General features: G+C 50.1%; 1 protein-coding gene across 1 annotated transcript; it reads left to right on the forward strand.

Moving 5' to 3' along the window:
- Positions 1-83,893: 83,893 nt before the first annotated feature.
- Positions 83,894-234,386, forward strand: SF3A3 (splicing factor 3a subunit 3). Its single transcript, XM_075334102.1, has 17 exons — positions 83,894-84,047; positions 93,432-93,479; positions 93,572-93,624; positions 93,978-94,083; positions 95,146-95,218; positions 101,000-101,091; positions 104,487-104,569; positions 104,710-104,848; positions 129,201-129,269; positions 150,279-150,346; positions 158,614-158,721; positions 170,747-170,816; positions 192,108-192,272; positions 196,938-197,048; positions 197,429-197,519; positions 211,621-211,676; positions 234,149-234,386. The coding sequence occupies exons 1-17, from the start codon at positions 83,952-83,954 to the stop codon at positions 234,224-234,226; spliced, it is 1,506 nt and encodes a 501-aa protein (XP_075190217.1). The 5' UTR covers positions 83,894-83,951; the 3' UTR covers positions 234,227-234,386.
- The last annotated feature ends 9,407 nt before the right edge of the window (positions 234,387-243,793 follow it).

The following is a 243,793-nucleotide window of genomic DNA, read 5'->3' on the forward strand; positions in this document are numbered from 1 at the left end:
TATCTCTCTGTCCAGTCCTCACTTGCATTACACTGATCACCACAAGGGGGAGCTGTTATCTCTCTGTCCAGTCGTCACTTGCATTACACTGAGCACCACAAGGGGGAGCTGTCATCTCACTGTCCAGTCCTCACTTGCATTACACTGAGCACCACAAGGGGGAGCTGTTATCTCTCTGTCCAGTCCTCACTTGCATTACACTGAACACCACAAGGGGGAGCTGTTATCTCACTGTCCAGTCCTCACTTGCATTACACTGAGCAACACAAGGGGGAGCTGTTATCTCACTGTCCATTTCTCACTTGCATTACACTGAACACCACAAGGGGGAGCTGTTATCTCTCTGTCCAGTCATCACTTGCATTACACTGAACACCACAAGGGGGAGCTGTTATCTCACTGTCCAGTCCTCACTTGCATTACACTGAGTACCACAAGGGGGAGCTGTTATCTCACTGTCCAGTCCTCACTTGCATTACACTGAGCACCACAAGGGGGAGCTGTTATCTCTCTGTCCAGTCCTCACTTGCATTACACTGATCACCACAAGGGGGAGCTGTTATCTCACTGTCCAGGCCTCACTTGCATTACACTGAGTACCACAAGGGGGAGCTGTTATCTCACTGTCCATTTCTCACTTGCATTACACTGATCACCACAAGGGGGAGCTGTTATCTCTCTGTCCAGTCCTCACTTGCATTACACTGAGTACCACAAGGGGGAGCTGTTATCTCTCTGTCCAGTCCTCACTTGCATTACACTGAGTACCACAAGGGGGAGCTGTTATCTCTCTGTCCAGTCCTCACTTGCATTACACTGAGTACCACAAGGGGGAGCTGTTATCTCTCTGTCCAGTCCTCACTTGCATTACACTGATCACCACAAGGGGGAGCTGTTATCTCTCTGTCCATTTCTCACTTGCATTACACTGAACACCACAAGGGGGAGCTGTTATCTCACTTTCCATTTCTCACTTGCTTTACACTGAACACCACAAGGGGGAGCTGTTATCTCTCTGTCCAGTCCTCACTTGCATTACACTGATCACCACAAGGGGGAGCTGTTATCTCTCTGTCCAGTCCTCACTTGCATTACACTGATCACCACAAGGAGGAGCTGTTATCTCTCTGTCCAGTCCTCACTTGCATTACACTGAGTACCACAAGGGGGAGCTGTTATCTCTCTGTCCAGTCCTCACTTGCATTACACTGATCACCACAAGGGGGAGCTGTTATCTCTCTGTCCATTTCTCACTTGCATTACACTGAACACCACAAGGGGGAGCTGTTATCTCACTTTCCATTTCTCACTTGCTTTACACTGAACACCACAAGGGGGAGCTGTTATCTCTCTGTCCAGTCCTCACTTGCATTACACTGATCACCACAAGGGGGAGCTGTTATCTCTCTGTCCAGTCCTCACTTGCATTACACTGATCACCACAAGGGGGAGCTGTTATCTCTCTGTCCAGTCCTCACTTGCATTACACTGATCACCACAAGGGGGAGCTGTTATCTCTCTGTCCATTCCTCACTTGCATTACACTGATCACCACAAGGGGGAGCTGTTATCTCTCTGTCCATTTCTCACTTGCATTACACTGAACACCACAAGGAGGAGCTGTTATCTCACTGTCAGTCCTCACTTGCATTACACTGAGCACCACAAGGGGGAGCTGTTATCTCACTGTCCAGTCGTCACTTGCATTACACTGAGCACCACAAGGGGGAGCTGTTATCTCACTGTCCAGGTCTCACTTGCATTACACTGATCACCACAAGGGGGAGCTGTTATCTCTCTGTCCAGTCGTCACTTGCATTACACTGAGTACCACAAGGGGGAGCTGTTATCTCACTGTCCAGTCCTCACTTGCATTACACTGAACACCACAAGGGGGAGCTGTTATCTCACTGTCCAGGCCTCACTTGCATTACACTGATCACCACAAGTGGGAGCTGTTATCTCACTGTCCATTCCTCACTTGCATTACACTGATCACCACAAGGGGGAGCTGTTATCTCACTGTCCAGTTCTCACTTGCATTACACTGAACACCACAAGGGGGAGCTGTTATCTCACTGTCCAGTCCTCACTTGCATTACACTGAACACCACAAGGGGGAGCTGTTATCTCTCTGTCCAGTCCTCACTTGCATTACACTGATCACCACAAGGGGGAGCTGTTATCTCACTGTCAGTCCTCACTTGCATTACACTGATCACCACAAGGGGGAGCTGTTATCTCACTGTCCAGTCCTCACTTGCATTACACTGAACACCACAAGGGGAGCTGTTATCTCACTGTCCAGTCCTCACTTGCATTACACTGAACACCACAAGGGGGAGCTGTTATCTCACTGTCCAGGCCTCACTTGCATTACACTGATCACCACAAGGGGGAGCTGTTATCTCACTGTCCATTCCTCACTTGCATTACACTGAACACCACAAGGGGGAGCTGTTATCTCACTGTCCAGTCCTCAGTTGCATTACACTGAACACCACAAGGGGGAGCTGTTATCTCTCTGTCCAGTCCTCACTTGCATTACACTGATCACCACAAGGGGGAGCTGTTATCTCTCTATCCAGTCCTCACTTGCATTACACTGAACACCACAAGGGGGAGCTGTTATCTCACTGTCCAGTCCTCACTTGCATTACACTGAGTACCACAAGGGGGAGCTGTTATCTCACTGTCCAGTCCTCACTTGCATTACTCTGAACACCACAAGGGGGAGCTGTTATCTCTCTGTTTAGTCCTCACTTGCATTACACTGAGCACCACAAGGGGGAGCTGTTATCTCACTGTCCAGTCCTCACTTGCATTACACTGAGTACCACAAGGGGGAGCTGTTATCTCACTGTCCAGTCCTCACTTGCATTACTCTGAACACCACAAGGGGGAGCTGTTATCTCTCTGTCCAGTCCTCACTTGCATTACACTGAGCACCACAAGGGGGAGCTGTTATCTCACTGTCCAGGCCTCACTTGCATTACACTGAGCACCACAAGGGGGAGCTGTTATCTCACTGTCCAGTCCTCACTTGCATTACACTGAGCACCACAAGGGGGAGCTGTTATCTCACTGTCCAGGCCTCACTTGCATTACACTGAGCACCACAAGGGGGAGCTGTTATCTCTCTGTCCAGTCCTCACTTGCATTACACTGATCACCACAAGGGGGAGCTGTTATCTCTCTGTCCAGTCGTCACTTGCATTACACTGAGCACCACAAGGGGGAGCTGTTATCTCTCTGTCCAGTCCTCACTTGCATTACACTGAACACCACAAGGGGGAGCTGTTATCTCACTGTCCAGTCCTCACTTGCATTACACTGAGCAACACAAGGGGGAGCTGTTATCTCACTGTCCATTTCTCACTTGCATTACACTGAGCACCACAAGGGGGAGCTGTTATCTCTCTGTCCAGTCCTCACTTGCATTACACTGAACACCACAAGGAGGAGCTGTTATCTCTCTGTCCAGTCCTCACTTGCATTACACTGAGTACCACAAGGGGGAGCTGTTATCTCACTGTCCATTTCTCACTTGCATTACACTGAACACCACAAGGGGGAGCTGTTATCTCTCTGTCCAGTCATCACTTGCATTACACTGAACACCACAAGGGGGAGCTGTTATCTCACTGTCCAGTCCTCACTTGCATTACACTGAGTACCACAAGGGGGAGCTGTTATCTCACTGTCCAGTCCTCACTTGCATTACACTGAACACCACAAGGGGGAGCTGTTATCTCACTGTCCAGTCCTCACTTGCATTACACTGAACACCACAAGGGGGAGCTGTTATCTCACTTTCCATTTCTCACTTGCTTTACACTGAACACCACAAGGGGGAGCTGTTATCTCTCTGTCCAGTCCTCACTTGCATTACACTGAGCACCACAAGGGGGAGCTGTTATCTCTCTGTCCAGTCCTCACTTGCATTACACTGATCACCACAAGGGGGAGCTGTTATCTCTCTGTCCAGTCCTCACTTGCATTACACTGAGCACCACAAGGGGGAGCTGTTATCTCTCTGTCCAGTCCTCACTTGCATTACACTGAGTACCACAAGGGGGAGCTGTTATCTCACTGTCCAGGCCTCACTTGCATTACACTGAGTACCACAAGAGGGAGCTGTTATCTCACTGTCCAGGCCTCACTTGCATTACACTGATCACCACAAGGGGGAGCTGTTATCTCTCTGTCCAGTCCTCACTTGCATTACACTGAGTACCACAAGGGGGAGCTGTTATCTCTCTGTCCAGTCCTCACTTGCATTACACTGATCACCACAAGGGGGAGCTGTTATCTCACTGTCCATTTCTCACTTGCATTACACTGATCACCACAAGGGGGAGCTGTTATCTCTCTGTCCATTTCTCACTTGCATTACACTGAACACCACAAGGGGGAGCTGTTATCTCACTTTCCATTTCTCACTTGCTTTACACTGAACACCACAAGGGGGAGCTGTTATCTCTCTGTCCAGTCCTCACTTGCATTACACTGATCACCACAAGGGGGAGCTGTTATCTCTCTGTCCAGTCCTCACTTGCATTACACTGAGTACCACAAGGGGGAGCTGTTATCTCTCTGTCCAGTCCTCACTTGCATTACACTGATCACCACAAGGGGGAGCTGTTATCTCTCTGTCCATTCCTCACTTGCATTACACTGATCACCACAAGGGGGAGCTGTTATCTCTCTGTCCATTTCTCACTTGCATTACACTGAACACCACAAGGGGGAGCTGTTATCTCACTGTCAGTCCTCACTTGCATTACACTGAGCACCACAAGGGGGAGCTGTTATCTCACTGTCCAGTCGTCACTTGCATTACACTGAGCACCACAAGGGGGAGCTGTTATCTCACTGTCCAGTCCTCACTTGCATTACACTGATCACCACAAGGGGGAGCTGTTATCTCTCTGTCCAGTCGTCACTTGCATTACACTGAGTACCACAAGGGGGAGCTGTTATCTCACTGTCCAGTCCTCACTTGCATTACACTGAACACCACAAGGGGGAGCTGTTATCTCACTGTCCAGGCCTCACTTGCATTACACTGATCACCACAAGGGGGAGCTGTTATCTCACTGTCCATTCCTCACTTGCATTACATTGATCACCACAAGGGGGAGCTGTTATCTCACTGTCCAGTTCTCACTTGCATTACACTGATCACCACAAGGGGGAGCTGTTATCTCTCTGTCCAGTCCTCACTTGCATTACACTGATCACCACAAGGGGGAGCTGTTATCTCACTGTCCATTTCTCACTTGCATTACACTGATCACCACAAGGGGGAGCTGTTATCTCTCTGTCCATTTCTCACTTGCATTACACTGATCACCACAAGGGGGAGCTGTTATCTCACTGTCCATTTCTCACTTGCATTACACTGATCACCACAAGGGGGAGCTGTTATCTCACTGTCCATTCCTCACTTGCATTACACTGATCACCACAAGGGGGAGCTGTTATCTCACTGTCCAGTCCTCACTTGCATTACACTGAACACCACAAGGGGGAGCTGTTATCTCACTGTCCAGTTCTCACTTGCATTACACTGAGTACCACAAGGGGGAGCTGTTATCTCTCTGTCCAGTCCTCACTTGCATTACACTGATCACCACAAGGGGGAGCTGTTATCTCACTGTCCATTTCTCACTTGCATTACACTGATCACCACAAGGGGGAGCTGTTATCTCTCTGTCCATTTCTCACTTGCATTACACTGAACACCACAAGGGGGAGCTGTTATCTCACTTTCCATTTCTTACTTGCTTTACACTGAACACCACAAGGGGGAGCTGTTATCTCTCTGTCCAGTCCTCACTTGCATTACACTGATCACCACAAGGGGGAGCTGTTATCTCTCTGTCCATTCCTCACTTGCATTACACTGATCACCACAAGGGGGAGCTGTTATCTCTCTGTCCATTTCTCACTTGCATTACACTGAACACCACAAGGGGGAGCTGTTATCTCTCTGTCCATTTCTCACTTGCATTACACTGAACACCACAAGGGGGAGCTGTTATCTCTCTGTCCAGTCCTCACTTGCATTACACTGAGTACCACAAGGGGGAGCTGTTATCTCTCTGTCCAGTCCTCACTTGCATTACACTGATCACCACAAGGGGGAGCTGTTATCTCTCTGTCCATTCCTCACTTGCATTACACTGATCACCACAAGGGGGAGCTGTTATCTCTCTGTCCATTTCTCACTTGCATTACACTGAACACCACAAGGGGGAGCTGTTATCTCTCTGTCCATTTCTCACTTGCATTACACTGAACACCACAAGGGGGAGCTGTTATCTCACTGTCAGTCCTCACTTGCATTACACTGAGCACCACAAGGGGGAGCTGTTATCTCACTGTCCAGTCCTCACTTGCATTACACTGAGCACCACAAGGGGGAGCTGTTATCTCACTGTCAGTCCTCACTTGCATTACACTGATCACCACAAGGGGGAGCTGTTATCTCTCTGTCCAGTCGTCACTTGCATTACACTGAGTACCACAAGGGGGAGCTGTTATCTCACTGTCCAGTCCTCACTTGCATTACACTGAACACCACAAGGGGGAGCTGTTATCTCACTGTCCAGTCCTCACTTGCATTACACTGAGCACCACAAGGGGGAGCTGTTATCTCACTGTCCAGTCCTCACTTGCATTACACTGAACACCACAAGGGGGAGCTGTTATCTCTCTGTCCAGTCCTCACTTGCATTACACTGAGTACCACAAGGGGGAGCTGTTATCTCACTGTCCAGTCCTCACTTGCATTACACTGAACACCACAAGGGGGAGCTGTTATCTCACTGTCCATTCCTCACTTGCATTACACTGATCACCACAAGGGGGAGCTGTTATCTCTCTGTCCAGTCCTCACTTGCATTACACTGATCACCACAAGGGGGAGCTGTTATCTCTCTGTCCATTCCTCACTTGCATTACACTGATCACCACAAGGGGGAGCTGTTATCTCACTGTCCATTTCTCACTTTCATTACACTGATCACCACAAGGGGGAGCTGTTATCTCTCTGTCCATTTCTCACTTGCATTACACTGAACACCACAAGGGGGAGCTGTTATCTCACTGTCAGTCCTCACTTGCATTACACTGAGCACCACAAGGGGGAGCTGTTATCTCACTGTCCAGTCCTCACTTGCATTACACTGAGCACCACAAGGGGGAGCTGTTATCTCACTGTCAGTCCTCACTTGCATTACACTGATCACCACAAGGGGGAGCTGTTATCTCTCTGTCCAGTCGTCACTTGCATTACACTGAGTACCACAAGGGGGAGCTGTTATCTCACTGTCCAGTCCTCACTTGCATTACACTGAGCACCACAAGGGGGAGCTGTTATCTCACTGTCCAGTCCTCACTTGCATTACACTGAGCACCACAAGGGGGAGCTGTTATCTCACTGTCCAGTCCTCACTTGCATTACACTGAACACCACAAGGGGGAGCTGTTATCTCTCTGTCCAGTCCTCACTTGCATTACACTGATCACCACAAGGGGGAAGCTGTTATCTCTCTGTCCAGTCCTCACTTGCATTACACTGATCACCACAAGGGGGAGCTGTTATCTCTCTGTCCATTCCTCACTTGCATTACACTGATGACCACAAGGGGGAGCTGTTATCTCACTGTCCATTTCTCACTTTCATTACACTGATCACCACAAGGGGGAGCTGTTATCTCTCTGTCCATTTCTCACTTGCATTACACTGAACACCACAAGGGGGAGCTGTTATCTAACTGTCAGTCCTCACTTGCATTACACTGAGCACCACAAGGGGGAGCTGTTATCTCTCTGTCCAGTCGTCACTTGCATTACACTGAGCACCACAAGGGGGAGCTGTTATCTCACTGTCAGTCCTCACTTGCATTACACTGATCACCACAAGGGGGAGCTGTTATCTCTCTGTCCAGTCGTCACTTGCATTACACTGAGTACCACAAGGGGGAGCTGTTATCTCACTGTCCAGTCCTCACTTGCATTACACTGAACACCACAAGGGGGAGCTGTTATCTCTCTGTCCAGTCCTCACTTGCATTACACTGAACACCACAAGGGGGAGCTGTTATCTCACTGTCCAGTCCTCACTTGCATTACACTGAGTACCACAAGAGGGAGCTGTTATCTCTCTGTCCAGTCCTCACTTGAATTACACTGAACACCACAAGGGGGAGCTGTTATCTCTCTGTCCAGGCCTCACTTGCATTACACTGAGTACCACAAGAGGGAGCTGTTATCTCACTGTCCAGGCCTCACTTGCATTACACTGATCACCACAAGGGGGAGTTGTTATCTCACTGTCCATTCCTCACTTGCATTACACTGAACACCACAAGGGGGAGCTGTTATCTCACTGTCCAGTCCTCACTTGCATTACACTGAACACCACAAGGGGGAGCTGTTATCTCTCTGTCCAGTCCTCACTTGCATTACACTGATCACCACAAGGGGGAGCTGTTATCTCTCTGTCCAGGCCTCACTTGCATTACACTGAGTACCACAAGAGGGAGCTGTTATCTCACTGTCCAGGCCTCACTTGCATTACACTGATCACCACAAGGGGGAGTTGTTATCTCACTGTCCATTCCTCACTTGCATTACACTGAACACCACAAGGGGGAGCTGTTATCTCACTGTCCAGGCCTCACTTGCTTTACACTGAGCACCACAAGGGGGAGCTGTTATCTCACTGTCCATTCCTCACTTGCATTACACTGAACACCACAAGGGGGAGCTGTTATCTCACTGTCCAGTCCTCACTTGCATTACACTGAGTACCACAAGGGGGAGCTGTTATCTCACTGTCCAGTCCTCACTTGCATTACACTGAACACCACAAGGGGGAGCTGTTATCTCACTGTCCAGTCCTCACTTGCATTACACTGATCACCACAAGGGGGAGCTGTTATCTCACTGTCCAGTTCTCACTTGCATTACACTGATCACCACAAGGGGGAGCTGTTATCTCACTGTCCAGTCCTCACTTGCATTACACTGAACACCACAAGGGGGAGCTGTTATCTCACTGTCCAGGTCTCACTTGCATTACACTGATCACCACAAGGGGGAGCTGTTATCTCTCTGTCCAGTCCTCACTTGCATTACACTGATCACCACAAGGGGGAGCTGTTATCTCTCTGTCCAGTCCTCACTTGCATTACACTGATCACCACAAGGGGGAGCTGTTATCTCTCTATCCAGTCCTCACTTGCATTACACTGAACACCACAAGGGGGAGCTGTTATCTCACTGTCCAGTCCTCACTTGCATTACACTGAGTACCACAAGGGGGAGCTGTTATCTCACTGTCCAGTCCTCACTTGCATTACTCTGAACACCACAAGGGGGAGCTGTTATCTCTCTGTTTAGTCCTCACTTGCATTACACTGAGCACCACAAGGGGGAGCTGTTATCTCACTGTCCAGTCCTCACTTGCATTACACTGAGTACCACAAGGGGGAGCTGTTATCTCACTGTCCAGTCCTCACTTGCATTACTCTGAACACCACAAGGGGGAGCTGTTATCTCTCTGTCCAGTCCTCACTTGCATTACACTGATGACCACAAGGGGGAGCTGTTATCTCACTGTCCAGTCGTCACTTGCATTACACTGAGTACCACAAGGGGGAGCTGTTATCTCACTGTCCAGTCCTCACTTGCATTACACTGAACACCACAAGGGGGAGCTGTTATCTCACTTTCCATTTCTCACTTGCTTTACACTGAACACCACAAGGGGGAGCTGTTATCTCTCTGTCCAGTCCTCACTTGCATTACACTGAGCACCACAAGGGGGAGCTGTTATCTCTCTGTCCAGTCCTCACTTGCATTACACTGATCACCACAAGGGGGAGCTGTTATCTCACTGTCCATTTCTCACTTGCATTACACTGAACACCACAAGGGGGAGCTGTTATCTCACTGTCAGTCCTCACTTGCATTACACTGAGCACCACAAGGGGGAGCTGTTATCTCACTGTCCAGTCCTCACTTGCATTACACTGAGCACCACAAGGGGGAGCTGTTATCTCACTGTCAGTCCTCACTTGCATTACACTGATCACCACAAGGGGGAGCTGTTATCTCTCTGGCCAGTCGTCACTTGCATTACACTGAGTACCACAAGGGGGAGCTGTTATCTCACTGTCCAGTCCTCACTTGCATTACACTGAACACCACAAGGGGGAGCTGTTATCTCACTGTCCAGTCCTCACTTGCATTACACTGAGCACCACAAGGGGGAGCTGTTATCTCACTGTCCATTCCTCACTTGCATTACACTGATCACCACAAGGGGGAGCTGTTATCTCTCTGTCCAGTCCTCACTTGCATTACACTGATCACCACAAGGGGGAGCTGTTATCTCACTGTCCAGGTCTCACTTGCATTACACTGATCACCACAAGGGGGAGCTGTTATCTCTCTGTCCAGTCCTCACTTGCATTACACTGATCACCACAAGGGGGAGCTGTTATCTCTCTGTCCAGTCCTCACTTGCATTACACTGATCACCACAAGGGGGAGCTGTTATCTCTCTATCCAGTCCTCACTTGCATTACACTGAACACCACAAGGGGGAGCTGTTATCTCACTGTCCAGTCCTCACTTGCATTACACTGAGTACCACAAGGGGGAGCTGTTATCTCACTGTCCAGTCCTCACTTGCATTACTCTGAACACCACAAGGGGGAGCTGTTATCTCTCTGTTTAGTCCTCACTTGCATTACACTGAGCACCACAAGGGGGAGCTGTTATCTCACTGTCCAGTCCTCACTTGCATTACACTGAGTACCACAAGGGGGAGCTGTTATCTCACTGTCCAGTCCTCACTTGCATTACTCTGAACACCACAAGGGGGAGCTGTTATCTCTCTGTCCAGTCCTCACTTGCATTACACTGATCACCACAAGGGGGAGCTGTTATCTCTCTGTCCAGGCCTCACTTGCATTACACTGAGTACCACAAGAGGGAGCTGTTATCTCACTGTCCAGGCCTCACTTGCATTACACTGATCACCACAAGGGGGAGTTGTTATCTCACTGTCCATTCCTCACTTGCATTACACTGAACACCACAAGGGGGAGCTGTTATCTCACTGTCCAGTCCTCACTTGCATTACACTGAACACCACAAGGGGGAGCTGTTATCTCACTGTCCAGGCCTCACTTGCATTACACTGATCACCACAAGGGGGAGCTGTTATCTCACTGTCCATTCCTCACTTGCATTACACTGAACACCACAAGGGGGAGCTGTTATCTCACTGTCCAGTCCTCACTTGCATTACACTGAGTACCACAAGGGGGAGCTGTTATCTCACTGTCCAGTCCTCACTTGCATTACACTGAACACCACAAGGGGGAGCTGTTATCTCACTGTCCAGTCCTCACTTGCATTACACTGATCACCACAAGGGGGAGCTGTTATCTCACTGTCCAGTTCTCACTTGCATTACACTGATCACCACAAGGGGGAGCTGTTATCTCACTGTCCAGTCCTCACTTGCATTACACTGAACACCACAAGGGGGAGCTGTTATCTCACTGTCCAGGTCTCACTTGCATTACACTGATCACCACAAGGGGGAGCTGTTATCTCTCTGTCCAGTCCTCACTTGCATTACACTGATCACCACAAGGGGGAGCTGTTATCTCTCTGTCCAGTCCTCACTTGCATTACTCTGAACACCACAAGGGGGAGCTGTTATCTCTCTGTTTAGTCCTCACTTGCATTACACTGAGCACCACAAGGGGGAGCTGTTATCTCACTGTCCAGTCCTCACTTGCATTACACTGAGTACCACAAGGGGGAGCTGTTATCTCACTGTCCAGTCCTCACTTGCATTACTCTGAACACCACAAGGGGGAGCTGTTATCTCTCTGTCCAGTCCTCACTTGCATTACACTGAGCACCACAAGGGGGAGCTGTTATCTCACTTTCCATTTCTCACTTGCTTTACACTGAACACCACAAGGGGGAGCTGTTATCTCTCTGTCCAGTCCTCACTTGCATTACACTGAGCACCACAAGGGGGAGCTGTTATCTCTCTGTCCAGTCCTCACTTGCATTACACTGATCACCACAAGGGGGAGCTGTTATCTCACTGTCCATTTCTCACTTGCATTACACTGAACACCACAAGGGGGAGCTGTTATCTCACTGTCAGTCCTCACTTGCATTACACTGAGCACCACAAGGGGGAGCTGTTATCTCACTGTCCAGTCCTCACTTGCATTACACTGAGCACCACAAGGGGGAGCTGTTATCTCACTGTCAGTCCTCACTTGCATTACACTGATCACCACAAGGGGGAGCTGTTATCTCTCTGGCCAGTCGTCACTTGCATTACACTGAGTACCACAAGGGGGAGCTGTTATCTCACTGTCCAGTCCTCACTTGCATTACACTGAACACAACAAGGGGGAGCTGTTATCTCACTGTCCAGTCCTCACTTGCATTACACTGAGCACCACAAGGGGGAGCTGTTATCTCACTGTCCATTCCTCACTTGCATTACACTGATCACCACAAGGGGGAGCTGTTATCTCTCTGTCCAGTCCTCACTTGCATTACACTGATCACCACAAGGGGGAGCTGTTATCTCACTGTCCAGGTCTCACTTGCATTACACTGATCACCACAAGGGGGAGCTGTTATCTCTCTGTCCAGTCCTCACTTGCATTACACTGATCACCACAAGGGGGAGCTGTTATCTCTCTGTCCAGTCCTCACTTGCATTACACTGATCACCACAAGGGGGAGCTGTTATCTCTCTATCCAGTCCTCACTTGCATTACACTGAACACCACAAGGGGGAGCTGTTATCTCACTGTCCAGTCCTCACTTGCATTACACTGAGTACCACAAGGGGGAGCTGTTATCTCACTGTCCAGTCCTCACTTGCATTACTCTGAACACCACAAGGGGGAGCTGTTATCTCTCTGTTTAGTCCTCACTTGCATTACACTGAGCACCACAAGGGGGAGCTGTTATCTCACTGTCCAGTCCTCACTTGCATTACACTGAGTACCACAAGGGGGAGCTGTTATCTCACTGTCCAGTCCTCACTTGCATTACTCTGAACACCACAAGGGGGAGCTGTTATCTCTCTGTCCAGTCCTCACTTGCATTACACTGATGACCACAAGGGGGAGCTGTTATCTCACTGTCCAGTCGTCACTTGCATTACACTGAGCAACACAAGGGGGAGCTGTTATCTCTCTGTCCAGTCCTCACTTGCATTACACTGAGCACCACAAGGGGGAGCTGTTATCTCACTGTCCAGGCCTCACTTGCATTACACTGAGCACCACAAGGGGGAGCTGTTATCTCACTGTCCAGGCCTCACTTGCATTACACTGAGCACCACAAGGGGGAGCTGTTATCTCTCTGTCCAGTCCTCACTTGCATTACACTGATCACCACAAGGGGGAGCTGTTATCTCTCTGTCCAGTCCTCACTTGCATTACACTGAGCACCACAAGGGGGAGCTGTTATCTCACTGTCCAGGCCTCACTTGCATTACACTGAGCACCACAAGGGGGAGCTGTTATCTCTCTGTCCAGTCCTCACTTGCATTACACTGATCACCACAAGGGGGAGCTGTTATCTCTCTGTCCAGTCCTCACTTGCATTACACTGAGCAACACAAGGGGGAGCTGTTATCTCACTGTCCATTTCTCACTTGCATTACACTGAACACCACAAGGGGGAGCTGTTATCTCTCTGTCCAGTCATCACTTGCATTACACTGAACACCACAAGGGGGAGCTGTTATCTCACTGTCCAGTCCTCACTTGCATTACACTGAGTACCACAAGGGGGAGCTGTTATCTCACTGTCCAGTCCTCACTTGCATTACACTGAACACCACAAGGGGGAGCTGTTATCTCACTTTCCATTTCTCACTTGCTTTACACTGAACACCACAAGGGGGAGCTGTTATCTCTCTGTCCAGTCCTCACTTGCATTACACTGAGCACCACAAGGGGGACCTGTTATCTCTCTGTCCAGTCCTCACTTGCATTACACTGATCACCACAAGGGGGAGCTGTTATCTCACTGTCCAGGCTTCACTTGCATTACACTGAGTACCACAAGAGGGAGCTGTTATCTCACTGTCCAGGCCTCACTTGCATTACACTGAGCACCACAAGGGGGAGCTGTTATCTCTCTGTCCAGTCCTCACTTGCATTACACTGAGTACCACAAGGGGGAGCTGTTATCTCTCTGTCCAGTCCTCACTTGCATTACACTGATCACCACAAGGGGGAGCTGTTATCTCACTGTCCATTTCTCACTTGCATTACACTGATCACCACAAGGGGGAGCTGTTATCTCTCTGTCCATTTCTCACTTGCATTACACTGAACACCACAAGGGGGAGCTGTTATCTCACTTTCCATTTCTCACTTGCTTTACACTGAACACCACAAGGGGGAGCTGTTATCTCTCTGTCCAGTCCTCACTTGCATTACACTGATCACCACAAGGGGGAGCTGTTATCTCTCTGTCCAGTCCTCACTTGCATTACACTGAGTACCACAAGGGGGAGCTGTTATCTCTCTGTCCAGTCCTCACTTGCATTACACTGATCACCACAAGGGGGAGCTGTTATCTCTCTGTCCATTCCTCACTTGCATTACACTGATCACCACAAGGGGGAGCTGTTATCTCTCTGTCCATTTCTCACTTGCATTACACTGAACACCACAAGGGGGAGCTGTTATCTCTCTGTCCATTTCTCACTTGCATTACACTGAACACCACAAGGGGGAGCTGTTATCTCACTGTCAGTCCTCACTTGCATTACACTGAGCACCACAAGGGGGAGCTGTTATCTCACTGTCCAGTCGTCACTTGCATTACACTGAGCACCACAAGGGGGAGCTGTTATCTCACTGTCCAGTCCTCACTTGCATTACACTGAGCACCACAAGGGGGAGCTGTTATCTCACTGTCCAGTCCTCACTTGCATTACACTGAGCACCACAAGGGGGAGCTGTTATCTCACTGTCCAGTCCTCACTTGCATTACACTGAACACCACAAGGGGGAGCTGTTATCTCTCTGTCCAGTCCTCACTTGCATTACACTGATCACCACAAGGGGGAAGCTGTTATCTCTCTGTCCAGTCCTCACTTGCATTACACTGATCACCACAAGGGGGAGCTGTTATCTCTCTGTCCATTCCTCACTTGCATTACACTGATGACCACAAGGGGGAGCTGTTATCTCACTGTCCATTTCTCACTTTCATTACACTGATCACCACAAGGGGGAGCTGTTATCTCTCTGTCCATTTCTCACTTGCATTACACTGAACACCACAAGGGGGAGCTGTTATCTAACTGTCAGTCCTCACTTGCATTACACTGAGCACCACAAGGGGGAGCTGTTATCTCTCTGTCCAGTCGTCACTTGCATTACACTGAGCACCACAAGGGGGAGCTGTTATCTCACTGTCAGTCCTCACTTGCATTACACTGATCACCACAAGGGGGAGCTGTTATCTCTCTGTCCAGTCGTCACTTGCATTACACTGAGCACCACAAGGGGGAGCTGTTATCTCACTGTCAGTCCTCACTTGCATTACACTGATCACCACAAGGGGGAGCTTTTATCTCTCTGTCCAGTCGTCACTTGCATTACACTGAGTACCACAAGGGGGAGCTGTTATCTCACTGTCCAGTCCTCACTTGCATTACACTGAACACCACAAGGGGGAGCTGTTATCTCTCTGTCCAGTCCTCACTTGCATTACACTGAACACCACAAGGGGGAGCTGTTATCTCACTGTCCAGTCCTCACTTGCATTACACTGAGTACCACAAGAGGGAGCTGTTATCTCTCTGTCCAGTCCTCACTTGCATTACACTGAACACCACAAGGGGGAGCTGTTATCTCTCTGTCCAGGCCTCACTTGCATTACACTGAGTACCACAAGAGGGAGCTGTTATCTCACTGTCCAGGCCTCACTTGCATTACACTGATCACCACAAGGGGGAGTTGTTATCTCACTGTCCATTCCTCACTTGCATTACACTGAACACCACAAGGGGGAGCTGTTATCTCACTGTCCAGTCCTCACTTGCATTACACTGAACACCACAAGGGGGAGCTGTTATCTCTCTGTCCAGTCCTCACTTGCATTACACTGATCACCACAAGGGGGAGCTGTTATCTCTCTGTCCAGTCCTCACTTGCATTACACTGATCACCACAAGAGGGAGCTGTTATCTCACTGTCCAGGCCTCACTTGCATTACACTGATCACCACAAGGGGGAGTTGTTATCTCACTGTCCATTCCTCACTTGCATTACACTGAACACCACAAGGGGGAGCTGTTATCTCACTGTCCAGGCCTCACTTGCATTACACTGATCACCACAAGGGGGAGCTGTTATCTCACTGTCCATTCCTCACTTGCATTACACTGAACACCACAAGGGGGAGCTGTTATCTCACTGTCCAGTCCTCACTTGCATTACACTGAGTACCACAAGGGGGAGCTGTTATCTCACTGTCCAGTCCTCACTTGCATTACACTGAACACCACAAGGGGGAGCTGTTATCTCACTGTCCAGTCCTCACTTGCATTACACTGATCACCACAAGGGGGAGCTGTTATCTCACTGTCCAGTTCTCACTTGCATTACACTGATCACCACAAGGGGGAGCTGTTATCTCACTGTCCAGTCCTCACTTGCATTACACTGAACACCACAAGGGGGAGCTGTTATCTCACTGTCCATGTCTCACTTGCATTACACTGATCACCACAAGGGGGAGCTGTTATCTCTCTGTCCAGTCCTCACTTGCATTACACTGATCACCACAAGGGGGAGCTGTTATCTCTCTGTCCAGTCCTCACTTGCATTACACTGATCACCACAAGGGGGAGCTGTTATCTCTCTATCCAGTCCTCACTTGCATTACACTGAACACCACAAGGGGGAGCTGTTATCTCACTGTCCAGTCCTCACTTGCATTACACTGAGTACCACAAGGGGGAGCTGTTATCTCACTGTCCAGTCCTCACTTGCATTACTCTGAACACCACAAGGGGGAGCTGTTATCTCTCTGTTTAGTCCTCACTTGCATTACACTGAGCACCACAAGGGGGAGCTGTTATCTCACTGTCCAGTCCTCACTTGCATTACACTGAGTACCACAAGGGGGAGCTGTTATCTCACTGTCCAGTCCTCACTTGCATTACTCTGAACACCACAAGGGGGAGCTGTTATCTCTCTGTCCAGTCCTCACTTGCATTACACTGATGACCACAAGGGGGAGCTGTTATCTCACTGTCCAGTCGTCACTTGCATTACACTGAGTACCACAAGGGGGAGCTGTTATCTCACTGTCCAGTCCTCACTTGCATTACACTGAACACCACAAGGGGGAGCTGTTATCTCACTTTCCATTTCTCACTTGCTTTACACTGAACACCACAAGGGGGAGCTGTTATCTCTCTGTCCAGTCCTCACTTGCATTACACTGAGCACCACAAGGGGGAGCTGTTATCTCTCTGTCCAGTCCTCACTTGCATTACACTGATCACCACAAGGGGGAGCTGTTATCTCACTGTCCATTTCTCACTTGCATTACACTGAACACCACAAGGGGGAGCTGTTATCTCACTGTCAGTCCTCACTTGCATTACACTGAGCACCACAAGGGGGAGCTGTTATCTCACTGTCCAGTCCTCACTTGCATTACACTGAGCACCACAAGGGGGAGCTGTTATCTCACTGTCAGTCCTCACTTGCATTACACTGATCACCACAAGGGGGAGCTGTTATCTCTCTGGCCAGTCGTCACTTGCATTACACTGAGTACCACAAGGGGGAGCTGTTATCTCACTGTCCAGTCCTCACTTGCATTACACTGAACACCACAAGGGGGAGCTGTTATCTCACTGTCCAGTCCTCACTTGCATTACACTGAGCACCACAAGGGGGAGCTGTTATCTCACTGTCCATTCCTCACTTGCATTACACTGATCACCACAAGGGGGAGCTGTTATCTCTCTGTCCAGTCCTCACTTGCATTACACTGATCACCACAAGGGGGAGCTGTTATCTCTCTATCCAGTCCTCACTTGCATTACACTGAACACCACAAGGGGGAGCTGTTATCTCACTGTCCAGTCCTCACTTGCATTACACTGAGTACCACAAGGGGGAGCTGTTATCTCACTGTCCAGTCCTCACTTGCATTACTCTGAACACCACAAGGGGGAGCTGTTATCTCTCTGTTTAGTCCTCACTTGCATTACACTGAGCACCACAAGGGGGAGCTGTTATCTCACTGTCCAGTCCTCACTTGCATTACACTGAGTACCACAAGGGGGAGCTGTTATCTCACTGTCCAGTCCTCACTTGCATTACTCTGAACACCACAAGGGGGAGCTGTTATCTCTCTGTCCAGTCCTCACTTGCATTACACTGATGACCACAAGGGGGAGCTGTTATCTCACTGTCCAGTCGTCACTTGCATTACACTGAGCAACACAAGGGGGAGCTGTTATCTCTCTGTCCAGTCCTCACTTGCATTACACTGAGCACCACAAGGGGGAGCTGTTATCTCACTGTCCAGGCCTCACTTGCATTACACTGAGCACCACAAGGGGGAGCTGTTATCTCACTGTCCAGGCCTCACTTGCATTACACTGAGCACCACAAGGGGGAGCTGTTATCTCTCTGTCCAGTCCTCACTTGCATTACACTGATCACCACAAGGGGGAGCTGTTATCTCTCTGTCCAGTCCTCACTTGCATTACACTGAGCACCACAAGGGGGAGCTGTTATCTCACTGTCCAGGCCTCACTTGCATTACACTGAGCACCACAAGGGGGAGCTGTTATCTCTCTGTCCAGTCCTCACTTGCATTACACTGATCACCACAAGGGGGAGCTGTTATCTCTCTGTCCAGTCCTCACTTGCATTACACTGAGCAACACAAGGGGGAGCTGTTATCTCACTGTCCATTTCTCACTTGCATTACACTGAACACCACAAGGGGGAGCTGTTATCTCTCTGTCCAGTCATCACTTGCATTACACTGAACACCACAAGGGGGAGCTGTTATCTCACTGTCCAGTCCTCACTTGCATTACACTGAGTACCACAAGGGGGAGCTGTTATCTCACTGTCCAGTCCTCACTTGCATTACACTGAACACCACAAGGGGGAGCTGTTATCTCACTTTCCATTTCTCACTTGCTTTACACTGAACACCACAAGGGGGAGCTGTTATCTCTCTGTCCAGTCCTCACTTGCATTACACTGATCACCACAAGGGGGAGCTGTTATCTCTCTGTCCAGTCCTCACTTGCATTACACTGAGTACCACAAGGGGGAGCTGTTATCTCTCTGTCCAGTCCTCACTTGCATTACACTGATCACCACAAGGGGGAGCTGTTATCTCTCTGTCCATTCCTCACTTGCATTACACTGATCACCACAAGGGGGAGCTGTTATCTCTCTGTCCATTTCTCACTTGCATTACACTGAACACCACAAGGGGGAGCTGTTATCTCTCTGTCCATTTCTCACTTGCATTACACTGAACACCACAAGGGGGAGCTGTTATCTCACTGTCAGTCCTCACTTGCATTACACTGAGCACCACAAGGGGGAGCTGTTATCTCACTGTCCAGTCGTCACTTGCATTACACTGAGCACCACAAGGGGGAGCTGTTATCTCACTGTCAGTCCTCACTTGCATTACACTGATCACCACAAGAGGGAGCTGTTATCTCTCTGTCCAGTCGTCACTTGCATTACACTGAGTACCACAAGGGGGAGCTGTTATCTCACTGTCCAGTCCTCACTTGCATTACACTGAGCACCACAAGGGGGAGCTGTTATCTCACTGTCAGTCCTCACTTGCATTACACTGATCACCACAAGAGGGAGCTGTTATCTCTCTGTCCAGTCGTCACTTGCATTACACTGAGTACCACAAGGGGGAGCTGTTATCTCACTGTCCAGTCCTCACTTGCATTACACTGATCACCACAAGGGGGAGCTGTTATCTCACTGTCCATTCCTCACTTGCATTACACTGATCACCACAAGGGGGAGCTGTTATCTCACTGTCCAGTTCTCACTTGCATTACACTGAACACCACAAGGGGGAGCTGTTATCTCTCTGTCCAGTCCTCACTTGCATTACACTGAACACCACAAGGGGGAGCTGTTATCTCTCTGTCCAGTCCTCACTTGCATTACACTGATCACCACAAGGGGGAGCTGTTATCTAACTGTCAGTCCTCACTTGCATTACACTGATCACCACAAGGGGGAGCTGTTATCTCACTGTCCAGTCCTCACTTGCATTACACTGAACACCACAAGGGGAGCTGTTATCTCACTGTCCAGTCCTCACTTGCATTACACTGAACACCACAAGGGGGAGCTGTTATCTCTCTGTCCAGTCCTCACTTGCATTACACTGATCACCACAAGGGGGAGCTGTTATCTCTCTATCCAGTCCTCACTTGCATTACACTGAACACCACAAGGGGGAGCTGTTATCTCACTGTCCAGTCCTCACTTGCATTACACTGAGTACCACAAGGGGGAGCTGTTATCTCACTGTCCAGTCCTCACTTGCATTACTCTGAACACCACAAGGGGGAGCTGTTATCTCTCTGTCCAGTCCTCACTTGCATTACACTGAGCACCACAAGGGGGAGCTGTTATCTCACTGTCCAGTCCTCACTTGCATTACACTGAGCACCACAAGGGGGAGCTGTTATCTCACTGTCCAGGCCTCACTTGCATTACACTGAGCACCACAAGGGGGAGCTGTTATCTCTCTGTCCAGTCCTCACTTGCATTACACTGATCACCACAAGGGGGAGCTGTTATCTCTCTGTCCAGTCGTCACTTGCATTACACTGATCACCACAAGGGGGAGCTGTTATCTCTCTGTCCAGTCCTCACTTGCATTACACTGAGTACCACAAGGGGGAGCTGTTATCTCACTGTCCATTTCTCACTTGCATTACACTGAACACCACAAGGGGGAGCTGTTATCTCTCTGTCCAGTCATCACTTGCATTACACTGAACACCACAAGGGGGAGCTGTTATCTCACTGTCCAGTCCTCACTTGCATTACACTGAGTACCACAAGGGGGAGCTGTTATCTCACTGTCCAGTCCTCACTTGCATTACACTGAACACCACAAGGGGGAGCTGTTATCTCACGTTCCATTTCTCACTTGCTTTACACTGAACACCACAAGGGAGAGCTGTTATCTCTCTGTCCAGTCCTCACTTGCATTACACTGATCACCACAAGGGGGAGCTGTTATCTCACTGTCCAGGCCTCACTTGCATTACACTGAGTACCACAAGAGGGAGCTGTTATCTCACTGTCCAGGCCTCACTTGCATTACACTGATCACCACAAGGGGGAGCTGTTATCTCTCTGTCCAGTCCTCACTTGCATTACACTGAGTACCACAAGGGGGAGCTGTTATCTCTCTGTCCAGTCCTCACTTGCATTACACTGATCACCACAAGGGGGAGCTGTTATCTCACTGTCCATTTCTCACTTGCATTACACTGATCACCACAAGGGGGAGCTGTTATCTCTCTGTCCATTTCTCACTTGCATTACACTGAACATTACAAGGGGGAGCTGTTATCTCACTTTCCATTTCTCACTTGCTTTACACTGAACACCACAAGGGGGAGCTGTTATCTCTCTGTCCAGTCCTCACTTGCATTACACTGATCACCACAAGGGGGAGCTGTTATCTCTCTGTCCAGTCCTCACTTGCATTACACTGAGTACCACAAGGGGGAGCTGTTATCTCTCTGTCCAGTCCTCACTTGCATTACACTGATCACCACAAGGGGGAGCTGTTATCTCTCTGTCCATTCCTCACTTGCATTACACTGATCACCACAAGGGGGAGCTGTTATCTCTCTGTCCATTTCTCACTTGCATTACACTGAACACCACAAGGGGGAGCTGTTATCTCACTGTCAGTCCTCACTTGCATTACACTGAGCACCACAAGGGGGAGCTGTTATCTCACTGTCCAGTCGTCACTTGCATTACACTGAGCACCACAAGGGGGAGCTGTTATCTCACTGTCAGTCCTCACTTGCATTACACTGATCACCACAAGGGGGAGCTGTTATCTCTCTGTCCAGTCGTCACTTGCATTACACTGAGTACCACAAGGGGGAGCTGTTATCTCACTGTCCAGTCCTCACTTGCATTACACTGAACACCACAAGGGGGAGCTGTTATCTCACTGTCCAGGCCTCACTTGCATTACACTGATCACCACAAGGGGGAGCTGTTATCTCACTGTCCATTCCTCACTTGCATTACACTGATCACCACAAGGGGGAGCTGTTATCTCACTGTCCAGTCCTCACTTGCATTACACTGAATACCACAAGGGGGAGCTGTTATCTCACTGTCCAGTTCTCACTTGCATTACACTGATCACCACAAGGGGGAGCTGTTATCTCTCTGTCCAGTCCTCACTTGCATTACACTGATCACCACAAGGGGGAGCTGTTATCTCACTGTCCATTTCTCACTTGCATTACACTGATCACCACAAGGGGGAGCTGTTATCTCTCTGTCCATTTCTTACTTGCATTACACTGATCACCACAAGGGGGAGCTGTTATCTCACTGTCCATTCCTCACTTGCATTACACTGATCACCACAAGGGGGAGCTGTTATCTCACTGTCCAGTCCTCACTTGCATTACACTGAACACCACAAGGGGGAGCTGTTATCTCACTGTCCAGTTCTCACTTGCATTACACTGAGTACCACAAGGGGGAGCTGTTATCTCTCTGTCCAGTCCTCACTTGCATTACACTGATCACCACAAGGGGGAGCTGTTATCTCACTGTCCATTCCTCACTTGCATTACACTGATCACCACAAGGGGGAGCTGTTATCTCACTGTCCATTTCTCACTTGCATTACACTGATCACCACAAGGGGGAGCTGTTATCTCACTGTCCATTCCTCACTTGCATTACACTGATCACCACAAGGGGGAGCTGTTATCTCACTGTCCAGTCCTCACTTGCATTACACTGAACACCACAAGGGGGAGCTGTTATCTCACTGTCCAGTTCTCACTTGCATTACACTGAGTACCACAAGGGGGAGCTGTTATCTCTCTGTCCAGTCCTCACTTGCATTACACTGATCACCACAAGGGGGAGCTGTTATCTCACTGTCCATTTCTCACTTGCATTACACTAATCACCACAAGGGGGAGCTGTTATCTCTCTGTCCATTTCTCACTTGCATTACACTGAACACCACAAGGGGGAGCTGTTATCTCACTTTCCATTTCTCACTTGCTTTACACTGAACACCACAAGGGGGAGCTGTTATCTCTCTGTCCAGTCCTCACTTGCATTACACTGATCACCACAAGGGGGAGCTGTTATCTCTCTGTCCAGTCCTCACTTGCATTACACTGAGTACCACAAGGGGGAGCTGTTATCTCTCTGTCCAGTCCTCACTTGCATTACACTGATCACCACAAGGGGGAGCTGTTATCTCTCTGTCCATTCCTCACTTGCATTACACTGATCACCACAAGGGGGAGCTGTTATCTCTCTGTCCATTTCTCACTTGCATTACACTGAACACCACAAGGGGGAGCTGTTATCTCTCTGTCCATTTCTCACTTGCATTACACTGAACACCACAAGGGGGAGCTGTTATCTCACTGTCAGTCCTCACTTGCATTACACTGATCACCACAAGGGGGAGCTGTTATCTCTCTGTCCAGTCGTCACTTGCATTACACTGAGCACCACAAGGGGGAGCTGTTATCTCACTGTCAGTCCTCACTTGCATTACACTGATCACCACAAGGGGGAGCTGTTATCTCTCTGTCCAGTTGTCACTTGCATTACACTGAGTACCACAAGGGGGAGCTGTTATCTCTCTGTCCAGTCCTCACTTGCATTACACTGAGTACCACAAGGGGGAGCTGTTATCTCACTGTCCAGTCCTCACTTGCATTACACTGAACACCACAAGGGGGAGCTGTTATCTCACTTTCCATTTCTCACTTGCTTTACACTGAACACCACAAGGGGGAGCTGTTATCTCTCTGTCCAGTCCTCACTTGCATTACACTGATCACCACAAGGGGGAGCTGTTATCTCTCTGTCCATTCCTCACTTGCATTACACTGATCACCACAAGGGGGAGCTGTTATCTCTCTGTCCAGTCCTCACTTGCATTACACTGAGTACCACAAGGGGGAGCTGTTATCTCTCTGTCCAGTCCTCACTTGCATTACACTGATCACCACAAGGGGGAGCTGTTATCTCTCTGTCCATTCCTCACTTGCATTACACTGATCACCACAAGGGGGAGCTGTTATCTCACTGTCCAGTCCTCACTTGCATTACACTGAACACCACAAGGGGGAGCTGTTATCTCTCTGTCCATTTCTCACTTGCATTACACTGAACACCACAAGGGGGAGCTGTTATCTCACTGTCAGTCCTCACTTGCATTACACTGATCACCACAAGGGGGAGCTGTTATCTCTCTGTCCAGTCGTCACTTGCATTACACTGAGTACCACAAGGGGGAGCTGTTATCTCACTGTCCAGTCCTCACTTGCATTACACTGAACACCACAAGGGGGAGCTGTTATCTCTCTGTCCAGTCCTCACTTGCATTACACTGAACACCACAAGGGGGAGCTGTTATCTCACTGTCCAGTCCTCACTTGCATTACACTGAGTACCACAAGAGGGAGCTGTTATCTCTCTGTCCAGTCGTCACTTGCATTACACTGAGTACCACAAGGGGGAGCTGTTATCTCACTGTCGAGTCCTCACTTGCATTACACTGAACACCACAAGGGGGAGCTGTTATCTCTCTGTCCAGTCCTCACTTGCATTACACTGAACACCACAAGGGGGAGCTGTTATCTCACTGTCCAGTCCTCACTTGCATTACACTGATCACCACAAGGGGGAGCTGTTATCTCTCTGTCCAGGCCTCACTTGCATTACACTGATCACCACAAGGGGGAGTTGTTATCTCACTGTCCATTCCTCACTTGCATTACACTGAACACCACAAGGGGGAGCTGTTATCTCACTGTCCAGTCCTCACTTGCATTACACTGATCACCACAAGGGGGAGCTGTTATCTCTCTGTCCAGTCCTCACTTGCATTACACTGAACACCACAAGGGGGAGCTGTTATCTCACTGTCCAGTCCTCACTTGCATTACACTGAGTACCACAAGAGGGAGCTGTTATCTCTCTGTCCAGTCGTCACTTGCATTACACTGAGTACCACAAGGGGGAGCTGTTATCTCACTGTCCAGTCCTCACTTGCATTACACTGAACACCACAAGGGGGAGCTGTTATCTCTCTGTCCAGTCCTCACTTGCATTACACTGAACACCACAAGGGGGAGCTGTTATCTCACTGTCCAGTCCTCACTTGCATTACACTGAGTACCACAAGGGGGAGCTGTTATCTCACTGTCCAGTCCTCACTTGCATTACACTGATCACCACAAGGGGGAGCTGTTATCTCTCTGTCCAGGCCTCACTTGCATTACACTGAGTACCACAAGAGGGAGCTGTTATCTCACTGTCCAGGCCTCACTTGCATTACACTGATCACCACAAGGGGGAGTTGTTATCTCACTGTCCATTCCTCACTTGCATTACACTGAACACCACAAGGGGGAGCTGTTATCTCACTGTCCAGTCCTCACTTGCATTACACTGAACACCACAAGGGGGAGCTGTTATCTCACTGTCCATTCCTCACTTGCATTACACTGAACACCACAAGGGGGAGCTGTTATCTCACTGTCCAGTCCTCACTTGCATTACACTGAACACCACAAGGGGGAGCTGTTATCTCACTGTCCAGGCCTCACTTGCATTACACTGAACACCACAAGGGGGAGCTGTTATCTCACTGTCCAGTCCTCACTTGCATTACACTGAACACCACAAGGGGGAGCTGTTATCTCACTGTCCAGTCCTCACTTGCATTACACTGATCACCACAAGGGGGAGCTGTTATCTCACTGTCCAGTCCTCACTTGCATTACACTGAACACCACAAGGGGGAGCTGTTATCTCACTGTCCAGGTCTCACTTGCATTACACTGATCACCACAAGGGGGAGCTGTTATCTCTCTGTCCAGTCCTCACTTCCATTACACTGATCACCACAAGGGGGAGCTGTTATCTCTCTGTCCAGTCCTCACTTGCATTACACTGATCACCACAAGGGGGAGCTGTTATCTCTCTATCCAGTCCTCACTTGCATTACACTGAACACCACAAGGGGGAGCTGTTATCTCACTGTCCAGTCCTCACTTGCATTACACTGAGTACCACAAGGGGGAGCTGTTATCTCACTGTCCAGTCCTCACTTGCATTACTCTGAACACCACAAGGGGGAGCTGTTATCTCTCTGTTTAGTCCTCACTTGCATTACACTGAGCACCACAAGGGGGAGCTGTTATCTCACTGTCCAGTCCTCACTTGCATTACACTGAGTACCACAAGGGGGAGCTGTTATCTCACTGTCCAGTCCTCACTTGCATTACTCTGAACACCACAAGGGGGAGCTGTTATCTCTCTGTCCAGTCCTCACTTGCATTACACTGATGACCACAAGGGGGAGCTGTTATCTCACTGTCCAGTCGTCACTTGCATTACACTGAGCAACACAAGGGGGAGCTGTTATCTCTCTGTCCAGTCCTCACTTGCATTACACTGAGCACCACAAGGGGGAGCTGTTATCTCACTGTCCAGGCCTCACTTGCATTACACTGAGCACCACAAGGGGGAGCTGTTATCTCTCTGTCCAGTCCTCACTTGCATTACACTGATCACCACAAGGGGGAGCTGTTATCTCTCTGTCCAGTCCTCACTTGCATTACACTGAGCACCACAAGGGGGAGCTGTTATCTCACTGTCCAGGCCTCACTTGCATTACACTGAGCACCACAAGGGGGAGCTGTTATCTCTCTGTCCAGTCCTCACTTGCATTACACTGATCACCACAAGGGGGAGCTGTTATCTCTCTGTCCAGTCCTCACTTGCATTACACTGAACACCACAAGGGGGAGCTGTTATCTCACTGTCCAGTCCTCACTTGCATTACACTGAGCACCACAAGGGGGAGCTGTTATCTCACTGTCCATTTCTCACTTGCATTACACTGAACACCACAAGGGGGAGCTGTTATCTCACTGTCCAGTCCTCACATGCATTACACTGAGTACCACAAGGGGGAGCTGTTATCTCACTGTCCAGTCCTCACTTGCATTACACTGAACACCACAAGGGGGAGCTGTTATCTCACTTTCCATTTCTCACTTGCTTTACACTGAACACCACAAGGGGGAGCTGTTATCTCTCTGTCCAGTCCTCACTTGCATTACACTGAGCACCACAAGGGGGAGCTGTTATCTCTCTGTCCAGTCCTCACTTGCATTACACTGATCACCACAAGGGGGAGCTGTTATCTCACTGTCCAGGCTTCACTTGCATTACACTGAGTACCACAAGAGGGAGCTGTTATCTCACTGTCCAGGCCTCACTTGCATTACACTGATCACCACAAGGGGGAGCTGTTATCTCTCTGTCCAGGCCTCACTTGCATTACACTGATCACCACAAGGGGGAGCTGTTATCTCTCTGTCCAGTCCTCACTTGCATTACACTGAGTACCACAAGGGGGAGCTGTTATCTCTCTGTCCAGTCCTCACTTGCATTACACTGATCACCACAAGGGGGAGCTGTTATCTCACTGTCCATTTCTCACTTGCATTACACTGATCACCACAAGGGGGAGCTGTTATCTCTCTGTCCATTTCTCACTTGCATTACACTGAACACCACAAGGGGGAGCTGTTATCTCACTTTCCATTTCTCACTTGCTTTACACTGAACACCACAAGGGGGAGCTGTTATCTCTCTGTCCAGTCCTCACTTGCATTACACTGATCACCACAAGGGGGAGCTGTTATCTCTCTGTCCAGTCCTCACTTGCATTACACTGAGTACCACAAGGGGGAGCTGTTATCTCTCTGTCCAGTCCTCACTTGCATTACACTGATCACCACAAGGGGGAGCTGTTATCTCTCTGTCCAGTCCTCACTTGCATTACACTGATCACCACAAGGGGGAGCTGTTATCTCTCTGTCCATTTCTCACTTGCATTACACTGAACACCACAAGGGGGAGCTGTTATCTCACTGTCAGTCCTCACTTGCATTACACTGAGCACCACAAGGGGGAGCTGTTATCTCACTGTCCAGTCGTCACTTGCATTACACTGAGCACCACAAGGGGGAGCTGTTATCTCACTGTCAGTCCTCACTTGCATTACACTGATCACCACAAGGGGGAGCTGTTATCTCTCTGTCCAGTCGTCACTTGCATTACACTGAGTACCACAAGGGGGAGCTGTTATCTCACTGTCCAGTCCTCACTTGCATTACACTGAACACCACAAGGGGGAGCTGTTATCTCACTGTCCAGGCCTCACTTGCATTACACTGATCACCACAAGGGGGAGCTGTTATCTCACTGTCCATTCCTCACTTGCATTACACTGAGCACCACAAGGGGGAGCTGTTATCTCACTGTCAGTCCTCACTTGCATTACACTGATCACCACAAGGGGGAGCTGTTATCTCTCTGTCCATTTCTCACTTGCATTACACTGAACACCACAAGGGGGAGCTGTTATCTCACTGTCAGTCCTCACTTGCATTACACTGAGCACCACAAGGGGGAGCTGTTATCTCACTGTCCAGTCGTCACTTGCATTACACTGAGCACCACAAGGGGGAGCTGTTATCTCACTGTCAGTCCTCACTTGCATTACACTGATCACCACAAGGGGGAGCTGTTATCTCTCTGTCCAGTCGTCACTTGCATTACACTGAGTACCACAAGGGGGAGCTGTTATCTCACTGTCCAGTCCTCACTTGCATTACACTGAACACCACAAGGGGGAGCTGTTATCTCACTGTCCAGGCCTCACTTGCATTACACTGATCACCACAAGGGGGAGCTGTTATCTCACTGTCCATTCCTCACTTGCATTACACTGAGCACCACAAGGGGGAGCTGTTATCTCACTGTCAGTCCTCACTTGCATTACACTGATCACCACAAGGGGGAGCTGTTATCTCACTGTCCAGTCCTCACTTGCATTACACTGAACACCACAAGGGGAGCTGTTATCTCACTGTCCAGTCCTCACTTGCATTACACTGAACACCACAAGGGGGAGCTGTTATCTCACTGTCCAGGCCTCACTTGCATTACACTGATCACCACAAGGGGGAGCTGTTATCTCACTGTCCATTCCTCACTTGCATTACACTGAACACCACAAGGGGGAGCTGTTATCTCTCTGTTTAGTCCTCACTTGCATTACACTGAGCACCACAAGGGGGAGCTGTTATCTCTCTGTCCAGTCCTCACTTGCATTACTCTGAACACCACAAGGGGGAGCTGTTATCTCACTGTCCAGTCCTCACTTGCATTACACTGAGCACCACAAGGGGGAGCTGTTATCTCACTGTCCAGGCCTCACTTGCATTACACTGAGTACCACAAGGGGGAGCTGTTATCTCACTGTCCAGTCCTCACTTGCATTACTCTGAACACCACAAGGGGGAGCTGTTATCTCACTGTCCAGTCCTCACTTGCATTACACTGAGCACCACAAGGGGGAGCTGTTATCTCACTGTCCAGGCCTCACTTGCATTACACTGAGCACCACAAGGGGGAGCTGTTATCTCTCTGTCCAGTCCTCACTTGCATTACACTGAGCACCACAAGGGGGAGCTGTTATCTCACTGTCCAGTCCTCACTTGCATTACACTGAGCACCACAAGGGGGAGCTGTTATCTCACTGTCCAGGCCTCACTTGCATTACACTGAGCACCACAAGGGGGAGCTGTTATCTCTCTGTCCAGTCCTCACTTGCATTACACTGATCACCACAAGGGGGAGCTGTTATCTCTCTGTCCAGTCGTCACTTGCATTACACTGAGCACCACAAGGGGGAGCTGTTATCTCTCTGTCCAGTCCTCACTTGCATTACACTGAACACCACAAGGGGGAGCTGTTATCTCACTGTCCAGTCCTCACTTGCATTACACTGAGCAACACAAGGGGGAGCTGTTATCTCACTGTCCAGTCCTCACTTGCATTACACTGAACACCACAAGGGGGAGCTGTTATCTCACTTTCCATTTCTCACTTGCTTTACACTGAACACCACAAGGGGGAGCTGTTATCTCTCTGTCCAGTCCTCACTTGCATTACACTGAGCACCACAAGGGGGAGCTGTTATCTCTCTATCCAGTCCTCACTTGCATTACACTGATCACCACAAGGGGGAGCTGTTATCTCACTGTCCAGGCCTCACTTGCATTACACTGAGTACCACAAGAGGGAGCTGTTATCTCACTGTCAAGGCCTCACTTGCATTACACTGATCACCACAAGGGGGAGCTGTTATCTCTCTGTCCAGTCCTCACTTGCATTACACTGAGCACCACAAGGGGGAGCTGTTATCTCACTGTCCAGTCCTCACTTGCATTACACTGAGTACCACAAGGGGGAGCTGTTATCTCACTGTCCAGTCCTCACTTGCATTACACTGATCACCACAAGGGGGAGCTGTTATCTCACTGTCCATTTCTCACTTGCATTACACTGATCACCACAAGGGGGAGCTGTTATCTCTCTGTCCAATTCTCACTTGCATTACACTGAACACCACAAGGGGGAGCTGTTATCTCACTTTCCATTTCTCACTTGCTTTACACTGAACACCACAAGGGGGAGCTGTTATCTCTCTGTCCAGTCCTCACTTGCATTACACTGAGTACCACAAGGGGGAGCTGTTATCTCTCTGTCCAGTCCTCACTTGCATTACACTGATCACCACAAGGGGGAGCTGTTATCTCTCTGTCCATTCCTCACTTGCATTACACTGATCACCACAAGGGGGAGCTGTTATCTCTCTGTCCATTTCTCACTTGCATTACACTGAACACCACAAGGGGGAGCTGTTATCTCACTGTCCAGTCCTCACTTGCATTACACTGAACACCACAAGGGGGAGCTGTTATCTCACTGTCAGTCCTCACTTGCATTACACTGATCACCACAAGGGGGAGCTGTTATCTCTCTGTCCAGTCGTCACTTGCATTACACTGAGTACCACAAGGGGGAGCTGTTATCTCACTGTCCAGTCCTCACTTGCATTACACTGAACACCACAAGGGGGAGCTGTTATCTCACTGTCCAGTTCTCACTTGCATTACACTGATCACCACAAGGGGGAGCTGTTATCTCTCTGTCCAGTCCTCACTTGCATTACACTGATCACCACAAGGGGGAGCTGTTATCTCACTGTCCATTTCTCACTTGCATTACACTGATCACCACAAGGGGGAGCTGTTATCTCTCTGTCCATTTCTCACTTGCATTACACTGATCACCACAAGGGGGAGCTGTTATCTCACTGTCCATTTCTCACTTGCATTACACTGATCACCACAAGGGGGAGCTGTTATCTCACTGTCCATTCCTCACTTGTATTACACTGATCACCACAAGGGGGAGCTGTTATCTCACTGTCCAGTCCTCACTTGCATTACACTGAGCACCACAAGGGGGAGCTGTTATCTCACTGTCCAGTTCTCACTTGCATTACACTGAGTACCACAAGGGGGAGCTGTTATCTCTCTGTCCAGTCCTCACTTGCATTACACTGATCACCACAAGGGGGAGCTGTTATCTCACTGTCCATTTCTCACTTGCATTACACTGATCACCACAAGGGGGAGCTGTTATCTCTCTGTCCATTTCTCACTTGCATTACACTGAACACCACAAGGGGGAGCTGTTATCTCACTTTCCATTTCTCACTTGCTTTACACTGAACATCACAAGGGGGAGCTGTTATCTCTCTGTCCAGTCCTCACTTGCATTACACTGAGTACCACAAGGGGGAGCTGTTATCTCTCTGTCCAGTCCTCACTTGCATTACACTGATCACCACAAGGGGGAGCTGTTATCTCTCTGTCCATTCCTCACTTGCATTACACTGATCACCACAAGGGGGAGCTGTTATCTCTCTGTCCATTTCTCACTTGCATTACACTGAACACCACAAGGGGGAGCTGTTATCTCTCTGTCCATTTCTCACTTGCATTACACTGAACACCACAAGGGGGAGCTGTTATCTCACTGTCAGTCCTCACTTGCATTACACTGAGCACCACAAGGGGGAGCTGTTATCTCACTGTCCAATCGTCACTTGCATTACACTGAGCACCACAAGGGGGAGCTGTTATCTCACTGTCAGTCCTCACTTGCATTACACTGATCACCACAAGGGGGAGCTGTTATCTCTCTGTCCAGTCCTCACTTGCATTACACTGAACACCACAAGGGGGAGCTGTTATCTCACTGTCCAGTCCTCACTTGCATTACACTGAGCACCACAAGGGGGAGCTGTTATCTCACTGTCCAGTCCTCACTTGCATTACACTGAGCACCACAAGGGGGAGCTGTTATCTCACTGTCCAGGCCTCACTTGCATTACACTGATCACCACAAGGGGGAGCTGTTATCTCACTGTCCATTCCTCACTTGCATTACACTGATCACCACAAGGGGGAGCTGTTATCTCACTGTCCAGTCCTCACTTGCATTACACTGAACACCACAAGGGGGAGCTGTTATCTCACTGTCCAGTTCTCACTTGCATTACACTGATCACCACAAGGGGGAGCTGTTATCTCACTGTCCAGGCCTCACTTGCATTACACTGAGCACCACAAGGGGGAGCTGTTATCTCTCTGTCCAGTCCTCACTTGCATTATACTGAGTACCACAAGGGGGAGCTGTTATCTCTCTGTCCAGTCGTCACTTGCATTACACTGAGCACCACAAGGGGGAGCTGTTATCTCACTGTCAGTCCTCACTTGCATTACACTGATCACCACAAGGGGGAGCTGTTATCTCTCTGTCCAGTCGTCACTTGCATTACACTGAGTACCACAAGGGGGAGCTGTTATCTCACTGTCCAGTCCTCACTTGCATTACACTGAACACCACAAGGGGGAGCTGTTATCTCACTGTCCAGTTCTCACTTGCATTACACTGATCACCACAAGGGGGAGCTGTTATCTCACTGTCCATTTCTCACTTGCATTACACTGATCACCACAAGGGGGAGCTGTTATCTCTCTGTCCATTTCTCACTTGCATTACACTGATCACCACAAGGGGGAGCTGTTATCTCACTGTCCATTTCTCACTTGCATTACACTGATCACCACAAGGGGGAGCTGTTATCTCACTGTCCATTCCTCACTTGCATTACACTGATCACCACAAGGGGGAGCTGTTATCTCACTGTCCAGTCCTCACTTGCATTACACTGAGCACCACAAGGGGGAGCTGTTATCTCACTGTCCAGTTCTCACTTGCATTACACTGAGTACCACAAGGGGGAGCTGTTATCTCTCTGTCCAGTCCTCACTTGCATTACACTGATCACCACAAGGGGGAGCTGTTATCTCACTGTCCATTTCTCACTTGCATTACACTGATCACCACAAGGGGGAGCTGTTATCTCTCTGTCCATTTCTCACTTGCATTACACTGATCACCACAAGGGGGAGCTGTTATCTCACTGTCCATTTCTCACTTGCATTACACTGATCACCACAAGGGGGAGCTGTTATCTCACTGTCCATTCCTCACTTGCATTACACTGATCACCACAAGGGGGAGCTGTTATCTCACTGTCCAGTCCTCACTTGCATTACACTGAGCACCACAAGGGGGAGCTGTTATCTCACTGTCCAGTTCTCACTTGCATTACACTGAGTACCACAAGGGGGAGCTGTTATCTCTCTGTCCAGTCCTCACTTGCATTACACTGATCACCACAAGGGGGAGCTGTTATCTCACTGTCCATTTCTCACTTGCATTACACTGATCACCACAAGGGGGAGCTGTTATCTCTCTGTCCATTTCTCATTTGCATTACACTGAACACCACAAGGGGGAGCTGTTATCTCACTTTCCATTTCTCACTTGCTTTACACTGAACATCACAAGGGGGAGCTGTTATCTCTCTGTCCAATCCTCACTTGCATTACACTGATCACCACAAGGGGGAGCTGTTATCTCACTGTCCAGGCCTCACTTGCATTACACTGAGCACCACAAGGGGGAGCTGTTATCTCTCTGTCCAGTCCTCACTTGCATTATACTGAGTACCACAAGGGGGAGCTGTTATCTCTCTGTCCAGTCCTCACTTGCATTACACTGAGTACCACAAGGGGGAGCTGTTATCTCTCTGTCCAGTCCTCACTTGCATTACACTGATCACCACAAGGGGGAGCTGTTATCTCACTGTCCAGTTCTCACTTGCATTACACTGATCACCACAAGGGGGAGCTGTTATCTCTGTCCATTTCTCACTTGCATTACACTGATCACCACAAGGGGAAGCTGTTATCTCTCTGTCCAGGCCTCACTTGCATTACACTGATCACCACAAGGGGGAGCTGTTATCTCTCTGTCCAGGCCTCACTTGCATTACACTGATCACCACAAGGGGGAGCTGTTATCTCTCTGTCCAGTCCTCACTTGCATTACACTGAGTACCACAAGGGGGAGCTGTTATCTCTCTGTCCAGTCCTCACTTGCATTACACTGATCACCACAAGGGGGAGCTGTTATCTCACTGTCCATTTCTCACTTGCATTACACTGATCACCACAAGGGGGAGCTGTTATCTCTCTGTCCATTTCTCACTTGCATTACACTGAACACCACAAGGGGGAGCTGTTATCTCACTTTCCATTTCTCACTTGCTTTACACTGAACACCACAAGGGGGAGCTGTTATCTCTCTGTCCAGTCCTCACTTGCATTACACTGATCACCACAAGGGGGAGCTGTTATCTCTCTGTCCAGTCCTCACTTGCATTACACTGAGTACCACAAGGGGGAGCTGTTATCTCTCTGTCCAGTCCTCACTTGCATTACACTGATCACCACAAGGGGGAGCTGTTATCTCTCTGTCCATTTCTCACTTGCATTACACTGAACACCACAAGGGGGAGCTGTTATCTCACTGTCAGTCCTCACTTGCATTACACTGAGCACCACAAGGGGGAGCTGTAATCTCACTGTCCAGTCGTCACTTGCATTACACTGAGCACCACAAGGGGGAGCTGTTATCTCACTGTCAGTCCTCACTTGCATTACACTGATCACCACAAGGGGGAGCTGTTATCTCTCTGTCCAGTCGTCACTTGCATTACACTGAGTACCACAAGGGGGAGCTGTTATCTCACTGTCCAGGCCTCACTTGCATTACACTGATCACCACAAGGGGGAGCTGTTATCTCACTGTCCATTCCTCACTTGCATTACACTGAGCACCACAAGGGGGAGCTGTTATCTCACTGTCAGTCCTCACTTGCATTACACTGATCACCACAAGGGGGAGCTGTTATCTCTCTGTCCATTTCTCACTTGCATTACACTGAACACCACAAGGGGGAGCTGTTATCTCACTGTCAGTCGTCACTTGCATTACACTGAGCACCACAAGGGGGAGCTGTTATCTCACTGTCAGTCCTCACTTGCATTACACTGATCACCACAAGGGGGAGCTGTTATCTCTCTGTCCAGTCGTCACTTGCATTACACTGAGTACCACAAGGGGGAGCTGTTATCTCACTGTCCAGTCCTCACTTGCATTACACTGAACACCACAAGGGGGAGCTGTTATCTCACTGTCCAGGCCTCACTTGCATTACACTGATCACCACAAGGGGGAGCTGTTATCTCACTGTCCAGGCCTCACTTGCATTACACTGATCACCACAAGGGGGAGCTGTTATCTCACTGTCCATTCCTCACTTGCATTACACTGAGCACCACAAGGGGGAGCTGTTATCTCACTGTCAGTCCTCACTTGCATTACACTGAACACCACAAGGGGGAGCTGTTATCTCACTGTCCAGTCCTCACTTGCATTACACTGAACACCACAAGGGGGAGCTGTTATCTCACTGTCCAGGCCTCACTTGCATTACACTGATCACCACAAGGGGGAGCTGTTATCTCACTGTCCATTCCTCACTTGCATTACACTGAACACCACAAGGGGGAGCTGTTATCTCTCTGTTTAGTCCTCACTTGCATTACACTGAGCACCACAAGGGGGAGCTGTTATCTCACTGTCCAGTCCTCACTTGCATTACACTGAGTACCACAAGGGGGAGCTGTTATCTCACTGTCCAGTCCTCACTTGCATTACTCTGAACACCACAAGGGGGAGCTGTTATCTCACTGTCCAGTCCTCACTTGCATTACACTGAGCACCACAAGGGGGAGCTGTTATCTCACTGTCCAGGCCTCACTTGCATTACACTGAGCACCACAAGGGGGAGCTGTTATCTCTCTGTCCAGTCCTCACTTGCATTACACTGAGCACCACAAGGGGGAGCTGTTATCTCACTGTCCAGTCCTCACTTGCAATACACTGAGCACCACAAGGGGGAGCTGTTATCTCACTGTCCAGGCCTCACTTGCATTACACTGAGCACCACAAGGGGGAGCTGTTATCTCTCTGTCCAGTCCTCACTTGCATTACACTGATCACCACAAGGGGGAGCTGTTATCTCTCTGTCCAGTCGTCACTTGCATTACACTGAGCACCACAAGGGGGAGCTGTTATCTCTCTGTCCAGTCCTCACTTGCATTACACTGAACACCACAAGGGGGAGCTGTTATCTCACTGTCCAGTCCTCACTTGCATTACACTGAGCAACACAAGGGGGAGCTGTTATCTCACTGTCCAGTCCTCACTTGCATTACACTGAACACCACAAGGGGGAGCTGTTATCTCTCTGTCCAGTCCTCACTTGCATTACACTGAGCACCACAAGGGGGAGCTGTTATCTCTCTATCCAGTCCTCACTTGCATTACACTGATCACCACAAGGGGGAGCTGTTATCTCACTGTCCAGGCCTCACTTGCATTACACTGAGTACCACAAGAGGGAGCTGTTATCTCACTGTCAAGGCCTCACTTGCATTACACTGATCACCACAAGGGGGAGCTGTTATCTCTCTGTCCAGTCCTCACTTGCATTACACTGAGCACCACAAGGGGGAGCTGTTATCTCACTGTCCAGTCCTCACTTGCATTACACTGAGTACCACAAGGGGGAGCTGTTATCTCACTGTCCAGTCCTCACTTGCATTACACTGATCACCACAAGGGGGAGCTGTTATCTCACTGTCCATTTCTCACTTGCATTACACTGATCACCACAAGGGGGAGCTGTTATCTCTCTGTCCAATTCTCACTTGCATTACACTGAACACCACAAGGGGGAGCTGTTATCTCACTTTCCATTTCTCACTTGCTTTACACTGAACACCACAAGGGGGAGCTGTTATCTCTCTGTCCAGTCCTCACTTGCATTACACTGAGTACCACAAGGGGGAGCTGTTATCTCTCTGTCCAGTCCTCACTTGCATTACACTGATCACCACAAGGGGGAGCTGTTATCTCTCTGTCCATTCCTCACTTGCATTACACTGATCACCACAAGGGGGAGCTGTTATCTCTCTGTCCATTTCTCACTTGCATTACACTGAACACCACAAGGGGGAGCTGTTATCTCACTGTCCAGTCCTCACTTGCATTACACTGAACACCACAAGGGGGAGCTGTTATCTCACTGTCAGTCCTCACTTGCATTACACTGATCACCACAAGGGGGAGCTGTTATCTCTCTGTCCAGTCGTCACTTGCATTACACTGAGTACCACAAGGGGGAGCTGTTATCTCACTGTCCAGTCCTCACTTGCATTACACTGAACACCACAAGGGGGAGCTGTTATCTCACTGTCCAGTTCTCACTTGCATTACACTGATCACCACAAGGGGGAGCTGTTATCTCTCTGTCCAGTCCTCACTTGCATTACACTGATCACCACAAGGGGGAGCTGTTATCTCACTGTCCATTTCTCACTTGCATTACACTGATCACCACAAGGGGGAGCTGTTATCTCTCTGTCCATTTCTCACTTGCATTACACTGATCACCACAAGGGGGAGCTGTTATCTCACTGTCCATTTCTCACTTGCATTACACTGATCACCACAAGGGGGAGCTGTTATCTCACTGTCCATTCCTCACTTGTATTACACTGATCACCACAAGGGGGAGCTGTTATCTCACTGTCCAGTCCTCACTTGCATTACACTGAGCACCCCAAGGGGGAGCTGTTATCTCACTGTCCAGTTCTCACTTGCATTACACTGAGTACCACAAGGGGGAGCTGTTATCTCTCTGTCCAGTCCTCACTTGCATTACACTGATCACCACAAGGGGGAGCTGTTATCTCACTGTCCATTTCTCACTTGCATTACACTGATCACCACAAGGGGGAGCTGTTATCTCTCTGTCCATTTCTCACTTGCATTACACTGAACACCACAAGGGGGAGCTGTTATCTCACTTTCCATTTCTCACTTGCTTTACACTGAACATCACAAGGGGGAGCTGTTATCTCTCTGTCCAGTCCTCACTTGCATTACACTGATCACCACAAGGGGGAGCTGTTATCTCTCTGTCCAGTCCTCACTTGCATTACACTGAGTACCACAAGGGGGAGCTGTTATCTCTCTGTCCAGTCCTCACTTGCATTACACTGATCACCACAAGGGGGAGCTGTTATCTCTCTGTCCATTCCTCACTTGCATTACACTGATCACCACAAGGGGGAGCTGTTATCTCTCTGTCCATTTCTCACTTGCATTACACTGAACACCACAAGGGGGAGCTGTTATCTCTCTGTCCATTTCTCACTTGCATTACACTGAACACCACAAGGGGGAGCTGTTATCTCACTGTCAGTCCTCACTTGCATTACACTGAGCACCACAAGGGGGAGCTGTTATCTCACTGTCCAATCGTCACTTGCATTACACTGAGCACCACAAGGGGGAGCTGTTATCTCACTGTCAGTCCTCACTTGCATTACACTGATCACCAAAAGGGGGAGCTGTTATCTCTCTGTCCAGTCCTCACTTGCATTACTCTGAACACCACAAGGGGGAGCTGTTATCTCACTGTCCAGTCCTCACTTGCATTACACTGAGCACCACAAGGGGGAGCTGTTATCTCACTGTCCAGTCCTCACTTGCATTACACTGAGCACCACAAGGGGGAGCTGTTATCTCACTGTCCAGGCCTCACTTGCATTACACTGATCACCACAAGGGGGAGCTGTTATCTCACTGTCCATTCCTCACTTGCATTACACTGATCACCACAAGGGGGAGCTGTTATCTCACTGTCCAGTCCTCACTTGCATTACACTGAACACCACAAGGGGGAGCTGTTATCTCACTGTCCAGTTCTCACTTGCATTACTCTGATCACCACAAGGGGGAGCTGTTATCTCACTGTCCAGGCCTCACTTGCATTACACTGAGCACCACAAGGGGGAGCTGTTATCTCTCTGTCCAGTCCTCACTTGCATTATACTGAGTACCACAAGGGGGAGCTGTTATCTCTCTGTCCAGTCGTCACTTGCATTACACTGAGCACCACAAGGGGGAGCTGTTATCTCACTGTCAGTCCTCACTTGCATTACACTGATCACCACAAGGGGGAGCTGTTATCTCTCTGTCCAGTCGTCACTTGCATTACACTGAGTACCACAAGGGGGAGCTGTTATCTCACTGTCCAGTCCTCACTTGCATTACACTGAACACCACAAGGGGGAGCTGTTATCTCACTGTCCAGTTCTCACTTGCATTACACTGATCACCACAAGGGGGAGCTGTTATCTCTCTGTCCATTTCTCACTTGCATTACACTGATCACCACAAGGGGGAGCTGTTATCTCACTGTCCATTTCTCACTTGCATTACACTGATCACCACAAGGGGGAGCTGTTATCTCACTGTCCATTCCTCACTTGCATTACACTGATCACCACAAGGGGGAGCTGTTATCTCACTGTCCAGTCCTCACTTGCATTACACTGAGCACCACAAGGGGGAGCTGTTATCTCACTGTCCAGTTCTCACTTGCATTACACTGAGTACCACAAGGGGGAGCTGTTATCTCTCTGTCCAGTCCTCACTTGCATTACACTGATCACCACAAGGGGGAGCTGTTATCTCACTGTCCATTTCTCACTTGCATTACACTGATCACCACAAGGGGGAGCTGTTATGTCTCTGTCCATTTCTCACTTGCATTACACTGATCACCACAAGGGGGAGCTGTTATCTCACTGTCCATTTCTCACTTGCATTACACTGATCACCACAAGGGGGAGCTGTTATCTCACTGTCCATTCCTCACTTGCATTACACTGATCACCACAAGGGGGAGCTGTTATCTCACTGTCCAGTCCTCACTTGCATTACACTGAGCACCACAAGGGGGAGCTGTTATCTCACTGTCCAGTTCTCACTTGCATTACACTGAGTACCACAAGGGGGAGCTGTTATCTCTCTGTCCAGTCCTCACTTGCATTACACTGATCACCACAAGGGGGAGCTGTTATCTCACTGTCCATTTCTCACTTGCATTACACTGATCACCACAAGGGGGAGCTGTTATCTCTCTGTCCATTTCTCATTTGCATTACACTGAACACCACAAGGGGGAGCTGTTATCTCACTTTCCATTTCTCACTTGCTTTACACTGAACATCACAAGGGGGAGCTGTTATCTCTCTGTCCAGTCCTCACTTGCATTACACTGAGTACCACAAGGGGGAGCTGTTATCTCTCTGTCCAGTCCTCACTTGCATTACACTGATCACCACAAGGGGGAGCTGTTATCTCTCTGTCCATTCCTCACTTGCATTACACTGATCACCACAAGGGGGAGCTGTTATCTCTCTGTCCATTTCTCACTTGCATTACACTGAACACCACAAGGGGGAGCTGTTATCTCTCTGTCCATTTCTCACTTGCATTACACTGAACACCACAAGGGGGAGCTGTTATCTCACTGTCAGTCCTCACTTGCATTACACTGAGCACCACAAGGGGGAGCTGTTATCTCACTGTCCAGTCGTCACTTGCATAACACTGAGCACCACAAGGGGGAGCTGTTATCTCACTGTCAGTCCTCACTTGCATTACACTGATCACCACAAGGGGGAGCTGTTATCTCTCTGTCCAGTCCTCACTTGCATTACACTGAACACCACAAGGGGGAGCTGTTATCTCTCTGTCCAGTCCTCACTTGCATTACACTGAGCACCACAAGGGGGAGCTGTTATCTCTCTGTCCAGTCCTCACTTGCATTACACTGAACACCACAAGGGGGAGCTGTTATCTCACTGTCCAGTCCTCACTTGCATTACACTGAGCACCACAAGGGGGAGCTGTTATCTCACTGTCCAGTCCTCACTTGCATTACACTGAGCACCACAAGGGGGAGCTGTTATCTCACTGTCCAGGCCTCACTTGCATTACACTGATCACCACAAGGGGGAGCTGTTATCTCACTGTCCATTCCTCACTTGCATTACACTGATCACCACAAGGGGGAGCTGTTATCTCACTGTCCAGTCCTCACTTGCATTACACTGAACACCACAAGGGGGAGCTGTTATCTCACTGTCCAGTTCTCACTTGCATTACACTGATCACCACAAGGGGGAGCTGTTATCTCACTGTCCAGGCCTCACTTGCATTACACTGAGCACTACAAGGGGGAGCTGTTATCTCTCTGTCCAGTCCTCACTTGCATTATACTGAGTACCACAAGGGGGAGCTGTTATCTCTCTGTCCAGTCCTCACTTGCATTACACTGAGTACCACAAGGGGGAGCTGTTATCTCTCTGTCCAGTCCTCACTTGCATTACACTGATCACCACAAGGGGGAGCTGTTATCTCACTGTCCAGTTCTCACTTGCATTACACTGATCACCACAAGGGGGAGCTGTTATCTCTCTGTCCATTTCTCACTTGCATTACACTGATCACCACAAGGGGAAGCTGTTATCTCTCTGTCCAGTCCTCACTTGCATTACACTGATCACCACAAGGGGGAGCTGTTATCTCTCTGTCCAGTCCTCACTTGCATTACACTGATCACCACAAGGGGGAGCTGTTATCTCTCTGTCCATTCCTCACTTGCATTACACTGATCACCACAAGGGGGAGCTGTTATCTCTCTGTCCATTTCTCACTTGCATTACACTGATCACCACAAGGGGGAGCTGTTATCTCTCTGTCCATTTCTCACTTGCATTACACTGATCACCACAAGGGGAAGCTGTTATCTCTCTGTCCAGTCCTCACTTGCATTACACTGATCACCACAAGGGGGAGCTGTTATCTCTCTGTCCATTTCTCACTTGCATTACACTGAACACCACAAGGGGGAGCTGTTATCTCACTGTCAGTCCTCACTTGCATTACACTGAGTACCACAAGGGGGAGCTGTTATCTCTCTGTCCAGTCCTCACTTGCATTACACTGATCACCACAAGGGGGAGCTGTTATCTCTCTGTCCATTCCTCACTTGCATTACACTGATCACCACAAGGGGGAGCTGTTATCTCTCTGTCCATTTCTCACTTGCATTACACTGAACACCACAAGGGGGAGCTGTTATCTCACTGTCAGTCCTCACTTGCATTACACTGATCACCACAAGGGGGAGCTGTTATCTCTCTGTCCAGTCGTCACTTGCATTACACTGAGCACCACAAGGGGGAGCTGTCATCTCACTGTCCAGTCCTCACTTGCATTACACTGAACACCACAAGGGGGAGCTGTTATCTCACTGTCCATTCCTCACTTGCATTACACTGATCACCACAAGGGGGAGCTGTTATCTCACTGTCCAGTTCTCACTTGCATTACACTGAGCACCACAAGGGGGAGCTGTTATCTCACTGTCCAGGCCTCACTTGCATTACACTGATCACCACAAGGGGGAGCTGTTATCTCACTGTCCAGGCCTCACTTGCATTACACTGATCACCACAAGGAGGAGCTGTTATCTCTCTGTCCAGTGCTCACTTGCATTACACTGAGTACCACAAGAGGGAGCTGTTATCTCACTGTCCAGGCCTCACTTGCATTACACTGATCACCACAAGGGGGAGCTGTTATCTCTCTGTCCAGTCCTCACTTGCATTACACTGAGTACCACAAGGGGGAGCTGTTATCTCACTGTCCAGTCCTCACTTGCATTACACTGATCACCACAAGGGGGAGCTGTTATCTCACTGTCCATTTCTCACTTGCATTACACTGATCACCACAAGGGGGAGCTGTTATCTCACTGTCCAGTCCTCACTTGCATTACACTGAGCACCACAAGGGGGAGCTGTTATCTCACTGTCCATTTCTCACTTGCATTACACTGAACACCACAAGGGGGAGCTGTTATCTCACTTTCCATTTCTCACTTGCTTTACACTGAACACCACAAGGGGGAGCTGTTATCTCTCTGTCCAGTCCTCACTTGCATTACACTGAGTACCACAAGGGGGAGCTGTTATCTCTCTGTCCAGTCCTCACTTGCATTACACTGATCACCACAAGGGGGAGCTGTTATCTCTCTGTCCAGTCGTCACTTGCATTACACTGATCACCACAAGGGGGAGCTGTTATCTCTCTGTCCAGTCCTCACTTGCATTACACTGATCACCACAAGGGGGAGCTGTTATCTCACTGTCCATTTCTCACTTGCATTACACTGATCACCACAAGGGGGAGCTGTTATCTCTCTGTCCATTTCTCACTTGCATTACACTGATCACCACAAGGGGGAGCTGTTATCTCACTGTCCATTTCTCACTTGCATTACACTGATCACCACAAGGGGGAGCTGTTATCTCACTGTCCATTCCTCACTTGCATTACACTGATCACCACAAGGGGGAGCTGTTATCTCACTGTCCAGTCCTCACTTGCATTACACTGAGCACCACAAGGGGGAGCTGTTATCTCACTGTCCAGTTCTCACTTGCATTACACTGAGCACCACAAGGGGGAGCTGTTATCTTTCTGTCCAGTCCTCACTTGCATTACACTGATCACCACAAGGGGGAGCTGTTATCTCTCTGTCCATTTCTCACTTGCATTACACTGAACACCACAAGTGGGAGCTGTTATCTCACTTTCCATTTCTCACTTGCTTTACACTGAACATCACAAGGGGGAGCTGTTATCTCTCTGTCCAGTCCTCACTTGCATTACACTGATCACCACAAGGGGGAGCTGTTATCTCTCTGTCCAGTCCTCACTTGCATTACACTGAGTACCACAAGGGGGAGCTGTTATCTCTCTGTCCAGTCCTCACTTGCATTACACTGATCACCACAACGGGGAGCTGTTATCTCACTGTCCAGGCCTCACTTGCATTACACTGAACACCACAAGGGGGAGCTGTTATCTCACTGTCCAGTCCTCACTTGCATTACACTGAGTACCACAAGGGGGAGCTGTTATCTCTCTGTCCAGTCCTCACTTGCATTACACTGATCACCACAAGGGGGAGCTGTTATCTCTCTGTCCATTCCTCACTTGCATTACACTGATCACCACAAGGGGGAGCTGTTATCTCTCTGTCCATTTCTCACTTGCATTACACTGAACACCACAAGGGGGAGCTGTTATCTCACTGTCAGTCCTCACTTGCATTACACTGAGCACCACAAGGGGGAGCTGTTATCTCACTGTCAGTCCTCACTTGCATTACACTGATCACCACAAGGGGGAGCTGTTATCTCTCTGTCCAGTCGTCACTTGCATTACACTGAGCACCACAAGGGGGAGCTGTCATCTCACTGTCCAGTCCTCACTTGCATTACACTGAACACCACAAGGGGGAGCTGTTATCTCACTGTCCATTCCTCACTTGCATTACACTGATCACCACAAGGGGGAGCTGTTATCTCACTGTCCAGTTCTCACTTGCATTACACTGATCACCACAAGGGGGAGCTGTTATCTCACTGTCCATTCCTCACTTACATTACACTGATCACCACAAGGGGGAGCTGTTATCTCTCTGTCCAGTCCTCACTTGCATTACACTGATCACCACAAGGGGGAGCTGTTATCTCACTGTCCAGTCCTCACTTGCATTACACTGAACACCACAAGGGGGAGCTGTTATCTCACTGTCCAGGCCTCACTTGCATTACACTGAACACCACAAGGGGGAGCTGTTATCTCACTGTCAGTCCTCACTTGCATTACACTGATCACCACAAGGGGGAGCTGTTATCTCACTGTCCAGTCCTCACTTGCATTACACTGAACACCACAAGGGGGAGCTGTTATCTCACTGTCCAGTTCTCACTTGCATTACACTGATCACCACAAGGGGGAGCTGTTATCTCACTGTCCAGGCCTCACTTGCATTACACTGAGCACCACAAGGGGGAGCTGTTATCTCTCTGTCCAGTCCTCACTTGCACTATACTGAGTACCACAAGGGGGAGCTGTTATCTCTCTGTCCAGTCCTCACTTGCATTACACTGAGTACCACAAGGGGGAGCTGTTATCTCTCTGTCCAGTCCTCACTTGCATTACACTGATCACCACAAGGGGGAGCTGTTATCTCACTGTCCAGTTCTCACTTGCATTACACTGATCACCACAAGGGGGAGCTGTTATCTCTCTGTCCAGTCCTCACTTGCATTACACTGATCACCACAAGGGGAAGCTGTTATCTCTCTGTCCAGTCCTCACTTGCATTACACTGATCACCACAAGGGGGAGCTGTTATCTCTCTGTCCAGTCCTCACTTGCATTACACTGATCACCACAAGGGGGAGCTGTTATCTCTCTGTCCATTCCTCACTTGCATTACACTGATCACCACAAGGGGGAGCTGTTATCTCTCTGTCCATTTCTCACTTGCATTACACTGATCACCACAAGGGGGAGCTGTTATCTCTCTGTCCATTTCTCACTTGCATTACACTGATCACCACAAGGGGAAGCTGTTATCTCTCTGTCCAGTCCTCACTTGCATTACACTGATCACCACAAGGGGGAGCTGTTATCTCTCTGTCCATTTCTCACTTGCATTACACTGAACACCACAAGGGGGAGCTGTTATCTCACTGTCAGTCCTCACTTGCATTACACTGAGTACCACAAGGGGGAGCTGTTATCTCTCTGTCCAGTCCTCACTTGCATTACACTGATCACCACAAGGGGGAGCTGTTATCTCTCTGTCCATTCCTCACTTGCATTACACTGATCACCACAAGGGGGAGCTGTTATCTCTCTGTCCATTTCTCACTTGCATTACACTGAACACCACAAGGGGGAGCTGTTATCTCACTGTCAGTCCTCACTTGCATTACACTGATCACCACAAGGGGGAGCTGTTATCTCTCTGTCCAGTCGTCACTTGCATTACACTGAGCACCACAAGGGGGAGCTGTCATCTCACTGTCCAGTCCTCACTTGCATTACACTGAACACCACAAGGGGGAGCTGTTATCTCACTGTCCATTCCTCACTTGCATTACACTGATCACCACAAGGGGGAGCTGTTATCTCACTGTCCAGTTCTCACTTGCATTACACTGAGCACCACAAGGGGGAGCTGTTATCTCACTGTCCAGGCCTCACTTGCATTACACTGATCACCACAAGGGGGAGCTGTTATCTCACTGTCCAGGCCTCACTTGCATTACACTGATCACCACAAGGAGGAGCTGTTATCTCTCTGTCCAGTGCTCACTTGCATTACACTGAGTACCACAAGAGGGAGCTGTTATCTCACTGTCCAGGCCTCACTTGCATTACACTGATCACCACAAGGGGGAGCTGTTATCTCTCTGTCCAGTCCTCACTTGCATTACACTGAGTACCACAAGGGGGAGCTGTTATCTCACTGTCCAGTCCTCACTTGCATTACACTGATCACCACAAGGGGGAGCTGTTATCTCACTGTCCATTTCTCACTTGCATTACACTGATCACCACAAGGGGGAGCTGTTATCTCACTGTCCATTTCTCACTTGCATTACACTGAACACCACAAGGGGGAGCTGTTATCTCACTTTCCATTTCTCACTTGCTTTACACTGAACACCACAAGGGGGAGCTGTTATCTCTCTGTCCAGTCCTCACTTGCATTACACTGAGTACCACAAGGGGGAGCTGTTATCTCTCTGTCCAGTCCTCACTTGCATTACACTGATCACCACAAGGGGGAGCTGTTATCTCTCTGTCCAGTCGTCACTTGCATTACACTGAGTACCACAAGGGGGAGCTGTTATCTCACTGTCCAGTCCTCACTTGCATTACACTGAACACCACAAGGGGGAGCTGTTATCTCACTGTCCAGTTCTCACTTGCATTACACTGATCACCACAAGGGGGAGCTGTTATCTCTCTGTCCAGTCCTCACTTGCATTACACTGATCACCACAAGGGGGAGCTGTTATCTCACTGTCCATTTCTCACTTGCATTACACTGATCACCACAAGGGGGAGCTGTTATCTCTCTGTCCATTTCTCACTTGCATTACACTGATCACCACAAGGGGGAGCTGTTATCTCACTGTCCATTTCTCACTTGCATTACACTGATCACCACAAGGGGGAGCTGTTATCTCACTGTCCATTCCTCACTTGCATTACACTGATCACCACAAGGGGGAGCTGTTATCTCACTGTCCAGTCCTCACTTGCATTACACTGAGCACCACAAGGGGGAGCTGTTATCTCTCTGTCCAGTCCTCACTTGCATTACACTGAGTACCACAAGGGGGAGCTGTTATCTCTCTGTCCAGTCCTCACTTGCATTACACTGATCACCACAAGGGGGAGCTGTTATCTCTCTGTCCATTCCTCACTTGCATTACACTGATCACCACAAGGGGGAGCTGTTATCTCTCTGTCCATTTCTCACTTGCATTACACTGAACACCACAAGGGGGAGCTGTTATCTCTCTGTCCATTTCTCACTTGCATTACACTGAACACCACAAGGGGGAGCTGTTATCTCACTGTCAGTCCTCACTTGCATTACACTGAGCACCACAAGGGGGAGCTGTTATCTCACTGTCCAGTCGTCACTTGCATTACACTGAGCACCACAAGGGGGAGCTGTTATCTCACTGTCAGTCCTCACTTGCATTACACTGATCACCACAAGGGGGAGCTGTTATCTCACTGTCCATTTCTCACTTGCATTACACTGAACACCACAAGGGGGAGCTGTTATCTCACTGTCAGTCCTCACTTGCATTACACTGAGCACCACAAGGGGGAGCTGTTATCTCACTGTCCAGTCGTCACTTGCATTACACTGATCACCACAAGGGGGAGCTGTTATCTCTCTGTCCAGTCCTCACTTGCATTACACTGAGTACCACAAGGGGGAGCTGTTATCTCTCTGTCCAGTCCTCACTTGCATTACACTGATCACCACAAGGGGGAGCTGTTATCTCTCTGTCCATTCCTCACTTGCATTACACTGATCACCACAAGGGGGAGCTGTTATCTCTCTGTCCATTTCTCACTTGCATTACACTGAACACCACAAGGGGGAGCTGTTATCTCTCTGTCCATTTCTCACTTGCATTACACTGAACACCACAAGGGGGAGCTGTTATCTCACTGTCAGTCCTCTTTTGCATTACACTGAGCACCACAAGGGGGAGCTGTTATCTCACTGTCCAGTCGTCACTTGCATTACACTGAGCACCACAAGGGGGAGCTGTTATCTCACTGTCAGTCCTCACTTGCATTACACTGATCACCACAAGGGGGAGCTGTTATCTCTCTGTCCAGTCCTCACTTGCATTACACTGATCACCACAAGGGGGAGCTGTTATCTCACTGTCCATTTCTCACTTGCATTACACTGATCACCACAAGGGGGAGCTGTTATCTCACTGTCCATTTCTCACTTGCATTACACTGAACACCACAAGGGGGAGCTGTTATCTCACTTTCCATTTCTCACTTGCTTTACACTGAACACCACAAGGGGGAGCTGTTATCTCTCTGTCCAGTCCTCACTTGCATTACACTGAGTACCACAAGGGGGAGCTGTTATCTCTCTGTCCAGTCCTCACTTGCATTACACTGATCACCACAAGGGGGAGCTGTTATCTCTCTGTCCAGTCGTCACTTGCATTACACTGAGTACCACAAGGGGGAGCTGTTATCTCACTGTCCAGTCCTCACTTGCATTACACTGAACACCACAAGGGGGAGCTGTTATCTCACTGTCCAGTTCTCACTTGCATTACACTGATCACCACAAGGGGGAGCTGTTATCTCTCTGTCCAGTCCTCACTTGCATTACACTGATCACCACAAGGGGGAGCTGTTATCTCACTGTCCATTTCTCACTTGCATTACACTGATCACCACAAGGGGGAGCTGTTATCTCTCTGTCCATTTCTCACTTGCATTACACTGATCACCACAAGGGGGAGCTGTTATCTCACTGTCCATTTCTCACTTGCATTACACTGATCACCACAAGGGGGAGCTGTTATCTCACTGTCCATTCCTCACTTGCATTACACTGATCACCACAAGGGGGAGCTGTTATCTCACTGTCCAGTCCTCACTTGCATTACACTGAGCACCACAAGGGGGAGCTGTTATCTCACTGTCCAGTTCTCACTTGCATTACACTGAGCACCACAAGGGGGAGCTGTTATCTTTCTGTCCAGTCCTCACTTGCATTACACTGATCACCACAAGGGGGAGCTGTTATCTCTCTGTCCATTTCTCACTTGCATTACACTGAACACCACAAGGGGGAGCTGTTATCTCACTTTCCATTTCTCACTTGCTTTACACTGAACATCACAAGGGGGAGCTGTTATCTCTCTGTCCAGTCCTCACTTGCATTACACTGATCACCACAAGGGGGAGCTGTTATCTCTCTGTCCAGTCCTCACTTGCATTACACTGAGTACCACAAGGGGGAGCTGTTATCTCTCTGTCCAGTCCTCACTTGCATTACACTGATCACCACAAGGGGGAGCTGTTATCTCTCTGTCCATTCCTCACTTGCATTACACTGATCACCACAAGGGGGAGCTGTTATCTCTCTGTCCATTTCTCACTTGCATTACACTGAACACCACAAGGGGGAGCTGTTATCTCTCTGTCCATTTCTCACTTGCATTACACTGAACACCACAAGGGGGAGCTGTTATCTCACTGTCAGTCCTCACTTGCATTACACTGAGCACCACAAGGGGGAGCTGTTATCTCACTGTCCAGTCGTCACTTGCATTACACTGAGCACCACAAGGGGGAGCTGTTATCTCACTGTCAGTCCTCACTTGCATTACACTGATCACCACAAGGGGGAGCTGTTATCTCACTGTCCATTTCTCACTTGCATTACACTGAACACCACAAGGGGGAGCTGTTATCTCACTGTCAGTCCTCACTTGCATTACACTGAGCACCACAAGGGGGAGCTGTTATCTCACTGTCCAGTCGTCACTTGCATTACACTGATCACCACAAGGGGGAGCTGTTATCTCTCTGTCCAGTCCTCACTTGCATTACACTGAGTACCACAAGGGGGAGCTGTTATCTCTCTGTCCAGTCCTCACTTGCATTACACTGATCACCACAAGGGGGAGCTGTTATCTCTCTGTCCATTCCTCACTTGCATTACACTGATCACCACAAGGGGGAGCTGTTATCTCTCTGTCCATTTCTCACTTGCATTACACTGAACACCACAAGGGGGAGCTGTTATCTCTCTGTCCATTTCTCACTTGCATTACACTGAACACCACAAGGGGGAGCTGTTATCTCACTGTCAGTCCTCTTTTGCATTACACTGAGCACCACAAGGGGGAGCTGTTATCTCACTGTCCAGTCGTCACTTGCATTACACTGAGCACCACAAGGGGGAGCTGTTATCTCACTGTCAGTCCTCACTTGCATTACACTGATCACCACAAGGGGGAGCTGTTATCTCTCTGTCCAGTCCTCACTTGCATTACACTGAACACCACAAGGGGGAGCTGTTATCTCTCTGTCCAGTCCTCACTTGCATTACACTGAGCACCACAAGGGGGAGCTGTTATCTCTCTGTCCAGTCCTCACTTGCATTACACTGAACACCACAAGGGGGAGCTGTTATCTCACTGTCCAGTCCTCACTTGCATTACACTGAGCACCACAAGGGGGAGCTGTTATCTAACTGTCCAGTCCTCACTTGCATTACACTGAGCACCACAAGGGGGAGCTGTTATATCACTGTCCAGGCCTCACTTGCATTACACTGATCACCACAAGGGGGAGCTGTTATCTCACTGTCCATTCCTCACTTGCATTACACTGATCACCACAAGGGGGAGCTGTTATCTCACTGTCCAGTCCTCACTTGCATTACACTGAACACCACAAGGGGGAGCTGTTATCTCACTGTCCAGTTCTCACTTGCATTACACTGATCACCACAAGGGGGAGCTGTTATCTCACTGTCCAGGCCTCACTTGCATTACACTGAGCACCACAAGGGGGAGCTGTTATCTCTCTGTCCAGTCCTCACTTGCATTATACTGAGTACCACAAGGGGGAGCTGTTATCTCTCTGTTCAGTCCTCACTTGCATTACACTGAGTACCACAAGGGGGAGCTGTTATCTCTCTGTCCAGTCCTCACTTGCATTACACTGATCACCACAAGGGGGAGCTGTTATATCACTGTCCATTTCTCACTTGCATTACACTGATCACCACAAGGGGGAGCTGTTATCTCTCTGTCCATTTCTCACTTGCATTACACTGATCACCACAAGGGGAAGCTGTTATCTCTCTGTCCAGTCCTCACTTGCATTACACTGATCACCACAAGGGGGAGCTGTTATCTCTCTGTCCATTTCTCACTTGCATTACACTGAACACCACAAGGGGGAGCTGTTATCTCACTGTCAGTCCTCACTTGCATTACACTGAGTACCACAAGGGGGAGCTGTTATCTCTCTGTCCAGTCCTCACTTGCATTACACTGATCACCACAAGGGGGAGCTGTTATCTCTCTGTCCATTCCTCACTTGCATTACACTGATCACCACAAGGGGGAGCTGTTATCTCTCTGTCCATTTCTCACTTGCATTACACTGAACACCACAAGGGGGAGCTGTTATCTCACTGTCAGTCCTCACTTGCATTACACTGAGCACCACAAGGGGGAGCTGTTATCTCACTGTCAGTCCTCACTTGCATTACACTGATCACCACAAGGGGGAGCTGTTATCTCTCTGTCCAGTCGTCACTTGCATTACACTGAGCACCACAAGGGGGAGCTGTCATCTCACTGTCCAGTCCTCACTTGCATTACACTGAACACCACAAGGGGGAGCTGTTATCTCACTGTCAGTCCTCACTTGCATTACACTGATCACCACAAGGGGGAGCTGTTATCTCACTGTCCATTTCTCACTTGCATTACACTGATCACCACAAGGGGGAGCTGTTATCTCTCTGTCCATTTCTCACTTGCATTACACTGATCACCACAAGGGGGAGCTGTTATCTCTCTGTCCAGTCCTCACTTGCATTACACTGATCACCACAAGGGGGAGCTGTTATCTCACTGTCCATTTCTCACTTGCATTACACTGATCACCACAAGGGGGAGCTGTTATCTCTCTGTCCATTTCTCACTTGCATTACACTGATCACCACAAGGGGGAGCTGTTATCTCACTGTCCATTTCTCACTTGCATTACACTGATCACCACAAGGGGGAGCTGTTATCTCACTGTCCATTCCTCACTTGCATTACACTGATCACCACAAGGGGGAGCTGTTATCTCACTGTCCAGTCCTCACTTGCATTACACTGAGCACCACAAGGGGGAGCTGTTATCTCACTGTCCAGTTCTCACTTGCATTACACTGAGCACCACAAGGGGGAGCTGTTATCTTTCTGTCCAGTCCTCACTTGCATTACACTGATCACCACAAGGGGGAGCTGTTATCTCTCTGTCCATTTCTCACTTGCATTACACTGAACACCACAAGGGGGAGCTGTTATCTCACTTTCCATTTCTCACTTGCTTTACACTGAACATCACAAGGGGGAGCTGTTATCTCTCTGTCCAGTCCTCACTTGCATTACACTGATCACCACAAGGGGGAGCTGTTATCTCTCTGTCCAGTCCTCACTTGCATTACACTGAGTACCACAAGGGGGAGCTGTTATCTCTCTGTCCAGTCCTCACTTGCATTACACTGATCACCACAAGGGGGAGCTGTTATCTCTCTGTCCATTCCTCACTTGCATTACACTGATCACCACAAGGGGGAGCTGTTATCTCTCTGTCCATTTCTCACTTGCATTACACTGAACACCACAAGGGGGAGCTGTTATCTCTCTGTCCATTTCTCACTTGCATTACACTGAACACCACAAGGGGGAGCTGTTATCTCACTGTCAGTCCTCACTTGCATTACACTGAGCACCACAAGGGGGAGCTGTTATCTCACTGTCCAGTCGTCACTTGCATTACACTGAGCACCACAAGGGGGAGCTGTTATCTCACTGTCAGTCCTCACTTGCATTACACTGATCACCACAAGGGGGAGCTGTTATCTCTCTGTCCAGTCCTCACTTGCATTACACTGAACACCACAAGGGGGAGCTGTTATCTCTCTGTCCAGTCCTCACTTGCATTACACTGAGCACCACAAGGGGGAGCTGTTATCTCTCTGTCCAGTCCTCACTTGCATTACACTGAACACCACAAGGGGGAGCTGTTATCTCACTGTCCAGTCCTCACTTGCATTACACTGAGCACCACAAGGGGGAGCTGTTATCTCACTGTCCAGTCCTCACTTGCATTACACTGAGCACCACAAGGGGGAGCTGTTATCTCACTGTCCAGGCCTCACTTGCATTACACTGATCACCACAAGGGGGAGCTGTTATCTCACTGTCCATTCCTCACTTGCATTACACTGATCACCACAAGGGGGAGCTGTTATCTCTTTGTCCAGTCCTCACTTGCATTACACTGAACACCACAAGGGGGAGCTGTTATCTCACTGTCCAGTTCTCACTTGCATTACACTGATCACCACAAGGGGGAGCTGTTATCTCACTGTCCAGGCCTCACTTGCATTACACTGAGCACCACAAGGGGGAGCTGTTATCTCTCTGTCCAGTCCTCACTTGCATTATACTGAGTACCACAAGGGGGAGCTGTTATCTCTCTGTTCAGTCCTCACTTGCATTACACTGAGTACCACAAGGGGGAGCTGTTATCTCTCTGTCCAGTCCTCACTTGCATTACACTGATCACCACAAGGGGGAGCTGTTATCTCACTGTCCATTTCTCACTTGCATTACACTGATCACCACAAGGGGGAGCTGTTATCTCTCTGTCCATTTCTCACTTGCATTACACTGATCACCACAAGGGGAAGCTGTTATCTCTCTGTCCAGTCCTCACTTGCATTACACTGATCACCACAAGGGGGAGCTGTTATCTCTCTGTCCATTTCTCACTTGCATTACACTGAACACCACAAGGGGGAGCTGTTATCTCACTGTCAGTCCTCACTTGCATTACACTGAGTACCACAAGGGGGAGCTGTTATCTCTCTGTCCAGTCCTCACTTGCATTACACTGATCACCACAAGGGGGAGCTGTTATCTCTCTGTCCATTCCTCACTTGCATTACACTGATCACCACAAGGGGGAGCTGTTATCTCTCTGTCCATTTCTCACTTGCATTACACTGAACACCACAAGGGGGAGCTGTTATCTCACTGTCAGTCCTCACTTGCATTACACTGAGCACCACAAGGGGGAGCTGTTATCTCACTGTCAGTCCTCACTTGCATTACACTGATCACCACAAGGGGGAGCTGTTATCTCTCTGTCCAGTCGTCACTTGCATTACACTGAGCACCACAAGGGGGAGCTGTCATCTCACTGTCCAGTCCTCACTTGCATTACACTGAACACCACAAGGGGGAGCTGTTATCTCACTGTCCATTCCTCACTTGCATTACACTGATCACCACAAGGGGGAGCTGTTATCTCACTGTCCAGTTCTCACTTGCATTACACTGATCACCACAAGGGGGAGCTGTTATCTCACTGTCCATTCCTCACTTACATTACACTGATCACCACAAGGGGGAGCTGTTATCTCTCTGTCCAGTCCTCACTTGCATTACACTGATCACCACAAGGGGGAGCTGTTATCTCACTGTCCAGTCCTCACTTGCATTACACTGAGTACCACAAGGGGGAGCTGTTATCTCACTGTCCAGTCCTCACTTGCATTACACTGAACACCACAAGGGGGAGCTGTTATCTCACTGTCCAGGCCTCACTTGCATTACACTGAACACCACAAGGGGGAGCTGTTATCTCACTGTCAGTCCTCACTTGCATTACACTGAGCACCACAAGGGGGAGCTGTTATCTCACTGTCCAGTCGTCACTTGCATTACACTGAGCACCACAAGGGGGAGCTGTTATCTCTCTGTCCAGTCGTCACTTGCATTACACTGATCACCACAAGGGGGAGCTGTTATCTCTCTGTCCAGTCGTCACTTGCATTACACTGAGCACCACAAGGGGGAGCTGTCATCTCACTGTCCAGTCCTCACTTGCATTACACTGAACACCACAAGGGGGAGCTGTTATCTCACTGTCCATTCCTCACTTGCATTACACTGATCACCACAAGGGGGAGCTGTTATCTCACTGTCCAGTTCTCACTTGCATTACACTGAGCACCACAAGGGGGAGCTGTTATCTCACTGTCCAGGCCTCACTTGCATTACACTGATCACCACAAGGGGGAGCTGTTATCTCACTGTCCAGTCCTCACTTGCATTACACTGAACACCACAAGGGGGAGCTGTTATCTCTCTGTCCAGTGCTCACTTGCATTACACTGAACACCACAAGGGGGAGCTGTTATCTCAATGTCAGTCCTCACTTGCATTACACTGAGCACCACAAGGGGGAGCTGTTATCTCACTGTCCAGTCGTCACTTGCATTACACTGAGCACCACAAGGGGGAGCTGTTATCTCTCTGTCCAGTCGTCACTTGCATTACACTGATCACCACAAGGGGGAGCTGTTATCTCTCTGTCCAGTCGTCACTTGCATTACACTGAGCACCACAAGGGGGAGCTGTCATCTCACTGTCCAGTCCTCACTTGCATTACACTGAACACCACAAGGGGGAGCTGTTATCTCACTGTCCATTCCTCACTTGCATTACACTGATCACCACAAGGGGGAGCTGTTATCTCACTGTCCAGGCCTCACTTGCATTACACTGATCACCACAAGGGGGAGCTGTTATCTCACTGTCCATTCCTCACTTGCATTACACTGATCACCACAAGGGGGAGCTGTTATCTCACTGTCCAGTCCTCACTTGCATTACACTGAACACCACAAGGGGGAGCTGTTATCTCACTGTCCAGTTCTCACTTGCATTACACTGATCACCACAAGGGGGAGCTGTTATCTCACTGTCCAGGCCTCACTTGCATTACACTGAGCACCACAAGGGGGAGCTGTTATCTCTCTGTCCAGTCCTCACTTGCATTATACTGAGTACCACAAGGGGGAGCTGTTATCTCTCTGTCCAGTCCTCACTTGCATTACACTGAGTACCACAAGGGGGAGCTGTTATCTCTCTGTCCAGTCCTCACTTGCATTACACTGATCACCACAAGGGGGAGCTGTTATCTCACTGTCCAGTTCTCACTTGCATTACACTGATCACCACAAGGGGGAGCTGTTATCTCTCTGTCCATTTCTCACTTGCATTACACTGATCACCACAAGGGGAAGCTGTTATCTCTCTGTCCAGTCCTCACTTGCATTACACTGATCACCACAAGGGGGAGCTGTTATCTCTCTGTCCATTTCTCACTTGCATTACACTGAACACCACAAGGGGGAGCTGTTATCTCACTGTCAGTCCTCACTTGCATTACACTGAGTACCACAAGGGGGAGCTGTTATCTCTCTGTCCAGTCCTCACTTGCATTACACTGATCACCACAAGGGGGAGCTGTTATCTCTCTGTCCATTCCTCACTTGCATTACACTGATCACCACAAGGGGGAGCTGTTATCTCTCTGTCCATTTCTCACTTGCATTACACTGAACACCACAAGGGGGAGCTGTTATCTCACTGTCAGTCCTCACTTGCATTACACTGATCACCACAAGGGGGAGCTGTTATCTCTCTGTCCAGTCGTCACTTGCATTACACTGAGCACCACAAGGGGGAGCTGTCATCTCACTGTCCAGTCCTCACTTGCATTACACTGAACACCACAAGGGGGAGCTGTTATCTCACTGTCCATTCCTCACTTGCATTACACTGATCACCACAAGGGGGAGCTGTTATCTCACTGTCCAGTTCTCACTTGCATTACACTGAGCACCACAAGGGGGAGCTGTTATCTCACTGTCCAGGCCTCACTTGCATTACACTGATCACCACAAGGGGGAGCTGTTATCTCACTGTCCAGGCCTCACTTGCATTACACTGATCACCACAAGGAGGAGCTGTTATCTCTCTGTCCAGTGCTCACTTGCATTACACTGAGTACCACAAGAGGGAGCTGTTATCTCACTGTCCAGGCCTCACTTGCATTACACTGATCACCACAAGGGGGAGCTGTTATCTCTCTGTCCAGTCCTCACTTGCATTACACTGAGTACCACAAGGGGGAGCTGTTATCTCACTGTACAGTCCTCACTTGCATTACACTGATCACCACAAGGGGGAGCTGTTATCTCACTGTCCATTTCTCACTTGCATTACACTGATCACCACAAGGGGGAGCTGTTATCTCACTGTCCATTTCTCACTTGCATTACACTGAACACCACAAGGGGGAGCTGTTATCTCACTTTCCATTTCTCACTTGCTTTACACTGAACACCACAAGGGGGAGCTGTTATCTCTCTGTCCAGTCCTCACTTGCATTACACTGAGTACCACAAGGGGGAGCTGTTATCTCTCTGTCCAGTCCTCACTTGCATTACACTGATCACCACAAGGGGGAGCTGTTATCTCTCTGTCCAGTCGTCACTTGCATTACACTGAGTACCACAAGGGGGAGCTGTTATCTCACTGTCCAGTCCTCACTTGCATTACACTGAACACCACAAGGGGGAGCTGTTATCTCACTGTCCAGTTCTCACTTGCATTACACTGATCACCACAAGGGGGAGCTGTTATCTCTCTGTCCAGTCCTCACTTGCATTACACTGATCACCACAAGGGGGAGCTGTTATCTCACTGTCCATTTCTCACTTGCATTACACTGATCACCACAAGGGGGAGCTGTTATCTCTCTGTCCATTTCTCACTTGCATTACACTGATCACCACAAGGGGGAGCTGTTATCTCACTGTCCATTTCTCACTTGCATTACACTGATCACCACAAGGGGGAGCTGTTATCTCACTGTCCATTCCTCACTTGCATTACACTGATCACCACAAGGGGGAGCTGTTATCTCACTGTCCAGTCCTCACTTGCATTACACTGATCACCACAAGGGGGAGCTGTTATCTCACTGTCCATTTCTCACTTGCATTACACTGATCACCACAAGGGGGAGCTGTTATCTCACTGTCCATTCCTCACTTGCATTACACTGATCACCACAAGGGAGAGCTGTTATCTCACAGTCCAGTCCTCACTTGCATTACACTGATCACCACAAGGGGGAGCTGTTATCTCACTGTCCAGTCCTCACTTGCATTACACTGAGCACCACAAGGGGGAGCTGTTATCTCACTGTCCAGTTCTCACTTGCATTACACTGAGCACCACAAGGGGGAGCTGTTATCTTTCTGTCCAGTCCTCACTTGCATTACACTGATCACCACAAGGGGGAGCTGTTATCTCTCTGTCCATTTCTCACTTGCATTACACTGAACACCACAAGGGGGAGCTGTTATCTCACTTTCCATTTCTCACTTGCTTTACACTGAACATCACAAGGGGGAGCTGTTATCTCTCTGTCCAGTCCTCACTTGCATTACACTGATCACCACAAGGGGGAGCTGTTATCTCTCTGTCCAGTCCTCACTTGCATTACACTGAGTACCACAAGGGGGAGCTGTTATCTCTCTGTCCAGTCCTCACTTGCATTACACTGATCACCACAAGGGGGAGCTGTTATCTCTCTGTCCATTCCTCACTTGCATTACACTGATCACCACAAGGGGGAGCTGTTATCTCTCTGTCCATTTCTCACTTGCATTACACTGAACACCACAAGGGGGAGCTGTTATCTCACTGTCAGTCCTCACTTGCATTACACTGAGCACCACAAGGGGGAGCTGTTATCTCACTGTCCAGTCGTCACTTGCATTACACTGAGCACCACAAGGGGGAGCTGTTATCTCACTGTCAGTCCTCACTTGCATTACACTGATCACCACAAGGGGGAGCTGTTATCTCTCTGTCCAGTCCTCACTTGCATTACACTGAACACCACAAGGGGGAGCTGTTATCTCTCTGTCCAGTCCTCACTTGCATTACACTGAGCACCACAAGGGGGAGCTGTTATCTCTCTGTCCAGTCCTCACTTGCATTACACTGAACACCACAAGGGGGAGCTGTTATCTCACTGTCCAGTCCTCACTTGCATTACACTGAGCACCACAAGGGGGAGCTGTTATCTCACTGTCCAGTCCTCACTTGCATTACACTGAGCACCACAAGGGGGAGCTGTTATCTCACTGTCCAGGCCTCACTTGCATTACACTGATCACCACAAGGGGGAGCTGTTATCTCACTGTCCATTCCTCACTTGCATTACACTGATCACCACAAGGGGGAGCTGTTATCTCACTGTCCAGTCCTCACTTGCATTACACTGAACACCACAAGGGGGAGCTGTTATCTCACTGTCCAGTTCTCACTTGCATTACACTGATCACCACAAGGGGGAGCTGTTATCTCACTGTCCAGGCCTCACTTGCATTACACTGAGCACCACAAGGGGGAGCTGTTATCTCTCTGTCCAGTCCTCACTTGCATTATACTGAGTACCACAAGGGGGAGCTGTTATCTCTCTGTTCAGTCCTCACTTGCATTACACTGAGTACCACAAGGGGGAGCTGTTATCTCTCTGTCCAGTCCTCACTTGCATTACACTGATCACCACAAGGGGGAGCTGTTATCTCACTGTCCATTTCTCACTTGCATTACACTGATCACCACAAGGGGGAGCTGTTATCTCTCTGTCCATTTCTCACTTGCATTACACTGATCACCACAAGGGGAAGCTGTTATCTCTCTGTCCAGTCCTCACTTGCATTACACTGATCACCACAAGGGGGAGCTGTTATCTCTCTGTCCATTTCTCACTTGCATTACACTGAACACCACAAGGGGGAGCTGTTATCTCACTGTCAGTCCTCACTTGCATTACACTGAGTACCACAAGGGGGAGCTGTTATCTCTCTGTCCAGTCCTCACTTGCATTACACTGATCACCACAAGGGGGAGCTGTTATCTCTCTGTCCATTCCTCACTTGCATTACACTGATCACCACAAGGGGGAGCTGTTATCTCTCTGTCCATTTCTCACTTGCATTACACTGAACACCACAAGGGGGAGCTGTTATCTCACTGTCAGTCCTCACTTGCATTACACTGAGCACCACAAGGGGGAGCTGTTATCTCACTGTCAGTCCTCACTTGCATTACACTGATCACCACAAGGGGGAGCTGTTAGCTCTCTGTCCAGTCGTCACTTGCATTACACTGAGCACCACAAGGGGGAGCTGTCATCTCACTGTCAGTCCTCACTTGCATTACACTGATCACCACAAGGGGGAGCTGTTATCTCACTGTCAGTCCTCACTTGCATTACACTGATCACCACAAGGGGGAGCTGTTATCTCACTGTCCATTTCTCACTTGCATTACACTGATCACCACAAGGGGGAGCTGTTATCTCTCTGTCCATTTCTCACTTGCATTACACTGATCACCACAAGGGGGAGCTGTTATCTCTCTGTCCAGTCCTCACTTGCATTACACTGATCACCACAAGGGGGAGCTGTTATCTCACTGTCCATTTCTCACTTGCATTACACTGATCACCACAAGGGGGAGCTGTTATCTCTCTGTCCATTTCTCACTTGCATTACACTGATCACCACAAGGGGGAGCTGTTATCTCACTGTCCATTTCTCACTTGCATTACACTGATCACCACAAGGGGGAGCTGTTATCTCACTGTCCATTCCTCACTTGCATTACACTGATCACCACAAGGGGGAGCTGTTATCTCACTGTCCAGTCCTCACTTGCATTACACTGAGCACCACAAGGGGGAGCTGTTATCTCACTGTCCAGTTCTCACTTGCATTACACTGAGCACCACAAGGGGGAGCTGTTATCTTTCTGTCCAGTCCTCACTTGCATTACACTGATCACCACAAGGGGGAGCTGTTATCTCTCTGTCCATTTCTCACTTGCATTACACTGAACACCACAAGGGGGAGCTGTTATCTCACTTTCCATTTCTCACTTGCTTTACACTGAACATCACAAGGGGGAGCTGTTATCTCTCTGTCCAGTCCTCACTTGCATTACACTGATCACCACAAGGGGGAGCTGTTATCTCTCTGTCCAGTCCTCACTTGCATTACACTGAGTACCACAAGGGGGAGCTGTTATCTCTCTGTCCAGTCCTCACTTGCATTACACTGATCACCACAAGGGGGAGCTGTTATCTCTCTGTCCATTCCTCACTTGCATTACACTGATCACCACAAGGGGGAGCTGTTATCTCTCTGTCCATTTCTCACTTGCATTACACTGAACACCACAAGGGGGAGCTGTTATCTCTCTGTCCATTTCTCACTTGCATTACACTGAACACCACAAGGGGGAGCTGTTATCTCACTGTCAGTCCTCACTTGCATTACACTGAGCACCACAAGGGGGAGCTGTTATCTCACTGTCCAGTCGTCTCTTGCATTACACTGATCACCACAAGGGGGAGCTGTTATCTCTCTGTCCAGTCCTCACTTGCATTACACTGAGTACCACAAGGGGGAGCTGTTATCTCTCTGTCCAGTCCTCACTTGCATTACACTGATCACCACAAGGGGGAGCTGTTATCTCTCTGTCCATTCCTCACTTGCATTACACTGATCACCACAAGGGGGAGCTGTTATCTCTCTGTCCATTTCTCACTTGCATTACACTGAACACCACAAGGGGGAGCTGTTATCTCTCTGTCCATTTCTCACTTGCATTACACTGAACACCACAAGGGGGAGCTGTTATCTCACTGTCAGTCCTCACTTGCATTACACTGAGCACCACAAGGGGGAGCTGTTATCTCACTGTCCAGTCGTCACTTGCATTACACTGAGCACCACAAGGGGGAGCTGTTATCTCACTGTCAGTCCTCACTTGCATTACACTGATCACCACAAGGGGGAGCTGTTATCTCTCTGTCCAGTCCTCACTTGCATTACACTGAACACCACAAGGGGGAGCTGTTATCTCTCTGTCCAGTCCTCACTTGCATTACACTGAGCACCACAAGGGGGAGCTGTTATCTCTCTGTCCAGTCCTCACTTGCATTACACTGAACACCACAAGGGGGAGCTGTTATCTCTCTGTCCAGTCCTCACTTGCATTACTCTGAACACCACAAGGGGGAGCTGTTATCTCACTGTCCAGTCCTCACTTGCATTACACTGAACACCACAAGGGGGAGCTGTTATCTCACTGTCAGTCCTCACTTGCATTACACTGAGCACCACAAGGGGGAGCTGTTATCTCACTGTCCAGTCCTCACTTGCATTACACTGAACACCACAAGGGGGAGCTGTTATCTCACTGTCCAGTCCTCACTTGCATTACACTGAGCACCACAAGGGGGAGCTGTTATCTCACTGTCCAGTCCTCACTTGCATTACACTGAACACCACAAGGGGGAGCTGTTATCTCACTGTCAGTCCTCACTTGCATTACACTGAGCACCACAAGGGGGAGCTGTTATCTCACTGTCCAGTCCTCACTTGCATTACACTGAGCACCACAAGGGGGAGCTGTTATCTCACTGTCCAGGCCTCACTTGCATTACACTGATCACCACAAGGGGGAGCTGTTATCTCACTGTCCATTCCTCACTTGCATTACACTGATCACCACAAGGGGGAGCTGTTATCTCACTGTCCAGTTCTCACTTGCATTACACTGAGCACCACAAGGGGGAGCTGTTATCTTTCTGTCCAGTCCTCACTTGCATTACACTGATCACCACAAGGGGGAGCTGTTATCTCTCTGTCCATTTCTCACTTGCATTACACTGAACACCACAAGGGGGAGCTGTTATCTCACTTTCCATTTCTCACTTGCTTTACACTGAACATCACAAGGGGGAGCTGTTATCTCTCTGTCCAGTCCTCACTTGCATTACACTGATCACCACAAGGGGGAGCTGTTATCTCTCTGTCCAGTCCTCACTTGCATTACACTGAGTACCACAAGGGGGAGCTGTTATCTCTCTGTCCAGTCCTCACTTGCATTACACTGATCACCACAAGGGGGAGCTGTTATCTCTCTGTCCATTCCTCACTTGCATTACACTGATCACCACAAGGGGGAGCTGTTATCTCTCTGTCCATTTCTCACTTGCATTACACTGAACACCACAAGGGGGAGCTGTTATCGCTCTGTCCATTTCTCACTTGCATTACACTGAACACCACAAGGGGGAGCTGTTATCTCACTGTCAGTCCTCACTTGCATTACACTGAGCACCACAAGGGGGAGCTGTTATCTCACTGTCCAGTCGTCTCTTGCATTACACTGATCACCACAAGGGGGAGCTGTTATCTCTCTGTCCAGTCCTCACTTGCATTACACTGAGTACCACAAGGGGGAGCTGTTATCTCTCTGTCCAGTCCTCACTTGCATTACACTGATCACCACAAGGGGGAGCTGTTATCTCTCTGTCCATTCCTCACTTGCATTACACTGATCACCACAAGGGGGAGCTGTTATCTCTCTGTCCATTTCTCACTTGCATTACACTGAACACCACAAGGGGGAGCTGTTATCTCTCTGTCCATTTCTCACTTGCATTACACTGAACACCACAAGGGGGAGCTGTTATCTCACTGTCAGTCCTCACTTGCATTACACTGAGCACCACAAGGGGGAGCTGTTATCTCACTGTCCAGTCGTCACTTGCATTACACTGAGCACCACAAGGGGGAGCTGTTATCTCACTGTCAGTCCTCACTTGCATTACACTGATCACCACAAGGGGGAGCTGTTATCTCTGTCCAGTCCTCACTTGCATTACACTGAACACCACAAGGGGGAGCTGTTATCTCTCTGTCCAGTCCTCACTTGCATTACACTGAGCACCACAAGGGGGAGCTGTTATCTCTCTGTCCAGTCCTCACTTGCATTACACTGAACACCACAAGGGGGAGCTGTTATCTCTCTGTCCAGTCCTCACTTGCATTACTCTGAACACCACAAGGGGGAGCTGTTATCTCACTGTCCAGTCCTCACTTGCATTACACTGAACACCACAAGGGGGAGCTGTTATCTCACTGTCAGTCCTCACTTGCATTACACTGAGCACCACAAGGGGGAGCTGTTATCTCACTGTCCAGTCCTCACTTGCATTACACTGAACACCACAAGGGGGAGCTGTTATCTCACTGTCCAGTCCTCACTTGCATTACACTGAGCACCACAAGGGGGAGCTGTTATCTCACTGTCCAGTCCTCACTTGCATTACACTGAACACCACAAGGGGGAGCTGTTATCTCACTGTCAGTCCTCACTTGCATTACACTGAGCACCACAAGGGGGAGCTGTTATCTCACTGTCCAGGCCTCACTTGCATTACACTGATCACCACAAGGGGGAGCTGTTATCTCACTGTCCATTCCTCACTTGCATTACACTGATCACCACAAGGGGGAGCTGTTATCTCACTGTCCAGTCCTCACTTGCATTACACTGAACACCACAAGGGGGAGCTGTTATCTCTCTGTCCATTCCTCACTTGCATTACACTGATCACCACAAGGGGGAGCTGTTATCTCTCTGTCCATTTCTCACTTGCATTACACTGAACACCACAAGGGGGAGCTGTTATCTCTCTGTCCATTTCTCACTTGCATTACACTGAACACCACAAGGGGGAGCTGTTATCTCACTGTCAGTCCTCACTTGCATTACACTGAGCACCACAAGGGGGAGCTGATATCTCACTGTCCAGTCGTCACTTGCATTACACTGAGCACCACAAGGGGGAGCTGTTATCTCACTGTCAGTCCTCACTTGCATTACACTGATCACCACAAGGGGGAGCTGTTATCTCTCTGTCCAGTCCTCACTTGCATTACACTGAACACCACAAGGGGGAGCTGTTATCTCTCTGTCCAGTCCTCACTTGCATTACACTGAGCACCACAAGGGGGAGCTGTTATCTCTCTGTCCAGTCCTCACTTGCATTACACTGAACACCACAAGGGGGAGCTGTTATCTCACTGTCCAGTCCTCACTTGCATTACACTGAACACCACAAGGGGGAGCTGTTATCTCACTGTCAGTCCTCACTTGCATTACACTGAGCACCACAAGGGGGAGCTGTTATCTCACTGTCCAGTCCTCACTTGCATTACACTGAGCACCACAAGGGGGAGCTGTTATCTCACTGTCCAGGCCTCACTTGCATTACACTGATCACCACAAGGGGGAGCTGTTATCTCACTGTCCAGGCCTCACTTGCATTACACTGATCACCACAAGGGGGAGCTGTTATCTCACTGTCCAGGCCTCACTTGCATTACACTGATCACCACAAGGGGGAGCTGTTATCTCACTGTCCAGGCCTCACTTGCATTACACTGATCACCACAAGGGGGAGCTGTTATCTCACTGTCCATTCCTCACTTGCATTACACTGATCACCACAAGGGGGAGCTGTTATCTCACTGTCCAGTCCTCACTTGCATTACACTGAACACCACAAGGGGGAGCTGTTATCTCACTGTCCAGTTCTCACTTGCATTACACTGATCACCACAAGGGGGAGCTGTTATCTCACTGTCCAGGCCTCACTTGCATTACACTGAGCACCACAAGGGGGAGCTGTTATCTCTCTGTCCAGTCCTCACTTGCATTATACTGAGTACCACAAGGGGGAGCTGTTATCTCTCTGTTCAGTCCTCACTTGCATTACACTGAGTACCACAAGGGGGAGCTGTTATCTCTCTGTCCAGTCCTCACTTGCATTACACTGATCACCACAAGGGGGAGCTGTTATCTCACTGTCCATTTCTCACTTGCATTACACTGATCACCACAAGGGGGAGCTGTTATCTCTCTGTCCATTTCTCACTTGCATTACACTGATCACTACAAGGGGAAGCTGTTACCTCTCTGTCCAGTCCTCACTTGCATTACACTGATCACCACAAGGGGGAGCTGTTATCTCTCTGTCCATTTCTCACTTGCATTACACTGAACACCACAAGGGGGAGCTGTTATCTCACTGTCAGTCCTCACTTGCATTACACTGAGTACCACAAGGGGGAGCTGTTATCTCTCTGTCCAGTCCTCACTTGCATTACACTGATCACCACAAGGGGGAGCTGTTATCTCTCTGTCCATTCCTCACTTGCATTACACTGATCACCACAAGGGGGAGCTGTTATCTCTCTGTCCATTTCTCACTTGCATTACACTGAACACCACAAGGGGGAGCTGTTATCTCACTGTCAGTCCTCACTTGCATTACACTGAGCACCACAAGGGGGAGCTGTTATCTCACTGTCAGTCCTCACTTGCATTACACTGATCACCACAAGGGGGAGCTGTTATCTCTCTGTCCAGTCCTCACTTGCATTACACTGAACACCACAAGGGGGAGCTGTTATCTCACTGTCCATTCCTCACTTGCATTACACTGATCACCACAAGGGGGAGCTGTTATCTCACTGTCCAGTTCTCACTTGCATTACACTGATCACCACAAGGGGGAGCTGTTATCTCACTGTCCATTCCTCACTTACATTACACTGATCACCACAAGGGGGAGCTGTTATCTCTCTGTCCAGTCCTCACTTGCATTACACTGATCACCACAAGGGGGAGCTGTTATCTCACTGTCCAGTCCTCACTTGCATTACACTGAGTACCACAAGGGGGAGCTGTTATCTCACTGTCCAGTCCTCACTTGCATTACACTGAACACCACAAGGGGGAGCTGTTATCTCACTGTCCAGGCCTCACTTGCATTACACTGAACACCACAAGGGGGAGCTGTTATCTCACTGTCAGTCCTCACTTGCATTACACTGAGCACCACAAGGGGGAGCTGTTATCTCTCTGTCCAGTCGTCACTTGCATTACACTGAGCACCACAAGGGGGAGCTGTTATCTCTCTGTCCAGTCGTCACTTGCATTACACTGATCACCACAAGGGGGAGCTGTTATCTCTCTGTCCAGTCGTCACTTGCATTACACTGAGCACCACAAGGGGGAGCTGTCATCTCACTGTCCAGTCCTCACTTGCATTACACTGAACACCACAAGGGGGAGCTGTTATCTCACTGTCCATTCCTCACTTGCATTACACTGATCACCACAAGGGGGAGCTGTTATCTCACTGTCCAGTTCTCACTTGCATTACACTGAGCACCACAAGGGGGAGCTGTTATCTCACTGTCCAGGCCTCACTTGCATTACACTGAGCACCACAAGGGGGAGCTGTTATCTCTCTGTCCAGTCCTCACTTGCATTATACTGAGTACCACAAGGGGGAGCTGTTATCTCTCTGTTCAGTCCTCACTTGCATTACACTGAGTACCACAAGGGGGAGCTGTTATCTCTCTGTCCAGTCCTCACTTGCATTACACTGAGTACCACAAGGGGGAGCTGTTATCTCTCTGTCCAGTCCTCACTTGCATTACACTGATCACCACAAGGGGGAGCTGTTATCTCACTGTCCATTTCTCACTTGCATTACACTGATCACCACAAGGGGGAGCTGTTATCTCTCTGTCCATTTCTCACTTGCATTACACTGATCACCACAAGGGGAAGCTGTTATCTCTCTGTCCAGTCCTCACTTGCATTACACTAATCACCACAAGGGGGAGCTGTTATCTCTCTGTCCATTTCTCACTTGCATTACACTGAACACCACAAGGGGGAGCTGTTATCTCACTGTCAGTCCTCACTTGCATTACACTGAGTACCACAAGGGGGAGCTGTTATCTCTCTGTCCAGTCCTCACTTGCATTACACTGATCACCACAAGGGGGAGCTGTTATCTCTCTGTCCATTCCTCACTTGCATTACACTGATCACCACAAGGGGGAGCTGTTATCTCTCTGTCCATTTCTCACTTGCATTACACTGAACACCACAAGGGGGAGCTGTTATCTCACTGTCAGTCCTCACTTGCATTACACTGATCACCACAAGGGGGAGCTGTTATCTCTCTGTCCAGTCCTCACTTGCATTACACTGAACACCACAAGGGGGAGCTGTTATCTCACTGTCCATTCCTCACTTGCATTACACTGATCACCACAAGGGGGAGCTGTTATCTCACTGTCCAGTTCTCACTTGCATTACACTGATCACCACAAGGGGGAGCTGTTATCTCACTGTCCATTCCTCACTTACATTACACTGATCACCACAAGGGGGAGCTGTTATCTCTCTGTCCAGTCCTCACTTGCATTACACTGATCACCACAAGGGGGAGCTGTTATCTCACTGTCCAGGCCTCACTTGCATTACACTGATCACCACAAGGGGGAGCTGTTATCTCACTGTCCAGTCCTCACTTGCATTACACTGAACACCACAAGGGGGAGCTGTTATCTCACTGTCCAGGCCTCACTTGCATTACACTGAACACCACAAGGGGGAGCTGTTATCTCACTGTCAGTCCTCACTTGCATTACACTGAGCACCACAAGGGGGAGCTGTTATCTCTCTGTCCAGTCGTCACTTGCATTACACTGAGCACCACAAGGGGGAGCTGTTATCTCTCTGTCCAGTCGTCACTTGCATTACACTGATCACCACAAGGGGGAGCTGTTATCTCTCTGTCCAGTCGTCACTTGCATTACACTGAGCACCACAAGGGGGAGCTGTCATCTCACTGTCCAGTCCTCACTTGCATTACACTGAACACCACAAGGGGGAGCTGTTATCTCACTGTCCATTCCTCACTTGCATTACACTGATCACCACAAGGGGGAGCTGTTATCTCACTGTCCAGTCCTCACTTGCATTACACTGAACACCACAAGGGGGAGCTGTTATCTCACTGTCCATTCCTCACTTGCATTACACTGATCACCACAAGGGGGAGCTGTTATCTCACTGTCCAGTCCTCACTTGCATTACACTGAACACCACAAGGCGGAGCTGTTATCTCTCTGTCCAGTGCTCACTTGCATTACACTGATCACCACAAGGGGGAGCTGTTATCTCACTGTCCAGTCCTCACTTGCATTACACTGATCACCACAAGGGGGAGCTGTTATCTCACTGTCCAGTTCTCACTTGCATTACACTGAGCACCACAAGGGGGAGCTGTTATCTCACTGTCCAGGCCTCACTTGCATTACACTGATCACCACAAGGGGGAGCTGTTATCTCACTGTCCAGTCCTCACTTGCATTACACTGAACACCACAAGGGGGAGCTGTTATCTCTCTGTCCAGTGCTCACTTGCATTACACTGAGCACCACAAGGGGGAGCTGTTATCTCACTGTCCAGGCCTCACTTGCATTACACTGATCACCACAAGGGGGAGCTGTTATCTCACTGTCCAGTCCTCACTTGCATTACACTGAACACCACAAGGGGGAGCTGTTATCTCTCTGTCCAGTGCTCACTTGCATTACACTGAGCACCACAAGGGGGAGCTGTTATCTCACTGTCCAGGCCTCACTTGCATTACACTGATCACCACAAGGGGGAGCTGTCATCTCACTGTCCAGTCCTCACTTGCATTACACTGATCACCACAAGGGGGAGCTGTTATCTCACTGTCCAGTTCTCACTTGCATTACACTGAGCACCACAAGGGGGAGCTGTTATCTCACTGTCCAGGCCTCACTTGCATTACACTGATCACCACAAGGGGGAGCTGTTATCTCACTGTCCAGTCCTCACTTGCATTACACTGAACACCACAAGGGGGAGCTGTTATCTCTCTGTCCAGTGCTCACTTGCATTACACTGAGCACCACAAGGGGGAGCTGTTATCTCACTGTCCAGGCCTCACTTGCATTACACTGATCACCACAAGGGGGAGCTGTTATCTCACTGTCCAGTCCTCACTTGCATTACACTGAACACCACAAGGGGGAGCTGTTATCTCTCTGTCCAGTGCTCACTTGCATTACACTGAACACCACAAGGGGGAGCTGTTATCTCACTGTCAGTCCTCACTTGCATTACACTGAGCACCACAAGGTGGAGCTGTTATCTCACTGTCCAGTCGTCACTTGCATTACACTGATCACCACAAGGGGGAGCTGTTATCTCTCTGTCCAGTCGTCACTTGCATTACACTGAGCACCACAAGGGGGAGCTGTTATCTCTCTGTCCAGTCGTCACTTGCATTACACTGATCACCACAAGGGGGAGCTGTTATCTCACTGTCCAGTCCTCACTTGCATTACACTGAACACCACAAGGGGGAGCTGTTATCTCACTGTCCATTCCTCACTTGCATTACACTGATCACCACAAGGGGGAGCTGTTATCTCACTGTCCAGTTCTCACTTGCATTACACTGAGCACCACAAGGGGGAGCTGTTATCTCACTGTCCAGGCCTCACTTGCATTACCCTGATCACCACAAGGGGGAGCTGTTATCTCTCTGTCCAGTGCTCACTTGCATTACACTGATCACCACAAGGCGGAGCTGTTATCTCCCTGTCCAGGCCTCACTTGCATTACACTGATCACCACAAGGGGGAGCTGTTATCTCTCTGTCCAGGTCTCACTTGCATTACACTGATCACCACAAGGGGGAGCTGTTATCTCACTGTCCAGGCCTCACTTGCATTACACTGAACACCACAAGGGGGAGCTGTTATCTCTCTGTCCAGGCCTCACTTGCATTACACTGAACACCACAAGGGGGAGCTGTTATCTCACTGTCAGTCCTCACTTGCATTACACTGATCACCACAAGGGGGAGCTGTTATCTCTCTGTCCAGTCGTCACTTGCATTACACTGAGCACCACAAGGGGGAGCTGTTATCTCTCTGTCCAGTCGTCACTTGCATTACACTGATCACCACAAGGGGGAGCTGTTATCTCTCTGTCCAGTCCTCACTTGCATTACACTGAACACCACAAGGGGGAGCTGTTATCTCACTGTCCATTCCTCACTTGCATTACACTGATCACCACAAGGGGGAGCTGTTATCTCACTGTCCAGTTCTCACTTGCATTACACTGAGCACCACAAGGGGGAGCTGTTATCTCACTGTCCAGGCCTCACTTGCATTACACTGATCACCACAAGGGGGAGCTGTTATCTCACTGTCCAGTCCTCACTTGCATTACACTGAACACCACAAGGGGGAGCTGTTATCTCTCTGTCCAGTGCTCACTTGCATTACACTGAACACCACAAGGGGGAGCTGTTATCTCACTGTCCAGTCGTCACTTGCATTACACTGATCACCACAAGGGGGAGCTGTTATCTCACTGTCCAGTCGTCACTTGCATTACACTGAGCACCACAAGGGGGAGCTGTTATCTCTCTGTCCAGTCGTCACTTGCATTACACTGAGCACCACAAGGGGGAGCTGTTATCTCTCTGTCAGTCCTCACTTGCATTACACTGAGCACCACAAGGGGGAGCTGTCATCTCACTGTCCAGTCCTCACTTGCATTACACTGAACACCACAAGGGGGAGCTGTTATCTCACTGTCCATTCCTCACTTGCATTACACTGATCACCACAAGGGGGAGCTGTTATCTCACTGTCCAGTTCTCACTTGCATTACACTGAGCACCACAAGGGGGAGCTGTTATCTCACTGTCCAGGCCTCACTTGCATTACACTGATCACCACAAGGGGGAGCTGTTATCTCACTGTCAGTCCTCACTTGCATTACACTGAGCACCACAAGGGGGAGCTGTTATCTCTCTGTCCAGTCGTCACTTGCATTACACTGATCACCACAAGGGGGAGCTGTTATCTCACTGTCCAGTCGTCACTTGCATTACACTGAGCACCACAAGGGGGAGCTGTTATCTCTCTGTCCAGTCGTCACTTGCATTACACTGAGCACCACAAGGGGGAGCTGTTATCTCTCTGTCAGTCCTCACTTGCATTACACTGAGCACCACAAGGGGGAGCTGTCATCTCACTGTCCAGTCCTCACTTGCATTACACTGAACACCACAAGGGGGAGCTGTTATCTCACTGTCCATTCCTCACTTGCATTACACTGATCACCACAAGGGGGAGCTGTTATCTCACTGTCCAGTTCTCACTTGCATTACACTGAGCACCACAAGGGGGAGCTGTTATCTCACTGTCCAGGCCTCACTTGCATTACACTGATCACCACAAGGGCGAGCTGTTATCTCACTGTCCAGTTCTCACTTGCATTACACTGATCACCACAAGGGGGAGCTGTCATCTCACTGTCCAGTCCTCACTTGCATTACACTGAACACCACAAGGGGGAGCTGTTATCTCACTGTCCATTCCTCACTTGCATTACACTGATCACCACAAGGGGGAGCTGTTATCTCACTGTCCAGTCCTCACTTGCATTACACTGATCACCACAAGGGGGAGCTGTTATCTCACTGTCCAGTTCTCACTTGCATTACACTGAGCACCACAAGGGGGAGCTGTTATCTCACTGTCCAGGCCTCACTTGCATTACACTGATCACCACAAGGGGGAGCTGTTATCTCACTGTCCAGGCCTCACTTGCATTACCCTGATCACCACAAGGAGGAGCTGTTATCTCTCTGTCCAGTGCTCACTTGCATTACACTGATCACCACAAGGCGGAGCTGTTATCTCACTGTCCAGGCCTCACTTGCATTACACTGAGCACCACAAGGGGGAGCTGTTATCTCACTGTCCAGGCCTCACTTGCATTACACTGAGCACCACAAGGGGGAGCTGTTATCTCTCTGTCCAGGCCTCACTTGCATTACACTGAGCACCACAAGGGGGAGCTGTTATCTCACTGTCCAGTGCTCACTTGCATTACACTGATCACCACAAGGGGGAGCTGTTATCTCTCTGTCCAGGTCTCACTTGCATTACACTGAGCACCACAAGGGGGAGCTGTTATCTCACTGTCCAGGCCTCACTTGCATTACACTGATCACCACAAGGGGGAGCTGTTATCTCACTGTCCAGTCCTCACTTGCATTACACTGAACACCACAAGGGGGAGCTGTTATCTCACTGTCAGTCCTCACTTGCATTACACTGAGCACCACAAGGGGGAGCTGTTATCTCACTGTCCAGTCGTCACTTGCATTACACTGATCACCACAAGGGGGAGCTGTTATCTCTCTGTCCAGTCGTCACTTGCATTACACTGAGCACCACAAGGGGGAGCTGTTATCTCTCTGTCCAGTCGTCACTTGCATTACACTGATCACCACAAGGGGGAGCTGTTATCTCACTGTCCAGTCCTCACTTGCATTACACTGAACACCACAAGGGGGAGCTGTTATCTCACTGTCCATTCCTCACTTGCATTACACTGATCACCACAAGGGGGAGCTGTTATCTCACTGTCCAGTTCTCACTTGCATTACACTGAGCACCACAAGGGGGAGCTGTTATCTCACTGTCCAGGCCTCACTTGCATTACCCTGATCACCACAAGGGGGAGCTGTTATCTCTCTGTCCAGTGCTCACTTGCATTACACTGATCACCACAAGGCGGAGCTGTTATCTCCCTGTCCAGGCCTCACTTGCATTACACTGATCACCACAAGGGGGAGCTGTTATCTCTCTGTCCAGGTCTCACTTGCATTACACTGATCACCACAAGGGGGAGCTGTTATCTCACTGTCCAGGCCTCACTTGCATTACACTGAACACCACAAGGGGGAGCTGTTATCTCTCTGTCCAGGCCTCACTTGCATTACACTGAACACCACAAGGGGGAGCTGTTATCTCACTGTCAGTCCTCACTTGCATTACACTGATCACCACAAGGGGGAGCTGTTATCTCTCTGTCCAGTCGTCACTTGCATTACACTGAGCACCACAAGGGGGAGCTGTTATCTCTCTGTCCAGTCGTCACTTGCATTACACTGATCACCACAAGGGGGAGCTGTTATCTCTCTGTCCAGTCGTCACTTGCATTACACTGAGCACCACAAGGGGGAGCTGTCATCTCACTGTCCAGTCCTCACTTGCATTACACTGAACACCACAAGGGGGAGCTGTTATCTCACTGTCCATTCCTCACTTGCATTACACTGATCACCACAAGGGGGAGCTGTTATCTCTCTGTCCAGTCCTCACTTGCATTACACTGAACACCACAAGGGGGAGCTGTTATCTCTCTGTCCAGTCCTCACTTGCATTACACTGAGCACCACAAGGGGGAGCTGTTATCTCCCTGTCCAGGCCTCACTTGCATTACACTGATCACCACAAGGGGGAGCTGTTATCTCTCTGTCCAGGTCTCACTTGCATTACACTGATCACCACAAGGGGGAGCTGTTATCTCACTGTCCAGGCCTCACTTGCATTACACTGAACACCACAAGGGGGAGCTGTTATCTCTCTGTCCAGGCCTCACTTGCATTACACTGAACACCACAAGGGGGAGCTGTTATCTCACTGTCAGTCCTCACTTGCATTACACTGATCACCACAAGGGGGAGCTGTTATCTCTCTGTCCAGTCGTCACTTGCATTACACTGAGCACCACAAGGGGGAGCTGTTATCTCTCTGTCCAGTCGTCACTTGCATTACACTGATCACCACAAGGGGGAGCTGTTATCTCTCTGTCCAGTCGTCACTTGCATTACACTGAGCACCACAAGGGGGAGCTGTCATCTCACTGTCCAGTCCTCACTTGCATTACACTGAACACCACAAGGGGGAGCTGTTATCTCACTGTCCATTCCTCACTTGCATTACACTGATCACCACAAGGGGGAGCTGTTATCTCACTGTCCAGTTCTCACTTGCATTACACTGAGCACCACAAGGGGGAGCTGTTATCTCACTGTCCAGGCCTCACTTGCATTACACTGATCACCACAAGGGGGAGCTGTTATCTCACTGTCCAGTCCTCACTTGCATTACACTGAACACCACAAGGGGGAGCTGTTATCTCTCTGTCCAGTGCTCACTTGCATTACACTGAACACCACAAGGGGGAGCTGTTATCTCACTGTCAGTCCTCACTTGCATTACACTGAGCACCACAAGGGGGAGCTGTTATCTCTCTGTCCAGTCGTCACTTGCATTACACTGATCACCACAAGGGGGAGCTGTTATCTCACTGTCCAGTCGTCACTTGCATTACACTGAGCACCACAAGGGGGAGCTGTTATCTCTCTGTCCAGTCGTCACTTGCATTACACTGAGCACCACAAGGGGGAGCTGTTATCTCTCTGTCAGTCCTCACTTGCATTACACTGAGCACCACAAGGGGGAGCTGTCATCTCACTGTCCAGTCCTCACTTGCATTACACTGAACACCACAAGGGGGAGCTGTTATCTCACTGTCCATTCCTCACTTGCATTACACTGATCACCACAAGGGGGAGCTGTTATCTCACTGTCCAGTTCTCACTTGCATTACACTGAGCACCACAAGGGGGAGCTGTTATCTCACTGTCCAGGCCTCACTTGCATTACACTGATCACCACAAGGGCGAGCTGTTATCTCACTGTCCAGTTCTCACTTGCATTACACTGATCACCACAAGGGGGAGCTGTCATCTCACTGTCCAGTCCTCACTTGCATTACACTGAACACCACAAGGGGGAGCTGTTATCTCACTGTCCATTCCTCACTTGCATTACACTGATCACCACAAGGGGGAGCTGTTATCTCACTGTCCAGTTCTCACTTGCATTACACTGAGCACCACAAGGGGGAGCTGTTATCTCTCTGTCCAGTCCTCACTTGCATTACACTGATCACCACAAGGGGGAGCTGTTATCTCACTGTCCAGGCCTCACTTGCATTACACTGAACACCACAAGGGGGAGCTGTTATCTCTCTGTCCAGGCCTCACTTGCATTACCCTGATCACCACAAGGAGGAGCTGTTATCTCTCTGTCCAGTGCTCACTTGCATTACACTGATCACCACAAGGCGGAGCTGTTATCTCTCTGTCCAGGCCTCACTTGCATTACACTGAGCACCACAAGGGGGAGCTGTTATCTCACTGTCCAGTGCTCACTTGCATTACACTGATCACCACAAGGGGGAGCTGTTATCTCTCTGTCCAGGTCTCACTTGCATTACACTGAGCACCACAAGGGGGAGCTGTTATCTCACTGTCCAGGCCTCACTTGCATTACACTGATCACCACAAGGGGGAGCTGTTATCTCACTGTCCAGTCCTCACTTGCATTACACTGAACACCACAAGGGGGAGCTGTTATCTCTCTGTCCAGTGCTCACTTGCATTACACTGAACACCACAAGGGGGAGCTGTTATCTCACTGTCAGTCCTCACTTGCATTACACTGAGCACCACAAGGGGGAGCTGTTATCTCACTGTCCAGTCGTCACTTGCATTACACTGATCACCACAAGGGGGAGCTGTTATCTCTCTGTCCAGTCGTCACTTGCATTACACTGAGCACCACAAGGGGGAGCTGTTATCTCTCTGTCCAGTCGTCACTTGCATTACACTGATCACCACAAGGGGGAGCTGTTATCTCACTGTCCAGTCCTCACTTGCATTACACTGAACACCACAAGGGGGAGCTGTTATCTCACTGTCCATTCCTCACTTGCATTACACTGATCACCACAAGGGGGAGCTGTTATCTCACTGTCCAGTTCTCACTTGCATTACACTGAGCACCACAAGGGGGAGCTGTTATCTCACTGTCCAGGCCTCACTTGCATTACCCTGATCACCACAAGGGGGAGCTGTTATCTCTCTGTCCAGTGCTCACTTGCATTACACTGATCACCACAAGGCGGAGCTGTTATCTCCCTGTCCAGGCCTCACTTGCATTACACTGATCACCACAAGGGGGAGCTGTTATCTCTCTGTCCAGGTCTCACTTGCATTACACTGATCACCACAAGGGGGAGCTGTTATCTCTCTGTCCAGGCCTCACTTGCATTACACTGAACACCACAAGGGGGAGCTGTTATCTCTCTGTCCAGGCCTCACTTGCATTACACTGAACACCACAAGGGGGAGCTGTTATCTCACTGTCAGTCCTCACTTGCATTACACTGATCACCACAAGGGGGAGCTGTTATCTCTCTGTCCAGTCGTCACTTGCATTACACTGAGCACCACAAGGGGGAGCTGTTATCTCTCTGTCCAGTCGTCACTTGCATTACACTGATCACCACAAGGGGGAGCTGTTATCTCTCTGTCCAGTCGTCACTTGCATTACACTGAGCACCACAAGGGGGAGCTGTCATCTCACTGTCCAGTCCTCACTTGCATTACACTGAACACCACAAGGGGGAGCTGTTATCTCACTGTCCATTCCTCACTTGCATTACACTGATCACCACAAGGGGGAGCTGTTATCTCACTGTCCAGTTCTCACTTGCATTACACTGAGCACCACAAGGGGGAGCTGTTATCTCACTGTCCAGGCCTCACTTGCATTACACTGATCACCACAAGGGGGAGCTGTTATCTCACTGTCCAGTCCTCACTTGCATTACACTGAACACCACAAGGGGGAGCTGTTATCTCTCTGTCCAGTGCTCACTTGCATTACACTGAACACCACAAGGGGGAGCTGTTATCTCACTGTCAGTCCTCACTTGCATTACACTGAGCACCACAAGGGGGAGCTGTTATCTCACTGTCCAGTCGTCACTTGCATTACACTGAGCACCACAAGGGGGAGCTGTTATCTCTCTGTCCAGTCGTCACTTGCATTACACTGATCACCACAAGGGGGAGCTGTTATCTCACTGTCCAGTCGTCACTTGCATTACACTGAGCACCACAAGGGGGAGCTGTTATCTCTCTGTCCAGTCGTCACTTGCATTACACTGAGCACCACAAGGGGGAGCTGTTATCTCTCTGTCAGTCCTCACTTGCATTACACTGAGCACCACAAGGGGGAGCTGTCATCTCACTGTCCAGTCCTCACTTGCATTACACTGAACACCACAAGGGGGAGCTGTTATCTCACTGTCCATTCCTCATTTGCATTACACTGATCACCACAAGGGGGAGCTGTTATCTCACTGTCCAGTTCTCACTTGCATTACACTGAGCACCACAAGGGGGAGCTGTTATCTCACTGTCCAGGCCTCACTTGCATTACACTGATCACCACAAGGGGGAGCTGTTATCTCACTGTCCAGGCCTCACTTGCATTACACTGAGCACCACAAGGGGGAGCTGTTATCTCACTGTCCAGTTCTCACTTGCATTACACTGATCACCACAAGGGGGAGCTGTCATCTCACTGTCCAGTCCTCACTTGCATTACACTGAACACCACAAGGGGGAGCTGTTATCTCACTGTCCATTCCTCACTTGCATTACACTGATCACCACAAGGGGGAGCTGTTATCTCACTGTCCAGTTCTCACTTGCATTACACTGAGCACCACAAGGGGGAGCTGTTATCTCACTGTCCAGGCCTCACTTGCATTACACTGATCACCACAAGGGGGAGCTGTTATCTCTCTGTCCAGTCCTCACTTGCATTACACTGATCACCACAAGGGGGAGCTGTTATCTCACTGTCCAGTTCTCACTTGCATTACACTGAGCACCACAAGGGGGAGCTGTTATCTCACTGTCCAGGCCTCACTTGCATTACCCTGATCGCCACAAGGAGGAGCTGTTATCTCACTGTCCAGTCCTCACTTGCATTACACTGAGCACCACAAGGGGGAGCTGTTATCTCACTGTCCAGGCCTCACTTGCATTACACTGATCACCACAAGGGGGAGCTGTTATCTCACTGTCCAGTTCTCACTTGCATTACACTGAGCACCACAAGGGGGAGCTGTTATCTCACTGTCCAGGCCTCACTTGCATTACACTGATCACCACAAGGGGGAGCTGTTATCTCACTGTCCAGGCCTCACTTGCATTACACTGATCACCACAAGGGGGAGCTGTTATCTCACTGTCCAGGCCTCACTTGCATTACACTGAGCACCACAAGGGGGAGCTGTTATCTCACTGTCCAGTTCTCACTTGCATTACACTGATCACCACAAGGGGGAGCTGTCATCTCACTGTCCAGTCCTCACTTGCATTACACTGAACACCACAAGGGGGAGCTGTTATCTCACTGTCCATTCCTCACTTGCATTACACTGATCACCACAAGGGGGAGCTGTTATCTCACTGTCCAGTTCTCACTTGCATTACACTGAGCACCACAAGGGGGAGCTGTTATCTCACTGTCCAGGCCTCACTTGCATTACACTGATCACCACAAGGGGGAGCTGTTATCTCTCTGTCCAGTCCTCACTTGCATTACACTGATCACCACAAGGGGGAGCTGTTATCTCACTGTCCAGTTCTCACTTGCATTACACTGAGCACCACAAGGGGGAGCTGTTATCTCACTGTCCAGGCCTCACTTGCATTACCCTGATCACCACAAGGAGGAGCTGTTATCTCTCTGTCCAGTGCTCACTTGCATTACACTGATCACCACAAGGCGGAGCTGTTATCTCTCTGTCCAGGCCTCACTTGCATTACACTGAGCACCACAAGGGGGAGCTGTTATCTCACTGTCCAGTGCTCACTTGCATTACACTGAACACCACAAGGGGGAGCTGTTATCTCACTGTCCAGTCGTCACTTGCATTACACTGAGCACCACAAGGGGGAGCTGTTATCTCACTGTCCAGTGCTCACTTGCATTACACTGATCACCACAAGGGGGAGCTGTCATCTCACTGTCCAGTCCTCACTTGCATTACACTGAACACCACAAGGGGGAGCTGTTATCTCACTGTCCATTCCTCACTTGCATTACACTGATCACCACAAGGGGGAGCTGTTATCTCACTGTCCAGTTCTCACTTGCATTACACTGAGCACCACAAGGGGGAGCTGTTATCTCTCTGTCCAGGTCTCACTTGCATTACACTGAGCACCACAAGGGGGAGCTGTTATCTCACTGTCCAGGCCTCACTTGCATTACACTGATCACCACAAGGGGGAGCTGTTATCTCACTGTCCAGTCCTCACTTGCATTACACTGAACACCACAAGGGGGAGCTGTTATCTCTCTGTCCAGTGCTCACTTGCATTACACTGAACACCACAAGGGGGAGCTGTTATCTCACTGTCAGTCCTCACTTGCATTACACTGAGCACCACAAGGGGGAGCTGTTATCTCACTGTCCAGTCGTCACTTGCATTACACTGATCACCACAAGGGGGAGCTGTTATCTCTCTGTCCAGTCGTCACTTGCATTACACTGAGCACCACAAGGGGGAGCTGTTATCTCACTGTCCAGTCCTCACTTGCATTACACTGAACACCACAAGGGGGAGCTGTTATCTCACTGTCCATTCCTCACTTGCATTACACTGAGCACCACAAGGGGGAGCTGTTATCTCACTGTCCAGGCCTCACTTGCATTACCCTGATCACCACAAGGGGGAGCTGTTATCTCTCTGTCCAGTGCTCACTTGCATTACACTGATCACCACAAGGCGGAGCTGTTATCTCCCTGTCCAGGCCTCACTTGCATTACACTGATCACCACAAGGGGGAGCTGTTATCTCTCTGTCCAGGTCTCACTTGCATTACACTGATCACCACAAGGGGGAGCTGTTATCTCTCTGTCCAGGCCTCACTTGCATTACACTGAACACCACAAGGGGGAGCTGTTATCTCTCTGTCCAGGCCTCACTTGCATTACACTGAACACCACAAGGGGGAGCTGTTATCTCTCTGTCCAGTCGTCACTTGCATTACACTGAGCACCACAAGGGGGAGCTGTTATCTCTCTGTCCAGTCGTCACTTGCATTACACTGAGCACCACAAGGGGGAGCTGTCATCTCACTGTCCAGTCCTCACTTGCATTACACTGAACACCACAAGGGGGAGCTGTTATCTCACTGTCCATTCCTCACTTGCATTACACTGATCACCACAAGGGGGAGCTGTTATCTCACTGTCCAGTTCTCACTTGCATTACACTGAGCACCACAAGGGGGAGCTGTTATCTCACTGTCCAGGCCTCACTTGCATTACACTGATCACCACAAGGGGGAGCTGTTATCTCACTGTCCAGTCCTCACTTGCATTACACTGAACACCACAAGGGGGAGCTGTTATCTCTCTGTCCAGTGCTCACTTGCATTACACTGAACACCACAAGGGGGAGCTGTTATCTCACTGTCCAGTCGTCACTTGCATTACACTGATCACCACAAGGGGGAGCTGTTATCTCACTGTCCAGTCGTCACTTGCATTACACTGAGCACCACAAGGGGGAGCTGTTATCTCTCTGTCCAGTCGTCACTTGCATTACACTGAGCACCACAAGGGGGAGCTGTTATCTCTCTGTCAGTCCTCACTTGCATTACACTGAGCACCACAAGGGGGAGCTGTCATCTCACTGTCCAGTCCTCACTTGCATTACACTGAACACCACAAGGGGGAGCTGTTATCTCACTGTCCATTCCTCATTTGCATTACACTGATCACCACAAGGGGGAGCTGTTATCTCACTGTCCAGTTCTCACTTGCATTACACTGAGCACCACAAGGGGGAGCTGTTATCTCACTGTCCAGGCCTCACTTGCATTACACTGATCACCACAAGGGGGAGCTGTTATCTCACTGTCCAGGCCTCACTTGCATTACACTGATCACCACAAGGGGGAGCTGTTATCTCACTGTCCAGTTCTCACTTGCATTACACTGATCACCACAAGGGGAAGCTGTCATCTCACTGTCCAGTCCTCACTTGCATTACACTGAACACCACAAGGGGGAGCTGTTATCTCACTGTCCATTCCTCACTTGCATTACACTGATCACCACAAGGGGGAGCTGTTATCTCACTGTCCAGTTCTCACTTGCATTACACTGAGCACCACAAGGGGGAGCTGTTATCTCACTGTCCAGGCCTCACTTGCATTACACTGATCACCACAAGGGGGAGCTGTTATCTCTCTGTCCAGTCCTCACTTGCATTACACTGATCACCACAAGGGGGAGCTGTTATCTCACTGTCCAGTTCTCACTTGCATTACACTGAGCACCACAAGGGGGAGCTGTTATCTCACTGTCCAGGCCTCACTTGCATTACCCTGATCACCACAAGGAGGAGCTGTTATCTCACTGTCCAGTCCTCACTTGCATTACACTGAGCACCACAAGGGGGAGCTGTTATCTCACTGTCCAGGCCTCACTTGCATTACACTGATCACCACAAGGGGGAGCTGTTATCTCACTGTCCAGTTCTCACTTGCATTACACTGAGCACCACAAGGGGGAGCTGTTATCTCACTGTCCAGGCCTCACTTGCATTACACTGATCACCACAAGGGGGAGCTGTTATCTCACTGTCCAGGCCTCACTTGCATTACACTGATCACCACAAGGGGGAGCTGTTATCTCACTGTCCAGGCCTCACTTGCATTACACTGAGCACCACAAGGGGGAGCTGTTATCTCACTGTCCAGTTCTCACTTGCATTACACTGATCACCACAAGGGGGAGCTGTCATCTCACTGTCCAGTCCTCACTTGCATTACACTGAACACCACAAGGGGGAGCTGTTATCTCACTGTCCATTCCTCACTTGCATTACACTGATCACCACAAGGGGGAGCTGTTATCTCTCTGTCCAGTTCTCACTTGCATTACACTGAGCACCACAAGGGGGAGCTGTTATCTCACTGTCCAGGCCTCACTTGCATTACACTGATCACCACAAGGGGGAGCTGTTATCTCTCTGTCCAGTCCTCACTTGCATTACACTGATCACCACAAGGGGGAGCTGTTATCTCACTGTCCAGTTCTCACTTGCATTACACTGAGCACCACAAGGGGGAGCTGTTATCTCACTGTCCAGGCCTCACTTGCATTACCCTGATCACCACAAGGAGGAGCTGTTATCTCTCTGTCCAGTGCTCACTTGCATTACACTGATCACCACAAGGCGGAGCTGTTATCTCTCTGTCCAGGCCTCACTTGCATTACACTGAGCACCACAAGGGGGAGCTGTTATCTCACTGTCCAGTGCTCACTTGCATTACACTGATCACCACAAGGGGGAGCTGTTATCTCTCTGTCCAGGTCTCACTTGCATTACACTGAGCACCACAAGGGGGAGCTGTTATCTCACTGTCCAGGCCTCACTTGCATTACACTGAACACCACAAGGGGGAGCTGTTATCTCACTGTCCAGTCCTTACTTGCATTACACTGATCACCACAAGGGGGAGCTGTGTCCTCTCTGTCCATTCCTCACTCGCGTAACACTACTGAACATCCTGAACATCACGGAACTTTGACTCTAACCCACTGAGACAGGGGACACTGTATTGCAGTGCACTTGGCACTTCCGGTTCGGGCCTTCCAAAGATGGAGACTATACTGGAGCAACAGCGGCGCTACCATGAGGAAAAAGAGCGACTAATGGATGTAATGACTAAGGAGATGATGGCGAAGAAAGCTACGGTGAGAAAGCACGTGACTGGTTGAACAGCGCGACTTTTCTGTGTGTCGCTCATTGTGCGGCTATTGCTGTTGTTGCTGCCGGTTATATTACAAATGCCCTGCATCACACGCACATGCTCTAGAATGCGTAGTCTGCATCGCACGCACGAGCCCTGCATCACACACTTTGCATTAAACGTAGACGCTCTGCTCCGCACGCACTCCGCACTCTCTGCTCCGCACTCTCTGCTCCGCACACTCTGCTCCGCACACTCTGCTCCGCACACTCTCTGCTCTGCACCGCGCACGCTCTGTACCGCACGCGCTCTGCTCCGCACACTCTGCTCCGCACACTCTGCTCCGCACACTCTGCGCTCTGCACCGCACGCTCTGCACCGCACGCTCTGCTCTGCACCGCACGCTCTCTGCTCTGCACCGCACGCTCTCTGCACCGCACGCTCTCTGCTCCGCACGCTCTCTGCTCCGCACGCGCTCTGCTCCGCACGCGCTCTGCTCCGCACGCGCTCTGCTCCGCACGCGCTCTGCACCGCACGCGCTCTCTGCACCGCACGCGCTCTCTGCACCGCACGCGCTCTCTGCACCGCACGCGCTCTCTGCACCGCACGCTCTCTCTGCACCGCACGCGCTCTCTACACCGCTCTCTCTCTACACCGCTCTCTCTGCACCGCGCGCGCTCTGCACTCTCTGCACCGCGCTCTCTGCACCGCGCGCGCTCTGCACTCTCTGCACCGCGCTCTCTCTGCACCGCGCTCTCTCTGCACCGCGCTCTCTCTGCACCGCGCTCTCTCTGCACACTCTCTGCACCGCAGTCTCTCTGCACCACACGCGCTCTGCACCGCATGCACTCTGCACACTCTCTGCACCGCACGCTCTCTGCACCGCACGCGCGTTTGACTCTTAAACACTGCTGTAAAACATTTGCTTGTCACATCCTTCACCCTCTTCCTTATCCCCATATGGCATAAAAACCCAAATTGTTACAATTTGAATTTAGTTATTCATTTATATAGCACTATCATATTCCCCAGCACTTTACAGACATCATCATCACTGTCCCCATTGGGGCTCACCACCTAAATTCCCTGTGTATGGATTGTGGGAGGAAACATGAGAACCCGGAGGAAACCCACACACAACGTGGGGAGAACATACAAACTCCTTACAGATGTGTCCTTGGTGGGAATTGAACCCAGCACTGTAAAGCAACAGCTAATCATTGAGTGTTGCCTACTGTCCATCATCGGGTGCCAGCCTACCTCCGGTCTGATATTTGTGACCTGTCCTAACTATACATCATCCATATTGTGTGTTTGGATGACCCTCTAAAGCTGGGGTTAAATGTTATATTTCTTTTCTTCAGGGGATCTTTTTTTTTTTTATTGATTTCTATGTATGATCTGAGGAACACAAATGAAGTGGCTCCACATCCCTCAGTAATTCCAGAAGTTTCTGTAGGGGAAAATAAACTGAAAGATCCATTAACTTCATTTACAGATCCAAAACGTAACTGCTTCTGTTCTGTGGCAATGATGAGATGAGATTCGGGGTGACACTTTATTGGATTTTACAACCTACAGTATACAGTGTGTCCACCCGTATCCTGTAAACTGCCATTTACTTGAGAACGGCGGCAGCTATGGGCATACAAATAGTGTCTAGGTATAGTAAAGTAGCCATGCGCTACGCAATGAAACCACCTATAGCGCCACCTGGTGGAAAACAACGGAGTTAGCGTTTTTATCTTGAAAACAGAACGAGATAGTGAAAAAAAGTGAATTACAAAGTTGTAGGGCATCATCAATTCAATACGAATCGACACCTTACATACAGAAATGCTATGATATGAAACCCATGACTCCCCAAAACATTGAATGCTGGTCACGCATATGGCGCTCATTTAACTTTGATGCTCAAAGTGGCCCCCGTCAGCTGCAATGCACATCTGGACTCTGGACAGTATACTGTATCTTGCTGCACGTTGTGCAATATGGTAGGTGACACGTTTGCACAAGCATCTGTGATACGTCGTCGTAGGTCCTGCAATGTTGGTGGAGGGGTCGCATACACCCGCTGTTTGATGTGACCTCACAGAAAGAAGTCCAATGGGGTCAGGTCAGGTGAGCGTGGAGGCCACTCCATGCAGCCACCATACCCAATGGCTTGTAGGAAGGTCTCCATGAGGTATCGCTTCACGTCCGCAGCCTTGAGAGTTTTACACGTTCTAATCATAGCATTTCTGTATGCAAGGTGTCGATTCGTATTGAATTGATGATGACCTACAACTTTGTAATCCACTTTTTTTCTCTATCTCGTTCGGTTTTCGAGATAAAAATGCTAACTCTGTTGTTTTCCACCAGGTGGCGCTATAGGTTTCATTGCGTAACGCATGGCTACTTTTCTATACCTAGACACCACTTCTATGCATATAGCTGCTGCCGTTCTCAAGTTAATGGCGGTGGACACATTGTATAGTCACACTATCTAGGACTTTAACCCCTTAACAACCTATGATGTACATTTTCACCATAGGTCGATAAGGAATGTATGAAGCAAGCACAGGATGTAAGCTGAATTCATACCATGGACATACAGATTGTATTACATAGGAGGTATCTACCACTAACTGCTGAGGTCGGAGCTAACTCCAATCGCTGTAGTTTAACCACTTAAATGCCCTCAGTGCCCGTGACTTTTCTGTCACCAGCTTCCATCAACTTGATAGTGGGGAACCAATGGGTTACTATAGCATTCAAGGGCTGCTGAGGGCCCAAGTAACTGCCATATTGGTCCTCTAAGGAAGCCCATCCACAGGCTGAGATCCATAGGAGACTTGCACTGACGTGGTATTGAAATATATAGTATGTGATCGAACATTGCAGATTCTAGTTCTCTGAGTAGTGATGGGTGGACCCAGACTGTAAAAGTCCGGATCCGTGCGGTTTCAAACGTACCCGAGTGCCAGGCAAATAATTCTCAGAGAATTCCGGCTAATGATCTAGATCCGGCACTCAGGAAATAAAGGAAAAATAAAGAAACTAAGAATGAAGCAAGCACATGATACTTACCGAGGCTCCGGCGCGGCTGTAACTGCTCCCGCTGCCTCTCCACTTCCTGGGCTGCTCATTACCTTCATGCATATGCATTGCTTTTCAGTGTCTGTGATTAGTTGCAGTCAGACGGGCACCCACCCTGAGTGACAGCGTGTCTGACGTTTCCAACCATAGGCACTATGTGCGTCTATTGTGGAGTAAAAAATAAAGAAATTGACGTAGGGTTCCACAATATTATGATACCCAGACCAGCATATGTCTAGAGGCTGCAGCCCTCAGCCGTGCACTTACCTTGGCTGTATAACAAAATAAGAGGCACCATATGCGGCTTTTGTTTTTTGTTTTTTTAATTATTTAACCCTTTTACCCCCGGGCAATTTTTTCGTGTTTGGTTTTTGTTTCCCTTCTTTCGAGAGCTGTAACGTTTTTATTTTTCTGTCAATCTTGCCATATGAGGCCTTTTTTTTTTTTTGTGGGACGAGTTGTACTTTTGAACGATGCCATTAGTTTTACCATATAGTGTGCTGGAAAAGTGGAAAACATTCCAAGTGCGGTGAAATTGCAAAAAAAAAAAAAAAAAGATGGGTTTTGGGATATTATATTTACTGTGTTCACTATATGGTAAAACTGATGTGTCAGTGTGATGCCTCAGGTCAATACAAGTTCGTAGATACTAAATATGTGTACTTTTATCTAAGGGGTTAAAAAATTCCAAAGTTTGTCCAGAAATAGAATTGTGCTTTTTTCACCATTTTCCAAGACCTGTAGCGTTCTCATTTTTGGTATATGGTGCTCAGTGATGGCTTATTTTTTGTGTCTTGAGCTGACGTTGTTTAAAGGGGTGGTTCACTACTCTGCAATAGTGGTCACATCCCTTTAAAACTGATAGGGAAGGCTTTTGTCCAACACTTTGTTCAGCAAATTCTGCTTGTGAGCGGCGCTATTGTGGTCCGCTCATCCCCATGAAGTGACCCCCTGGGCTCCGTGACCTCTGAGATCCGGTGATGTCACGTCAACTACCAGTTAACTCGACCACACCGAGCCCAGCCCCAGTCTTCCTGAGTGACTGGACTGTGGGTGTAGTTTCACCGCTCATCACAGCCCAGCATGTCGCGCACTCTGCTTCGCTGCAGAACGCCGCAAGCAGGAGAGATGCTGGGCTGTGATGAGCGGTTCAATTGGCTGAACAAGGTATTTAGAAAAAGCCTTCCCTATCAGTTTCACAGAGATGTGGCCACTATTGCATGGAGTGAACCACCTCTTTAATTATACCATTTTTGTGTAGATATTACGTTTTGATCGCCTGTTATTGCATTTTTTAACATTTTTGTGGCGACCAAAAGACATAATTTTTTGCGTTTGGAATATTTTTCTTACCACGCCGTGTATCGATCAGATTAATTGCTTTATTTTTTGATCGGGCATTTCTGAACGCAGCGATACCAAATATGTCTGTTATATATTTTTTTTTTCAATTCGGCAAAAGGGGGGTGATTTGAGCGTTTAGATTTTTTTTTTTTTTAGACTTTCATATTTTTGAAAAACTTTTTTTATTTATTTATTTTGCTAGTCCCCCTAGAGGGCTTTATGGATCATCACTTGTGCATTTCTGTTGATCAGAGTTACACAGCTCTGATCAGCAAAAAATGCACTGTTCCTTTAAGAGCTGCCGCTCCGTCGGCTCTTACAGGAGATATGTCATGATAGACACGAGTCATCACATGACCTGTCGCTACCATGGCAACCATCGTCTCCCCGTGATCGCGTCACAGGGTCTCTGATGGTGGCGGGGAATGCTGCGATCCCCACCGCGGCCAATTTAAATCGCTCTGTCACATTTTGACAATTTAAGTGGCAAGCAGGCGCAGGTGGATCGTGGATCCACCCGTGCCTGTTAGCGCCACATGTCTGCTGTTCAAATCAACTGACGTGTAGGGATCACTGCAGCAGCCGGCAGTACCGCGATACGACTAAAGATGTACAGTTATGTCCTTGGTCGTAAAGGGGTTAAATACATTTTTAAAAACAGCATGCGATCCGCCCCCCATTTTGCCCCCCCTTTGCTAAAATAGCAGCCTGCAGTAAATCCAGGATTGCCACATCCATTAGATGCGACAGTCCCAGTATTTTACCCTGCTCATCCCAATTGCCCTGGTGCGGTGGCAATTGGTTTAATATTCGCAGCTCACAGCTGTCACTAAGCCCTAGATTAGTGATGGGGAGGGTCTATGAGACACCGCCCCAATTACTAATCTGTAAATGAAATTAAATAACCACAAACACGAAAAAAATCCTTTATTTGAAATAAAATACAAAAAAACCCCTTTTTCACCAGTTTAACCCTCAAAACACCCCTGCGGGTCCAGTGAAGTAATTTAAAAAAAGCCCCATATGGTTTTTCTTATTTTGATATGCAGCCAAGACAGCTGGGGGCTGCAGCATGTAGTGATATGCTTTATCTGTGCTGCGTACCATTATATGGAGGACCCTTCTCCAATTTTTTTTTATTTTTATACCTTGATAGACACACACATCTGTGATTGGAAGTGCCAGGCACATTTTTACTCAGATTGGGGGCGCGTCTGACTGCAAGCAATCACAGACACTGTTGGGCGCAGAAGCAGTACATATGCATGAAAGTAAATGAGCGGCCCAGGAAGCAGTTACAGCCGCGCCAGAGCCTCGTTAAGTACAGCCCGCTTGCTCCTATCCTCTATGCCTTCTACCACCATTTTTAATCACCGGATTCTGGTCTCCATAGACTTATATAAGGACCGGCATCCGTTCACATAACCAAGATAAATTCCGGGCTGGAAGCGGATTTTTTTTTTTTTCCGCTTGTCCGGTTAATCTGCAAGTTTGCCCATCACTACTAAGGGGGCCAAAAAAGAAAACAAAAAAAAGTTGTAAAAGTGAAAAATATAAAAATTTAAATCTCCCCTCTGTTCACTCATTAAAAATTAACAAATGTAAAAAAATGTATAAAGATTTGTTATGTACCAAAAAGTCCATAATAGGTTAAATGAAAAAGCTAAATTGTGGTTTTTCAGTCACCGCACTTCTCCTAATGCTTCATAGTAAAAAATTTACAGGTCTCAGAAAATGGCAGCAGAAATTTATACCGTATTTTTCGGACTATAAGACGCACCCTGGTTTTAGAGAAGGAAAATAATATTTTAAGCAAAAAATGTGGTCATGACACACTGTTATGGGACGAGGAGCTGCTGCTGACACTGTTATGGGAGTAATGTCCCCAAATTCTCTACCAAGGTACCCCATCCTGGTAATGATGCTCCTGCCTTGTATATAATCCCCATCCTTGTATATATGACCCCCATCCTGCTATATACCCCCATCCTGCTATATACCCCCATCCTGCTATATACCCCCATCCTGCTATATACCCCCATCCTGCTATATACCCCCATCCTGCTATATGGCCTGCATCCTGTGGAACACAAAAAAATAAACGTTTATACTCACTTTTCCTCACTGCAGCAGCATCGCTCGTCTTCCTGTCTGTGCTGGCAGCAGCGCTGCTGACCTGTGTGTAGCCGGTCTACGTTCCCCTGCAGCATCGCAATGTCTTCCTGTCTGCCGGCCTGCTGATGTGTGTGGAGCCATGCGCACAAGGATGACTTCATCCCTGTGCTCACCGCTCTCCACACACATCAGTGGGCTGGCAGACAGGAGGACATCGCGATGCTACAGGGATCGGTGGCCGGTGAGTATACCGCACTTATTCACTGCCCCCCGCGCTGATGATGATCGCGAGGGGGGCAGTGAATACAGCCGCACATGATCAATCCAGGCTGTAGTTGCCAGGGGTGATCATGCGGGCCGGCTCTTTACTATGTGTGCACCCCCCGCCCCTCATCCTGCACACCTGTCAGCGCCGGCTTCAGGGCTGAGAGATGATGGGCGGGAGGATGCATGCATATGAAATGAGCGGGTCCACGTGGCCACGGTAGGTGCTGCTACAGCCTGCTCGTGCCGCCGATTAACCGCTCCACCACAGCACCCTCATTCCCCGCAGCCCCTACAGTCAGACTATATGATGCACCCCCCACTTTCCCTCAACATTTGGAGGAAAAAAAGTGCGTCTTATAGTCCGAAAAATACGGTATATAAAGTATAAGTATAGTAGTATGAAGTATATGAAATATTTCTCCCAGAAAATTATTGCAATTACACGTTTTGTCATGCATGTTTACTTCCTTTGTGTGTATTGGAGCAACACAAAAAAAGTGAGTGGGAAAAAAGGTAAATTGGACAGAATTTCACTCAACTCCAAAAATAGGCCTGACAAAATTTTCACCCTCAACTTAATATTTGGTTGCACACCCTTGGAATAAATAACTGCAATCAATCCCTTCCTATAATCAACAAGCTTCTTGCACCTCTTAACTGGAGTTTGGATCATTCGTCATTTGGCATACTGCTCCAGGTCTCTCATATATGAAGGCGCCTTCTCCCAACAGCAATTTTACAGTCTCTCCACACGTGTTCAATAGGATTTAGATCCGGACTCATTGCTGCCACTTCAGAATTCTCCAGCACTTTGTTTCCATCCATTTCTGGGGGCTTCTTGAAGTATGTTTGGGGTCATTGTCCTGCATTAGCCCCCTGATGAAGCCAGATATGGTGAAACATGTTGGGGAGGCTATTAGTTAGCTTTTATTAGGCAGGGTAGGGCAATATCACTCTGACAATTATTGTAGGACAGCTGTTCACTTACTCAGTGTTTGGTCCGCGGCCGGATACGTGATTTAGTATATGTTTGATTGCTCTACCATTTCAGATTGATCTGTGTTAATTTGTTAGGATTAAAAGTTGTTTTATTAATCTTTAGTTTAGGGTACCTCTAGTTGCCCTTTAGGCAAATTATGTTTGCATTTATGTTATGACCCTACGCTGATTATGGGTATGGATTGAGGTTTAGTTATTGTCCTGCTGGAAGGCCCATGATCTAGAACACAAACACAGCTTTTTGACACTGGGCATTACATTGCGACCTAAACACCCAGTGCCAAAGGCAGCAAAACAACCCCAAAACATCTTTGAGCCGCCACCATATTTAACTGTAGGTACTGTAATTTTTTTTTGTGTAGGCCTCATTCAGTTTTCGGTAAACTGTAGAATGATGTGCTTTATCAAAAAGCTCTATCTTGGTCTCATCTGTTCACAAGATGTTTTCCCAGAAGGATTTTGGCTTACGTACATTTTGGCAAATTGCAGTCTCGCTTTTTTATGTCTCTGTGTCAGCATTGGGCTCCTCCTTGGTCTCCTGCCATAGCATTTCATTCAAATATCAGTGGATATTTTGCACTGACACTGATGCATCCTGAACCTGCAGAATTTCTTTGAAACTCGATTGGGACTGCTTCTCCACCATCCACACTATCCTGCATTGTAACCTTCCATCAATTTTTCTTTACCATCCAGGTCCAGAGAGATTAGCTACAGTACAATGGGTTGTAAACTTCTTGATTATGTTGCACTTGATGGACAAAGGAACATCAAGATCTCTGCAGATGGACTTGTAACATTGAGATTGTTGGTATTTTTCACCAATTTTGTTTCCCGTCCATAGACAGTTTTCTTCTTCTCCTTTCCGTTTTTTTTTTTGTGGTCTAATCTATAAAAAGGAAATAAACGTGTAAGACAAAACATGTAATTGCAATGCTTTTCTGTGAGAAATACCTCATTTTCTGCACAAAAAACTGTCCAGGTTTAGTTTCACTGTAATGGTACTGTCTTGTAAAATTATGCTGCTAGGTAATTTTTACCTCCTCATTAGGGATGATTGAATACTTCGATTATTCGGGTTCGCGAATATTTTCCGAATACCTCGCCGCTATTTGGCTATTCGATGCGCAATGAAAGTCTATGGGAAGACCGAATAGTACCAAATAAAAGTTATTCGGGTTTCCCATAGACTTACATTGCGCATCGAATAGTCGAATAGCGGCGAGGTATTCGGAAAATATTCGCGAAGCCCAATAATCGAAGTATTCAATCATCCCTGCTCATAATGAACACTGTAAAACCAGAATATAAAAATGGGCAGATTACAGTTTTTTTCACAATTGTTCCACACTTGGAATTTTTTTCCTGCTTTTCAGTAAATTGTATGGTAAAGCTAAGGGCGTCATTCAAAACTACAACTTGTCCTGCAAAAAGCCATCTGTCATTCGGCTATATCATGGAAAACAATGTTATAGTGGAGGAGAAAACTAAAGCACATGAAGAAAGCATTTTTTGGTCGTTAAAGGGGTTAAATTGGCTTATTCTTTTTGTATCTCTGTGTAATATAGCGTTTGTATCTCTACAGTTACGAGAACAGATAAATTCAGATCACAGAGCCAGAGCAGTGCTCGATGTAAGTATTGGTCATTAACGGTGGAAGGAAGATGAAATGGACCAAATCAGGGTAAAATCTGTCGCTTACACCCCTCTATTTGTCTCTTGTAGAGATACATGGACGTAAGCTCCAATGCAAGAGACTTGTACGAAGATAAAGATGGGTAAGGCTTGTATATTTTAATGGACTTTTATTAACGTGTAGTTCAGCTTACTAATATCATTTGGATTTAATGCCAAGAATTGTATGTACATCTGCAGGCTGGTAGGACGCCTTCAGTCAGTCATATATGTGGATGGCAATATGAAGACCTCAGTCACGTGTTTGTAGCATTTTCGGTACATTTCTTGCAGCATTACAGATATGTTATGGATTTTGCAAAAGGATAAAACTGGTGCAAGTCCACAGCAAAATCAACTTGAGACCTACAGACTGTATCGTGTATATGAATGCAATGTACTTAGAAAATTACTTAACGTTTTGGTTTCAAATAACATGGTTGTGTGTTTATTTCAGGTTAAGAAAAGAAGAGCTGAATGCAATTTCTGGGCCCAACGAGTTTGGTGAATTTTATAACAGACTCAAATTAATAAAAGAATTTCATCGAAAGCATCCAAATGAGGTGAGTTTCACATGGAGTAGCATAAGCTTAATCAGAAAAGAGTAATTCTGTTGACATTTGGGATGTATTTCTAGGCAGGTGATATACCTATGGGTCTCTCTAGGTCTAGTGGATGCCTAAAGAGTGCATTTAGCATTCATATGCAACTGTAGTTTATTTCTGTGTAGAATGATGTAGATTAGGGTGTCACACTAGGTACGGGGGAGTACCAAGCGAACAGGAGAAGGGAAGGAAAACCCTGCATTAGGGGAGGGGGAGATGGTGATCCTGACCAAACCTATCGCTGGCCTCTGCGGTCCCTCACCACCCTAGATAGGTTCCGTACCTATGTGCAGAGCCGGGTACCTGACTCTAGGATGACCCTAGAGCTGGGCCCTAGATAGGGAACGGGTGGGATTCGCTCTTCGACAACCCCACTAAACACTAAAAAAAAGATACAGGGAGCACACACATGGGGAAAAAGCATGAACAACTTATCTCCAGATGGCCCAAGGAGACATTCAGCAGAGAGAAGCAAGGATCCTACAGATGAGTGCAAGCCACCTGCTTGCATCCAGAGCTTGTGAATAAACTAAATATCACCAGCACAAGTCCAGGGAAAATAAGAGTATTTAAACTATCGTTAATACAGATAAGCAGCTGAAGGGAAGAGGAGCTTCCCAGGGTCTTAATGGGAAAAGGAGGTGACCTTCTATTGTCAGACACCACAGGACTGTCTGTCACCCTTGATACAGGGATCCCCACTGCTTGCATGTGCATGATGTGTGGTTCACGTCTATCTGCCAGCTTAGTGCATTAGCACCTGGTCTAACAAATCCTGAAAGAAGAGCAGGTCTTTGATGCCCATATAATGGCCTTGGGGTTGGAGAGAAAAATTAAGTGTTAAGTTGGACATACGGTAGGATGACACTGCCAGAGTGATGCTTACATCTTGATGTGGGAGTGTTTGATGCAAGGATACCCATGGGGGGAAGGTGGGAACCCCTGGATGCAAGTATATTTCATCTGTGTTAATTATATTTTACAATTGTAGTAACTTTATGTTATTTTTTATTCTGAAAGATCTGTGTTCCCATGTCAATTGAGTTTGATGAGCTGCTGAAATCCAGGGAAAACCCGAGTGAAGAAGCTCAGAGTAAGTATTTGCCCATTTCTCTACACTTCCCACGCTTGCCAGGCTTTTCATGTGTGGATACAAGTTGCCTTTTTGTTTAAAGAAATCTCTTGAGGCCGGAATGCTGTCTTTATTTTTGAGAAGTGGCTATTTAATTTCATTATATATTGCACCTAGGAAACATTTCACTAGCCACATAGATGCACTTTTAGCTTTGTCACCCATGCTAGCAGTATATGATTTTTCTTTGTCGCTCCATTGGGAGACCCAGACAATTGGGTGTATAGCTTCTGCCTCCGGAGGCCACACAAAGTATCACACTTAAAAAAGTGTAACCCCCTCCCCTCTGCCTATACACCCTCCCGTGGATCACGGGCTCCTCAGTTTTATGCTTTGTGTGGAAGGAGGCACACATCCACTCATGCATTCTCATATTAGTTGTCAGTTGGAAGAAAAGAGGGCCCCCACGGGGCCCCCGGCATGTTCCCTTCTCACCCCACTACGTCGGCGGTGTTGTTAAGGTTGAGGTACCCATTGTGGGTACAAAGGCCGGAGCCTCATGCCGTCTCCTTCACCATCCCTTAGCGGCTCTGGGAGAAGTGGGATCCTGAGCGGTCATCCATTTACTGGGACCGTGCTCCCTCCGCAGCCCCTGTGGGAATCTGCCGGATCGGAGTCTATTCAACCTCAGGGACCGGGCCCTGCAACTCTAAGGTACTCTGTGTCCCCATAGGGGACTGTGCAGGGAGCGCACCTTCTTCCCGGACGCTGCGGCAGCTGCTGAATTGAGAAGGCCGGCGGACTTCCGCGCCCACCGTGCCTGCTTGTCGGATGCGGTCTCAAATTTAGTCCCCGGCTTCATCGCGGCCTAGTCGCAAAAATCCCGCCCCCGGGCCTCCCTGTCAGGGGTAAGGGCGGGACTGCTGACCTGACGTCGGAGGTGAGGGCCGGACCATCCTGCATGTTTCCTCCCCCCTCACTGATCACTGTGGGGACCCCAGATTCCCGCACTTTCCTGGCGCCACCCACGGCTCCACTCCTCCCCTGAGAGCTCCGGCAGCCATTTTTTGGCATTCTGCCGGTGGAGGATTCTCAGTGAAGACCTCTGCAGCTCCGGGGGACCTAAGGCAGGGAATCTGGAGGACACACACTCCGCTTTTTAGCGGTCGGTAAGCCACACCGGTCACCCGGTGCTGGTCCCCCTAGGGTGCCGGAATAGATACGTATTTATATATATATATATATTTCTGTTCGGTCGGGCTGTATACCCTTTTTTTGCCCATATACCCTCAGTGATCATTCTCCTAGGAGACAACAGCATGTCGTCCACAAGGAGCAAAGCTGTTAAGGCACAGGTTTTTTTTGCGGCCTGTACCTCTTGTGGGGCTATGTTACCTGCGGGTTCCACCTACCCTCACTGTGAGCAATGCTCGACCCCTGCTTCGCTTGCTCAGCCGGAGCCTCGGTCACTAGTGGGCCCCTCGGCTCATGTAGACCCCCCTGCTCCCCCTGTCCAGGCGGCAGGGACAGAGTTCGCCTCTTTTGCTGAGAAACTCTCTGAGTCACTTTCACAATCCATGGCTCAGTCTATGGACAAATGGTCTGCCAAGCTGCTAGAAGCTTTGCAGTCCAGACCGGTTCTTACACAGGCCCCGGCCCCTGTTGGATCGTCGCCTCCAGGCCCCTCTCGGTCCGCGCCGCAGCGCGCTCCCAGGTTGGGCCCTAGGTCTCACGTGGAGGACTCCTGGCCCGGACCACAGTCCTAGACAGGCTAAGCGGGCTCGCTGGGAATCTTCCCCGACTTCTTCACGCTGCTCGGGTTCCCAGCTTGAGGACTCTCTGGAGGACGAGGCGGACGTCGCAGCTCAGGGCTCGGACCCTGACGTCGCCCTTAACCTTGATACACCTGAAGGGGACGCCTTAGTGAATGATCTTATCTCGTCCATCAACCAGGTGTTAGATCTCTCTCCCCCCGCCTCCTACTGTAGAGGACTCGGCGTCTCAGCAGGAGAAACACCAGTTTAGGTTCCCCAAACGTACATGTAGTGCGTTTTTCGATCACTCTAACTTCAGAGATGCTGTCCAGAAGCCCAGAGCGGTTCCGGACAAGCGCTTTACTAAGCGCCTCACTGACACGCGTTACCCCTTCCCCTCCGAGGTCGTTAAGGGTTGGGCTCAGTGTCCCAAGGTGGATCCTCCAGTCTCTAGATTGGCGGCTAGATCTGTGGTATCGGTTGCAGATGGCTCATCGCTAAAGGATGCCACTGACAGGCAGATAGAGCTTCTGGTGAAGTCCATCTATGAGGCCACGGGCGCGTCTTTTGCCCCGGCTTTTGCAGCCGTGTGGGTACTCCAAGCTATCTCGGCTTGTCTGGCTGAGATTAATGCTGTCACACGTAATTCTGCTCCGCAAGTTGCGTCTTTGACTTCTCAAGCGTCAGCTTTTTCTTCCTACGCCATGAACGCAGTCCTCGACTCTGCTAGCCGTACAGCGGTGGCATCCGCTAACTCTGTGGCAGTCCGCAGGGCCATGTGGCTGCGCGAATGGAAGGCAGACTCTGCCTCCAAGAGGTTCTTAACCGGTTTGCCGTTTTCTGGCGACCGCTTGTTTGGCGAACGATTGGATGAGATTATTAAGGAATCCAAGGGAAAGGACTCCTCCTTACCCCAATCCAAACCTAAGAGACCTCAGCAACGAAAAATACAATCGAGGTTTCGGTCCTTTCGTCCCTCCGCCAAGCCCCAATCCTCTTCGTCCAGTAGGCCGGAGAAAGGCCAGAGGAACTCCTATGTGTGGCGGTCCAAGTCACGCCCCCAAAAGGCCGCAGGAGGCACTGCCTCCAAGGCGGCCTCCTCATGACTCTCGGCATCCCCTAGCCGCATCCTCGGTCGGTGGCAGGCTCTCCCGCTTTGGTGACGCCTGGTGGCCACATGTTCAAGACCGATGGGTGAGAGACATTCTGGCTCACGGTTACAGGATAGATTTCAGCTCTCGTCCTGCAGCTCGCTTCTTCAGAACCTCTCCGCCCCCCGCTCAGGCCGACGCACTTTTTCAGGCAGTGGACGCTCTGAAGACAGAGGGAGTTGTGATCCCCGTTCCCCTTCAGGAACGTGGTCGCGGCTTTTACTCCAACTTGTTCGTGGTGCCAAAAAAGGACGGATCATTCCGTCCCGTTCTGGACCTCAAACTACTCAACAGACATGTGAGAACCAGACGGTTTCGGATGGAATCTCTCCGCTCGGTCATCGCCTCGATGTCACAAGGAGACTTCCTAGCATCGATCGACATCAAGGATGCTTATCTCCACGTGCCGATCGCACCCGAGCATCAACGCTTCTTGCGTTTCGCCATCGGGGACGAACACCTTCAGTTCGTGGCATTGCCTTTCGGCCTGGCGACAGCCCCACGGGTTTTCACCAAAGTCATGGCATCCGTTGTGGCGGTCCTACACTCTCAGGGCCACTCGGTGATTCCCTACTTAGACGATCTCCTAGTCAGGGCCCCTTCTCGGGTGGAGTGTCAACACAGCCTTACCGTCGCTCTGGCGACTCTCCAGCAGTTCGGGTGGATCATCAACTTCCCGAAATCCAAGTTGACACCGACCCAATCACTGACTTACCTCAGGATGGAGTTTCATACACTGTCAGCGGTAGTCAAGCTACCGCGGGACAAACAGCTTTCTCTGCAGGCAGGGGTGCAATCTCTTCTTCGAGGTCAGTCTCACCCCTTAAGGCGCCTCATGCACTTCCTTGGGAAGATGGTGGCAGCGATGGAGGCAGTGCCGTTCGCGCAATTCCATCTGCGGCCACTCCAATGGGACATTCTCCGCAAATGGGACAGGAGGTCGGCTTCCCTCGACAGGAAAGTCTCTCTTTCCCTTGCAACCAAGACGTCTCTTCAGTGGTGGCTCCTTTCCAATTCTCTATCGCAGGGAAAATCCTTCCTACCCCCAACCTGGGCTGTGGTCACCACGAACGCGAGCCTGTCAGGGTGGGAAGCGGTTTTTCTCCACCACAGGGCTCAGGGAACCTGGACTCCGATAGTCTTCCCTTCAGATCAATGTTCTGGAGATAAGGGCAGTGTATCTAGCCCTATTGGCTTTCCATCGGTTGCTGGAGGGCAGGCAGATCCGTATCCAGTCGGACAACGCCACTGCCGTCGCATACATCAACCACCAAGGCGGCACTCGCAGTCGTCAAGCCTTCCAGGAAGTCCGGCAGATTCTGCAGTGGGTGGAAGCCACAGCCTCCACCATCTCCGCAGTTCACATCCCGGGCGTAGAAAACTGGGAAGCAGATTTTCTCAGTCGTCAGGGCATGGATGCGGGGGAATGGTCTCTACACCCGAAGTGTTTCGAGAGATCTGTCGCCGCTGGGGAACGCCGGACGTCGATCTCATGGTGTCACGGCACAACAACAAAGTCCCGGCATTCATGGCTCGGTCTCTGGATCACAGAGCTCTGGCGGCGGATGCGTTAGTTCAGGATTGGTCGCAGTTTCGACTGCCTTACGTGTTTCCTCCTCTGGCGATGCTGCCCAGAGTGTTACGCAAGATCAGATCCGACTGCCGTCGCGCCATTCTCGTCGCTCCAGATTGGCCGAGGCGGTCGTGGTACCCGGATCTGTGGCATCTCACGATGGGACAACCGTGGGCGCTTCCAGACCGCCCAGACTTGCTGTCACAAGGCCCGTTTTTCCATCTGAGCTTGCAGCGCTGTCATGCAAAGCCCCCTTCCTGGTGTTTCACCAGGATAAGGTGGTTCTGCGTCCGGTCCAGGATTTTCTCCCTAAGGTGGTATCTCCTTTTCATCTCAATCAAGATATCTCCTTGCCTTCATTTTGCCCTAATCCAATTCACCAATGTGAAAAGGATTTGCACTCTTTGGATCTAGTGAGAGCACTCCGGTTCTACGTGTCTCGCACGGCGCCCCTGCGTCGTTCAGATGCGCTCTTTGTCCTTGTCGCTGGCCAGCGTAAGGGTTCGCAGGCTTCCAAGTCAACCTTGGCTCGGTGGATCAAGGAACCGATTCTCGAAGCCTACCGTTCTTTTGGGCTTCCGCTTCCTTCAGGGCTGAAAGCCCATTCTACCAGAGCCGTGGGTGCGTCCTGGGCATTGCGGCACCGGGCTACGGCTCAGCAGGTGTGTCAGGCAGCTACGTGGTCTAGTCTGTACACTTTCACGAAACACTATCAAGTGCATACCTATGCTTCGGCAGACGCCAGTTTAGGTAGGCGAGTCCTTCAGGCGGCGGTTGCCCACCTGTAAGAGGGGGCCGTTGCGGCTTTTTTATTGAGGTATTCTTTTACCCACCCAGGGACTGCTTTTGGACGTCCCAATTGTCTGGGTCTCCCAATGGAGCGACAAAGAAGAAGGGAATTTTGTTTACTTACCGTAAATTCCTTTTCTTCTAGCTCCTATTGGGAGACCCAGCACCCGCCCCTGTTCCCTTCGGGCTGGTTGTTCTTTTGTGTACACATGTTGTTCATGTTGAATTGTTCTTTGGTTCATGGTTTTCAGTTCTCCAAACATCCTTCGGATTGAATTTACCCTAGACCAATTTATATGTTTTCTCCTTCCTGCTTTTGCACCAAAACTGAGGAGCCCTTGATCCACGGGAGGGTGTATAGGCAGAGGGGAGGGGTTACACTTTTTTAAGTGTAATACTTTGTGTGGCCTCCGGAGGCAGAAGCTATACACCCAATTGTCTGGGTCTCCCAATAGGAGCTAGAAGAAAAGGAATTTACGGTAAGTAAACAAAATTCCCTTCTTTTCTCTGTTTGACCATGCAATGCTTTCCACAGATCTGGTGGAGTTTACAGATGAGGAAGGTTATGGTCGATACCTGGATCTCCATGACTGTTACCTAAAATACATCAATCTCAAATCATCAGAGGTAAGATAACGTGCAAGTTGTTTTTATAGAGGACCTGTCACTAGATCAAAAGCAGCCAGTTTGTGCTCTATTTTATTCCTGATATTCCCCTGAGTATTGTTTTTTGGTTTTTTTTTTTTATAAAGTTTGGGGGATTTTATAATATTCCAAAGAGATGAATCTTTTTATTCAGTACTAGTTTTTACGGTCTATCAATCCTGTGAGCTACTCCTACTTGTAATGACTATAAAACAGGGGTGGGGAACCTTTTTACTGCCGGGGGCCATCTGGAAATTTCTACGAACCATCGGGGGCCGCACAAAATTATCAATGTGAAAATTACCCCGCTACATTTGGTCAAGCAATTAATTAACTCACCCCTATTGTGGTGGCCAGAGATGCTTCTGTTTGGCGCAGCGGTTAATTTTAGGTGATATTGATCATGTTGCTTCTCACAGCTGCTTTTCCAGGATTGTCTCTGTCTGGAGCAGTCAACTCTTTGTGATTAATAAGATTGGTAAATCATATACATCACAACTGACACTGGGACTGCTGTATATATATATATACATCACAGGATGGGCTGGGGGCATATACATCACATAGGAGACGCTGGAACTACTGTATATACATCACATAGGAGACGTTGAGACAGCTGTATATATATTAAAGGAGATGCCCCAGGCCCTCCTGTGATGTATATGCCACCAGCCCCTCCTGTGATGTATATGCCCCCAGTGTCTCCTGTGATGTGTATGCTCCAGCCCCACCTGTAATATATACATTACAGAAGACAATGGGGCATATACATCACAGGAGGGGCTGGGGGCATATACATCACAGGATATATGCCCCCAGCCCCTCCTGTGATGTATATTTCCCCAGTGTCTCCTGTGATGTGTATGCTCCAGCCCCACCTGTAATATATACATTACAGGAGACAATGGGGTATATACATCACAGGAGGGGCTGGGAGCATATACATCACAGGTGGGGCTTGGAGCATATACATCACAGGTGGGGCTGGGAGAATATATACGTCACAAAAAAGGCTGAGGACATATACATCACTGGGAGGCATAGATATGGCTTTGGAGCGCAGACAGCACGGGGGGGGGGCACGGACAGCACTAAGGGGGGCACGGACAGCACTGGGGGGGCACGGACAGCAATAGGGGGGCACGGACAGCAATAGGGGGGCACGGACAGCAATAGGGGGGCACGGACAGCAATAGGGGGGCACGGGGGAAACTGACAACACATGCAGAGCCCAGACATTGCAACGGGGGCGAAGACAGCATGGGGGAGCATGGACATCACTGGGGGCACAGCACTGGGGGGTGGGGGGGGGGGGAAGTCACACAGCTCTGGGGGAGTGGGGGCCACACAGCTCTGGGGGAGTGGGGGCCACACAGCTCTGGGGGAGTGGGGGGCACAGACCTAGTGGAGGGGGGGCACACAGACCTAGTGGAGGGGGGCACACAGACCTAGTGGAGGGGGGCACACAGACCTAGTGGAGGGGGGCACACAGACCTTGTGGAGGGGGGGCACACAGACCTAGTGGAGGGGGGGGGCACACAGACCTAGTGGAGGGGGGGGGCACACAGACCTAGTGGAGAGGGGGGACACACAGACCTAGGGGAGGGGGGGCACACAGCCCTGGGGGCCACACAAACCTGGCAGACACACAACCCTGGGGAAGAAGCACACAACCCTGGGGAAGAAGCACACAACCCTGGGGAAGAAGCACACAACCCTGGGGAAGAAGCACACAAACCTGGGGAAGAAGCACACAACCCTGGTGGAGCGGACACAGAGGGAGCAGGCACACGGCAGCTGGGAAATGAGCACATAGCAGCACAGTGGGAACAAGCACACAGCACAGTGGGAGCGCACACGGGGGAGCGGGTGCGGAGGAGCTGGCACAAAGGAGCGTGCACGGGGGAACTGTAACGGAGAAGCGGGCAAGGGTGAGCGCGCACGGAGAAGCGGGCACGGGGGAGCGAGCACGTGTTAGCTGGCACACAGCACGGGGGAGCGCGCACAGAAGAGCTGGCACGCAGCAGGGGGGGGAGCGCGCACTTACTAGTTGAAGCCGTCAAACTGCTGCTGGGCTTCTGTGGGACGGGATGAAAGTGTTAACCCCGCCCACAAAATAAGTCCTCCTGATTACACACGCGCACTGACCAGCGTTCAGTAGTGAACGCTGAATGCGCGTCCTCGTAGCGCGCATGGGGATTTAAAGGGCCGGTAACCGGCAAGACGCGGCTGCTGGCAGAGTCCCGGGGGCCGTACAAAAGGTCTTTGCGGGCCGCATACGGCCCGCGGGCCGGAGGTTCCCCACCCCTGCTATAAAAGCTAGCACTCAATAAAAAGACCAATGTCCCTGTAGCTAAATAATATTACAAAAACAAACTCTGTGGAAGGGGCTGCAAGAATAAAATAAGAGCAAAAACTGGCCACTTTTGACTTGGTAACAGATCCTCTTTAATCCAAAATCCGTTAACACATACATGAACGTAAGTTTCTTCCTTAGGGTCAGCACACACAGCGAATAATACGGAGCAAGTGGAATGTAATAAAAAAAATTGCATTCGACTCGGACCAATATTAGCCTGTGTGTCAGCACCCATGAGCGATTGTTTTCTCAGCCCTAATCAGATCGAGAAAACAATCGCAGCATGCTTCAGGTGGTATGTGATCCTGTGTCACTCGCACCCATTCAAGTCTACGGGGGCGAGAGATATATCGCATTGCACTCTACGGGGGTGAGAGAAATATCGCATTGCACTCGCAGTACAGCGAAGTGCAATGCAATTCATGCATCAGCCGACAACGGAAGAGATGGGGAGATAAACCCTCCCTCTCCTCCGCAGCGCCAGCCCTCCCCTCCGTAGTTGTGTTCTGAGCCGAGCCCACACAACTCTGTACTAGAGAATTACGGCCCGTTTGTTCATGCTGGTCTTGATGAAGGGGCATCCTGGAGTCCCAAACTCATGAAGAGTTGCTCCTTGCGCTATGCCACAAATCTCACTCCATTCAGATACTGGTAGGGAACACCACAGCTTATCATGAATTAGACTATCTGTGTCATCTCATACCTGTTGCACCCTGTCCTGCCCCAACTCTGCCCATTTTGTTGAAACTGGGTGAAACTGGCGTGACGGGGTCAGTCACAAAAATATAGGCAAACTTTCAACTTGCGCCTAAATTTTGCAACTTTTCAAAGCTTTTATGTCAGAATTCTGGTATGAAATCTTTGATGAATCGGGGCCTTATTCTTTTGTGAAGAAATACTAAAATGTTGCAGAGATTAATACTCTGATGGTACAAGAGCTTTATGACTTTGTGAGAGTATATTGTAAAGTTAATGCAATCTGTAAAACAGACCTCTAAAATATTTTTTTTTCTTTCAGAAACTGGACTACATTACTTATTTATCAACCTTTGACCAACTCTTTGACATTCCAAAAGAGCGTAAAAATGCAGAATACAAAAGGTAAAGTATCATTCATTTAGGGGAACTTGCTTAAAATTGTTATTCCTTCTTTAGTGTTGTTTTGTTTGTTTGTGGTATACATTCATAGATGTTATGTTTATTTTAAATTTTGTGTGTTTTTTATGACCATATTTTCACAGGTACCTGGAAGTGCTTTTAGAATACCTCCAAGACTACGCAGACAGAGTAAAGCCTTTGTTAGATCAAAATGAACTATTTGGAAAGATACAGATTGAGTTTGAAAAGAAATGGGAGTCTGGGAGTTTTCCAGGATGGCCGGTAAGTAATGAACAGCACGGGCACTGCACAAATTTCTTCAAGTTCTTGTATGTGTCAATTCAACAGTTTCCTTTAAAGGTATTGTAACAAGTATTTAAAGGGACCCTGTCAGCAGAAATTTTGCCGTAAACCTAAAAGTTTCCCCTTCTGCAGCTCCTGGGCTGCATTCTAGCAAGGTTCCTATAGTTATTCTGCCCCCTTTTAGATCAAAATAAATAGTTTATAAAGTGGTACCTTTCAGTTTGAGAATCTTGTTAATGGTACACGGGGGCGGGCTGTCTGTTGTCCGTTACTGTCCCTGCTGCCGCTTTAGGCTGTCCCCCAACGCTCATTTACATACCTCAGGACACTGCCCAGTGCGTCCTAGGTCTCGCGCATGTGCTGTGCCACTGTAGCGGGACTGTGCACAGTGGGACCGCTGGTGACGTTGCGCAGGCACGAGATTATGGGCGGCGCTGTGATTTTCATCAGCAAGCTCCCGCCCATAATCTCGTGCCCGCGCTTTCCCCTCTGCCTCCACCGTTCTGCGCATGCCCTGACCAGATGATCGGTGGTGTCCTGCTTCGCTCCTCCTATCTATTTCCTGCTCCAGGGCTAGATGGGAAAGAGGTGACGTTGGGTCATCTGGCCAGGGCATGCGCAGAACAGTGGAGGAAAAGGGGAAAGCGCGGGACGAGATTATGGGCGGGAGCTTGCTGATGAAAATCACAGCGCCGCCCATAATCTCGTGCCTGCGAAACGTCACCAGCGGTCCCACTGTGCACAGTCCCGCTACAGTGGCACGGCGCATGCGCGAGACCTCGGACGCACTGGACGGCGTCCTGAGGTATGTAAATGAGCATTGGGGGACGGCCTAAAGCAGCAGGAGGGACATTAACAGACAACAGACAGCCCGCCCCCGTGTACTATTAACAAGATTTTCAAACTGAAAGGTACCAATTTATAAACTATTTATTTTGATCTAAAAGGGGGCAGAATAACTATAGGAACTTTGCTAGAATGCAGCCCAGGAGCTGCAGAAGGGGAAACCTTTAGGTTTAGGGCAAAATTTCTGCTGACAGCTTCCCTTTAAAAGGAATCTGTCAGCAGGTTTTCGTACCTCATCCAGGAGCAGCATAATGTAGACAAGGAGATTCTGAATCCAATGATGTATCACTTAGATCACTGGGTGCAGCAGTGAGGACTCAATGTGAATTTTTAGATTTAGCATGTAGCAGAGCTGAGAGAGCAGTCCCTTCCACACCAGGCTCTCTATAGAGATTATACATACATAAACATAGCAAATGATCAAACATATCGGACCCTGACAAGTCAGGCATCCCTGAATTCTCTGTTAACCCTTGCAGCATGCAGTCTTCAGCTTGCATAGCAAAAACCTGCTGACATTCACTTTTAAGTTTATCCATATGGGTATGATTTCCTTATTAATTGCTGGGGGGGTCTGATCATTGGGACTCCCATTAATTCTGAGAACCGAGCACTGCAGAGCCTTTTCTGACTAAAGCAGAGGTCAAGCTTGCCCACCCCTGCCCTATGCATTGTCTAAGGAACTGTCAGAGATAGCCGAATACTACGCTCAGCAATTTCTGACCGTCCCATAGAGGTGACTGGCTGTCCCATGGAAGCTTCCAGATTTATTTTTTTTCCTCCTTCTTACCTGCAGTGTGGCAAAGAGACTCATTCCATAAACAGTGTGGATGTTTTGTTCAGCAGCCCACCTATGAATATTAGATGAAGGCTCAATAAAGGCACCAGAAAGCTTCAATGGGTCGGTCCGTCACTTGATATGAATCCCATAGATTAGATCATGTCTGGGCTATGTTTCACTATGCAGTGAGACGACGTTCACAAAAACCTGCTTCTTTGGAGAGATTTCGGAACGTTTCACGCAATGTCGGCCAGCATTCAGCAGGTCAAGATTCCAGAATGTAACAATGTCATGCCTCATTGTGTTAAGGCTTTGATGAAACAAGCAATAGGAAAAATACATGGTAATGTGCATATGTCATTTGATCAAGTGGATACTGTGAAATAAAAGACGTTGTTCTAAAATCAGGAAATCTATTTACTTACAGGTCGTCTCTGGGCACTACAATGCGCACAATTATACTTTTAGAGTAGAGCGGCTTTTCAGTATAGGTGCCAAGGAGATGGACAGATGAATCAGAATATTTAGAAAATATTGCATTTGTGCTAAAAATAAAATACCATATGTTTCGTTTTTTTAAGACGCACCCCAAATTTAGAGGAAAAATATATGGGGTCCATCTTATAATCCAGTGGTGTTTTATCAGAGGGGGGACGGCAGCGATGGTGGAGCGGGGTCACAGGAGGCAGGGGAGATGGAGGAGTAGGGCGATGGTGCAGCGGGTGTCCCAGATGCTCGCTGAGGCAGGAGTTACATACAGTAACTGTCGGCGGTGCAGGCTTCAGCTGTCAGCTCAATGACAAGCCAAAATCTCATCTGTGCAAGCGCCACCTCCAGGCACCGTTTTCCTTAAGTATGCTGCAGGGAGATCAAGGGGCAGGAGGCAGCGCTTGCGCAGATGAGGTCTTGAGCTGAGAGCTCCATCTGCGCATGCGCCAACGGGCGTCATGATTTGAAGCCTGCACTACCGACCTTTTTCAGAATGGCTGCCCCTGCCTCACTATCCACAGCGAGCACAGGCCGCAGCACACCACCCACAGTAAGCCCTCAGCGCACCGCCCGCAGCACAGCGCACCATCTTCCCACCCTCCTGTGATCCCACTCCACCACCCCCCTGTAAACTACATTCAGATTCTAAGAAGCACCCCTTACTTTCCTCCCAAATGTTTTGGAGGACAAGTTTGTCTTATAATCCCAAAAATTACGGTACTTATGATGCTCTAGTAGCATTTTTTTCCAGCTCCTCTAAAACATCATTTCTTTGTCGCTCCATTGGGAGACCCAGACAATTGGGTGTATAGCTTCTGCCTCTGGAGGCCACACAAAGTATTACACTTTTAAAAAAGTGTAACCCCTCCCCTCTGCCTATACACCCTCCCGTGGACCACGGGCTCCTCAGTTTTATGCTTTGTGTGGAAGGAGGCACACATCCACTCATGCATTCTCATACATAGTTATGTCGGATGGAAGAAAAGAGGACCCCGATGGGGCCCCCGGCATGTTCCCTTCTCACCCCACTATGTCGGCGGTGCTGTTAAGGTTGAGGTACCTATTGCGGGTACGGAGGCTGGAGCCACATGCCGTCTCCTTCATCATCCCTTATGCGGCTCTGGGAGAAGTGGGATCCTGAGCGGTCATCCATATGCTGGGACCGTGCTCCATCTGCAGCCCCTTGTGGAACCTGCCGGACCGGAGCTTCTTCATCCCCAGGGACCGGGCCCTGCAACTTGAAGGTACTCTGTGTCCCCATGTGGGGACTGTACAGGGAGGGTCGCACCTTCTCCCCGGAAGCCGCGGTAGTTCAGTCCGTTGTCTTTTCGGCGGACTTCCGCGCCGACCGTGCCTGCTTGTCGGGCGCGGCCTTAAATTTAGTCCCCGGCTTCGCCGCGGCCTAGTCTCGAAAAATGCCGCCCCTGAGCCTGCCTGTCAGGGGTAAGGGCGGGATTACCGGCATGACGTCGGCTTTGAGGGCCGGAGCATCTGGCATGTCTCACTCCCCCCTCATTGACTACTGTGGGGACTCCAGATTCCCGCTCTTTGTTAGTGCCGCCCTCGGCTCCACTCCCCCCCTGAGAGATCCGGCGGCCATATTTGCCATTCTGCCGGTGGATGCTACTCAGCAGCAAAGCTCTGCAGCTCCGGGGGATCCACGACAGGGAATCTGGAGGACACACTCCGCTCGTTAGCGGTTGGTAAGCCACACCGGTCACCCGGTGCTGGTCCCCCTAGGGTGCCGGGATATATATATATAATAGATATATATATCTGTCCGGAAAGGCTTTATACCCTTTTCCCATATACCCTCAGTGGTCACTCGCCTGAGAGACAACAGCATGTCGTCCACAAGGAGCAAAGCTACTAAGGCACAGATTTTTTTCGCGGCCTGTACCTCTTGTGGGGCTATGTTGCCTGCGGGATCCACCTACCCTCACTGTGATCAATGCTCGACTCCTGCCACGCTTGCTCAGCCGGAGCCTAGGGCACTTGTGGGCCCCTCGGCTTATGTAGATCCCCCTGCTCCCCCTGAGCAGGCTGCAGGGACAGAGTCACCGTCGTTGGCTTCTTTCGCTGACAAACTCTCTGTCACTTTCTCAATCCATTGCACAGTCTATGGACAAATGGTCATCTAAGCTCCTTGAGGCATTGCAGTCCAGACCGGGCCCTTCACAGGCCCCGGCCCCTGTTAGTTTGTCTCCTCCAGGCCCTTCTCGGTCCGCGCCGCAGCGCGCTCCCATGATAGCCCCTAGGTTCCAGGCGGAGGACTCCTGCCCGGATCGCAGTCCCAGACCGGCTAAGCGGCCTCGCTGGGACTCTTCCCCGGCCTCCTCACGCTGCTCTGGATCCCAGCTTGAGGACTCTCAGGAAGACGAGGCAGACGTGGGAGCTCAGGGCTCTGACCCTGACTTCGCCCTTAACCTTGATACCCCTGAGGGGGACGCCTTAGTAAATGGTCTTATCTTGTCCATCAACCAGGTGTTGGATCTCTCACCCCCGCCTCCTCCTGTAGAGGAGTCTTATCAGCAGGAGAAACACCAATTCCGTTTCCCCAAACGTACGCGCAATACGTTTTTTGATCACTCTAACTTCAGAGTCCAGAAGCCCAGAGCGGTCCCGGACAAGCGCTTTGCTAAACGGCACACTGACACTCGTTATCCCTTTCCTCCTGAAGTCGTTAAGGGCTGGGCACACTCTCCCAAGGTGGATCCTCCAGTCTCTAGATTGGCTGCTAGGTCCATTGTGTCTGTTGCCGATGGCTCATCCCTGAAGGATGCAACTGACAGACAGACAGAGCTCTTGGTGAAGTCTATTTATGAGGCCACGGGCGCGTCTTTCGCCCCGGCCTTTGCGGCCGTGTGGGCTCTCCAAGCAATCTCGGCATGTCTGACTGAGATTAATGCTGTCACGCGGTATTCTGCTCCGCATGTTTCTTCCTTGACCTCTCAGGCATCAGCATTTTCATCCTACGCCATGAACGCCGTGCTGGACTCCGCTAGCCGTACGGCTGTAGCATCCGCTAACTCCGTGGCAGTCCGCAGGGCCATGTGGCTGCGCGAATGGAAAGCAGACTCTGCTTCCAAAAGGTTCTTAACTGGTTTGCCTTTTTCTGGCGACCGTTTATTTGGCGAACGGTTGGATGAGATTATTAAGGAATCCTCGGGAAAGGACTCCTCCTTACCCCAGTCCAAACCTAAGAGACCTCAGCAGAGAAAAATCCAATCGAGGTTTCGGTCCTTTCGTCCCTCCGCCAAGCCCCAATCCTCTTCGTCCAACCGGCCGGAGAAAGGCCAGAGGAACTCCTATGCGTGGCGGTCCAAGTCACGCCCCCAAAAGGCCGCAGGAGGCACTGCCTCCAAGACGGCCTCTTCTTGACTCTCGGACTCACCTAGCCACATCCTCGGTTGGTCAAAATATACACGAGGGAAGTGCCGTTTTCTTCTTCATATCTCATACATCCTCGGTCGGTGGCAGGCTCTCCCGCTTTGGCGACGCCTGGTGGCCACACGTTCAAGACCGATGGGTGAGAGACATTCTGTCTCATGGTTACAGGATAGAGTTCAGCTCTCGACCTACGGCTCGTTTCTTCAGAACCTCCCCACCCCCCGCACAGGCCGACGCACTTTTTCAGGCGGTGGACGCTCTAAAGATCGAAGGAGTTGTGATTCCCGTTCCCCTTCAGGAACGTGGTCGCGGATTTTACTCCAACTTGTTCGTGGTGCCAAAAAAGGACGGGTCACTCCGTCCCGTTCTGGACCTCAAGCTGCTCAACAGACATGTGAGAACGAGACGGTTTCGGATGGAATCTCTCCGCTCGGTCATCGCCTCGATGTCACAAGGAGACTTCCTAGGATCGATCGACATCAAGGATGCTTATCTCCATGTGCCGATCGCACCCGAACATCAACGTTTCCTGCGTTTCGCCATCGGGGACGAACACCTCCAATTCGTCGCATTGCCCTTCGGCCTGGCGACAGCCCCACGGGTTTTCACCAAGGTCATGGCATCCATCGTGGCGGTCCTGCACTCTCAGGGCCACTCGGTGATCCCCTACTTGGACGATCTCCTAGTCAGGGCCCCTTCTCGGGTGGCGTTTCAACAAAGTCTTACTGTCACTCTGGCGACTCTCCAGCAGTTCGGGTGGATCATCAATTTCCCGAAATCCAAGTTGACACCGACCCAATCACTGACTTACCTCGGGATGGAGTTTCATACCCAGCCAGCGTTAGTCTAGCTACCGCGGGACAAACAGCTTTCTCTGCAGACGGGGGTGCAATCACTTCTTCGGAGTCAGTCACACCCCTTAAGGCGCCTCATGCACTTCCTGGGGAAGATGGTTGCAGCTATGGAGGCAGTGCCGTTCGCGCAATTCCATCTACGGCCACTCCAATGGGACATTCTTCGCAAATGGGACAAGAGTTCGGCTTCCCTCGACAAGAACATCTCTCTTTCCCTTGCAACCAAAACATCACTTCAGTGGTGGCTCCTACCCACATCTCTGTCTCGGGGAAAATCCTTCCTACCCCTAACCTGGGCCGTGGTCACCACGGACGCGAGCCTGTCAGGTTGGGGAGCGGTTTTTCTCCACCACAGGGCTCAAGGAACCTGGACTCCGATAGAATCGTCCCTTCAGATCAATATCCTGGAGATAAGGGCAGTATATCTAGCCCTATTGGCTTTCCATCGGTGGCTGGAGGGCAGGCAGATCCGAATCCAGTCGGACAACGCCACTGCCGTTGCCTACATCAACCACTAAGGCGGCACTCGCAGTCGTCAAGCCTTCCAGGAAGTCCGGCGGATTCTGCAGTGGGTGGAAGTCACAGGCTCCACTATCTCCGCAGTTCACATCCCGGGCGTAGAAAACTGGGAAGCAGATTTTCTCAGTCGTCAGGGCATGGACGCGGGGGAATGGTCTCTTCACCCAGACGTGTTTCGAGAGATCTGTCGCCGCTGGGGAACGCCGGACGTCGATCTCATGGCGTCACAGCACAACAACAAGGTTCCGGCCTTCATGGCACGGTCTCAGGATCACAGAGCTCTGGCAGCGGACGCTTTGGTCCAGGATTGGTCGCAGTTTCGACTGCCTTATGTGTTTCCCCCTCTGGCAATGCTGCCCAGGGTACTACGCAAGATCCGGTCCGACTGCCGTCGCGCCATTCTCGTCGCTCCAGACTGGCCGAGGCGGTCGTGGTATCCGGATCTGTGGCATCTCACGGTGGGTCAACCGTGGGCACTTCCAGACCGCCCAGACTTGCTGTCACAAGGCCCGTTTTTCCATCTGAATTCTGTGGCCCTCAACCTGACTGTGTGGCCATTGAGTCCTGGCTCCTAGCGTCTTCAGGGTTATCTTAGGATGTCATTGCCACCATGAGACAAGCCAGGAAGCCAACGTCCGCCAAGATCTATTACAGGTCTTGGCAAATCTTCTTATCCTGGTACTCTGATAACGGTTTTCCTCCATGGCCGTTTGCCTTACCCACATTCCTTTCATTCCTACAATCTGGAATGGACAAGGGTTTGTCCCTCGGCTCTCTCAAGGGCCAAGTATCGGCGCTCTCCGTGTTTTCTTCATCGTTCCTTATGGGAGACCCAAACCATGGGTGTATAGCTTCTGCCTCCGGAGGACACACAAAGTACTACACTAAAAGTGTAGCTCCTCCCTCCGAGCATATACACTCCCCGGATGACAAATCCAACCAGTTCAATGCTTTGTGTTCAGGAGGTCACACACACACATGCATCCTCTGATTTTTGATTTTTGATTTCAAAGATTTGGAAGAAAAGCGGCTCCCATCTGGACTCCCGGCATGTCCCTTCTCACCCAACTGTGTCGGCGGTGCTGTTAAGGTTGATATTACAAGGCTGGAGCCTTCACATGCCGCGCTCCTTCACCATCCCTCGGGCTCTGGCTTGAAGTGGGAGCCATCACGGTTCTCTCTGCTTTGCAGGAGACCGGTCTCCATCCGCAGCCCTTTTCAGGACCTTGACGGACGGAGCGATCATCCCCCAGGGACCTGGCACCTGCGTCTCACAAGCTAAGTACTGAGACGTTATTACCACAGACGGTGGTCTTTCCAGGGGTCCCTTGTACTTTAATATTGGGGGAGAGTGTGTTTTATAACTATGTTAACATTTCCGGCCGGTTCTCCAGTTTTCACTGGAGATCCGCGCCGATGGTGCCTGCACGCTGGCCGCATGTTTAAATCTAGGCCCCGGCTTCGCCTGAGGCCTAGTTTCGATTCTCTACCCCTGCATGTCAGTCAGTGCAGGGGACAGTGTGGCTCCGCCCAGCGGCTATTCAGCACAGGGAAAGGACACTCCTCACTGAGGAAAGATTCCCTCCCCTGTATGCCTCATTTGCCCTCCGTCCTGCTCTCAGAGTAGGCCCCGCCCCCTCTCCTCGCTGCGGACGCCATTTTCTCAGCATTCTCAATGTCTGCATAACACATTGTGGCAAATGGGGGCCTGGGACAGAGCCCCCACGTCTGGGGGATCTGGAGGGCACAGAGATTGTTAAACTGTCTGGCAGCCACAACCTCCGGTTGTGCAGCTGCTTATACACTCTGTTTATATTCTCTGCTGGGGGTCATTCTGGACAGTGCCCCCACTTCTGGGGGATCTGGAGGGCACAGAGATGTTCCTATGTTAAACGGTCTGGCAAGCCACAACCTCCGGTTGTGCAGCTGCTTATATACCCTGTTTATATACTCTGCTGGGGGTCTTTCTGGACAGAGCCCCCACTTCTGCAGCATGTCTTTTATCAGAGCAGGGCTGCAAGGCTGTTTTTATTATGCACCGCATGTAGACTCGTACTGTCTGTACCATGCACATAACCACATTGTGATGCCTGTTCTAACATAGTGGTGCCGCAGCCTGGAAGGGTCCCTCCGGCTGCTCCGGCTCCGGTTGCTGAACCCCCCGGCTTGAGTAGAATCCCTCTCTCCAGGGGACAGCTGTCCCGGACACTGCTGAGCATGCATCAGCCCCCTTCTCAGGGCGCTTCTGCTGCTACAGCTCGCTCAGCAAAGCTCACAGAGGATTCTTCATCTGGCTCAGACCCCGTCCTCCTAAAATGGAGACGCGGGGTCCCCTTTCCTTCCTCGTCCCGCGGCTCTGATTCACGAGCTGACTCGCAGGACGGGGAGGATGCCTTTACTAGGGGCTCGGACGCTACTCCATGTACCATATTGTCCGAAGGTGACGCAGATGCTAATCATTTGATTGCGTCCATTATATTTGTACTGGACCTCAATCTGCCTGTATCAGGGGAGCAACCCCCTCTAGCAGGAAAGCATCAGTATACATTGCCTAGGAGAACGGGGAGTGTGTTCTTTAGCCACTCCAGTTTTTTCAGACCACTGTGACCAAACCCAGAGCCTGTCCTGACAGACGCTTCCCAAAGCGTAGTTCTGATGACTGTTTCCCCCTTCCACCAGTGGTGGTCAAGGAGTGGGCTCATTCACCAAGGGTGGACCCTACGGTGTCTAGTCTCTCAGCCCGGACAGTTGTGTCAGTGGCTGACGGCACCTCTCTAAAGATCCCACTGTCCGCCAAGTTGTCCTTCTGGCCAAATCTATATACGGCGGCAGGGGCCTCGTTCTCCCCATCTTTTGCAGCAGTGCGGGCTCTCAAAGCCATCTCTGCTTCTCGGGAGAAGAAGCGTTCCCTCACCAGGGTCTTTATGCCCGACATGGTTGTCTTAACTTCCAGGCTTCAGTCTTTTCATCCTATAGCTGGAGACTGTCACCGCACTGCGGTGGCCTCGGCTACTTCCCTCGCTATCCGCAGGTTCCTGTGGCTTCGAGAGTGGAAGGCAGATGCTTCTTAAGAAGTTCCTTGCTGGATTCCCTTTTGCTGGGACCAGTCTATTCGGTGAACAATTGGATGAAATTATTAAGGAAGTTTTTGGCAGGAAGAGTACTTCCATGCCACAACCCAGAAAACCTTTCCAGGGCAGGAACCAGTCGAGGTTTCATTCCTTTCGTTTCCTCTAACTGGTCGTCCTCTAAGCCCTCGGCCTCGTCCACTAACTCAGCCAAGGTCCGTAAACCAACTGGCGCATGAAGCCGCGTCCTAAGTCGGCAGGAGCTGCTGCCACCAAGGCAGCCTCCCCTTGATTATCTGGCCGCGCCAGTAACGTCCTTGGTCGGTGGCAGGCTCTCTCCCTCTTGGGCGACGTGTGCTTTCAACACGTCTTCGTTCAGTGGGTGTGGGTTCCCATCTCCCACGGCTACAGAATAGAATTCTATCCAGCCGCCAAACAGATTTTTTCTGTCAACTCCCCCCTGCTCCAAGGCCGCCGCCTTCTCACAGGCCGTGGCACTCTTGCAGGCCAATGGAATAATTGTACCAGTTCCCGACTGGGAACGGTTCTGAGATTTCTACTCAAATCTCTTCCTAGTCCCCGAGAAGGACGGTGCTTTCCGACCTGGATCTCAAGCTTCTCAACAAGCATGTTCAGGTGCGGCAATTTTGCATGGAATCTCTGCGATCAGTCAATGACCCAAGGAAATTTCTTGGCATCCATCGACATCAGAGATGTCTATCTGCATGTGCCATTCGCAGTTTCTCACCAGCGTTGGCTACGTTTTGTATTTGGAGAGGAACATTTCCAATTCGTGGCTCTCCCCTTTGGGTTAGCCACGGCCCCTCGTGTATTCACCAGTTGCGGTTCAGCTCCTCCAGGGGTTGGTAGTGATTCCTTACCTGGACGACCTTCTAGTCAGGGTTTCATCCAGTGCAGACTGTCAGCGGAGTGTCTCGCTCACTCTCAGCGGAGTGTCTCGCTCACTCTCAGCGGAGTGTCTCGCTCACTCTCAGCGGAGTGTCTCGCTCACTCTCAGCGGAGTGTCTCGCTCACTCTCAGCGGCGTGTCTCGCTCACTCTCAGCGGCGTGTCTCGCTCACTCTCAGCGGCGTGTCTCGCTCACTCTCAGCGGCGTGTCTCGCTCACTCTCAGCGGCGTGTCTCGCTCACTCTCAGCGGAGTGTCTCGCTCACTCTCAGCGGAGTGTCTCGCTCACTCTCAGCGGAGTGTCTCGCTCACTCTCAGCGGAGTGTCTCGCTCACTCTCAGCGGAGTGTCTCGCTCACTCTCAGCGGAGTGTCTCGCTCACTCTCAGCGGAGTGTCTCGCTCACTCTCAGCGGAGTGTCTCGCTCACTCTCAGCGGAGTGTCTCGCTCACTCTCAGCGGAGTGTCTCGCTCACTCTCAGCGGAGTGTCTCGCTCACTCTCAGCGGAGTGTCTCGCTCACTCTCAGCGGAGTGTCTCGCTCACTCTCAGCGGAGTGTCTCGCTCACTCTCAGCGGAGTGTCTCGCTCACTCTCAGCGGAGTGTCTCGCTCACTCTCAGCGGAGTGTCTCGCTCACTCTCAGCGGAGTGTCTCGCTCACTCTCAGCGGAGTGTCTCGCTCACTCTCAGCGGAGTGTCTCGCTCACTCTCAGCGGAGTGTCTCGCTCACTCTCAGCGGAGTGTCTCGCTCACTCTCAGCGGAGTGTCTCGCTCACTCTCAGCGGAGTGTCTCGCTCACTCTCAGCGGAGTGTCTCGCTCACTCTCAGCGGAGTGTCTCGCTCACTCTCAGCGGAGTGTCTCGCTCACTCTCAGCGGAGTGTCTCGCTCACTCTCAGCGGAGTGTCTCGCTCACTCTGAGCGGAGTGTCTCGCTCACTCTGAGCGGAGTGTCTCGCTCACTCTGAGCGGAGTGTCTCGCTCACTCTGAGCGGAGTGTCTCGCTCACTCTGAGCGGAGTGTCTCGCTCACTCTGAGCGGAGTGTCTCGCTCACTCTGAGCGGAGTGTCTCGCTCACTCTGAGCGGAGTGTCTCGCTCACTCTGAGCGGAGTGTCTCGCTCACTCTGAGCGGAGTGTCTCGCTCACTCTGAGCGGAGTGTCTCGCTCACTCTGAGCGGAGTGTCTCGCTCACTCTGAGCGGAGTGTCTCGCTCACTCTGAGCGGAGTGTCTCGCTCACTCTGAGCGGAGTGTCTCGCTCACTCTGAGCGGAGTGTCTCGCTCACTCTGAGCGGAGTGTCTCGCTCACTCTGAGCGGAGTGTCTCGCTCACTCTGAGCGGAGTGTCTCGCTCACTCTGAGCGGAGTGTCTCGCTCACTCTGAGCGGAGTGTCTCGCTCACTCTGAGCGGAGTGTCTCGCTCACTCTGAGCGGAGTGTCTCGCTCACTCTGAGCGGAGTGTCTCGCTCACTCTGAGCGGAGTGTCTCGCTCACTCTGAGCGGAGTGTCTCGCTCACTCTGAGCGGAGTGTCTCGCTCACTCTGAGCGGAGTGTCTCGCTCACTCTGAGCGGAGTGTCTCGCTCACTCTGAGCGGAGTGTCTCGCTCACTCTGAGCGGAGTGTCTCGCTCACTCTGAGCGGAGTGTCTCGCTCACTCTGAGCGGAGTGTCTCGCTCACTCTGAGCGGAGTGTCTCGCTCACTCTGAGCGGAGTGTCTCGCTCACTCTGAGCGGAGTGTCTCGCTCACTCTGAGCGGAGTGTCTCGCTCACTCTGAGCGGAGTGTCTCGCTCACTCTGAGCGGAGTGTCTCGCTCACTCTGAGCGGAGTGTCTCGCTCACTCTGAGCGGAGTGTCTCGCTCACTCTGAGCGGAGTGTCTCGCTCACTCTGAGCGGAGTGTCTCGCTCACTCTGAGCGGAGTGTCTCGCTCACTCTGAGCGGAGTGTCTCGCTCACTCTGAGCGGAGTGTCTCGCTCACTCTGAGCGGAGTGTCTCGCTCACTCTGAGCGGAGTGTCTCGCTCACTCTGAGCGGAGTGTCTCGCTCACTCTGAGCGGAGTGTCTCGCTCACTCTGAGCGGAGTGTCTCGCTCACTCTGAGCGGAGTGTCTCGCTCACTCTGAGCGGAGTGTCTCGCTCACTCTGAGCGGAGTGTCTCGCTCACTCTGAGCGGAGTGTCTCGCTCACTCTGAGCGGAGTGTCTCGCTCACTCTGAGCGGAGTGTCTCGCTCACTCTGAGCGGAGTGTCTCGCTCACTCTGAGCGGAGTGTCTCGCTCACTCTGAGCGGAGTGTCTCGCTCACTCTGAGCGGAGTGTCTCGCTCACTCTGAGCGGAGTGTCTCGCTCACTCTGAGCGGAGTGTCTCGCTCACTCTGAGCGGAGTGTCTCGCTCACTCTGAGCGGAGTGTCTCGCTCACTCTGAGCGGAGTGTCTCGCTCACTCTGAGCGGAGTGTCTCGCTCACTCTGAGCGGAGTGTCTCGCTCACTCTGAGCGGAGTGTCTCGCTCACTCTGAGCGGAGTGTCTCGCTCACTCTGAGCGGAGTGTCTCGCTCACTCTGAGCGGAGTGTCTCGCTCACTCTGAGCGGAGTGTCTCGCTCACTCTGAGCGGAGTGTCTCGCTCACTCTGAGCGGAGTGTCTCGCTCACTCTGAGCGGAGTGTCTCGCTCACTCTGAGCGGAGTGTCTCGCTCACTCTGAGCGGAGTGTCTCGCTCACTCTGAGCGGAGTGTCTCGCTCACTCTGAGCGGAGTGTCTCGCTCACTCTGAGCGGAGTGTCTCGCTCACTCTGAGCGGAGTGTCTCGCTCACTCTGAGCGGAGTGTCTCGCTCACTCTGAGCGGAGTGTCTCGCTCACTCTGAGCGGAGTGTCTCGCTCACTCTGAGCGGAGTGTCTCGCTCACTCTGAGCGGAGTGTCTCGCTCACTCTGAGCGGAGTGTCTCGCTCACTCTGAGCGGAGTGTCTCGCTCACTCTGAGCGGAGTGTCTCGCTCACTCTGAGCGGAGTGTCTCGCTCACTCTGAGCGGAGTGTCTCGCTCACTCTGAGCGGAGTGTCTCGCTCACTCTGAGCGGAGTGTCTCGCTCACTCTGAGCGGAGTGTCTCGCTCACTCTGAGCGGAGTGTCTCGCTCACTCTGAGCGGAGTGTCTCGCTCACTCTGAGCGGAGTGTCTCGCTCACTCTGAGCGGAGTGTCTCGCTCACTCTGAGCGGAGTGTCTCGCTCACTCTGAGCGGAGTGTCTCGCTCACTCTGAGCGGAGTGTCTCGCTCACTCTGAGCGGAGTGTCTCGCTCACTCTGAGCGGAGTGTCTCGCTCACTCTGAGCGGAGTGTCTCGCTCACTCTGAGCGGAGTGTCTCGCTCACTCTGAGCGGAGTGTCTCGCTCACTCTGAGCGGAGTGTCTCGCTCACTCTGAGCGGAGTGTCTCGCTCACTCTGAGCGGAGTGTCTCGCTCACTCTGAGCGGAGTGTCTCGCTCACTCTGAGCGGAGTGTCTCGCTCACTCTGAGCGGAGTGTCTCGCTCACTCTGAGCGGAGTGTCTCGCTCACTCTGAGCGGAGTGTCTCGCTCACTCTGAGCGGAGTGTCTCGCTCACTCTGAGCGGAGTGTCTCGCTCACTCTGAGCGGAGTGTCTCGCTCACTCTGAGCGGAGTGTCTCGCTCACTCTGAGCGGAGTGTCTCGCTCACTCTGAGCGGAGTGTCTCGCTCACTCTGAGCGGAGTGTCTCGCTCACTCTGAGCGGAGTGTCTCGCTCACTCTGAGCGGAGTGTCTCGCTCACTCTGAGCGGAGTGTCTCGCTCACTCTGAGCGGAGTGTCTCGCTCACTCTGAGCGGAGTGTCTCGCTCACTCTGAGCGGAGTGTCTCGCTCACTCTGAGCGGAGTGTCTCGCTCACTCTGAGCGGAGTGTCTCGCTCACTCTGAGCGGAGTGTCTCGCTCACTCTGAGCGGAGTGTCTCGCTCACTCTGAGCGGAGTGTCTCGCTCACTCTGAGCGGAGTGTCTCGCTCACTCTGAGCGGAGTGTCTCGCTCACTCTGAGCGGAGTGTCTCGCTCACTCTGAGCGGAGTGTCTCGCTCACTCTGAGCGGAGTGTCTCGCTCACTCTGAGCGGAGTGTCTCGCTCACTCTGAGCGGAGTGTCTCGCTCACTCTGAGCGGAGTGTCTCGCTCACTCTGAGCGGAGTGTCTCGCTCACTCTGAGCGGAGTGTCTCGCTCACTCTGAGCGGAGTGTCTCGCTCACTCTGAGCGGAGTGTCTCGCTCACTCTGAGCGGAGTGTCTCGCTCACTCTGAGCGGAGTGTCTCGCTCACTCTGAGCGGAGTGTCTCGCTCACTCTGAGCGGAGTGTCTCGCTCACTCTGAGCGGAGTGTCTCGCTCACTCTGAGCGGAGTGTCTCGCTCACTCTGAGCGGAGTGTCTCGCTCACTCTGAGCGGAGTGTCTCGCTCACTCTGAGCGGAGTGTCTCGCTCACTCTGAGCGAGTGTCTCGCTCACTCTGAGCGGAGTGTCTCGCTCACTCTGAGCGGAGTGTCTCGCTCACTCTGAGCGGAGTGTCTCGCTCACTCTGAGCGGAGTGTCTCGCTCACTCTGAGCGGAGTGTCCTCGCTCACTCTGAGCGGAGTGTCTCGCTCACTCTGAGCGGAGTGTCTCGCTCACATCTGAGCGGAGTGTCTCGCTCACTCTGAGCGGAGTGTCTCGCTCACTCTGAGCGGAGTGTCTCGCTCACTCTGAGCGGAGTGTCTCGCTCACTCTGAGCGGAGTGTCTCGCTCACTCTGAGCGGAGTGTCTCGCTCACTCTGAGCGGGAGTGTCTCGCTCACTCTGAGCGGAGTGTCTCGCTCACTCTGAGCGGAGTGTCTCGCTCACTCTGAGCGGAGTGTCTCGCTCACTCTGAGCGGAGTGTCTCGCTCACTCTGAGCGGAGTGTCTCCGCTCACTCTGAGCGGAGTGTCTCGCTCACTCTGAGCGGAGTGTCCCTCGCTCACTCTGAGCGGAGTGTCTCGCTCACTCTGAGCGGAGTGTCTCGCTCACTCTGAGCGGAGTGTCTCGCTCACTCTGAGCGGAGTGTCTCGCTCACTCTGAGCGGAGTGTCTCGCTCACTCTGAGCGGAGTGTCTCGCTCACTCTGAGCGGAGTGTCTCGCTCACTCTGAGCGGAGTGTCTCGCTCACTCTGAGCGGAGTGTCTCGCTCACTCTGAGCGGAGTGTCTCGCTCACTCTGAGCGGAGTGTCTCGCTCACTCTGAGCGGAGTGTCTCGCTCACTCTGAGCGGAGTGTCTCGCTCACTCTGAGCGGAGTGTCTCGCTCACTCTGAGCGGAGTGTCTCGCTCACTCTGAGCGGAGTGTCTCGCTCACTCTGAGCGGAGTGTCTCGCTCACTCTGAGCGGAGTGTCTCGCTCACTCTGAGCGGAGTGTCTCGCTCACTCTGAGCGGAGGTCGTGTCTCGCTCACTCTGAGCGGAGTGTCTCGCTCACTCTGAGCGGAGTGTCTCGCTCACTCTGAGCGGAGTGTCTCGCTCACTCGTGAGCGGAGTGTCTCGCTCACTCTGAGCGGAGTGTCTCGCTCACTCTGAGCGGAGTGTCCTCGCTCACTCTGAGCGGAGGTGTCTCGCTCACTCTGAGCGGAGTGTCTCGCTCACTCTGAGCGGAGTGTCTCGCTCACTCTGAGCGGAGGTGTCTCGCTCACTCTGAGCGGAGTGTCTCGCTCACTCTGAGCGGAGTGTCTCGCTCACTCTGAGCGGAGTGTCTCGCTCACTCTGAGCGGAGTGTCTCGCTCACTCTGAGCGGAGTGTCTCGCTCACTCTGAGCGGGAGTGTCTCGCTCACTCTGAGCGGAGTGTCTCGCTCACTCTGAGCGGAGTGTCTCGCTCTCTCTGAGCGGAGTGTCTCGCTCCTCTGAGCGGAGTGTCTCGCTCACTCTGAGCGGAGTGTGTCTCGCTCACTCTGAGCGGAGTGTCTCGCTCACTCTGAGCGGAGTGTCTCGCTCACTCTGAGCGGAGTGTCTCGCTCACTCTGAGCGGAGTGTCTCGCTCACTCTGAGCGGAGTGTCTCGCTCACTCTGAGCGGAGTGTCTCGCTCACTCTGAGCGGAGTGTCTCGCTCACTCTGAGCGGAGTGTCTCGCTCACTCTGAGCGGAGTGTCTCGCTCACTCTGAGCGGAGTGTCTCGCTCACTCTGAGCGGAGTGTCTCGCTCACTCTGAGCGGAGTGTCTCGCTCACTCTGAGCGGAGTGTCTCGCTCACTCTGAGCGGAGTGTCTCGCTCACTCTGAGCGGAGTGTCTCGCTCACTCTGAGCGGAGTGTCTCGCTCACTCTGAGCGGAGTGTCTCGCTCACTCTGAGCGGAGTGTCTCGCTCACTCTGAGCGGAGTGTCTCGCTCACTCTGAGCGGGAGTGTCTCGCTCACTCTGAGCGGAGTGTCTCGCTCACTCTGAGCGGAGTGTCTCGCTTCACTCTGAGCGGAGTGTCTCGCTCACTCTGAGCGGAGTGTCTCGCTCACTCTGAGCGGAGTGTCTCGCTCACTCTGAGCGGAGTGTCTCGCTCACTCTGAGCGGAGTGTCTCGCTCACTCTGAGCGGAGTGTCTCGCTCACTCTGAGCGGTAGTGTCTCGCTCACTCTGAGCGGAGTGTCTCGCTCACTCTGAGCGGAGTGTCTCGCTCACTCTGAGCGGAGTGTCTCGCTCACTCTGAGCGGAGTGTCTCGCTCACTCTGAGCGGAGTGTCTCGCTCACTCTGAGCGGGAGTGTCTCGCTCACTCTGAGCGGAGTGTCTCGCTCACTCTGAGCGGAGTGTCTCGCTCACTCTGAGCGGAGTGTCTCGCTCACTCTGAGCGGAGTGTCTCGCTCACTCTGAGCGGAGTGTCTCGCTCACTCTGAGCGGAGTGTCTCGCTCACTCTGAGCGGAGTGTCTCGCTCACTCTGAGCGGAGTGTCTCGCTCACTCTGAGCGGAGTGTCTCGCTCACTCTGAGCGGAGGTGTCTCGCTCACTCTGAGCGGAGTGTCTCGCTCACTCTGAGCGGAGTGTCTCGCTCACTCTGAGCGGAGTGTCTCGCTCACTCTGAGCGGAGTGTCTCGCTCACTCTGAGCGGAGTGTCTCGCTCACTCTGAGCGGAGTGTCTCGCTCACTCTGAGCGGAGTGTCTCGCTCACTCTGAGCGGAGTGTCTCGCTCACTCTGAGCGGAGTGTCTCGCTCACTCTGAGCGGAGTGTCTCGCTCACCTCTGAGCGGAGTGTCTCGCTCACTCTGAGCGGAGTGTCTCGCTCACTCTGAGCGGAGTGTCTCGCTCACTCTGAGCGGAGTGTCTCGCTCACTCTGAGCGGAGTGTCTCGCTCACTCTGAGCGGAGTGTCTCGCTCACTCTGAGCGGAGTGTCTCGCTCACTCTGAGCGGAGTGTCTCGCTCACTCTGAGCGGAGTGTCTCGCTCACTCTGAGCGGAGTGTCTCGCTCACTCTGAGCGGAGTGTCTCGCTCACTCTGAGCGGAGTGTCTCGCTCACTCTGAGCGGAGTGTCTCGCTCACTCTGAGCGGAGTGTCTCGCTCACTCTGAGCGGAGTGTCTCGCTCACTCTGAGCGGAGTGTCTCGCTCACTCTGAGCGGAGTGTCTCGCTCACTCTGAGCGGAGTGTCTCGCTCACTCTGAGCGGAGTGTCTCGCACTCTGAGCGGAGTGTCTCGCTCACTCTGAGCGGAGTGTCTCGCTCACTCTGAGCGGAGTGTCTCGCTCACTCTGAGCGGAGTGTCTCGCTCACTCTGAGCGGAGTGTCTCGCTCACTCTGAGCGGAGTGTCTCGCTCACTCTGAGCGGAGTGTCTCGCTCACTCTGAGCGGAGTGTCTCGCTCACTCTGAGCGGAGTGTCTCGCTCACTCTGAGCGGAGTGTCTCGCTCACTCTGAGCGGAGTGTCTCGCTCACTCTGAGCGGAGTGTCTCGCTCACTCTGAGCGGAGTGTCTCGCTCACTCTGAGCGGGAGTGTCTCGCTCACTCTGAGCGGAGTGTCTCGCTCACTCTGAGCGGAGTGTCTCGCTCACTCTGAGCGGAGTGTCTCGCTCACTCTGAGCGGAGTGTCTCGCTCACTCTGAGCGGAGTGTCTCGCTCACTCTGAGCGGAGTGTCTCGCTCACTCTGAGCGGAGTGTCTCGCTCACTCTGAGCGGAGTGTCTCGCTCACCTCTGAGCGGAGTGTCTCGCTCACTCTGAGCGGAGTGTCTCGCTCACTCTGAGCGGAGTGTCTCGCTCACTCTGAGCGGAGTGTCTCGCTCACTCTGAGCGGAGTGTCTCGCTCACTCTGAGCGGAGGTGTCTCGCTCACTCTGAGCGGAGTGTCTCGCTCACTCTGAGCGGAGTGTCTCGCTCACTCTGAGCGGAGTGTCTCGCTCACTCTGAGCGGAGTGTCCTCGCTCACTCTGAGCGGGAGTGTCTCGCTCACTCTGAGCGGAGTGTCTCGCTCACTTCTGAGCGGAGTGTCTCGCTCACTCTGAGCGGAGTGTCTCGCTCACTCTGAGCGGAGTGTCTCGCTCACTCTGAGCGGGAGTGTCTCGCTCACTCTGAGCGGAGTGTCTCGCTCACTCTGAGCGGAGTGTCTCGCTCACTCTGAGCGGAGTGTCTCGCTCACTCTGAGCGGAGTGTCTCGCTCACTCTGAGCGGAGTGTCTCGCTCACTCTGAGCGGAGTGTCTCGCTCACTCTGAGCGGAGTGTCTCGCTCACCTCTGAGCGGAGTGTCTCGCTCACTCTGAGCGGAGTGTCTCGCTCACTCTGAGCGGAGTGTCTCGCTCACTCTGAGCGGAGTGTCTCGCTCACTCTGAGCGGAGTGTCTCGCTCACTCTGAGCGGAGTGTCCTCGCTCACTCTGAGCGGAGTGTCTCGCTCAACTCTGAGCGGAGTGTCTCGCTCACTCTGAGCGGAGTGTCTCGCTCACTCTGAGCGGAGTGTCTCGCTCACTCTGAGCGGAGTGTCTCGCTCACTCTGAGCGGAGTGTCTCGCTCACTCTGAGCGGAGTGTCTCGCTCACTCTGAGCGGAGTGTCTCGCTCACTCTGAGCGGAGTGTCTCGCTCACTCTGAGCGGAGTGTCTCGCTCACTCTGAGCGGAGTGTCTCGCTCACTCTGAGCGGAGTGTCTCGCTCACTCTGAGCGGAGTGTCTCGCTCACTCTGAGCGGAGTGTCTCGCTCACTCTGAGCGGAGTGTCTCGCTCACTCTGAGCGGAGTGTCTCGCTCACTCTGAGCGGAGTGTCTCGCTCACTCTGAGCGGAGTGTCTCGCTCACTCTGAGCGGAGTGTCTCGCTCACTCTGAGCGGAGTGTCTCGCTCACTCTGAGCGGAGTGTCTCGCTCACTCTGAGCGGAGTGTCTCGCTCACTCTGAGCGGAGTGTCTCGCTCACTCTGAGCGGAGTGTCTCGCTCACTCTGAGCGGAGTGTCTCGCTCACTCTGAGCGGAGTGTCTCGCTCACTCTCGCCACGCTTGCAAGTCCACTCTGACCCCGACCCAGGAACTTATGTACCTAGGGATGCAATTCGAGACTCTGCTGGCACTTGTGAAGCTGCCCTTAGTCAAACAGCAGTCCCTTCATCTGGCGGTTCGCTCTCTGCTGAGGCTCCGCCGTCATTCCATCAGGCACCTCATGCAGGTGCTGGGTCAGATGGTGGCGTCAATGGAAGCGGTCCCCCTTGCCAGTTCCATCTGCGTCCCCTGCAGCTGGACATTTTCCGCTGTTGGGACAAGGGACCTCTTCCTTGCACAGGCTGGTGGCTCTGTCGCCACAGACCAGGAGCTCTCTTAAGTGGTGGCTTCGGCCCCTCTCTCTGTCCCAGAGACGCTCCTTTCTGGCCCCGTCCTGGGTGATTCTCACCACGGATGCCAGTCTATCCGGCTGGGGAGCAGTGTTTCTACACCACAGAGCACAGGGCTCTTGGACTCCGTCCGAATCAGCCCTCTCGATCAATGTGCTGGAAATCAGGGCTGTACTCCTAGGACTCGCAGCCGCCTAGCAATGTTGGAAGTTCAACGTATCCTTCAGTGGACGGAGGACTCCAAGTCCTCCATATCCGCAGTCCACATCCCAGGCGTAGAAAACTGGGAGGCAGATTATCTCAGCCGTCAAACCGTGGACAGCGGCGAGTGGGCCCTGCATCCGGCAGTGTTCCGGTCAATTTAGCAGGCGGGGCACTCCGGAAGTGGATCTAATGGCATCCCGGCACAACAACAAGGTCCCGGTTTACGTGGCTCGCTCCCACGATCCTCAGGCCTTGGCAACGGACGCGCTGGTTTCAGATTGGTCCCAGTTCCGTCTGGCTTACGTGTTTCCCCCTCTAGCTCTCTTGTCCAGAGTCCTGCGCAAGATCAGAATGGAGGGCCGTCGGGTCGTACTCATCGCCCCAGACTGGCCCAGGCGAGCTTGGTTCCCAGACCTGCTCCGTCTGTCCGTAGAGGTGCTGTGGCATCTCCCGGACCGGCCAGACCTTCTCTCAGAAGGTCCGTTTTCCGCCAGAATTCTGCGGCTCTCAGATTGACGGCGTGGCTCTTGAGCCCTGAATCCTTACGGCTTCAGGCATTCCTTCCGAGGTCATCTTCACTATGACTCAGGCTCGGAAGTCTTCCTCGGCCAGGATTTACCACAGGACTTGGAGAATTTTCCTGTCCTGGTGTCGTTCTTCCGGCCATGCTCCTTGGCCGTTTTTTCCTTGCCGACCATCCTGTCCTTTCTACAGTCCGGCCTGCAGCTAGGACTGTCACTCATTCCCTCAAGGGACAGGTCTCGGCTCTGTCAGCGTTGTTCCAGCGGCATATTGCCCGGCTGGCCCAGGTGTGCACCTTCATGCAGGGCGCATCTCACATCATTCCGCCTTACCGGCGGTCTCTGGATCCCTGAGGCCTTAATCTGGTCCTCATGGCCTTACAGAAACCCCCCTTTGAGCCTCTTAGGGAGGTTTCGTTGTTTCGTCTTTCATAGAAGGTGGTCTTTCTGGTGGCCATAATTTCTCTCAGGAGAGTCTCTGATTTGACTGTGCTCTCTTCGGAGTCACCCTTTTTGGTTTTTCACCAACACAAGGTGGTTCTCCGTCCGACTCCGGGCCTTCTCCCTGAGGTGGTGTCTCCTTTCCACCTTAACCAGGACATTCAATTGTCTTCCCTTTGTTCGGCCCCTGTGTATCGCTTTGAGAAAGCGTTGCATGCTTTAGATTTGGTGCGGACGCTCCAGATCTATGTGTCACGCACCGCTGTTTTTTAGGCGGTGCACCTCTCTTTTTGTGCTGACCACACGTCAGCGCAAGGGTTTCTCGGTTTCTAAACTGACCCTAGCTCGTTGGATTAGGTCGGCCATTTCCGATGCCTACCAATGTTCTCAGGTGCCTCCCCCGCCGGGGATTAAGGCGCACTCGACCAGAGCTGTCGGTGCCTCTTGCGCTACGGCTCAGCAGGTCTGTCAGGCTGCCATTTGGTCTAGTCTGCACACCCTTTCGAAGCACTACCAAGTGCATGCTCATGCTTCGGCAGATGCGAGCTTGGGCAGACGCATCCTTCGGACGGCTGTCGCCCATTTGTGAAGTTAGGTTTGCCTACTTCTCGGTTTCTGTTTATTTCCCACCCATGGACTGCTTTGAGACGTCCCATGGTTTGGGTCTCCCATAAGGAACGATGAAGAAAAAGAGAATTTTGTTTACTTACCGTAAATTCTTTTTCTTATAGTTCCGACATGGGAGACCCAGCACCCTCCCTGTTGCCTGTTGGCAGCTTTCTTGTTCCGTGTGTTTTCACCGGCGGTTGTTGTAGACAGAGGTTCCGGTTATTCCAGGTTTTACTCCATCTCTACTTATGGGTGGATGTCCTCCTTCAGCTTTGGCACTAAACTGGTTGAATTTGTCATCCGGGGAGTGTATATGCTCGGAGGGAGGAGCTACACTTTTAGTGTAGTACTTTGTGTGTCCTCCGGAGGCAGAAGCTATACACCCATGGTTTGGGTCTCCCATGTCGGAACTATAAGAAAAAGAATTTACGGTAAGTAAACAAAATTCTCTTTTTTTCAAAAGCGTCTAGCCAGGCTTCCGCAGGTCCGCACGTTCCTGCAGGGAGTTTGCCACATGGTCCCACCTTACAAACGTCCGTTGGAACCTTGGGATCTTAACAGGGTCCTGACGGCTCTTCAAAAGCCGCCTTTTGAGCCGCTGCGGGATGTCTCTCTCTCCCGTCTTTCTCAGAAGGTGGCCTTCCTGGTGGCAGTCACATCACTTCGGAGAGTGTCTGAGCTTGCAGCGCTGTCATGCAAAGCTCCCTTCCTGGTTTTCCACCAGGATAAGGTGGTTCTGCGTCCTGTCCCGGAATTTCTCCCTAAGGTGGTATCCCCTTTTCATCTAAATCAGGATATCTCCTTGCCTTCCTTTTGCCCTAATCCAATTCACCAGTGTGAAAAGGATTTGCACTCTTTGGATCTAGTGAGAGCACTCCGTTTCTACGTGTCTCGCACGGCGCCCCTGCGCCGTTCAGTTGCGCTCTTTATCCTTGTCGCTGGCCGGCGTAAGGGCTCTCAGGCCTCCAAGTCAACCTTGGCTCGGTGGATCAAGGAACCGATTCTCGAGGCCTACCGTAGTTCTGGGCTTCCGCTCCCTTCAGGGCTGAAAGCCCATTCTACCAGAGCCGTAGGTGCGTCCTGGGCATTGCGGCATCGGGCGACGGCTCAGCAGGTGTGTCAGGCAGCTACGTGGTCTAGTCTGCACACTTTCACGAAGCACTATCAAGTGCATACCTATGCTTCGGCAGACGCCAGTCTAGGTAGGCGAGTCCTCCAGGCGGCGGTTGCCCACCTGTAAGAGGGGGCCGTTTTCGGCTCCTTTTATTGAGGTATTCTTTTACCCACCCAGGGACTGCTCTTGGACGTCCCAATTGTCTGGGTCTCCCAATGGAGCGACAAAGAAAAAGGGAATTTTATTTACTTACCGTAAATTCCTTTTCTTCTAGCTCCTATTGGGAGACCCAGCACCAACCTCTGTGCCCTTCGGGCTGGTTGTTCTTTTGTGTACACATGTTGTTGATGTTAATTTGTTCTTTTGGTTCATGGTCTTCAGTTCTCCGAACATCCTTCGGATTGAATTTACCCTAGACCAATTTATAAGTTTTCTCCTTCCTGCTTTTGCACCAAAACTGAGGAGCCCGTGGTCCACGGGAGGGTGTATAGGCAGATGCGAGGGGTTACACTTTTTTAAAAGTGTAATACTTTTGTGTGGCCTCCAGAGGCAGAAGCTATACACCCAATTGTCTGGGTCTCCCAATAGGAGCTAGAAGAAAAGGAATTTACGGTAAGTAAACAAAATTCCCTTTTCTTAGATTGCTTGGCTCAAAGCCACAGGGTTTGTTATTAAATGTTTTCTCTTCTGCTGTGAATTAAATCATCTACTAAAGCAGTGTATCCTATACATTGCCATTTAAGATCTGAATTTACCATGACTGACGTGTACGATATTTATCTTTGACAATTGCTAGAACTTTATCTTTGAAAATAGTATGAATGAAAAGCTCTTATGTCTTACAGAAAGAAACCAGCAGTGCTCTTACACATGCAGGAGCTCATTTGGACCTTTCAGCTTTTTCATCATGGGAGGTATGGTATTATTTCAGCAGCAACCTAAGTTTGTGTAAATCAGGGACTATCCTTAGTTATCCTTAGATATCCCTAGAGATGAGCGGCCAGACTTTAGTTAAAAGTTTGGTTCAGGACCCAGACTTGACCCGAACCCCATATAAGTCAATGGGACCTTAAATTTGGTGCTGTAAAATGGTTGTTGTAAGGGCTGGAGGGCTGCAAAAAGAAGTAAAATGTTGGTAAGAGCAAGATAATTAAAAAAATGTGAAGTTCTCCTTATTTTTAATAACAAGCACAGGTAAAACAGACAGCTACAGGCTGCAGCCCTCAGCTGTCTGCTTTACCTTGGCTGGTTATCAAAAATAGAGGTGATCTTACTCTGTTTTGATAAAATTATTTATTTAAATAATTTAAACAGTGTGGTGTCCCCCCCTATTTTTAATAACCAGCCAAGGTACGCCATTTTTTTTATTTTAAATTGTTTATTTAAATAATTAAAAAAATAGCATGGGCTCCCCCCTATTTTTGATAGCCAGCAAAGGTAGATCAAACACCTGGAGGCTGTTATTAGGCTCTGAAGGCCAATGGTTATTTCTCTGACGCCTTATTGGGGGACACAGGACCATGGGTGTTATGCTGCTTATCCATAGGAGGACACTAAGTAGATTCAAAGATGTTAGCTCCTCCCCTGCAGTATACATCCCCTGGCCCAGCCAGGCTACTTCAGTTTTAGTACACAAGCAGTAGGAGAACAAGTAACAAAAAACGTGAGTGAATACTCATAACAAAAAAGTACTGAGACAGAAAAAAGCTAAGGCCCAACAGGGCAAAAGGGAGGGTGCTGTGTCCCCCAATGATGGCTAAGAGAAAACGATTTTACGGTGAGTACACAAAAATCCGTTTTTATCTGACGCCTCATTGGGGGACACTGGACCATGGGACGTCTTAAAGCAGTCCATGGGTGGGTAAACAATAAACAACGCAACCCAAGGACTAGGAACCAGTCCCAGATAGCCAGGAGCGCCTACTGAGATAGGTACTCCACTATCGTTTGCAGAATTTTCCTACCTAGGTTCGCCTCAGCCGAAGCCTGGGTATGGACTCGGTAATGCTTTGAAACAGTATGTAGGCAAGACCAGGTCACAGCCTTACACCTCTGTTCCACTGAAGCCTGATGCCTAATGGCCCAAGAGGCGTCAACTGCTCGCGTGGAATGAGTCCGCAGCCCACTAGGAATGGGCTTCAGTTGCAAGCGGTAGACCTCCTGGATCATAGAGCGAATCCAGCGAGCCAGCGTTGCCTATAAAGCTGCCTCTCCTTTCTTAGGCCTTTCAAGAATGACGAACAAGGAGTCTATGTTCCTAAAGGGGCTGTCCTAAGTACGTAATATCGGAGAGCCCTCACAAGGTCTAGCGAATATAGAACCCTTTCCACCCCATGGACTGGGTGTGGACAAAAGGAAGGCAGAACAATGTCCTCATTCATATGAAACGGGGAAGTAACCTTCGGAAAAAAATCCGGAAGGGGGCGTAGAACCACCTTGTCCTGATGAAAGATCAGAAAGGGTTCACGGCAAGAGAGTGCTGCTAGCTCCGAAACTTGTCTGATGGACGTAATCGCCACTAAGAATGTTACCTTCCAGGAGAGAAGAGTAAGAGAAGATTCCTTAAGAGGTTCAAAAGGGGACCTCTGGATACCGTCCAAAACGAGATTGAGGTCCCATGGGTCCAGCGACCGTTTATACAGGGAAACTAGATGGGAAACCCCCCTGAGGACAGTCTTGACTGTCCTCAGTCCTGTGTCCTGTGTCCCCCAATGATGGCTAAGAGAAAACGCTCATCTCTAGTTATTCTTCTTAAAGAGTAACTGTCATTTTAATTTTATTGCCTAAATCAGTAGTACATGTGAAAATAAGAAACTTTCTCTTATGAGAAAAATATGCTCTGTCAGGACTCCTCATTAATTTTCAAAAGTCCCAATGCTCTTATAAAATCTGTGTTCAGTGAAAACAGATTTTTAAATTACTGAGATAGGAGATAGCAGATGGTGATGATAAGACTCTAATGTGGAGGGAAGAGGAAGACTGCAAGAGGAGCTAGAAGCACAGCTTCTTCAGAGACGGTGATTGGGGCAAGTTGACTGCTTTATCTGACCGCAGGGCACATGTGCTTGTCACCAAGCAGAGTTTTTCCGCTGCAGCTCTCCCTCCCCACAGCTACACTCTGCTTTATCCGACCTATCTAGAACCACTACCCTGCCTCTTGGGGAGTTTCTGGCATTGAAGGATCCTATGGACAAACATATGGAGGCTAAGTCTCCATTTGAGGCGGCAGGGTCTGCCCTTTGTCAGGCCTTTGTCGTTACCTGGGTTGCGAAGACTGTTAAAGCATTTGCAGTGCAGTTTTCTGGCTGGGCCCCAGGAGGTGAAGTTAGCTGAGGCAGCAGACCAGATTGCGCAAGCAACTAAATGTCTTTGTTCTGCATCTCTTGATGTGGTAGAATGTTCCACTAAGGTTGCAAACAATTACCTGGCTATTCACCTCATTCTGTGGCTTAATGTTTAGAGAGTGGATATAGCCACAAAGCAGTCCCTTGCTGGGTTGTCTTTTAGGCATCCCACCTGGGCTGTCCAGATCACAGCAGAAGGAGGAGATCAGCACCATCTTTGTGGAGCCCACAGTGTATCCTGTGTGCTGCACTTTCCCCCTGTCACCCGCTCTGGCTGGGGTGAGTACTGGTGCCGGGCAGCAGTGATTGCAATGTAACTGATCCTGGCGTAGTGCTCCCCACCCCGCCGCTCCCCCCCACTCCGCCGCTCCACCCTTCACTCCACCGCTCCACCTTCCACTTTGCCGCTCGCCCCCCACTTCGCCGCTCGCCCCCCTTCACTCCACCGCCCCCCCCTCCACTCCACCGCTGCCCCCCCTCCCAACTACGCCTGTCGCCTCCCCCCCCCCCCCCTCTGCCACTCGTCTCCCCACTTCGCCACTACCCCGCTCACGTGTGCTCACTTCGGGCCTCCGATCCTAGCAGTTCATCACTGCTCTGTGCCGTGATTGCTGATCGGAGTAACAGACACCAGGCTGACAGGAGAGGCTGTCGGGACAAAGGTCTGGGGTGAGTGCATGTGGCTGGAAGTGGTGATCATCTGTAGTGCAGTGCTGGGCTCAGGTTATAGATCACCCTTCCTTGCTGTGTGTCACCTCGGACCTCCGATACTGACTGGCAGCACAGTATATGGGTGCATGGTATACAGTGGAGCGTGGGATACAGTGGGGGCAGTATACAGTGGGGCACAGGATACAGTGGGGGCAGTATATAGTGGGACATGGTATACAGTGAAGTGCAGGATACAGTGGAGCACTATGCAGCTATCATTGGTGACACTTTAGACTTATTAGGATCACTTTTCAGTCACCAACAAAATGGCTCCGCATTATGTCACTTCACTTCATCTTCCCTTATCCTTTTGGAAACACTGAGATTGGGAGGGGGAGCTGTGACATCACACTCAGGAGAGCAGATTCTGCCCACTTTTACTGCAGCTGTAATGTGAGCTAGTTCTACAGTAGCTCTACAGTCGGATTTCAGCAGCTGCTTCCCTTGTGTTTAAGAATGGAAAATATCAAACTTTTAAAATATTTTTTTTCTATTTTGCTCAATTAAAAACAAATTATAATATTTAAACAAAACATTAAACACCTTCCCTTTAAACACTTCATCACACGTAGTCTCACTAGCAAGGAGACCATTTAATTAAAAATTAAAGACGTGGCTGTAACTGGATACTACCAGTATATCATCTACCACACAGTTCAAAATATAGGTGATAAGCAGGGAATAATTATATAGCCACAGAGTTAATATTCACAGTAGCACACACTGTTACAGCAGGTAGAATGTGCCTAAATAAATGACAGCGACTAGATTTACTAATTGATTGTTGAATGTAAGGGTATGTGCCCACAATCCGGACTCGCTGCGTCCTGACCTGCGGGGCCATGAGTCTCCTCCACAGGAGACCGCAGCTGCTCGTACCCACGGTCAGGCTTCTGTGCGCTGCGGTCTCTCGCTTGTGTTCTACCTATTGAGGACGCATGCGAATCGGCAGCAAACAATTGACATGCTGCGGTCTGGAAAGACACACCGCAGGTCAGTGTTTGCGGGAAAAAAACAAGCATAGTGGGCACGGGATTTCTAGAAATCCCATCCACTATGCTTGTACTGTACAACGCAGCATTTTGGATGCAGTGAAAACATGCTACGTCCAAAACACTGATCGTGGGCACGTACCCTAAGATGTTAAACTAAGATATAGGAACCAAGATTGGTTCAGATATTAGTAACTGAAAACCCAAAGGGGTAAATATAGTTACAAAAGCAGATATCCTCTTCAGGACAGGAAAATGATACATAAAAATACCATAACGAACTGGAAGTGCCAGGATTAGATAAAACTCGTTCATTTAATCTCTCTGGGCTACGTGATCCCATGAGACGCACCTGGAGTTCAAGGTGCTCACCACACATCATCTTATACATTTATTATTTATCCTATGGTTTGGGGATGATGATGCTTGTGGGATAATTTATTTATAATGAGCATACACATTTCCATGTCAGAGTACCATTTTTCAGATATACAAGTATACACATCTAGGCACAGCCTACTAAACCAATGGTTTACTATTACAGCCCGTTGCATGCTGAAGGACTTCATAACTTCCATGTTAGTCCACAGACTGGGCTTCGTAGGAGAACTATAATTTTGCTATATTCTATAATACTGTGTTATTGCAGTATATAATGTAAGCAATCAATCCGTCACAGATTCAAGTAGTTCCCTGGAGGTTTAAAAAAGTAGAAATTTAGCATGCAAGGAGGAATTGATAAATACCGTATTTTCTTTGTCGCTCCATTGGGAGACCCAGACAATTGGGTGTATACCTTCTGCCTGCGGAGGCCACACAAAGTATTACACTTAAAAAAGCGTAACCCCTCCCCTCTGCCTATACACCCTCCCGTGGATCACGGGCTCCTCAGTTTTATGCTTTGTGTGGAAGGAGGCACACATCCACTCATGCATTCTCATATTACTTATATCGGTTGGAAGAAAAGAGGGCCCCCACGGGGCCCCCGGCATGTTCCCTTCTCACCCCACTACGTCGGCGGTGTTGTTAAGATTGAGGTACCCATTGCGGGTACAAAGGCCGGAGCCTCATGCAGTCTCCTTCACCATCCCTTAGCGGCTATGGGAGAAGTGGGATCCTGACCGGTCATCCATTTACTGGGACCGTGCTCCCTCCGCAGCCCCTGTGGGAATCTGCCGGATCGGAGTCTATTCTTCCTCAGGGACCGGGCCCTGCAACTATAAGGTACTTTGTGTCCCCATGGGGACTGTGCAGGGAGCGCCTTCTTCCCGGACGCTGCAGCAGCTGCTGTATTGAGAAGGCCGGCGGACTTCCGCGCCGACCGCGCCTGCTTGTCGGGCACGGTCTTAAATTTAGTCCCCGGCTTCATCGCGGCCTAGTAGCAAAAATCCCGCCCCCGGGCCTGCCTGTCAGGGGTAAGGGCGGGACGGCCGACCTGACGTCGGCTGTGAGGGCCGGAGCATCCTATATGTTTCCTCCCCCCTCACTGATCACTGTGGGGACCCCAGATTCCCGCACTTTCCTGGCGCCGCCCACGGCTCCACTCCTCCCCTGAGAGCTCCGGCAGCCATTTTTTGGCATTCTGCCGATGGAGGATTCTCAGGGAAGAGCTCTGCAGCTCTGGGAGACCTAAGGCAGGGAATCTGGAGGACACACACTCCGCTTTTTAGCGGTCGGTAAGCCACACCGGTCACCCGGTGCTGGTCCCCCTAGGGTGCCGGAATAGATACGTATTTATATATATATTTCTGTTCGGTCGGGCTGTATACTCTTTCCCATATACCCTCAGTGATCACTCTCCTAGGAGACAACAGCATGTCGTCCACAAGGAGCAAAGGTGCTAAGGCACAGGGTTTTTCTCTATCGTTTCATTGGGGGACACAGGACCATGGGTTATGCTGCTGTCACTAGGAGGCTGACACTAAGTAAACAGAAAAAGTTAGCTCCTCCCCAGCAGTATAACCCCTGAGCCGGAGGCGGGCTCAATCAGTTTTTTGCTTAGTGTCGTAGGAGGCTGATGTGGGCCGACTGGGCCCCCTTCAGCCACTTGTTTTTTTGCGTATATTTTTTCTTTTTTCTCTCGGCGACGCTCGTCGCTCTCATCTGTTGGATTTCTCTTTTTCTGCAGGTATCGTTTCTCTACCTCAGCTCTCGCAGCCCGTGTGGGTACCGCTCCCCTGGGTCGCAGAAGCTTGATTCGTCGGGCCCTCTCCCCCGTCCAATTCCACGGTACCACTCCCGGGTTGGCACGCTGGGCTAATCCTTCCTGGGCACCCCCTATTCACCCTGCGGTATCACTCCAAAGGGTGCAAGGGGCATACAGCAGGGACTGGACCTCGCAGCGCGTCTGGATGATATCGGGCCCGCAGCGCTGCCTCACTACAGGGGGCTCCCTGCCCCCACCAGCGTCCATCTTCCTGCCTGTCTGCCTGCCTCATTCTCTTCTGCGGCCCGCAGCCAGCCCTCCGGTGTGCGGAGCGGACACAGGTGCAGAGCTCCACGCCTGCACACTGCCAGATGCGGCGCCGCCGACCAGGTAGGACACTCACCCTCCCTTCTCCCGGGCGGCTACAAGATATAGGCCCCGGTCTGGGCCTACTCACCGAGCACCCCGGCCTCGCCCCCACCCGGCGCTGGAGTCCACACAGGCAGGGCTCGGCCGGTGCCCGGACATCGCTGCCGCGCCGCCGCTCCCGCAGGTAGGACCCCCGGTCTCTACCTTCCCCTGCGCCGGCGGTTTCAAATTTAGGCCCCGGTCCGGGCCTACTCACCGGGCGCCCCGGCCGCGTCTCCATCCGGCGATGGAGTCCTTCTCCGCGCCTGCGGTGCTCGTCGCTGCCGTGCCGCCGCTCCTGCGGGTGGATCCGCCGGTCTCTGTTTTCCCCTGCGCCGGCTGCCTCAAAATTTAGGCCCCGGCTTCGGCCCTGTCTCCGGCGTCCCAGGCCCGCCCCCCGCCGCATCGCTATTGGCCGCCGGCCGCTCCGTCTCCGCCCTCCGCTCAGCCCCAGGCATCACAGTGGGGGCGGTGGTTGCGTTTTCCCGCTCTCCTGGGCCCACCTCCAGCCTCCTCAGCGTTCATTAAAAAAAAAAAAAAAAAGGTGATTATGGCAAACTCCTGGTATGCGGTTTACTGACGCTGCAGCAGCCCGTATATCAGGGGAAGATAAACCCTAGTTTCCATGATGATTAAATACAGTGGGGTTTTTTATCAGGGCTTGCGTTTTGTACATTATACATTAACCTCTTCAGGTACTTTTTTCGGGTTTTTTGCATCAGGACACATCCCAATAGGGTTAGTCTAAGAGCTCTCAGAGCTGAGTTTTTTAATTATTTGGGACTGGTAGCTCAAGTTTGCGGTTCCCTTAATGGTAATTTCCCGCACATAATGGCAGATTAGTGTTGACAGCTACCGCAGCCCCTGGCACCGCACGCCCCTGTGTCTCGCCCCTGCCGGCTGGTTAACGCCCTGTCTCAGGCCATATATTCCCTCGCTGACGTCCCTCGGGTTCGTGCGCATGCGCTGCGTCCCCCGCCGACGCTTGGTCATACCATCCACAAAACGGCGCCATTCCCTCGGGGAGACAAGTCCCGTACCAGGGACCTTTTTCCTAGGCTGGAAGCGGACCTGCCAGGTCTCGTCTTTCGTGGCCCCCCAGTTTTCCACCTTATTCCCCAGGTCCAGACTGCCCTTCCTACGGTAGTCTTACGACCTCTCGGGTGTTGGCCCAGGCTTTCCATCTCCGCTGGACTCCGAGCAGGACCTAGATGTTTTGGCGCAGGACGCATTAGTATGCTAGAAACGGTGAGTCAAGCCGTAAGGCTACGGACAGCCCCTCTTCTCTCCGTGCACCCAGGTCTCCTTTAGGGCGTTGGGAGCAGACCCTTGATGTGCTCGGGGGACATCCAGAGTTCGCCGAGTTACCGCGTGTTCACGGACAACTACCAGACACGACGTTTGCCTGCGGTAAGCCATGTCATTGTCTTTTTTCCCTTCTCCAAAGGGGTTTTCGGAAAGTATGGCCAGGCTACACTGGAGTCTTGGATTGATTACAGACATCTACCAGACACGCCGTTTACCACCGGTAAGTCGTGTGTTTTTGGCATTATCATTCCCCCGAAGGGCTCTGGAGAGAGGGGGCAGTCACCTTGCAGAGACGAAGACGGCAGGCCCCTTCGGTTTCAGTGGAATACAGTTCGCCGTGTGACTGTGTTAGCACGGATAATCCCAGGCCTCGATTTCTACCAATGGTAAGTCCTTTTATTGTCATTACCCCTTATAGAAAGGGGCTCCAAAAGGAAGGGGTACCCCACCCTGTGGTCGACCCGCCTGTGTTCCTCCGGGTTTCTCGTCCCGAACGTGGCGTCCCTCAGAGAATCAGCGGACTCCATACGCAGCGGACCAAGTTCCACCTATCCCGTCCCAGGACTGGTTATCATCTTCAGTGAGTACCCTCTCTTCACATACCTGGGGCCTGCCTACTGCTCGGCCTGAGCCTCTACCATCAGTGTGTCCACCTGTCGAGACCTCTGACTCGGGATCAGGAACGCAGATTTGACATCTAGGAGGTCACTGACTTCCCTTCCGACTTTAGGGAACGCCACTCTGAAGATAGGCGAGTCCAGTGGCCCCACTTGGCTACGTCAGAGTAGAGTACTTCTCTACCCTAGACTACGTAAGGGAAGGATTCATTCTTTTCCCTGCATCGACCCAGATGCATCAGGATCGTCCCCTCACACTAGGTCCCAGCCCGTTCACGCCGCACCCGTCAGGAAGCCTCTATCCCTCCAACAGCCCCTCCACCTTGAGTGGCAGTGGACCGTTCCAGTTTTTTATCAGAGCGCTTGCAGGGATCACTGTCCCTGCGCACCCTACTTTCCAGGGCTGCTAGGTTCTCTACGCCCAAGTACGGCCGGGAGGCCCAGAGTTCTCCCTTCAAGGATCCTTGCTTGGGGTTTAGACCGTCATATTCACTTTTCGCTACTAGCGCAGCTGAGATACCGGAAGGAGTCCTACCAGACCCCGGCTCGGTCCATCATCCCTTAGGCACGTTTTTTTTCGAGCCCGTTCAGGAGTAGCTGCTCCTCACGCAGGAATAGTTTTTTCCTTCCTGGCACAGAGTCCCGCGTACCCTTGCCACCCGCTCCCGTTTTGGCTATGCGAGCCCTCGGCAGTCTGTGGCGGTGATAGCGACGGTGCACGTACCAGATTCATCCCTTACTCTCCAGTGGACCACACTGAAGATCGGAGACAAAGAGGGTTCCGTCTTCGCGGGTGATCCGCCAATCTCCTCATAGCGGACCAGTCTTCGAAACCGTCCCTTGGGAAGCTTCCCTTCCCTCCTCTGGAGGATATTATCAACCGTCACCAGTCTCCCGTGCTAGGGTAGGCTGCCCCCACCATTCCTCGGCACGGTCCCGAGGGACAGCCCTAGAGCGTTGTCTCCCCTTCAATATTCCGGAAGCCAGAGCCATCCTGTTAGCACGGCTTCAATTTCTTCTCTGGGTCGGGGTTTGCCACAGCGGCGACGTGCATCATCCACCAGGTAGACGCAGAGAGTTCATGGCAAGGGAAGAGGCCAAGAAGATCTTGCCCGGGGACGGGTCCCTTAACTCGCTGACCTCGGCAGTACATCCCTAGCATGGACGTTTTAGACGGCCGATTTTTTTCGGTAGGAAAGACCTCCCTTAGGAAAAGGGCTCCTCAACAGGGGAGTCACCAGTCAGTTCCCGGGCGAGGGAAGACCTCCAGTCGTGGACCTATTGTTCTCCCGTTCCAGCTTTCAAGTCAATGGTACGTCGAGTGTACCACCTGCTCTGGACTAGGTGACGACGCCCTCGACCGGTCGGGTAGCCTTTTCAGGTTCTCCTGCATCTTCCCGCAGTTTCCCATGGTCTCGAGGGTTCTCAGGATGGACCAAGGCAACGATGCCTCTGGAGTGTCCCAGGCGAGCATAGTTCGCATAGCCTACTCAACTCCTCACGGAGGCCCCGGGGCTCCTTCCCGACCGCCAAGTTCTCCGTGTCGGGGACCCTCTCTTCTACCAGGACTCAAAAGTCCCAAGTTCGACGGCCACGCCAGTGGATCCCGGGCTCTGCCTCGGTCAGGTCTGTTGACAAGAGGATTACAGACAACATTGAGGGCCGGGAATCCAGTTTCCTCCAGGATTTATTTCCACTAGGAAAGAGCTTCCCGGTGGGTGAGGACCACATCTTCCCTCCTTCTTGCTGGCATTCTTCCAGTCAGATCCGAATGCGGCCCTCTCGCGCGTCCGTGTTTCGGCCAGGTGTCGGCCCGTTTCGCTTCGGTGTGTTCAGAGTCTTTTCACTTCCCGTCCTCCAATCAGGGCCTTCGCTCAGAGAAGCGTCCATCTGGCTCGGCTGTTTCATCGTTCGCTAAAAACGTGGGTCCTTATTCCAGTGAGGGGTTCGTTCAAGGTAACCCTTTTTGCCCGGCTCCACCTGTTTTTGTTAGGTGGGCTCCTCGTGGACATCTTGTTGTTACAGACAGCATCGGGGCGGACAGCCCTCTTGTCGCTCTTTCCCCCCTTTTTTGTTTTCCAGCTCCTCCAGCAGGACAAGGGGAGGCTCCGGCCAGAACTCTTCGTTCCTGTCCAGGGCAGCTCGCTGATTCCTTCCAGAAGATGTGTTTAGTTTTCGGTTTTCGGTTCTAGTCTCCTCTCTCAGCCGGAAAGGGGCCTAGTTCGTTCCAGAACTGGTACGAGCCCTCAGTCTTACATGTCTGCAGGACACCCCTTTCGGTTACACCGACACCCAGTCCACCACGCCACCCGTTCCCAAGGGGCGCATGCCGGCGCCAGAGGCCAGAATTGTCACATGGATCCATTACTCCATAGGTGAAGACTTTCGCTTGAAGGGCGGACTTCCGCCACGGGCTACCGAGCAAGGGGTACCCTTTGGACGATTGGACTCCAGATGTCGACCGTCCAGGTTCCCTGGGCCGCCACCCGATCTAGTCGGCATACCTTTACTAGTTTCTACCAGGGTCACACCCAAGCTTCGACAGCGGCCAGTCTTGGAGTAAGGTCTGCGGGTGGCAGTGGCACACCTGTCACAACGTAGGTGCTTGTACGTCTGGCGCGAGCCCGACAGGGGGAAGCGGTTGCCTTCCTGTCTCCGGTGATGGTTTCTCTTCCCACCCAGGGACTGCTTTTGGACGTCCCATGGTCCTGTGTCCCCCAATGAAACGATAGAGAAAGAAGGATTTTTGTGTACTCACCGTAAAATCTCTTTCTCTGAGTCTTCATTGGGGGACACAGCACCCACCCTGCTTGTGTTATTGGTTATATATATTACCTGTCGGTTGCATCAGTGGCCATTTCCCCAGGCCACTAGTCACACGATTACTGGTCATAGTTTTTAACTTGTTTTATCCAGGATTGTTTGATTCTCCTCCTACTGCTTGTGCACTAAACTGATTGAGCCCGCCTCCGGCTCAGGGGTTATACTGCTGGGGAGGAGCTAACTTTTTCTGTTTACTTAGTGTCAGCCTCCTAGTGACAGCAGCATAACCCATGGTCCTGTGTCCCCCAATGAAGACTCAGAGAAAGAGATTTTACGGTGAGTACACAAAAATCCTTCTTTTTGCGGCCTGTACCTCTTGTGGGGCTATGTTACCTGCGGGTTCCACCTACCCTCACTGTGAGCAATGCTCGACCCCTGTTTCGCTTGCTCAGCCGGAGCCTCGGTCACTAGTGGGCCCCTCGGCTCATGTAGACCCCCCTGCTCCCCCTGTCCAGGCGGCAGTGACAGAGTTCGCCTCTTTTGCTGAGAAACTCTCTGAGTCACTTTCACAATCCATGGCTCAGTCTATGGACAAATGGTCTGCCAAGCTGCTTGAAGCTTTGCAGTCCAGACCGGTCCTTACACAGGCCCCGGCCCCTGTTGGATCGTCGCCTCCAGGCCCCTCTCGGTCCGCACCGCAGCGTGCTCCCAGGTTGGGCCCTAGGTCTCACGTGGAGGACTCCTGCCCGGACCACAGTCCTAGACAGGCTAAGCGGGCTCGCTGGGAATCTTCCCCGACTTCTTCACGCTGCTCGGGTTCCCAGCTTGAGGACTCGCTGGAGGACGAGGCGGACGTCGCAGCTCAGGGCTCTGACCCTGACGTCGCCCTCAACCTTGATACACCTGAAGGGGACGCCTTAGTAAATGATCTTATCTCGTCCATCAACCAGGTGTTAGATCTCTCTCCCCCCGCCTCCACCTGTAGAGGAGTCGGCTTCTCAGCAGGAGAAACACCAGTTTCGGTTCCCCAAACGTACACGGAGTGCGTTTTTCGATCATTCTAACTTCAGAGATGCTGTCCAAAAGCCCAGAGCGGTTCCGGACAAGCGCTTTACTAAGCGCCTTACTGACACACGTTACCCTTTCCCCTCTGAAGTAGTTAAGGGTTGGGCTCAATGTCCCAAGGTGGATCCGCCAGTCTCTAGGCTGGCGGCTAGATCTGTGGTATCGGTTGCAGATGGCTCATCGCTAAAGGATGCCACTGACAGGCAGATAGAGCTCCTGGTGAAACCCATCTATGAAGCCACGGGCGCGTCTTTTGCCCCGGCCTTTGCAGCCGTGTGGGCACTCCAAGCTATCTCAGCTTGTCTGGCTGAGATTAATGCAGTCACATGTAATTCTGCTCCGCAGGTTGCGTCTTTGACTTCTCAAGCGTAAGCTTTTTCTTCCTACGCCATGAACGCAGTCCTCGACTCTGCTAGCCGTACAGCGGTGGCATCCGCTAACTCTGTGGCTGTCCGCAGGGCCATGTGGCTGCGCGAATGGAAGGCAGACTCGGCCTCCAAGAGGTTCTTAACCGGTTTGCCGTTTTCTGGCGACCGCTTGTTTGGCGAACGATTGGATGAGATTAAGGAATCCAAAGGAAAGGACTCCTCCTTACCCCAGTCCAAACCTAAGAAACCTCAGCAACGAAAAATACAATCAAGGTTTCGGTCCTTTCGTCCCTCCGCCAAGCCCCAATCCTCTTCGTCCAGCAGGCCGGAGAAAGGCCAGAGGAACTCCTATGCGTGGCGGTCCAAGTCACGCCCCCAAAAGGCCGCAGGAGGCACTGCCTCCAAGGCGGCCTCCTCATGACTCTCGGCATCCCCGAGCCGCATCCTCGGTCGGTGGCAGGCTCTCCCGCTTTTGCGACGCCTGGTGGCCACATGTTCAAGACCGATGGGTGAGAGACATTCTGTCTCACGGTTACAGGATAGAGTTCAGCTCTCGTCCTCCGACTCGTTTCTTCAGAACCTCTCCGCCCCCCGCTCGGGCCGACGCACTTTTTCAGGCAGTGGACGCTCTGAAGACAGAAGGAGTTGTGATCCCCGTTCCCCCTTAGGAACGTGGTCGCGGCTTTTACTCCAACTTGTTCGTGGTGCCAAAAAAGGGCGGATCATTCCGTCCCGTTCTGGACCTCAAACTACTCAACAGACATGTGAGCACCAGACGGTTTCGGATGGAATCTCTCCGCTCGGTCATCGCCTCGATGTCACAAGGAGACTTCCTAGCATCGATCGACATCGAGGATGCTTATCTCCACGTGCCGATCGCACCCGAACATCAACGCTTCTTGCGTTTCGCCATCGGGGACGAACACCTTCAGTTCGTGGCATTGCCTTTCGGCCTGGCGACAGCCCCACGGGTTTTCACCAAAGTCATGGCATCCGTTGTGGCGGTCCTACACTCTCAGGGCCACTCGGTGATTCCCTACTTAGACGATCTCCTAGTCAGGGCACCTTCTCGGGTGGCGTGTCAATACAGCCTTACCGTCGCTCTGGCGACTCTCCAGCAGTTCGGGTGGATCATCAACTTCCCAAAATCCAAGTTGACACCGACCCAATCACTGACTTACCTCGGGATGGAATTTCATACACAGTCAGCGGTAGTCAAGCTACCGCGGGACAAACAGCTTTCTCTGCAGGCAGGGGTGCAATCTCTTCTTCGGGGTCAGTCACACCCCTTGAGGCGCCTCATGCACTTCCTGGGGAAGATGGTGGCAGCGATGGAGGCAGTGCCGTTCGCGCAATTCCATCTGCGGCCACTCCAATGGGACATTCTCCGCAAATGGGACAGGAGGTCGGCTTCCCTCGACAGGAAAGTCTCTCTTTCCCTTGCAACCAAGACGTCTCTTCAGTGGTGGCTCCTTCCCAATTCTCTATCGCAGGGAAAATCCTTCCTACCCCCAACCTGGGCTGTGGTCACCACGGACGCGAGCCTGTCTGGTTGGGGATCGGTTTTTCTCCACCACAGGGCTCAGGGAACCTGGACTCCCGATAGAGTCTTCTCTTCAGATCAATGTTCTGGAGATAAGGGCAGTGTATCTAGCCCTATTGGCTTTCTATCGGTGGCTGGAGGGCAGGCAGATCCGTATCCAGTCGGACAACGCCACTGCCGTCGCATACATCAACCACCAAGGCGGCACTCGCAGTCGTCAAGCCTTCCAGGAAGTCCGGCAGATTCTGCAGTGGGTGGAAGCCACAGCCTCCACCATCTCCGCAGTTCACATCCCGGGCGTAGAAAACTGGGAAGCAGATTTTCTCAGTCGTCAGGGCATGAATGCGGGGGAATGGTCTCTGCACCCAGAAGTGTTTCGAGAGATCTGTCGCCGCTGGGGAACGCCGGACGTCGATCTCATGGCGTCACGGCACAACAACAAAGTCCCGGCATTCATGGCTCGGTCTCTGGATCACAGAGCTCTGGCGGCGGATGCGTTAGTTCAGGATTGGTCGCAGTTTCGACTGCCTTACGTGTTTCCTCCTCTGGCGATGCTGCCCAGAGTGTTACGCAAGATCAGATCCGACTGCCGTCGCGCCATTCTCGTCGCTCCAGATTGGCCGAGGCGGTTGTGGTACCCGGATCTGTGGCATCTCACGGTGGGACAACCGTGGGCGCTTCCAGACCGCCCAGACTTGCTGTCACAAGGCCCGTTTTTCCATCTGAATTCTGTGGCCGTCAACCTGACTGTGTGGCCATTGAGTCCTGGCTCCTAGCGTCTTCAGGGTTATCTCAGGATGTCATTGCCACCATGAGACAGGCCAGGAAGCCAACGTCCGCCAAGATCTATTACAGGTCTTGGCAAATCTTCTTATCCTGGTGCTCTGATAACGGTTTTCTTCCATGGCCGTTTGCCTTACCCACTTTTCTTTCATTCCTTTAATCCGGAATGGACAAGGGTTTGTCACTCGGCTCTCTCAAGGGCCAAGTATCGTCGCTCTCCGTATTTTTTCAAAAGCGCCTAGCCAGGCTTCCGCAGGTCCGCACGTTCCTGCAGGGAGTTTGCCACATAGTCCCACCTTACAAATGTCCACTAGAACCCTGGGATCTTAACAGGGTGCTAACGGCTCTTCAGAAACCACCTTTCGAGCCGCTGCGGGATGTCTCTTTATCACGTCTTTCGCAGAAGGTGGCCTTTCTAGTGGCAGTTACATCACTCCGGAGAGTGTCTGAGCTTGCAGCGCTGTCGTGCAAAGCCCCCTTCCTGGTGTTTCACCAGGATAAGGTGGTTCTGCGTCCGGTCCCGGATTTTCTTTCTAAGGTGGTATCTCCTTTTCATCTCAATCAAGATATCTCCTTGCCTTCATTTTGCCCTAATCCAATTCACCAATGTGAAAAGGATTTGCACTCTTTGGATCTAGTGAGAGCACTCCGGTTCTACGTGTCTCGCACGGCGCCCCTGCGTCGTTCAGATGCGCTCTTTGTCCTTGTCGCTGGCCAGCGTAAGGGTTCGCAGGCTTCCAAGTCAACCTTGGCTCGGTGGATCAAGGAACCGATTCTCGAAGCCTACCGTTCTTCTGGGCTTCCGCTTCCTTCAGGGCTGAAAGCCCATTCTACCAGAGCCGTGGGTGCGTCCTGGGCATTGCGGCACCGGGCTACGGCTCAGCAGGTGTGTCAGGCAGCTACGTGGTCTAGTCTGCACACTTTCACGAAACACTATCAAGTGCATACCTATGCTTCGGCAGACGCCAGTTTAGGTAGGCGAGTCCTTCAGGCGGCGGTTGCCCACCTGTAAGAGGAGGCCGTTGCGGCTTTTTTATTGAGGTATTCTTTTACCCACCCAGGGACTGCTTTTGGACGTCCCAATTGTCTGGGTCTCCCAATGGAGCGACAAAGAAGAAGGGAACTTTGTTTACTTACCATAAATTCCTTTTCTTCTAGCTCCTATTGGGAGACCCAGCACCCGCCCCTGTTCCCTTCGGGCTGGTTGTTCTTTTGTGTACACATGTTGTTCATGTTGAATTGTTCTTTTTGTTCATGGTCTTCAGTTCTCCGAACATCCTTCGGATTGAATTTACCCTAGACCAATTTATATGTTTTCTCCTTCCTGCTTTTGCACCAAAACTGAGGAGCCCTTGATCCACGGGAGGGTGTATAGGCAGAGGGGAGGGGTTACACTTTTTTAAGTGTAATACTTTGTGTGGCCTCCGGAGGCAGAAGCTATACACCCAATTGTCTGGGTCTCCCAATAGGAGCTAGAAGAAAAGGAATTTACAGTAAGTAAACAAAATTCCCTTCTTTCGGACTATAAGACACACTGGACCATAAGACGCACCCTGGTTTTAGAGGAGGAAAATGGGAAAATAAAATTTTAAGCAAAATATGTGGTCATGACACACTGATATGGGGCGAGGATCTACTGCTGACACTGTTATGGGGGTAATGTCCCCAAATTCTCTACTAAGATACCCCATCCTGGTAATGATCCTCCTGCCTTGTATATGTACCCCCATCCTAGTATATGCACTTATCCTGCTATATACTGGCATCCTGCTATATGCCCCCATCCTGCTATATACCCCCATCCATCCTGCTGTATAGCCTGTATCCTGTATCACACAAAGAAAAAAAAAAAAATGTTCTCACCTTTCCTCGCTCCATGCAGTGTAGCTCCGCCTCCGGTCTGTGGCGGCAGCAGCGCCGCCGGAGTGTGGAGCCGTCACCGGTCACTTCCCTGCAGCACCGCTCGTCCTCCTGTCTGCCAGTCAGTTGACCTGCGTGACTAGCGGCGCACACAGGGATGATGTCATCGCTGTGCTCACCGCTCTCTACACAGATTAGCTGACCGGCAGATGGGAGGACATCGCGAAGCTGCAGGGGAACGGTGAGTGTACCGTACTTATTCACTGCCCCCCACGCTGATGATGCGTGGGGAGCAGTGAATACAGCCGCACATGATCACTCCAGGCTGTAGTTGCCAGGGGTGATCACGCGGGCCGGCTGTTTACTATGTGTGCACCCCCCCCGCCCATCTGTCAGTGCCGGTTTCAGCGCTGAGAGATGATGGGCAGGAGGATAGGCGTGCATATGTAATGAGCGGGCCCACGTGGTCACGGCAGGCGCTGCTACAGCCTGCTTGTGCCACCGATGACCCGCTCCACCGCAGCACCCTCATTCCCCGCAGACCTATATTCAGACTATAAGACGCACCCCCCACTGTTCCCCAACATTTGGGTTGAAAAAAGTGCGTCTTATGGTCTGAAAAATACAGTAGTCGGCCTTGAATATTTCTAGCAGACAAAAATAGATTCCATTTGGAAACAATTGTTAACTTTGACAAGTTGCACTGCCAAATTTTACCCGAAAGCCTCATTGTTAAATTGTGATTAAGGAAAGTTAACCACGTCAGGTGAAGACTGATACATGAGCAAAAACTTTCCAAAAGGGTCTTTGTTTTTGTACGATGACGTGCCCACCCACGATATTTTATAGAAATATATAGATATTTTAGAGATCCTTGCTTTGTGGCAGCAGTACATACAGGCACAAATTTCTTATGGCACAAAGTACTGTTTATTAAAGGGAACCTGTCACCAGATTTGACGACTATAAGCTGCAGCCACCACCAGTGGGCTCATATATACAGCTGTCTAGAATACTGTATATAAGAGCCCAGGCTGCTGTGTAGAACGTAAAAAACACTTTTATAATACTCACCTAGTGGCGTGGTCCGCTCTGATGGGTGTTGCTGCTCTCCGATCCGGCGCCTCCTCTCTGCTGTGATCTCTGTCCTCCTATCCCTTCCAGGCCGGCATTGCAGTCCTGCGCAGCTGCACTTTGATCTGCCCTGCTGAGAGCAGGTCAAAGTACTGTAATCTGTAATGCGCAGGCACGAGGAAATGTTAAAGACCGCCCGCGCATGCTCACTACAATACTTTAATCTGCCCTGAGCAGGGCAGATCAAAGTGCGCATGTGCAGGACCTCAATGCCGGCTAGTGTATGTGACGTCGGACGCGTCATGCACCCCGGCTTCAGAAGAAGGAGGAGGGCGATCGCCGCAGAGAGGAGGCGCCAGACCAGGGAGCAGCGACACCCATCGGACCAGACCGCACCCTAGGGGAGTATTATAAAGTTACTTTTATGCTCTACACAGCGGCTTGGGCTCTTATATACAGCATCTTAGAATGTTGCATATAAAGGGCTCATTGGTGGTGGCCGCTGCTCATAAGGTAAAAACCTGGTGACAAGTTCATAACTCCAGCATAAGGTAAAATATATCGACTTTGTTAATGTGAATTGTCAAAAGTCGGCGGTGATGCTGCTGACACAAAACATGTTACTCGTGCCCACAGGGGGCAGAATAACATTGATCTGTGGAAAACAATACCCACTAATTAGCATATTGCTACCAAAGTTCTAAATAGTTTTTTGCTTGCAGTTCGTGGTAATTTTTTTAGACAAAAAATGACTAAGTGCAAAGGTTATTGAATAAATAAATACACAGTGGCAATATGGGGAACCTGGGCAAGTTTAAGGCTATGTGCGCACTAGAAAAGTGATTTTTGTCAAGAAAATTTCTTGAGAAACTTCTGGGAGTTGAAGATTACCGCACCTGCGGTAAAAAAACGCACCAAAACCGCGGGAAAAACGCATGCGGTTTTGCTGCAGGTTGATCCCTGCGTTTTTTTTATGCTGAACTGCAATAAATAATATAGATAATAGATAGATAATCGATAGACAGATAATGGATAGAGGGAAAGATGGATAGATGAATAAATAGATAGATAGATGAGAAAGACCTATATAATGTCCCACTCCCCTGCATATTCTAAGCTGGCACCCTTTAATGACTTTCATGTGGCACTAAAGGGTGCCTAGCCTTGTATTTAGCCAAAAAATAAATAAATAATTAAAAAAAAAATGACGTGAGGTCCCCCCATCTTTTGTAGCCAGCTAGGGTAAAGCAGACGGCTGCAGCCTGCAGACCACAGCTGGCAGCTTCACCTTGGCTGGTAATCCAAAACAGAGGGCACCCCACGCTGTTATTTTACATTAAATAAATAATTTAAAACAAAAAACGTGGGGTCCCCCCCAAATTGGATCACCAGCCAAGGTAAAGCAGACAGCTGGGGTCTGATATTCTCAGACTAGGGAGGTCCACTGTTATTGGACACTCCCCAGCCTAAAAATAGCAGGTTACAGCCGCCCCAGAAGTGGCGCATCCATTAGATGTGCCAATCCTGGCGCTTCACCCCAACTTATCCCATTGCCCTGGTGCGGTGGCAAACCGGGTAATATATGGGGTTGATGCCAGATGTGTAATGTCACCTGGCATCAGGCCCTGGGGTTAGTGATGTCACGCGTCTATCAGATACCTGACATCACAAACCCAGTCAGTAATAAAAAAAAAAAAAAAAATTGATGACAAAAGTTTTATTTGAAAAAACACTCCCCAAAACATTCCCTCTTTCACCAATTTATTGAAAAGAACAATCAAATCCGGGTCCGGCGTAATCCAATAAGGGGGTCCCATGACGATCCATACCATAGTCAATGTCCCAGTCAATGAAGAACAGAATGTTCCCCATTGGCTGGGAGAGTAATGCAGTCACCTGAGCTAACATCAATAGGTCAGCCCAGGTCACTGCAGGGGATGACGAGCGCTGCTGTCAGGAGGTTAGATGAGATCATTACCTGCTGTGACTATTTCCTGCAGTCCTGCCATCAGCGCTGTCACTGCCTTCTATGCCCGCCGCGTTGTCAGCAGTATCGCGAGAGCCTGTGACGTCACCGCTAGTGACAGTCTCGGGCTGCTCGCGAGACGGGCATAGACGGCAGTGACAGCGGTGACGGCAGGAGATTGTCACAGCAGGTAATGATCTCATCTCACCTCCTGACAGCAGCGCTCGGCATCCCCGTGGCTGCACGCACTGCTGTGTGTCAGTGTCTGCCTGCGCTGCAGCGTGACAAGCTGCTGATCCTGCGGGCAGACACTGACACTGCAGGGCAGGCAGCCGCGGGGCCGGAGCGGGACACAGACTGCACGGGCATCTGAAGGTCACACGGAAGTGCTTCTGTGCAGCGTCCAGGGAGTGTGCCGTGTGTGTTTACTCTGCTCCGCTTCCTCTTCTGTCATAATGACATCACTTCCTGCAAAACCGCAGGCAGCGATGTACATTACCACAGGTAAATCGCGGCTATACCGGGGGTATACTGCACATCATTTGCTACCTGCGGTATACCCCCGGTATTTCGCGATTACATTACAGTGAATGGAGTGAAATTCCGGGGGTATACCGCAGGTACCTACGGAAAAGAAGTGACATGCACATTTTCTCAAGAAATGTTCTCAAGAAAATCTTCACAAAGAATTTTCTTGAGAAAAAAATACGCTGTGTGCGCACAGATATTTTTTTTTTTCTCATAGGTTTTGCTGGGAAATGTCTGCAGAAAGATTTCAAACATTTCTCAAGAAATTTCCGCACCAAAACCGCGGGTAAATCCGCGGGTAAAACGGGCTTGTGCGCACATAGCCTAAGGCTCCCTTTAATACAGGTTAATTCAGGTTTATCCATACATGATTTTAAAGCTTGTGTGACTGACCTTTTATGTTCATTATATTCATTAAACTTACGTTCTTATCTTTTTTTTTGTCAGGAATTGGCTTCTCTTGGGTTGGATAGATTGAAGTCTGCTTTACTTGCTTTGGGTCTTAAATGTGGAGGGTAAGTGGTAGATATTTCATAGGGTTTTAACTTAAAGGGGTTTTCCTACAAACTAGAATCTACTTTAAGGCTATGTGCCCACGTAGCGTATTTTCATGCAGTTACGCTGCAGCGTAACTGTATGCGTCCTGCGCCCCCAGCACAATCTATGAAGATTGTGCATAATCCATGCCCACGTAGCGTATTTTCATGCAGTTACGCTGCATATTGCACTGCAGCGTAACTGTGTGCGTCCTGTGTCCCCAGCACAATCTATGAAGATTGTGCATAATCCATGCCCACGTGGCGTATTAGAACGCGAAGCGCTGCGTTCTAAGAAGTGACATGTAACTTCTTTCATGCGCTTTGCATGCAGTCCCCGCTCTATCTATGGGAGGGGCTGCATCCAGAGCGCATGAAATCGGCTTTTCAGTACGCAGTGTTTCTGCAGCGATTTGAAGCGCCCATGTGCTGTTCAAATTGCTGCAGAAATTTCTGCAGGGACAGAACGCCACGTCGGCACATAGCCTAAAATGAATTTTATCAATGGATCTTGGATTTTAGCCATATAACCCATGTTGTTAATTTAAGTCTTAAAGTGTAGAAATGTTTGCGGCCCAGTAATAAGTTGCATCACGAATAAAATAACATGCGTTTTTTTGTTAAATTGATGCCTCCCACAACATGACTGACAAATGTGTCCCATTGTCTTCCTGACCAAAATAAAAGTAACATTCACACAGCCTTAAATAAATGAGAACTGAAAGCTCTTGTCAAAGCAGTCTATTACTTATAATTGTTACAAAGTCATGGCTGTACATACTTATGAACGACTTAGGCTGCTTTCACATATCAGTTTTTTGCCATCAGGCACAATCCGGCAAAAACCTGAAAAAAAAACTATCCGGCATCTGTTGCCGCAGGATCCGTTCCCCCCCCAATAGACTTCTCTTAGCGCCGGATGGCCTTGCATTCCATCTGGCTTTCACCGGATCTGGCAAAATTTGCTTGTTTGGCGGCCGGATGGAACGCTGAGGGAAACGTTTTTTCTTCAGCGCTCTATTGGGAGACCCAGACGATTGGGGTATAGCTACTGCCCTCTGGAGGCCACACAAAGCACTACATCAAAAGTGCAAGGCCCCTCCTCCTCTGGCTATACCCCCCCCGTGGTATCACGGGTTCTCCAGTTTTAGCTTTGTGTGCGAAGGAGGTCAGACATTCCATGCATAGCTCCACAGATTTTAGTCAGCAGTAGCTGCTGACTATTTCGGATGGAAGAAAAGAGGACACATATAGTGTCCCCAGCATGCTCCCTTCTCACCCCTGGATGGTGTTGTAAGGTTGAGGTACCTATTGCTGGTACAGGGCTGGAGCCTGACATGCTGTTTTCCTTCCACATCCCCTGGTAGGGCTCTGTGGAAGTGGGATCCTGCCGGCCTCTCAGCTCTGACGCCGGGCTCCATCCACAGACCCATTAGAACCTGATGGAGACGGAGCAGGAGTACGATCAGGGACAGGCCCTGCATCATACAGGTACTCTGTGTCCCCGGCAGGCACAGACACACTCCGGGCTGGCTGGGTGTTGTAGTGCGCCGGGGACCGCAACGTTGGAGTTAGTGTCCCTACAGATTACTGGGGGATTTTTTGTGTATGGGAACGCAGCGCCGACCCCCTCTGGACCGGGCGGCGCTGCTGTGACTTGTGGTGCGCCGGGGATCCGCCGTCCGCGCTTTTACGGCGGCGGCGGTTATAAATTGAGTCCCCGGCTTTTTGGGCCTAGGACGCCGGCAGCTCCGATTCGTTCCCGCCCCCACCCTGTCATTCAGGGTAGGGGAGAGACGCTGTTCGCTAGCAGCGACGAGGGCTGGAGCCTGATTTACATGCTCCAGCCCTCACACTAGGCACAGAGGGAAGCAGGCTTCCCGCTCTTAGCCAGGAACGCCCAGGGCCCGCCCCCCTTCTCTCTCAGGACGCCGGCAGCCATTACATGCAGTCTGGCTGGAGGAAGGACGCAAGGCTCTGGGAGACCTGGACTAGGGGCTATCTGGCGACCACACACCCGCTTTTTAAGCGGGCGGTAAGCGATTTTTCTGTGCTGGTCCCTCTAGTGCCTCACGGTGTATCGGTGTACTGTGTACAGATATATAGATATTGTATTTCTTGCACTGTGAGGTCGCTTCTGGCTGCCTCTCCCAGATCCCTCTGTGGAAGCAGCAACATGCCATCCTCAAAACGCAAGGCTGCCAAGGCCAGGGCTGTGTGTACTGCGTGTGCGGCATGTGGGGCTAATCTACCAGCAGGCTCCCATTGTGTGCAATGCTCCGACCCGGTGCTGCTTCGCCAGCCGGAGTCAGGAGAGGTAGTGACCCAGGCTGAGACGCTTGTAAGTTCTGCCCCGGTGACAGGGACAGACTTTGCAGTTTTTGCTGATAATATGTCTATGTCTATGGCAAAAATCCTTGAAACCTTGCAATCTATGCATGGGGCTCAGTCTTTGGGCACGGCGAGGCCTCTGTCCTCAGGTCCCCCTCACTTGGAATTAATCCAGCCCACAGGGGGGTCCCCGGCTTCACAGGCCGAGGATTATGACTCAGATGATAGCCCCAGCCACCCTAAGCGAGCTCGCTGGGAAAGACCCTCGACGTCATCACACTGCTCAGGGTCTCAGCGCAATCAGTCTCCCTGTGATGTGTCTGATGAGAGTGATCAGGAATCCATTCCTGGAACCCCTCTCAACCTGGATACCCCTGATGGGGATGCCATGGTAAACGACCTTATCTCAGCCATCAATAGGCTGTTGGATATTTCTCCCCCAGCCCCTTCAGCAGAAGAGGCGGCTGCGGAGCAGGAGAAGTTTCGTTTCCTTTATCCCAAGCGTAAATTGAGTGCTTTGTTGGATCACGCTGACTTCAGAGAATCAATCCAGAAGCACGACGCTCACCCAGAAAGGCGTTTCTCTAAACGATCTAAAGATACGCGTTTCCCTTTCCCCCCTGAGGTGGTCAAGCGCTGGACACAGTGTCCAAAGGTAGACCCCCCGATTTCCAAACTTGCAGCTAGATCCATAGTTGCAGTGGAGGATGGCGCTTCACTTAAGGATGCCAATGACAGACAGATGGACCTTTGGTTAAAATCTGTCTATGAAGCTATCGGCGCGTCGTTTGCTCCGGCATTCGCAGCCGTATGGGCACTCCAGGCTATTTCAGCTGGCTTAGCAAAAGTGGATGCTATCATACATCCAGCAGTGCCGCAAGTGGCGCACCTTACCACGCAGATGTCGGCGTTTGCGTCTTACGCTATCAATGCGGTCCTAGAATCTACCAGCCGCACCTCAATGGCGTCCGCCAATTCGGTAGTTTTGCGCAGAGCCTTGTGGTTAAAGGACTGGAAAGCAGATGCTGGTTCCAAAAAATGTTTAACCAGTTTGCCTTTATCTAGAGATAGACTGTTTGGCGAGCCATTGGCTGATATCATTAAGCAGTCCAAGGGTAAAGACTCCTCTTTACCACAACCCAGAACAACCAAACCTCAGCAGAAAAAGTGGCAGCAGAGGTTTCAGTCCTTTCGAGGTTCGGGCAAGACACCATTTACCTCGTCCAAAGGGACTCAGAGGACGCAAAGAAACTCAGATTCGTGGCGGGCTCACACGCGCCCCAAGAAAGCAAATGGAGGTACCGCTTCCAAAGCGGCTACCTCATGACTTCCAGCCCCCTCCCTCCGCATCGCCGGTCGGGGGCAGGCTCTCCCGCTTTTTCGGCATTTGGATGTCACAGGTCAAAGACCGGTGGGTGACGGACATTTTGTCTCGCGGGTACAGAATCGAGTTCAATTCTCGTCCTCCAGCTCGGTTCTTCAGAACCTCCCCACATCCAGACCGAGCAGATGCTCTGCTGCAGGCGGTGGACTCCCTAAGAGCGGAAGGAGTGGTGATCCCAGTCCCTCCTCAGGAACAAGGGCAAGGGTTTTACTCCAATCTCTTTGTGGTTCCAAAAAAGGACGGCTCGTTCCGTCCTGTTCTGGACCTAAAACGGCTCAACAAACATGTGCACGCCAGGAAGTTCCGGATGGAAACCCTGCGTTCTGTCATTGCCTCAATGTCCAGAGGAGACTTCCTTGCCTCAATAGACATCAAAGATGCTTATCTCCACGTGCCAATTGCTACAGAACATCAACGTTTTCTACGTTTTGTGATAGGAGACGACCATTTTCAGTTCGTAGCTCTGCCATTTGGTCTGGCGACAGCCCCACGGGTCTTCACCAAGGTCATGGCGGCGGTGGTAGCAGTCTTGCACTCTCAGGGACACTCGGTGATCCCTTACCTAGACGATTTATTGGTCAAAGCTCCCTCTCAAGAGGCAGGTCAGCACAGCCTGAATGCTACGCTGGAGACCCTACAGTCTTTCGGATGGATCATCAACTTTCCAAAGTCGATCCTATCACCGACTCAATCACTAACGTATCTTGGCATGGAGTTTCATACTCTAGCAGCGATAGTGAAGCTTCCGCTGAACAAGCAGCGGTCACTACAGACAGGGGTGCAATCTCTTCTGCAGGGCCAGTTGCATCCCTTGCGGCGCCTCATGCATTTCCTAGGGAAGATGGTGGCAGCCATGGAAGCAGTTCCCTTTGCGCAGTTTCATCTGCGCCCACTTCAATGGGACATTCTCCGCCAATGGGACGGGAAGTCAACGTCCCTGGACAGGAAAGTCTCGCTTTCCCAGACGGCCAAGGACTCCCTACAATGGTGGCTCCTTCCCACCTCATTGTCTCAGGGAAGATCCTTCCTGCCCCCATCCTGGGCAGTAGTCACGACAGATGCGAGTCTGTCAGGGTGGGGAGCAGTATTTCTCCACCACAGGGCTCAGGGGACGTGGACTCCGCAGGAGTCCACCCTTCAGATCAATGTTCTGGAGATCAGAGCAGTGTATCTTGCTCTACTGGCCTTCCAACAGTGGCTGGAAGGAAAGCAGATCCGAATCCAATCGGACAACTCCACAGCGGTGGCATACATCAACCACCAAGGAGGGACGCGCAGTCGGCAAGCCTTCCAAGAAGTCCGGCGCATTCTAATGTGGGTGGAGGACAGAGCATCCACCATATCCGCGGTTCACATCCCAGGCGTAGAAAACTGGGAAGCAGACTTCCTCAGTCGCCAGGGCATGGACGCAGGGGAATGGTCCCTTCACCCGGACGTGTTTCAGGAAATCTGTCGCCGCTGGGGAGTGCCGGACGTCGACCTAATGGCATCCCGGCACAACAACAAGGTCCCGGCATTCATGGCGAGGTCGCGCGATCAAAGAGCTCTGGCGGCAGACGCCTTGGTTCAAGATTGGTCGCAGTTTCAGCTCCCATACGTGTTTCCGCCTCTGGCGCTCTTGCCCAGAGTGCTACGCAAGATCAGATCCGAGTGCAGCCGCATCATACTCGTCGCTCCAGACTGGCCGAGGAGGTCGTGGTATCCGGATCTGTGGCATCTCACGATCGGTCGACCGTGGTCACTGCCAGACCGACCAGACTTACTGTCCCAAGGGCCGTTTTTCCATCAGAATTCTGCGGCCCTGAACCTGACTGTGTGGCCATTGAGTCCTGGATCCTAGCATCTGCAGGATTATCTCAAGGAGTCGTTGCCACAATGAGACAAGCTAGAAAGTCGAATTCGGCTAAGATCTACCACAGAACGTTGAAGATTTTCTTATCCTGGTGCTCTGCTCAGGGAGTGTCTCCCTGGCCATTTGCATTGCCCAAGTTTCTTTCCTTCCTGCAATCGGGGTTAGAAAAGGGCTTGTCGCTCAGCTCCCTTAAAGGGCAAGTTTCGGCACTATCCGTGTTTTTTCAGAAGCGTCTAGCACATCTTTCTAAGGTGCGCACGTTCCTGCAGGGGGTCTGTCATATTGTGCCCCCGTACAAGCGGCCGTTAGATCCATGGGATCTGAACAGGGTACTAGTTGCTCTCCAGAAGCCGCCCTTCGAGCCTCTGAAGGAAGTTTCTTTTTCTCGGCTGTCACAGAAAGTGGCGTTTCTTGTTGCGATCACATCGCTTCGGCGAGTGTCTGAGCTGGCAGCTCTGTCATCCAAGGCTCCCTTCCTGGTGTTCCACCAGGACAAGGTAGTGCTGCGCCCTATTCCGGAGTTTCTCCCTAAGGTCGTATCCTCTTTTCATCTTAATCAGGATATATCCTTGCCTTCTTTTTGTCCTCATCCGGTTCACCGGTATGAAAAGGACTTACGTTTGCTAGATCTGGTGAGAGCACTCAGAATCTACATTTCCCGCACGGCGCCCATGCGCCGTGCCGATGCACTTTTTGTCCTTGTCGCTGGTCCGCGCAAGGGGTTGCAGGCTTCTAAAGCCACCCTGGCTCGATGGATCAAAGAACCAATTCTAGAGGCCTACCGTTCTGCGGGGCTTCCGGTTCCGTCAGGGCTAAAAGCCCACTCAACCAGAGCCGTGGGTGCGTCCTGGGCATTTCGTCACCAGGCTTCGGCTCAACAGGTGTGCCAGGCAGCTACCTGGTCCAGTCTGCACACTTTCACCAAGCATTATCAGGTGCATACCTATGCTTCGGCGGATGCCAGCTTAGGTAGAAGAGTCCTGCAGGCGGCAGTGACACCCCCGTAGGGGAGGGCTGTTTTGCAGCTCTAACATGAGGTATTTCTTTACCCACCCAGGGACAGCTTTTGGACGTCCCAATCGTCTGGGTCTCCCAATAGAGCGCTGAAGAAGAAGGGAATTTTGTTACTTACCGTAAATTCCTTTTCTTCTAGCTCTTATTGGGAGACCCAGCACCCGCCCTGTTGTCCTTCGGGATGTTTTTTTGTTGTTTGCGGGTACACATGTTGTTCATGTTGAACGGTTTTTCAGTTCTCCGATGTTATTCGGAGTTAATTTGTTTAAACCAGTTATTGGCTTCCTCCTTCTTGCTTTGGCACTAAAACTGGAGAACCCGTGATACCACGGGGGGGGTATAGCCAGAGGAGGAGGGGCCTTGCACTTTTGATGTAGTGCTTTGTGTGGCCTCCAGAGGGCAGTAGCTATACCCCAATCGTCTGGGTCTCCCAATAAGAGCTAGAAGAAAAGGAATTTACGGTAAGTAACAAAATTCCCTTCTTGTCTCAGGCGAAAAAACGTATCGCGCTGGATCCGGCACCGTACGGTGTGTTTTATAATAAAAGCCTATGGATGCTGGAGCCGGCGTAATGCGGCAAAAAGCCGGATAAGGCCGCCAGATCCAGGTTTTTGAACTGAGCATGCTCAGTATAAGAACGTATCCATTAAAAAACTGAAGGAACTGATGGAAAAAACTGATGCAACTGATTCATTTTTTGCCGGATCCGTTGCATCAGTTTTTTTTCCGGATCGTGCCTGATGCCAAAAAACTGATGTGTGAAAGCAGCCTAAAAAGTGCTTTACATGCTGCGACATCGATAACGATATATCGTCGAGGTCACGTCGTTAGTGACGCACATCCGGCGCCGTTAGCGACATCGCAGCGTGTGACACCAAGGAGCGCCGTTCAACGATCGGAAAAACGTCAAAAATCGTTGATCGTTGACACGTATCTCCTTTTCATAATATCGTTGGTGGTGCATGCCGCTGGTTGTTCGTCGTTCCTGCGGCGTCACATGCGTGATGCTCCAGGAACGACGAACATCTCTTTACCTGCGTCCACTGGCAATGAGGAAGGAAGGAGGTGGGCGGCAGATTCCGGCCGCACATCTCCGCCCCCCCACTGCTATTGGGCGACCGCTTAGTGACACCGCAGTGACGTTGCTATGACGCCGAACGCATCTCCCCCTTGAAGGAGGGATTGTCCGGCGGTCACAGCGACGTCGCTGAAAAGGTATGTGTGTGTGAAGCTGCCGTAGCGATAATGTTCGCTACGGCAGCAATCACCAAATGTCGCACGAACGACGGGGGCGGGTGCTATCGCACACGACATCGCTAACTATCACTAGCGATGTCGCAGCATGTAAAGTAGATAAAGAAGATATGACAACTCCCAGGAGGCAACTTTGTAATGATCAATATGAACCATTAAATACATTTTTCAAAAGATTGAAGAAAATCTGTTTTGGTACAATGAAAAAAGAGAATCCACAATCTAAACCTAAATTGTTATAAAATTGTAATTCCATAAATTGGGAAGGGTAGCATAATCACTTATGCATTTAAGATTGTAGTTCTGGCCTTAGCCAAAACCATTCAGATGTCTTTTGATACTATTCCATGGTACCTTTTAGGACATTTTCTATGTAGTGTATAATTAAAACCAATTTCCATTTATTTTTAGAACATTAGAAGAAAGGGCACAGAGACTTTTTGGTACAAAAGGAAAATCACTGGAATCTTTAGAGCCTTCATTGTTTGCCAAGAATCCAAAAGCTAAAGGTGTCCGAAGGTAAACTTAACTTCTGTTTCTGCTGGAGATTTTCTGGTTTTATGGAACGTTTGTGGTATCTTGTACACTTATACAACTGCATCATAAACTTTGTTTAAAAGCCTGTAATGTAAAAAAAATGTAGAAATCTCTTGCTGGTGCCATTCATTATATTTACTTTTCATATCTGTAGTCTGAAAACATGATTTCCCATCAAACTAATCATGGTATTTATCAAGCATTTTTACATTCTCAAACTGGTGAAAGAAACTCTTTAAGGAACAATAATTGCGACACATCTGGGGAGATTTTCCCAAACTAGTGGAGGATTTTTCTTAAAGGAGATATGCCATTTTCTTTGTATTTAAGAAATTGGCACAGTGTACCTAAAAATGAGGAAAATACATACACTACTCACTTAAAGTTAGGTATTTGGGGCTTTTGGGTGAAATGTAAAAACAAAATTTGCACTATAGTGATATTTTATGATGAAAGACGGGCATTTAGGGAGATTTCCTCATCTCAAACACTTTGACACAAAAGCCAGCAACCATGGTGGATACACCCGCTAAAATGTCAATGTTTCAATAACTTGTCATGTGGCTTAGAGCATCAATTACAGCTTGACAAAGACATCGCTTGCTCTTCACAAGTGGAGTTATCTGCTGAAGCATGTGATCCCACTCTTCTTGAAGGGCAGCCCTTTGGTCATTGAGGTACAGAGTTATGAGCTTCTACATGGCAATCCAGCTGATTCCTAGGTTTTCTATGGGAGTCAGGTGTGGTGAAAGTGCAGGCCACTCTATTTGAGATACCCCAGTCTCCAGCAGCCATTCCCTAATGACGTGACAATGAGGAGCATAGTCATCCATGAATATGAAGTTAGGCCTATGTTGTTCATCCATTGGCACAATTACTGGATTAATGATGTTTTCTTTGTCGCTTCATTGGGAGACCCAGACAATTGGGTGTATAGCTTCTGCCTCCGGAGGCCATACAAAGTATTACACTCAAAAGTGTAACCCCTCCCCTCTGCCTATACACCCTCCCGTGCATCACGGGCTCCTCAGTTTTATGCTTTGTGTGGAAGGAGGCACACATCCACTCACACATCTCCATTTTAGTCAGCAGCAGCTGCTGATTGTATCGGTTGGAAGAAAAGAGGGCCCCCACGGGGCCCCCGGCATGCTCCCTTCTCACCCCACTAAGTCGGCGGTGCTGTTAAGGTTGAGGTACCCATTGCGGGTACGACGTCCGGAGCCTCATGCCGTGTTTCCTTCTCCATCCCTGAGGGCTCTGGTAGAAGTGGGATCCGAAGCGGTCATCCAGGTTCTGGGACCGTGCTCCCTCCGCAGCCCCTGAGGGAATCTGCTGGACAGGAGCTTATCTATCTTCAGGGACAGGGCCCTGCATCCACGAGGTACTCTGTGTCCCCATGGGGACTGTGTATGGAGCGCCTGGTTTCCGGACGCCGCAACTGACTGCTGAATTGTGAAGACCGGGGACTACCGCGCCGACCGCGCCTGCTTGTCGGCCGCGGTATTAAATTTAGTCCCCGGCTTCATCGCGGCCTAGTGGCAAAACTCCCGCCCCCGGGCCTGTCTATAAGAGATAGGGGCGGGACAGCCGACCTGACGTCGGATGTGAGGGCCGGGGCATCCTGTATGCTCCCTCCCCCCTCACTGATCACTGTGGGGACCCCAGATTCCCGCACTTTTCCTAACGCCGCCCCTGGCTTCACTCCTCCCTTGAGCGCTCCGGCAGCCATTTTTAGGACATTCTGCCGGTGGAGAATCACAGAGAACAGCTCTGCAGCTCTGGGAGACTAAGGCAGGGAATCTGGAGCACACACACCCCGCTTTTTAGCGGTCGGTAAGCCGCACCGGTCACTCGGTGTCGGTCCCCTTGGGTGCCGGTATAGATACGTATATATATACTTATTTCTGTTCGGCTGGGCTGTATACCCTTTTTTCTATATACCCTCAGTGATCACGCTCCTAGGACATAACAGCATGTCGGCCACAAGGAGCAAGGGCACTAAAGCACAGGGTTTTTTTGCGACATGTACCTCTTGTAGGGCCATGTTACCTGCGGGTTCCACCTACCCTCACTGTGAGCAATGCTCGACCCCTGTTACGCTTGCTCAGCCGGAGCCTCGGTCACTAGTGGGCCCCTCGGCTCAGGCAGACCCCCCTGCTTCCACTGTCCAGGTGGCAGCGACAGAGTTTACAGTTTTTGCTGAAAAGCTCTCAGAGTCACTCTCACAATCCATGGCTCAGTCTATGGACAAATGGTCTGCCAAGTTGCTGGAAGCCCTGCAGTCCAGACCGGTCCTTACACAGGCCCCGGACCCTGTTAGATCGGCGCCTCCAGGTCCCTCTCGGTACACCCCGGCCGGGGTGGGCCCTAGGTCTCACGTGGAGGACTCCTCCACGGACCACAGTCCCAGACCAGCTAAGCGGGCTCGCTTGGAATCTTCCCCGACTTCCTCACGCTGCTCGGGTTCCCAGCTTGAGGACTCTCTGGAGGACGAGGCAGAGGTTGCAGCTCAGGGCTCGGACCCTGATGTTGCTCTCAATCTTGATACACCTGAAGGGGACGCCTTAGTAAATGATCTTATCTCGTCCATCAATCAGGTGTTGGATCTATCTCCCCCGCCTCCACCTATAGAGGAGTCGGCCTCTCAGCAGGAGAAACACCAGTTTTGTTTTCCCAAACGTACACGGAGTGCATTTTTTGATCACTCTAACTTCAGGGATGCCATCCAGAAGCCCAGAGCGGTTCCGGACAAGCGCTTTACTAAGCGCCTTACTGACACACGTTACCCCTTCCCCGCTGACGTAGTTAAGGGTTGGGCTCAATGTCCTAAGGTGGATCCCCCAGTTTCCAGATTGGCGGCTAGATCTGTGGTTTCGGTTGCAGATGGCTCATCACTAAAAGATGCCACTGACAGGCAGATAGAACTCCTGGTGAAATCCATCTATGAGGCCACGGGAGCGTCTTTTGCCCCGGCTTTTGCAGCCGTGTGGGCAGTCCAAGCGATCTCAGCTTGTCTGGCTGAGATTAATGCGGTCACACGTACGTCTGCCCCGCAGGTTGCATCTTTAACCTCTCAGGCGTCGGCGTTTTCTTCCTACGCCATGAACGCAGTCCTAGACTCTGCTAGCCGTACAGCGGTGGCATCCGCTAATTCTGTTGCAGTCCGCAGGGCCATGTGGCTGCACGAATGGAAGGCAGACTCTGCTTCCAAGAGGTTCTTAACCGGTTTGCCGTTTTCTGGCGAGAGATTGTTTGGCGAACGATTGGACGAGATTATTAAGGAATCCAAGGGAAAGGATTCCTCCTTACCCCAGTCCAAACCTAAGAGACCTCAGCAACGAAAAATACAATCGAGGTTTCGGTCCTTTCGTCCCTCCGCCAAGCCACAGTCCTCTTCGTCCAATAGACAGGACAAAGGCCAGAGGAACTCCTATGCGTGGCGGTCTAAGTCACGCCCCCAAAAGACCGCCGGAGGCACTGCTTCCAAGGCGGCCTCCTCATGACTCACGACATCCCCGAACCGCATCCTCGGTCGGTGGCAGGCTCTCCCGCTTTCGCGACGCCTGGTGGCCACATGTTCAAGACCGATGGGTGAGAGACATTCTGTCTCACGGTTACAGGATAGAGTTCAGCTCTCGTCCTCCGACTCGTTTCTTCAGAACCTCCCCGCCCCCCGCGCGAGCAGACGCACTTTTTCAAGCAGTGGACGCTCTGAAAAAAGGAGTCGTGACCCCCGTTCCCACTCAGGAACAGGGTCGCGGTTTTTACTCCAACTTATTCGTGGTGCCAAAGAAAGACGGATCATTCCGTCCCGTTCTGGACCTCAAATTGCTCAACAAACACGTGAGCACCAGACGATTCCGGATGGAATCTCTCCGCTCGGTCATCGCCTCGATGTCACAAGGAGACTTCCTCGCATCGATAGGCATCCTTGATGTCTATCTCCATGTGCCGATCGCACCAGAACATCAACGCTTTTTGCGTTTCGCCATCGGGGACGAACACCTTTAGTTCGTGGCATTGCCCTTCGGCCTGGCGACAGCCCCACGGGTTTTCACCAAAGTCATGGCATCCGTTGTGGCGGTCCTACACTCTCAGGGCCACTCGGTGATTCCCTACTTAGACGATCTCCTAGTCAGGGCCTCTTCTTGGGTGGCGTGTCAACACAGCCTTACCGTCGCTCTGGCGACTCTCCAGCAGTTCGGGTGGATCATCAACTTCCCGAAATCCAAGTTGACACCGACCAAATCTCTGACCTATCTAGGGATGGAGTTTCATACACAGTCAGCGGTAGTCAAGCTACCACTAGACAAACAGCTGTCACTGCAGGCAGGGGTGCAATCTCTGATTCAGACTCAGTCACACCCCTTGAGACGCCTCATGCACTTCCTGGGGAAGATGGTGGCAGCGATGGAAGCAGTGCCCTTCGCGCAATTCCATCTGCGCCCGCTCCAGTGGGACATTCTCCACAAATGGGACAGGAAGTCGAACTTTCTCGACAGGAACGTCTCTCTTTCCCTTGCAACAAAGACGTCTCTTCAGTGGTGGCTGCTTCCCACGTCTCTATCACAGGGAAAATCCTTTCTGCCCCCAACCTGGGCTGTGGTCACCACGGACGCGAGCCTGTCAGGGTGGGGAGCGGTGTTCCTCCATCACAGGGCTCAGGGAACCTGGACTCCGATAGAGTCTTCCCTTCAGATCAATGTCCTGGAGATAAGGGCAGTGTATCTGGCCCTATTGGCTTTCCAGCAGTTGCTGGAGGGCAGGCAGATCCGTATCCAGTCGGACAACGCCACTGCCGTCGCATACATCAACCACCAAGGCGGCACGCGGAGTCGTCAAGCCTTCCAAGAAGTCCGGCGGATTCTGCAGTGGGTGGAAGCCACAGCATCCACCATCTCCGCAGTTCACATACTGGGAGTAGAAAACTGGGAAGCAGATTTTCTCAGTCGTCAGGGCATGGATGCGGGGGAATGGTCCCTGCACCCAGAAGTGTTTCGAGAGATCTGTCGTCGCTGGGGAACGCCGGACGTCGATCTCATGGCGTCACGGCACAACAACAAAGTCCCTGCCTTCATGGCACGGTCTCAGGATCACAGAGCTCTGGCGGCGGACGCATTAGTTCAGGATTGGTCGCAGTTTCGACTGCCTTATGTATTTCCTCCTCTGGCAGTGCTGCCCAGAGTACTACGCAAGATCAGATCCGACTGCCGTCGCGCCATTCTCGTCGCTCCAGACTGGCCGAGGCGGTCATGGTACCCGGATCTGTGGCATCTCACGGTGGGTCAGCCGTGGGCGCTGCCAGACCGCCCAGACTTGCTGTCGCAAGGGCCGTTTTTCCATCTGAATTCTGCGGCCCTCAACCTGACTGTGTGGCCATTGAGTCCTGGCTCCTAGCGTCTTCAGGGTTGTCTCAGGATGTCATTGCCACTATGAGACAGGCCAGGAAACCGACGTCCGCCAAGATCTATCACAGGACTTGGCGGATTTTCTTGTCCTGGTGTTCTGATAAAGGTTTTACTCCCTGGCCTTTTGCCTTACCCACTTTTCTTTCCTTCCTTCAATCCGGAATGGATAAGGGGTTGTCACTTAGTTCTCTCAAAGGGCAAGTATCGGCACTCTCAATATTCTTTCAAAAGCGCCTGGCCAAGCTTCCGCAGGTCCGCACGTTCCTGCAGGGAGTTTGCCACATAGTCCCACCTTACAAGCGCCCGCTTGAACCCTGGGACCTTAACAGGGTGCTAACGGCTCTTCAGAAACTGCCTTTTGAGCCGCTGCGGGATGTCTCCTTATCACGTCTTTCGCAGAAAGTGGCATTTCTAGTAGCAGTTACTTCACTCCGTAGAGTGTCGGAGCTTGCAGCACTGTCATGCAAAGCCCCCTTCCTGGTTTTTCACCAGGATAAGGTGGTTCTCCGTCCTGTTCCGGAATTTCTCCCTAAGGTGGTATCGCCTTTTCATCTCAATCAGTATATCACCTTACCTTCATTTTGCCCTAATCCAATTCACCGCTTTGAAAAGGATTTGCACTCATTAGATCTCGTGAGAGCACTCCGTTTCTACGTGTCTCGCACAGCGCCCCTGCGTCGTTCAGATGCGCTTTTTGTCCTTGTGGCTGGTCAGCGTAAGGGTTCGCAAGCTTCCAGGTCAACCTTGGCTCGGTGGATCAAGGAACCGATTCTTGAAGCTTACCGTTCTTCGGGGCTTCCGATTCCTTCGGGGCTTAAAGCCCATTCTACCAGAGCCGTGGGGGCGTCCTGGGCATTGCGGCACCAGGCAACGGCTCTTCAAGTGTGTCAGGCAGCTACGTGGTCTAGTATGCACACTTTCACAAAGCACTATCAAGTGCATGCCTATGCTTCGGCAGATGCCAGTCTAGGTAGGCAAGTGCTTCAGGCGGCGGTGGCCCACCTGTAAGAGAGAGTCGTGTCGGCTCTTGTTATCGAGGTATTCTTTTACCCACCCAGGGACTGCTTTTGGACGTCCCAATTGTCTGGGTCTCCCAATGGAGCGACAAAGAAGAAGGGAATTTTGTTTACTTACCGTAAATTCCTTTTCTTCTAGCTCCTATTGGGAGACCCAGCACCCGCCCCTGTTCCCTTCGGGCTAGTTGTTCTTTTGTGTACACATGTTGTTCATGTTCAATTGTTTCATGGTTTTCAGTTCTCCGAACATCCTTCGGATTGAATTTACCTTAAACCAATTTATAAGTTTCCTCCTTCCTGCTTTTGCACCAAAACTGAGGAGCCCGTGATGCACGGGAGGGTGTATAGGCAGAGGGGAGGGGTTACACTTTTGAGTGTAATACTTTGTGTGGCCTCCGGAGGCAGAAGCTATACACCCAATTGTCTGGGTCTCCCAATAGGAGCTAGAAGGAAAGGAATTTACGGTAAGTAAACAAAATTCCCTTCATTTAAGTAGGCAGGGCTTGTCACTGTACCATTCACAAAGTGTAGGTTAGTTTTTTATTAACTAGACACACCTGCCCACATTGTACCATCACCAAGGGCTTATCTGGTGACGGTGGCTGATGCATAGCGCTCTCTTTGCAGTCTCCAACATCGTTGGTGGCCATCATTATTGCTCAGCTTCAAATTGACTTTCATCAATGAACAGCACTGAGGCCCACTAGTCCCTCATCCAGCAAGATGACGACGGCTGGGCCTGGCCTGGTCTAGTGGTGTTGTCAGGTACCCATTTAGCTCATCTAACACGCAGACCACAGTGAGGTAAACGGTTTCGAATGGTCTGATGTGTCACTTGGGTCCTCTCAGCTCTCTTAAATGTGCCTGGAATTGTGTGGCATTCATCATCCAGTTCCATTGTTCATAATGAAGTGGTCATCAGTGTGGGACGTCCACTTCTATGCCTGTCTGCGACTCTTCCAATCTCGCTGTATCTTTCTTGCAACCTGCTGATGACACTCTGAGCTCAGGGGCCACTTTCCTCTGAGCAATGGGTGGTTACTGTTGATCATTTGTCGTCTTGGTCTCATGATGTCAAAATGTGAATAGCATAATGAGGACGACTGTTGAAACACCGGTTCTGATTTAATCTAGAAATTTATTGGGCTATTTATGGATCAAACACCTATAGTAAATATTATCATTAAAAGCAATCTGTCACCAGGTTTTTGCACCCCCATCTGAGAGCAGCATAATGTAGACTGAAACCCTGATTCCAGGGATGTGTCAGTTACTGAGCTGTTGGCTGTCATTTTGATACAATCAATGTTTTTCTCTACTGCAGATCTAGCAGTTATACAGAGCTCATGAATATGCTGGACTACCTGGCAGCACGCCATATAGTCCTGTAATGATAAAATCACTGATAAATCAACAGTAGATTCTCAAAACTACACTAAGCAGCCCAGTAAGTGACATATCGCTAGAATCAGTATCTCTACCGATAAGTTATGTTGCTTACAGATTAGGTGGCAAAAACCTGGAGACAGATTCTCTTTAAGCTCCTTGTTAGAAAACAGCAAGTTGTGCAGAAAGTACTGAAACCTTGCACAGTTGGACGTGTGCATTCAAAAGTTTAGAGAAGGTCACATTGTTCACCTGAAAAGGTTAAAGTATATTTTAGGATCATTTTGAAATTTCACCCTAAAGCCAAATATCCCTAACCTTTTGTGAAGAGTGTATACTCCAGTGCCAAGTCCCTCTCTGCTGGCTTCCCCATTGGTCTCCTCACTGCTTGTTTGATAAGGGCTCATTCACATGACCATTCCGTTTGTCCTGGTCAGTTCCTGTTTTTTGCGAACCAACGGACAGGACCATCTTTTCAATGTCTGTTGTGTATAATCGGATGGCACACGGAAGAACATCCGTATGCATCCGATCCTACAAAAAAACACATCGGATGCTGTATGTCCGTTCCGTTATTATGGAACATATCCTATTCTGTTCCGTAATGACTGACCATGACTCAATAGAAGGCAATGGGCCCGCAAAATCCCTGGAAGCCGCACAGAAGCACTTCCGTGTGACCTCCTTTGGGTGCCCGTGCAGTCTGTGTCCCGCTCCAGCCCCGCGGCTGCCAGCACTGCAGTGTCGGTGTCTGCCCGCACTGCAGTATCAGCAGCTTCTCACACTGCAGTGCGTGCAGCCGCGGGGATGACGAGAGCGCTGCTGTCAGGAGGTTAGATGAGATCATTATCTGCTGTGATGATCTGCACTCCTGACGTCAGCGCTGTCACTGACATATGCCCGCCGCGTTCTCACATCAAGTCTTGCGGGCGGCCCGAGACTGTTACTAGTGGTGACGTCACAGCTCCCGCAATTCTTCGCTAAGAATGCAGCGGGCATAGAAGGCAGTGACAGCGCTAACGTCAGGAGAGCAGGAGATCATCACAGCAGGTAATGATCTCATCTAACCTCCTGACAGCAGCGCTCGTCATCCCCTGCAGTGACCTGGGCTGACCTATTGATGTTAGCTCAGGTCACTGCACTACTCTCCCAGCCAATGGGGAACATTCTGTTCTTCATTGGCTGGGACATTGACTATGGTATGGATCGTCATGGGACCCCCTTATTGAATTACGCTGGACCCGGATTTGATTGTTATTTTCAATAAATTGGTGAAAAAAGGAATGTTTTGGGGAGTGTTTTTTCAAATGAAACTTTTTTTGTTGTCTATTTATTTTTTATTACGGACTGGGTTGGTGATGTCGGGTATCTGATAGACGCTTGACATCACTAACCCCAGGGCTTGATGCCAGGTGACCATTACGCATCTGGCATCAACCCCATATATTACTCGTTTACCACAGCACCAGGGCAACGGTATGAGTTGGGGCAAAGCGCCAGGATTGGCACATCTAATGGATGCGCCACTTCTGGGGCGGCTGTAGCTTGCTATTTTTAGACTTGGGAGTGTCCAATAACAGTGGACCTCCCTAGTCTGAGAATACCAGACCACAGCTGTCCGCTTTACCTTGGCTGGTGATCCAATTTGGTGAATGCTACAGAAGTGACACATTGGACAGTGCTCCAAAACCTGGTTATTTTTAGAGCACACTGACCCCATTATAAGATTTAAAAAAAAAAAAAAGTTAATTAAAAAAAATAGATTGACTGCTGTTTTTTTTTTTTTAGAGAAACAGCAACTCTCAAATTTCCAAATACCTTCTGAAACTTGAGAGCTGATTGGTTGTCGTTGACAGGTCCACCAAATTTGAATTCACATTAATATTTGAGCCGTAGCAAGTGATGGCATATTACTTGTTAGAATAAAGGAGATAAAAGTATGACGCTCTGGTTTCTTCTGAATGTTTTAGTGCACTATCACATCTGATAAGCAATGTGGTTTTTTGTTTTTTTTTGTGTTATGGGCTTCTGTTAAAGGGACCGTGTCAGTAGGATCAACTCTCCAAATCCATCTCTATGGACATGCAGATCACAGAAACTTGAATCAACTCATACCTTGATATCTGCTACCTGATATCTTATTCCAGAGAAATCCACATTTTTTTCTTAGGTCTTAACAACTCTTATATATTATCAGCCATACACAGGCCTTCCTGAGAATTTGCCTCCAGAGGTTATCGTAAATGTCCACTTCCAGTAGGAGACATGTAATAACTGACAGTTATAATCCTACTCCGCGAACTGATATTCCTAATTACAAACACATATATACCTGCAGTTGTCCTTTCATAGTGTTGTCAGCACTGCTGCAAAACTGTGTGTGATTTCAACTAACACTGCTTCTGCTTCCATCTCAGGCAATCAGAATAGGTGGAGGGGCTAAGCAGCAGAACTTTCTCATTACAAACACATCTGTAATTGTAGTTCTTTTCTCTAAGTACTGTTAGCTGTGCTGTACTTTCTCTTCACACACTGGCTATGGCAGAAAAACACTGAAGAAGTATTAGTTGTAGCCAGGCACAGTTCTGCAACTGAGCTGACAGCAGTAGAGGTGAGATGCAGATGTGTTTGTAAGGAGACAAAATTCAGCTCTTCTATACTGTTAGTTATAATCACACACAGATCTGAAGTGAGATCAGACTGTTAGTCATTACATGTTTCACACGTTTCATACAGATACCCACACTTTGCACTGACGAGGGGCAATCACCCCGAAACACCGTGTCTGCAAATTGGGATTCTGATCTGGTATATATCCCAAGTCTTATGATAAGGCTTGTTTAAAGTGAACCTGTCATCAGAAATTTAGCTATAAAGCTAAAAGTTCCCCCCTCTGCAGCTCCTGGGCTGCATTCTAGGAAGCTTCCTATAATAGTTCTTGTGGCCGCTTTTATACCAAAATAAACACTTTGTAAACTTGTACCTTTTTCTTATGCAAATTTCGTAAATCTTCCATGGGGGCGGGCTGCCTGGGGTCTGTTGCTGTCCTCCTGCCGATTTACGCCGCCCCCGAACGCTGAATTTCAAAGCTCAGGACGCCGCCCCTGGGTGCCCGTGGTCCCGCGCATGCGCTGTTCCACTGTAGCGGTGCCGTGCACTGTGTGCACGTGTGACCGCTGGTGACGCTTTGTGCGGGCACGAGGTTATGGGCGGCGCTGTGAGTGTCATCAGCAAGTGCCGCCCATAACCTCGTGACCGCACTTTCCCCTATTACTCCAGCGTTATGCGCAAGCGTTCGCTGGCCAGATGACCGGACGTCACCTGCTGCTGAGCAGGATGGGAAAGAGGTGACGTCCGGTCATCTGGCCAGCGAGCGCTTGCGCATAACGCTGGAGTAATAGGGGAAAGTGCGGTCACGAGGTTATGGGCGGCACTTGCTGATGACACTCACAGCGCCGCCCATAACCTCGTGCCCGCGCAAAGCGTCACAAGCGGTCACACGTGCACACAGTGCACGGCACCGCTACGGTGGAACAGCGCATGCGCGGGACCACGGGCACCCAGAGGCGGCGTCCTGAGCTTTGAAATTCAGCGTTCGGGGGCGGCGTAAATCGGCAGGAGGACCGCAACGGACCCCAGGCAGCCCGCCCCCATGGAAGATTTACGAAATTTGCATAAGAAAAGGTACAAGTTTACAAAGTGTTTATTTTGGTATAAAAGCGGCCACAAGAACTATAGGAAGCTTCCTAGAATGCAGCCCAGGAGCTGCAGAGGGGGGAACTTTTAGCTTTATAGCTAAATTTCTGATGACAGGTTCACTTTAAAAAGCCAATTTTGACTTTTAGGATTGCTACTTCCAATAGGTGGCGCTAGAGTTTGTCTCCTTCCTCACTGGAGGGACAATTTGAATGTTTCACAATAGTAATGCCCCTTTTCATTTTAAATAAGCTCTGGAGGCACATATTTAGGGAGATTTGTGTCAGGCAGATAGTTCTTATCATTTAATTTACATATAAGAAAAACATGGATCTCTCTGGAATAAGACAGCGAATCACAGCTATCAATGTACCATTTCATTCATCTTTCTATGGCCTGCATGTCCATATTGATGGGTTAGGAAGATTGATCCTACTTTCCCTTTCACATTGAATCTTCTTAAGGGTATACATTTATGTTAATATATTTCTGTGTTTACAGGGACACGGAAAAGAACAGAGACATTGCTTTTCTTGAGGCACAAATTTATGAATATGTTGAAACTCTTGGGGTAAGTTTTATTTTTCAAATACATACTCCGTTACTGAGATTTTTTTACATTTGTATTGTCAGTTTCAATTAAGTACATATACTTAGATTCTGCATTACTCAAACGGGACATCATTTTTCATTAGAGTCAAATCATTAAGTAAATGTGTATACTAAAACTATTCTGGCCTTGATGTCTCATTAATTTCATCTTATGTTTGATGCATACATTAGAAAAGTCATGCAAAGTGTGTTCTTAACATAAATAATATATATGCTAAACATAAACCCGCAAAGTGTGAAACTGTATATCACATTGTTCCGTATGTTGTCCATAGGCTTTCATATTTTAGAAATCTGGGTTCCTTAGTCACCTACATTATAATTATAAACAGTTGTTTTTATTTTGTGGTTGTGAAGTGCACCTTTAAGAGTTTTTATGAACTATTACATTAAATTTTCGAGTCAATGCAAATTTAGTCAAACATTTCATTCCTTCGGCCACGACTTTATTCTTCGTCCGCAACACGAGCGGGAGAACCACCTGTTACCTACCATCATCCGTGGCTCTTCTTTTGATTAGCTGGCCTGCGCAATATCATTGTTGTGGTGTGTTGCACATGGGATATTGCGCCTGGTCCAATAATCAAAAGAAGATAATGGGATGTCAGCAGGTAAGATGCAGTTCTTCCAGTCCAGTGTCATGGCTGATAGAGCGAGATATGCAAATCAGTTCATACCAACTCCATTAGATATTTGTTTTGATTCCTTTAATTAGTCCATTAACGTTTAGAAAATATGAATTTTAACATTTCATATCATAATGACGGAGATTGGGCTGACAAATATCTCTGCTTATATGGAGTTATGTGGGACTTAAAAAGTTCAGCTGTGCACAAGTGGCTCCATATCATGCGGAGTTTGCTGGTTCATATAGACTGACATTAAGGCCTAAGACACATGGTGAGAAAAACGGTGCGAGTGGAGTGCGATTAAAAAATCGCATTCCACTCGGACCAATATTAGCGTGTGTATCAGCGCACATGAGCGATTATTTTGTCAGCCCTAATCGGACCGAGAAAACAGTCGCAGCATGCTGTGATTGTAATGTGATCATTGTTTCTCTCGCACCCATTCAAGTCAATGGGGTGAGAGAAAAATCGCACGGCACTCGTACACCGGTGTACAGCGAGTAGTGCAGTGCGAGAATGGCAATAGCCGGCAACGGAGGAGAGAGGGAGATAAATCCCTCCCTCCCCTCCTCTGTGCTTACCCGCCCCTCCTCAGTGCCGGCCCGCCCCCTGCAACTGAGGTCCGCTCGCACGAACGGACCTCAGTCGCAGGGACACTCGCATGACACTCGGCTCTGCTGTACTGCCAGCATGAGCCGAGTGTCATGCGAGGGAATCGAGTTAATCCCCTTGTGGCCCCGGCCTAAAGGGGTTTTTCAAGCCATTTTAGTTATCATGGTGCTAAGAACTTGGCAGGCAGGTAGTTACTAACTACCTGCCTGTTCTGCCTGACGCCAGCTCAGAGCAATCACAGACCTCTACTGTTGGCGATTCTGAAGCTCCATTTGACCTTAAGTCAACAGAGCAGCTCTTCCACTTCAGGGCTGCTCTTTTGATGGGGCGTGGCTGCTGACGTCATGCTGATTGAAAAAACAGCATCGTTAGGCAGCGGGGAGCCAGGTGTCAATCAGTATGACTTCAGTAGTAATGAAGCAGACTGTTCTGCCAACATAATGTTAGTGGAGGCCGCAGAATCGCCGGTAGTTAAACTACCTTCCTGTAAGTTCTTAAGCCCATAGGAGAAAATAAAATAGTCCCGGATAACACCTTTTAGTTAAGTTTGCATGTAATGCTTTGTTGTGACTTTTGATGATGACATATAATGGCACAACCTGTTTTCATTACGAATTAAAAGGTTATTCCCAAAATCACATTATTTTTCACAAAACACTGTAAGGCCATGTGCCAACGGGAGAAAATACCTGCGGATTTTGCCACGGAAAACCGGGTGATTTTCCAGACAAATACGCAGGTTTATGCAAGTACAGACACTCCCCATGTTATCCTATGGGATTGAAGGAATGCTGTATCAATGCTGCATTTTTGCGGCTGTGAAAAATACTGCGGATTTCCTGCAGCCGCACGTAACTGCATGTCAATTATTCATGTGGATTGTTTCGCATGGATCTCTATACTTCCCTGCCTTGATTGAAGACACCGGAGACTCTTCCTTCAGTGTAGAAGAGCAAGACTGAGCCAGGAGCGGGCTGCAAGAGGTGGGCGGGGCCTGCACGAGCTGCGGTCATGTGACCACCCGCGCTGGTCCAGGCCCCTCTCATCTTCTCCAGGAGCCGGCCAAAAATCAAGTTGCTGTGTGATACAGGTAAGTATGAACTCACCGATCACTCCAGCACTTGTTCTGCATTGAGGATGCAGTGCCCAAGGCATGGTACTGTATCCTCAATGCAGAATGCCCACAGCATATCCACACCAAAAACGATTTCTGGGAGCTCCTGCGGAATGTCCTGTGGATATATCCGCAGGACACTTTCCCCGTGAGCACATGGCCTAAACGCATACTTGTTAAAGGGAATCTGTCATCAGAAATTTGGCTTTCAACCTAAAAGTTTCCCCCTCTGCAGCTTGTGGGCTGCATTCTAGCAAGGTTTCTATACTTTTTGTGCCCCCTTTTAAACCAAAATAAATACTTTATAAAACTGTACCTTTCGGTTTGAAAATCTTGTAAATCGTCCATGGGGGCGGGCCGTGTGGCATCCGTTGCTGTATCTTACGCCGTCCCCCCACGCTTCAAATCATCCCTCAGGACGCCGCCCACTGCGCCCGAGGTCCCGTGCACGCTGGGACACCTAGTGACGTGGTCGCACGCACGAGAGTATGGGCGGCGCTGTGATTGCATCGCAAGTGCCGCCCATACTCTCGTGCCCGCCCTTTCCCCACTGCCTCCAGCGTTCTGCGCCGGCCCGACGTCACCTCCTTCCCATCGTACCCTGCAGCGGGAAATAGATGGGAGGAGCGGAGCAGGCCACTACAGGAGAAGCGGAGAGGATCTGAGCGACGTACAGAGGGGAGAGCGCGCCCACGAGAGTATGGGCGCGCACTTGCGATGCAATCACAGCGCCGCCCATACTCTCGTGCGTGCAACCACGTCACCAGGCGTCCCGGCGTGCACGGGACCTCGGGCGCAGTGGGCGGCGTCCTGAGGGATGATTTGGAGCATGGGGGACGGCGTAGATACAGCAACAGACGCCACACGGCCCACCCCCATGGACGATTTACAAGATTTTCAAACCGAAAGGTACAGTTTTATAAAGTATTTTTTTTTTTTTAAAAGGGGGCACAAAAAGTATAGAAACCTTGCTACAATGCAGCCCAGGAGCTGCAGAGGGGGAAACATTTAGGTTGAAAGCCAAATTTCTGATGACAGGTTCCCTTTAATATACAGACTAAGTCCAACATTAGTTTCTTTTTTTGCATTATTGTTTTTTTGCATCTTTATTGAACATTCTGTACAATCTAGCTTCACATAGCTGATTGGGCCGATTTATTCTAACACTGCTAAAACTACATTTCCCAGCAGCACCCTACTTCTAGTGCTGCAGATTCCTCCTTTTTTGTGTCAGTAACTAGCCCTCCTCTCTGAGTTGATGACTCAGCTGCAGCTGAGCGGCATTAGCAGTTTTCCATCACTGAGCTGTCTGATGCAGGCATCAAACACAGCTCAGCTCTTCTGAGTTTACTTAATAATTAGTTTATTTTACTTGCTAATATAGCGCCATTAATTCTACAGACAATTTTGAATAATTTCCAGAGGGGCATTGCAACTATAAGTCCCCTTACCACTGATAGCCATACTGGTTTGTCAGGTCTCCATAAGGAGAATAGTCTTCCCCCGTGGTCCCCACATAGCTTCTCATAAGCCAGATCAGATACCCACACTTTGCACTGACGAGGGGCAATCACCCCGAAACACCGTGTCTGCAAATTGGGATTCTGATCTGGCATATATCCTAGGTCAGAGGTTCCCAACTCCAGTCCTCAAGGCACACCAACAGTGCATGGTTTCAGGATTTCTTTAGCATTGCATGGGTGTTGGATTCAGCACCTTTGCAGGTGATTAAATTATCACCTGTGCAATACTAAGGAAATCCTGAAAACATGCACTGTTGGTGTGCCTTGAGGACTAGAGTTGGGAACCTCTGTCCTAGGTCATATGAAAAGGCTTGTTAAAAGGCCAATTTTGACTTTTAGGATTGCTACTTCCAATAGGTGGCGCTAGAGTTTGTCTCCTTTCCTGTAGAGACAATTTACAGCAATTTATAGACACTATCATCACTGTCCGCATTGGAGCTCACAATCTAAATTCCCTATCAGTATGTCTTTGGAGCGTGGGAAGGAAACTGTAGTAACCGGAGGAAACCCACACAAACATGGGGAAAAAAATATAAACTCAAAGCTTCATTGTGGAGAAATGCAGAACAGTTGAGCTCTGAGCAGAACAAGAATGTAAAAAACACACAGGCAGCAATACTGATGTTTATTGCAGAAGACTAAATTGGCCAGGCAGAGTTGTGTACAGGAGCAGAGTTCACAGAGGCATAGAGTCTACCTTTAGAAAGCACTGTATGTCAGGCCTCCTTCACACGTCCGTGTCTCCGGTATGTGTTTGGTCCGTTTCCTCACCGGCACACGTAGACCCATTAAGATCAATACTCCCCTTCTCCAGCGCTGCTGTCTCTGCCGCTGCTAGCACTTGATTCCGACCTCCGCTCATTATGCTCATGAATATTCACTCCACTGCGGGCCGGAAGCAGCAGCAGCGGGGAGTCGGCAGGGTGGGAGATCGTATATCAGCACCACGGACAGCAACGCCAGGGACAGGTGAGCAGAAAGTTCACGGATACCACACTGAGAACACTCATGTGCCATAAATACGGCACACGGAGGGCAATATGCACCTTTGATACGTCCGTGAAAAACGTGCGTGATTTTCACGGACGTGTGAAAGAGGCCTCAGAGGTGGAGGCAGAGTAGAGCACTGCTACCAGGAGAGCAGCCGAGTGAGACTGCATTGTGCCTGATTCACAAGGATCTCTGTAACTGCAGCAGGATGAATCTTAAAGAACTGGAGGGTAAATGGGGCCCAGAGGCGCTTTCTTTTAGGGTGATATATTAAAGCAGGTACAATTTAAAATTAGTTATATTGGCACAGATCAATAAAAAGTGTTTTGGTTTTTTTTTTGTTTTTTTTTTTTTTAGGAACACAGAAACCATGGGTATTGTATTTTCTGCTGCCACTAGCAGACACTAGACCAAAAACCCCCATACATATGAGACCAACGCAAGTGAAACCTATTGATAATCTAATGTGAATGGGGTGTTGGCTGATTAATGGTCGAGAGACATGTTAATTGCGCATGTCTTGTTTCAGACTGCAAAATGTATTGTTTGCATAAGACAGTAGCACATGCAAGCCTGATTGGCTGATAAAACCTAGGACTAAGTTAAAGCTGGAGAACCAGGGATGTTGCTGGCACGACAGAAAGGCTAGAGAAGTAACGGTGTGGCCTCACGAACCACAGAGGCCAAATGATATATTAGCAGGATGACATATTGGGCAATATGCTTCTGCCTTCCGAAGCAGAGAGAGAGAATACAGTGTTAACATTTCAGGACTGTGCTCTTTGTATTTAGTGGGGTTACAGCACAGCTATTCCGCTCTTGTTTCCCAATTTAAAGGGGAAAGCATAAGAAAACGGAAACACCATAGGGAGAAATAGGTCTGGATTCCAGACCTTTGCCTCCTTTGTGACTGTGAGGTAAATCCGGAGATATGACGATAAATCATGATATTCAAGTTATGTCAGGAAGCCCTCTCCTGGTGTCACCCCCCCTTTCCTTCACACAACTTGTTTAGCAACCCATCCCATGGCCATCTCCTGTGATATGGAAATTAGGTGATGTGGGAACAAAGGACACAGGATGACTCCCTGCCGTCACCCTGTAACAAGAGTTGTATCTCATTATAAGGCTCTGGAACTAGCCAGACAGAACGACTCCAGTAAAAAATGGTTCATATCTCGCAAGCCATATTTCCGATAAATACGGCAACCATAAAAATGGTGTTTTCGCATGCGGACGATGCTGGCACACCTTTTTTATGGGAGCGGGAGCTTGGGAAATACCCCAGGCGTGATATCAGCCAATGTGGAACTAGTAGACAAGTCATGAAACCTCTCATTCTGTAGCTAAATTCATAACTGTCACAATGAGAGCATTGGCGTCCGCCTACGACGCTCCCAGGCCAAGTTATGGCCATATTCCATGTTGTGGATTTTGTCCATAACTCCAGCCAGGGGTGGAGCAGTGCTCCCTCTGAGGTCACGAAGGTAGGAGGGGACCTGGATTTGCCCAGGTTGATAACCCTACTTCGGCCATTTTCCAGTGTTCTTTTCGCTGGGGGCACGTGTAGGAAACATCTGTGGGAAGGATCCTAGAAACCTGGGTACAGCGCCCCCCTGTGGCCAGACGCAACAAGGTAACTGCTGGAACTGTGTATGCCTGTTTGTAACCCATGCTTTGATTGTAACTGTACTCTGACATATGTATATTCTGTAGATTCCCTATTGTATATATTGTAGTTTCTAGTGTGCTTTAGGCTGATTAAATTATATAATTAATCTTGGGCTGTTCTGTTATCTCGATCTTGAATCCCACGTCTGTGTGTTCGGCTAATAGTTACCGTAAATCGGTTGGTGGCAGCGAATTGTGCCAAGGATTATTGTGGGGAGGCCAGTGAGATTCGGGGAGATTTTATATATTCCGCCCGCGGAGGTCGGGGGAATATATACCCTACTCTCACCGGGGACCCTTCAATAATCGGCATAAGTAGTATAGCGGCCTCCTTGCTTATGGTCGGGCAATTCCATAATTGGCCTGACTATAAGAGGGGCGCTAGAGAGCGCGTCACGTGCTCGGTCTGTCGGTCGGGAGGTATAAAGGAGGGGTGACCCCCACTTGTTACCCCCCGATTGTGACGTACTGGTAGCCAGCGCGGGGGATTTCTGAGTGACCCCCCCCGGTGGTTTGTGACATATTGGTGGCATAGCGGTGGGATCGAGATAATAGTGTGTGTGAGTGTGAGACCCATACTCCCAGACACTAAAGACTGCCTGCAGCAGCTGTGGCTGCTGGGGTCTTCAGACTAGCTCAACACTAGAGTGTCAGAGTGCAGATACTGTAAGGTGTGTGGAGGCATCAGGTGTCAGTTCTGTGTCAGTGACCAAAAGTCTGCAAGAATGGCTGATGGCACCAGGAGCAGAGCTATGCAACTGGCCAATGCTAAGGCAGGAGCCGAAGAGAGGGAGGACGGTGCTGTGGACAGCAATGAGGAGGTTGCCCACGAGTCCTCCAGGAGCTCGACGCCAGAAAACCGTTCTGCCGAGGACATTGCGCAACCTGGCACTGCTGGACAAGATGAGGAGGAGCTCACCCAAGGTTCCTCAACGAGCCAGATGCCAGCCCTCCGCTCTGAAAGGGACTGTGAATCGCCTAGCTCTGCAGCGTGCCGCAGATCACCACGTGCCATTCCACCGAGCCTGGGAGGCTCGGATAGCCTTCTTCAAATGGCTATGGCCCTTCTCCAGGCTGGAGACCAGAAGGGCTACAAGGAACTCCTGGCAGAGCGCAGGGCAGAGCGGCAGGCAGCGCGTGACGCTGAGGCTGCGGAGCGGCACGCAGAGCGTGAGGCTGCGGAGCGAGAGCGGCAGGCAGCGCGTGAAGAGCGAGAGCGACAGGCAGACCGTGACTACCAGCTGCAGCTAGCTCAGCTCCGGCCCTCATCAGCCACATGTGACCTTCGAGACACCAAACTTCCAAAGGTCCGTGTTGAGGACTTCCCAGTGCTGGAGAAGGATGGAGACTTGGACTCTTTCTTGACTGCTTTTGAACGGACTTGCTTGCAGCACCATCTGGACAAGGACCAGTGGGCCAAATACCTGACCCCCCGTTTAAGGGGTAAGGCCCTGGATATCCTTGGGGACTTGCCTGCTGAGGCAGATCAGGGCTACGACACCATCAAGCGGGCCCTGATCCAACAGTACAACCTCACTCCAGAGTCCTACCGCAAGAAGTTCCGGAGCCTACAGAAGGGACCAAAGGACTCCTGGGCTGACCACCGGCGGGCACTTGCCCGAGCTGCCGACCACTGGACCCAAGGCCTGCAGCTTTCCACCGGACCGGAGATCCTGGACTTGTTCATCACGGAGCAACTCTTGTGGAACTGCCCTGAGGATCTCCGCCAGTTCATCCGAGACCAGAAGCCAAAGGGGTCCACGGCTACAGCTGCCCTTGCCGATGACTACACCAACAACCGGGCCCCTGAGGCCAGGAGAGCGGCCACCAGCAGCACCTGGAGAGGGGGTAAGATGAATTCTGCGACTGCCCCACCTGCCCCTAGACTGCAGGGGGTGTCCCCCTCAACTCCCCTCTCCAGGCCCGTGGCGGAACCAAGACGGTGCCACCAGTGCAACCTACCTGGACACTTCAAGGCCATGTGCCCTCAGCGTCCCAAGGCCCCGGCTCCGTCCCCGTCCCAAGGGCCGCCCAAGGTGTATTGTGTGGGTGGGGGTGGTGGTAGGTCCCTGGACAGCTTCCAACCTGTCACCGTCGGCCGGTCTGTGACCATAGGACTGCGAGACAGCGCCTCGGAGGTGACTCTGGTGCGGCCTGAGATGGTGTCCCCCCAAGACTTGATCCCTGGAAAAACCCTCGCTGTCTCCGGGATTGGAGGCACTGACCCGGCGCTGCCTGTTGCTGACATTTATGTGGACTGGGGCGCAGGGCGGGGGGTGAGGGAGGTGGGGGTAACTGATCGGATCCCTGCAAACGTGCTACTTGGGACAGATTTGGGGCAGATAACCTCCCAGTTTGGGCCCCCCCCAAGGGCTGAACCTTCAGCCAGTACTGACATGACTCCTGACAATGTTAATGTGTTATCTATGAATGATGTAAGGGAGGAGGGAGTGAACTCTGATATTTCTGCTTGCACAGACACCATAGACACACACGCAGCTGCAGCTGTGACAGGAGGGGAGGGGGTCAGAGAAAGGTGTGACAATGCCTCTACAAGTAACCAGCCTGTGAGCTGGGATCTGTTGCCCTCTGCAGGGATAAGCAGAGAGCAGGGTGCTGCAGGGGGAGGACCAGTGTGTGGGGTGGGGGCTACCACAGCAAATGTGGGGTCCCCAGAGATTTCACAGCGGGGTTCTGTTGCTGCAGGAGGGGAACAGGCAGGTGAGATTGGGGCCGGTCCAGGAGCGGAAGTGCTCCCAGGTAAGATCTCGGTGCATGGTTCCCCCACAACCGGGGTGTCAGGAAGCCAGGTAGGTCTGCCTGAACCGGCGACTTGGTCAGGAACGGAGGAGGAGCAGGCACGACCCACGGTCGCAGCGGCTGTGGCCGCTGTCACCCGCAGTGGGAGTGCTGGAAGCCAAGGGGCCTCCCGGAGGTCCGATAGCTCTTCCCCTTCTGACCAAGTGGCAGCCGAGTCAGGTGGAGGCCAGGACACAGGTCCCGGGGTACTGACTGAAGATGTGACAGTCTCGTCGATTCTGGCCACATCTAGTCAGGGGTTTCAGGCAGCGTTAGAAGCTGACGACAGCCTGAAAGCTCTTAAGGAGCAGGCGGCACAGCCTCCCTCGGACTCGGACCCGGAGCGAGTGGTCTGGGACCAAGGACGGCTGTACCGGGCCACGGTCCAGCAGGGTTCACCGGAGGCGTGGCCCAGGGACCGACAGTTGGTGGTACCCTATCCGTTCCGGACGGAGTTGTTGCGGATCGCACATGAGATTCCGATGGCTGGACACCTAGGGATCGCTAAGACCAAGGCCAGGTTAAACCAGCATTTCTACTGGCCAAAAATGGGGGCCGATGTGGCTGCCTACTGCCGTTCGTGTGAAACCTGTCAGAGAGTGGGGAAGGCGGGGCCACGCCCCAAAGCCCCACTAGTATCTCTGCCAATCATCGATGAGCCTTTCAGGAGGGTGGCTGTGGATCTGGTCGGCCCGCTGGCCATCCCCAGCAGCTCCGGGAAACGCTTCCTACTGACGGTAGTGGACTATGCCACCCGGTACCCAGAAGCAGTGGCCTTGTCGTCCATTCGGGCTGACAAGGTGGCCACCGCATTGCTGGAGATTTTCTCCCGAGTGGGTTTTCCCCAGGAAATGCTCACTGACCGGGGGACCCAATTCATGTCCCAGCTGATGGAGGCCCTCTGTAAGCAAGTCCAGGTGCGACATCTGGTGGCCAGCCCGTACCATCCACAGACTAATGGCCTGTGCGAGCGGTTCAATGGCACCTTAAAGCAGATGCTTAAGATGTTGGTCGACTCCCATGGGCGTGACTGGGAGCGGTATCTCCCACACCTGTTATTTGCTTACCGGGAGGTTCCACAGGCCTCAACAGGATTCTCACCGTTTGAGCTCCTGTACGGGCGACGTGTGCGGGGCCCCCTGGCTCTGGTGAAAGAGGCTTGGGAAGGGGATTTGGCCACCCCTGGAGTGTCGGTTATCGAGTATGTCATGCGCTTCCGGGACAAAATGCAGGCCTTGACGCAACTGGTACACGACAATATGGCTCAAGCCCAGGCCGATCAGAAGCGTTGGTACGACCAGAACGCTTGTGAGAGGACCTACCAAGTGGGTCAAAAGGTGTGGGTACTGGTCCCCGTACCACAGGACGAGCTTCAGGCAGCCTGGGAAGGCCCATACCTCGTGTACCAGCAGCTCAACCCTGTGACGTACCTGGTCACCCTGGACCCTGCCCGTGGAAGGCGGAAGCCCTTCCATGTGAACATGATGAAGGCACATCATGAGCGGGAGGCATGTGCGCTCCCCGTGTGCAACCTGCCCGAGGAGGGAGAAGCGGAAACCCTCTTGGATATGCTAGCCCAGGTTAGGGCAGGCGGATCCATTGAGGATGTGGAGGTTGGCCACCAGCTCTTGGAGGACCAACGGTCCCAGCTGTGGGCCACCCTACACCCCTTCCGGGGGTTGTTTACCAACCAGCCCGGAAGGACTGACTTGGCTGTCCATCACGTGGACACTGGGGATCATCCCCCGATCCGGCGTTCAGCATATCGGGTCTCCCTGGAGGTGCAGCAACACATGCGCCAGGAGATTGACGAGATGCTGAAGCTGGGGGTGATCCAGGCATCCAACAGCGCTTGGGCCTCGCCTGTAGTCCTCGTCCCTAAGAAGGACCGAACCACTCGGTTCTGCGTGGACTACAGGGGGCTCAATGCTGTCACGGTCGCCGATGCGTACCCAATGCCACGCATCGATGACCTGCTCGATCAGTTGGCCGGGGCTCAGTACCTGACCATCATGGACCTGAGCCGGGGATATTGGCAGATCCCCCTGACTCGCAAGGCCAGGGAACGCTCTGCCTTTATTACCCCATTTGGACTATACGAGTCCACGGTGATGCCATTCGGGATGAGGAATGCCCCTGCCACTTTCCAGCGGATGGTCAACACCCTGCTCAAGGGACTTGAAGGGTACGCGGCCGCGTACCTGGATGACATTGCCGTCTTCAGTCCCACCTGGGAAGATCACCTAGAGCATCTAGCACAGGTGCTCAGGCGGGTCCACCGGGCAGGTTTGACCATCAAGCCGGGCAAGTGTCAGCTGGCCATGAGCGAGGTCCAGTACCTCGGTCACCGGGTAGGCGGGGGAACACTGAAGCCCGAGCCTGAGAAAGTGGAGGCCATCGCATCCTGGCCCACCCCCAGGACCAAGAAGCAGGTGATGTCCTTCTTGGGGACCGCTGGGTACTATAGGAGGTTTGTTCCATGCTATAGTAGCCTGGCAAAGCCCCTGACGGACCTCACCAAGAAGAAGCTGCCCTCTGCAGTCGATTGGACAATGGACTGCGAGACAGCCTTCCGGGCCCTAAAGGACGCCCTGTCCAGCCCGCCCGTGCTACAGGCAGCCGACTTCACGCGGCCGTTTGTAGTACAGACCGACGCCAGTGACTTCGGCCTCGGTGCGGTGCTCAGCCAGGTGGACTCTGCGAGCCAAGAGCACCCAGTCTTGTACCTGAGCAGGAAGCTGTTACCGAGGGAAGTGGCCTATTCCACAATGGAGAAGGAGTGCCTTGCCATAGTGTGGGCCCTGCAGCGTCTGCAACCCTATCTATACGGGCGCCACTTCATCGTGGAGACGGACCACAACCCCCTCAGCTGGTTGCACACCGTCTCTGGGACGAATGGGCGACTGTTGCGATGGAGCCTTGCGCTCCAGCAATACAACTTCACCATTCGCCACAAAAGGGGCCGTGACCACGGTAACGCAGACGGGCTGTCCCGACAAGGAGAGGTCGCGGACGGGCGCACGGGGGAACACCGGAGTGTGCTGCCCCCTAGCGCCCTCAAAAGGGGGGAGGTGTGAGGTAAATCCGGAGATATGACGATAAATCATGATATTCAAGTTATGTCAGGAAGCCCTCTCCTGGTGTCACCCCCCCTTTCCTTCACACAACTTGTTTAGCAACCCATCCCATGGCCATCTCCTGTGATATGGAAATTAGGTGATGTGGGAACAAAGGACACAGGATGACTCCCTGCCGTCACCCTGTAACAAGAGTTGTATCTCATTATAAGGCTCTGGAACTAGCCAGACAGAACGACTCCAGTAAAAAATGGTTCATATCTCGCAAGCCATATTTCCGATAAATACGGCAACCATAAAAATGGTGTTTTCGCATGCGGACGATGCTGGCACACCTTTTTTATGGGAGCGGGAGCTTGGGAAATACCCCAGGCGTGATATCAGCCAATGTGGAACTAGTAGACAAGTCATGAAACCTCTCATTCTGTAGCTAAATTCATAACTGTCACAATGAGAGCATTGGCGTCCGCCTACGACGCTCCCAGGCCAAGTTATGGCCATATTCCATGTTGTGGATTTTGTCCATAACTCCAGCCAGGGGTGGAGCAGTGCTCCCTCTGAGGTCACGAAGGTAGGAGGGGACCTGGATTTGCCCAGGTTGATAACCCTACTTCGGCCATTTTCCAGTGTTCTTTTCGCTGGGGGCACGTGTAGGAAACATCTGTGGGAAGGATCCTAGAAACCTGGGTACAGCGCCCCCCTGTGGCCAGACGCAACAAGGTAACTGCTGGAACTGTGTATGCCTGTTTGTAACCCATGCTTTGATTGTAACTGTACTCTGACATATGTATATTCTGTAGATTCCCTATTGTATATATTGTAGTTTCTAGTGTGCTTTAGGCTGATTAAATTATATAATTAATCTTGGGCTGTTCTGTTATCTCGATCTTGAATCCCACGTCTGTGTGTTCGGCTAATAGTTACCGTAAATCGGTTGGTGGCAGCGAATTGTGCCAAGGATTATTGTGGGGAGGCCAGTGAGATTCGGGGAGATTTTATATATTCCGCCCGCGGAGGTCGGGGGAATATATACCCTACTCTCACCGGGGACCCTTCAATAATCGGCATAAGTAGTATAGCGGCCTCCTTGCTTATGGTCGGGCAATTCCATAATTGGCCTGACTATAAGAGGGGCGCTAGAGAGCGCGTCACGTGCTCGGTCTGTCGGTCGGGAGGTATAAAGGAGGGGTGACCCCCACTTGTTACCCCCCGATTGTGACGTACTGGTAGCCAGCGCGGGGGATTTCTGAGTGACCCCCCCGGTGGTTTGTGACAGTGACACTAAACATAAAAGGGTCTGTGGAGCTTCGGACGCTGATTTGATTCATCTTATGTGGAACTGCCCACATTTGAGAACATACTGGATTGGAGTGCTTGACCTGATTGAGTCTGTGTATGACTGTCGTACTGACCGTGGACCTTTGACGTGTGTTCTCAGATACACGGCGGAACTCCCTATTCCGGAGAGCCTTAAGATTGCTGTTGCGCATATATTATATCAGGCACGGAAGGTCATAGCATTATACTGGAAAAATAGAAAGGTTCCCGACACTAAAGAGTTAGTTGATAAGGTAAATTATGCCCTCCTGCTGAAGTATGTTTACCAGAAGAGAAGGGCATACAAAAAATGTGAGGATCTGTGGGCCCTGTGGCTTGATACTCCAAATTTAGCTCCAGTGACGTTGACCTGGCCTAGAGCCCTGAGGGCGAATTCGGGTTAGCTTAGATGCTTAGGAATGGGCCATGGTGTCAGGTCGAATTGCAGGTGTGTTAGTCAGGTATTCTGAGTGGTAGATTGGTCACTGATCTATGCCTAAATATGTTTATGAATATAAATGTGCAGAAGAATATATTATATACTGAGTCGAATAAGGGATTTTGTTGGGGGGGAGGGGAATGGGTCTTCATACTTGCATGTATGCGCTGTTCTTCTTTTGTTAAACAAAAATGTTAAAAAATTATTTGATTTTAAAAAAGTATAAAAGGGTCATTCCCATCTCCAAGATCCTAACCCAATATGTAGTTGGTGTAATAATAATATTAGCAAATACCTCCAATTAGAAATTTAAACACAAGAGGAAAGGAGTTTTATAGAATAAATATGAAGGCTTTATTGGTATACAAAATTTAAAACCAATTCATGGACATGAGTACAATACATGATACAATAGAACCGAACAAATATAAAGACAGCAATGAAGGATAGGTGGGCAGGCCTGAACGTACGCTGTAGTTTACATCACGTTGCTATACTGCCAGTATCAACCCTCCTATTTATCGGACCAGCCCATTGGCTAAAACGTAAGTCCCAGTAGGAGGGGGAAAAAGAGCAAGAGAGTATATTACCGTACCGAAGTGGCAGCGTGGGAACAGGCAGGCGGTTAGGTTGGAGCCCCCAGAGACATCCGACGTACGTTTCGCAACTACGCTGGATTAATCATGGATGATTGCTTGGTGTACTGACAAGACCCTTTTATGGGCGTGTATGTACGTCGGATGTCTCTGGGGGCTCCAACCTAACCGAGTGCCTGTTACCACGCTGCCACTTCGGTACGGTAATATACTCTTTTGCTCTTTTTTCCCCCTCCTACTGGGACTTACGTTTTAGCCAATGGCTGGTCCGATAAATAGGAGGGTTGATACTGGCAGTATAGCAACGTGATGTAAACTACAGCGTAGGTTCAGGCCCGCCCACCTATCCTTCAATGCTGTCTTTATATTTGTTCAGTTCTATTGTATCATGTATTGTACTCATGTCCATGAATTGGTTTTAAATTTTGTATACCAATAAAGCCTTCATATTTATTCTATAAAACTCCTTTCATTTTGTGTTTAAATGTTTGATGGAGTAGATAGTGGGCCTTTCCTTTAACCCCTTCACCCCCGGCCACTAAAACACCCTAATGACCGGGCCATTTTTTGCAATTCTGACCAGTGTCACTTTGACAGGTTATAACTCTGGAACGCTTCAACGGATCCTGGCGATTCTGAGATTGTTTTTTCGTGACATATTGTACTTCATGTCAGTGGTAAATTTAGGCCGATATTTTTTGCGTTTATTTGTGAAAATTTAGGAAATTGTGCGAAAATTTGGAAAATTTCGCAATTTTCAAACTTTGAAAATTTATGGCCATAAATCTGAGAGATATGTCACACAAAATAGTTACTAAATAACATTTCCCACTTGTCAACTTTACACCAGCGCAATTTTCGAAAGAAATTTTTTTTTCGTTAGGAAGTTAGAAGGGGTCAAAGTTCATCAGCAATTTCTAATTTTTCCAACAAAATTTACAAAATATTTTTTTTAGGGACCACATCACATTTGAAGTGCCTTTGAGAGGCCGAGGTGACAGAAAATACCCAAAAGTGACCCCATTCTAAAAACTGCACCCCTCATACTGCTCAAAACCACATCCAAGAAGTTAATTAACCCTTTAGGTGCGTCACAGGAACCAAAGCAATGTGGAAGGAAAAAATGAAAATTTTACTTTTTAACACAAAAATGTTACTTTAGCCATAAAATTTTCATTTTTACAAGGGAGAAAAGAGAAAGTGCACCCTACAATTTATTATGCATTTTCTCCTGAGTACGCTGATACCCCATATGGGGTAAAAATCAATTGTTTGGGTGCACGGCAGAGGTCGAAAGGCAAGGAGCGCCATTTGAATTTTTGAACGCAAAATTAGCTGCACTCATTAGCGGACGCCATGTCGGGTTTGAAGACCCCCTGAGGTGCCTAAACAATGGAGCTCCCCCACAAGTGACCCCATTTTGGAAACTAGAGCCCTCAAATATTTTTTCTAGATGTTTGATGAGCACTTTGAACACCTGGGGGCTTCACAGAAGTTTATAACGTTGAGCCGTGAAAAGAAAAAAACATTTTTTTACCACAAAACTGTTGCTTCAACTAGGTAGCTTTTTTTTCACAAGGGTATCGGGAAAAAATGCAACATAAAATGTATTGTCCATTTTCTCCTGAGTACGCAGATACCTCATATGTGGTGGAAATCAAATGTTTGGACACACGGCAGTGCTCGGAAGGCAAGGAGCGCCATTTGAATTTTTGAACGCAAAATTAGCTGCACTAATTAGCGGACGCCATGTCGGGTTTGAAGACCCCCTGAGGTGCCTAAACAATGGAGCTCCCCCACAAGTGACCCCATTTTGGAAACTAGAGCCCTCAAATATTTTTTCTAGATGTTTGATGAGCACTTTGAACACCTGGGGGCTTCACAGAAGTTTATAACGTTGAGCCGTGAAAAGAAAAAAAAAATTTTTTACCACAAAACTGTTGCTTCAACTAGGTAGCTTTTTTTTTCACAAGGGTATCGGGAAAAAATGCAACATAAAATGTATTGTCCATTTTCTCCTGAGTACGCAGATACCTCATATGTGGTGGAAATCAAATGTTTGGACACACGGCAGTGCTCGGAAGGTAAGGAGCGCCATTTGAATGCAAAATTAGCTGCACTCATTAGCGGACGCCATGTCAGGTTTGAAGACCCCCTGAGGTGCCTAAACAATGGAGCTCCCCCACAAGTGACCCCATTTTGGAAATTAGAGCCCTCAAATATTTTTTCTAGATGTTTGATGAGCACTTTGAACACCTGGGGGCTTCACAGAAGTTTATAACGTTGAGCCGTGAAAAGAAAAAAACATTTTTTTACCACAAAACTGTTGCTTCAACTAGGTAGCTTTTTTTTTCACAAGGGTATCGGGAAAAAATGCAACATAAAATGTATTGTCCATTTTCTCCTGAGTACGCAGATACCTCATATGTGGTGGAAAGTAATTGTTGGGCGCATGGCGGGGCTCAGAAGAGAAGGGCACCATTTGACAGCAAAATTGATTGGAATCATTAGCGGACGCCATGTCACGTTTTTAGACCCCCCCCCATGGTGCCTAAACAGTGGAGCTCCCCCACAAATTACCCCATTTTGGAACTAGACCCCTCAAGGAATTTATCTAGATGTTTAGTGAGCCCCTTGTACCCCCAGGGGCTCCAATGAAAGTTGATAACGTTGAACCGTGAAAATTATTTATTTTTTTTTAAAAAATTTTTTTACATTTTTGCAGCAACAAGGTAGTTTTTTTTTTTCTCTTTTTACAACGGTATCAGGAAAAAATGCACCATAAAACGTATGGTGCAATTTTTCCCGAGTACGCAGATACCTCACATGTGGTGGAAATCAATTGTTTGGGCGCATGGCGGGGCTCAGAAGACAAGGAACGCCATTTGACTTTTCAAACGCACAGACGCAGTGCACTGATCGGCCGCTGCAGGAGGCACGGTCGGATGAGATACAAAAAGCGCTGGGGATGCGGGAAAAAAATAAAAAGTCACGCCAAAAATTGAGCAGGGATGTTGATCCGCGCTCAGCGGGACGCACGGACAGATGCGATACTTTTTTTTCCGTATCCCCGACGCTTTTTGTATTGCATCAGTCCGTGCGTCCCGCCGAGCGCTGATCAGGGATGCACATAACGGATCGGCATCCCTGCTCAATTTTTGGCGTGACATTTTTTTCCGTATCCCCGATGCTTTTTGTCACGCCAAAAATTGAGCAGGGATGCCGATCCGTTATGTGCATCCCTGATCAGCGCTCGGCGGGACGCACGGACAGATGCAATACAAAAAGCGTCGGGAATACGGGAAAAAAAGTCCCGCCGAAAACTGACCACGGATGCAGATACGTTATCTGCATCCCTGATCAGCGCTCGGAGGTACGCACGGACGCATGAGGTGTAAGAATTGACAGGGGATAGAGGAAAAAAAGAAAAAAAAAAAAAAGTTATACTCACATTACCCAGAGGATTTGCAGGAGGAACTGCTTTGCAGCAGCCAGCAGGCAGGAAGTTGGACAGCTCAGCAGAAGACCCAGGAAGAAGGACCCAGCGATGGAGGCAGAAGTGATCAGCCGGTGAAGACAGGTAAGAGGACGTCGGGGGGACAGCAGAGGGGGAGGGGGAGAGCAGAGGGGGAGAGGGACAGCAGAGGGGGACAGCAGAGGGGGAGGGGGAGAGCAGAGGAGGGGGATACCGGAGGAGCTGCAGAATAGAGATCACGGGGGAGGCCGGCAGACTGGGATGTCTGGGGGCAGACTGGGATGTCGGGGGGCAGATCGGGAATGCTGGGGGCAGATCGGGAATGCTGGGGGCAGATCGGGAATGCTGGGGGCAGATCGGGAATGCTGGGGGCAGATCGGGAATGCTGGGGGCAGATCGGGAATGCTGGGGGCAGATCGGGAATGCTGGGGGCAGATCGGGAATGCTGGGGGCAGATCGGGATGTCTGGGGGCAGACCGGGATGTCTGGGGGGGCAGATCGGGATGTCGGAGGACAGATCGGGATGTGGGGGGACAGATCGGGATGTGGGGGGACAGATCGGGATGTGGGGGGGCAGATCGGGATGGCGGGGGGGCAGATCGCAGGGGGGCACGGGCAGGGGCCATTACGGGAGCGCGCAGGAGCAAATCACAAGAGCGCGCAGGGGCTGCAAGAGAGCAGGGGAGGAGGGATACCGGAGGAGCTACAGAATAGAGATGGCGGGGGGCAGATCGGGATGTCGGGGGGGCAGATCGGGATGTCAGGGGGGGGGGCAGATCGGGATGTCAGGGGGGGGCAGATCGGGATGTCAGGGGGGCAGATCGGGATGTCAGGGGGGCAGATCGGGATGTCAGGGGGGGGGGCAGATCGCAGGGGGGCACGCGCAGGGGCTGCAAGGTGAGCACAATACTCACCGCTCCTGCGACGTGACGTGACAGCAGCGGCAGCAGCAGCAGTGGCGTGGTACCACTAGTACCAGCCAGTGCTGCACGCTGCAGACATGTTGGGGGAGGGTCCCCAGACCAGCACAGGCCTGGGGAGGGCGGCCACCGGCAGATCAGACCGGCCCACTGCACACTGATTGGAGCGATTGCGCGTCATTGCACGATCGCTCCAATCAGTGCTGCAGGGGGGGGCCACGGTGTCTGCTTGCTTCCAGCCAATGATCGGAGCTGCTGCAGCTCCGGTCCTAGCTGGATTTTACAAGATCACGCTATTTTTGGCATTTTTTTTTACCGAAAACAGCGTGATCAATGTGATTGGCGGTTCCGATTTGAACAGCCAATCACATTGATCGCCTATGGGGGGTGGCGATGCCACCCCCCCTGGGGTCAAGCAAAGGTCCCCTGCTGTAAGAAACAGCAGGGGACATCATTTGAAAGCCGTTGCTATGGCCACGGCAATCAAATGAAGTTTAGGCCGTAAAATTACGTCCCTGGTCGTTAAGTCACGTTAAAATAGGACGTAATTTTACGGCCCGCGGTCGTGAAGGGGTTAATTCAATCGCATGGCCACACTCTGATCATAAAATGTGCCATAAGTTTCTTGTTTTGCTCCAATTAGAAATGTAGTATAGTTCTTCTGATTCACTATGTCGCTTACCTCATGTTCAGGGCATTGCACCTTAGGTATTCATGGTTACAACCACGCATATTGTCACAGTTAGTTGCTAGTTGTCATAAGCATGGATAACTAATCTCCTGCACTGCCCTGAACATAAGGTAAGCGATATAGTGAATCAGGAGAACTATACTACATTTCTAATTGGAGATATTTGCTATTATTACTATTACACCTACTACATATTGGGATAGGATCTTTGAGATGGGAATACCCCTTTAAGCTGGTTTATTCCTCTATCTGCAGGTTGGTATAGTCTGCAAGGCAGGGTCTGACTTTCATTTAATTCTTAGTGTCAGCCTTTTCGTGACCGCAAATAACGCCCATGGTTTCTATGTACCCCAATGTAGAGACCAATAAATATTTGTACATTATTATAAGACCATATTGATTTTTGGGAGTAACTCTTTAAAGCGCACCAATCACTAGGATTTTCCTATATAACCTAAAGCCAGTGCTATACTGCCGCTATCATGCTGATTCTATACATACTTTTAGTCGTCAGCTAAGATGTGTAGGTTTTGAAACACAAGCAAGTAAAGTTTTATAAAATGTACAGCTTTTTGAGTGGCAGCAGCTGTTGATCAGCTGATAGCTTGGGTGAATATTCATAGGGATTCCAACCCCCTGCCTGTCCATCTTCCCTGTTATTTATGCTGATTCTATTATAGAAGCATTTTGCTTAATCACTTAGAAGGACCTGTGCTGATGTCATACCCATGTGACCAGAAGAGGCGGGGCCTCAGCAAACAGAAAAATAATTTTGCTTCCTATTATCAACTATGTTGGTTGAGGCTCCACCCCTTCTGGTCACATGGGTATGATATCAGCACAGGTCCTTCTAGTGATTTAGCAAAACGATTTTTTAATAGAATTAGCATAAATAACAGGGAGGACAGGCAGGGGGGGCGGGAATCCCTTTGAATATTCACCCAAGCTACCCGCTGATCAGCAGCTGCTGCCACTCAAAAAGTTGCTCATTTTACAAATTTTACTTGTTTGTGTTGGAAAACCTACACATCCGAGCTGACTACAGGTATGTATACAATCAGTCTGATAGCGCCAGTATAGCACTGACTTTAGGTTGTATAGGAAAATCCTGGTGATTGGTGCGCTTTAAAATGGCCATCCTTGTTCTCTGCAATCATGGTGTATTTTCAAATGAGATATATTTGATACATTAACAAGAGACTGGTCAAATGAATAACAGTAAATTGTAAAAGGAAAAAAAACAAGATTTGGATAAGTTCTCTCCTTATATTGCCTAATATAAAGATTAAGTTTTTACAGCTTTTGTTTTTATGCCACATCCGTAACACCTTGATGTTGCTATTTATTCTTTCAAGCTGTTGTTGGTACTAGAATCAACATACTAATTCAATTTTTAGGAGCAGAGACACTTAACACATGAAAATGTACAGCGCAAGCAAGCTCGGACTGGTGAAGAGCGGGAAGAAGAAGAGGAAGAACAGATTAGTGAGAGTGAGAGCGATGATGAGGAAAATGAAATTATTTATAACCCCAAAAACCTTCCTCTTGGGTGGGATGGCAAGGTAAGATTAGCTCTAAAAATACACTTATGAGCAAAAGAGTAACAATGTTTTGAATTTTTGAGTTTCAGGCTCCATATCTCACCAAGCACTCCATATTCGAACATGAGATTACCATCATTTTATAAAAAATTGTTTAAAAGAACTGAAGTCCTCAGTGGTTGATACCTTTTTAACGGTTAACTGAAAAGATGGTAATAATTGCAAGCTTTCGAGACTACTCAGGTCTCTTCATCAGGCATGGTATAACACAAAATCTGAAGAGTCACATTTTTTTTTTTATCTCTACTGGCTAACACAGTACAAAGATATATTTTACCTGCATCATTTTATAGACGATCATCTTGGCTATCTCATACATAAAGTTGACTTGAAAGTATTTAGCATATGGTTATTGATACAGATTCGTATCATGTCACTGCACTGTTACCGTTTAGCCGCTAAAAATCTACATTTTTATTATTTTGTTATTTTGTAAATTCACCTTTTGGTTTTCAACACTGGCTGAATCCTTCTGGCCATGTTCTCAATCAGAATCAAGCATTTCCCAACCAAAATTTGATCCCAGGTCTCTTCTACATGTTCCCAGTGTTGGTGCATATTGGTCGACTCACTTGCGTATGTACAGCTTTTTCTTCAACTCTACCCACAAGTGATAGATTGGGTTGAGGTCTGGGGACTGTGGAGGCCTTCTATTTCATTGTCATTGAACCGTTTCTTCACCAATGTCAACGTATGCTTCGTTCTCCTACTGGAACACTTACGTTTTTCATATTCATAGTACTCAAGTGTAAGAAGTAACTAGTCTTTTGGGATACTCACATATAGCTCAGCATTGAGAGCACCATCGATCCTGTTTAAGTATCCAGCACCTTTGGCTGTGAAACAACCCCATATCATCAGGCTTTCTTCACCGATCTGGACAGTTCCTTCAATTTCTCGATCAGTCAGCCTTTTTCCCTTGTCTCTTCCAGACTCATTTATACCCATTAGAGTCTAGTCTGCTGACTTTCATTTTATCGCTCCAAATCACCCATTTCCAATTGCATCCTGTCCACGTTCTCAATTTTTTGCAAACTCAAATCGACACTTCTTATGACGATATTAAAGTCAAGGCTTCTTCACCTGTTTTCTCACCATCAGTCCAGACTTGTGTAGTATGTGTCCAAACAGTGCTTGCATAGATGTCTGTGATTTTACTATTCCAAAGCATACGAGAGCCCTCCACTGCTGTTTGCCGCTTTAGAACAGGTTGTAATTTGTAGTGAGAAAAATCTTTTTCTAACACCAGGAGCAAAACCGTAACAATTCAGTGACCTAACAAGAATCTGCAAAACTAATTAAATGCTAAATAGTTGCAAGTCCAATTTATGTATGAGATAGCCAAGATGATTGTCTATAATGAATGGTGAGATATGGAGCCTGAAAGTCAAGAGTTCAAAAACATTGTTGCCCTTCTGCTTGTCAGTATAAATATTTCAGCATCATGTAATAATGTGCAGCAAATTACAGTGGAACTTTGGATTATGAGCATAATTCGTTTGGGGATTGTGCTCTTAAACCAAGTTACTCTTATAACAAAGCAAATTTTCCTATAGGAAATAATTGAAACGCAGACAATTCGTTCCACAACCCAAAATATTTACTGTATTTTTATAAAACATTACAGTAATACAAAATAACGTACTGTAGTCATATAAAATTATTATAGTAACTAAAAAAAATTGTTTAAAAGAACAGAAAGTCCTCAGTGGTTGATACCTTTTAATGGCTAACTGAAAAGATGGTAATAATTGCAAGCTTTCGAGACTACTCAGGTCTCTTCATCAGGCATGGTATAACACAAAATCTGAAGAGTCACATATTTAGGGCTAAGCCACACGGCGAGAAAATCGGTGCGAGTGGAGTGCGATAAAACATCGCATTCCCCTCGGACCAATTCTAGCCTGTGTGTCAGCACACATGGGCGATTATTTTCTCAGCCCTAATCGGACTGAGAAAACAATCGCAGCATGCTGCGATTGTAATCCGAGACTCTTTCTCTCGCACCCATTCAAGTGAATGGGGCGAGAGAAAAATCGCACTGCACTCGCAGTACACCGGTGTACTGCCAGTGCAATGCGAGAATGGCTATAGCTGACTACGCAGGAGAGAGGGAGAGAAATCCCTCCCTCCCCTCCTGAGTGCCGGCCCGCCCCCCGCAGCTGAGGTCTGCTCGCACGAACGGACCTCAGTTGCAAGGACACAAGCATGAGACTCGGCTCTGCTGTACTGCCAGCACGAGCCGAGTCTCATGCAAGGGGATCGCAGTAGTGCCCGTGTGGCCCCAGCCTTATACACAACAGGACTTAGAATAGTGCAGTAAAAAAAAAAAAAAAAAAAAAAACAAGTTATATGAAACAGAACTATCACTATGGCAGGGGGGCAAACTGTTGTGGGGCCATAAATACTGCTGCAGTTCAGTGTGAAAGTTTTATTGTCCTTTGATCAGGGTCTGGTCCGGGCTGTGACACGCTCGGATGGTCAGAGGAGCACATCTTTTAACTGATGTAAAAAGACATGAATCCATGAGACACATTCATTCCTTCTCTGAATGTGTCAAAGGTCATCATAAGTTTGTACTCCCATAGTCTCCTATCTCTCTGGGACTTGAAATTTCCTTTCAATACCAGCAATTTCATGTCCATGATGCTGTGGTCTGAGTTACAAAAATGTTTGGCCACAGGTAGATCCATCCTTTTTTCTCTAATTGTGTGGCGGTGAGAATTCATCCTTGTCCTGAGCTGTTGTCTGGTCTCCCCTACATACAGACCCCCAGTTGGACATTTGGTACATATAATTAAGTACACCACATTGGTTGTAGTGCAGCTGAAGGTACCTGGGATCTTGTAGTCCTGATGTGATCTGGGAATCTTTATCTTGTCCGTTGTCAATATTAATGGACAGGTCTTACATTTTTTCTGGTTGCAGGGAAATGTTCCTGTTGGTGTTGGAGAGGACAGGGAGCTTCTGACAATGATGCTTCTTAGATTTGGGGGCTGTGTTGGAGAGGACAGGGAGCTTCTGACAATGAGGAGACAGCCCCCAAATCTAAGAAGCATCATTGTCAGAAGCTCCCTGTCCTCTCCAACACCAACAGGAACATTTCCCTGCAACCAGAAAAAATGTAAGACCTGTCCATTAATATTGACAACGGACAAGATAAAGATTCCCAGATCACATCAGGACTACAAGATCCCAGGTACCTTCAGCTGCACTACAACCAATGTGGTGTACTTAATTATATGTACCAAATGTCCAACTGGGGGTCTGTATGTAGGGGAGACCGGACAACAGCTCAGGACAAGGATGAATTCTCACCGCCACACAATTAGAGAAAAAAGGATGGATCTACCTGTGGCCAAACATTTTTGTAACTCAGACCACAGCATCATGGACATGAAATTGCTGGTATTGAAAGGAAATTTCAAGTCCCAGAGAGATAGGAGACTATGGGAGTACAAACTTATGATGACCTTTGACACATTCAGAGAAGGAATGAATGTGTCTCATGGATTCATGTCTTTTTACATCAGTTAAAAGATGTGCTCCTCTGACCATCCGAGCGTGTCACAGCCTGGACCAGACCCTGATCAAAGGACAATAAAACTTTCACACTGAACTGCAGCAGTATTTATGGCCCCACAACAGTTTGCCCCCTGCCATAGTGATAGTTCTGTTTCATATAACTTGTTTTTTTTTTTTTTGTTTTTTTTTTACTGCACTATTCTAAGTCCTGTTGTGTATAAATATGTGACTCTTCAGATTTTGTGTTATACCATGCCTGATGAAGAGACCTGAGTAGTCTCGAAAGCTTGCAATTATTACCATCTTTTCAGTTAGCCATTAAAAGGTATCAACCACTGAGGACTCTCTGTTCTTTTAAACAATTTTTTTTATCTCTACTGGCTAACACGGTACAAAGATATATTTTACTTGTATAGTAACTAATACAGTACAGTAAAAAACATAAAACAAATTAAACATATTAAATACTAATTAAACGTTCGCTTATAATGGAATTGTTAGAATTGTTGGTGTGCGGGAGGTACAGTATGGGGCAAAAACATGGTGTATAAATATGAGACTCTTTATTCTAGTAAAGTACACAAAAAAAACACACCCCAAATCTCTTCTCCCCAAAATATGGGCAGAACTAAGCCAAATCTGGGGTAAGAATACTGCACAGGCAATTAGATTACAGTGCAAGCGATGTGCTGTACTGGTTAGCAGAAAGTACAGTCCACAAATGTAAATTGATAGACATGCTATATAGTATATACTGTACTGTACAATGGTATACTGTATACAGTACATATGTACAGAAAGTTACCTCCAGAGCGGTCAGAGTGTGGTGAAAGGACGGAACCGGAAGTGTACGCAGTGAGTATTTGCTCTTATTACAATTCATTGCTTTTAAACCAAGTTACACATTTTTAAAAATACTTTGCTTGTCTTACAAAATTCTCTCAAACCAAGTTACTCTTAATCCAAGGTTCCACTGTATTTCAGCATCAGGAATAACTTTGTTACATATGGGTCACTAGATGACATACAGGACGCCATGTGTCCACTCGGTGATCCCAGTGCTGGTTTTGTATCTGTTATTCTTCAACTTTTCTTCTGTAGCCTATTCCATACTGGTTATATAAGCTGCACGGACTGAACATAAACTACAACTGTGAGATTTGTGGAAATTACACCTACCGAGGACCCAAAGCTTTCCAACGCCACTTTGCGGTAAGAATCTTTTTACTCCTATATTTTTTTGTTTATAGTATTTCTGTGTAGGGCATAAATTGTGAGTTTTCTGATATGCCCACATATTCGGTTTGCAGATGTATTCACACCCCTGTCCAAGGCTTAGAAAACTTTGACAGCTTTCTTTCTAAAACCGCTCCACAGCCGTCCACGTGTGTTTTTTGTGGTATTACAGCTGAGCCCCTGTCATCTCAGTAAAGCTGAGCTGCAATATCAGACAGAGCCTATGAGCTAAGCATGATTTTGTAATCCTGGAAAACCACTTACAAGTAATACACTAATGCTATCTGCTTCACAAGCTGCTGTATACTCCTTATCCATGACTAGCCTTTGACTAATATCCTCTCAATACTTTTCAGGAATGGAGGCACGCACATGGCATGAGGTGTTTGGGAATCCCAAACACTGCTCATTTTGCCAACGTCACACAGATCGAGGATGCAGTTTCATGTAAGTTATTTATATTTTCTATACATGAGGATAGTTTTGCAAGATAGGAATTGAACCCCTTCACCCCCGAGCGACTTTCCATTTTTGTTTTTTTTTTTTTTGCTCCCCATCTTCCGAGAGCCATAACTTTTTTTATTTTTGCCATAAAAGGGCTTATTTTGTGCAGGACGAGTTCTACTTTTAAATGAAACCATAAGTTGTACCATACAAGTGTACTGGAAGACGGCAAAAAAATTCCAAATGCGAAAAAAGTGCAACTGCACGATTGTTTTTGGGATATTTTATTCACAGTGTTCACTATATGGTAAAACTGATGTGTTGGTGTGATGCCTCAGGTCGGTACGAGTTTGAAAACACCAGACATGTATAGGTTTACTGTTATCTAAGGGATTAAAAAAAATTGATGTTCAAAAAAAAAAAAGTGGCGCACCTTTCTTTTTCGCTCCTAATTGGGAGACCCAGACAATTGGGTGTATAGCTACTGCCTCCGGAGGCCGCACAAAGTACTACACTTAAAAGTGTAAGGCCCCTCCCCTTCTGGCTATACACCCCCCCGTGGGAGCACGGGTCCTTCAGTTTTTTGCTTTGTGCGAAGGAGGTCAGACACGCACGCATAGCTCCACTGTTTAGTCAGCAGCAGCTGCTGACTATGTCGGATGGAAGAAAAGAGGACCCATACAAGGGTCCCCAGCATGCTCCCTTCTCACCCCACTTTCTGTCGGTGGTGCTTGTTAAGGTTGAGGTACCCATTGCGGGTACGGAGGCTGGAGCCCACATGCTGATTCCTTCCCCATCCCCATTAGGGCTCTGGGCGAAGTGGGATTTTACCGGTCTCCAGGCACAGAGACCGTGCTCCATCCGCAGCCCCTGGAGAAGCCGCTGGATTTGGAGCTGAGTATCGTCAGGGACATGGCCCTGCTCCGTCAAGGTACTCTGTGTCCCCGTGCATACGCGCGCACACCGCAGCATTGCTGGGTGTGTTAGTGCGCCGGGGACATCAGCGCTGCTGCGCTTGTGCCATTTCCTCACTTCAGCTTAGCTGAGTGGGTAGACTCGGGGAGAACGGTCGCGCCGGCCGCTGGGACTGCGACGCGGCTGGGACTTGTGGTGCGCCGGGGACTTCCGCGCTGGCCGTGCATATATCACGGCCGCGCTTATTACTACAGTCCCCGGCTTTTGCGGCCTAGTTCGTTCGTTCCCGCCTCCGCACCTGCCAGTCAGGAGGAGGGCGGGACGCTGTACAGAGCATCAGCGCTGAGGGCTGGAGTCTTTTTTACATACTCCAGCCCTCACACCAGGCACAGTAGGACGCAGTTTCCCGCTCTTTGTTTGTGGCACGCCCACGGTCCGCCCCTCTTCACAGAACGCCGGCAGCCATTCCTGCCTGCACGCTGAGCTGCAGAGGGGAGACGGGGAGACCCAGACACGGGATTCTACGGCCTCATACCCGCTGTTCAGCGGGCGGTAAGCAGCCCTCAAGGGCTCACCCCCACTTGTGCCGTTTGTATACTGAGTATTTTGTGTTTGCAAATACTTTGTACTGTACGGTCGCTGGTGATTCTCGGCTATATACCCTCCTAGATTACAAGGAGGCAACAGCATGTCGTCCGCTAAACGCAAGGGTGCCAAGGCACAGACATTATATGCTGCCTGTACCGCATGTGCGGCTGCTCTACCGGCAGGTTCCACTGACCCCCATTGTGTGCAGTGCTCTGCCCCTGTGCAACTTGCACAGCCGGGGCCTCTGCTGGACGTGACCCAGGGTGTACCACCTGTGAATGCTGTCCAGGTGACAGGAACGGAGTTTGCAGCTTTTGCTGACAGATTGTCTATGACCATGTCAAAGATTCTTGAAACATTGCAGTCTAGACCAGTAACTCAGACCATGGACACTGTGGCATCATTGCTCCCTAGTCCCCCTCAGCTGGCACACTTCCAAGCTCCGGGGGTGTCACATGCACCCCAGGGTGACGATTCTGACTCGGACAACAGTCCCAGACAACCTAAGCGGGCTCGTTATGAGGGGCCCTCAACTTCGTCTCACTGGTCAGGATCCCAGCGGGACGAATCTATGGGTGATGAGGCGGATGTAACTGATCAAGATTCTGATCCTGGGTCCGCTCTCAATCTGGATACACCGGATGGTGACGCCATAGTGAATGATCTTATAGCGTCCATCAATAGGATGTTAGATATTTCTTTTTCGCTCCTAATTGGGAGACCCAGACAGTGGGTGTATAGCTACTGCCCTCTGGAGGCCGCACAAAGAACTACACTTAAAAGTGTAAGGCCCCTCCCCTTCTGGCTATACACCCTCCCGTAGGAGTACAGATTCCTCAGTTTTAGCTTTGTGCGCAAGGAGGTCAGACACGCACGCATAGCTCCATTGTTTTTAGTCAGCAGCAGCTGCTGACTATGTCGGATGGAAGAAAAGAGGGCCCATAAACAGGGCTCCCAGCATGCTCCCTTCTCACCCCACTGTATGTCGGAGGTGTTTGTAAGGTTGAGGTACCCATTGCGGGTACGGCGGCAGGAGCCCACATGCTGATTCCTTCCCCATCCCTTTTTACAGGGCTCTGGGTGAAGTGGGATTTACTGGTCTCCAGGCACTGAGACCGGGCTCCATCTACAGCCCCTGGAGAAGATGCTGGATGGAGCGGAGTACATCAGGGACATGGCCCTGCTTCCTCAAGGTACTCTGTGTCCCCGTGCATTTGGCGCTCACACCGCAGCATGCTGGGTGTTGTAGTGCGCCGGGGGACATCTGCGCTACGGCGCTTGTGCCAGGGCCTCATTCAGCTTAGCTGAAGCAGGCACACTTCCAGGAATCGGTCGCGCCGGCCGCTGGGACTGCGGCGCGGCTGGCACTTGTGGTGCGCCGGGGACTTCAGCGCGGCCCGCGCTTTTACGGCGGCCGCGCTGATAACTCGAGTCCCCGGCTTTTGCGGCCTGCTTCCGTTCGTTCCCGCCCCCGGACCTGCCAGTCAGGAGAGGGGCGGGACGCTGGCCACGTTTAGGAATCGGTCATGCCGGCCGCTGGGACTGCGGCGCGGCTGGCACTTGTGGTGCGCCGGGGACTTCAGCGCGGCCCGCGCTTTTACGGCGGCCGCGCTGATAACTCGAGTCCCCGGCTTTTGCGGCCTGCTTCCGTTCGTTCCCGCCCCCAGACCTGCCAGTCAGGAGAGGGGCGGGACGCTGGCCAGTGCATCAGCGCTGAGGGCTGGAGTCGTTTTTACATACTCCAGCCCTCCCAATCGGCACAGAGGGGACACTGTTTCCCGCACTTTTGTTTGGGAACTCCCACGGACCGCCCCTCTCCACAGACGCCGGCAGCCATTCCTGCTGACACGCTGAGCTGCAGAGGGGAGCCGGGGAGACCCAGACAAGGAATTCTGCAGCCTCTTACCCGCTATTCAGCGGGCGGTAAGCAGCCCTCAGGGCTCACCCCCTCTTGTGCCAGTACTATTCTTAGTATTTTGTTGCTACAAATACTTTGTATTGCATAGCGCTGGTCACCCTTTGGCTATAGACTCTCTCACATTGCAGAGAGCCAGCAGCATGTCGTCCGCAAAACGCAAGGGTGCCAAAGCACAGACATTATATGCTTCCTGCACCGCATGTGGGACTTTTCTACCGGCAGGCTCCACGGACCCCCATTGTGTGCAGTGCTCGGCTCCTGCGGCGCTTGCACAGTCGGGACCTCTGCTGGACGTGACCCAGGGTGTACCACCTGTGAATGCTGTCCAGGTGACAGGAACTGAGTTTGCAGCTTTTGCTGACAGAATGTCTCTCACTATGTCACAAATTCTTGACACATTGCGAGCTAGGCCTGTACTTCAGGCCACGGACACTGTGCAATCATTGCCCCCTGGTCCCCCTCAGCTCCAAGCTCCGGGACGGGCATATACACCTCAGGGTGAAGACTCTGACTCGGACGATGGCCCCGGGCAGCCTAAGCGGGCTCGCTATGACGGGCCTTCACATTCATCTCAATGGTCAGGATCCCAGCGAGATGAATCTATGGGTGATGAGGCGGACGTAACTGATCAGGATTCTGATCCTGGGACCGCTCTCAATCTAGATACACCAGATGGTGACGCCATAGTTAATGATCTTATATTTAACATCAATAAGATGTTAAATATTTCCCCACCAGCTCCTCTTGTGGAGGAGTCAGCTTCGCAACACGAGAGAATCCATTTCAGATACCCTAAGCGTACTTTAAGCACTTTTCTGGACCACGCTGACTTTAGAGACGCAATCCAGAAACCCCACGCTTATCCTGAAAGGCGTTTTCCTAAACGGCTTAAAGATACACGCTATCCTTTTCCCCCTGAGGTGGTCAAGGGTTGGACCCAGTGTCCAAAAGTGGATCCTCCAATTTCCAGGCTTGCAGCTAGATCCTTGGTTGCAGTTGAAGATGGAGCGGCACTTAAAGATGCCACTGACAGGCAGATGGAGCTCTGGCTAAAATCCATCTATGAAGCGATTGGAGCGTCATTGGCGCCTTCTTTTGCAGCCGTATGGGCACTCCAAGCTATCTCAGCCGGGCTTGCGCGAGTTGACTCCGTCACACGTGCATTTGCCCCGCAGGTAGCACCATTGACCTCGCAAATGGCGGCATTCGCGTCGTACGCGATTAATGCTGTTCTTGACGCTACAAGCCGCACGGCAGTGGCGTCAGCCAACTCCGTTGTTTTGCGTAGGGCCCTGTGGTTGAGACATTGGAAAGCAGATTCTCATTCCAAGAAGTGCTTAACCAATTTGCCTTTTTCTCGTGACCGATTGTTTGGAGAGCGTTTGGATGAAATCATCAAACACTCCAAGGGTAAGGACTCATCCTTACCGCAACACAGACAAAACAGACCTCAACAGAGGAAGGGTCAGTCTGGTTATCGGTCCTTTCGAGGACCGGGCAGGTCCCAATTCACCTCGTCAAAAAAGACTCAAAAGGACCAGAGACGCTCAGATTCTTGGAGGTCTCAGTCACGCCCAAAAAGGGCAGCCGGAGGAACCGTTGCCAAGACGGCGTCCTCCTGACTTGAGGTCTCCGATTCCCACACCCGCGGTCGGTGGGAGGCTTTCCCACTTTGGCGACATCTGGCTGTCACACGTCAAAGACCGTTGGGTGAGGGATATTCTGTCTCACGGGTACAGGATAGAGTTCAGTTCTCGTCCGCCAACTCGTTTCTTCAGAACTTCTCCCCCACCAGACCGAGCCGATGCTCTGTTGCAGGCGGTGGCCGCTCTAAAAGCGGAAGGAGTGGTGACCTCCGTCCCTCTTCAGGAACAAGGTCACGGTTTTTACTCCAATCTGTTTGTGGTCCCAAAAAAGGACGGATCGTATCGGCCCGTCCTAGATCTAAAGTTGCTCAACAGACACGTAAAAGTCAGGAGGTTCCGGATGGAATCCCTACGCTCCGTCATAGCCTCAATGTCTCAAGGAGATTTTCTAGCATCAATAGATATCAAAGATGCGTATCTCCACGTGCCGATCGCACCAGAGCATCAGCGTTTCCTACGCTTCGTCATACACGACGAACACCTGCAGTTCGTAGCGTTACCTTTCGGTCTGGCAACAGCCCCCCGGGTCTTCACCAAGGTCATGGCAGCAGTAGTAGCTGTTCTGCACTCGCAGGGTCACTCTGTCATCCCGTATCTAGACGACCTGCTTATAAAGGCACCCTCTCAAGAGGCATGCCAACACAGTCTGAAGGTGGCACTAGACACTCTCCAGAGTTTCGGGTGGATTATCAACTTTCCAAAGTCTCATCTAACCCCGACCCAATCTCTGACTTATCTTGGCATGGAGTTTCATACTCTCTCAGCGATAGTGAAGCTTCCACTGGACAAGCAGTGCTCGCTACGGACTGGAGTGCAATCTCTCCTTCAGAGCCAGTCGCACTCACTGAGGCGCCTCATGCATTTCCTAGGAAAGATGGTAGCAGCAATGGAGGCAGTCCCGTTCGCGCAGTTTCATCTGCGCCCTCTACAATGGGACATTCTACGCCAATGGGACGGGAAATCGACGTCCCTCGACAGGACTGTCTCCCTCTCTCAGACTGCCAAGGACTCTCTGCGTTGGTGGCTTCTCCCCACCTCATTGTCACAGGGAAAGTCATTCCTTCCCCCGTCCTGGGCAGTGGTCACGACGGATGCGAGCCTATCAGGGTGGGGAGCGGTGTATCTCCACCACAGGGCTCAGGGGATGTGGACTCTGGAAGAGTCCACCCTGCAGATCAATGTTCTGGAAATCAGAGCAATCTATCTTGCCCTGCGAGCCTTCCAACAATGGCTGGAAGGCAAGCAGATTCGGATTCAGTCGGACAACTCCACGGCGGTGGCGTACATCAACCACCAAGGGGGAACACGCAGTCGCCAAGCTTTTCAAGAAGTCCATCGGATTTTGACGTGGGTGGAAAGCAGAGCGTCCACCATATCCGCAGTTCACATCCCAGGCGTGGAAAACTGGGAAGCAGACTTTCTCAGTCGCCAGGGCATGGACGCAGGAGAATGGTCCCTTCACCCGGACGTGTTTCAGCAGATCTGTTGCCGCTGGGGGACGCCGGACGTCGATCTGATGGCGTCACGACACAACAACAAGGTCCCAGTTTTCATGGCACGGTCTCACGATCACCGAGCGCTGGCGGCAGACGCCTTGGTTCAGGATTGGTCGCAATTCCGACTCCCCTATGTGTTCCCACCTCTAGCATTGTTACCCAGAGTTCTCCGGAAAATCAGGTCCGACTGCCATCGAGCCATACTCGTCGCTCCAGATTGGCCAAGAAGGTCGTGGTACCCGGATCTGTGGCATCTCACGGTAGGCCAACCGTGGACACTACCAGACCGTCCAGATTTGCTGTCTCAAGGGCCGTTTTTCCATCTGAATTCTGCGGCCCTGAACCTGACTGTGTGGCCATTGAGTCCTGGATCCTAGCGGCCTCAGGTTTATCTCATGAAGTTGTTGCCACAATGAGACAGGCTAGAAAACCATCCTCAGCTAAGATCTATCACAGAACGTGGAAGATATTCTTAGCGTGGTGCGTGGCTCAAGGGGTTTCTCCCTGGCCATTTGCATTGCCAACTTTTCTTTCCTTCCTGCAGTCTGGGTTGGAAAAAGGTTTGTCGCTTAGCTCTCTTAAGGGTCAAGTCTCCGCGCTATCCGTATTCTTTCAGAAGCGCTTGGCACAGCTTTCTAAAGTACGCACGTTTCTCCAAGGAGTTTGTCATATTGTTCCTCCTTACAGACGGCCATTGGAACCCTGGGATCTGAACAAGGTTCTCATTGCTCTCCAGAAGCCGCCTTTCGAGCCTTTGAAAGAGGTTCCCCTTTCTCGGCTTTCACAAAAGGTAGTTTTTCTTGTGGCGGTCACGTCTCTTCGAAGAGTGTCCGAGCTAGCGGCGTTATCTTGCAAATCTCCCTTCCTGGTGTTTCACCAAGACAAGGTAGTACTGCGTCCAATTCCAGAGTTTTCTCCCAAGGTGGTTTCTTCCTTTCATCTCAATCAGGATATCACTTTACCATCTTTGTGTCCGCATCCAGTTCACCAATTTGAAAAGGGTTTACATCTGTTGGACCTGGTGAGAGCACTCAGGATTTACATTTCTCGCACGGCGGCTCTACGCCGTTCTGATGCGCTCTTTGTCCTAGTCGCTGGTCAGCATAAGGGATCGCAAGCTTCCAAATCCACCCTGGCGCGGTGGATCAAGGAACCAATTCTTCACACATACCGTTCTGCTGGGCTTCCGATTCCATCTGGACTGAAGGCCCATTCTACCAGAGCCGTGGGTGCGTCCTGGGCATTGCGGCATCAGGCTACGGCTCAGCAAGTGTGCCAGGCGGCTACCTGGTCGAGTCTGCACACGTTTACCAAACACTATCAAGTGCATACCTACGCTTCGGCAGATGCCAGCCTAGGTAGACAGGTCCTTCAGGCGGCGGTGGCCCACCTGTAGGAAGAGGCTGTCTGACAGCCCGTTCATGTGGTATCTTTTTACCCACCCAGGGACTGCTTTTGGACGTCCCACTGTCTGGGTCTCCCAATTAGGAGCGAAAAAGAAGGGAATTTTGTTTACTTACCGTAAATTCCTTTTCTTCTAGCTCCAATTGGGAGACCCAGCACCCGCCCTATTTGTTCTTAGGGTTTCGTTTTTCGGGTGCACATGTTGTTCATGTTGTTTCTTAAGTTCTCCGATCATGTTATCGGATTGAATTTGTTTTTGAAACTGTTATTGGCTTTCCTCCTTCTTGCTTTGGTACTAAAACTGAGGAATCTGTACTCCTACGGGAGGGTGTATAGCCAGAAGGGGAGGGGCCTTACACTTTTAAGTGTAGTTCTTTGTGCGGCCTCCAGAGGGCAGTAGCTATACACCCACTGTCTGGGTCTCCCAATTGGAGCTAGAAGAAAAGGAATTTACGGTAAGTAAACAAAATTCCCTTCTTCTCCGCCAGCTCCTACTGAGGAGGAGGCAGCTTCACAGCAGGAGAAATTCCATTTCAGATACCCCAAGCGTAAATTAAGCACTTTTCTGGACCACGCTGACTTTAGAGATGCAATCCAGAAACACCACGCTTATCCTGAGAAGCGGTTTTCTAAACGGCTTAAAGATACACGCTATCCTTTTCCCCCTGACGTGGTCAAGGGTTGGACCCAGTGTCCCAAGGTGGACCCTCCAATCTCCAGGCTTGCAGCTAGATCCTTAGTTGCAGTAGAAGATGGAGCGGCACTTAAAGATGCCACTGACAGGCAGATGGAGCTCTGGCTGAAATCCATCTATGAAGCTATTGGAGCGTCGTTGGCGCCAGCTTTCGCAGCTGTATGGGCACTCCAAGCTATTTCAGCTGGGCTTATACAAGTCGACTCGGTCACACGTACATCTGCCCCGCAGGTGGCACCATTGACCTCTCAAATGTCTGCATTCGCGTCTTACGCGATTAATGCTGTCCTGGACTCTACGAGCCGTACGGCGGTGGCGTCAGCCAACTCCGTGGTTTTGCGCAGGGCCCTGTGGTTGAGAGAATGGAAAGCAGATTCTGCTTCCAAGAAGTGCTTAACCAGTTTGCCCTTTTCTCGTGACCGATTGTTTGGGGAGCGTTTGGATGAAATCATTAAACACTCCAAGGGTAAGGACTCATCCTTACCTCAACACAGACAAAACAAGCCCCAACAAAGGAGGGGTCAGTCTGGTTTTCGGTCCTTTCGAGGCTCAGGCAGGTCCCAATTCTCCTCGTCCAAAAGGACTCAAAAGGATCAGAGAGGTTCAGATTCTTGGCGGACGCAGTCACGCCCAAAAAGGACAGCAGGAAGAACCGTTACCAAGACGGCTTCCTCATGACTCTCAGCCTCCTCTCTCCGCATCCTCGGTCGGTGGCAGGCTCTCCCGCTTTGGCGGCATTTGGCTGTCACAGGTCAAAGACCGTTGGGTGAGGGACATTCTGTCTCACGGGTACAGGATAGAGTTCAGCTCTCGTCCTCCAACTCGTTTCTTCAGAACTTCCCCACCGCCCGACCGAGCCGATGCTCTGCTGCAGGCGGTGGCCGCTCTAAAGGCGGAAGGAGTGGTGACTTCCGTTCCTCTTCAGGAACAAGGTCACGGTTTTTACTCCAATCTGTTTGTGGTGCCAAAGAAGGACGGGTCCTTTCGGCCCGTCCTGGATCTAAAATTGCTCAACAAACACGTAAAAACCAGGAGGTTCCGGATGGAATCTCTCCGCTCCGTCATAGCCTCAATGTCTCAAGGAGATTTCTTAGCATCAATAGACATCAAGGATGCTTATCTTCACGTGCCGATTGCGCCAGAGCATCAGCGTTTTCTACGCTTCGTTCTAGAAAGCGAACACCTGCAGTTCGTAGCGTTACCTTTCGGGCTGGCAACAGCCCCTCGGGTCTTCACCAAGGTCATGGCAGCAGTAGTAGCTGTCCTGCACTCGCAGGGTCACTCCGTGATCCCGTATTTGGACGATCTACTTATAAAGGCACCCTCTCAAGAGGCATGCCAACACAGTCTGAACGTGGCACTGAAGACTCTCCAGAGTTTCGGGTGGATTATCAACTTTTCAAAGTCAAATCTAACCCCGACCCAATCACTAACATATCTTGGCATGGAGTTTCATACTCTCTCAGCGATAGTGAAGCTTCCACTGGACAAGCAGTGCTCTCTGCAGACAGGGGTGCAATCTCTCCTGCAGAACCAGTCCCACTCATTGAGGCGCCTCATGCATTTCCTAGGGAAGATGGTGGCAGCAATGGAAGCAGTCCCTTTCGCGCAGTTTCATCTGCGCCCTCTACAATGGGACATTCTCCGCCAATGGGACGGGAAGTCGACGTCACTCGAGAGGGATGTCTCCCTCTCTCAGGCAACCAAGGACTCTCTCCGATGGTGGCTTCTTCCCACCTCATTGTCAAAAGGAAAGTCGTTCCTACCCCCATCCTGGGCGGTGGTCACGACAGATGCGAGCCTATCAGGGTGGGGAGCAGTGTTTCTTCACCACAGGGCTCAGGGTACGTGGACTCAGAGAGAGTCCACCCTTCAGATCAATGTTCTGGAAATCAGAGCAGTCTATCTTGCTCTGCGAGCCTTCCAACAGTGGCTGGAGGGCAAGCAGATCCGGATTCAGTCGGACAATTCCACAGCGGTGGCGTACATCAACCACCAAGGGGGAACACGCAGTCGACAAGCCTTTCAAGAAGTCCGGCGGATTCTGACGTGGGTGGAAAACACAGCATCCACCATATCCGCAGTTCACATCCCAGGCGTGGAAAACTGGGAAGCAGACTTTCTCAGTCGCCAGGGCATGGACGCAGGGGAATGGTCCCTTCACCCAGACGTGTTTCAGGAGATCTGTCGCCGCTGGGGGATGCCGGACGTCGACCTGATGGCGTCACGGCACAACAACAAGGTCCCGGTTTTCATGGCACGGTCTCACGATCACCGAGCTCTGGCGGCAGACGCCTTAGTTCAGGATTGGTCGCAGTTCCGACTACCTTATGTGTTCCCACCTCTGGCATTATTGCCCAGAGTGATCCGCAAAATCAGGTCCGACTGCCGTTGCGCCATTCTCGTCGCTCCAGACTGGCCAAGGAGGTCATGGTACCCGGATCTGTGGCATCTCACGGTAGGACAACCGTGGGCGCTACCAGGCCGTCCAGACTTGCTGTCTCAAGGGCCGTTTTTCCATCTGAATTCTGCGGCCCTGAACCTGACTGTGTGGCCATTGAGTCCTGGGTCCTAGGGACCTCAGGTTTATCTCATGATGTTGTTGCCACCATGAGACAGGCTAGGAAACCATCCTCCGCCAAGATCTACCACAGAACGTGGAAGATATTCTTATCTTGGTGCTCTGCTCAGGGAGTTTCTCCCTGGCCATTTGCATTGCCTATTTTTCTTTCCTTCCTGCAGTCTGGGTTGGAAAAAGGTTTGTCGCTTAGCTCCCTTAAAGGACAAGTTTCTGCGCTATCCGTATTCTTTCAGAAGCGCCTGGCGCGACTTCCTAAGGTACGCACGTTCCTGCAAGGGGTTTGTCATATCATTCCCCCTTACAAGCGGCCATTGGAACCCTGGGATCTGAACAAGGTTCTGATTGCTCTCCAGAAGCCACCTTTCGAGCCTATGAAGGAGATTTCCTTTTCTCGGCTTTCACAGAAAGTGGCTTTTCTGGTGGCGGTCACGTCTCTTCGGAGAGTGTCAGAGCTGGCGGCGTTATCTTGCAAATCGCCCTTCCTGGTGTTTCACCAGGACGAGGTGGTACTGCGTCCAATTCCAGAGTTTCTTCCCAAGGTGGTATCTTCCTTTCATCTCAATCAGGATATCACTTTACCATCTTGTGTCCGCATCCAGTTCACCAATTTGAAAAGGGTTTACATCTGTTGGACCTGGTGAGAGCACTCAGGATCTACATTTCCCGCACGGCGTCTCTGCGCCGTTCGGATGCACTCTTTATCCTGGTCGCTGGTCAGCATAAAGGGTCGCAAGCTTCCAAATCCACCCTTGCGCGGTGGATCAAGGAACCAATTCTACACGCCTACCGTTCTGCTGGGCTTCCGACTCCTTCTGGACTGAAGGCCCATTCTACCAGAGACGTGGGTGCGTCCTGGGCATTACGGCATCAGGCTACGGCTCAGCAGGTGTGCCAGGCGGCTACCTGGTCGAGTCTGCACACTTTCACCAAGCATTATCAGGTGCATACCTACGCTTCGGCGGATGCCAGCCTAGGTAGACAAGTCCTGCAGGCGGCGGTGGCCCACCTGTAAGGAAGGGCTGCCTGACAGCCCGATCGCGAGGTATTATTTTACCCACCCAGGGACTGCTTTTGGACGTCCCAATTGTCTGGGTCTCCCAATTAGGAGCGAAAAAGAAGAAGGGAATTTTGTTTACTTACCGTAAATTCCTTTTCTTCTAGCTCCAATTGGGAGACCCAGCACCCGCCCTGTTTTTCTGAGGGTATTTGTTTTTCGGGTGCACATGTTGTTCATGTTAATAACTTACGTTCTCCGATATTGTTTATCGGATTGAATTTGTTTTTGAAACAGTTATTGGCTTTCCTCCTTCTTGCTTTTGCACTAAAACTGAAGGACCCGTGCTCCCACGGGGGGGGTGTATAGCCAGAAGGGGAGGGGCCTTACACTTTTAAGTGTAGTACTTTGTGCGGCCTCCGGAGGCAGTAGCTATACACCCAATTGTCTGGGTCTCCCAATTGGAGCTAGAAGAAAAGGAATTTGCGGTAAGTAAACAAAATTCCCTTCTTTGCGCCATTTTCCAAAAAACTTAGTGTTCTCATTTTTTGGGATTTATGGCTCAGTGACAGCTTATTTTTTGTGTCTTGAGCTGACTTTTTTAATGGTACTGTTTTTGAACAGATGCTCTGTTTTGATCGCCTGTTATTGCGTTTTGTGCAAAATTTGCAGGCATCCAAAAACGTATTTTGGTGTTTTGAATTTTTTTTGCTGGTTTGCCGCTTACCGATCGTATTAATTTATTTTATATTTTGATCGGGAGTTTCTGAACGCGGCGATATAAAATGTGTATTTTTTAACCCTTTAATTTTCAATAAGGCAAATGGGGGGTGATTTGAACTTATTTTTTTTTTTTATTTTTTTAAAACTTTTTTTATTTTACCAGTCCCCCTAGGGGACTATAAGGATTAGCAGTCTGATCTTTGGTTCATTTCTGTAAATCACAGCTGCATTGCTCTTATCTGCAGAAAAGCTGCTCTCCTCGTAGAGACGGCGCTCTGCCGGCTGTAAGAGGAAGTGACTCATGATAGCTACAGGAGTCATCACATCACATCACGTCACGTGACTTCTGATGGAGCCGGCTGAGTGAGTGCTTACCGTGGCTGCGATGTACACCGCGCTGTCACATTTTGACAGCGTGGTGCAAGGGTTTAATAGGCACGAGTAGAGAGTGGATCCACTCGTGCCTGATAGCTACACAACTCAGCTGTTCAAATCAGCTAACATGTGAGGAACTTGCTGCCCGCAGCAGCTAGCGACTTGAGGCAGGACGTACCCAGTATGTCAAATGTTGGTAAGAGATTAAGGAGATGCCCATTCTAATAGTAGCAATGGAAATCTGAGTGGTGCAGATGAAGGTTTAGTTCCTCATTGTGCTTGGCTTACGTTTCAAAAGCTTGGTTGTACAGGAGCCAAGGACAGTCATTTAGTTTAGTACATTTAGCCAGTCACAAATTAAGGGCTTTTCCATTTTTGGTGCCATGTTGAGAAATTTGCCATCTGAATGCTTTTTCGTATGTATAAAATGGGTCTGCTAAACAAAGTTAGCAAATGAGTTTGACAGTTTTTCACTACGTTTACGCCTTCTATATCCACACTTGAAATATTTGACTAGCTAGTTCTTTTACTAGAAATTCCATATTACATTATTGCTGCGGACACTGCGAGGGAAAGTATAGTGCCAGCGAATGTAATAAACTTTGTATCCCACACAGTTTGTAATAAAATACCTTCAGCTAATACATTGTTTCTTTTCACACATTTGTTGTTCTGCTTCTACAAAATGTTTCATTGGATATATTATTTTTTTTGCCATGAGACTATAGATCGTTCTGCTGGCATTTAATTCTTCTGCATGTTTTTTCTAGTGTGGTCCAAACTTAAGCTTCAGAAGGCGTCAGAGAGGTGGCAGCCCGACACGGAGGTAAGCAAATATCAAGGCTGGAATAAACAACCGTTGTGCCTTTTATGTAATGAGAGAATGCAAACTGTTTATTCTTGTATCTACTTTCACTTCATCATTTATAGGAAATATGTTCTGCAGGGATTTGGGAGAAACCCCCCAGGTATATAGTTAGCAGGTCTCTAGCACAGGCCCTGATGTGCAGATGTGCCTGATCTGCTCAGCTCCAACTTGGTAACCCAACAACGATGTCAAAACAGCGTATTGCTGGGGAACATAATATACGTACACAAGCAAGCCGTGGTTACATGCTAGCTCATGAGAACTCCTTTACCATCTGCATTTATAAGTTTGCAAGTAAAGACGATTAGCTTTTCTGTTCAATAATTGTGCATTTTTTTTCTTCATAATTTCCACTTTTTTTTCACAATTATATATTGTGGATCAATAAAATGGTTTGTGGTGCATGAATAATGTCTAAAATAGTGCAGATAGTATTTAATTTTGACATATTGATGGAAAAACTGTAGTGCTAAAAAATGTATTTCTTTATCGTTCCTATGGGAGACCCAGACATTGGGTGTATAGCTTCTGCCTCCGGAGGACACACAAAGTACTACACTAAAAAAGTGTAGCTCCTCCCTCTGAGCATATACACCCCCTGGATAACCAAATCTAGCCAGTTCATTGCTTTGTGTTCAGGAGGCATACATCCACACATGCATTCTCATCTGATTTTTCATTTTGGAAAGTTTTTGAAGAAAAGCGGGTCCAAGCCTGGACTCCCGGCATGTCACTTCTCACCCCACTGTGTCGGCGGTGTTGTTAAGGTTGATTCCAGGGCTGGAGCCTTACATGCCGCGCTCCTTCACCATCCCTCGGGCTCTGGCTTGAAGTGGGAGCCAGCACGGTTCTCCCTGCTTTGCAGGAGGCCGGTCTCCATCCGCAGCCCTTCAGGATCCTGCCGGACGGAGCACTCATCCCCAGGGACTTGAAACCCTGCGTCTCACAAGCTAAGTATCTGAGACGTTTATGTTCGGGGGGGTCCCTTGTATTTTATTGTTGGGGAGAGTGTGCTGTGTAACTGTTCTGACATTTCCGGCCGGTTCTCTGGTTGTCACCTGAGAACCGCGCTGATGGAGCCTGCGCGCCGGCCGCAGCGCTTAAATTTAGGCCCCGGCTTCGCCTGAGGCCTAGTTTCGATTTCACTGCCCTTGCATGTCAATCATGCAGAGGGACAGTGCGGCTCCGCCCAGCGGCCGTTCGGCACAGGGGAGGGACACTCCTCTCTGAGTAAATGTCCCCTCCCCTGTAAATCTCCTTTGCCCTCCAGATCCCGCTCTCACAGTAGGTCCCGCCCCCTCTCCTCGCTCCGGCGCCATTTTATCAGCGTTCTCTCAGCGATCGGCACTGGCTGCAGCATCCCTGCTAATCTGTCTGGGGGTCCGGGCTGTGGGATCTGGAGGGCACACACACGGTCTGGTACGCCACAACCTCCGGTTGTGGACCTGCTTATATACTCTCTGGGGGTCATCCTGGCTCAGAGCCCCCACTTCAGCAGCATGTCTCACACAAGGAGCAAGGCTGCAAGGCTGTACTCAATATGCACTGCATGTAAGCTCGTGCTGCCTGAACCGAGCACATATCCACATTGTGATGCCTGCTCTAACCTGACAATGCCTCAGCCTGGAATCGCACCCACAGTGGTCCCTCCGGCTGCTCCGGCTCCGGTGGCTGAACCCCCGGCTTGGGTAGAATCCTTCTCTAGGTCAATCTCCCAGTCTTTTGCCGACTCCATGGGACAGCTGTCCCGGACTTTGCTGAACATGCATCAGCCCCCTTCTCAGGTCACCTCTGCTGCTAGGGCTCTCTCAGCGGAGCTCACAGAGGATTCTTCATCTGGTCCCAGACCCCGTCCTCCTAAGAGGAGACGCAGGGCTCCCTCTCTTTCCTCGTCCCGCGGCTCTGATTCAAGAGCTGACTCGCAGGACGAGGAGGATGCCGTTACTGGGGGCTTGGAGGCGGCCTCCATGTGCCCCATTGATCTGTCCGAAAGTGACTCAGATGTTAGTGATTTGATTGCGTCCATTAATTCTGTACTGGACCTCAATCCGCCAGTATCAGAGGAGCAACCCTCTCTGGCAGAAAAGCACCAGTTTACCTTGCCTAAGAGGACAAGGAGTGTGTTCTTTAACCACTCCAGTTTTCAGGCCACTGTGACCAAGCCTAGGGCCTGTCCTGACAAACGCTTCCCAAAGCGTGGTTCTGATGACCGTTTTCCCTTTCCACCAGAGGTGGTCAAGGAGTGGGCTCATTCACCAAAGGTAGACCCTCCGGTGTCTAGACTCTCAGCCCGGACAGTTGTATCAGTGGCTGATGGCACCTCTCTTAAAGATTCCACTGACCGCCAGGTTGACCTTCTGGCCAAATCTGTATATGAGGCGGCAGGGGCCTCGTTCTCCCCATCTTTTGCAGCAGTGTGGGCTCTCAAAGCCATCTCTGCTTCTCTAGAGGAGATGCATTCCCTCACCAGGGAATCTATGCCCGAAATGGTTGCCTTAACTTACCAAGCTTCAGCTTTTTCATCCTATGCCATGTCTGCCATGCTGGAAGCTTCTCACCGCACTGCGGTGGCTTCGGCTAATTCCCTCGCTATCCGCAGGATCTTGTGGCTTCGAGAGTGGAAGGCAGACGCTTCTTCAAAGAAGTACCTTGCTGGGCTCCCTTTTGCTGGGTCCAGGCTGTTCGGTGAACAACTGGATGAAATTATTAAGGAAGGTACTGGCGGGAAGAGTACTTCCATGCCACAAACTAAAACCAGGAAACCTGTCCAGGGCAGGAACCAGTCGAGGTTTCGTTCCTTTCGTTCCTCTAATTGGTCGTCCTCTAAGCCCTCGGCCTCGTCCACTAACTCAGCCAAGGACCAAAAACCCAACTGGCGTCCTCAGAAGACCGCAGGAGCTGCTGCCACTAAAGCAGCCTCCTCTTGACTATCTGCCCGCGCCAGCAACGTCTTTGGTCGGTGGCAGGCTCTCCCACTTTGGCGACGTGTGGTTTCAACACGTCTCCGATCAGTGGGTGCGGGATATCATCTCCCACGGCTACAGGATAGACTTCTCTTCCAGCCCGCCAAACAGATTTTTTCTGTCAACTCCCCCCTGCTCCAAGGCCGCCGCCTTCTCTCAGGCCGTGGCATCCTTGCAGGCCAACAGAGTAATTGTACCGGTTCCCGCCCGGGAACGGTTCAGAGTTTTCTACTCAAATCTCTTCCTAGTTCCCAAAAAGGACGGTTCCTTCCGGCCCATCCTGGATCTCAAGCTTCTCAACAAGCATGTTCAGGTGCGGCATTTTCGCATGGAGTCTCTGCGATCAGTCATTGCCTCAATGACCCAAGGAGATTTTCTGGCATCCATCGACATCAGAGATGCCTATCTGCATGTGCCAATTGCAGTTTCACACCAGCGTTGGCTACGTTTTGCAATCGGAGAGGAACATTTCCAATTCGTGGCTCTCCCCTTTGGGTTAGCCACGGCCCCTCGAGTATTCACCAAGGTCATGGCAGCAGTGGTTGCGGTTCTGCACCTCCAGGGGTTGGCAGTGTTTCCTTACCTGGACGACCTTCTAGTCAAGGCTCCATCCAGTGCAGACTGTCAGCGGAGTGTCTCACTCACTCTCGCCACTCTAGTCCAATTCGGGTGGCTTGTCAATCTGCCCAAATCCACTCTGACTCCGACCCAGAAGCTCACGTACCTAGGGATGCAATTCGACACTCTGCCGGCACTTGTGAAGCTGCCCTTAGTCAAACAGCAGTCCCTCCATCTGGCGGTGCACTCTTTGCTGAGGCCCCGCCGTCATTCCATCAGGCACCTAATGCAGGTGCTGGGTCAGATGGTGGCGTCAATGGAAGCGGTTCCCTTTGCCCAGTTCCATCTGCGTCCTCTGTAGCTGGACATTCTCCGCTGTTGGGACAAGCGGACTTCCTCCTTGCACAGGTTAGTGGCTCTGTCGCCATAGACCAGGGGCTCCCTTCAGTGGTGGCTTCGGCCCCTCTCTCTGTCTCAGGGACGCTCCTTCCTGGCCCCGTCCTGGGTGATCCTCACCACGGATGCCAGTCTATCCGGCTGGGGAGCAGTATATCTCCACCACAGAGCGCAGGGCACTTGGACTCCGTCCGAATCAGCCCTCTCGATCAATGTGCTGGAAATCAGAGCTGTGCTTCTAGCTCTCTTAGCCTTTCACCACCTGTTGGCGGACAAGCACATCCGAGTCCAGTCAGACAACGCGACACGGTTGCCTACATCAATCACCAAGGCGGGACACGCAGCCGCCTGGCAATGTTGGAGGTTCAACGCATCCTTCAGTGGACGGAGGACTCCAAGTCCACCATATCCGCAGTCCACATCCCAGGCGTGGAAAACTGGGAGGCAGATTATCTCAGCCGTCAAACCGTTGACAGTGGCGAGTGGTCCCTGCATCCGGCAGTGTTTCGGTCAATCTGCCGCAAGTGGGGCACTCCGGAAGTGGATCTAATGGCATCCCGGCACAACAACAAGGTTCCGGTTTACGTGGCTCGCTCCCACGATCCTCAGGCCTTTGCAGCGGACGCTCTGGTTCAAGATTGGTCCCAGTTTCGTCTGTCCTACGTGTTTCCCCCTCTAGCTCTCTTGCCCAGAGTCCTGCGCAAGATCAGAATGGAGGGCCGTCGAGTTATCCTCATTGCTCCGGACTGGCCCAGGCGAGCTTGGTACCCAGACCTGCTCCATCTGTCCGTAGAGGTGCCGTGGCATCTCCCGGACCGTCCAGACCTTCTCTCACAAGGTCCGTTTTTCCGCCAGAATTCTGCGGCTCTCAGATTGCCGGCGTGGCTCTTGAGTCCTGGATCTTGACGGCTTCTGGTATTCCTCCTGAAGTCATTTCCACTATGACTCGGGCTCGGAAGTCTTCCTCGGCCAAAATCTATCACAGGACCTGGAGAATTTTCCTGTCCTGGTGTCGCTCTTCCGGCCATGCTCCTTGGCCTTTTTCCTTGCCGACCCTCCTGTCCTTTCTACAGTCCGGTCTGCAGCTAGGACTATCCCTCAATTCCCTCAAGGGACAGGTCTCGGCTCTGTCAGTGTTGTTCCAGTGGCGTATCGCCCGGCTGGCTCAGGTGCGCACCTTCATGCAGGGCGCGTCTCACATCATTCCGCCTTACCGGCGGCCCTTGGATCCCTGGGACCTCAATCTGGTCCTCACGGCCTTGCAGAAACCCCCCTTTGAGCCTCTTAGGGAGGTTTCTTTGTCTCGTCTTTCACAGAAAGTGGTCTTTCTAGTGGCCATAACTTCCCTCAGGAGAGTCTCTGATTTGGCTGTGCTCTCTTCGGAGTCACCTTTTTTGGTTTTTCATCAAGACAAGGTGGTTCTCCGTCCGACTCCGGACTTTCTCCCTAAGGTGGTTTCTCCTTTCCACCTTAACCAGGACATTTCCCTGCCTTCCTTTTGTCCGGCTCCTGTTCATCGCTTTGAAAAAGCGTTGCATACTCTGGATCTGGTGCGGGCGCTCCGGATCTATGTGTCTCGCACCGCTGTTCTTAGGCGGTGCACCTCTCTTTTTGTGCTAACCACAGGTCGGCGTAAGGGCCTCTCGGCTTCTAAGCCGATCTTAGCTCGTTGGGTTAGGTCGGCCATTTCCGATGCCTACCAGTGTACTCAGGTGCCTCCCCCGCCGGGGATCAAGGCACACTCGGCCAGAGCTGTCGGTGCCTCTTGGGCTTTCAGGCACCAGGCTACGGCTCAGCAGGTCTGTCAGGCTGCCACTTGGACTAGTCGGCATACCTTTTCAAAGCACTACCAAGTGCATGCTCATGCTCCGGCAGATGCGAGCTTGGGCAGACGCATCCTTCAGGCGGCTGTCGCCCATTTGTGAAGTTAGGTTCCGCCTACTTCCCAGTTTTCTGTTTATTCCCACCCATGGACTACTTTGAGACGTCCCAATGTCTGGGTCTCCCATAGGAACGATAAAGAAAAAGAGAATTTTGTTTACTTACCGTAAATTCTTTTTCTTATAGTTCCGTATTGGGAGACCTAGCACCCTCCCTGTTGCCTGTCGGCATTTTCTTGTTCCGCGTGTTATCACCGGCTGTTGTTGTAGACAGAGGCTCCGGTTGTTCCGGTTCTTGCTCTATCTCTACTTGTGGGTGGCTATTCTCCTTCAGCTTTTGCACTAAACTGGCTAGATTTGGTTATCCAGGGGGTGTATATGCTCAGAGGGAGGAGCTACACTTTTTTAGTGTAGTACTTTGTGTGTCCTCCGGAGGCAGAAGCTATACACCCAATGTCTGGGTCTCCCAATACGGAACTATTAGAAAAAGAATTTACGGTAAGTAAACAAAATTCTCTTTTTAAATGGATAACGAGAGTCAATATTAGATCAGTGGGGTACAGCACCCCTACTGATCAGCAGCCAGATATACTCAGTTTGTGGAGCAGATAACCACAGCGCTGCACACTGCTTAGTGGCATCTGCAGGGAAATGCAGCTAAGCTCCTATTCAGATTAAAGGGCACCTGACAGCTGATAAATGCTGTCCAAACTGAGGGCAGCATGTATCAGCCACTGGCTGTATTATCCCAGCCAGATATGTTAGACTCCGAGGTCTGAGCCCTATGGCAGACTAGTCAGAAATGCGGGTCCCCAGCAGCTTCTCCCCGTCAACTGGTAGGTATCTGCCTAAGTTCACAAATAGGCTGAGCCCTGTCAGTCTGGGGCAGGGAGAAGCCGCTAGAGGCTCACTTGGCTGACTAGTCTTGAGTGCAGCTTAGTCCCCAGCGGCTTTTAAAAGTGTATTTTTCTAAGTGTTTCAGAGTTAAACATATCTGCTTGGAGTAATAAAGCCAGTGGCTGATACATGTTGCCCACAGTCTGGGCAGCATGTATCAGTTGTCAGGTTCCCTTTAAAGGGTAAATGTCACATAAAAAGCACTATTAACCTGCAGATATTGGGTTAATTTGCAGGTTAATAGCAATTGAAATCTGCCCGGCGCCTTCACTTTAAAATCTGCTGTTGGGAGGAAAAGAACTTTAATCCTCCCGGCAGCATTCCGGTTTCAGTCATGGGGGCGGTGCAGGTTGAGTCACCGCTTTGTGTATTGAGAGTGGCGCCGGAACCACGCCCCCTACAAGGACTGATAGTTGAGTGTAATGCTGAGCGGCCATCAGTCAGTGAAGGGGGCGCAGTTACAGCCGCCACTCTGCATACACAAAGCAGTGAGTGAATGGACACTTCCCACATGACTGAACTAGATAGCACCTGGGATACACAATAACATTATCCACGTATGACAACAACAAATCACAAATTTTAAATCATAGAAAAGGCAGCACTGTGAATGTTTAAAATATCACATTTTCACAGGGCTATTAACCGTAAGGCTAATCCTAAGCCTGGTCATAAATGGACTGGTATATAGATAAAAGCTATCCAGTCTATACCGGTCCATTTATGGCCAGGCTTGGGATTATCCTTATGGTTGACAGCCCTTTGAAGTTTTGAGGTTTACTGTTACTCCTCCCCTGATGATCCTAAAATGGTGAAACATGTCCGGAGACTTCAAGACTGGTTGATCCAGGACTCCCTTTCGAGTGTTGGGGACTGTATGAAACCAATTGGACCACTGTCTAATTGTGTTGGTTTTCAACATTAGTCTCACACTCCAGATAAATAAGAGTGAGTTTTCTGTATCATTTTGAACCACTCCTCTGTTTGAGTGCATGATTAATGTGTTTATTCCCATAGAAGTATTGGGAAGGTTTATAACCACTTTATTCATCCATATGACTGAAACTGAAACGCTGTCGGAAGGATTAAAGTTAATTTCCTGCCGTCAGTGAGGTCAATGTGCAGACATCGGGCAAACTGCACAGTAACCCCACTTCTGCAGGTTAGCAATGTTTTTTTTCACATGTCAGGTTCCCCTTAAGGCTGGAAACACACTTATGCGTGTAAAATCGGTCCGAGTTGCATGATAAAAAGTTGGACGATTTCATTTCACTTTATGATCAGTGTGCAATGCAACTGCACTGTGATCCTGGAATTTTTCTCAGGATTGCAGTGCGTGTGCAATGCGTGTTTGATGCGTATGGGATCCGTTTTTACTATGTCATCTTCCATTCAGCTATGCTACATGGCTGCTGACAGCAGACACAGACAGAGCCGCACGATTAGAATGAAGTCAGATGAACTTCACCCGACTTCATTGTCATCCTGCGGCTCTGTCTGTGTGGTATGACCCTTGATTTTCGGTCACCGGTGAAGGTCTCGCCGGTGACCGCAAATCCCGTGAGTGACTGCAGTGAGCCGTGTGATCAGCGGTGCCGTCACTGAGATTACCCGCGGCCACAGCAGAAGTCCTCCCGCTGAGATCTGTGGCCGCGGGTAACCTGAGTGACGTCATCGCTGATAGCGCGACTCACTTCAGTCGCTGCGGGGAGCTCACAGAGAGCGGTCGTGGTCTGTGACAGCTCTCTGTCATCTTCCGATGTAGCAGAGCGGACAGCGTCGAGGGATCTCTGTGGATTACGTCGGACATGGAAGGGTATTTGGGGACTTGAATAAAGTGGTGAAAGAGGGTTTTTTTTTTTTTTTTTTTTTGGTGTATTTGGTGTATTTTTTGGTGTATGTCTTCATTTTCTTAAACTTACAGGTTAATCATGGAAGGTATCTCGGGGAGACGCCTGCCATGATTAATCTAGGACTTAGTGGCAGCTATGGGCTGCTGCCATTAACTCCTTATTACCTCGATTGCCACCACACCAGGGCAATTCGGGATGGTCGGGTACAGTCCCGGGACTGACGCATCTAATGGATGCTGCTATTCCGGGCGGCTGCTGGCTGATATTGTTAGGGTGGTTGGCTCCCCATAGCGTGGGGCTCCCCATCCTGACAATACTAGCCTTCAGCCGTGTGGCTTTACCGTGGCTGGTATTAAAATTGGGGGGATCCGCATGCCTTTTGTTTTTTTAATTATTTATTTTACTGCATGATATAGACCCGCCCACCGGCAGCTATGATTGGTTGCAGTGAGACACCTGTCACTCATCGTGGGGGTGTGTCTGACTGCAACCAATCATAGGCGCCGGTGGGCGGGTAAAGCAGGGAATACGAGATTGAATAATGAACAGCCGGCTTTTTCAAAAGAGGAGAAGCCGCCGGAGCAGTGTGAACGCCGTGCAGCGCCGCGCTGGTGATCGGGGATCGGTGAGTATAAGAGAGGGGGGGAAAGGAATAGACCGACATGGACAGAGAGAGAGAGACACCAACAGAGAGACCGACAGAGAGAATGGAGACAGAGAGAGATTGACCGACATTGTGAGACCTCACTCATTTCCAGTGTTTTGTGAAACATGCGATAAATGTATTTAGAAAAATGAATGTCACTAGGATGCTGTGAGTGCCGGTCCATGTGACATCCGTTTATTTACCCGTCCCTTAGAGTTGCATTGGAGAGACTCGCGCAAGAAACTCTCCAAAAAGCAGCATGCTTCCTTTTTTTTTTTTTTTTCTCAGTCCGATTTGGACTGAGAAAAAAATAGCAGATGGGAGCTGCCTCATTGATTAACATGTGTCAGAGTGCAATGCTAGAATTTCTCGCATTGCACTACTGCGAGAAAATCGCAAGTGAGAAGCCGGCCTAACAAGGGCTGATCTGTAGCGCCCAGAAGCAGGCAGTAACCATTTTAGGGCTACCAGTAATGACCATCCTAGTGGAAAACCTTTTTTTTTTTTTTATTTATTTTTTCTTTGTCGCTCCATTGGGAGACCCAGACAATTGGGTGTATAGCTTCTGCCTCCGGAGGCCACACAAAGTATTACACTTTAAAAAGTGTAACCCCTCCCCTCTGCCTATACACCCTCCCGTGGATCACGGGTTCCTCAGTTTTATGCTTTGTGTGGAAGGAGGCACACATCCACTCATGCATTCTCAACTTAGTTATGTCGGTTGGAAGAAAAGAGGGCCACCACGGGGCCCCCGGCATGTTCCCTTCTCACCCCACTACGTCGGCGGTGTTGTTAAGGTTGAAGTACCCATTGCGGGTACAGAGGCTGGAGCCACATGCCGTCTCCTTCACCATCCCTTAAGCGGCTCTGGTAGAAGTGGGATCCTAAGCGGTCATCCATTTACTGGGACCGTGCTCCATCCGCAGCCCCTGTGGGAACCTGCCGGACCGGAGCCTCTTCAACCTCAGGGACCGGGCCCTGCAACTCAAAGGTACTCTGTGTCCCCATAGGGGACTGTGCAGGGAGCGCACCTTCTTCCCGGAAGCCGCGGCGGCTGCTGAATTCAGGAGGCCGGTGGACTTCCGCGCCGACCGTGCCTGCTTGTCGGGCGCGGTCTCAAATTTAGTCCCCGGCTTCATCGCGGCCTAGTTGCAAAAATCCCGCCCCCGGGCCTGCCTGTCAGGGGTAAGGGCGGGATTACCGACCTGACGTCGGATGTGAGGGCTGGAGCATCCTGCATGTTTCCTCCCCCCTCACTGATCACTGTGGGGACCCCAGATTCCCGCACTTTGCTGGCGCCGCCCACGGCTCCACTCCTCCCCTGAGAGCTCCGGCAGCCATTTCTTTGTCGCTCCATTGGGAGACCCAGACAATTTGGTGTATAGCTACTGCCTCCGGAGGACACACAAAGTATTACACTTAAAAGTGTAAAGCCCCTCCCCTCTGCTATACACCCTCCCGTGCATCACGGGCTCCTCAGTTTTTAAGCTTTGTGCGAAGGAGGCACACATGCAAGCATAGCTCCACAACTTAGTCAGCAGCAGCTGCTGACTATTTCGGATGGAAGAAAAGTGGGCCCATATAGGGCCCCCAGCATTCTCCCTTCTCACCCCACTCTGGTCGGGTGTTGTTAAGGTTGAGGTACCCATTGCGGGTACAGAGGCTGGAGCCCACATGCTGTTTTTCCTTCCCCATCCCTGCAGGGCTCTGGGTGAAGTGGGATCCATAATCGGTCTCTAGACACTGGGACCGTGCTCCCTCCGCAGCCCCTGGGAATCTGCTGGACAGGAGCTGAGTATCGTCAGGGACATGGCCCTGCTACTGCGAGGTACTCTGTATCCCCTTGGGGACGGCGCATGGCGCGCTTGTGTCGTACACGCTGCAGCACTGCTGGGCGTGTTAGTGCGCCGGGACCGCGCTTGTGGCCGGCCGCGCTTACACTCTAGTCTCCGGCTTCTGCCTAGTAACGCATATTCCAGGTGCTCTGTGTCCCCGTTGGGACGGCGCATAAAGCACCTTGGGCACAGACGCTGCAGCGACTGCAGCGTGCGTGTGGGTCCGGGACTACCGCGCCGACCGTGCACTGCCGGTCGGCCGCGATTTCAACTTTAATCCCCGGCTTTTTGCGGCCTAGTATGGGATTCTCCCGCCCTCAGACCTGCCAGTCAGGAAAAAGGGCGGGACGGTCGGTGTGACGCCGACAGTGAGGGCTGTAGTACATTGAGCTGTCCTCCGCCCCCCTCACTACCCACGCTGGGGCACCAGATTCCCGCACTTTTGTGTGAACACGCCCATGCCTCCCTCCTCCTCAGAGAACTCCGTCAGCCATGTTTTTTCAACACTTCTGGCTGCAGCTGAGGGAGATCCGGGTCAGAGAATCTGAGGGCTACAAGCTACATACATCCGCAGCCCCTGCCGGAGACGGAGTATCGTCAGGGACACCCTGCAGCTACAGGTACTCTGTGTCCCCGTTGGCACGGTGCCTGAAGCACCTTGGCCTCAGACGCAGCTGCGATTGCGGTGGGCATTCTTTGTCCGGGACTACCGCGCCGACCATGCATGTTTGCCGGCCGCGGTTTTACTTGAATCCCCGGCTTTTGCGGCCTAGTGGGTTAACACTCCCGCCCCTGAGCCTGCCAGTCAGGGAGAGGGGCGGGAGGGTCGGTGGGTTGCCGACAGTGAGGGCTGGAGCACACCTCGCTGTCCTCCGCCCCCCCACACTGATCCCTATAGACCACCGGATTCCTGCAGACACCTGCATCATAACGTAGGGAGGGCTGGAGCATACGTTGCTACCTCCTTCCCCCTCACTGAGCACTGGGCAGTTTTTCAAAGGTGGTCTTCCTAGGGTGTTGTCACCCCCTGGGTGCCGCAATATCTATATCTATATATATATATATATATATATATGTGTCTATCTATATGATTTCACTGTTCGGCAGCATTATTGTTTTTGGCTGTATACCCTCGCTGATTACTCTGCGGACGACAGGCTGTTGTCTGCTCTTAAAGAGTAAGGGTGCCAAAACACTGGCTTATATTAACCTCTTGTGCGCCTAGATTACAGGCACTGCACAGATAACAGCTTCGCCGGCGTTCCCGGTCCAAGCGGCAGGGACAGAGTTACAGCTTGCTAAGAAACTCTCTGGGTCATTTTCCCTATCCATGTCTCAGGCTATGGACAAGTGGTCGGCTAAGAGACTAGGAGATTGCAGTCCAGACCGGTCCCTTAAACAGGCCCCGGGCACTGCGAGATCGCCCCAGGCCTCTGTCGGTCTGCGACGAAGCGTGTTCCTGGGGTGGCCTCTAGTTATGACGTGGGGTACTCCGGCACGAACCGCAGTCCCAGTCCGGCTAAGCAGCCTTGCTTGGAATCTTCCCCGACTTCTTCAAGGGTTGAGGACCCTCTAGAGGATGGGGCGGAGGTCGCAATCCAGGACTCTGTCCGGACGTGGCTCTAAACGTCTTATAACAGTGGCTGACGGGTCCACGCTCAAAAATGCCACGGACAGACAGAACTCCTAATGAGATCCATCTATGAAGCTATCGGCGCGTCCTTTGCTCCGGCATTCGCAGCCGTATGGGCACTCCAAGCTATCTCAGCTGGTCAGGCGCAAATTGACGCACTCACACGTACGTCTGCGCCGCAGGTGGCGTCCATAACCTCTCAAACATCGGCATTTGCGTCCTACGCTATTAATGCTGTCCGGGACTCTGCGAGCCGTACGGCGGTTGCGGCCGACAATTCGGTGGCAATACGCAGGGCCTTGTGGCTACGGGAATGGAAGGCAGATTCGGCTTCCAAAAAGTGCTTAACTGGTTTGCCATTTTCTGGCGACCGCTTGTTTGGTGAGAGATTGGATGAAATCATCAAACAATCCAAGGGAAAGGAAACATCCTTTCCCCAGGCCAAACCAAAAACACCCCAACAGAGGAGGAGACAGTCGGGGTTTCGGTCCTTTCGGGGTACGGGCAGGTCCCAATTCTCCTCGTCCAAAAGGCCTCAGAAGGATCAGAGGAACTCCGACGCATGGCGGTCTAAATCACGCCCTAAAAAGACCGCCGGAGGTGCCGCTACTAAGGCGGCTTCCTCATGACTTACGGCCTCCTCACACCGCATCCTCAGTCGGTGGCAGGCTCTCCCGCTTTTGCGACACCTGGCTGCCACAAGTAAAAGACCGTTGGGTGAGAGACATTTTGTCTCACGGTTACAGGATAGAGTTCAGCTCTCGTCCTCCGACTCGATTCTTCAGAACATCTCCGCCTCCCGAGCGAGCCGAGGCTCTTCCGCAGGCGGTGGGCATTCTGAAAGCAGAAGGAGTGGTGGTCCCGGTTCCTCTTCAGCAACAGGGTCACGGTTTCTACTCCAACCTGTTTGTGGTTCCAAAGAAGGACGGGTCCTTCCGTCCTGTTTTGGACCTAAAACTGCTCAACAAACACGTAAGGACCAGGCGATTCCGGATGGACTCCCTCCGCTCCGTCATCGCCTCAATGTCCCAAGGAGATTTCCTAGCATCGATAGATATCAAGGATGCTTATCGCCACGTACCATTTGCTCCAGAGCATCAGCGCTTCTTGCGCTTCGCCATAAAAGACGAACACCTTCAGTTCGCGGCACTGCCGTTCGGCCTGGCGACAGCCCCAAGAGTTTTCACCAAGGTCATGGCTACAGTAGTTGCGGTCCTCCACTCTCAGGGTCACTCAGTGATACCTTACTTAGACGATCTGCTGGTCAAGGCACCCTCTCAAGAGGCATGCCAACACAGCCTCAACGTTACTCTGGAGATTCTCCAGAGTTTCGGGTGGATCATCAATTTTCCAAAGTCAAATCTGACACCGGTCCAATCGCTGACATATCTTGGCATGGAGTTTCATACTCTTCCAGCGATAGTGAAGCTTCCGCTGGACAAACAGCGTTCACTACTGACAGGGGTGCAATCTCTCCTTCAAGGTCGGTCGCACCCCTTGAGGCGCCTCATGCACTTCCTGGGGAAGATGGTGGCAGCAATGGAAGCAGCCCTTTCGCGCAGTTTCACCTGCGTCCACTTCAATGGGACATCCTACGCAAGTGGGACAGGATGCCGACGTCCCTAGACAGGGACGTCTCCCTCTCTCAGGCAACCAAAGCTTCCCTTCGGGGGTGGCTTCTTACCACCTCATTATCGAAGGGAAAATCCTTCCTACCCCCATCCTGGGCGGTGGTCACGACGGACGCGAGTCTGTCAGGGTGGGCAGCAGTTTTTCTCCACCACAGGGCTCAGGGTACGTGGACTCAGCAAGAGTCCTCACTTCAGATCAATGTTCTGGAGATCAGGGCAGTGTATCTTGCCCTAAAAGCGTTCCAGCAGTGGCTGGAAGGCAAGCAGATCCGAATTCAGTCGGACAACTCCACAGCGGTGGCTTACATCAACCACCAAGGTGGGACACGCAGTCGGCAAGCCTTCCAGGAAGTCCGGCGGATTCTGCAGTGGGTGGAAACCACAGCATCCACCATATCCGCAGTTCACATCCCGGGCGAAGAAAACTGGGAAGCAGATTTTCTCAGTCGCCAGGGCATGGACGCAGGGGAATGGTCCCTTCGGACGTGTTTCAGGAGATCTGTTGCCGCTGGGGGATGCCGGACCTAATGGCGTCACGGCACAACAACAAGGTCCCAACATTCATGGCTCGATCTCAAGATCACAGAGCTCTGGCGGCAGACGCCTTAGTTCAGGATTGGTCGCAGTTTCGGCTTCCTTATGTGTTTCCTCCTCTGGCACTGTTGCCCAGAGTGTTACGCAAGATCAGGGCCGACTGCCGCCGCGCCTCCTCGTCGCTCCAGACTGGCCGAGGAGGTCGTGGTACCCGAATCTGTGGCATCTCACGGTCGGCCAACCGTGGGCACTGCCAGACCGACCAGATTTGCTGTCTCAAGGGCCGTTTTTTCTATCTGAATTCTGCGGCCCTCAACCTGACTGTGTGGCCATTGAGTCATGGATCCTAGCGTCTTCAGGATTATCTCAAGAGGTCATTGCCACTATGAGACAGGCTAGGAAAACAACGTCCGCCAAGATCAACCACAGGACGTGGAAAATTTTCCTGTCGTGGTGCTCTGCTCAGGGGTTTTTCTCCCTGGCCATTTGCCTTGCCCACTTTTCTGTCCTTCTTCAATCCGGATTGGAAAAGGGTTTGTCGTGAGGGATATTTCGCTCACATGTCTTTCGCAGAAAGTGGTTTTTCTAGTAGCAGTCACCTCACTTCGGAGAGTGTCTGAGTTGGCAGCGTTATCATGCAAGGCTCCTTTCCTGGTGTTTCACCATGACAAGGTGGTTCCGCGTCCGGTTCCGGAATTCCTCCATAAGGTGGTATTCCCTTTTCATCTCAATCAGGACATCTCCTTACCCTCGTTGTGTCCTCATCCAGTTCACCGATGTGAAAAGGATTTGCTCTTGTTAGGTCTGGTGAGAGCACTCAGGCTCTACATTTCTCGTACGGCGCCCCTGCGCCGCTCGGATGCGTTCTTTGTCCTTGTCGCTGGCCAGCGTAAAGGGTCGCAGGCTTTCAACTCAACTTGGCTCAGTGGATCAAGGAACCAATTCTTGAAGCCTACCGTTCTGCTGGGCTTCCGGTCCCTTCAGGCTGGAGGCCCATTCCGCCAGAGCCATGGGTGCGTCCTGGGCATTGCTGCACCAGGCTACGGCTCGGCAGGTGTGTCAGGCGACTACCTGGTCGAGTCTGCACACTTTCACGAAGCACTATCTAGTGCATACCTACGCTTCGGCAGATGCCAGCTGAGGGAGTCGGGTCTTTCAGGCGGCGGTGGTCCACCTGTAGGAAGGAGCCGTTTTACGGCCCTATTACGAGGTATTATTTTACCCACCCAGGGACAGCTTTTGGACGTCCCAATTGTCTGGGTCTCCCAATGGAGCGACAAAGAAGAAGGGAATTTTGTTTACTTACTGTAAATTCCTTTTCTTCTAGCTCCAATTGGGAGACCCAGCACCCGCCCCTGTGCCCTTCGGGCTGTTGTTTTCTTTGTGTACACATGTTCAGATTGAATTGTTCTTGGTCATGGTTTCAGTTCTCCGAACATCCTTCGGATTGAATTTACCTTAGACCAATTTATAAGTTTCCTCCTTCCTGCTTTTGCACCAAAACTGAGGAGCCCGTGATGCACGGGTGTATAGCAGAGGGGAGGGGCTTTACACTTTTAAGTGTAATACTTTGTTTGTCCTCCGGAGGCAGTAGCTATACACCCAATTGTCTGGGTCTCCCAATTGGAGCTAGAAGAAAAGGAATTTACGGTAAGTAAACAAAATTCCCTTCTTTTTGGCATTCTGCCGGTGGAGGATTCTCAGTGAACAGCTCTGCAGCTCCGGGGGATCCAAGGCAGGGAATCTGGAGGACACACTCCGCTCGTTAGCGGTCGGTAAGCCACACCAGTCACCCGGTGCTGGTCCCCCTAGGGTGCCGGATTAGATACGTATATATCTATATCTATCTGTTCGGTGGGCTGTATACCCCTTTCCCATATACCCTCAGTGATCTCTCTCCTAGGAGACAACAGCATGTCGTCCACAAGGAGCAAAGCTGCTAAGGCACAGGGTTTTTTTGCGGCCTGTACCTCTTGTGGGGCTATGTTACCTGCGGGTTCCACCTACCCTCACTGTGAGCAATGCTCGACCCCTGTTTCGCTTGCTCAGCCGGAGCCTCGGACACTGGTGGGCCCCTCGGCTCATGTAGCCCCCCTGCTCCCCCTGACCAGGCTGCAGGGACAGAGTTCGCCTCTTTTGCTGAGAAACTCTCTGAGTCACTTTCTCAATCCATTGCACAGTCTATGGACAAATGGTCTTCTAAGCTGCTAGAGGCTTTGCAGTCCAGACCGGACCTTTCACAGGCCCCGGCCCCTGTTGGCTCGTCGCCTCCAGGCCCCTCTCGGTCCGCGTCACAGCGCGCTCATAGGTTGGCCCCTCGGTCTCAGGCGGAAGACTCCTGCCCGGACCGTAGTCCTAGACCGGCTAAGCGGCCTCGCTGGGACTCTTCCCCGACTTCCTCTCGCTGCTCGGGATCCCAGCTTGAGGACTCTCTGGAGGACGAGGCGGACGTCGCAGCTCAGGGCTCTGACCCCGACGTCGCCCTTAACCTTGATACACCTGAGGGGGACGCCTTAGTAAATGATCTTATCTCGTCCATCAACCAGGTGTTAGATCTCTCTCCCCCGCCTCCTCCTGTAGAGGAGTCGGCGTCTCAGCAGGAGAAACACCAGTTTCGGTTCCCCAAACGTACACGCGGCAGACGCCAACGCCTGGTGGCCACATGTTCAAGACCGATGGGTGAGAGACATTCTGTCTCATGGTTACAGGATAGAGTTCAGCTCTCGTCCTGTGGCTCGCTTCTTCAGAACCTCTCCGCCCCCCGCTCAGGCCGACGCACTTTTTCAGGCAGTAGCCGCTCTAAAGATGGAAGGAGTTGTGATCCCCGTTCCCCTTCAGGAACGTGGTCGCGGATTTTACTCCAACTTGTTTGTGGTGCCAAAAAAGGACGGGTCATTCCGTCCCGTTCTGGACCTCAAGCTACTCAACAGACATGTGAGAACCAGACGGTTCCGGATGGAATCTCTCCGCTCGGTCATCGCCTCAATGTCACAAGGAGACTTCCTAGCATCGATCGACATCAAGGATGCTTATCTCCATGTACCGATCGCACCCGAGCATCAACGTTTCCTGCGTTTCGCCTCGGGGACGAACACCTCCAGTTCGTGGCATTGCCTTTCGGCTTGGCGACAGCACCACGGGTTTTCACCAAAGTCATGGCATCCGTTGTGGCGGTCCTGCATTCTCAGGGCCACTCGGTGATTCCCTACTTGAACGATCTCCTAGTCAGGGCCCCGTCTCGGGTGGCGTGTCAACAAAGTCTATCTGTCGCTCTGGCGACTCTCCAGCGGTTCGGGTGGATCATCAACTTCCCGAAATCCAAGTTGACACCGACCCAATCACTGACGTACCTTGGGATGGAGTTTCATACCCAGCAAGCGTTAGTCAAGCTTCCGAGCGACAAACAGCTTTCTCTGCAGGCAGGGGTGCAATCCCTTCTTCGGAGTCAGTCACACCCCTTAAGGCGCCTCATGCACTTTCTGGGGAAGATGGTGGCAGCTATAGAGGCAGTCCCGTTCGCGCAATTCCATCTTCGGCCACTCCAATGGAACATTCTTCGCAAATGGGACAGGAGTTCGGCTTCCCTCGACAGGAACGTCTCTCTTTCCCTTGCAACCAAGACGTCACTTCAGTGGTGGCTCCTTCCCAACTCTCTGTCGCAGGGAAAATCCTTCCTACCCCCAACCTGGGCTGTGGTCACCACGGACGCGAGCCTGTCGGGGTGGGGAGCGGTTTTTCTCCACCACAGAGCTCAGGGAACCTGGACTCCGATAGTCATCCCTTCAGATCAATATTCTGGAGATAAGGGCAGTGTATCTAGCCCTATTGGCTTTTCATCGGTGGCTGGAGGGCAGGCAGATCCGTATCCAGTCGGACAACGCCACTGCCGTCGCCTACATCTATCACCAAGGCGGCACTCGCAGTCGTCAAGCCTTCCAGGAAGTCCAACGGATTCTGCAGTGGGTGGAAGCCACAGCTTCCACCATCTCCGCAGTTCACATCCCGGGCGTAGAAAACTGTGAAGCAGATTTTCTCAGTCGTCAGGGCATGGACGCGGGGGAATGGTCTCTGCACCCAGACGTGTTTCGAGAGATCTGTCGCCGCTGGGGAACGCCGGACGTCGATCTCATGGCGTCACGGCACAACAACAAAGTCCCGGCATTCATGGCACGGTCTCAGGATCACAGAGCTCTGGCGGCGGACGCGTTAGTTCAGGATTGGTCGCAGTTTCGACTGCCTTATGTGTTTTCTCCTCTGGCGATGCTGCCCAGAGTGTTACGCAAGATCCGGTCCGACTGCCGTCGCGCCATTCTCGTCGCTCCAGACTGGCCGAGGCGGTCGTGGTACCCGGATCTGTGGCATCTCACGGTGGGTCAACCGTGGGCGCTTCCAGACCGCCCAGACTTGATGTCACAAGGCCCGTTTTTCCATCTGAATTCTGTGGCCCTCAACCTGACTGTGTGGCCATTGAGTCCTGGCTCCTAGCGTCTTCAGGGTTATCTCAGGATGTCATTGCCACCATGAGACAGGCCAGGAAGCCTACGTCCGCCAAGATCTATTATAGGTCTTGGCAAATCTTCCTATCCTGGTGCGCTAATAATGGTTTTACTCCATGGCCGTTTGCCTTACCCACTTTTCTTTCATTCCTTCAATCCGGAATGGACAAGGGTTTGTCACTTGGCTCTCTCAAGGGCCAAGTATCGGCGCTCTCCGTGTTTTTTCAAAAGCGCCTAGCCAGGCTTCCGCAGGTCCGCACGTTCCTGCAGGGAGTTTGCCACATAGTCCCACCTTACAAGCGTCCGCTGGAACCCTGGGATCTTAACAGGGTGCTAACGGCTCTTCAGAAACCACCTTTCGAGCCGCTGCGGGATGTCTCCGCTGCGGGATGTCTCTCTATCACGTCTTTCGCAGAAGGTGGCCTTCCTAGTGGCAGTCACATCACTTCGGAGAGTGTCTGAGCTAGCAGCGCTGTCATGCAAAGCCCCCTTCCTGGTGTTTCACCAGGATAAGGTGGTTCTGCGTCCAGTCCCAGAATTTCTCCCTAAGGTGGTATCCCCTTTTCATCTCAATCAGGATATCTCCTTGCCTTCATTTTGCCCTAATCCAATTCACCAGTGTGAAAAGGATTTGCACTCTTTGGATCTTGTGAGAGCACTCCGGCTCTACGTGTCTCGCACGGCGCCCCTGCGTCGTTCAGATGCGCTCTTTGTCCTTGTCGCTGGCCAGCGTAAGGGCTCGCAGGCTTCCAAGTCAACCTTGGCTCGGTGGATCAAGGAACCGATTCTCTAAGCCTACTTTTCTTCTGGGCTTCCGCTTCCTTGAGGGCTGAAAGCCCATTCTCCCAGAGCCGTGGGTGCGTCCTGGGCATTGCGGCACCGGGCTACGGCTCAGCAGGTGTGTCAGGCAGCTACGTGGTCTAGTCTGCACAATTTCACGAAACACTATCAAGTGCATACCTATGCTTCGGAAGACGCCAGTCTAGGTAGGAGAGTCCTTCAGGCGGCGGTTGCCCACCTGTAAGAGGGGGCCGTTGCGGCTCTTTTTATTGAGGTAATTAATAGAGAGAAAAGAAGTGCCAAAAAACTGAGGGATCACCATATACATAATTAATCAAAAATATTTTATTGTATATCAAGGAACATAAAAAGCACATTTGTGTCACACAACACCAAATGGTATCACAACAACCATAGACAAATTTTAAAAACATTTAAAAACATGCAAAAAGGAAACCATGTGATTCCCTATATAAAGTGGACCAAGATTCTAACCAAGCTAGCTGGTATAATGAACAGATCAGAAGTTGGTTAAATTTTCAAAGCACATGGTGTTGCAGCATAGCAAAAAATGTGCTGTAGCACTTCACAAATAATTATACATATTGAACCCAGCAACAGCTTGTAATGCAGTCATAATATACCTTGATACTTAGACAAAGCAGCCTTGTGCAGAAAAATTATAGAAACCCCAATATCTCAACTAGCATAACCCCAGGTTAAACCTGAGCACCACAATTCCCAGAGCTGCAGCCTGATAATCCCTAGCCCTGGGCTGAGAAAATGAGTGCAAAAAAAAAAATCCCTCCTCAAGGAGACAGATTTTGACTTGACTCGTGTGTCTATGCACCAAAGTTCAAAGGGTTAAAGCAGGATAATGTAAAGCACAAAGCTGTTTGAAGGTCCAGGGAATCACCTTACCCACCCGACGCGTGTCGTCACACTGTCGTCAAGTCAAAATCTGTCTCCTTGAGGAGGGATTTTTTTTTTTTGCACTCATTTTCTCAGCCCAGGGCTAGGGATTATCAGGCTGCAGCTCTGGGAATTGTGGTGCTCAGGTTTAACCTGGGGTTATGCTAGTTGAGATATTGGGGTTTCTATAATTTTTCTGCACAAGGCTGCTTTGTCTAAGTATCAAGGTATATTATGACTGCATTACAAGCTGTTGCTGGGTTCAATATGTATAATTATTTGTGAAGTGCTACAGCACATTTTTTGCTATGCTGCAACACCATGTGCTTTGAAAATTTAACCAACTTCTGATCTGTTCATTATACCAGCTAGCTTGGTTAGAATCTTGGTCCACTTTATATAGGGAATCACATGGTTTCCTTTTTGCATGTTTTTAAATGTTTTTAAAATTTGTCTATGGTTGTTGTGATACCATTTGGTGTTGTGTGACACAAATGTGCTTTTTATGTTCCTTGATATACAATAAAATATTTTTGATTAATTATGTATATGGTGATCCCTCAGTTTTTTGGCACTTCTTTTCTCTCTATTAATTATTAGCTTTCAGTGCCAGGGGTGATCCCAGGATTTGGTGCCCTCCTACTTCTTGAGTAAACAATCTTTTTATTGAGGTATTCTTTTACCCACCCAGGGACTGCTCTTGGACGTCCCAATTGTCTGGGTCTCCCAATGGAGCGACAAACAAGAAGGGAATTTTGTTTACTTACCGTAAATTCCTTTTCTTCTAGCTCCTATTGGGAGACCCAGCACCCGCCCCTGTGCCCTTCGGGCTGGTTGTTTTTTTGTGTACACATGTTGTTCATGTTGAATTGTTCTTTTGGTTCATGGTTTGCAGTTCTCCGAACATCCTTCGGATTGAATTTACCCTAGACCAATTTATAAGTTTTCTCCTTCCTGCTTTTGCACCAAAACTGAGGAGCCCGTGATCCATGGGAGGGTGTATAGGCAGAGGGGAGGGGTTACACTTTTTAAAGTGTAATACTTTGTGTGGCCTCCGGAGGCAGAAGCTATACACCCAATTGTCTGGGTCTCCCAATAGGAGCTAGAAGAAAAGGAATTTACGGTAAGTAAACAAAATTCCCTTCTTTTTTAACACATTGTAAACAAAATCTAAAGGAATTATTGCAAAGATAAAAGTGCATCTTTACTTGTATTACATGGTCAAAAGTATGTGGCCATGACAACTGCAAATCTACTAGTAATATGGTATACGTGTGATGTAATATATTAAAAAAATATATATATCCAGTTTATTGCACCTGACGCTCCTACGTTTCTTGTACTTGTTGACACAGTTGTCTTTTTATCACATTCACATATAGTGCACTAATCTTTTTCATCCTAATTTTCTTGCAGGAGGAATATGAAGACTCAAGCGGGAATGTTGTTAATAAAAAGACATATGAAGACTTGAAACGCCAAGGACTCCTTTGATACAAATCGGTTTTCCAACTGTACCATTCTTTTTTTTGTATCTGATTAACAATCCTTTATTCATTTTCCCTTTTATTTGGTAAAAGCCATGATCGATGTGGTTTGTACTTGTAAAACTGCCTTTTTTAATTAAAATGTAAGCAACATTTTCATTAATTAATTTCTGCCTTTTAGAGTCATGGTTGTTTTTTTGTGATACTCAGGATATCATTTAAAGGGAATTTTCCAGTAGGATCAGGCCCCCTAAGCCGTATATATGGGCATGCGAGGTACAGGAAGCTGAATCAAATTATATTTTGGTATCTGCAATCCAATGTCTTATTCCAAAGAAATAAATCTTTTTCATATATGTTTAAATGAGCTTAGGCTTTGGGTAAGACACTGATTTGCATGAGAATCTGGCTCCAGAGATTATTTTTAATAAAAGGGGGAGATACTAGTGTGAGACATGTAACTAATACAGAACAGGACAACTGAACTTTATCATCTTACAAACACGTTAGCAGCTGCAGCTCACACAGCTCTGTTGTATTGCAACATTATTGTGACACTGTCTGCCTGTGAGATGGAGGCTGAAGCTGAAATGTTCCTGCAGATGTGTCCGTTATAATCACACACAGCTCTGCAGTGAGAGCAGGCGAGCACCCATTGCACATCACACTAGTAACTCCCTATTTAATGTAAAATAAGCTCTATTGGCAAATTCTGATGCAGATCGGTGTCCTTCCCGTATCCTATATGAAAGAGGAAGGAATGAAGCGCTGTGAAGGACCGAAGTAAATTGGATCCTAGCAAAAATGCCAAGGGCGCTGACCTGGGGGGTTTCCACACCCTTGTACAACAGCGGTGAATTGTCAAACAAAGTAGGAAAATAATCCAGCCAGATGCTGACAATTCGTCTGTGTTTCTGTGGGCGTGTCCTTCAGAAGGTCATCTGACCGGTCACACGGGATAGCATCACCACAGGTCCTAGCAGCTCACAGAGGAACACGTACCAGCCAATGAAGTAGTTGATTTAACCCAGGCTGCTCCTGCCGTTGACCCCAAAAGAGGAATAGATACATGTAAGTCGGAAAAGAACAAACGGTCTGGTGGAGTGCTAAAAAGGAGATTTTCTTCTGTCTTTTAAAAACCTTTATTGAACGTAAACCACAATGCGGCGTTTCAGTAGGCAGCTATCTTCATCCACCTGATGAAGATAGCTTGCCTATTGAAACGCCACGTTGTGGTTTATGCTCAATAAAGGCTTTCAAAAGACAGAAGAAAATCTCCTTTTTGGCACTCCACCAGACCGTTTATTCTTTTCTGCCTTCTGGCCCGTATCCTGGAACAGCTCATTTACATATAAGAAAAACATGGATATCTCTGGAATAAGACATCAGATTGCAGATACTAAGGTATCATTTTATTTACCTTTTATATGACCTACATGACATGTTGACTGCTTAGGAGTTTTGATCCTATTGGCAGATTCCACTTAAGGTTGTTACAGTGTTTTTATCACATTTTTTAATGCGTTTTTTGTTTGCGTTTTTTTTGTGCTGCTTTATTACAAAGCTGCAGGTAAGTCCTTATGCCAGCAGTCAATAAGAAACTTGACGTGTAGTGCACATGTGGAGTTTTTTTTCCTTGCAGATATGGTGCAGAAAACAATCTGCAGCATGTCAATGCTTTCAACATTTTTGCCTGTGTTTTTCAGCATTGAAAGCAATGAAAGACGCATGCAAAAAACACATCAAAATCACTTGATTTCGCTCTGCATTTTTCCTGCCAAGAAATGCAGAAATTTCAAAAACTAAGTACTCAATGTGTGCACGGTGCCTAAGGGTGCAGTCTCTACTCCCATTCTTGTAACGCCTTTACAAACCTAGTTCCCTTAGTGTCAGATTAAAATGTCAGTTTAGGCTTATCATTAGGCTTTAAAGAGGACCTGTAAGCAGGATATTCCAGCTCTAACTAAACGTATGAGTGTAAAGTGGGCTTTACACGCTACGATATCGTTAATGTTTTATCGTCGGGGTCACATCGTTAGTGACGCACATCCGGCGTCATTAACGGTATCGCAGCGTGTAACACCAGCAACCTAAAAACGTCCTCCAAAGTGGTGAAAATCGTTCACCATGGAGAGGTCGTCCTAAAACCAAAAATGGTTAATGGTTGTTTATAGATGTTGTTCCTCGTTCCTGCGGCAACGCTGTGTGTGACACCGCAGGAGCGAGGAACCTCACCTTACCTGCGTCCCGCCCGCAATGAGGAAGGAAGTAGGTGGGCGGGATGTTCGTCCCGCTCATCTCCGCCCCTCCGCTTTGATTGGCCGGCCGCTTAGTGACGACGCCGAACGCACCTCCCCCTTGAGGGAGGGATTGTTCGGCAGTCACAGCGATGCCGTCGACCAGGTAAGTGCGTGTGACACTGCCGTAGCGATAATGTTCGCTGCGGCAGCGATCACACGATATCGCATGCACAACGGGGGCGGGTGCTTTTGCGTACAATATCGCTAGCAATTGCTAGAAATATCGTAGCATGTAAAGCCCGCTTAAGTGCTGCTTTAATAGCGATTACATTCATACTTTTCTAGTAACATTTCATTACAGCATTTTGGAAAAAGCTATTTTTAAAGTTTTATTCTCAAATGCATCGAATTCGGGCATTTCACTCACCACTAATAACTAGTCATTTGTTGGCGCAATGTATCGATGGCCACAACATTAATAGGCGCTCTATGTCCATGCATTGTTATTGTCCAGATTGACTGCAATGACGGCACTTTCACGGTGAGCTCTTAATGATGATGCGGGAGTCGGTACATTGATCTCGCGATGTCATCAGGAGCTCACTGTGACGGCATCACCCCTTCTGATGAAACTAACTCCGGTAATGATGGCGCCTTATCAGGGAAGACGGGTCACTGAGGAAAAAGTGACCTGTCAATGACCAGCGGTGGGTGGCTAAGTACAGCACAGCTGATGAGTAAAGTGCCTTTCCAATGCACTTGTGAAGAAAACTTAAAAAAATAAATTTCTCAAAAACAAGCCAATGAAATTTTACCAGAAAGGTATGAATGTAATAAGGATTAAAGGAGCTTTACTCGCATACTTTTGGTTGGGGGTCAATATCCTGCTAACAGGTCCTCTTTAAGAAACATGGTCAAGACAACGTCCGACATGGAATAGGTTCCGGTAGATTTCACCCTACACATTGCACAGTGTAATCTGACTAAATCCATGTAAGAATAGTATGCTGCATATTTTAAAACTGGCAACATGCTGTTATTTTCACACTTTCCCCACCTCCCACTATGTATAGAGATTGGAAAACCTCATCCATATAAATTGTATTATAAATGTGCATTGGGAAATCTGTACCACAAATCTGCCTCCATTCCATGTGCACATGGCTTAAAGGTCAAGAGACTGAACGTTTGTCGCCTAGGAGGGCAGATGGTTGTACAGATCAATTTTTTATCTTGTGATTTCTGGACTGGAAAAAATTGCATTCCCTCTTCACCTTCAGTTTTCCTGTATCTCCTCAATAAGGTGAAGAATGTTATGTAATCCTAGGAGGGAATAAAAATGCATTATTTTCATATTAGTAAAGATGATGGGAGACGTGGTTTTTCTCTATACGCACTCGTCTTTCGAATTAAAATGAAAACTTTTTTGTAAAGATCATAGCCATGAGAAATCCATTGTAGAAGCCATATGTAAATCAGACTGGAAGTGCACTGGGGGGGGTGTCAATGCACTTGGACCACTTCTTCTACATACATTGGCATGTTCCCATTGCATGCCAGACAGTTTTGCTTGGGGGGACTGTGTGCCTACACATCCATATCACTACTTCCATATGTAAAAATAGGTACACAAGTTACTTTTTGTTTGTTTTTTGTTTCTATTATCTTCTTTATAATTTCTTTCAGGATATTTAATAATGAGATTTGTTTTTATCAGCAACTTAAGATTTAAACTTCAAGTCAAACAAGCTGGAAAGAGATTTCAGGAGATAATCTTGTAATCAAAATAAATTGATCTATCTAGTAACAATTCTCATGTTTTATATAAAAATTTTGTTTATATAAGAATCTTGTGAAATGTTGCCAGACTACAGATGTGTTCTCGTTGGGACAAAGATAAGTTGAGGACAAATGGTTAAAAGCTTCTAGTTTTGGATGGCAGAAGTGGTTAAGATAGTAACAGATGGCATACTGCTCATCGAGCTTAAAGCACCACTCCTGCTTTTTTTTTTTTTTAATTGCACCTCTAGAGTGTTCTTTAATTGTAAGTTCCCTGCCCCTTGTTTGATACTCACCATGTGGCGGCTTCATCTTCTATCACCGTCATTCTGGTCAGTCTCCTGTGGCCTCGTTCAGAGCTCTCGTAGAGAAGCATTGGCAGCTTTTGCCATATCTTCTGACTTCCAGCCAGTCAGAAGTTAGTCACAAAGTGGGGCCGCAGCACGGGAGAGAAGTTGATAAAAGATGAAGCCGCCAGAAGGTGGGTATATGGTGGGGTTTAAATTTAAAGTGCCATTCCAGTGCTGAAAAAAACAAAAGCTGGAGTGGTGCTTTATACATTCTGACAGTCCATTTTTTACTTTGTGTTGACATTCTAAAATGTTATTGATGTTATTGTAGAGTAAGCAGCTGCATGAGATAATGGAATTGCAGGAGCCGGACTTCCGGTAGTTTAGGCATAGAGGGTTTATCATCATCTCTGACTTCCTGATCACTGTATTCATAACTATGTATACAGTATAGAGAGCTCTAACAGCTAGTGATGGGCGAATCTGCAGATACCTGGGATCGGTGTGTCCAACCGGATTTAAAAAAGAAAACCGGTTCAGGCCCGGATTTAATCCTGGATATCTGTCCGGATGCCAATCCCCATTTAAGTCTATGGAGACCCGAATCATGTGCTTTAAAATGGTGGTAGAAAGTGCTAGGGGGATTAGAGCAGGCGCATTATACTTACCAGTCTTCGCACGGCTGTAACCCTACTTCCGGGGCTGCTCATTATCCTCAGGCATATGTACTGCTTCTCCCGCAAATTGGCAGTCCTGGCGTCTGTGATTGATTGCTGTCTGACGGTGCTCCCACCCTGTGTGGCAGTGTCTGGCTGCTTGCAATCACAGACACTGTGTGCGTGTCTATATTGACGTAAAAAGAAATTTAAAAAAAATTGGCGTAGGATCCCCTCATATTATGATACTTAGTACAGATAAAGCATACGACTACAGGCTAAAGCCCCCAGCCGTGTGCTTATCTTGTCCAGTCTCAGAATACTAACCCCAGCTGTCTGCTTTACTATGGCAAAGATTGGGGGGGACTATATGCCGTTTTTTATTTATTTATTTAAAAAATTTAAACAAAAATGTTGCATGGGGTCCCTCTTATTTTGATATAAAATCAAGTTAAGCACACGGTTGAGGACTGCAGCCTGTAGCTGTATGCTTTATCTTTGCTGGGTATCATAATATGGGTGGATGCTATGCCAATATATTTAGTTTTACACCAGTATAGACATACACACAGCATCTGTGATTGCAAGCAGTCAGATACACTATCACACAGGGTGGGGGCATGGGTCTTACTGGAACCAATCAGAGGTGCCGTGACTGTCAGCGGGCGGGGGAAGCAGTGATTATGCATAAGGATAATGAGCGGCCCCGAAAGTAGTGTTACCGCTGCACATGGCACCGGTAAGTATAACACGCTTGTTTTATTTATTTTTTTTAATTACTCAGGTGGATAGTAACCCAGAGTTTCCTGAAAACTCCATTTTACATTTACATTCTGGGTCCGCCCATCACTACTAACAGTGCTACTGATCACTGTGTGGGAACAGGAGCTGCTGGGTCCTAGCAGACCCAGATCAGTTTTGGTGATCAAACAGGAGGCTGAATTTTCCCTGTAGCTGGGGCTAATCTACCAGCCTCATTGGAGGGGAAATCGGCAATTTAAAAATATATTTCAATTTTGAAATGGCATCCAAAGGTTTTTTTTATGGCTATATTGAGGGCATAATTTTTGAAATAAATAAAAAGCATGAAAAATGTAGATATAAAAGAAATCTACTGCCAATCTGAATCCTGGCTTGTTATATGTTCAATGTATAAAAGTAATTCCTATGTAAATTATACTATATTTATTTTTTTTAAATTATGCATTATCTATATAGCGCTATCATATTCCACAGTGCTTTACAGACATCATCATTATCCCCATTACCGATCAGTATGTTTCTGGAGGGACATGCAAACTCCTTGGTGGGACTTGAACCCCGGGACCCCAGTGCTGCAAAGCAAAAAAGCTAACCACTGAGCCATCTCCCTTGTGGTTGTAAGCAAAACAAAAACTTGAAAAATAGACACTTGTTTGCTTTTTTTTTCTTTATATTTGCCCCCTCCCTCCTGAAGTAAAAAAAAAAAAAAAACATAAAACGATATAAAAAGAGGAAAAATCACTCCAGTGCATATTTTACGGCTGTTTAAAACCTTGTGTCTGAAGATGTGCTTAATCAAGAATGGAGCTAAATGGCTCTATTCCCAATCATTAGTGTAGATCCTACGAACGTCTTAAAAAAAGTCTCTTTCATTCAGGAAATGCAGATTATTTTTGCTCAGTTGTCCTCTGTATGCAATGGGGTTTTTTTTAAACACCAGCAGTTACTACTAATACTTTATAAGACCATTTACAGTTCCCGATGTAACAGAATTGCAATGTATCTGAAAAAAACGGACGCTATACTGTGGCTCCATGTGGCATCCGATTCTTTTTTGTGTTTTCTGTGCGCGCCCACAGACTTCAATTGTCAAGTCTCGTCTGACACATGGAAGAAACTAGCGCATGCTGCTATTTTTTTTCATGCAGACTCAGTCAGTGGCAAAAATGCTTATATGCACTTCCCCATTGAATAAATTTGAGCTAATGCACTCCGTTTTTTTCATGAACAGTGCTTGGACCGAAAATACAGTTGTGTGAACCTAGCCTTTCCAAGTGGCTCAGTGTCTTTTATCTCTGCAATAACAAAACGGCTACACTAGCGCTTTTTTTTTTTTTTTTTTTCCCGGGGGGTTTTCAACATCAATATCTTTTTCTGTGGTTCTAACCTATAGTCTGCATGGCTGAGAAAGATGCTGAAAACATTTCGAGAAAGGAAATCCAAAAACAGTAAATGCTACTTAAAAAAAAAAAAGAAGAAGAAAACGAAAACTATAATGGAACAGCAAGTGTTCGCCAAGTGTGTATATCAATCTTTGTCAAGGAGTATCTACCTAAAAATGTTTTGGTTAGCATACACCAACTGTCAGGATATTTAACATTTTTTAGATGTTAAGACCGATGTCAATATGAATATACTATATATATATTGATTATGACTAAGGGCCTTAAGCCAGAAACACGTTAACGTTGGTTGTGCACTGTCTGTTCATGCACTAATAAAGAAACACCGTTTGCACCCATCTGGATTATTTTCTTCATTGACTATATATTGAGCCCCAATTCCAATGTGTCCATCGCTACTCATTAAAGTGAAATTGCATAACACTTCCTTATTTTTTTTTCTTTATACACTGTGAAAGGGGTTATCCAGTGTGTGTGTGTGTGTGTGTGTGTGTGTGTGTGTGTGATATATATATATATATATATATATATATATCACACACACACACACACTGTGTCCACCCGTATCCTGTCCACCACCATTAACTTGAGAACGTCGGCAGCTATAGGCATAGAAGTGGTGTCTAAGTATAGTAAAGTAGCCATGCGCTACGCTATGAAATCACTTATTGGTTTCATAGCGTATGCAAGGTTTCGATTCGTATTAAATTGATGATGCCCTACAACCTTGTAATTCACTTTTATTTTCTATCTCGTTCTGTTTTCAAGATAAAAATGCTAACTCCGTTGTTTTCCACCAGGTGGCGCTATAGGTGGTTCCATTGCGTAGCGCATGGCTTCTTTACTATTCCTAGACACCACTTCTATGCCTATAGCTGCCGCTGTTCTCAAGTCAATGACGGTGGATTTGAGGCGAAGCAAAATGTCCTTTTTAACAAAAGAGGGTTACATGTCTAATTAGTCATGTGCCAGTCCCCTATATTGACGACACATGTATTTATACATAAAAATGAGATTTCTGAGGTTTTTTTTTTCTTTCTAAGCTTAGCCAGCCCAACTTTTCCAACCTCTCATCATATGGGAGGCCAACATTAATCACATATGGGATACCACTATATTCACCAGCAATTAGTGACCCTCCTCAAAGGATTACATTTCTCAACATCCAAGCATTATTAATCAAGTATCAACATAGGTGATAATAGTAAAGTTTCCTTATAAATAAACTACAGCATATGTATATAAATAAATAAATACTTGGACGTAAACAAACAGCAACACAATGAGGTAGATCAATCCATTAATAAATTACTAGCCATTGACGAGACAAATGCATATTATCACAAGGTAAAGTGCAGTGCATATCTATTTGCTATCATGTAACACAAAGTGACATATGCATAAATAAAGTGCAGTGCATATCTATTGCCTACATTGTGAACACAACGTAAACTATGGCATGAAAAGAAGCAATAACGTTACCTAATGGCAAGGTGATGTATCCTGCTCGCAGCCCCTCACTCTGACACGTGTTTCGCTCTTGCTTGCTCTTTGAGAAATTTTAACCTCATCAGTTAACACGACTTGTTTCCAAAATACATCCGTCTTGTTTAGATGTTATTTTGCATACTTCTGATGCTAAATTTTATGGTTAGGACGCAGGAGAGGTTTTCTTCAGATGACTCTTCCATGAAGGCCATTTTTCTGTAGGTGTCTCTGAACAGTAGAACAATGTACCACAACTCCAGAGTCTGCTAAATCTTCCTGAAGGACTTTTGCAGTGAAGTGAAGGTTCTGATTTGCCACTCTAGCAATCCTACGAGCAGCTCTCACAGAAATTTTGCTTGGTTTTCCAGACCTTATCCTGACCTCCTCCACTGTTTCTGTAAGTGCCATTTCTGAATTACTTTTCGAACTGAGGAAAGGGCAACTTGAAAACCCTTTGCTATTTTCTTCTAGCTTTCTTCTGCTTTGTGGGCCTTCACCATTTTGATTTTCAGAGTGCTAGGCAGCTGCTTTGAAAAACCCATGGCTGTTGTTTTATTTGCACAAGGTTAGAGGAAGCTGGGTTTTTATAAAGCTGTGAAATTTGCATCACCTGCCCTTTCCTAACTATGATAATGAACAAGCCACAAACCTAACAGGCTAATTAAGGTCTGAAATGATAGTCAAAGTTATCTGAGCACACAAATCTCCAAGGGTGTTCAAACTTTTGCATTGGTCCATTTTCATTTTTGTAGTTTTTAAAATGTTAAAGATGAAAATATTTTTTTTTGTTCTTACCTGAAATATAAAGGAAATGTGTCATCTTTAACTTTATGCCTTTTAGAGATCATTTCATTTTCAACTCGATTAACTGTTCACAATAACAATAATTTTGACCAGTGGTGCTCAAACTTCTGCATAGCACTGTATGGTGTAGTTTATTTATTTATAAGGAAATT

Source organism: Anomaloglossus baeobatrachus, chromosome 2, assembly GCF_048569485.1.
Source record: "Anomaloglossus baeobatrachus isolate aAnoBae1 chromosome 2, aAnoBae1.hap1, whole genome shotgun sequence".
In the NCBI taxonomy this organism is placed as follows: domain Eukaryota; kingdom Metazoa; phylum Chordata; class Amphibia; order Anura; family Aromobatidae; genus Anomaloglossus; species Anomaloglossus baeobatrachus.

Coding starts and splice junctions, on each gene's coding strand:
- SF3A3 (XM_075334102.1), top strand. CDS start 83,952: ATGGAGACTATACTGGAGCAACAGCGGCGCTACCATGAGGAAAAAGAG. Junction 150,347..158,613: donor TTGGGTCTTAAATGTGGAGG/GTAAGTGGTAGA, acceptor ATTTATTTTTAG/AACATTAGAAGAAAGGGCAC. Junction 158,722..170,746: donor AAAGCTAAAGGTGTCCGAAG/GTAAACTTAACT, acceptor CTGTGTTTACAG/GGACACGGAAAAGAACAGAG.